The sequence below is a fragment of the Perognathus longimembris genome, chromosome 14, assembly GCF_023159225.1.
Source record: "Perognathus longimembris pacificus isolate PPM17 chromosome 14, ASM2315922v1, whole genome shotgun sequence".
NCBI classification, from domain to species: Eukaryota; Metazoa; Chordata; class Mammalia; order Rodentia; family Heteromyidae; genus Perognathus; species Perognathus longimembris.
In genome coordinates, this window is record NC_063174.1 from 6,330,423 (window position 1) to 6,592,474 (window position 262,052).

Genomic DNA, 262,052 nt, shown 5'->3' on the forward strand with positions numbered 1-262,052 from the left:
TTGGCAGATGTCTGGGATTAATAACTAGGGTGAATTATTTTACTTCGATAGTCTTGCCATTTTTCAGCCTGGAATGGGTGCCTTCATCACCACTCATACATGTGTTCATATACTTAAAGAAGTACAATGTACATTTCATTTCATATTATTTTGTGTTCTCCATTGTAAATAAATGTCATGTACCCTATGGCCCAATTATGACTTACATCTAAAAAAAAATGTGAGACTGCCTTTAATCAAGCTCAATGTTTTTATTAATCCTTTGATCGTATCTTTGCTTCAAATTATATAAAGTTCCCTTATTATTATTGTTGTTATTATTATTATTTCAGGGCCTTACACTCTTGCTCAGTCTTATCATTCATGTTTGGCCCTCTTTTCTCTTGAGCAACTCCTCCTCTTGAAAAGGGGAGCTTAAAAGACTTTTCTGCATGCTGGCTTCCAACTGTGGCTTTCAGCCTCCAGAGGAGCTAGTATCACAGACACGAACCACTAACATCGAGCTTATGAATTGTTTAATAAACAGGATTCTACACTTCCATGCTATTCACACTTCGAAAAGTAAAATTGGCTTCTTAATTCTTCAGTTTAAAAAAACAATACTGGTAATTTTAGTGTCTCTAAATGACATCTTTTCAAGTTATGTATTTAGCAGATTCGAAAGCAAGATTAGCTCCATCTCATATTTCCTAAGGGACTTGGGCTGATGGAGCCTCACTATATGAAATAGCAGGCGTGCAGATGTGGAGACCCTCAACCCTGAAAGGTTTCCACCAAAACTGCTATATGTCACATGCTCTCATAATAACCAAAGCTAGGTAGGTATCCTGAAGGCTTACCTTCAAGAGAGCTGGCAAATCCATGTTCCCATGTATCCAGGAGGAAAAGAATGGCATACCAAAACAAACAACAGCAACCAAAAAAACCAAAACTCACTAGCAATGAGCATGGGTCCTTTCTTACCTTCTTGAACTTTTGCACATGAAATCCTCATCTGAAATATGTAACACCATCCTCACACTTTGATTGCTATCTCTCTTTTATCTTATTGCTGTCACAGAACCATCCAGCTTCCAAAATTTTTGTTTTTGTTGCTGTTATTGTTATTTTTTCATGCACACTGGTGTTTTATTATAACTTACTCAACAGAACAACAGAATGGGCTAAGACTGAGTCAAATACACTTGTCTCATCACCAGTGATTAAATATAAAGTTAAGCACTGAAGTCATTTGGGGGTTACGCATGAAACCCAAAACATCCTTGGGACTCGTCTTTATTTACTACCCACCAAAGAAACCAGAAGTAGAACTGTGGCTCAAGTGGTACAGCATTAAGCCTTGGGCAAAAATGCTTTTTAAGAACAGTGCCTAGGCTCTCTGAGTTAAGCTGCAGAACTTGTACCAACACACAAAGAAAACATATCCCCAAATGTGTGTCCCTCCATGTTCTCTGAATGCCCCATTAACTAACATGGGGACAAAAGATGATGAGAAAGATTTTACTACTGTGCACATTTTGCAATAAACAAGGTATCTTCCATCAGATCTTCCATTCAAAAACTGAACTTTGTATTATAATGCATGGACCACACATACAGTGGGAGACTGTTATCGTTATTGCTGCTGCTGGTGGTGGTCATGGAGTCTCACAGGCTTTTCCCTGCCTGGGCTGGCTTTGAACCATGATCCTCAGATCTCAGCCTCTTGAGTAGTTAGAATTATAGACATGAGCCACTGGTGCCTGGCTTCCAAAGCTTTAGATGTACATGTCCCATGGGATTTCATCTTTGATCTTGCTTGAATTCTAAGTTTTCCTTAAAAATCTCCTGATACCCACTAATAGCTTCAACTTCTGTATCTCAAATTTGGATGGCTATCCTGAGCACTAGACTCATATCCAACTACTACTACACACATACACTTGGTGTGATTATTATTTAAAGTTTTACTAAACGCTTTTTCTTTATTGTCAAAGTATGGTACAGAGGGGTTACAGATTCATATGTAAGGCAGTGAGTACATCTCTTGTTCAACTTGTTACCTCCTCCCTCATTTTCACCCACTTTCCCCCACCCCCAAGAGTTGTGCAGTTGATTTACACCAAGTGGCTTTGTAAGTATGGCTTTTGGAATCGTTTGACTCTTTGTTCTTTGTCTCTCAATTTTGATATTCCCTTTCCCTTCCCCAGTTCTAACACCCATATAAACAGTATCCAAGGTATTCAGATGAAATATAGTGGTAGCCGGGGTACAACCACAGGAAGGAAATACAAGAGAAACAAAACAATCAAACAAACAAACAGATAAGAAAAAAATACAAAAGGTACGGCTTCACATGGCATGTTGATAATAATTGCAACAGTGGTATAACTCTTGTTGCTGTGACGTGGAATTCATTTCACTTGGCATCGTCCTATTCCCTACACGGGAATGCCGAATATACGTTTTCTCCATAACAAACATGCTCTTCTTCTGAAGTGAACTATAGATTTCTCCAGGTTGGCGGGGGTGGGGGGTGCACACACACACAAAAAAAAGCCCTGAGAAGCATCCCAAACTTTGATATTTCTTTCAGTCCTCAGATCTCTTCACTCTCAATTTATTGAAAGAATAAGCTCAACTCACCATTTCTACTTCTCAACTTAAGTGATTGCAATGTAGCTCTTATCCTCATTGCTCTACTGTCTGCATAAGGTCTTGCAGGCGTGCAGCAGCTAGATCATACTTGCAACCTAATCTCTGTTCTCTTAAGTCTCTTCATTTGTAAGATGAGAAACATAATGATGCACGCATCACAAGATTTTTGTGGAGACCAAGTCAGTAATTGTGTAGTGCATTAAAGTTACCCAGTGCATAATAAATGTCTGGTAAGTGTCAGAAAATATTATTTTTAAACTACCGTTGACTGATTTCCCATGCCTCTGTCATTTCACATTTTTGAAACAGTTTTTAATCAGTCCATTCCTTGGAATTTTCTCTTCCCTATGGTTTCTACCATAAATTTTATACCTCATGTTCCCATTCACTTCTCTAATTTCTTTTTCTGTCTTCTTAGATGTCTCCTTGAAAACAACCAATTACTCCTCTAATGTGGGCATCCCAGATGCGAGGTCTTTGCCACTTTCAGCAAAACCTTCAGCAATTAGGTCACCACCTTGACTTAGGAGCTACCCATGCTAATATTCCACTCCGGAAGGGCTCTTTAGACACTCCGTGCCAAGTAAACCAGTCCCACAATTCCATTCTCACTACAATGTCTGCCCGTTGAAGCACTTCAAAAATCAAATATACAAACAGGATTAGACATGCTAGAAATTCTTTTAATAACAAAAGAGGAAATAGCAGAAGTAAATAGGTAGAGCCTTCAGAATAAGATACAGGGATATCTTCAGAAAGCCTTGGTCAAGTCCAAGGAGTGTTACTGAGCAAAGGTTGCCATTACCCCACGGTGGGAAGAAAATGCCAAGCTCTAGCGCCCTCTACCATCCACTAACAGAAGACTTTCAGAGGCACGGCTCCAATATAAATGCCAATGTGGGTCTAAAGATGCAGCCTGTCAGCAGGCTGTCAATCAACTCAGTTCTCAGCAACACGATCTCCTGAAGGCATAGCTGACATCTTCATGGAAACCACACAGGGGCTGAACCGAGTATTTTTCTTATTTCATCAAGGTTGTGTCTCCTGGATTGGGGTAAAAGAAAAGAAAGGACACTTTCAGACATTTTGAAGTTGTCATACCAGTGTTCTCATAGGAACTGGAGGCCCTACACGGAGTTAAAAAGTCAAGAGGTGAAAGAGAAACAAGAGCTACTTCAAGAGTAATTGGTCAGAGGACCAGTTCATGATATAGGGAAACAGAAAATTGTAGAGGGTAGACATGTCACCACTGCCATTTTTGAAAACAAGTGAAGCATCACATAAGTCTCTTTGAATTAAGAGGGGGAAAATGAGGCTCTTTGGATGGGGTCCAATCTTATTATATGACCCCGTCTGTGGGTCTTAGAAAAACTGGGACTCTCCTCAGTTCCAACTGGCAAGCAGTCATTTCCCCTTTGATATCTCACACCTAGTATACGATACACAAAACTGAACATAATTATGTCCCACAGACACAAAAGTTATACAAAAATATATCCTTTCTTCCATACTCATCTTGTCAGCCACCTAGAAAATCAAGAAGTATCCTTCTCTCCTTCACTTTTACTCTCAAGAATTTGATCATCAAATCTATCGATTCTATCATCAAAACTATTACATTTGTCTGCTAACTTTTCTCTATTTCCACAGGTTTTTTCTTTTGAAAGCTCTTACAATAGCTTCCAAATTAGTAGAGCCTCGCAAGTTCCAATCATGCTCTATCTCAATGCATTTTTATCATGATGGCAAGAGGTTGGGGGTTTTTTTTCTCTTAAATGCACCTCTAATTACAGCATTTTCTGGGACAAAAATGTCACATAGCTCAACCCTGTGGGTAGGTATGTTCAAATATAATGGAACATAAACTTCACCTTTCTAGGCTGATTATCCGACTTTATTCATTAATTTAATCAGCAGTATTTATTAAGTACTACTCAGTCAAGGACACGTTTTACCCCCCAGTCATCTGAATTTTCTGCTATTTTAATCAACCATTGTCTCACTTTTCTGGCCATGGCATATGATATTTCTGAGATCCCTGACTTTGAACTTGCAATCATTCAAGACCTGTTCTTATCGGTGTTTATTCATTATCCAAAAGAGGTTTATCATTGTATGTTTATACATGCATACAATGTACTTCAATCCACTTCTATTCCTCATTCTTATAGCACCCTCCCCCGGTTTCATTCTTATATTTTCATACAGATGTATATTAAGACATATTGTAAGTATCACATCTTCTATGAAGCCTACCATGGCCCTCTTATCATATGCTCCTCTCTCCTCTGTGCTTCCTTAACTCTTTGTATGTAACAAAATATGACATATCTCAATAGAATTCTCAATTTACCCAACACTGAATGTCTACAGTGTTCTAGAATCATACTAGGCATTAGAGATCTACGGATGAGCTATGGGTCCTTCGGTGGAAGACCTCGGGATTTTCAGTTATGTCTTTCCTTGCTTGGGCTACAAACTGGGGTTTGAATATGTACCAACTTTAGCGAGCAGCAGGGAGCAGAAGAGATGCTGGATTAGAGATGCTGAGTTAGAAAAGCTGATGTCGCTTGCACCCCAGTTGTGCTTAGAACCCAGCCACCCTCGGGATGCTGGCCTTTTAGCACCCAGCCACCAAGCAAGGAGGCAGCCTGGGAGCTACACGGAGGTCACGGTGCCTCTGCACCCTGGTGGCAGCCCAGCCGAGGCCCCAGCTGACAGCAGGAAGGACTACCAGATGTGAGTAGCCGGGTCTGCAGAGGGTTGCAGCCCTCTCCGTTCATGCCAAACGCAGCAGGGAGAGTTGAAGTGGCAACTCTGCCAAAATGACAGCTCAGTGAGCAAAACAAATGTTGCCATTATTTTAAGCCACTAAAATTTGGGGATACTTATTATAGGACAATGGATCACAGAAAAGAAACACTGAAATAAATTATAAATGAAACGCTAAGAGCACCTCCTCAGATGAATTGCTAAATAGATACCAAAGCCACTTTGAAGACCCACAAACCTAGGATGCTCCAAAAGAGCACAGGTTGAGTTCCCTTAAAACTGACCCTCCGGTTATATTAGTAGAGCTCATAATGTCTAGAGTTAGTCAAAAGCTTTACTGTTTCTTTATTTATCTTTTTTTGTTGTTGTTTTCGTTGTCCAGTCCTGGGGCTTGGACTCAGGGCCTGAGCACTGTCCCTGGCTTCTTTTTTGCTCCAGGCTACCACATTATCTCTTAAGCCACAGCGCCACTTCTGGCTTTTTCTGTGTATGTGGTGCTGAGGAATCGAACCCAGGGCTTCATGTCAACTAGGCAAGCACTCTACCGCTAAGCCACATTTCCAGCCCCTTATTTATCTTTTAATGAGTCTGTCTGCTTTATTGTATTGACCTCTATGTATTTTATTCTCTACACAGCAGCCAAAGTGACGTTGTTTTAAACATTAGTCAGATAATGTTCTCTTCTTGCCTGAAGTCCAATAGCTTTCATTTCACAAACTTAATTCCAGTCATTTCTATGGCCAAAAGGCCTACATAATTTACCCTCCCCCTACACCTATTTCCTTTAGGTCTCCCACATTTGACATCCTTCCTGTTCTGACAGCTTACCAAACACATCTCTGTCTCAGGTGGCCTTCAACTTATTCACATCTGAGTTCAAAACAAAAAAAGTGGATTTCAAAAAACTATTGTTTTGGGTTTTTTTGGCCAGTCCTGGGCCTAGAACTCAGGGCCTGAGCACTGTCCCTGGCTTCCTTTTGCTCAAGGTTAGCACTCTGCCACTTGAGACACAGCGCCACTTCTGGCCATTTTCTGTATATGTGGTGCTGGGGAATTGAACCCAGGGCCTCATGTATACGAGGCAAGCTCTCTTGCCACTAGGCCATATCCCCAGCCCCTCAAAAAACTATTAGAAGAGCAAAGAAAACAGAACCATAGTTGCAGCCCAAGATTTTCTATCAGTACTTGATGTGTAGACAAAATAATTGTAAAACTACAAACAGCTTGAACAACTAATTTGACCTAATTTAATTTATTAGCAAGAAAATAGTAGAACAAATTTTTTTCACTGGTGTACATTAAACATTTACCAAGAAAGTCAACATTTTGGGCCATGAAGCAACTCTCAATATATTTTCAATGGTTTAAACATGCACAAATGTGTTCTGTGACCACAATATATTTACTTGAGAAAATCTGAGAAGTATTCCTAGAAAATCCTCAAGTATGTGTAAATTAAATAGTATAGTTGGTAGTAACCCGTCGAAAACAGAAATTAAGAAATTCCTTTATTTATATAGAAATAAAACTAAACATAACAACAATTATACCGAGGAATGTATAAAACTATATAACTGAACTAACTATAGAAGAGTAGTGCTCACTAGAGGCCTCAGTTTCTATCCTAAGAAACTGAAAATGCTGAACAAAGCAATATAAAGTAAGTGAAAAAATAATAAAGGAGCTGAAATCAATTAAGAACAAAAGCAAGAGAAAAATCAGTGTAATTAAAATGGTTCTACAATACGTTGGAAATGAACTGTACAACTTGGGGGGGATAAGGAGGAGGAAAAGTAGAAGAAAAATGAGGGAGGGATTACAAGTTTGACAAGAAATGTACTCACTATCTTGCATATGTAACTAACCTCTATGTGCTTCTCCTTGGCAATAAAATTAAATTAAAAACAAATAAATAAAATGGTTCTGTGAGGAAATAAATAAAATGGATAAAACTCTAGGAAGATGAACAAATGAAAAAGAATTCTCATATTACTAACACCAGCAATATAGATGGATGAGATCACTAAAAATGCCACAGTTATGAATAGAAATATAAGTAACTATGAAAGAAATTTGTCAATTTACACAAAATGGACAATGCTTTGAAAACTACAAACTACTAAAACTCATTTAAGACATCCTGAATAGCCCTGATTTATTTTACAAATTAAATCAATATTAAAAATTATACTCAATATCACTGGTGAGTTCCATCACACATTTTTAGAAAAATGAGTGCCAAGTACTCATAAACAGAATATTACAATATTCTATTACCATTCAAAGAAGCTAACATTACCCTCATGCAAAACCTAATTAAAACATTGGAGTATTAGGGTGTTAGGCAAAATAAACATCATACATCTGCTAAAAATCTTCACTCCAGAACATGTGAAGACCTCTCAAAATTCAACCGTAAAATAATTGAATAAAAATGGATGAACACAATAGCTCAATAGCTAGTACATTTGAACACACAAGATAATGCTAAGCAAAATGAACTCCAAGTTATGGAAATACATGGTTTATCATTGTTGTTGTTATTTTCAGTGTACCATGTGGAATTCTGCCTTTTTCTTTTGTCTTTCTTCCGCATGGTTTTACCCCTGATGTCACTGTAACTGATTTTGACACCCTGGGCATTGTATATATGTTTATCTGACCTAGGGAAGGGAAGGAGAACATCAAAATGGAGAGACAAAGGGTAAAAGGCAAACCAATGCAACAGCAATACTTACAAGACAATATGCTGTAAACCAACTGTACAACTTATGGGGAGGGAGGAGGGAATACAGGAAGAGAAAGGGGGAGAAAATGAGGGAGGAGGTTTGATAAGAAATGTACTCTCTGCCTTATGTATGTAACTGTAACCCCTCTGTACATTACTTTGTCAATAAATTAATTAATTGATTTAAAAAGAGACAACCAGAAAAAATGGGTAAAAATTTAAACAAATATTTCACCAAGGACTGTATACATATGGAAATATACATACCATCTTTAGTTATTAGGAAAGTACAAACTTTTATAATTTCTTTATTTATTTTTAAAAATTATATTGTAAAGGTGATGTATAGAGGGGATACAGTTACATAAGTAGGGTCATGAATACGTTTCTTTTCTTTTTCTTTTGCCAGTCCTGGGGCTTAAATTCAGGGCCTGGGCACTGTCCCTGAGCTTTTCTAATTCAACGCTGGCACTCTAGCAAGTTAGCCATAGCACCACTTCCAGCTCTTTTCTGTTTATGTGATACGGAGAAATCGAACCCATGCATGCTAGGCAAGCACTCTACCACTAAGCCACATTCCCAGCCCAGAACATATCTTTTTGAACAGTGTCATCCCCTCCCTCATTTTCACTCGTTTCCCCTACACATCATTTTTATTAGCACATATTTGTTGTACGAAGAGTTTCATGGTGATATTTTCATATATGTACACAAGGTACCCCCATCAAACCCATCCATACTTCTCAGAACAAAGTCAGTGGTTTTGTTGTTCTACTTTCATACATGTGAATAGAATATTTTTACTACATTCATCCACGCATAACCCTTCCTTTTACTCTTTCTCTTCCAGCTGGTACCCACCCACAAACAGAAACTCTTTTTTTTAAATTGGTCAATATATAGTATATTTTCTTTTTTTTTATTAATTGAACATAAATTTTTTTACAAGGTGTTGTGCAAAGAGGGTGCAGTTACATAGTAGGGCAGTGTGTGCATTTCTTGTGATATCTTACGACCTGTTTTTCCATCCCTTGTCTAGGTCAGGTAGACACATATGCAATATACAATGTATCAAGCACATATACAGTGTTCACAGACTTGGTCTCTACTTTCTCTCCGTCTCCCTTTGTTAACAGTCATATATCAGGGAGATCATGCCCCTTTGTTTTCTGTGTTCTAGGCTTGTCTCGCTCAACATTATTTGTTCGAGTTCTGACCATTTCCCTGCGAATAACAATATTTCACCATTCCTAATCGCTATGTAGTATTCCATTGTGTATAAGTACCATATTTTTTGGATCCATTCGTCTGTGGAGGGGCATCTGGGTTGTTTCCATATTTTGGCTATTGTGAATTGTGCCGCGATAAACATGGAAGTACAAATGTCTTTTTGATATCTTGGGTTTTGCTGTGTAGGATAGATGCCTAGGAGTGGTATGGCTGGGTCATAGGGTAGGTCTATATTGAGCTTCTTGAGAAACCTCCATACTGGTCTCCAAAGTGGTTGTACTAATTTGCACTCCCACCAACAATGGAGAAGGGTTCCTCTTTCCCCACAGCCCCTCCAGCATTTGTTGTTTCCTGAGTTCAGAGTATAGGCCATTCTAACTGGAGTGAGGTGGTATCTCAGGGTTGTTTTTATTTGCATTTCCTTTACTAGCAGGGATGTTGAGCATTTCCTCATGTGTTTCTTTGCCATTTTTATATCTTCTCTTGTGAAGTCTCTCTTTAGCTCTTTTGCCCATTTCCTAATAGGTTTATTGGGCTTGGAGGGGCTTAGTTTTTTGAGTTCTCTGTAGCTGACCGATATCAGGCCTTTGTCTGTTGCTGTGCTGGTAAATATCCTTTCCCATATCGTTGGCTGTCTTTCTATTTTGGTGGCTATGACCTTAGCTATGCAGAAACTTTTTAATTTGTAGTAGTCCCATTTGTTGAGTCTTTCCCCTATTTGTTGTGCCCCTGGGACTCTATTCAGGAAGTTCCTTCCTGTGCCTATAAGTTCTAGTGTCTTTCCTACTCTGTCCTTCAGTAGTTTCAAGGATTCAGGTCTGATGTTGAGGTCCTTGATCCATTTTGAGTTGATCTTGGTGCATGGTGATAGGCTTGGGTCTACTTTGAGTTTTCTGCATATGGCTGCCCAGTTCTCCCAGCACCAGTAGTTGAAGAGGCTATGTTTATTCCATTGTATGTCTTTAGCTCCTTTGTCGAATATCAGTTGGCTGTAAGAGTGCGGTTTTATTTCTGGGTCTTCAATTCTAATCCACTGGTCTTCCGAACTGTTTTTATACCAATACCATGCTGTTTTTGTTATGATGGCCTTGTAGTAGAGCTTGAAGTCTGGTATGGTGATACCTCCTGCACTATTTTTTTTGCCTAGAATTGCTTTGGCTATTCTAGGTTTTTTGCTGTTCCATATGAATTTATGGATTGGTTTCTCTATTTCAGTGAAGAATGTGGCTGGGATTTTGATAGGTATTGCATTGAATTTGTATAACAATTTGGGCAATATGGCCATTTTCACTATATTGATTCTGCCTACCCATGAGCATGGGAGGTCTTTCCATCTCCTTGTGTCTTCTTTGATTTCCCTTATTAGATTTTTGTAGTTTTCATTGAATAGGTCCGTCACGTCCTTGGTTAAGTTGATCCCTAGGTACTTTATTCTTTTTTTGGCTACTGTAAATGGAATTGTTTCCATAATTTCCGTTTCTGTTTGTCTATTGCTGGTGTACAGAAAAGCTGCTGACTTTTGTGGATTGATTTTGTATCCTGCTACTTTGCCAAATTGGTTTATTAGGTGTAGGAGTTTGGGTACTGAGTTTTTTGGGTCCTTCAGATATAAGATCATGTCGTCTGCGAATAGGGATAACTTGATTTCTTCCTTGCCGATGTGGATCCCTTTGATGTCCTCCTCTTGCCTTATTGCTATGGCTAGGGATTCCAGCACTATGTTGAACAGAAGTGGGGAGAGTGGGCATCCTTGTCTTGTTCCTAAGTTTAGGGGGAATGATTTAAGTTTCTCTCCATTTAATATGATATTAGCAGTTGGTCTGTTGTATATGGCTTTTATTGTTTTGAGGAATGTTCCATCTATTCCTGTTCTCTCCAAAGCTTTTAATAGGTATGGATGTTGTATTTTGTCAAAGGCTTTTTGGGCATCGACTGAGATAACAATGTAATTCTTAATTTTAGTTCTGTTTATGTGGTGAATTACGTTGATTGATTTACAGATGTTGAACCATCCTTGTGACTGAGGGATGAAGCCTACTTGGTCATGATATATGATTTTCTTGATCAGTTTCTGGATCCTGTTAGCTAATATTTTATTGAGGAGCTTTGCATCTGTGTTCATTAGTGATATTGGTCTGTAGTTCTCTTTTTTTGTTGGGTCTTTGCCTGGTTTGGGAATGAGTATGATATTAGCTTCGTAGAATGAGTTTGGGATTTCTCCCTCTGTTTCTATTTCGCGGAAGTTTGAGGAGTATTGGTATTAGCTCCTCACTAAAGGTTTTGTAGAATTCGTTGGTGAATCCATCTGGGCCTGGGCTTTTCTTAGTAGGGAGGTTCTTGATTACCTCCTGTATCTCACCGTAAGTTATTGGTTTATTTAGTTGATTTATTTCTTCTTGGTTCAGTTTGGGCAGTTTGTACTTCTCTAAGAATTGATCCATTTCTGTAAAATTATTGTTTTTTGCTGAGTAGAGGTTTTGGAAATAGCTCCTTATGATTGTTTGAATATCGTGTGTACTTGTTGTAATTTTTCCAGTGGAGTCCCTGATTTTACGTATATGAGTCTCTTCTCTTCTTTTTTTTGTAAGTCTTGCAAGAGGTCTGTCAATTTTGTTTATTTTCTCAAAGAACCAGCTTTTAGTCTTATTTATTTGTTGAATGGTCTTTCTATTTTGAATCAGATTTATCTCTTCTTTAATCTTTGTGATCTCTCCCCTCCTAGTCATTTTAGATTCTGTCATTTCTTGTTTCTCCAGTTGTTTTAGTTTCATCGTGAGGGTATTCACCTGCTCTGCTTCCATTCTTTTAATGTGGGTGCTGAGTGCAATGATCTTGCCCCTCAGTACTGCCTTAGCTGTGTCCCATAGGTTTCTTTGTGATGTATTTTCTTTGTCATTGTGGCTTATGAATTCGTTGATTTCATCTTTAATTTGGTCTGTGGCCCAAGTGTTGGATAGCAGCGTGGGGTTTAGCCTCCAAGAGTGTGTATAGTGTCTGTGGTTTCCTTTGTTGTTGAGGGTTACCTTTAATCCACTGTGATCAGATATAATACATGGGATGACGTCAATACTTTTGTATTTGCTGAGGTTCTTTGTGTGGGCTATGACGTGGTCTATTTTGGAATATGATCCATGGGCTACTGAAAAGAAGGTGTATTGGGTGTCTGTAGGGTGAAAGGTTCTATATAGGTCTGTCAGATCCATTTGGGAAATGGTGTTATTTAGGTCCTCAGCTCCCTTACTAATCCTAACAGAACCTCTTTTATGTTCCTATTATTCCTATTTCAAGGACTAGGTTTCACCTATGAGAGAAGACATGTTATATTTGAGTTTTTCAGTCTGGGATATTTTGTTTCACAGAAAGATCCCATCCATTTTCTTGCAAATAACCTAAGTTGGTTCTTATTTAGGACTGAATCATACTCCATTGTGTGTATGTACACCACATTTTCTTGATCAGTTCATTGTTTGATCTTCACCTGGGCGGATTGTGCAGCTCGGCCATGTGAGTAGAGTTGCTGTCAACATCCATGACTGCGCTGGCATCCTAGTGCGTGACAATTTTCACTCCCCTGGAGATGTCCCCAAGAGTGGCAGCTGATTATATTGTAGTTACATCTTTATTTTTTCAAAGAACTTCCGTACTGATTTCCATAACGAATGGGCAAAAAATGAGTATAAAGGTCCCTTTTCCCACACATCTTCCTTGTAGATTCATAGGCACACTCTAATGATTACAAATGAGGGAAACCAAGCAGCCCATGTTCCTTTGGGTCTGGCTAACTTCACTTGTTCAAGCTCACCCCAGTTAGAATGGCCATCATGAAGAAAACTAACAAAAACAGATGCTGGTGGGGATGTTGTGGCCAAAAGGGAACACTACTACACTGTTGGTGAGAATATAAATAAATATTCTAAGTCACCGTGAGGCACTTTCTCCGAACTCTTTGATTCTCACCCTAGGCTCCAAGCTGGTTATGTGGGACATCCTTTGCAGCTCATCTCATTAACCCGTGGTTTTGTTTCAGAGCTCCTGCTTCAACACGCTGTGAGAAGGTAGAATGTAGAGGCATTTTGTTTCAGCTGACCAAGCTAGAATTCCTGAGAAATGAGGGAATAAGAGCTTGAGAATAAAATATTCCCTTCTTTGTCTCTTCAGTAGGTAATTCTAAGGCACATTTTCTGTACAGTTCTTATTTCACCACCTCATGGTGGAGAGAAAGAAAAAAATACCTAAGAAACTAAATTTTAATAAAAAAAAAAAAAAGACATCAGGAAGAAAGACGGAGAAAAGTCTGTCGTGTTCTCTATGCTAAGCCAGCATTTTATGCTTGTATTCCTCTAATATTTACCTAATTTCACAGTTGAATAAATGTATGTTTAAAATGCATGTATGTTAGTATGATAGAATGAAAATAGAAAAAATAGTACATATTTGAATGTAAATTGTTAAAGAAGAGCCAATACATTAGCTATCTAGAATAAACTGCTTAAATTTTTTTTTAATTTGGAATATGAAGAAATTTGTTGCTACGCATAGCTTCCAGTCGGGATTTTCATTGAAATAAGTCTATGATTTCTTTTACAAAGAAAATTTTTATTTACATCTCTCTGTGAACAAAATGTTACCAAGGGTTGATTGAAGATACAAGAAGGAGAGCAGGGGGGAACCTGAATAAATGCTGGCAAAGACTCCCTTCCTGCTGACTTCACTGTTTACAAAAGACAAATAAATGAGTATGGAATTTATTCAGGAGAATATGTAGTAGTTTTTAGAGAGCTATATTTTGCTGTAAAAACAGTGACAAGGGCTATTGACATTAATTTACTTGAATAAGTAAGCACAGTAAAACTTTAACTCAAGATTATAAACAATAAATTTCATGAATATTTACTGCAAAAGCTACCAAATTACAGTTTTCTACAATGTATTGTTTATCTAAAACTTCACTGTCATAAAGTCATAACACAGTTAGAGTCTGGAATGCTTGGTATAAATATTTGATGAATTATAATCAGGAGAGATTGACACACTATTCTGACTCACTCTGAAACCACAGGGTTTTCCTCAGCATCTTCCCCATTGGACAGTCTCATTCTTCACTATGGCAGGGTATTACTGGTATTCTGTTATTAAGAAGATGGTGTCTATACAAAGCATTAAATTAGATACTCAGTGAAACCTCAGGTAAAAGTAAATGTCCTGAGGAGCAAGGTCCTTGAAAGAGATTCAGTTATATCTATCTCAAGTTTAGTGTCTTTATCTGTCTTGTTTTCAATTATGTGTTTCTATATTTTCAGAATCCAGATATATGACTCTTAAAATTGATCCTATATGTGATTCTTAAGAGAATTACCTGAACTCTAAAAGTAATAAAACTTTCATCGAATTCTGCTTCTAACAGTTTTAATTTTCTCAAGTATAATGAAAATAATCATGTCAATCAGAGACAAGGTCACAAAGTTCAAGAAAGCAGCAAAATCAAGCAAAAAAAAAAAAAGATAGGAAGAAAAGCTGTGGATCTGGTTCATATGGTAGAGCACGTACCTAACAATTGCAAGAGAAAGGGAGAAACGAAGAGGAAAGGCATCAGGAATCAAGAAAGAAGTGACAAGACAACTGAAGAAGCACACACAGAGAAGCAATGAAAGGAAGGAAGGAAGGAAGGAAGGAAGGAAGGAAGGAAGGAAGGAAGGAAGGAAGGAAGGAAGGAAGGAAGGAAGGAAGGAAGGAAGGAAAGACAAGTGAAACTGGGCATGGTCCACATCTGTAATCTTCGCTACCAAGGAGATAGAGATAGGAAAGATCACAGTTTAAGGCCAATTTATACAAAAATTCATGAACTTCCCCATCTCAAGAAGTAAAGCTGGATATAACTGAACAGCTGTCATTACACAACATGGGAAATGTAAATAGGAGCATCACAGTCTAGACTAGACAGTATAAACACAGAATTCCACTCAAAAAGTGGCTAAAACCAAGAGGGCTGGGGAAGTAGTGAAACCAGTTGAGCACGTCCCTAGCCAGCACTAGGTTTGAGCTTAAACCCCAGTATTGAAGAAACAAAAGGAAAAAGAAATTAAAGTAACAAACTTCCACACATCAAAGGACAAACTGCGGAATAGGAAAAGTCTTTGCCACCTATTCACCATCCAAAAGATTAATATACAGAATATAAAACAAGGTTTAAAAAAAAAAAACCTGAACACCAGGCATGAGCCAGGCACCAGAACTCAAGCCTGTGAACCTAGCTACTTGGGAGCTTTACAATCTGAGGCCAGATCAAGCCAAAAGCTGGTACAACACCATCTCAACTCATAACTTCCTTATAATATCCTAAGTTATGTGGAAGAATATATATTATGTATATATAAATATATATATTTGTATTTATATACATCTTACAGTATCTTCTATGTTTGTGAGTCACATTGCCTGTTGTCTAATGATACTCCATATTCTTTCCTATGTGTAGTAGCCATCTATATATCTTTTTTAGTGGGGTTATTTTCTCTAAACTCAAGCAATCCTCCCAGCTCAGTCTCCCAAGCTGTTGGGACACCAAGCGCAAACCCAACTGGGTTATTCATCTTTTCATCATTGGTTTTTGAAGGGCAACAAAATGCGTCATCCAATGGACAGCACTTTGGCACAAAGGTTATTCTGGGCAACGTGAAAAGAAACATACATAAGAGCTGCTCTCTTAGGGCTGGGAATGTGGCTTAGCGGTAGAGTGCTGGCCTAGCATGCATGAAGTCCTGGGTTCCATTCCTCAGCACCACATACACAGAAAAGGCTGAAAGTGGTGCTGTGGCTCAAGAGGTAGAGTGCGAGCCTTGAGTAAAAGAAGCTCAGGGACAGTGCCCAGGCCCTGAGTTCAAGTCCTAGGACTGACAAAAGAAAAAAGAGGAACTGCTGTTTACCTTCCTATTTGACTAAAGGCAAGACATAAAATTGTTAAACACGGCCTCCTTCTTTCTCTATCAGAAAAGACAGTTGCAACAAGAAGCAATTTTAGACACTTTAACAGTCAGGCTGTGATGGAGTCTACATGCAAGCCTGCTAAAACTAGCTATGAACTACCATTAGTTTCCCCATGCACCTACAACCTCACAATTTGCCAAATTTTCCTGAAATTTTGGTTGTTAAAACATGCTATATCATGGGCTGGGGATATGGCCTAGTGGCAAGAGTGCCTGCCTCGGATACACGAGGCCCTAGGTTCGATTCCCCAGCACCACATATACAGAAAACGGCCAGAAGCGGCGCTGTGGCTCAAGTGGCAGAGTGCTAGCCTTGAGCGGGAAGAAGCCAGGGACAGTGCTCAGGCCCTGAGTCCAAGGCCCAGGACTGGCAAAAAAAAAAAAAAAAAAACATGCTATATCAGTCCAGTTTTAACCATTCCTTTGAAAAATTCACCTGATGTTCCTATATATGTGCAATGTGTATGTTAGTCAACTTTTGTTTTTCTCTTGTTAATCTCCTTCCCATTAATTTAAGGGGTTCATAGCTACAGAATCTATGAAAATCTTTTTCCTTCCCTGTGTATAGAAGTTCTTATATAGTACATTCCAGATAAATGCCCTTTAACAAATAATATGATTTAAAAATAGTCTCTCCCTGTCTATAGATTGTTTTTTAGTGGCGTCCTTTGAAGGGCAAATGCTTGTGATATTAATAAAGTCAACCTCATCTAATTTTTCTTTTATCATTCTTTTATTGTTGAATGTAAAAAATTATTATCTGACCTAGGATCACTCTAAATTATTCCTATGCTTTCTTCTAAGGGTTAGCTCCACCATTAGATATACATATAATGCAGTTTGAGTTTACTTTTCAATGTAGTACATGGCAAGAGTTTAAATTAATTGTTTTAACAACAAATATCCAACTGCACTGGCACCAATTATTAAAACAGTTATGCCTTCAGGAGACAACATATATCGAAGGGGAAGAAATCTTTGCTATCTGTTCATTAGATAAAGGAGTAATATTCAGAATATACAAGAATTAAAGAAGAAGAAAAGGCAATCTAATTAATAAACAACAAATGAATTGGAAAATTCTCAGAAGAACAAATACAAATGTCCAATAAATGCATGAAGAATGGTTCAACATTTTCAGTATGAAGAAAATTCAAGTCAAAACAAAGGAACCCTTACTGTTAGTATAAATACAAATTATAAATATAAATACAAATTAAATATAAAATAGTATGGCTACCATGGAAATCAGAAAGAAAATTCCTCAAAGGAAAGAACTCAAAAATCTTACCCTGTCTTCCTGCTATGTCATTCCTGGACATATAGGCAAAGGATTATAAGTCTGCATGCAATAGACATCTGTACACCAGTGTTTATAGCAGCATTATTTACAACAGCCAAGCCATGAAATCAGCTAGATCGTTCTGAGTATATCCATCAATTAGTGAAGGATAAAGAAAATGTGACTTTATACATATATTTTTAAAGTATTATTCAGCCATAAAGAAGAATGAAATTATGTCATTTGTAAGAATATAGGTGGAACTAGAAATCATCATATCATATGAAATAAGCCACACTGAGAAAGTCAGATATTATATCATCTCTTCTGTATGCAGAATCTAGACCTAAAGAAAACAGAGAAAATGAATGACACAATTGTGGAGAGGGACCACTATTCAGGAATAGAAGCTAGTAGGAGGGAGGAGGAAGACCAAGGGTCAAGGAGGAGGGGTCACAGGTGATTTCCAGTTGCTTTCATATGCATATGCAAAAATAGAATCATGATAATAAAATATGTATTTTTAAATAAGTACAGTGGTTCACACTTGTCATCAGATGCCCAAATTTGAAAGTTTTATATAATAAGGTATATCATAGCCAAAACATGGGAATATATGTCAGTGTTAGAGCACTGGAGTAGTATGTGCAAGGCTATGGGTTCAATCGCCAGCATGGAAAAAAAAGAAAAAGGAAAATAATAATGAAGGGGAAAACTACTTGCAAAATAAAGCTGAGTGCAGAGGCTCATATCTGCAATTCTACCCACATGGGAGGCAGGGTGTAGAAGGATTGTGGTTTGAATCCAACAAGAGCAAAAAGTTTGCACGATACCTTCTAGACCAAGGTAGGTCTGGTGGCATGAGTCTGAAGAGATACTAGACATGACTAGTCATTAGGGAAATGCGAATTCAAACTACAGTGAGATAGCATTTCTTATCTGTGGGGATAGCTATAACTTAAAAATGAAAATGAAAAAGGGAAAGAAAATAGGAATAGTAACTCTTAGTAAGAAGAGTCATGTGTTGCTGATAAGAAAGCAAATGTTGTAGGCACCACGGCAGCCTGGCAGTTTCTTAATATGCTAAACATGTGGTTACCATGTAATAAAACAATTCTTCATATATATATATGTCATATATATATATAACATAAAGATTGTACAAAGATGTTATAGGTTAGTTACTTGCCTTGTAAAGCCCATATGTTAAGTGCATAGTCATCAACCCTGGAATTACTGGGAAGTGATAGAAACTTTGAGCAACAGGGCCTAGTAGACGGAAATTAGGTCACGGAAGAAGCCCCTTCAGGGGTACCGGGACACCAAGCCCTTCCTGTTTCTCTCTTTCTTTCCTGCGATAGAATGAATAGATGATCTGTATGTCACACATTGATACCTCAGGCCCACAGCACTAGGATCAAGTGACCACGAAACAAAATCTCTGGAAGTATGAGCCAAAAATAAAACTTTCCTCTTTTTCAGTTTATTCTCTTGGGTAGTTTGTCACAGTAATAGAAAGCTAACTAACACAACAAATATGCAAACAGAAATTTGTACCTGTATTGTTCATAGCAACACTGTTCATAAAAGCCAAAAGGTAAGAACAGCTCCAAGTGTCCATCACCCAACAATAAATAAAATGCAATCTTTCCATGTAATAGAACAGTATCTGTGATTTTTTAAAAAGGTGGGGTGTTGGACCTGGGTAACTGCAACCGTAGTCACGACACGGGGATGCAGGCGAGTGGACCAATGCGCACTTTATTTCGGGAGGGCCAGGGTTTATAGAGGGTTAGAAATCAACTCACAACTTCCAGGGTAAAAGTTAATACAGCATGATATCCATCTCAAATACAAAAGTTGAGGATGATACTACTGGGAGGAAGAAAACTAATACAAAAGTTTACCTACTACAAAAGGTGGCTACTTCAAAGAGTGTGTACTATTAAGGGCCGAGCTACTTCAAAGATTGTTGACAGAGGAAGAAACCAGTCAAGGCAAAACTTTATCACCTAGCTACTATTTGCTCAAGACTTTGACCAAGAAGTCTCTATTAACTGTGAAGAGACTTCCCTATTTACTGTGAAGAGTCTTTCCTATTTATAGTGAAGAGCTTTCGCTAATGGCAACTTGGTCAAGCAAGTCTCCCAATGGGAGGAGGCTTGGTACAGGGAAAAGGGAGATTCTCATGACAAAGAGTGGTTTCCTTTGGCCTGCAAACACAGGAGACCCTGAACGGGAGATGTTTCCTCATAGGCCTATTAGTTTGCTAATAAGGCATCAGAACTTCTGTGCGGAGGCTAAGTTTTCCACTGGTCAGAGAAGTTATTCTCCCACAGTGGGGCGGAGTGCTCACAGTGAGAATGAACCTCGAAAACACGCTCAATGAAAAAAGTCAAATATTAAAGGTTGCATATGGTATGATTCCATTCATATAAAGTATGAGAATAAGAAAACTGGTAAAGACAAAAAGTTTCCTTATAGTTTCCAAAGGATAAAAAAAAAATGTATGAATTGAAGGAAGTGCTTGCTGGGTATAAAGTTTCTTCTGAGGTGATGAAGATATCTCAGATCTAGATAGAGGTAATGATGGAACACATAAATGCACAGAATCATATAAAGTGGGCAATTTTCATGCTATGTGAAAGAAATGAAAATGTTTTAGACCAGATGCTTATAGATGTAAATGTATTTTGGACTCCTAATTTTATTCCATTGATCTATATGCTGATATTCATACTAGCGAAAACTTTTTTGTTTTATCTCAAGAGTTTTCTTAACTTTTTCAATAAATAGCATCATATGCTTGTTTATTACCAGCAAGGTATTACAATAAAGTGTTACAATTTTTAATCCAGTTCTACTCAAAATTCTAACCTTATTTTGAGAATTGCCTTAAACCATTCCCTAAAACTTCATAAATACACTTTTTTGTCCTCTTTCGGGTTTTTCAAAAATTTGTAATTTATCAAGGTAATACTCCTACCACAGTAAGAATAAACTCCACCTTGTCTTATCAGTAGATTGTGTTTTGATTATTTTTTTAAGCAAAGTAGCATGAGATGATCTTTCAGGGCTATGGCTAGAACTAATAAGAGCTCATCATTAGCATGTTCCAAGCCCAGAGACAGCGCTGTCCTCAGAGGACTCCAATTGGTGTAGAAAGGGTAGCTCTCGTCATCATATCAGGGAGGTAAAATATTGTGTTGGTCACACTGTGAATAATTTGGGGGAGCTCTCAAATGTCAGATGTATTTTGTCTCTTGGTAGTTACAAACTAGTTCTAGAAATCCTTTCTTACCTGGTAAAATTTGGAAAAAAAAAAAAAAAACACATTTACCCATGGGGGAAAAGTGCTCTATGCCACTAATAATACTTGTGTTTGTCTGTCCTTGTCAAAGTTATTATAATATTATATTAATGAGCAAGTTCTTAAGGAAAGCAATGGATGTAAGCACCCCACACCCCCACCTCTACCTAAAAAGGGCTTCACAAGCTGATCTCAGGTTTGAAAGTCTCTTCACAGACTGACATCTTCGAACATATTTTCCCCTATGTCACTTAAAACTTCTTGTGAACTTGCCTCCATCTTTCTGTTGTTCTTATTGTTTACTCTTTGTGGGGGTTTGGTTTTGTTTTTGCCAGTCTTGCAGACTGAATTCTGGGCCTGGCCACTGTCCTCGAGCTTCTTTTGTTCAAGGCTAGCACTCTCCACTTAAGCCACAGAGCCACTTTCAGCTTTCTCTGTTAATGTGGTACGGAGGAATTGAACCCAGGGCTTCATGCATGCTAGGCAAGCACTCTACCACTAAGCCACATTCTCAGCCCCTGCCCCACATGTGTTAAGCAAGCCATTTACCAATTCAGACATGCCACCAGCCTTATTTCTTTCTTGTTATTTTTGTAATCCATTCTGTCAATCTCTATTTTTCTGACTGGAGTTTAAGCCACTTATATTGACTTCTGTTTTTTTTTTTGTTGTTGTTGTTGTTGTTTTTGGCCAGTCCTGGGGCGTGGACTCAGGGCCTGAGCACTGTCCCTGGCTTCTTCTTGCTCAAGGCTAGCACTCTGCCACTTGAGCCACAGCGCCACTTCTGGCCATTTTCTGTATATGTGGTGCTGGGGAATCGAACCCAGGGCCTCATGTATACGAGGCAAGCACTCTTGCCACTAGGCCATATCCCCAGCCCCAAAGAAGACATTTATTTATTTATTGCCAGTCCTAGGCCTTGGACTCAGGTCCTGAGCACTGTCCCTGACTTCTCTTTTTTGCTCAAGGCTAGCACTCTGCCACTTGAGCCACAGTGCCACTTCTGGCCGTTTTCTATATATGTGGTGCTGGGGAATCAAACCCAGGGCTTCATGTATGCGAGCCAAGCACACTACCGCTAGGCCACATTCCCAGCTAAGCCACTTATATATAATCATTAATATGGTTGAACTTGTTTCTACCATTTATTTTGTACATCTTTTATATTTCTTCTTGTCCATTTTCTATATACATTTTAGAATAATTTTGACAACTCCTATAAAACTCTTTTTGAGGCTTTAACTCAATGAGATCTCACTGAAACTGTTGATCAAATTTAGCAGTCTTCTATCTATGAACGTGGTATATAATTCCACTTATTTAGCTTTTGACAAAAGTATTATTATCTAGCCTTGAGACTCATAGATTTGTTTCTATAATATTTTATAAGCTGAAATTTCAAGTTGTAAGTCTAGTATATAGATATTCCAGTATATGTTTCTAGAATATAGAAACAAATATATAGTATCTAGAAATAGAATTTACTTCATTAATCTGTCCAGAAACCTGTGTCAGCCCTAGTTTCGGGTTTGTAGATTCAGAATCTGGACATTGACAATCATACCATTTAAAAATACATTTTGGGGCTGGGGATATAGCCTAGTGGCAAGAGTACCTGCCTCGGATACACGAGGCCCTAGGTTCGATTCCCCAGCACCACATATACAGAAAACGGCCAGAAGCGGCGCTGTGGCTCAAGCGGCAGAGTGCTAGCCTTGAGCGGGAAGAAGCCAGGGACAGTGCTCAGGCCCCGAGTCCAAGGCCCAGGACTGGCAAAAAAAAAAAAAATACATTTTTACTTCATCCTCATTTTTTATTTTTAAAACTATTTTTGCCAGTACCAGGGTTTGAACTCAGGGCTTTGCTGTTGCTAGTGCTCTACCATTAAAGCCACTCCTCAGTTCATCCTCTCCTACTTAAAATACTTCACCATTTTATCAAGCCTTTGTCTTGCATTTTACACTTTAAATCATGTATTGGTATAGATCCAATACTTGGCTGCAATCTCATAAATTGCTGAAGCACTCATCTTGCTCTTGAGTTTGTATAAATTTTCTCTTGAGATATCCAAATCTTTCTAGTAATCAGTTTCTTGAGATGAATTTGTTGGTTTTTAAGAGTCTGGACTCAATCCTTAGGTGAATCATTATTACATTTACCATTATAGTGAAAGCAATATGATATGCTAATAAGCCACAATCTATGAATTGTCTGTCTTTGCGTAAATAATACCCAAGTCCTGTCAGAAGGGATCGTTTTGTTTGTTTGTTTGGGGTAGGGAGGGGGGTTGTTGCTATTTTGGTTTGCTTGGTTTGGGTGTTTTGTTGCTTTCTTTTGCAAACCAGGATTTTTCACTCAGGACCTCTTGCTCTTGCTCACAACTCTCTTGTCACTCGCCACTCGAGCCACATCCCTAGCTTGACTTTTTGTTATTTAATTGAAGATAGAGTCTCACAGACTTTTGTACCCAAGCTGGCTTGAAACTATGATCCTATTATGGCAGACTCAAACCATGATCCTATTATGGCAGACTCAAGTACCTAGGATTGCAAGCCCACGCCACCAGTGCCTAGCGCATAAGGGAGAGTTTTATAAGCAGAGATTTGCAGTGTTTTGAGGCCGTCTCACTGCTATAGATCTTACGAAAAAGAAAAATTATTTCTCTCTTTCTTTGGATCTACAAATTACATTGCTTGGTGCCAGACCATGAATGAGACCAAAATGTTATTACACTGTTTGACAACTCCTGAGGAGTATTTTATCAGAAAACAGATCATTAGGTGCTATTCAATGACTAGGATTGGATTTGTGGTATAAAAGCCTACTGGGTAGAGATTTGTTACCTTGGTCAATATGGCACTAGACATTACCTAGGGTGTGTTTTAGAAAATAAATTCTACCTCTTGCAAGGAACTCTTTAGATAATTTAAACAGAAAAACTAGTGCTCAATTTGAGATCCAAGCCCTGTCTATGCAAAGGGAATTCTGGGCTGCTTTCGCTTCTCATAAATTCTCTCCAATATATGCTTTACAAAAGGACCAGAAATATTGGAGGATTTTCCATTCTATGTTTCAAAGAATAGCAGAAGTGTTAGACAATGCCATCTGGGCTATTGAACTACTTGCCCGGGATGTTCATAAAATTGGACTGGCAGTGTTTCAGAATAGAACTATGTAGATGTAATATTGGCCTTTCAAATAGTAACATATGTTGTTTAAAGGAAAGAATGTCGTGCTTATATGTCTGCAAGACATCTCTGAAATCTTTAATAATCCTAAAACTATGGAGAAAGAAAACAGAAAAGTGGTAGCTTCAAATTGGGGGTTATATTTGTTCTGTTGGCTTGATTTTGGTATTCTTGCTTCCTGATGAAAAGTGAACCTCAAATTCTAAGCACAATCCTTCTGTCAGCATTTTTCTGTGAGGTAACACTGAGCTATTTTGCTGTGCTCAGTGCTGCTTGCATAGCCATGAAGTGATTAAACAAAGAATCTTACTAAAACATGACGAAATTAACATACAAATGCTCTCTTGTGTAATGTTCACAAGAAGCCTATAACATAGTTATTGTGTGTGTGTGTGTGTGTGTGTGTGTGTGTGTGTGTGTGTGTGTGTGTGTAGCTACACCTCCACTTTAGCTTCTTGGTGGTTAATTAGATTTGAGTCTCATGACCATTCCTGCTCAGATTGGCTTCAGATGGCGCGCCTCCGATCTCAGCCTTCTGAGGAGCTAGGAATGTGAGCATACACTGCCAGCACTTGGCAAAGGTTACTATATTTTGCAGGTTACAAATTAGCACTGAAATTCAGACAGTTCATATTTTGCTTGAAAGTAATAGGAACTAGTGTTTAAACCTGGTTAGCTCTAAAGTCTAAGCTCAGAATGTTGTACAACTATATCATGTTTAGTGTCTGAAATGTATCAGGCCATTGTATGAAAAGTGACAGAGGAAATGTAGATGGAGAGTGAGAGGCAATGAAAAGTTAGTTGATCATTGACTGCCTTTTCATTTTAACACCTGAAAGGAGCCGATGGAAGAAATCGGACTGCATTCTTCAGTCTTATTGAAGAATGTTTTCCTAAAGAATATCCCAAAGTCTAGGAGTGATGGCTTAAGCCTACAAGCTGAGCTGCTTGGAAGGAAGAGGCACCCTTGCTAATTGACATTAATGTTTGAGACTACCCTGGGCAAAAAAAATTTGCAAGACTGCATTTCAACCAATAACTAGACATGGTGGTGTGCACACGTATCTCACTGATGGCAAGATGCATTGATTGAAGGACAGCAGTCTAGATCAGTCAGGGCATAAAGCCAGACCCTACCTGTATAGTCACCAATACTGAAAGGGGCTCAAGTGGTAGAGTGTCTGCCCAGCAAACAGAAATCCTTGCGTTCAATCCTCTGCATAAAAGAAGGAGGAAGTGGGGGAGAGAGGTCCTAAAGGTTAGATAATTCTGTGGCCTGGACCCTTATAAAAAAAAAATCTAATGTTTTCTTCTGCCTCCCACCAACACATACAGGTGAATTGGGCTTATTAAAATGGAGTCATTTAGCAACCAATTGGGGGCAGGAAAAAAAATGAAATATGCAGGGAAAGTAAACTGAAAAGAATTCGATTGCTAGCAGTTGTATCCACGAATGTTTAAGATTCAGTTCAAGCATGTTGTGTACTACTTTGTTTATTCTAGGTGGCATCAGCAATGTTGCTGTAGCGTCTGGAGTTAGGCTTAAGTGTAAAGAGGCTCTGATTTCAATGTGAGTGCTTCAGGACAAAAGACAGCAATTAAAAGAAGCAACTCCAACAACCATTTGTTTGAAACACCAACCTGAACAAGGGTAATGTTAACATAAACAACCCCAGGTATGACCTCCATTAGAATACCATGCCTCATATAGGCTTATTGCAAACCTTGAGCCCTTCTTGTTAAAACTGTAGAGTTCCTCAGCAGGAATGGTATCATTCCGAATCACTGCTGTTAATATACCTACTTATTATCCAAACAACACTGAAACAAGAGACCTGAATTTCAGTGTTTTAGGTGGTACTTCCTGCTGCCAGGAGGTGGTGTGTTTTACTTAGGAGACACCTAACCAGAGTTGCATTGCAATTTCAAATCAAAACATGCTAGTGACTGAGACAGTAGGCAAGAGAATTCTGTTGGTAACAGACAATCTACATTTCCTAAAATGTACTTTGAAGTTCTGGAAAACTAATATATGAAACATTTTACTGAACACATGACGACAAGTCCATTTGGAAATTTATTAGTACTGTTAGCATCAGAGTAGATGCTTGACAAATACATTTTAATCTGAGAGTCACACATTGGCAAGGCCTATATATTTATTTTATACTAATATACTTGTTATCATTTACAAAAGATGATTAGTAACATGGACTAATTTATTTTGAAATCATAGGATGAAAACTCTGTAGCATTTATGCCATAAGCGGCAGAAGTGTGTGCTCCTAAATATACTAATATTTCTGAAAATTATAGAAGAACATAGTCACAGAAGAGAATAATCAACATAGAGAAGATAAGAAAAAGAGAAGGAAGATATGAAAACAAACTTGATGCAAATATGCATGCAAAGACAAAGTCATGAGAAAGGGATGATAAAATTGATCAATCAGGAAAATAGGTTGGGGTTGTGTATACTTGGAATTCCCACATTCAAGAGGCTGAGGCAGAAGGATGGTGAGTTCAAGGCTACCCTGCTCATAATAAAAATATTCACTGGGGAAAAAGAATTACCAGGAGCTGCCATAATATAGGCCAAATTTTTGCTTCATGTGTTAATAGATGAGTCAAAGAATCTGAGAGGCAGCCAGATTACTGAACATACTACATATTCATATATGTATATACACAATACATATATGTACATATATACATACGTATATACATGCATATGTATATGCAATATGTACATATATGTATATGTGCAATATACGCACATATATGTGTGTGTAATATTATATATATTATAGCTGAGCCCCTGGAACTTTACTCAGAAAATTCCTACATATGTCAATAAGTTCAAGTTTTTCTCCTATTCTTTCCTGTAGTAGTTTCAAGATTTCAACTCTGATTTGGGGGTCTTGATCTGCTTTGAATTGATATTAATGCAAGGATTGATATTAGACAAGGACCCAATTTTAAGTCTGCATATCGATGTTCAGCTTTTCCAACACCATTTGTTGAAGTGCCTGTCTTTATTTCAGTATGTATTTTTGGCTCCATTGTCAAATATCAGACATCTGTAAGTATATGGTTTTATTTCTGGGTCTTCCAGTCTATTTCACTGGTCTTCAGACCTGTTTTTATGTCAGTACCAAGCTGTTTTTATTATAGCTCTGCAGTAATGTTTGAGGTCTGCAATTGTGATAACACCAGCATTGCTTTGTTTTGTTTTGTTTTTTGCTCAAATTTGCTTTGACTATTTGGGGTCTTGGATTGTTTTCTCTTTCTCTGGTGACCAATAACAATGGGGTTTTTTTTTAATGGGGATTGCATTAAATTTGTAGATTGCCTTTGGCAGTTTGGTTGTTACTGCTGATCTATTAATATGGGAGGTCTTTCCACTTCCTGGTGCCTTCTTCAATTTCTTTCTCCAGAGTTTTATAGTTTTTGCAATAGAAGTCTGTGATTTCCTTAGGTTACAAACATACATGATAACATATACAGGGTTCTATGCATATACACACAAAAACACTGACGAATGGAGGGTATGCTTAAGAGAGGAATCTAGTAGTGTGATTTCTCTGAACTAACAAACCGATTAATAAAATGAATACCAGAATAAAAAAAATATTGGGGGCACAATAAGAGGAAGACACAGAAATGGAGAGAGGAAAGGTGAACAAATGCAGTCATTATATTCGATGTACATGTATAAAGTTCAAACTATGTAACTTAAGGGTAGGAATGGGGAGGTAGAGATAACATTGATCAGGATGCATTGTACTCATATCTTGACTTACAGCGGCAAGAAAATGTTAGTCTTATTTTTGGCTATAGATGAAGTTAATGGGAACAGGAAAGCAAAGAGGAGAAAAATTCCATTAGTAATGATTCACATTTTCTGTGGATTTGTTTCTAAGTTAATTCAGATTACTGAAGGGGTTATTGGAAATAAAATAAGCTCTTTTGCCTCTTTCTTGTTTTTGTAGCTTTTATTAAATGAAATACTTACATAGTGCATAGCCTATGGATTTAAACATCCTGGGGTGAATATTTTACAAAGTTTGTAAATCTGTGTTTTCTCAACCTCCTTGATGTTGTCAATTCATGTTTATTGAAGATCTTTTTGTTCGTGAAATGCTGTACCATTGGTTGTGGATTGTGTTCCAAATCACCTACATTTAGTCTAGGGGGAAAAAGGAACAGTCATATGGTAATTTACTGGGTATGCTACTCAATAAACACACACCAGCTCTAGACAATTTATACAATTAAATCTGGCTAATTTTCTGGGGGGGAAATCATGAATGATCTTATAATGTTCTCCACTGCAGATGAGAAATGAACTCATTGGTCTGACTGAAGACTGGGCAGTGGGTGAAGAAATCAAGACTCCTAAGAGAGGACTAAGGAGAAGTCAGAAGATATTTTTTTTTTTTGGCCAGTCCTGGGCCTTGAACTCAGGGCCTGAGCACTGTCCCTGGCTTCCTTTTGCTCAAGGCTAGCACTCTGCCACTTGAGCCGCAGCGCCCCTTCTGGCCGTTGTCTGTATATGTGGTGCTGGGGAATCGAACCCAGGGCCTCATGTATACGAGGCAAGCGCTCTTGCCACTAGGCCATATCCTCAGCCCAGAAGATATTTTTTTTAATGTGCCTATTATGTTGTATATTTATACACAAATATATATTAGGCATTTTATATACGTAATTTCATACTGTATCATACACACACACATCTTTCTTTTAACCATATATAAAATTTTATCTATTGGGGTTCTTTTCAAATGAAATTTGAGAATATTCAACTTGCGGTTTCGTGTCAACTGAAGAATTTATTTTGAATTTTTGGGTCACAGTTCCAGTTGTCTGTTAGCTAACTGGAGATAACAATCTCATGGACTTTTCTGCCTGGGATGGCTTTGAACCCCGATTCTCAGATCTCAGCCTCCTGAGTAGTGGCCACCGGTGCAGGCCACCAGCACCCGGCTGCAACTTAAGATATTTTGTAAATCAAGTTAAGAATTTAATACCTGTGAAGGAAGAAATTTATCGGTAGGAAGGTCTCAAGAATTTTAAGGGACGTGGAAATATATGATTTAATTTCTTCCTTCAATGAACTCCAAGAAGATAGATGTTTAATGGGGACAAAGTGAAAGCATGGAATATGAAACAATGTGTTATGAGTGATACAATGTCCTAACTATATAATTATTAGTGGACTGATGAATTGACATAGTCTATCAGATGCTACATTTATACATTTCTGAAACGTGATTCTGTATCCAGAATGTGTTAAATTTCTAACGATCCTCCTTTAAAAACAAAATTACAAAAGTAAAATGTTTTATATGAAATGGTTATAACGCAAAAGAAAAGTTCTATCTTACTATGCCTATTTGCCAACCACTTCGTCTGCTGTATGTACACTTACTTAAAAAGGGTATTTGTAAACCTGAGAAAATCAGTGTGTCATGTCAAGTTGATTTTCACTCCTTTGGGGCCAGCAATGTTAGTAGATCAAATCCCAAAATATCATAACTTAACCATTTCCTTACCGGCGGACACAGATCACCTGTTTTCCACTGTGGTGGGGGAAAAATAGTACATTACTTAATAAATATCCTTTTATCCTCATTGTGTCAGATATTCCTGGAAATCTAGCAAATCTTTCCAATTCTGGTTTTTGACAGAGGCTAACAGAGCCCTGTTAGAGGTGAGCGTGATGGGTGCCCCTGTCAATCACAGACGTAAAAGTTAAGAGTTGAGTGTCTGCCTCCACTTCTGCCTCCCTAAGTCTTTCCTTTAGGTTTTGGTTCCCTTGGTTTCCTAAAGCTCCCCAGATGCATCCCTTCAGAAGATTAAGACATTTGGGATAAAAAATATATTGTGTTCTTTGGTTAAAAAAAAAAAAAAAGGTCTGGCAAGATCATCTTGAGTCGTGGAAAGAGGGCTGTCTGGACACTGACTCTCCAGTGTTTCAGCTGGGGATCTGGGCTGATCCATCACCTGGGATTGGAGTGGTGGGTGGGCGCACTGGGCTCTGGTCTTCCTCTCACACAGAAGGGCTTGGGGGGGGGGGAGGGTGTGAACTCCCAGGGGCTGGGGGGGTGATGGTAGGAACTCCCAGGGGGTGGGGGCCAAGGGTGTGAACTCCCAGGGGGTGCTGGGGAGGGTGGGAACTCCCAGGGGGTGGGGATGTGAACTCCTAAGGGGTGGGGGGGAGGGTGTGGAACTCCTACGGGGGGGGGGGGGAGGGTGTGAACTCCCAGGGGGTGCGGGGGGGGGGGAGGGGAGGGTGTGAACTCCCAGGGGGTGGGGGGTGTGAACTCCCTGGTGGGGGGGGTAAAGGTGGGAACTCCCAGGGGGTGGGGGCCGAGGGTGGGAACTCCCGGGGGGGGGGGGTGAACTCCCCAGCAGGCAGGACCGGGGAAGGTCAGGAATACTGAGTGCGGGATTCCAGCTGGGTCTCGCGTTCCCTCCGAGCTGCGGGAGCTGGGGCGCCGGGAACCCCAGCGGGCTGCGGGGCCGCCGGCCAGGGCTCCCGCAGGGTGGTGGAGCCCGCGGGCCGCCCGGGGGCGGGGGCTGCGTGGGAAAGCAGCCGACCCCCCGCCCAGCCCGGGGGCAGACCGCTCCGGAGACCCGGGGAGCCGGGGCGGACAGCCCGGGACCGGAACCTGCGCGACCTCAGCACCGGGGGGCGACGGTCGGGCTATCAGACAGTAAAACCCATAGGGGGAGGCAAGGGATGCGACAGCCACGTGTGAATGAGGGAGGGGGAGGGGGAGGGGGAGGGGGAGGGGGAGGGAGGGAGGGAGGAAAAAAGGAAGAGAAAGAGAAAATCGGAGCAGGAAAAGCAGGCGGGCGCGCGGCCCCTCCCGGAGCGCGACGAGGAGGCGCGCCCGGCCCCGCCCCTCGCCCCGCCCCCTCGCCCCGCCCCCTCGCGTCACGCCCCGCCCCGCCCCGCCCCGCAGCCACTTCCGGGTCGCCAGCGGAAGTGAGCGATTTGAATCGCCGGAGCCGTTGGTCGGGTCAGCGGCCGGTGGGCGTCGGGCCGGGCAGCGGGATCCGCGCGCGACGCGGGGAACGGCGGCCGCCGGGCAGGCTGAGGCTGAGGCTGAGGCTGGGCGCGCGGGGTAACGGCGCGGGCCGGGGAGAGGAACGGGCCCAACGGAAGGAGGCGACGGAGCGGGCCGCACGGCCGGACGCAGTGGGTAGCGGCGCCTGGCCGGGGGGAGGGGGGGCTCCGGAGCGCCTCGCCGGGGACCGGGCTGCCCGGTGCGGAGGCCGGGGCCCGGCGGGGTGCCCCGGGGTGCCTCGAGGGGATCCCCGCCCCGGGCCCGGGCGCCGTCTGACCCTCCCCGTTGTCCCCCCCCCCCCCCCTCTCTCCAGGGCTTCCCTTCCTCTGGCTCGGACGCGGATGTCTCCACGGCCGGCGGCGCTCGGGGGACTCGCCATCGCAGGTAGGACCGGTGCCCGGGGGGTGCCCGGGGGTGCCCGGGGCAGGGACGGGATCCCCGGCCCGGCTCCCCGAACTCCTCCCCTCCCGCCAGACCGGGTGGCGGAGCCCTCGGACGGTGACAGCCCTGCAAGCCGCCCGCCCGGCCGGGCCGGGGGATTTAAAGGGAAACCCGAGCCCCCTTTGTTTGCATGGGGAAACCCGGCAATTTTCTTTGACGGTTGACTTTTCCCCCGGGTCCCTCGCGTGGCTGAAAAGGAGACACAAAGCGCGGGGTGGGTGGGTTGGGGGGGGTGGGGGGGACTTGCTCATTTCCACCGCCCACCCGCCCGCGCAGCCCGGCCCCGCGGGGTCCCCGCCGGCTAACAATGGGGACGAGGTCGGGGCCCCGGCCCGGCCCGCTCCGCTCCGCTCGGGCGGCCGGGGGAGTCGCGGGGAGCCGTCGGGGGCCCGGATGGGGGTGGGGGGGGCTGTGATGTCTGCGGGCGCCCCTCGGGTTGCCCTTTTCCTCGCTCCTCCTTTCTTCTTGTCTGTCTGTATTCTGAATTGATTTCCCTCTGGAAGTTTCTTTCTCCGTCTCCCTTCCCCCCCTCCTTCCTTCCTTTTCCCACCTCACTCGTGGTGAGGATGAGCTGCGCTCCTGCAGACCACACAATAAACTCATTCCTCTCCGAATAGGAAGTGGAAGCCGGGAGTACGTACGTGTTGTTAATAGTTTCGCCTATTATAGTGGCCAACTTGTGAGACCAGTTTGATGTACTGCCCTACAGGAAAAGAGAGTTTCTTTTTAAGTATTTGCAGTATAAATAATTATGTGAACATTTTTTTTTTTGTTCCCCGAGTGGCACTTAAGATTCAGAATACAAGCATTCCTTGATGTGGTAGGTGCTATTCTTCCCTCCCTCCATTCCTGCTTAATAAACTTTTCAATATGCACTAGGAAGAAAAGGTTTCAAGAGGAGCTTATTTGGGATCGTTGAGATATAACTATTTTCATAAAACTGCAACCATCCTTCCCAAGGATTGCAAGCATCCACTCATTTCAAGATAATGCTGCTTGCAAATAATTATCTTTTTGATTGGCTTCTACACCCGAATTTGCTTTTCCCTACCTGGGACTGTTGTTGTTCATTTGATTTCCTCAGTCTACTTATGTCAGTGAGTTTCATACTTGATTGTTAAAGGTTTGGAAATGCTGATTTCTAAACTTGGAATCAGTTAGGGCACAAGGTTGTGTTGAAAAATCTGCATATTTAACTGAAAGGCAAGGAAATCTTAAGAGTTTTTAAAACATTGGCTTAGTCTGCCCTATAAAAATGTTGTTATATAACTGGTTAAATGTTGAAAACAGATTGCTATGGTTTGAATCCATTCCATTATCTGACAGGGGTGAGAGCCTGAGAAGGCTGTTTAACCTCTCATATTATCTCTTATAGAGTTGCTAAATGTTGTACAAATCATATTACGTATATAATCATTTGTTTTCATGATATCACTGAATTACAGTTGTATCTACTATAGACATAATTTTCACATAACAAAATAGAATTTCAATAATTTGTTTTAATATAATCAATAAAGTGTTTAAGATTGTTAACTTAGGTTTAACCCCAAAACATGCCATTTATTAATTTTAGTGTACATTCGTTGTACAAAGGGATTTCAGTATTTTTCTATATAGGCACATAATGTGTTTTGGTCATACTCACCCTTTTACATTTTCTTACTCCTTACTCTTATAAACCAACTTTAATAGGTTTTATTCTATTTCCATGAATTCATATAAAGTACTTAAATATCATTATTGACGCTCTTTATCCTTTTGTTTTTACCCTCTCCATCCAGCTGTTACCTACTCCCAAACAACTCCCATTTTATATTTGTCTCTTTTTTTTTAAGATTTGTCTTTCACAGTCTGGCTTATTTTTCTTAACATGATTAACTCCCATTTTCCTCCAAACAGCATAATTTCATTATTCATTATGGCTGTATGTATGTGTGTGTGCGTGTGTGTGTGTGTGTGTATATATATATATATATATATATATATACCATATTTTCTTTCCTCATCAGTTAGTGAGTAGTCTAATTTAATATGTTGGCTATTATGAATAGAGGTGCTATACATGAACATTAGAGTGCAAGTAGCTATTGTATGATGACAAATTCCTCTGGTTATGTCCCAGGGAACATATGGTAGTTCTGTATTGAATATTTTGAAGAGTCTCCACATTGGTTTTCATAGTGGCTACATTAATTTACATTTCCAGCAACAGTGTACAGGGGTCCTGTTACCCTGGATCCTGGCCAGTATTTGTTTTCTTAAATTATTGCCATTCTGATAAATGAGATGGATCTCAGTGTTATTTTGATTTGCATTTCTTATCTTTTTTGAAATCTACTGTAGTACTTTTTGCCTATCTGCAGTCTCCTCCAAGTGTTGAGACATAAAAGTTTCTAATAGCTTCCTACTATCTACAATATGTAATTCAAATCTCAGCTTTTTTCTTTCTTTACTAATTCCTTCATAGTCTTGTTTCTTGATTCTGTTTCCAAGCGATATGTAGTTTTTACGCTTTAGGAATATGAAAAAGTAAGTATTAAAACTGTAAGCTCGGAAGACATTTCAAGTGAGAAAGAAATCATGAGCAGCATTTGTTAATATTCATAAAATTCCAAAAGCTTTATATACATTTTTCTCACTTAATTCTTATAACCATTTTATTATTATACCATGATAAGATGAGGAAATGAGAGGTATCAAAATATTTAGTAACTTGAAGACATTTTTAAACTGGCTAAAGTGATTAGAAAATATGCTTAGCAGGTGAAAAACCCTGAGTTCAAATTCTTGTACTGCCCAGAATGTTTATATTTGATTTCCTTCTGGAGCTGTTTAATTTTTTTTAAATGATGAGCAATATATGTTAAGCGTACTTAAAAGGTCGTTTACTTCTTTAAATGTTAGGGAATTAAAAACCAAATCTGTCTTTTCACTTTCAACAATTAAGTCTAGCCTCCTTGGCTCCATCCTTTTTTGCAAAAATCCTGCCCAATAATATAGGGTCATCATTGTAAAAACCAGTGGGTTGGTCTGTAAGGTATACAGTGTTAATGTGCTCCTATTGTTATTCCAGAAAAAATAAAAGTATTTGGTTCAGATATGGATGGATGGATGGATGGATGGATGGATGGATGGATGGATAGATAGATAATGTCTATACAGATACAGATAGATAGATAATGCAATCTAGACCATTAATGTGATCTTGATTTTTGAAGTTGGAATACTATAAAACTTTGAAATTCAAGCTTCAAAGTTTGGGGCGCTTTATGTATTGGAAAGAAATTGGAATCAAAGAAACATGAACAGTGGACATAGGAAGCCAGTATGTACAAACTAAGGGGAACTTATTAACTGAGGGTTATATACTTAAGTCAGTGTAAATTTGCAACTCAATATGAATTTGTAGCTTTATTGTTTTTCCTTTTAATGTAAAGAAATGGTGGTAAGTCCAAATATGGCAAGAGATATCACTCAAGTAGTAGAATGCCTGCCTTGGAAGTATAAGGTCCTGAGGGCAAACCCAGTCCTACCAAGAAAGTTAAAAGTGGCAGTTTTTAAAATTTGCCTCATGTTGTGATAGGTATCAGTAGACTGTGGGTTCTGCATCAGAAATGCAACTAATCACTGGAAAAAACTGCACTGATGTGAAACATGTAGACTCTTTTTCTTCTTATTCCCTAAACAATAGGGTATGTTGACATAGTATTTGTAAGTAACTTAGAAATGATATAAAGTCTATTGGAAGTTATAGTTAGGTTATTTGCAACTATTGCATTACTTTATAAAAGAGAATTGAAGCCAGGCGCTGTGGCTTTAACTGTAATCCTAGCTACTCAAGAGGCTGAGATCTGAGGTCATGGTTCAAAGCCATCCCTGACAGGAATGTCCCTGAGATTCTTTATCTCCAGTTAAGCACCAAAAAGCCAGAAGTAGAGCTGAGGACCAAGTGGTAGAATGCCAGTATTGAGCACAAAACCTTAGAAACAGCACCTAGATTCTGAGTTCAAGCCCCAGGATTGACACCAAAAGTAAAAATAATTGGACATGTAGAAGTTTTGTTATATTCTAGTGGGATGGGAGGTTCATCTGAAACTAATCCCCCAGGGATATCATGAAGATAACAGTATTTTATTTTTCATTTTGTGTATCAATTAATAGACAGTTGAGTGTTTGTATCTTTTTACTGGTTGATTGGTTAGCTGGAGAGTTTCTTGGATTTACTTGCCCACCCTGGCTTTGAAACTGGATCATTAGAGCTCAGCCTCCTAAGTACCTAGTATTACAGGAGTGGACTCTTGGTGCCTACCTCTGCTTAAGCTTTTGTTGTCATGTCTAACCGTTTTTTATTGGGCATTTTACATTTAATCTGTTTTGAGTTAATTTTCTTTTTACATGATGAGATTAGGGTGTCTAACTTCATTTCTTTTTTCATTGTCCTGGTCTTGGAGGTTGAACTTAGGGGCTGGGTGCTGTCCCTGAGCTTTTGTACTCAGGCTACTGTTTTACCACTGGAGCCACAGCTCATTTTGTCTTTTTGATGGTTAATTCAAAATAAAAGTCTCAAAGACTTTCCTTCCCGGGCTGACTTCTAACTTTGACCTTTTGTTCTCAGTATCCTGAGGAGTTGGGATACAGGCGTGAGCTACCAGCCCCTGCTTCATTTCTTTTATGTGCCTTCCTACCATCACAGTTACTGGAGATTGTACATTTCCCCTCTGGTCTTGAAAATCAGTGGACCACACATGTGTTTATTTCCATACTCATCTTTTCTACTGCTTTATATATCTATCCTTAGGCCAGGACCATACCGGTTTGATTACTACAAATTTTTACTTTGCCTTTGCCTTTTTAGAGATTGTTCTGACAAGTTATAGTTCCTTGTAATGCCATATTTTAGACAATAGCGCATTAGGATTTTCTCAGCCTTGTTTTATAGTTTTCAGTACTCAGATGTTGCACCTCCTTGCTTAACTTTATTACTATACTTTTGTAAATAGGATTAATTTTAATCTTTCCGAATTGTGACGTAATGTCAAATAGAAATACATACAGCACAGGTTGTGTTGTTATCTTATATCCTGTAACTTTGCTATATTCACTTATTAGCTACTAACAGTTTCTTTTTTTTTGGGGGGGGGGGCCAATCCTGGGCCTTGGACTCAGGGCCTGAGCACTGTCCCTGGCCTCTTCTTGCTCAAGGCTAGCACTCTGCCACTTGAGCCACAGCGCCCCTCTGGCTGTTTTCCATATATGTGGTGCTGGGGAATCCAACTGAGAGCTTCATGTGTAGGAGGCAAGCACTCTTGCCACTAGGCCATACTCCCAGTCCTACTAACAGTTTCTTGTTTTTGTCTTTTGTAAATACTTCAGGGTTTTTCTACACACCAATGCTTCTGTGAATAATTACTTCTCTCAATTTGTATACATTTTATTTTCTTGCCTTATTCTTAGAATTTCTAGTATGATGAATAAGAAGTGATGAGTTGAGATCTTTGTTTTGTTTCAGTACTTTAGGTAGAAAACTTTAGCCTTGAGTATGTTGTGTTTTTTCAAGCTTTGTCTTGCTGAGAATAAACAGGATCCTAAATTGTTGAGTTGTTTTTTGTTTGGTTTTTGCCAGTCCTGGGGCTTTGGACTCAAGGCCTGAGCACTGTCCCTGGCTTCTTTTTGCTCAAGGCTAGCATTCTACCTCTTGAGCCACAGCACCACTTCTGGCTTTTCTGTTTATGTGGTGCTAAGGAATCGAACCCAGGGCTTCATGCCTGCTAGGCAAGCATTATACCCATTCCCAGCCCCCATTGTGAACTTTTTTGTTCAGGCTGGCATAGAACCTTACCCCCTTATCTCTGTTTCCCTTGTAGGTAGAATATCATGTGCACATCAGTGTACCAAGTTAAAGTCTAACAACCTAGTGTGAATACATGCCATTTAGCTTTCATAATACATAAAAATTATACTCAACATCTTAATGTTGTTTTGACAAATGACATTCTTTTAAATTTGTGCCTATTTACTACTTACTTTTTTCCTCAAACTAATATCCAAATACCTTAGTATGGTACCTTTGTTGAAAAGCAAATATTTGAGCTTGTTTCTGACCTTTATATTATAATCTCTTCTTGTTCATATATCTCGTCTTGATTTATTTGGTTCTGTAGAAAGTCATGTCCTTTTAAGAACTACTTTTGCTACTATTGGGCCATTGCATTTTTATGTATATTTTAGAATCAGCTTGTCAATTTCTACCAGAGAGAGAGAGCAAGCCAGCTAGCCCTGTTGGGGACTTTGTGATTGTGTTAAACTGACATCCTAACACCAATCAGTGAACATTGTCTCTTCATTTATGTAATTCTTAAACTTATCTCAGTAGTAGTGTTTTGTAGTTTGGAGAGTAACATACTTTTATACATCTTTTAGTAAATTCTTACCTATTGTGACCAGAATTTTTTAAAATTTCATTTTCTGGGTGTTTTTTTTTTGTCACTGTTAGGCAGAAATATAATTGATTTTTACCTACTTGTCTTGTTTAAAAACGTTCTAAATTCACCTAATTTAGTAAATTTTTGTAGGATTGTTCTACCCACATGACTATGGATAAACATGATTTAACTTCAGGTGTCATTTCTTTTTTTGTTGGGTTGAGAAATCTGCTTCTATTGAGATGACAATGTTCTTCTGTTAATATGAGTATATCTTAATTCTGAAGGTATTCTTTCCACCTTTACATTCTTGAGATTAACCCAATTATATTGTCTTTATTATTTTAATTTTAAAATATAGCTATTCGAAGGAATGAAAGAGGGAACAGATGTTACTATACAAAAGGAAAGTAATGTACATATCATCTGAAATGGAGGAAATAATTTTATTGTTAAAGTTCATAGACTTCGTAAGCTATCTAGAGTAGAATAGTTTTCATCATTGTGAAAGTTAAAATGTGTACTGTGAAATATATGTAGTAACTTAAACCCAATTTAATAAAAGAAAAATATAGAAGAAAAAGATAGCTATTCAAGGATCGAGACATTTTGTTTCATTTGGAATTTTTATAACAACCTGCAACTAGCTAACTTCCTAATTTATCAATTATTCTTTCTCTACATAAACACACATGAGCATTTTGAGATTTTTTTTTCATAATATAATTCAGCTTCTACCATTGAACTTCTCATCACCTCTGATTTTGTTGTAGCAAGAACCAAAGTAACTGACCCATCTCTAGGAGTATATCTCTAAGTATACGTTTAAGTATTTCTCCAAGTATATCTCTAAGGCCACATAAAATGTATTAACTGTCTAGCCTGAAGTAGACTGTTTTGGATTCTTTAGAAAACCAACCAGTAGATGGGGGGGAATGATAATTTACTTATAGGGTATTATCTCACATGATTATGAAATCTGCAAAATTCCAGTCTCAGATTAACCATGACCCTAAGGTCAGCTTTTCGAGTGTGTGTGTCTGTGTTTCTATTTACTGTTAGATAGTAAACCCAGATCTTTGTGCATGGTAAACATGTGTGCTACCACTGGTCTATATCCTACATCTTGCTTGTTTATACCTTGTATTGTTAACTTTTTTTTGGGGGGGGGGCAGTCCTGGGCTGTGGACTCGGGGCCTGAGCACTGTCCCTGGCTTCTTTTTGCTCAAGGCTAGCACTCTGCCACTTGAGCCACAGCGTCACTTCTGGCCATTTTCTATATATGTGGTGCTGGGTAATCGAACCTAGGGCTTCATGTATATGAGGCAAGCACTCTTGCCACTAGGCCATATTCCCAGCCCCTGTATTGTTACTTTTAAACCCTTTAAATTTTGTGACATATAGTTTTATGAAAGTTGCAAAAAAAGATACAAAGAACTACACTTACCCCAAACTTGCCCATTTGCCTTTTCATTCTTATTGCTATAATTTTCCTTTGTGAGCCATTTGATATTAAGTTGCATACTTCTTAAATTGCCCCCTGTTCCTCTCAATGTTTCCATTTGTATTTCTTCAGAAGATAATTATTCTAGCAGGGCGCTTACACCTTTATTTCTAGCTACTCAGGAGGCTGAGATCTGAGGATCGTCGTGGTTCAAAGCCAGCCCCGGCAGGAAAGTCCATGAGACTCTTATTGCCAATTAACCACTAGGAAACCAGATGCTATGGCTCAAGTGGTAGAGAATTACTCTTGAGCTGAAGAGCTCAGGAACAGGGCCCAAGCCCAGAGTTCAAGCTCCATGACTGACAAAAAAAAAATTATTCTTTTAAATAACTAAAGTGAAGACAGCACATTGAAGAAACTTAGCATAGACACAGCATTTGCAGCTACTTCATACTCAGTTTTTGTTAGTTTTTGTCATTAAGGACTTTCAGAGCAATTTTATTACCTGTGCAAGGTGTAATCTAGAATACTGCATGGACTTTTAATAACTACAATATAACTCACCATTTCTTTATTGCGCACTGCTAAGTCAGAAAAATACATGCTTTCATATGTATAGGACATACAAAAATAGCATTCAAATTATATATATGTGTGTATGTATGTATATGACTTCCAAATAACATCAGAAAAGAAATTTAGAGTTTAGTGTACTAAACTCTGTGCTTTTTGCACAGAATGAATTTAGCTATTTGGGTTTTTTTTTGTCAGTTGTGAACCTGGGCATGGTCCCTGAGCTCTTGAGGCTAGCGCTCTACCACTTGAGCCACAGCACCACTGCCTTTTTTCTGGGAGTTATTTGGTGCCCAGCTAGCTTTTCTAATTGGTGATTTAGATAATTCCCTTTTTAAAATATAGGTGCTTTTCGAGCGGGTGCCAGTGGCTCACGCCTATAATCCTAGCTACTCAGGAGGCTGAGACCTGAGGATCACAGTTTGAAGTCAGCCAAGGCAGGAAAGCCTGTAAGTCTCCTATCTTCCCACTAAACTACACCCCCCTTTCCCCCCCCCCCCAAAAAAAAAACAGGCCAGAAGTGGAGCTGTGGCACTTGAGAAAAAAGTGCAAGGACAGCACCCACGCCCTGAATTCAAGTCCCACGACAAGGAGAAACAGTGATTCTAGCATGTCTTCTGTGTATCCACAATCACCTTTTATTTCAATTTTGCTATTATCAGTAGGATTAGGAGCTTTCAGAAGTGTTCAGTGGGCAAGACGTGGTGTTTATTCAAATAGTAGCTGTCCGATAATGATATGAGAGGGAATTTGTCTTTCTTGTTTTTGTTATCTTTTCTACAGCAAATTATTTGGCATTTGTGGGTCAGGAATTTGGAAGCAGCTTAACTATGTGTTTCTGACTTGAAGTTTCCTATGAAGTTGCTTTCTAGCTATTAGTCAAATTGCAGTCTTATGAAGAGTTGATTGGATCTCAAAGATCTGCTTCTAAGGTATCTCATTGCCATGACTGAGGATTAAAAAATCTCTTTTTTACCAAGTGAGCTCCACCTGACACATCTTAAAAATACTAGTAATATGGCAGTATGTCATTTCTTCCAGAATGTGGGCTTGTGACATAATTAGGAGGATGTCACAAAGTCTTTTATGATGTAGCCACATACTTCTGCCATAGACTGTTTTGGTGGAAACAAATTCTAATCCCTAACCACATCCACAGTGGTGGAGGTAGGCCATCAGGCTCTGCCTACACATCAAACTGTGAGTATCACTAATTGATCAACTAGAGTTAAGTAGTGAAGTAGAATCAGAATATCTCTTGACAGTGGCTTCTTAGAACTTAATTGTTAGTGATTTCCTTCCCTTACGGAAAGGGAGAGCTTGACATTATTTATTTATTTATTTATTTTTTGGCCAGTCCTGGGGCTTGGACTCAGGGCCTGAGCACTGTCCCTGGCTTCTTTTTGCTCAAGGTTAGCACTCTGCCACTTGAGCCACAGCGCCACTTCTGGCCATTTTCTGTATATGTGGTGCTGGGGAATCGAACCCAGGGCCTCATGTATATGAGGCAGGCACTCTTGCCACTAGGCCATATCCCCAGCCCCTTGACATTATTTTTAAGACTGTTACTGGGATATGTACCTAAAAACCATTGTTCATTTCCCCCAAAGAAGTCTCAAAAATCATACTTGAGCTGGTTCTTATACCTGTAACTGTAGCTACTCAGGAGGCTGAGATCTGAGGATCACAGTTGGCCTGCCTTACTCAGAAACGGCTGTGAGAGTCCTTATCTCCAATAAAAACTTAGAAGACAGAAATGGTGTTGTGGCTCAAGTGGTAGAGTACTAGCCTTGAGCAAAAGCAGCTCAGTTTCTGTGCCCAGAGCCTGAGTTCAAGCCCTGGGAATGACACAACACCCCACCCCCAAGAAGAAAAATCATACTTGAAGGAAAATGTCATTTCAGATGCTTGGAGTTGATAAGACTAATTAATGAGAACTGGTCAAAAGTATGAGCTATAGTAAATCTTTAGAGATCCAGTTTGGGGATAACTTAATTTTGTTACCATTTAAACTTAGAGAAAGATCATAAGAATAGCATAAGTATTACATACCCTCTATCTAGATCCAACAGTTGTTTTCTGACATTTGCATTTTCTGCCATAGCTCAATCACTTAAAACACAAAAGGATAGCCTGTAGTCTGATACATTGTTAGTTATATTTTTAGTGTTTTAGGTAATTTTGTTGCCTAGCACAGGATTGAGTGGGTCTGTTTTCTGCAGTGATGGTACGTAGCAAAAGAAAAAAATACATAAATTTTTTATGATATTAAAGAAGGAAAATAATTACATGAAGTTTAAACAAAGTATTGTTTTGAAAGGCTCAAGCCATTCTGTGCTGAATGGAACAGAGATTTTACTCTCAGAGTTTACTTAAGCTTATTATTCTGTATTTATGTTAAATCTATAAGCAATTGTAACTTATAATCCACGTCTGTAAAATAGGATAAGGAATTATAAACCAGTGAGGTGTGATCTCCAATGTGGATTTGTTTTATTTGATACTGATACAAAAACTTATAAAATTAAAAGTTTAGGTGAAGTGTTTTGTAAATGAGATTTTTTAAAAACTCATGTTCTAATCATGAATTTATTATATATATAATTTCATCACCAGAGATTGAATTGTAGAGAAATCCTAATAAAAGAGGCACTTCAGGGGTTGAATGTGCCTGTAATCTCAGATACTTGAGAAGTCAAAATAGGAGAGTCACACCTGGAGGCTGGTAGCTATTCTCAATCTCAGCAAAACAGTTTGCACATGGAATAGGACACCCCTGAAATCCTGGCTGTGTAGGAGGTCGTAGGACTGGGGGCTGGTCCTAGATAAGAATGGAAAATGAAGTTAGAAAGGGCTGGAGACACTGCGCAGATGGTTCAAGAACACTTACCTAAGAAGCATGAAGCCATGAGTTCAAAACTCTTCACGGCAAAAATAATAATAAGGCTTTTTATCTTTTTGCTTTCTATATTTTATGAGTTTCAACGTGCTCCTTTCCTAACCATGACCACCACACATACATACACTCCTTTTTCACATGTTTAAAATAAGGGGCACAGTTGGCTAAAATGAGGATAATACACATTGTGGTCCCCAGAGTTTATGGGTGTCCATGAAATAAAAGAGCAGAAAACATGCTTGAAGTGGTAGAGTGCCAGCCAAGTAGGTGCAAGGTGCTGAGTTAAAATCAAACCCCAGAGAAGTAAAATAAGAAAGGAATTAGAGGTAGAAGGAAGGAGAGGTGGTGGCGGGGGGGGGGGGGGGTGGGAGGGAGAAACAGAATGATTTAGGAGACTGAGAATGGGAAGGTCGTGATTTGAAACCAGTAAAGGTAGAAAAGTTCACAAGGCACTCATCCCATAGCTGGATGCAGTGCCTATCATCCCAGGCCATGTTGGGAGGCCGAGATTGGGAGGATTGTGGATCCAGGCCAGCCACATATAAAAGTCTGGAGAGATTTCTCTCCACAGAGGAAAGCTAGATGTGGTGATGCGTATTTGTAATACCAGCAGTCCCAAGTAGCTGGATCATGGCCTAGATAGACCTCTGCTTGGGCAAGAAAGAAGCAAGACCCTCTCTTAAAAAGTGATGGAAATAGGGCTGGCAGCATGGATTAGCAACTTTGAGACAGCCTAGCAAACAAGGCATGAATTTAACTACCCTAGTAGTGTGCAAAAGAAAAGGAAAAAGAAAAAAGAGACATAAAGAACTACTCCTTAAGCCTACTTAAATAGTTGGAGGGGACTGGGAGAGATGAACAAGATCTACTTAATTGCACAGCCTAGTTAAATTAGGTTCTTTAATTGTTCTATGGATTCTTGTTAGAGATAGCAATCATATATGGGGGTAGGGACAGGGGACGATCACATACATGGTGTGGGGAAGCAGCAGCACCGGGCTTGAGCTCTTGACTTCAAGACTGCTACACATACTTTATGGCTGGGCTCACTCCAGCCCAGAAATACCATCTCGGATGGAAAAGAAGGTTGATTTCAAAGCAAAATCAGATAATAGTGAAATTGCATAGTCAAAGTGATCAAAAGGTAGTATATAACTTATGAAAGCACAAAAATGTGAGAGAAGTACATATTTAGAACAAACTACTTAGTAGGAAAATAAATTCTTGTAAGAAAAGATGAATTTAATTAGGTCAATCCATATTTATAAACAAGTATTAGGTGCCCTACAGTTCAGTATCTTAGGTTAATAGTTTCCTAGCAATCTTCATTTTGGATTTTAATACCGTATTCTGTTGGCTTTGTATTTTTATGCATTTCTATTTTTATTTGAAGTTACTTGTGGGCCAGTTTATTCCCACATAGAAGCTCTGTGAACTGGGATAGGTTATTTTTATTTTTGATAGAGTTTCTGTGTAACTCAGGCTGACCTGGACTTGCTGCTAGCTAGAAAATTCTTCCTGACTCAGTGTCCCAGTCACTCAAGTCAGGTTGCACCATCCCACTCACTTTTTCTTAGATTGTTTTTGCGACTGAAAAAAAATTGTTGCATTAGCATAGTAGCATTATTGTGTTTATCTTTCCCACTTGAATTCTATGAGTTTGAGTATAGTTTGACTCAACACTTCAAGTAACTTGTTCATGTACCTTTGGCAAAGTAGAACTTTGAAGTTATTAATGTATTTTCTTCTTTTTGAAATATAAGAGTAATAATGATTTAACTTACTTTATTTGCTTAATTGGTGAGGAGTAAGGAAGTATGGTTAAATGAGTGTCTTTAGCTGTACAAGAAGTATTACTGTAGTACAAAATGAATGAAGCAATCAGATGCTTACAGTTTAATATCCAGCCCTTAGAGCAGAAATATCAACTAATTAAAGGATTGTTGTATAGATTACTGAAATATGAATGACATTGCTACTGATGTGACTTTTTGTTAGGAAATGTTAGATGTTGGTAAAATTTTGAACAGAAAGTAAATACAGAGTTCTTTGGACATAAGTCTTGTAGTTCTGGGCATGCAAATTTTGTCCTAACAAATCAAGGAACAAAAGACTTGATTATGTGTAATGTGGACTTAGATTCTATGTTAGGATAATTATAAGTCATTTTTTAAAAACCCTACTTGAATGTCTAGCTGAAAATTTGAAAGTCTAGACAGTATTTTGTTATATAGCATTTATTGGCACATAGCAAGGTATCCAGCAAATCTAGACCCTTCAATAGTCATTTTAAATGTTTCCATATTTAAACCCTCCAATTCTAAAAAATGTCCTCAAACTCTTGTTGAGAATTACTGGTCTTACATATGTGAAAGGTGAGGTAGGAAATAAAGTACTATACTAAGTATGAAATGTTTGTATGACTCACTTATAATTGTGCATTGCTTTGTTCTTATTTTTCCTAGTAAAATGAATGAAAATAAACCTAGAGACTCACAGAACCTAGGTAAGTATCTGTATTTAACCTATTTTCATTACAATTTTTTTTAGAATGCTGTCAACTAGTAGGAATGAATTTTCTGATTCATGCTTAGTTCACATATGCATGTACTGAAATAGACTATTGATTGTATCCATTTCTACAAACAACTGGTTTTCAGAGGACTCTGCCCAATTTTGTATGGCTTCTGTATGTATATCAGCTATGGTTTGTATCTGAATAAAACAGGACTATGTATTTAATACATTTATTTATTTATTTATTTTTTTATTTTTTTTTTGGCCAGTCCTGGGCCTTGGACTCAGGGCCTGAGCACTGTCCCTGGCTTCTTCCTGCTCAAGGCTAGCACTCTGCCACTTGAGCCACAGCGCTGCTTCTGGCCGTTTTCTGTATATATGGTGCTGGGGAATCGAACCTAGGGCCTCGTGTATTCGAGGCAGGCACTCTTGACACTAGGCTATATCCCCAGCCCAATACATTTATTTTTAAACTATCAAAATTAACTGATTACAGAACAACTTAGACAAGATTTTAACCAGCGTTAAAAAGGAAAAAGGTCTGGCTGGGAATATGGCCTAGTGGCAAGAGCGCTTGCCTCATATACAGTATGAAGCCCTAGGTTTGATTCCCCAGCACCACATATATAGAAAACAGCCAGAGGTGGCGCTGTGGCTCAAGTGGCAGAGTGCTGGCCTTGAGCAAGAAGAAGCCAGGGTCAGTGCTCAGGCCCTGAGTCCAAGGCCCAGGACTGGCAAAAAAATAAAAAAAATTGTCTGCTTATAAAGATAAATGCTTCAAAACTAGTGGATTTCTTATTTAAAGTCCCATATAATTTTGAGATTTTTTTTTTTTTTCCTAGTCGTGGAGCTTGAACTCAGGGCCTGAGCACTGTCCCTGGCTTCTTCCCACTCAAGGCTAGCACTCTGCCACTTGAGCCACAGCGCCCCTTCTTGCTTTTTCTATATATGTGGTGCTGGGGAATCGAACCCAGGGCCTCATGTATACGAGGCAAGCACTCTTGCCACTAGGTCATATTCCCAGCCCCTAGATCTTTCTTTTTTAATATAAGTTTATATGAGCCTAAAAACCAGTCAGAGGTAAAAGTGTAAAGCTTTTTGGTCTTTTCTGAGCACTCAGAACATCCACGAGGGCACGGCACTCTAGGTTCTCCTGTGTCTACTGCTCCTTGTCAAAACTTTTATTCTGTGGATCAGCTTTTCCCATCTTTTTCTTTTTGAGGCCTCTACTGTTGGCAGCTCTCTCACACTGTATGCTCTAGACTGCTGCTACTAGTTTATTTTTTTAGACCTGAAAAAGTTTTAAGATTGGTAAAAGAGTAGCAAGCATCTGAGCTCCATCCCTCAGAACACTGCCACATAGCTAAAACAATCACTTTTCTTTGGGACTCAGGTCTGTGTTGGTCCAGCAAGTCAATACAATGTACATGGACCACTCAAGACCATAGGCCCACGCTGGAGTTAGATATGGTAAAAGAGTAAATCAAAATACCCTCATCCAGATTTTGATTAGCTTATTTCTCCATTAAGAATTCTTCTCATTTCTGAGAACTTCTAAAAGTCAATTCTAATGGTTTTTCTTTTTGCAATTTCATTATTGATTTCATGGAAAAATGGATCTTTGGAGTTCCCTAACGCATAATTTTCAGTTATGTTAATCCTCAGATTTTAAGTACACCCTGGAATCCAAGAGAAATGTAAAGTTATATTTATGTTTTAGAGCTAGGTGTTAAGAATTTTAGTTGCTAATGACAGTGCAATGTAATTTGCTTTCAAAGAATTTAGCATATCAATCCAAAGAAGCATCAGTTGCCCATTTAAAATTTTTAAGCATTTTATATATGTATTTACATTTTCATTTTTTTACTATTAGCTTGTGTTTTCTGTCGAAAAACTGATGACTGTCCTTATAAATATGGAGAAAAGAAAACTAATGAGAAATGGAATCTCACTGTACATTACTATTGTTTGGTGAGTATAACTTAAGATTCTAGAAACTTGATGTACTTAAAAGAAATTAGTCACAAATTTTTGAGACTCATTTAACATACCTATAAAATGTAATTTTTTTGTATATCAAATTTTAAGCTTCTGAAATTACCTGTGTACGTGTAAAAGACTTGTCATCAGTACCAATTTGTTTTGTCTTACTGGGAAAAAGAATTTTCTAGGTCTATATGGGATGTGTTCATTTTACCACTTTCTCATTTCTTCTGTTTGTATTGATAAGTGACAGAAAATACTTGTTTAAAGGCTCAGGAAACAGCAAAACTATTTTCGTTTTACAGAGTAGTTAGAAGGAAAAGTTCTTGACTAAAGATAATATTATTGGAAATGGAAGTGAGTTTAGGTCACTGAGAGGAAAGCAAAAGAATGATTTTATTCTAAGAATTCATTTCTCATTTGTTTTTTCTTCCGTCTACCATCTTCACATTTTATTAACTCTGAAATTAATGAATTACTGCACCATTAACTCTATTCCAAGGGTGAGGAATTTGGTATTAGCTAAATAGGTCTGACTCATACATGAGATTATAAATCGGATGTCAGAGTGGTAGATCACATCTGTAATCCCAGATACCCAACTGGTGTTAATCAAGAGGATCATAGTACGAGATGTCAGCCTGATCTTATCTGAAGGTATCCCAGCTTCTAGGCTCTACTACTACTCATGTGCTTTTTTGGCTGAAGTTGCTCCTCTGTGTTGGCAGGAGGCCTCTCGGTTCCTTGCCTCCTAGGCATCAGTAGGCCTGCTCACAATATGTCATGTGGCTTTCCCAAAAACAGTTGATAAAAGAGGTACGCACCAGATGGAATCATATCCTTAAATAAGTTACTAAGTCTAGCCTACACTGAAGAGAAAAGAAATTGTCTCTTAAAGAAGAGAATCAATAAATTTGTGTAACATATTTTTAAACCCACCATCATTCATTTTAAAATTCTTTCAGTAATTCTTAAGGAATCACTAAAAGTATTTCTTGGTGGTTCACTAAAGATGGTGCGTTGCGTCTCACATAATCCGTGAGTTAAGCACACCTATACACAGGTCAAGGAACCTAATCATTTTGTATCATGCCTTAAAGGAACATGAACCTGGCATTCTTAATAGGTTTGTAAGCTGAAGTCTATTATATTTTACAGTACAAAATGAAATTCGTTCACTTTCGATGAGTGCATGTGCTTTTTATACAGAAGAGTTAGAACTGTTGTATTAAGATATTTTTCATATTTAATTCATAAGTAATATGTGTCAACTGTATTTTAGCACATTATTATAATTAAAGGAAACTTTCCAACTGTGATTCTTAGGTCTGAACATGGTTTATAGGCATGATCTACTGGCACCCAGCTGTTGAATTAAAAAAATATAAAGTATTGGTTGAGCATACCACAATTTTCTCTGTATTCTATCTTATTAATAAGTATAATACTAGCTGGGAATATGGCCTAGTGGCAAGAGTGCTTACCTCGTATACATGAAGCCTTGGGTTCAGTTCCTCAGCACCACATATATAGAAAAAGCCAGAAGTGGCTCAAGTGGTAGAGTGCTAGCCTTGAGCAAAAAGAAGCCAGGGACAGTGCGCAGGCCCTGATTGAGTTCAAGGCCCAGGACTGGCCAAAAAAAAAAAGTATAGTACTTTAGAAAATATATTGATTACAGATTTGATATGTTTAAGATTCAAATAGACTCTTTTGGAACTGAATCTGTCATATGAACCTCTAGGATGCTAGAGATGAAATAGTAAATACTAGTGTATTCTTGTTCATTTTATTACTTGTCAAAGTATGATAACTTCTTTGTCAAAGTTTTTATAATAGGTACTTGAAATTTGAGTCATTTGATGTCCATTATTAGTGAAATTATTATTGAGTGCATATATGTGTGTATATATGTGTATGTGTATAGACATATGTACGTGTGTGTGTATATATACATACGTATATATTCCATACACATATTCTCTCTCATTCTCTCCCTGTCCACCTGTCTCTCTTTTCTTCTTTCCTCCCTCCCACCCCCCTCCATCCTTGTTTGGGTTTATTTTCTAATTGAGAATGTATTCACAGTTAATGTCAAGTGGAATTTGGCAGAGAGGTAAAGAAGAAGAAGGACTTTATGGTTTTCTAATAGAAGACATCAAAAAGGAAGTGCATAGAGCTTCTAAACTGGCAAGTAATTTTTTATTCACTATATTAGATACTATAAATATTGTCAGTACTTGAGGAGATTGTTCTATCAATTTCTCTACTTACTGGAAATCTGTGGCTTTAGTTTTATGTTCCAATACGTATTTGTATGAGGTATTGATGGTAAGTTTCAGAAAACCTTGTGGTTTTGAAAATGAAACTTTTAACTGACCCTCAGTAATACAGGTTGCAGTACAGACTCACTTCCTTATCTTCAATTTCCATCATGTTATTCACTGTTACATCAAAATTGTGTCCATAGTTCCACTCTGCTTATCTACAAACATTTAATCTTGAAGAGAAACAAAGCTTGCATTGTTTTCCTCATATGTGGAAATGAGAATTAGCTTATAGACATGTAAGTAAAAGCATTGGGTAGTATGCAAGCAAGGACATATGCATTAACTGAAATATGGTAGATTGAAGGGAGAACTCAAATAGTGTGATTCCTTAAGAAGGTACTTGAGGGGTATGGTGCAGTCAAGGGGGAAGGGAGTGGGGTAGAAGAATGAAGAGGGGGAGAATGTAGTCAAGAATTGTTGAATTAGAATATCCTTCAAAATTAAGGAAAGTAAGGTGGGGGTTGGAAGGAATGGGTGAGAATGTTGTAAAGGGTGATATTGATCAAGATACATCTAATCATAAACTGATTTGTTTAAATGAGAACTCCTTCGTACAACTTCTTAACGATAAAGCTTAAAAAAACCTCCTTAATCTTTAACAATACTCTTGTGATAAAGGGTGGTCTTTGGATCTCCCTTACAGCTTAAAATTATTCTGAACCTTTTGAAAAGGACCTGAGAAAGAATCTTGCCTACTACCCCTTCCTCTCTCTTTCCCTCCCACTCTCCCCCCTCTTTCTCTTTCTCTCTTTCACTTAGTAAAACTAGAATTCCTATGTCAGTTCACTGTGCAAGTCTTAGATTGTAAAAGAATTGTTCAATGTTTTGCAGAGTTAAAAAGTAAAACTGTAATTCCTGAATTAATAACCATTATAAAGGTCATCTTAACTATACCAAGATGTTTTAGATAAAACTCTGTATTCTTCTAATTATCAATAGTCTTTCGATTTTTACCACTGTTATATAGGTTGTGCAATGGTGCCCTAACAAATTACAGAAAGATATTCTTAAATTCAGAGTTTTAATATAATGTGACAAAGGGTTGGACCCTTCTAGAGAGTCTGAGGGAGAATTTGTTCTAAGCCTCTTTCATAGCTTCTGCTAACTGCAGGTTTGTAGCAATATTATCCTAATCTCTGCTTATGTCTCACATGAGCTTATTTACTGAGTGTCTATAGTTTAAGTCTACCTCTATTATGAACATATCATTGGATTTAGAACACCTTTCTTACAGGCTGGTCTCTTGTGATTATTATATTTGCAGATAAACTATTTCCATATAAGTTCAGTTGACAGATGCTGGAAGTTAGGGCTTGATGCATCCTTTTGGAGACCAGCCTTCAACCTAGTACAATATCTAATACTTTTCATTTTGGTTACGCTAGAGTAATCTTTGCTGATTTTTTTTTAACAAATAAATTTTAGTATTGTTTTCCTGTGACTGATATTTAATAGTTTTCACACTTTGTGTTAAGGTTTCAGTACAGTTGTCATTGAAAGTATTTTCAGAAGGGAAAGCTTCCTTCTGAATATTTTTATCTTTATATTGTTTTCAGTAAATATCTTTAATATTACACCTGTTAGTGATGAGAATAATTTTGGATCCAAAAGAAATCTTCATTAATAATCTTGATCATATAATAAATAGTACTGAAACAATTTTTGTTACGTGGCTCTGTTTCCGTGTATCCTTTAGAAATGCAGTATTTGCAAGAAAAGTGGCGCTTCAATTGGATGTGTGGCACCTCGATGTAAACGAAGTTACCATTTACCATGTGGACTTGAGAGGGAATGTATTTTCCAATTTACTGGCAATTTTGCGTGAGTTACTTATTAAATATAAAATATGAATGTTTAAAAAATAGTGGAAAATAGATATCCCAAACATACTGCTGCAGTATTACTCTTTAAACCTATACTGAATTTATACATGTTTACATATACATGTTTTATATATAAAAGATTATATTGTTTTATGTATTTTCCTCCAATGGAATTTTTCTGTATGTTAAATATTGAGAATTTCATTGTCTAGAATGGGACCAATAATATTTGCCTTCACCTTTCATCTCTGGGATATGGCATTGGGCTGTTAAGTTCTACATTCTTAAGTCATTATCTAGAATTAGTCGCTCACTTTTTTCCTATATATTTCTCAGAGTAAATTGGAGGCCTATAAATTTGATTGAGTCAAAAAAAAAATAAAAGTTATGCCCTGAATACCCCTGAAAATATTTGCTTCCAGAGTATAGGTTCCAGATTTTAGGAATTTTGGCATTTGGTATCAGACCTCTAAATAACAGATTGTTGTCATTTAAGAAAATAGTAGTTTAGAAAATACAAATGGGAGCAAAGTGGGAGTAGGGTTTTAATTAGTATTTTATTATGCAATTGAAAACTTTGTGTAAATGTCTGCCTCTTAATTTTATATAATGTTGAGTATAGTCAGTATGTACTCAAAGGTTGAGTACAAGAGTACATATACCCCTTTGCTAACAGTATTACCAGTGTTGAGGTAAGTCTTAACTAATAAACGTTTATATTTTGGGATTCTAGCTTTCGTTTTTTACAGATTGTAAATCTTATTTGTAGTGCCAAAGCTCCAGTCTTCTTTTAGATTAGTGACTTTTCTTCTTAATGTGTTGGTTATACTATGTAGCCTAATGATGTTTTGCACTCTATTACATATTATTCTTTAATAACTTGTACTCTTAGGTCATTTTGCTGGAATCATCGACCTGTTCAGATAACTACATCTAATAATTATAGAGACTCCTTACCATGCACTATCTGCTTGGAATATATTGAGCCTATACCTACCTATAGTGTATTGCAAAGTCCTTGTTGTAAGAATGCATGGTTTCATAGAGACTGTTTACAGGTAAGGTGTTTTATAAGCTTTTACTTACAAAATGTGTTGCTTGCTGATTTGAATTTTAAATCAGAATTGATGTGTGATTACTAGTTCTTATTACCTGTTTTTAACTTTTAAAATCATTTATGTCAATGTGTACCTTATTTTACATATAACACCTAACCCATTCAGTTGTATAATTAACATTTTAATAAATAGTTGAAAGGCAAGCTTTTTTCTGTGTGGTTTTTTTTTTTGGCCAGTCCTGGGCCTTGGACTCAGGGCCTGAGCACTGTCCCTGGCTTCTTCTTGCTCATGGCTAGCACTCTGCCACTTGAGCCACAGCGCCACTTCTGGCCATTTTCTGTATATGTGGTGCTGGAGAATCGAACCCAGGGCCTCATGTATACGAGGTAAGCACTCTTGCCACTAGGCCATATCCCCAGCCCCTGTTTTCTTATTTTTTTTTACATGATACTAAGGCTTGATCTCCAGGCCTCGTATTCATATTCAGCTTTTTCCACTCATGCCTGGTACTCTACTATTTCAGCCACATCTCCACTTCTAAGATAAAGTTTTTAATATATATTTATGTTTATACATACTTGCTTGTTAACCTAAGGATTTTGTATTCCAGAATGACTTTAAAAAATTCAATTCCTAAATTCCACTTATATTTAGACTAGAAAACCCAGGAAATGCTAAAATTGGTAGCAAACTATTAAGAGGCCATTTTTCTTTTTCTTTTTTTTAAGATTACCAAGGAGAGCAGTGTATGCCTATAATCCTAGTACTAGGGAAGCAGGGGCAGGAGGATCACAAGTTTAAGGCCTGCCTAAGTTGCATAGAAGCTCCTTGACAGGGATCTGATTTCTAGCAGTGACTTAAAACTATTCATTCTTTCAGAGTAATTTTGAATATCAAGCTTGATGACTTGTTTTCAAGTACACAAAAATTGAGGCTAGGAATGTAGCTAGATGAGGCTTGCCTAGTGTTTGTGGAGTCCTGTGTTCTGTGCTCACAAGGCAAGTAAACAACCATTAAACACCATTACTCCTCTTTATTTAAAAAAATTCTCAGATATTTTATGACTTATTTCAACTATTAATTATAGCAAATGTAGCCAGGCACCTGTGGCTCACACCTGTATTCCTAGTTACTCAGAAGACTTAAAATCTGAGTAGGTTTGAACCAGCCCAGGCAGAAAAGCCCCAATGAGACTCTTATCTCCAGTTAACCACTGAAAAAAATAGAAGTGGAGCTGTGTGGCTCAAAGTGATAGAGTGCTAGCCTTGAGCAAAAGAGCTTAAAGACAGTGCCCAGGCCCTGAGTTAGGTAGGTAGATAGAGCTTGAGAGAGACAGAGACAGAGAGAGAGAGAGAGAGGAGAGAGAGATCAATATTGATATATCAATATATAATTTATATCTTACATATCCATATATGTAGGATATGTGTCTAAAAGTACTGATAGACATAATACAATACCAAATAACAAGGAGTTTACTTATGTTTGATGGTTCTTTGGCTACCTAAGAAGGGGAAGATTGGAGCCTATATAATTTAAGAATGTAGTAGAAATTCTTTTAATTCTTACAAAAAAGTTTATAAAGAAGAGTCCTAGAGTGCAGTTAAAAATCATCTTGAAGTGTAATTGTAGTGTAACATATTCCTATTGAGGAATAAGTTTATTTTATATGTGAATTGTTAAAAAATAATTTGCTTTATAATAAGGATTTACATATGGATATAATTGTTGCCAAAGGCATCCCCTTATTTATATGGCAGCAGTGTGTTATTTTTCAAGTTGAAAGGTTTGCCTTATTTATTATGCTAATGAAGCAGAGAAATTCTGAAACTTGATTGATCAAGTATTTGCAGGATTTTTTGAGGAACACTTTGGAAATACTGGCTTTCACCTCTGACATAATGTAGAAATACTATTACTAACAAAACAAAAGGAAAATTATATTATGTAGATTAATTCAAACTCAGCCACTTGGACAGCTATCTGAGATATAATATCAATAGGCGATTACTAGTAGAGCATAGCAAAACAGAAGTAATTCTCAAGCCACTTTCTCTAGAAGGACCTCCAATGGTTTTTCCACTCTGATACAAGAATCTTAATTGAAATATATGAAGTCTATCCAATTCAGATAGTTATATGTACTTAAACAAATGTCATTATTTGTAGCCACTAGTAAGTTACATAAAGAGATTTTATGAAGAGATTGGACATTCGAATTTTTTGTAGTAATGATGCTATTGCTGCTTTAACTTTAACAATTGGAAATACCTGTTCATTATGATTTTTTTCTTTTTTAACAAAAATGCTCTTCAGATTTTAGCAGTGGGAACAAAACATAGCTTATTAATAGGATTGAGAACCAATGGCATGTAAAATATCTTCATAGTAAGTAAAAATAGTACATATCCTGTTATATAATTTATAACCTGATAAAAGACTTGTTCATTTTTTTTCCCTATAGGTCCAAGCAATAAATGCTGGAATATTTTTCTTTAGGTGTACAATATGTAATAATAGTGAGATCTTTCAGAAAGAGATGTTGAAAATGGGAATTCATATTCCTGAAAAGTGAGTAATGTTTAGTCTTTTGACAGAAGCAGCAAAGTATTTTAATGTATTTAATAATACTAGATATTACAAATAATCATTTATAACTGATTTTAAGTAATTGTGGGAAGGTAGCTGTTTCAAATGGGGAAATAGGAAGACTCTTTCTTCCCAGTCAGGTCTTTTAGAGAGCATAAATGTGATGTAAATGTTTCATTAGTTGATTTCTTCTTTCCTAGTACCTCATCTTTGTTCAGTTTTGCTTGATTTCAACATAGTTTTTAAAATGGTATTTATAAATTTTCTGAGAGTCAATATCAGTTTAAAATAAGTAAATCTGATGTTTAAGATATGGAACTCAGAAGTACTAATAGTAAAGTTGAAGTTAAAAATTAGGGTAGGCATGGTAGTGTGAAACTTGTGTTCCCAGCATATTGAGGTAGCAGGATCTCAAGTTCAAGGCCAGCGCAGACTATGTAGTGACACCTTGTCTGAAACTGAAATAATAGAAAAATGGTAAGTTTAGAAAATTCTGTTCTACCTTTGGATTTGAAAATTAACTGTAAGGCTAATTAACTGGAGGCTAAAATGATATCATAGATTTATACATTGAAGAAAATAGCCTAAAAATGACAAATTTTGTCCTTCTCCCTAAGTTACCAGTCCTTTTCATGAAACATTTTTAAATCAAAATGTATTCCCATTTTGTATATTGCTTAATTTATAGAGATGCTTCCTGGGAATTAGAGGAAAATGCTTATCAAGATCTTCTTCAGCATCATGAGCGTTGTGATGTTCGAAGATGTCGTTGCAAAGAAGGACGAGAGTATAATGAACCTGATAGGTATTTCTGAAAATTGAAACATATTTAGTGGTTTCTTTGAGCTGACAAAATAGGTTTCATAATCAGTGCAGCAGTTTTTCTCTTAAAATGTTTCAAGTTTCAATTTCAGATGTATATTTGTTAGTTTATACTTATTTAAAGAGAAAATTTTGCACTCAATATAGTTATTACTTATTTCTCTGAGCTACAAGTGGACTGTATGGTAGCTACTAGCCATATCTGGCTATTGGGTTTAAAATATGGCTATTCCATATATGTATTTATATGTATATGTAATTACATACCAACACTTAACTCATTAGACCTGCCATAATAAAATATAACACACTGGATGATTAAACAACAGAAATTTGTTTTCTCACAATTTTGGAAGCTGTCAGTCTAGTACCTGGGGTGTTTCTTAGTTTTGTTTCTTTAGAGACCTTTCTGCTTGGCTTGTAAATGACTGGCTTCTAGTAGTGTCTTATCCTGGTTTCTTTTATTATGTTATCATTGTCTCAAAGTGAAACAAAGCCTCAACACTCAATTATCCCCATACAACAAATATGAATATGGGCCAGGTCTGAAGATATGTTGTCATGCTACATAGTACCTGAAATGGCCACGCAAGCTCTCTTCCAGAAATACTCCTTACCTTGAAATCAACTGAAAGCTTTTTTCATATTGGACTCAGATATAGTAGTCTCCTTGTGAGGATAGTTATCTCCAAATGAAAAGAAAAGTGTTTTTCTCCTTAATTATAAGCCTTTCAAATGTATTATATCCTTTGTGCATGTATATGTATGTGTGTGTATGTGTTGATCCTAGTATGCTTTTCTTTATATCCTCAGCAAATGGGAAATAAAACGCTGTCAGTGTTGTGGTTCTAGTGGAACACATTTAGCCTGTTCCTCACTACGATCATGGGAACAAAATTGGGAATGTTTGGAATGTAGAAGTATTATCTACAATTCAGGTAATAGTTTATAATTTAATTTGGGGGGGGCTGAGGGGTCAGTCATGGGGCTTGAACTCTGGGCCTGGGTGCTGTCCCTTAGCTCTTCAGCTCAAGGCTAGCAGCACTCAATCACTTGAGCCACAGCACCACTTGCAGTTTATAATACTAAATGAAATATTTCCATTTAAATTTATGTTAACACTTTTACTTATATTTCTAATTAGCTAATATTAGGATTTAAATCTGTAGGTTTCCAAAAGGCCAAAAAACACGCAGCACCCAAATCTAATAAAGTGGCAATTACTGACTGTTTGTTAGAAGAGTCATCACCTAAGCTACAAAAGCTGTCACCTGGACTTCAGCATAAAGATCTACTGCGGTGTGTATCCTGAATTAAAGAAAAATATAAAAAATCAATTTGGAGAAAAATGACAGGAAATGTCATACATAGGATATTAGCTAATATATAATAGCTAAGTATTTTGCAAACCATAGGACCCATCATTTGGTCATGAAGACAATACATCTAGCATTAAAAACAAATAATAAATGAGATAAAAGAAATTGCAAAAGTATCAGCTCAGAATGCATGTATGAAGAGCATGTAAAATCAGTTTTACTTATAGACGAAATTGTAATGTAAAATGGGATTTGTTGTAGTGGTAGATAACATCCCTCTCCCTCCCCCCCCCCCCCCCCCCCCCCTCCGGCCATGGCAGCACTGGGCTGGTTGGTGGCTTGAATTTGTAGGCCCTTAAGTTCTCCCTTAGCTAGTGCTGTATCATTGAGCCACACTTCTACTTCCAACTTGTTTATTTTTTGCCAGTCCTAGGGCTTGAACTCGGCCTAGACACCATCCCTGAGCTTCTTTTTAAGCTCAAAGCTAGTGCTTCTATCACATGAGCTACAATTCTACTTCTGACTTTTTTTGGTGATTAATTGAACATGGGAGTCTCATGGACTTTCCAGGATGGCTTGACACCACAATCCTCAGATTTCAGCCTTCTGAGGAGCTAGGATTATAAGCATGAGCCACCAATACCAGGCCACTTGGTGTTTTTTTGCTGATTAATTGGAAATGAGTCAGATAATATCCAATAGGTTAATAATCACTGCCAGTGTCAGAAAACTAATTGTCTGCTATTCTGTGCCCCTCCCCTTTTTTTGTGCTGGTACTGGTGCCAAACTCAGGACCTGGATACTCTCTCTCTCTTAGCTTTTTTACTCAAGACTGATATTCTACCACTTGAGCCATGGTTCCACTTCTTGCTTTTTGGTAGTTAATGGAGCTAAGATTCTCACAAACTTCCCTTCCCCAGGCTGGTATTATTATTTTATATTATTATACCAATTCCTGTTTCCACAAATAGCAAAATAATTCCTAAAATCATTTTATAAACTGCTCAGTTGTAGATAATGGTTTCTAGATTTATGACACTTTTTTTTTTTGGCCAGTCCTGGGCCTTTGACTCAGGGCCTGAGCACTGTCCCTGGCTTCTTCCCGCTCAAGGCTAGCACTCTGCCACTTGAGCCACAGCGCCCCTTCTGGCCGTTTTCTGTATATGTGGTGCTGGGGAATCGAACCTAGGGCCTCGTGTATCTGAGGCAGGCACTCTTGCCACTAGGCCATATCCCCAGCCCACTTTTTAAAAAATTGTTAGAATGAGTGTTTAACTCATATACATGAAGCCCTGGGTTCGATTCCCCAGCACCACATAAACAGAAAAGGGCCAGAGGTGGTGCTGTGGCTCAAGTGGTAGAGTGCTAGCCTAGAGCAAAAAGAAGCCAAGGACAGTGCTCAGGCCCTGAGTCCAAGCCCCATGACTGGCAAAACAAAACAAGAAAACCTTTGAAAATGGAAAAAAAATGTAAAAATATTTAATAAGTCAGTTTGCAGACAGGTAGAATATTAAGTTCAAAAACTGGAGAACTGGCTGGGGATATGGCCTAGTGGCAAGAGTGCTTGCCTTGTATACATGAGGCCCTGGGTTCGATTCCCCAGCACCACATATATGGAAAACGGCCAGCAGGGGCGCTGTGGCTCAGGTGGCAGAGTGCTACTAGCCTTGAGCAAAAAGAAGCCAGGGACAGTACTCAGGCCCTGAGTCCAAGCCCCAGGACTGGCCAAAAAAAACCCAAAAAAACTGGAGAACTGCTTTTTCCACATGTCACATTTTGTTAATGCACCTTGAAAACTCCTAATATTATTTGTTAGAAAACTTATTTTTTTTCTCTCAGTCCTGGAGCTTGGCCTCAGGGCCTGAGCACTGTCCTTGAGCTTCTTTTGCTCAAGACTAGCACTCTACCACTTGAGCCACAGCCACTTCCCACTTTTTCTGATTGTATGATACTAAGGAATCGAACCCAGGGTTTCATGCATGTTAGGCAAGCACTTTACCACTAAGCCACATTCCCAGCCCAGAAAACTTAAAAAATACGCTTTTAGCAATCATGAGGTACTGAATTCAAACTTCAGTACTATCACTATAAAAATAATAATTACAATAATAATTATTATTACAGTATTCATGCTATTTCTAAGTAATATTTAGGTTTCTGAAGATGTTGTATTAGGGAAGCCTGACTTTCTCTGCTTTGGCTTTAATTTGCTGTCATATTCTTCTAGAAAAGCATTGAGTCTGGTAGCTCATGCCTACTATCCTAGCTACTTACAAGTGTGATATGTGAGAATCACAGTTTGAAACCAGCCTAAGCAGACAAATACAAGATACACTTCGGTTAACTAGCAAAATGCTCGACTGGAGGCACACTCAAGTAGTAGAGCTCCAGCTATGAGTCGGAATGCCACGCAAAAACAGAGTTCAATCCCCAGTACTGGCACAAAATAAATAACCTGCGATAATTTTTATTTTTCTTCAACTTAGGCTAATGAGCTAGTCAGAAAAATCATAGTCTGGACCCCAACAGGGCATTGTAATGTTTTAGAATGAGAAACATCTGTTTACACTGACTACATTAATTCCAGTATACAGATGAAGAATTTGAAGTAGAGAGTGATTGGGCTAGTCCATACATACCACCCCAGTTGTTAAGACAAAGATTCTAGTTGTGTGGATTTGCCATGGGGTTTAGCAATTTGCATTTCTAACCAGTTCTAAGGTGCCGCTGCTGCTGGTGGTCTTGAACCACACTTTGAAAATTACTGGAAGGTATTATATAAAGAATTGTGAATCTATTATGATGTTAGCATACTGTTGGTCACAAATTTATTATTAAAAATACATTATTAATACAGCTGGCTACTAGCCAGAAAGGGAGAGTTTGAGTTTATGACTTAAATTTGAATCCACTGAATTGATCAAATTTGAGATAACCATCTACCAATATTCTTGTCAATTATTCTATGGTAGATGGTTATGGTGAGGAGTTCAAAATAAGGTAAATAGCGATGAGAAAGTGATGGAGGAGATGAGATTGACTGGGATACACTATGAACATGCATCAAAATGTAAGGTGTAATAATGAAATCCCTCCCTATGTAACTAATGTATACTTTAAAAAAGCAGATAATTTCCCCACAGAAAAATTAGCAAGTTTAACTTCAACTTCAGCTATTCTCCGACCCTTAAAAAATTTAGCTCAGCATAATGGTTCACAACTGCAGTCTTTGCTAATCAGAAGGCTAAGATCTTGAAGTCAAGAGGTACTCAGTTCAAGGCCAACTTAATCAAAAAGTTGCACAACTTGGCATCTCTGCTACAACAGAAAGAATAAATTTGGAGGCCAGCCCAGGCAAACCTATTTCAAAAAGTACCAGCGTCAAAGTAATAGACATATGACTCGAGTATACGTCCTGATTTTCCACCTCAGTACCACCAAGAAGATAAAGACATACATAATTAAATGAATGGTTTTTGTCCCAATTGTAGCCGTTCTTTTTTTTAAGTAAGACTTGGGAAATAATTTCTTTTTAATTATTTTTCTCTTGTCTGTATAATTGCTGTTTCTCATAAAGTCCTTTACATTAATGTACTCTAAATTCATGTTTTATAGGCAAGGAAGCAAGTTTAGAAGGGATATTTCAACAATATTGATAGAGTTAGGATTTCAAATTAAAAAAAAAACTGAAAGATTATATATCAACAAAGCCAATATCTGGAATAGTGCCATAGATGAACTCAAAAACTTTAATCCTTCGTACACAATTGAAGTATCCTATGTCAATGAAAATGATGATTTTGGAAAAGAATGCCTTGGATCAAAGCAAGAATTTCTGAGTCTTTTAATGCATCACCTGGCAAACTCATCATTGTTTGAAGGGTCTTTGTCAAAGAACTTGTCTCTAAATTCTCAAGGTAATTATATTTTTAATTTTACATACCTGAAGCATGTATAAGATGTATGGCATGTTACAGAAACAAAAATAGCTTGTTAGGATTAATATTCATTAACTGTACTAAATATGTAATTTACATTGTTAATAAACTACTGACAATCACAGGAAAGTGGGATAAGAAATTATATGTTCGAATATGTTTTGTGGTGAAACATTAAAATACCTTATGGCAATATGCTTGAAATTATTTCACAGATAAGTAAACATTTGCTTAAATTTACTAAAATTAAATTTGAACAGAGCAAGCTATGTGGAATGGATGAGGATTTGTACTCTTTTTTTTTTTTTTTTTTTGCCAGTCCTGGGCCTTGGACTCAGGGCCTGAGCACTGTCCCTGGCTTCTTCCAGCTCAAGGCTAGCACTCTGCCACTTGAGCCACAGCACCGCTTCTGGCCGTTTTCTGTATATGTGGTGCTGGGGAATCGAACCTAGGGCCTCGTGTATCCGAGGCAGGCACTCTTGCCACTAGGCTATATCCCCAGCCCGAGGAGTTTTGTTTGTTTGTTTGTTTTTTTGGCCAGTCCTGGGGCTTGGACTCTGGGCCTGAGCACTGTCCCTGGCTTGTTTTTGCTCAAGGCTAGCACTCTGCCACTTGAGCCACAGCGCCACTTCTGGCCATTTTCTGTATATGTGGTGCTGGGGAATTGAACCCAGGACCTCATGCATATGAGGCAGGCACTCTTGCCACTAGGCCATATCCCCAGCCCCTCTTTTTGTTCATATATTTGAATTTGTACTTTGCATATTTACAATGTTGGTTTTGGATATACACAGATTTCTGGGCCACATGTAACATTTTTATTGTACTCCAAAAAAGCTTCTGTAACAATTATGTCCATACTTTTCTGATTTAACTATTGGCAAGTATTTAGTTTGGTTAAAATAGGCACTTCAAAACAGAGTGGCTACTTGTAGAATTTGTAGGAGCCAGAATATTTGAAAAAGTTTAAAAGAAAAAACTTGTTTAATCACATTCAAATTTATTCATTTTTTTCCTCTAGAACTTCATCACTAGTGCCCCCTAAAGCATCTTTTTTTTCTTGTGAGTGTATGTGTGTGTGTGTGTGTCTGTGTCTGTGTCTGTCTCTGTCTGTCTGTCTCTATGTCTCTATGCTGGAGCTTGATCACGGGGTCTCCTGCTCTCACCTGGGTGTTTGGGTGAAGGCTGGTGCTCTTACACTTGAGCTGCAGGTTCGCTTTTGGCGTTTGGCTAATTGTCCATAAGAGTCTCAGATTTTATCTTCCTGAGCTGGCTTTGAACTGGAATTCTCATATCTTGAGTAGCTAGGATTACAAGCATGAGCCACCAGCACCCATCCAGCTTAAAACATCATTTTTACTATATTTGTGTACACAACTTTAGTTCTAAGCTCCCTTTTAAGAAAATGTACAAATAATTGGTAATGTTAAGTCACCTCTGGCCTAGTGGAGACTGCATAAATTTAAGACATAAAATCTGAATTCAAATTTATAACCATCTGTTTTGGTAGCTTTATGTCTTCAGATTAATTATTGTCTGGGTTCCTATTTCTGCAAAATGTAATGGTTATTTTTTAAAGAGATTTTTATAATAAGTTAAAGTATTGTTACTTATTAATAAATGGTTTTGAACAGTTAATGAAAAAAATAGAGAACTATGTCTTTTTTCATCCATAAAGGTTTGCAAAACATTTTAAATACAACTTAAGAATATTTAAAGTTGTGAGAGTATGGTAATTATAACATAAGCTGTTGGGAGTGAAACTGCCTTATCTGGAAGGTAATTGAATGATATAAGTCTAGAAATTTGGAAATGTTTGTATTCTTTGGCCTGTTGATACCATAATATGTAGGAAACTATCCTAATCAAAACAAAAATAATAACAAGAATACATAGATAATGGTCTATGAAATTACAAATATAGTAACATTATATCTCCTACAGTTGAAAATGTCATTTAACTTGGTTAGCTAGTAATAAGGAAATTTGCATTATAGTACATCTCTTAATTAGTCCTTAAGTATTCATTAACTGAGTAATTTTGAAAGTGTAAAAAATTTAAGTATATGTGGAAAATGCAGAGATCAAACTATTTGTCTATGTATTTATATACAGACACACATTGAAAAAAATATATTGTGCTAGGATTATAGATTTTCTGTATTAACATTTTTCTCTTACTGTTATTACATTACTATTGTTTAGAAATATTTTATTTTAAATGATAGGTATTTTATAATAAAGTATACTCAGTGTATTCTTATCTGTATTTGCAGCTTTGGAAGAGAATCTTTACTATGAAGCTGGCAAAATGCTTGCCATTTCATTAGTTCATGGTGGTCCTTCCCCTGGTTTCTTTTCTAAGACCTTATTTAATTGCCTTGTTTATGGACCCGAAAATACCGAACCAGTTTTGGAAGATGTTTCAGACTTTGATGTGGCACAAATTATAATCAGGGTAAGAAACATAGCAGCTTATTACAATGTTAACTACATTTTAAATATATCTTTTTTTTTTTTTGGCCAGTCCTGGGCCCTGGACTCAGGGCCTGAGCACTGTCCCTGGCTTCTTCCCGCTCAAGGCTAGCACTCTGCCACTTGAGCCACAGCGCCGCTTCTGGCCGTTTTCTGTATATGTGGTGCTGGGGAATTGAACCTAGGGCCCCGTGTATCCGAGGCAGGCACTCTTGCCACTAGGCTATATCCCCAGCCCTAAATATCATTTTTATGATCATTTTTATGACTGACTTTCAGTAATAAACAGTATCACTCTAAAATAGGTGTTGTCAACATAATTTTATCTTTTAAGTTTAAACATTTATGTTTACAAGCAATACTCCAAACTCAACTACAGATTGGTGCCAAGTAATGGTGGCTATTGCCTATAATCCTACCTATTAAGGAGGCTGAGCCCTGATGATCAAGGTTTGAAGCCACCCAAGCAAGAAAGTCTCTCTCTGGTTAACCACCAAAAAATCTCAAGTGGAGCTGTGGCTCAAATGGTATAGCATAGCCTTGAGCATAATTAAAAATGTTAGGGATAGTCCTCAGACCCTGAACCAGCACACAAGACACACACACACACAAAATTAAAAAAAAAAAAAATCAGATAAGCAAAATAAACTGGCTGGTTATTGTGACTTGGTAATTTATACTCAGTAGACTAAGTCTAAACAGATATGTAGCTGGACCATTTTTTTAATTAAATTTTATTGAAAAGTGTTGTGCAAAGGGCTACAATTACATAATAAGGCAGTGAATACATTTCTTGTGATATCTTACACCCTCATTTTTCTTTCCCTTCCCTAGATCAGGTAGGCATATATACAATATCCAGTGTACCAAAATCATATACAGTAACCACATAGAGCTGGACCATTTTTTAAAATCCCCTGAATTCCTTTTATTTGATATTTATATTGATTGACTGATACCCTAGTCTTTTTTTCTTTCTTTCTTTTTTTGGCCAGCCTGGGGCTTGAGCTCAGGGCCTGAGCACTGACTGTCCCCGGCTTCTTGTTGCTCAAGGCTAGCACTCTATCTCTTGAACCACAGCACCACTTCTGGCCTTTTCTACATTTGTAGTGCTGAGGAATTGAACCCAGGGCTTCACATATCCGAGGCAAGCACTCTACCATTAGGCCATATTCCCAGCCCCCACTATTCTTTTGTCTGTTCTAGAGCTTGAACGCAGGGCCTGGGCGCTGTCTCTGAGCCTCTTTGCTCACAGCTATCGCTCTACCATTTGAGCCACAGCTCCACTTCTGTTTTTTCTGGTGGTTAACAGTTTCACAGGCTGGCTTGAACCTTGATCCTCAGATCTCAGCCTCCTGAGCAGCTAGGATTATAGGCTTAGCTACCAGCACCTGGCACATCATTCTCCTTTTAAGAGGACCTTTACTTGCTACATTTTCACATTCCTTTATTAAGTTTTTGTAGCTTAGATTAGTTTTACAAGGGAGATTTCACTGCTAAGTTTTCACACATTTACACTATATCACAATTATACTCATCCTCTCAGCCAATCTGTCCTGTTCTCCAATCCTATAGCCAGACCCCGTCCTTAAAAGAAAGTAATTACCAGCTGGAGATCAGAGTGCCACATTCAATGTTGCCAAAGCTAATGCATAATGTGACTTGATACTTTGTGCTGTAAAAGGCCAAGACTAGATTATTTGATACACTCTGCCAGAGACAATATGAAACACATTCCTGTTGTTGCATGCTAGAAAAACGATGAAGTGTACTTTTCATCTAGGTAGGTATGTCTGAAGAGAAATAAATATTGGCCTCACCAATTAGAATATAAGAGAGAGACAGAGATAGACACCAAGCTTATTATTCATTTTAGAAACAGATGGGGAGATGAATGTCAGTGCCTAAAAGTGGTTACTATTTATTGAGCATTTTACAGTTGGGTCTATACAATACATGGTACGTATTCAAGTGCACTGGTCATATCACCCTAAGAGATATTATTGCCTGCATTGTTTGGAAACTACCTGAGGCAATATAACTTTTATTTAATAATATATAATATATAATAATAACTTTTCTTGACTTCCCTCATACTTGAGTGTATTCTATCCATTGTCTCAACTAAAGACAATAAAGTATCGTGGCTAAAAGCATAGGTTTAAACGTCAGATTGTAATTTTCATTTGGACTAAAATTGTTCATTTTAAAATTACACTTTCTTCATAGATTTATGTAATATAATGTCTCACTGTGTAATCTTGGCTATTATAGAACTTGTATCCTTGTTCATCCTCCCTTTTCTAGGATTATAGGTATGTGCCTATGTGCCACCATGTCCAGGCTAAAATCATGCCTTAAATTGACCTTTTAATTCTTTGAGGTTTTCCTTTTAACAAGTAAAAAGAAAACATTTTAGGAGGCAAGCACTCTTGCCACTAGGCCATATTCCCAGCCCAAAACAAAACATTTTAACTTGAGCAATTTTCCCCAGTACTTTTTTTAGTCTTTTGTTTTTGTATTTTGTGCCAGCCCTCAGACTTGATCTCAGCCTCCTAAGTAGCTAGGATCCCGGCATGAGTCACCTTCACCAGCTGCTGAGTTTCTAGGTAGGACTTCACATGTTGCCCCTACTGGCCTCAACCTGCAGTCATCCCATCTACAGCTTCCCATGTCTCTTGGAACACAGGTGTATGCCACCACACCCAGCTACTTCTTAGTAGAATCTCTGTGCATGCCATCATACTCCTAAGTTAATTACTTATTTTCCTAGCATCTAACTCTCCATATCTAGAGGCTTTTTCCAATTGTACAGTCTTCTCTGACTTCTGTAATCACTACTTTCTTAGAATTCCTACTGTTTAATATTCTAGTCTCTACTGCTTTAGACTACTTTATCTTCCTTAATACTTCTTCTTACCCCCAAAAGTTAGACTTTTTCAGTGTTAATATTCCTCATTTGTAATCTTAGGAGAGCCTCTTCATCATAACCTTTCCGAATGATTAACAGACCTGTATTCCATGCAACTAGTCTTCTATAAATAGATTGAGCCCAACATGTTTATAACCTAATTCTTTCATCTCCCACCATTTTTTTTTTTTTTGCCTTTTCAAGAGATTCTTGTCATCTGGCACCATTCAGTATTCCACGTTCCATCTGTATGCCAACTATCTGTATGTGAAAGTGGCATATATTAAGCCTTTCCCAAACTTTTTTGTCTAGCTATTCTAAGAATAATTCTTCCAAAAGTTTGATTTTGGTCAAGGCTCCTCATTGCCTATTCCCACCACCTCATTAGGGCATTTAAGACCTCCAGTTTTTTTTCATTACTGTCATTACTGTCTAGTCTGGCCTTTAAAATATGTTGTCTAGGAAGTGGTGCTGTGGCTCAACTGGTAGAGACCTAGCTTTGAGCTGAAGAGCTCAGGGATAGTCCAAAGAGTTCAAGCCCCACACCACTGTGTGTGTGTGTGTGTGTGTGTGTGTGTGTGTGTGTGTGTGTGTGTGTGTGTGTGTGTGTGTGTGTGTGTTTATATTTTGTACTAAAGATTGACAAGTTTTGGCCTGTAGGCTATCTGGGTCCACTTCCTGTATTTGTAAATAATTTCATTGAAACACAACTACATCTGCTTAGCATCTGTTTTCACATTTAAGTGGCAGAGTTTAGTATTGCAACACATGCCAAGTGGTCCACAACCTAAGATACTCTATTCCTCTACTTAAATAACCAAATCATGAAAGGAACTGGATTCTTTCTTGTGTAATCACTCAGAATTTTGTTTTTCACTTTGCTTTTACTTAAAAAAGTGGTAGAAAGCAGGCAGGGTTGGTTGACATATTATTTTGACTCATTCTTTTGGACAGATTTTAGTGATAAGGCTACACTTAGCTACAGCAAATTGTTGTTGTGTTTTAAGGGTATAAGGCAATGCATATTCAACAATGTCAGACCATTACTTTAACATAGTGTACAAGTAACATCTTTGATAGAGTATTAGAGAATATTTGTTGAACTAGATATATTCTAGGAAATACTTCTTGGTAAAATTTTCCCTCACTCTGATATTCTCCAAAAGGAAATAAAAAGCAATTTGTCCTTTGATACTTAGAGATCACTTATGAGTAAGTAAAGTAGGTATATTTTCTGTGTTACAGATAAATACTGCAGCAGATATAACTGACTTAAACTCGGTAATAAATGAATGCTATAACTATCTAGATGTTATTGGATGTCTAAGACATGTAACAACATTAAATGATAAATATATGTTGGCAAAAGACGTACTTGTCTACCAAGTAATTAAGAGAGTCCAAATACCCTTTGAAAGGTAAGCTGTTTACTTATGACGTATTTAAAGTGGTTAATTATGATAAAGGGGATTTATTTGTAAATAAATAATTTGTAAATATAAATGTTGTAAGAAAAAAATGAAATGCTACTGTAAATTACTTTAAAGTGAACCTCTCAAGGATGATTATTATTTTGGTCATTTTGTACAGAGCTACAGAAACAATGCTTAGGCAGAAGTAATAGTTTCAATGTATATATTTCTACACAAATACTTTAAGAACTTACTACATGAGCTAACTTCTGTCTCCATTCATTTAATAACTATGTATTTAGCACATCATATTCTGGGTAACATATATCCTAACTAATCTTTGATTGACAAGATAGTTCTGATGTTCACTCTTCTTTAGTTTTAGAATACTAGTCTTCAAATTTTTTGTTGCAGTACCTTTAAGAGACAGTTACAACTTACATAATCTCTTGCCGTTTTTTTTGTACTGAGGTTGGAACTCAGGGACTTAGGTCTGCTAGTCAACTGGTCTATCACTTGAGCCATGAACCTCTTTTCCTTCTTTTTTCCATTAATAATAGAAAATATCTAACCGTAGCCTATCTGATTAACACCTATATTTAATACTCACCCATCTGTGGCCAGTCTTTATCTTATTCACCTGTACTCTCCTTATTTCCAAACCAGATAAGATGTTATCATCTCAAAACTGTGAGGTTCATGTTTTTTAAGGTTTCAGTATCAAGCCAGGCACCGATAGCTCACAGCTGTAATCTCAGCTACTCAAGAGGCTGAGAATTTGTTGTAGTTTAAAGTTGTCCCAGGCAGTAAAGTTCATGAGACACTTTTATCTCCAATAAAACTACCCCAAAAGCTGGAAGCGGATCTGTGCCTCAAGTGGTAGGGCAGTAACCCTTAGCAAAAGGCTAACAGGGATAGTGCCTAAGCCCCAGGACAAGGACAAAATTAAGAAATTAATGAAGAAGAATGGGCAAGGGAAAGAGAGAGGGGAAGGAAGAAGAAAGGAAGAAAAGGATAAAAAGGAAAATCAGTATCATTGCCCCATAGATTTAAATATACTCAATAGGTATTTTAACTATTACGGTTATCATCCTGACTGAAATTTGTTTTCCCTTAATTTAGAATCTAGTGTAAGCAATCCTCTATGATTCTTTTGAGTTCTTTTAATAGCTTTTTTTTTTTTTTTTTTTTTTTTTTTTGCCAGTTCTGGGTCTTGAACTCAGGGCCTGAGCATTGTCCCTGGCTTCTTGTTGCTCAAAGCTAGCACTCTACCACTTGAGCCACAGTGCCACTTCTGGCTTTTTCTATATATGTGGTACCAAGGAATCGAACCCAGGGCTGCATGTATACAAGGCAAGCACTCTACCACTAGGCCATATTCCCAGCCCCTTAGTAGCTTTTTTGCTACATGGTGTGACACAAAGTATTTGATACTCATTTTATAATTCTAGCCTGAGGAACTTTTGTGTTTTTTTTAATGGAAAATTGTATTTAGAAACTATAGTCCTGATTCTATAGATGCTTATTTTTGCCAGTCTTTTTTTCTAAACCGAAACTAGATAGCACAGGGTTTTGTTGTTGTTTTCTTTTGTTTTACTTTTCATGGTAAAATATATTCCTTTTTTACTAATATATCATTCAAGTTCAATACTCTCTGATTTTTACTTAATTTTTTCCTTTATCATGTATTATTGAGAATCCTAGTTCTCAAGGACAATAGAGTATAAACAATTACTCATTTTATTCATTCAACTTTTTTCTCTCTTTTGTGGTATAAAGGTATAGTGATGGTACTCAAGTTTGAACTCAGGAGCCCTGAAACTTAAATTATTTTTCTTTTTTGTCTATAGTTGCATTATCACTGCTATTAAGTCATTTGGAATAGTAATTCTCTGTGTAGTTGTACTATAAACTCAGTACTTTTTTTTAGTTTAGTGATTTTTTATTAAAACTTGTTGTAAAATTACACAAAGTATATGGTTCCAAAGTCAAATATATGATTAAAAAAAACATATTGAAAGTACTTAGCGCGGTGATTAAAAAGCACTCTAGTTTTCATCCCTGTCACATCCACCTTCTATCCCCTTATGAAGTAATGTTGGGCATTTTTTAATGGTTTCTCGCTCTGCTAAGGCAACAAAAATATTATGTGTGTTGTGTTTTGTTAGATAAATAGTAGGATGACAATCTTTTCTACATTGTGTATGTGTATGCTGGTAATATACGTGTGTATGTGTTTGTATTTTGTTGAGGTAATAGTAGGTGCCTTTCACTTGTATCTAGTTTGAGGGGTATGTGTGTGAGCCCACACACGCACTACTACTAGGTCTTGGTGCTATTCCTTGAGTGCTATTCGTGAGGTTTTTTGCTCAAGGCTACTACTCTATCATTTGAGCCACAGCTCCTAATTGGAGATGTGTCTCACAGACTTTCTTGCACGGCCTAGATTGGAACCATAGTCCTTAGATCTCAGCCTCATGAGTAGCTAGGATTTTATGTATGAGCCTCAGGTGCTCCAGGCTCGGCTGGTTTTTCATTAAGACTCTGAGAAAACAACAAAGGAACACACTTCTCAATCCTGTTGTACTGGGATCTGGGTTTCAATTGAGATTGTTCAAAAACATTTAAATCATACCCACATGTTTGGATTCTCTTGGGAAGGAGTTAATAAAAAGAGGAAATGAATTGATATACCAGATTGTTTTAGAGACTATGGACTCTAGAAAGTTAATCTGATAGGAAAAATAGTACATTCTGTTCCTGAACTATTAATGAGAAAATGTACATTGTAAAATACTCCATTTCTTTTGTTAAATGGTGTTTTTTTTCCCCCCTTTTTGATATGCTGGTCTTGAGTTTGAATTCAAGGCCTGGGCGCTATAACTGGCTTTTATGCTCAAAGCTAGCACTCTACTATTTGAGCCACAGGCTAGCTTTAAACCTTGATCCTCAGATCTCAGCCACCAGATCTGCTAGGATTACAGATGTGAGACACCAGTGCCTGGCTGCACTTTATGTATTATTGGATCATTTAGAAAAATGTTAAGAGTAGCAAGTTATAGAAACCACAGTGAAGCCTCTTTGTGCAACTAATTTATGCTAATAATTCTAAAAGAAAAACTGTGTCACACATAGTGATGCATACCTGTAATCACTACACATTTGGAAGGCAGACATAGAAGAGTTTGAGTGAGACCCATATCTCAGCCAATAAAAAAGACTAACGGGGGGATAATGTATGTATATGGTAAGAGGATCACAGTCAAAGCCACCCCAAGCATAAAGGCAAGAACGTAGTCATAAAATAATAAAAGCAAAAATGGCTAGAAGCCCACTTTCAAATGTTGTAGTGTATTTGCTCTTAAGCTCAAGGGTGTGATAGGCAAAATACCAATAATGTCATAAAAGAAATTAAAATTGTCGTATGCCTAAGAAGTTGAACCAGGTTCTGGCTGCTCACACCTATGAGATTTAAGTAATATAGTTTAATGCCAGCCAAGACAGACTAAGACTCTTATCTCCAATCAACCAGGAAAAAGCTGGAAATAGAATTGTGGTTCAAGATGTAAAGCTTAAACTTGAAGCAAAAAAAAGCCAAGCAAGAGGGCAACCCCTGAGCTTAAACCCCAGTATTAGCACACAAAAAAAGAAAAAGAAAATACATTCATTTATTTAAATGATCCTCCTTTGTTTTTTCTTTGTTAGTTTTTTAAAGTAATATATAACTTCCAAAAAATATTTTCGGGTGGTAGTACAGTTGAATTCTTGTGCTTGCTAGCCAGGTATCTACTTGAGGCACTCTCCAAGCCCTAAATCTCAAATTTTATGTGATTAACATGGATATCCCTTTGCTTTTGAATTGCTGTGTAACTTCTTTTGTAATTAGTAGCTTTGAAGTACAAAATGCAGGGGCTGGGGATATGGCCTAGTGGCAAGAGTGCCTGCCTCATATACATGAGGTCCTGGGTTCGATTCCCCAGTACCACATATACAGAAAACGGCCAGAAGTGGCACTGTGGCTCAAGTGGCAGAGTGCTAGCCTTGAGGGGGAAGAAGCCAGGGACAGTGCTCAGGCCCTGAGTTCAAGGCCCAGGACTGGCCCAAAAAAAAATTCCAGTGAAGTACAAAATGCTTAAGATAGTTACTTTTTCTCTTAATAAAATAGTTAACAATTTCATAACCCTAATTCCAAGCATAGCCACTACTCATTTTATGTGAATGCTTGCTATGGACTTGAAAGCATATCTTATAGCGCATATCCAGGGTTTTTTCTCATCCGAAAACATAGGAGGATTTTAAATTTTCTTGTCAGATGTTTTACAAAATTCTAAGTATGTTAGCTGCAAATGTTGATTCCCTAATAATGTAATACCAAATACACAAGTTTGAATGTTGGCTCAAATGTTTTTTTGTTTTGTTCTGTTTGGGTTTTGTTTGGTTTTTTTGTTTTTTTCCTCAAGTTTTAAGCAGGGTCTGAAAACTCTTGGTGTTTTGGAAAAAATTCAGACTTACCCAGAAGCATTTTATGACGTCCTTTGTCATAAACCTGAGACACTTTCTGCAAAAGTCCTTAGTGATCTTTTTGAAACGAACACATTGCCTGATGTACAAGCTTCGGGATACTGGAAGAATTATTTACAGAATATTGAGAGTATGTAGATATTCTTTTAACTATCAAAGGATATTTGTTTATATATTTATTTATATTTATATATATATTCATTTTGCCTCCTGCTATTAATAAATCTTAAATCTGCTAACTCTAGCTACAAAAGAAATTTATTTCAAAATGTGTTTAAGGGCTGAGTAAATTATATTTTGCAATTTCTTTTTTTTCTAGACAATGAGATAAAAGGCATTTTTTGAACATTTTAAATGTATGGATGCTACAACATTATACAGCCAGGGTTAAAACTATTCACTTACTTTATCTCTTTCAACTTGAATTTCAACTATTATTGCTCTTTATTTTTTCTTTATCATTGAGTAGGGTTATGCCAGTGATATTTCTTTATCCAGCACTAACATTGTAAAGTCATTACATTTGCAGTCCAGAGAAAGTTGTAACTTTTAGCTGAGTTTTATTTAAACTTCTCTGCATTTATTAAACTAGTAGCTAGTAATGATGTTGAAGAAGTCAAGTGTATAGTGAGCGGTTGGACTAAGTGAATTTAATTACTTCTGTTTAAATTCTTTTGGGAGTATAGGGGAAATGGGGTTTAAACTCTCAGGGCTTTGTGCTTACTAAGCAGATACTCTACCACTGGAGTCCCAGAGCTTCATTTATTAAATGAACTGTTGGCCTGTTATTGTCACTTACTGTTAGTGTTTTAGATTACCTGAGATGAATGTTGAGGTCAATAATAATAGCAATATGTAACATAGATGTATTTTTCTTTCTTTCACTTACAAACTTTTCAGAAGGTAAATCTGCAACAACAATGGAAGACATTCTTATTTTTGCAACTGGTTGCAATTCTATTCCACCTGCTGGATTCAAACCCACTCCTTCAATTGAGTATCTACATACTGATTTTCCTGTTGGAAACAAGTGTAATAACTGTTTGGGTCTTCCAATCACCAAAACATATAAAGAGTTTGAAGAAAATATGGACTTCACCATAAGAAACAATATAAAACTAGAAAAGGAAGAATATTCTCACTACATTGAACCTTAGAATGCTTCTTGGAACAAAGAGAGGCTTCTTTAAAAGCTGCTATTATTTTTTGTTTCCATTAATTAGCCTATTGAACAAATTCATCAGTGCCTCTGGCCCAATAAAATTTATGATATGAACATTAAAAATGTTTTGGCCATTTAAACCAATAGTTAAGTCATTCTTCTCAGAATTCGTGGTATTTTTCTATTGATCCACATACTATATGGATATCTATATATATGTACTTTAAAAATAGTGTACAGACTTTATTTAGGTATAGTAGCATGGTATATACTCACTATTTTTTTAATTAGGATTACATAATTGATGCCAAGATTGTTCTTGTTTTATGCAGGTTTCAAATTATTTCTTATTTTAAAGCATTAAATAGAAAATCTAGTTGGCTAAACCTTGTCATAGATCAGTGGCATATTTTCTGGAGTATACATTACATGTATACTTTTCTAGGATGCGCTAGATTAATTGCATTTTTTTTTCCAGTCCTGGGGCTTGGACTCAAGGCCTGAGTACTGTCCCTGGCTTCCTTTTGCTCAAGGCTAGCACTCTGCTACTTGAGCCACAGTGCCACTTCTGGCCATTTTCTATATATGTGGTACTGGGGAATCGAACCCAGGGCTTCATGTATATGAGGCAAGCGCTCTTGCCATTAGGGCATATTCTAACTTATAATGACTAATACTGCAATTACACTATGCCTATTGCAAAGTATTATATAAAAAGCAGAATTGCACAAGTAGTTCTGGAATCTGTGGAAATTCTATAGGCTAGAAAACTTCTGAGGTGTGGTTGAATATACTTTAAAAAAGTGTATTTTCATTAAAGCCTTGATTTTAATCAGGATTTTTTCCCCATGCCCTATATATGTTATGTACTATGTCTAATCCATGATCATTTTAATTATCTGAATGAAGTCTCTAGATTATTGTGATAGACTTGGCTATCTGATGTTTATTATTATCAAGTTGATACCATAGCATTGTACAGTTTATCTTCTTTGCGCTTGGAAGGTGCTCTTTTTGTGTCGACAATATGTAAAATAAATGCTAATAGGATGGGAAAGTCTCTCAATTTCATCACACAGATAAGTGTTTCTGTGTATTATTTTATTACATTTTCTTTAAGGTGTTTGTTTTGCTTGGCTTGTTTGTGTCTGTGTAGCCCAGGAGGGCCTCAAACTCAAAATCCTCCTGTCTCCACCTCACTACGACTAGCATTACAAGCACACACCACCATTGCCTGGCGATGTTTTGTTTTTAAATATATCATTGCTACTAATATAGTGTAACAAGAAATCATATAATAAAATAATATAAAGATATATAGTTCTATAGTCATTGATCCCATATTTGCACTCTGATGGAAGAAAACATTGAGAATATTTAATGTCCCTAACCTGTTATCAGATATAAATGAGACAAAACTTTCAGTTTTCTAGTCTTTATGTAAACTTTTAAGGGAATTTTTATGTTTAACCACATTTTTCTTGCTACTTAGAGCAGGAGTTAGTAATTACTCAAATACTTACCTTCTCTAAGAAATATTTGAACAACAATGAGCTTGATTTGGTATTAATACCAAATGAAAATTGAAATATAAATCTTACTGTAATTTTCAAGTTATAAAAAGCCTATCACAGTAAAGTTTCACTTTAACTTGAAGCATTGAGAGCAACATTAAGGCATTTCTTTAGTTTACAAAATTATTTCCTTGTCAAAAGTAGTTTAAAAGTGTCAGTTCAAAAAGTTTAAATGATACTGCTTTTATTAAAACTATTGAAAACTTGGACATTTGATTTCATGACCTACCTAGTTTTTCTACAATTTTAAGACATTAAATCAGGACAACCCCAGAAGCCTGATTAAAATTGTTTCCTGATTTGTAGTTTGAAGTTTTCCTCTACTAGTAACTTAACTTGGCTTGTAGTGGATACGGAAAACAATGTGCTTGGGTTAACCACAATTAAAAACTATTTCATTTTCCCCATTATGCAACCTTCCTGGTAAGAACGTGTAAGTATAATTTATAATATCTGGCTCTTAAAATGAATTAAATACTCATATTTCAAACTTTTCTGGTTTAAGGTTCTATTATCATTTAGTTTGATCTTTATAGCTAGGGCCTATTGGAAAAATATTGCTATTTTCTGCAGTGTTGCTCTGTGAAGTTGCTTTTATTACAAATGATCTTTATCCATTTTATAGTACAACTCAATGAATTTTTAAATTATTACACTATAAATTTTAATAAATTTATATATTTCCTAAGATTTCACTTGTCTAAATGCTATGCATCTTATGTTTGTACTCTATTGTTCTCAGTACTGGGGAAAACCATTGATTGAACAAATATCTCCTGTTAAAGATTTTTTGCTATGTATTCATTGTTTTCAGAAAGTTTTTAACTGTTCTCAGCAGGAAAACATAAAGCCTTTTATAGAGTATTATTTTTGTGCCAAATCATTAAATGTTTTAGTATTTAACCTAAGAATTTATTACAAAGTACCTTATGATTTTATACTTTGTAATTTTATTTCTATAATAAAATTGGTATAAGTAAAAAGCTTACACTATAGCATAGGAATTCACTTTGGCTTCTATATTATGTATTTACAAATTTTCCTTCCATTTACATAGAGGCTCCTCCTACACACAATGCTAAGATGTTAAACGAAGTATAGTAGGTAAGTTTTCTCAGTAATGTCTTTAGCTTTCACTTCTGAGAAACTGATCAGAACATGATTATATAATAATTCTATGTACTTTTTACTATAAGCCTTTGGTGTTTATGCTAAATAATGCAGTACAAAGCTTTAGAATACTTACAACGATAACACTTCTTGAAAGTATATATTAGCTGTAGTTTGGGAAAATTTGGATTCCTTGAATAGAGGCCCAACTTTGAAATTTTGATTTTGACCCTTTCTCAATTTTCAAACATATTCTTATACCAAATGTCAAAGTGGTATGCTAGGTGACATTTATATGTCAGCCTATCTATTCCACCTTTTAAAAGATGAAATTAAAAAGCATGAAAACTTAGTGAATTTTTATACAAAATGTGTTTATGATAGTGTGAAGTACTTCATATAATTTTACACTTGTGATTTCTCATGATTAATATTTTTGGTAGTTCCATTTAAATTTTCTGTAATGGCTGTATATTTTCCATAATGTCTGCACTAATTTACATTCCCACCAGGAGTGGCACAACTCATTTCTGAAAAGCGTGAAGGAAAATTAATAAACATACTGCACAATAATGAAAAATGATTCTTTTTTAATATGTGTGCACACATGTATGTGTCTTTCTTACCCCTTTTCCTAACCTACATAAATTTAAAATAAAGGGTTTCATTATGACATTTTCATTCATACACATAAATAAGATAATTTGGTCATATTCACGATCCTTTTATCTCTCCTTCCCCTACTCCCACTTGTTCCCTTTGTCTTCCAAATAGTCTCCTTACAAGGTTAAGATTCTGGCCAGCCTCAGAGCATTAGTGGCTCACATGTATAATCAGTTCACATTCACGGTGTCGTCAAATTATTGCCTGATACCTAGGAATGTCTAAAATGAGATGGGAGGGGTATTCTGAGCTAATTTATCTACGATAAAACTATCCCCTAGTGTAAAATAGCTTCTCAAAATAAACCATTCAAGCCAAGAAGGACAGAGTGGCCACAGTAATTAACACTGAAGCCATAATTTTTTATTCGAACACAAAACCAGATTAATCTACTCAGGTTCAACTCCCAAGGATTTTTTTCTCCTTTTACCGTTCTTTGGATGGTATATTTTCTTGAAATTTATTTCCCACATTTAGTGTATGTTCTTGGTCAGCACATTGTATATACATTTATGCATACAAATACTAAGTGTACACTCTTGGTCTGGATGGTAGGCATTTACACATGTATGCATACTGTGCAAACATGTTAACACCATCCTGTCAATATGAAATCTTAGAAAGATTCTGATGGAGCTGAAATGGGTAATTGCATATTTTTCTTTAAAAGTGAAGTGTTCTCCAGGTTCTGGTGGCTTACTCCCGTAATCCTAGCTACTCCAGAGGCTGAGATCTGAAGATCATAACTTGAAGCCAGCCCAGGCAGGAAAGTCCATGAGACTCCTCTCTCTGCCCAGAGCAAAAGGGCATAGAGCGAACAAGAGTAGAAAGGCCTAGATGCTTTCTTTTGTACAGAGATGCCATAGAATGCAGTTTTAACTTTCCCCTAAGCTTGGAACTGTGGCTTTTGTGTAGAACGCGGCACATCACTTGTTTTTTCATGGCTGTGGTAGTAGCATTGAAAACACCAGTAAATATTCCAGTTTTAATACGCCATTTAGCGAGAGGGAAAATGATACATTTGTTAAATGATACATAATCTCTAGCCTAGGACATTTCCCACTGGTTGACCTGCTTTTTGGGGGTCGGTCTTGGGGTTTTACTCTGGGCCTGGGTGCTGAGCCCCTGAGCTCTTCCGCTCAAGGCCAGCTGGCGGCTTTGTGGTGGTGAACGGGAGAAGAGAGCCTCACCGACCCTTCTGCCGGGTCTGGCTTTGAACCGCTGTCCTCAGATCTCAGCCCCACCTGTAGCCCGGATGACCGGCGAGAGCCACCGGAGCCCAGCCCGGCGGTCGGGGGAAGGCTGCGTGGCCGTGTTTAAACGTCGGCAGTTTTGCGGTGTATGGCGGAAGACTTCGGAATTGGACGTAGCTGCAGAGTAATGAGCGCACCCAGTCGCCGGCGAAGGAGCTCTGTTGAACTTAAGCAGAAATTGGCCTCCAATAAGAGCTCGTCCCCAGCCTCAAGTCAGCGTGGGAAAACGAGCAGAGCGCCGGCGCGGTGCCGCCCCTCCCCGCCCCCGGGGGCGGGGCCAGCCGCCCAGCCCCCGCGGGTCACGCCCCCCGCGCTCTGCTTCCGGGGCGGGAGGGACGGCCACGTCATCTTCGGGCTCCGGTCGCCAGCCTGGCGCTGTGTGGTGGGGGCCAAGATGGCGGCTGCGGCCAGCATCCGAGAGAGGCAGACAGGTACCGCTTTCTCCCCTGGCCGTTCCGTGCCCGAGCGGCGGCTTCACTTTCCCCTGCTCGCCGCTCCCTGTCGTGGCGCTCCGTTGCCCAGAGACTGGCTTTCCCTGGTCCTCCAGGACGTCCAGAAGCCCCGTCTGCGCCTCGAGGGCCACGGCCGGCCTCTCTCCCCTGCAGTGGAGAAGCAGCGTCCGCGGTGCCGCCGCGCTCGCGCCGGGGCCTCGGGTCGCCGCTCGCCTCCCGCCTCACACTGTCTGTCGTTCCCGGGCCTCGGGGCCCTGCTCGCTGCCGAGCCGCCGCCCTCCCCGGGCCTCGGGCAGAGGCCGGCCTGAGCCGGCGGGCTGCCGGGCTGAGCCATCCCGTGTAGTCAGTCCGTCGCAGGTTGCGTGCAGGGTTGAGTGCTCCCGCATTGGTGGTGGTTTCCACCAAGCTGCTGCCTCTCTCCCTTCTTGGACTATTTTGTTCTGAGGGGGGCGGGGTGGGGGGGGACCTGAAGAATAATGCTGCTTTAGCTGCTGGAAGGGTTGGGAGAATAGCAACGCCTCCATTTCATAGGACAAATTTGCTTGACAAGAGTGTAATGGTTTTTTAATCCTTGGTTGAGCACACGTACAGCTTGTTTTTGTGACAGAAATGTAACGGTGCATTTGATACTTTCCCCTTCTTTTTAAAAATTTTTACCTTATTTGTGAATAACTGAGGACAATTTGCTGTGTACATATCAACCACAAACTACTGTTAGACCTGGTAGGTGTGCTTGTTTTGAAAGGTTGTGAGGCTATTTATCCTCAGGAGGTAATAGACACAACCATCAAAAAAAAATGTTTATAGGGGCTGGGAATATGGCCTAGTGGTAAAGTGCTCCCCTCGTATACATGAAGCTCTGGGTTCGATTCCTCAGCACCACATATATAGAAAAAAGCCGGAAGTGGTGCTGTGGCTCAAGTGGTAGAGTGCTAGCCTTGAGCAAAAAGGAAGCCAGGGACAGTGCTCAGGCCCTGAGTCCAAGGCCCAGGACTGGCAACAAAATCAAAACAAATAAAAAATGTTTATACTTTGAAATTTTGTATCCTGAAATTATGCTCTTTTGCATAATAAAATAAGTACTTAGTTAATCTTACCTACAAAGAATTTGGCTTGTACTAAATTCCTTCCTTTTGTTTCAAGAAAAAAGGTAAGACATAATTCTGAGAATGATACCCAAACAATGAATTGTTTGGTTTTTTAACACTATCTCTTCACTGATAGCAGCATTATGGTATTATACCTACTTACTTCAAAATACAAGCATTTAATAGAGTGGATATGTTGTAAGTTGATGCTTGTATCATTTTAGAATTACATAGTTCTGTGAGAGTTTGGGGGGCGGGGCTAGTTCTGGGGCTTGGACTCAGGGCCTGAGCACTGTCCCTGGCTTCTTTTTGCTCAAGGCTAGCACGCTACCACTTGAACCACAGCGCCACTTCTGGCTTTTTCTGTGTATGTGGTGCTGAGGAATAGAACCCAGGTCTTCATATGGGCACGCACTCTATCACTAGGTCATATTCCCAGCCCTTGGAATTATGTAGTTCTGTGATGGTATTTGAAATGGCATGATTCTGTCTTAAGAACCTGCCCAGTAGGTTTTTAAGGTTGCCAGTCTTTAAAAAACTAAATCATGTAACTCAAACATGTTCATGAATGTTTAATCATCTCGGTTTCACATAGAATGGAGTTTTCATTTTCTTAAAAAAATATTTCTGATGGGTGTGGAGGGGCACACCTATCAATTACTCAGGAAGTGAAATGGAAGGATCATTTTCCAAGCCAACACAGGTAAAAGTTGGGAACTTGTTTAAAAAATAACAAAAACAAAAAGAATTGATAATGTGGCTTTCATGGTGGAGCATCTACCTGCCAAGTATAAGGCTACAAGTTTAAACCCCAGTGCTGTAACAAAACATTAAAAATCACTCTCTACTATCTTGGCATCATACCTTCTCTTTCTCAGCCATTGCCACGGGATTTCTCCCATGTCTCCACAGAAGTCACCCTCTCCACAGTTATCAGTGGTATTTTCATGTCAATCCCAGTGTTCATTTTCTTTATCCTATGGGCCTCACCTCATCATTGTACTCATTCTCTCCTCCTGCTTGTTTGAGTTTAGTCTCTCAAATTCTTGGCCATTCTTCCTCTTGGTTCTTTATGTCTCCCTTGGCCTGTTCATTACAGGCTGATTATTGGTCTATTCTCTGTTTTTGCTTATTCAAAACACAGGACCTGACTACTTCTCCTTGAAAACATCACCATGCTAATGACTCCAAAGTCTTTGTGTGTAATTTCAAACCCCGGTTAGATCAGCCTGGGAAAACCACAAGTATTGGAGACAGCCTGTCCCAAAGCAAATGCACCATCTCTTCTTTCATACCTGCTCTTCCTATTGTGGATTCTGTTACGCTTTGTTTCCCTCAAGTATTAAATTTGTACATTGGCTCTTTAAAAAAAAATTTCTGAGGCTACTATGATGAATGAAAAATGGAGCAATAATAAAGCACTAAAATGAAATGTGATTTTTGAAGCTATGTTTTCTCTTAGTTTGAGTTATGAGTTATTGACTGCCTCTATGGAAATTTTTCATATTTTCCCCAGGAACATAAAATTTTAAGCAGCATAATTCTTCAATGAACCTGATAGAATAAATCAGTTGTAAAATATTTTCAGTTGGGCAACTGAAAAAGAGACCTATATAGAGGTCTTCTATTTGTACCAGTTCAGTATGCCTTAGATTATTTTTATTTTAGGAAGACTAATCTTGATCTATGCTTTCGGCCAAGTAATAAACAGATAACTATCATGTATTAGACCATAGTATGATCATGACTGAAAAAAAATTCTATATAAGACATAGTATGGGATTATCAGAGGAAAAAATGACAAAAACAAAACACCAAGCATTTTTCACAATGGGGACAGATAGCTATTCTGTTTTTGAAAATCTCCCAAATAGGTGCTGATTAGCTGATGATGAGATGGTCTTACAAGTTCTGATCCCTGGTTTTAGACACCCAGTTATTTATATTGTTATTTTTATTGTTATGATAAAAGTGGTATACAGGGGGGTTATCGTTTCATAAATCAGATAATGAGTATATTTCTTTGTGGACAATATCATCCTTTCCTTTCCTTCCCTCCCAGTTTTTCCTTCCGGTCACACAAGTTGTACAGTTCATTTTCAACATAGTATCTAGCGTGTACCACTGCTATATTCCTTCACCCTTTGTCCCTCCATTTCTGTGCCCCATACCCAGACAGTCTTGCTAGGTTGGTGCATTTTGTTATTAGACAATAAATGATAAATATATAGCAAAATAAAATCTATAAAAATAGTAATGTCCTATAAAACTATTTCATTTTCAGTGGCTTTGAAGCGTATGTTGAATTTTAACGTGCCTCATGTTAAGAACAGCACAGGAGAACCAGTATGGAAGGTAAGAGCTTTATTTTCATGGGAGATAATTTCCTTTATCCTAGCTTTTGTAGAGAGAACTTATTAATACTGAGCACATTATAAATAGGTAATTCATATTTAATCATAGTCTTAAAGTAACATCTGATTTTGATAAACATTTATGGAATAGCATAGTCAATAGTGATATTGAGCTCTAGCTTATCTCTTAAATTAGTCTTTTCTAATCTCTTAAACTGATGTTTCATTTCTTAGTTTCACAAGTCCAAATTAAGTTTTCTCATGGTTACACAGATTGAGAGGAACTGATCCATCTTGACCCACTCACTGGAGAATGAGCCAAAAACCATAATTATTGTTAATAAATAAAACTGCCTGTTGGACCAGAAAGCAATCTTTCTCCTTGGAGAAATGGTGGTTAGCATTTAAAATACCTTTTGTTTATGCTTCTTTATTTTAAACTTCTTGTTGAAACAGTATCTTTTTTCTTCAAAGAGACAATAATATTGTGGGTTAAAGTCAAACGCACTAGTTTATAATCTTTTTATTGTCTTTTGAGAAGAATTATAAACAAATCACCTTGAAAGAATTCAGACTCTTTTATGAGTTCTTACAACTGCTTTGGATTGGGCTGGGAATATAGCCTAGTGCTAAAGTGCTCACTGATTCTTTAGCAACACATATATAGAAAAGGCTGGAAGTGGCACTGTGGCTCAAGTGGTAGAGGGTTAACCTCGAGCAAAAAGAAGCCAGGGACAGTGCTTAGGCCCTGAGTTGAAGCCCCAGGACTGGCAAAAAACAAAACAAAACAAAACAACAAAAAAAACTGCTTTGGATTAATTCTCAAGGTAGTTGAAGTGATCTTTATTGAATTCATAGCTTAAACTAGAGTGTCCCCTAGGTCTCTGCCCTTCTTGAGGAGGGGAGAGGGGTCTTGCATAAACTTTACTTGTTCATTGTATATCTAAGGCCTATATTGAACTTTTGAATTAAGCTTGCAAATTTCTAGGTTACCCATTTGCGTCCAATATGAATAATAGAGGTATAGTGTCCAAACCTGTTATCTGGTTATCTGTAGGGGATTACAGGCCCCCACCCTAGTGAATATCTGAAACTGCAGGTAGTACTGTTAAGCATGAGAACTTCAGTTTAAATTTCAGTAATTCAAAAGACAAAAAATTATGTCATTATTGATTTATTTTAGCCTAACTAGTATTGATGTTATGCCTGTATTACCGAATAGCCAGGGGCAGTGATACACATCTATAACCCCAGCTACTTAGACGGCAGAAATCTGGAGGATCACAGTTCAAGGCTAGCCCAGGCAAGAAGTGAGATCCCCAGTGAGATCCCCATCTCAACAAAGTAAACCAGGTGTGCTGATAACATGCCCGCTATCCTAGCTCTCCTAGGCAAAATTCCAAGATCCAGTCTAAAAAGTAAAGGGTTAGAGCCTACCCAGCAAGTGCTAGACCTGTGTTCAAGCCCCAGTATTACCAAAAAACAAAATATGTTACTATATGATGGGCATTTTGGTAAATACTAATGGAAAATATTGAATTGAATCAAGGGTAAATATATTTCAACATTTTTTAATATGGAGTCTATGAGTTCTACATTAATGATGTTTAAAAAACATTTTTCCCCTAAGGTACTCATTTATGATAGATTTGGCCAAGATATAATTTCTCCTCTGCTGTCTGTGAAAGAACTGAGAGACATGGGGATCACTCTGCATCTGTGAGTTTAAAGTATTTCTATTATTAGTGTTTATTTTCAAAAACGTTTTGGAAGAATTATTTTGACCACCCTAAATCAAATTCCTAAGGAATATTTGAAGGGAAAATAATCTTGGTTTATAACATATAGTATAAACAATTTTCCCCTATATCTTCCTTTATTCAGCCCTGATTTCTGAGATTAGAAATTAGTCCTTATGCTGAGATTCTGTCTTAGATTATCTTTTCTTAAGGACTTGGTTGACCGTATGTAAAGTTAAAGAACTGATACTCTTAAGCTGTCTTCCCTCTTTTTATAACTGTTGTTTGATTTGTGATGCTTGGGATTGAACACAGGTCCTCACACTGACTGGGGACGCACCTTACCACTTAGCTTATGTCCCAAGCCTCAGCTGCATCAACTCCAAATCCACTTTTCACTGCGTGCGTGCGTACATGCGTGCGTGTGTGGGTGTGTGTGCACGCCCGCGCGCGCCTGCTTCTGTGACCTGTATTATAATTGATTGCCTGTTGTAGTGGACAGCATTCTTTTTAATAATACATTAAGTATGCCCTAAAATTGGTAACTCCCCTACATTTGATGAAATATGCTATTTGACAGGGCACTGTCCTGAGCTTTTTTGCTCAAGGCTAGAGCTCTACTACTTGAGCCACCGCTCTGCTTCCAGCTTTTTGGGTAGCTAATTGGAGCTGAGAGTTTCATAGACTTTCCTGCCAGGACTGACTTTAAGCAACTGTGATTACAGGTGTGAGCCACCAGCACCTAACCTGTAACCTGTCAATTCTTACAAATTAAACAGAAGCTTAATATGCTGTCTTTGGAAATTATTTAATGTACATAGCTTACCCTAGGCACTTTAAGTATTTACCTTCTTTGTTTTACCAGTGAAAAGGCCAAAGTTTAGAAAGTTGAAGTGATTGTCCCACAAGTAGACAACTAGTTAAGAGCTGAAATGTGCCAGATTGCTTGACCAGTACCGTGCTTTTATTCTACTGAGGCATCTGGTTCAGTACCTAATAGGAGTGAAGCCGAACTCAGTACTTCCCCAGGAGTAGCAGGTTGGACTGCCCATTAGGAAGTACACAGGGGTTGCCCAACGGCAGAGCACAGACAGGCCGCACAGCTCCCATGAGGAAGTCCAGCGGCCCTGGCCTCAGCCGCAGCCTCCCTGTGTGTGGAAAATACTACCTCAATTACTTTGGGTTCTTCAAGCTAATTTGGGCTGATTTGTAGGGAACAATAACCATACGTTTCCAGAACATCAAATGGTAATAGTAGTCCTTTAGGCATTTGTACAGCCATATCATTATCCTTCTCATTGTTAGTAGACAGACAGAAGAAAATTATGAAATGTAGGTCTGCCAGCAGTATGTACCTCTTTCTTTTCTTGATTAAAGAAAGATGAATAGACAAAAAGACAATGTTCTAGAAATAGAATGTTACTCTTACTTACTGATAGAAGCTTGCTAAAATCTTAGGAAGAATAAAGAGGTACTGTGATTTAACACTATCTCCTAGGTAATATGTAAGACCTGTATTCTTTTAAGAAGCAAAAATACAGAATTCGATAGTGGCTGGAAAGTTCAGTATCAAAGTATGCTTAGCATGCACATAGCCCTGCCCCATATATAGAAAACAAGCACAAAAAAAGAATGGATTAAGTCTTTAAGTTTTAAGGAAATTTGTTTGGAAAACATAGTTGAGGCTGAGAGCATAGCTCAATTGTAGCGTCACTGCCCAGCAAGCATGAGGCCTCAGACCCCAGTATTACCACCCCCCTCAAGAAAAGGAAGGACAGTAATGCTTAATTTCATATGTGGTTAAATTTTTCATTGCTTCTAAAGATTCCTCCAGCTTACTGCTTTCCCTTTTGGGAAAAGCTTCACGTTCTTCCATTTCTGCCCCTCATGTTTCTGTTTTTAAAAGGAGGGGGGGGGGGAATTTTTAATGTGCTTCAGTTTTCACTTGAAGAAAGTGATGGTAGGAGAATTAATCAAATGGTAGGAGATGTTAATCAAAATAAGTGATTGAAGAGTTACTTAAAATAAGTCAAAATGAAAACTTAAAATAAGAATTAATTAAAATAAGTAACTGAAACAGCAAATGAAAAGAGGAATTAGGCTCCAACCAATAAATACAGTTAATAATGATTATTCCTATATGTATGTTACTGTTGCTTTGTTTTTATTTTTGAAGGAAAAACTGGGTTAACTAGTGGATTCAAAGCAATAAATAGGAGACCCCGTATGGAAAACAAACTAAAAGCAAGTGTTGAGGGTATGCATCAGTAAATTGAATCCCCAGTACTATCTAAACAAACACAAAGAGTAACAAAAGAGCTGATAGAGCACTGGCCACTGTCCTTGAGCTGATGAATGACCTGGGGAGAAACTTTCTAAACTTTCCTTAAGTAACCAAGGACATTCTCTGTGTCTTCTAGGCTTTTGCACTCTGATCGAGACCCGATTCCAGATGTTCCTGCAGTGTACTTTGTGATGCCAACTGAAGAAAATATTGATAGAATGTGTCAGGTAATACAGATTCTTACTTTACCTGACACTTGAAATTATCTGACCATTTGAATTTTGAGACCAACTTGTCAAAAAATATCCATTTGCATATTAAGACAAACTTCAAACCATGTCCAGTGTAGTGATTCTGAAATTCCTTTAAATAGCTCCCCCCTTTTTCAGACTTGTTCTGAATTTTAAATTCATTAAAAGTTTTAAGTGTTTGGTTGTGGCCACAGAAGCATATGCTCCCAGCCCTTTTTGTTTTTTTCAGTCCTTGCACATAAACCAACCTCCCTGTGTTTGTGGCATCAGCCCTGCTCAGCTGCCTTCACACAGGAGTACATATGACTGTATTTAGCAATATATACAGAGTTGATAACATATTTGAGGACATAATTTTCTAGATATCTAGGCCTATGACTTAAGAAAATGACAGATTTTTATTTTTAAAAATTCATATTAGGGGCTGGGGATATAGCCTAGTGGCAAGAGTGCCTGCCTCGGATACACGAGGCCCTAGGTTCGATTCCCCAGCACCACATATACAGAAAAAACGGCCAGAAGCGGCGCTGTGGCTCAAGTGGCAGAGCGCTAGCCTTGAGCGGGAAGAAGCCAGGGACAGTGCTCAGGCCCTGAGTCCAAGGCCCAGGACTGGCCAAAAAATAAAAAATTTCATATTAAATTTCTCTACTTTTTAAGTGATTAAGAAGAAATAGTTGGGGCTGGGGATATAGCCTAGTGGCAAGAGTGCCTGCCTCGGATACACGAGGCCCTAGGTTCGATTCCCCAGCACCACATATACAGAAAACGGCCAGAAGCGGCGCTGTGGCTCAAGTGGCAGAGTGCTAGCCTTGAGCGGGAAGAAGCCAGGGACAGTGCTCAGGCCCTGAGTCCAAGGCCCAGGACTGGCCAAAAAAAAAAAAAAAAAAAGAAGAAATAGTTGGAGAATTAGTAACTAATTCTGATATATCTGTATGCAGTGAAGGAGGTATTTGTTGTATCATCATATTGCCAGAGCAGTACAAGTAGTGTCTGCCTATACTCACAAGTGCGTAATTATGTTAGATTGTATAGTAATTCTCCTGGTTCTTGTTTTGTCTTGGGGTTTTTTTTTCCCCCCTTTTTCTTTCCATTGAGGTAGGATCCAACTGTAACCCTGGATGCCACAAATCTCACATTCCCCCTCCCTCGGGACCTTCTGAGTCCTGCACACTACACGTGCTATTTCAAAGCAGTGTTGTGCTCTGCTATAACTAATAGTAGCATCTTGTTGCATATGTAAGTTCATGATAAGACACATTTCAGCAACCGTATTGCTAGTATTTCTTAGTAAGTATATTGTCTTAGAATAATTTTAAATGGTCATTTATATAACTGGCCTTTTGAATTTGTATCTTACATATATACAAACCCTTACTGTTAGTACTAAAATATTTTTATTTACAGTCATTTTTTATACTGTCTGACAAGAATGAAATATTCATTGTGTTTTTTAGGACCTTCGAAATCAGCTCTACGAATCATATTATCTAAATTTTATTTCTGCTATCTCACGAAGTAAACTAGAAGATATTGCAAATGCAGCATTAGCAGCTAGTGCAGTAACACAAGTAGCCAAGGTAAGACATTTAGATGATGGAAGATAATTTGTTAATGTAAAATTTAACAGTAATTAGTTGGTATAGTTATCTTGTTAACAAATAAGACAACCTAAGCATTTTTTAGACTTACTGCTTTTAGAAACAGTTTCGGTCATGTAAATTGGCTTCAGCTTAACCTAGGGGAGAAAAAAATCAAACTAAAAGAATCAACTATTGGGTGAATTTGAAAAACAAAAAAATTTTAAAGTCAGTTTTTGTTTTAGGCTATGATATCATTGTAGCTCAATTTAGAAATAGTTTGACATTTTATTCTTATAAATTGTACTCCAAGTATTGACCATGGTTTTATCTGTAATAGTCATTACAGATATCATTTCCATTTCCAAGCTTATATCATTTCCAGTTTTGTCTTCCATAGAGAGTACAAAGAGTCTCCACTGTGTTCTGTACAACAGGCTAGCAATCACAGTAGCATTTTAATCAGTTTGAATTTCAGCTATATATAAATTCATAAAACATATTCCAAGTAGCCTTTAGTTTTCTGTGCTTCTTGAATTTTGAGAAGATGTAAATGAAAATTCTAGGAGACTATAGAAGACATGAAAGGCTGAATCTGTCTAGGTTGTTTTTATTCTTGTGGTCCACTGCTACTTCCGGCTGATTTTTGAAGTATCTTCCATAATGTTTTTACCAAAAGTGAAAATGATAATTTGCAATTTATTTAACAGTATTTCAAGCAGATATAAATTTTCCTCTTTCTTTGCACTTCCAAGGAACTGAGATAATGTTCCCCCACTAAATTTGTTTTTTTTTAATTATTGTATGACAACAATACCATGACTTTCTGAAGAAAGTATGATATTACAGTGAATATAAAATATACTTGCTTGAATTTTGTTTTCTGAAAATGTTATTCTCCTACCTGGTAGTCACTGATCAGAGTGTCTCGATCAGAGTGCAAAACCAAAAGACACAGAGAATGTCCTTAGTTACTTAAGGAAAGTTTAAGTTTCTCCCCAGGTCATTCATCAGCTCAAGGACAGTGGCCAGTGCTCTATCAGCTCTTTTGTTACTCTTTGTGTTTGTTTGGATAGTACTGAGGATTGAATTTACTGATGCATACCCTCAACACTTGCTTTTAGTTTGTTTTCCATACAGAGTCTCCTATTTATTGCTTTTAATCCACTAGTTAACCCAGTTTTTCCTTCAAAAATAAAAACAAACTTTTTATAGTTTAGTTTTGTTTGTTTTCTAATATTCTTAATTCTTCATAGTTACCCAACTAGACAAACTACTTAATACAGCTTTTAGTTATTGAATCTAATTGTAATTTTTCCAATTTTTGCCATTAATAGATTATATCAAACTAAAATTTTAGTACATTTTTAACTTTTGCTATTGTAAAAATTTACATTCCTTTCCTTTCTAGGTTTTTGATCAGTATCTCAATTTTATTACTTTGGAAGATGACATGTTTGTACTGTGTAATCAAAATAAGGAGCTTGTTTCATATCGTGGTATGTGAAAATACAAATTTTGCAATTCATTGTTAACAAAAATGTGTGGTATACTATAAGTAAAAACTAGTGAGTATGGGGGCTGGGGATATGGCCTAGTGGCAGGAGTGCCTGCCTCATATACATGAGGCCCTGGGTTCAATTCCCCAGCACCACATATACAGAAAATGGCCAGAAGTGGCGCTGTGGCTCAAGTGGCAGAGTGCTGGCCTTGAGCAAAAAGAAGCCAGGGACAGTGCTCAGGCCCAGAGTCCAAGCCCCAGGACTGGCCAAAAAAAAAAAAAAACTAGTGAGTATGTCTACTATACTCAAAATCAGGTTAGCTTGGAACAATAGAGCTTAAAAGATTTCTACAACATAGAAAATAATTTCCAGACTAAATTCTGTTGTACATAAGCATAAATTTGTCCTGTTAATAATTACGTCCGTTTTCTGATCTCTTCTGTGGCCACCCAACAATACTCATAGATTTTGTTGTTGTTTTGTGCCAGTTCCGGGGCTTGCATTCAGGCCTTGGGTGCTGTCCCTGAGCTGCTCTTGCCCGAGATTAGCACTCTACCATTTGAGCCACAGCACCACTTCTGGCTTTTTCTCAGTAATTACTGAGATAAGACTCTCATGTATTTTTCTTCCCAGCCTGGCTTTGAACTACACTCCTCAGATCTCAGCCTCCTGAGTAGCTAGGATTACAGGAGTGAGCCACTGGCACCCAGCATCATAGATTTTTTTTTTTTTTTTTTTTTGCATGTGGTTTTGACCACCATCAGAAAAATAATAATACATTTTTTTAAATCAAAACTTTTTCATGCTGACTCCATATCTCATTTGAGGCAGAGAATCCCTCAGTTGTTCTCACATTACTGATAGTTGGGTGGTAGTAATATTCATGTTTATTAAGTTTTAAATTAGCAGCTTTAAAGCCTAAGCCTAGGTTTCCTTGAGCCTTTATGTTAAACTTATAAGTGTTGTATTATTTATAAACCTGCTAAAAATAAAAACAAAAGAGTTTTTATTTAACCAATTAACTTTAAATTGTACAGACTAGTCTCTTTGTCAATCCCATTTAACAGGCCCAATCAAAAAACTTAAGTTGGTTAAAATTCCCTTAGACATTTTATATCACATTTATAAAACACTATATTAAAGTTTTTTAATACTTCACAAAACAAACTTATAAAAACATGCCCAAATATTTTAATCTCTTTTAAGATAACTTTTAATGAATCTCAAGTTCAATAAACATTCAAATACTTATAAATTTAATTATATTTTCATATATCTATCAACTTTAGATATGATCACAAGTCTGAGATTTTTTTATTGTCAAAGTGATGTACAGGGGCTGGGGATATAGCCTAGTGGCAAGAGTGCCTGCCTCGGATACACGAGGCTCTAGGTTCGATTTCCCAGCACCACATATACAGAACACGGCCAGAAGCGGCGCTGTGGCTCAAGTGGCAGAGTGCTATGCTAGCCTTGAGCGGGAAGAAGCCAGGGACAGTGCTCAGGCCCTGAGTCCAAGGCCCAGGACTGGCCAAAAAAAAAAAAAAAGAAAAAAAAAAGTGATGTACAGAGGGGTTACAGTTTCATACATAAGGCAGTAAGTACATTTTTTAATTTTAAAGTGGAATCAAGTGACTAATTGCCCAGGTCTTAGTGATAATAGTAATAATCACTCTGCATTCAGTGTTTTAAGTACATTACAATATGCAATTTTTACTCCTCAGAATAACTTCATGAAACAGCTACTATTATTATATAATTTCCATGTTCCAAAGAAACAAAAGGCATAGCTGTTTAAGAAGCACCTTTACTTTTGATCACGAAGTAACAGCCACTGTAGCTTTACTGAAGGCAGGTGCTTTCTATCCAAAGACAGTACTCTTTTCCATTATGTACTTATATGGCACAATCTCACAAACATTGTAAATGTTTTAACTAAAACCTTCTATAGATATTTCTGAACATATAACACTATTGATTTGTTTGTATCTCATCTTTTTCTAAACTTTCTATGGATTGGTAAACTAATTACCCAGCAGAGGAAACAAATGTCTCATCTCAGTCAAACTGAGACTATTTTCTCAGATAGAACCATGTTTTTTGATCAGTTTGGCATTATTGACAGATAGTTTGCCACTGTTCCCATAAGCAAAGGGCTAGGCTGGAAGACTAAAGGGCTGTATACTTCTATATCTGCTTTCCCTGTGCCAAGTGACTGACAGAATAAAATGGAATTCGTATTCTCATAAGTCTTATCCTGATGCCACTTGTTTGATCTGATTCAGGTGGATGTTGGTCTGTAACACTTTAGTAATGGCACATTTTCTTCATCTCGATTCTGTATTGCCTAATGAAATTCTTTGTTGTCCTTGGGTGAATCACACATTCTTTAGATTCTTTGACTTCTCCAATTGGATTCTTAGCCAATTTCCTCTCAGCTAATCATAAGTTATTAAGAAATTAAATATTTTAGTGATTCATTGAACAGCTATTGTCTACTTTGTCAGACATTGGCCTAGATTTTTTTTGTTTTGGTTTAGTTTTTTTGTTTGTTTTGCAGTCTTGAGGCTTGGACTCAGGGCCTGAACACTGTCCCTGAGCTTCTTTTGCTCAAAGCTAGCACTCTACCACTTGAGCCACAGAGCCATTTCCAGCGTTTCCTGTTTAAGTGGTTCTGAGGAATTGAACCCAGGGCTTCATGCATACTAGGCAAGCACTCTACCACTAGGCCACATTCCCAGCCCATGGCTTAGATATTTTGAGAGATGAAAAGATAAATAATCAAGGTCTTTGTTAAGGACAATCTTCACAGCAGTGTTTCTTTTACTGTAGCTCCAAGGGCTGTGGTGCTTTAACCCTCTAGAGATGCTTGATAAAATGCATATTTCTTAGTTGCTTAGAGGAAAGGGCTAAGAATCCTTTATTTGCTAAAAGTTTCCAGAAATACTTTTTTAGTTCCACCATGTCCCCGGGACAATTATTTTACCTACAAAAGTTTAGAATCTATATAGGTGCCTTCTTGTGAGCCAAGAAGAGTATTGAAATAACATAATACAAAGGAAATGATAGGTGATGTTTGTTTTATTGTCTTTTTTGACAGAAGTTGGTTAATGGAAATAATAGTTTCTTGAGGCCATGTAGTGTTTATGAATAAAGTTACAAAATACAGTATTATTTTCCTATTTGTTTTGACAGAAATTTTGTGGTTTGTTTGATAGAAGTATTATTACTATTATGATACTGAGATAGGTTTGTTTGTGACTGTACATGGCTTTTTTTGTATTGTTGGGGGAAAGGAGATGGTTGAGGGAGTAAATATATACTTGTTCACTTTTTAAACATTTATAACAAAAGCCAGGTGCTGGTGGCTCATGCCTGTAAGCCTAGTTGCTCAGGAGGCTGAGATTTGAGGATCATGGCTCAAAGCCAGCCCAGGCAAGAAAGTCTGTGAGCACCAAAAAGGCACCATAAAAGCACCAAATTAATCACCAATAAAGCCATAAGTGGAACTGTAGTTTTGCAAGTGATAGAGCCTTAGCCTTGAGCACAAAGCTCAGGGACAGTACTCAGGCCCTGAGTTCAAGTCCCAAGAACTGTACATACAAAATTATTTATAGCAAAAGTGTTCACTGGAGTCTTATAAATGTTATCAAACTACTAGTTAACATAACTAGTTGGCATAAATTTTAATCACTGTTTTTCTCCTTATGTTACTTTAGCCATAAATAGGCCAGATATCACAGACACAGAAATGGAAACAGTAATGGACACGATTGTTGACAGCCTCTTCTGCTTTTTTGTTACATTGGGTAAGTTTTCAAATTTCTCTATTTCTTCAAACTAAATCAATTATTTAGCACCTCCTCATTTTAATCTATCAGATTTTAATGCAATCCTTTTCATGTATTGAAATTTATAGACTCTCTACCATTGGAATACAGTAGACATTCTAGATTATATAAAAAATGTAATTGTTCATATAACTTAATGAGTTATTCTATTCCTCTTGAATAACCAGTAGGCTTTTTGTTTTGGATTTTTGTTGGTAGTGATGGTGTAAGGCTGAATCGGTCCTGAGGGCTATCCCTCAAGGGTAGCACTCTACCACCAGAGCTGCAGCTCCCTTTTTGGTTTTCTGGTGGTTAATTGGAGATAAGAGTCTCATGGACTTTCCTGCCTCTCGGGTGGCTTTGAATTGTGATCCTCAACTTCCTGAGTAGCTAGAATTACAGGCAAGAGCCACCAGTCTTCCAGTAGGGGGGGTTTGAGTTAAGGTTTTGTTAAATACTAGATGTCTTGGCTGTAACTTTCTAATACGCTGCTCCAATGATTTTATGACAGCTTCAACCTGTATGAATCCTAATTTTCTTTAAATATTTCATCATAAAACTTCGCAGTCAGGCACCAGTGGCTCATGCCTTATGACCCTAGCTACTCATGAGACGGAGACCTGAGGATTGTTGTTCATAGCCAGCTCAGGCAGAAAAATACGATTCCACAATTCCACTTAACCACCAAAAATCTGCAAATAGAGCTGCGGCTCAAGTGTTTTGCTCCAGCCTTGAACAAAAAAAAAAAATCTTAAGGGACAACGCCATGTCCCTGAGCTGGCACAAAAAAGAAAAAAGAAATTCAAACATAATTTATAGAGAAATGTGCTTGATAACTATAAGAAAAGAAAAGAAAAATACTAAATTTACATATAATATTAAACTACCCTAAAATTTTTTAATGTTCTCTTAGATCACCTAAAATTGCCAAAATTGTATTTAATATCTCATATATTACTTTATACTTAGCTATTTCTAATAGATTTGTTAAGAGCTTTGATTAAGTAGGGCATTGGTGGCTCATGCCTGTATTCCAAGTTCCTAAGGAGTCAAAGATCTGCAGGATTGAAGTTCAAAGCTCACTTGGGCAAAAAGTTCACAGGACTCCCATCTCCAAAACTAAAGCATCAAAAAACTGTGCTGAAGGCTTGGCTCAGCACAAGGCCCTGAGTTTAAATGATTGTTACCATCGATTAATGAACTGTACCTTACAAATGAAAAAAGAACCAGATATCTCCTGTTTTCTTTTTATTATTTGTCCTGTGTGCCCTATAAAGTAGAAATTGCCCTTAGGAGAACTTGCTTCTTTACCTCCATTCAGTTTCTGCATCTGTACTCTCAGTACCCTCCAATGAGTTTGGTTTTTTCTGCTTGTTTACTTTTGTCTTGCTGGGGTTTGAACCTAAGGCCTCACACATTAGGTGGAGTTCTACCACTGAAGTACATCCTCAGCCCTGTTGTGTTGTAAGTATGTGTATGTAACTTCTAGTTATTAAACAAACATAATTATCTTTTTATTTTGCCATTCTATATAATCTCCAAAAGTTTGCCTATTCCCAGGGTTATTAAGAACATGATTATTTTTGTTGGCTCACAACTATTTTCAAATGAATGGTATTTTTCTTCAGTGACTTTAGGACAAATTAAAAGTCCTAAACTGATGCCACCAAACAAAAATAAATAAATAAAATCTCTTTGGATTTCTGCTTTCTTTATTACCTAGAAGGATCATTCTGAAACCTGTTTTTACCCCAGATTTTAAACCCTTTTGTGTTTGTAGCCAAAATTAACAGCTGTTGCTAACATTTCTTGTAAAAACAGGTGCTGTTCCTATCATTCGGTGTTCAAGAGGAACAGCTGCAGAAATGGCAGCAGTGGTGAGTTCATGCAAAATCACTTGACTATGAGAACTGTGTGAGTTGTTTTCTCATATGAACTTCCAGATAATATCTTAATTGCTATGATATATTTTGAGTACTGGTGACAAATATTTTATTACATTGGGATTTCACTAAAGATTAAAAAGTAATCACTATTGGTCAGGTGCCAGTGGCTCATGATTGTAATCTTAGGCTAAGATGTGAGGGTCTAAGTTCAGAATTAGTCTGGATAGAAAAACAATGATCTGTTAGTTGGAATAAAATTACTTACTCTTTTTTTTTATTTCACCCTTATTTCTTTTTTACTGAATGTTTATTCCTTGTCTCTTAAGTGGCATTATACATTTATGTTCCTCAAAATCATGTAGTATCACCCTAATTTAGCAAATATTTGTATTTATCAGGCGTATAACTACTTTTAAAATAACTGCATTTTAAAGGTATCCCACTGTTAGATTAAAATGCTCAGTAAATAGTCTAAAAGAAATTTGTTAAATGTGTTAATGAAATTAAGTTTCTTTTAAATATCTAAAATATCATGATAATTACTGAAAAGGAAAGCCAAGAAAATTCATGGACATTTTTGAGCTTGGTAACCTCAGTAAATCTCTCTCACTGATGGAAGGCTGATTTCCTTCAAGTATTTCATTTCTTGTCAGGGACCTTTGCACCCTGCACTAGTCTCTACTTTCTCCCATGCAATTCAACATTTTCTCTCTGGTCAGTCTTTGGTTTAGTGGAATAATGCTTAAGGAGAGAGGATAGGTCAATTCATACAGTTCAGTATGTTCTGTACCTAAAGTAAACTCAGTGCTTAGCTAGAAAGTCCTTATTAGGGAAAGCAGGCCTGACACACAGAAAAAAAGTCAGTGGTCTCTTTCAAGTGCAAGTTATCATGGTACTAAAATAATGAAAAAGTTAAAATGTTTCATTGCAGGAATCACTGTCTTATTAAGAAATCTTACATCTCTGGGTTACAAAACTAAGAACTTAGCTACATGACATTATAAGAAAGTGTTAATAGTTCATTTAAAATTTGATTTTTCAGAAACTAGATAAGAAACTTCGTGAAAATTTAAGAGATGCAAGAAACAGTCTTTTTACAGGTGACACACTTGGAGCAGGCCAATTCAGGTATTTTGTTAATATACTTAAACAGCATTTGAAAATAAAAATGTAGCATTCGCATTGTTGTTTTTCTTGTGTACTAGATTATCCCTATTCTTCTAAGACAATTTCTTTTTTATAAGGTAATCAGAGTTCTGATCCAAATTGTCCCTGAAATACAAATGGAAGATTATTCATTTTGTCTTTTCTTGGTAAAAATTTCTATAAGGTTTTATCTGTAGGATAAATGTTTCTGTTTATATAGCTTTGAAGGTCAGAACCTGTTTCAGTTATAATTAAACCTCTTCATAATACAAAAGAAAAAAAAGGAAAAACTATCATACTTGGATTTCTTACTGACTTTATTTCTAAATATCCATTCTTACAATGAAATTGTAAAATATTTAACTTGCAAAGTATTGAGGTGATTGCTGTTTCTAACATGACCATGTAACTTCAGAGTTATTCAGTACTCAATTTTTATTAAATGGAAGTATGAAAAATTTCACCATTGTACATTTTTACTATTAATAGTAGTGGAAAATGTTGACAAAGAGTAAATGCAAACCAATTCAAATGTCTAAGAATTATTTAAAGAAGAGAGGATTTTGGAAATTTCTTAGTTGGACTAATAAAGCTATGGGGAAAAATGATACCCAGAGAAATAGCTTTTCTCTATCAATAAAAATTTCCTATAACAGTCCATATACTTTATTTCAAGTCAGTTTTGATGGATCACATACTTACCTGTTAATCCTATAATTTGTAGTTAGCATTCCTTGGCCACCTTAATTCTCACATTATTTTAAGCTGTTCTCTGATTTCTTTATTGGTCTTAAGTATTCTTCAAAATGTTTCTCAGTAAGCATACCAGAGTAAACACAACAAATTATCATCTAACTTTCTAAAAATTAATGCAAACACAGTCATATCTTAATAATTTCCTATCTCAAATGTTGCCATATGGGCCTTAGAAATTAAAATAAAAGCACTGTTTTATTTGGGTAATTTTAAACACTGCTTCTCATGACAATATTATTGTCTTCTTAATTTCTCGGATACATTTCTAAATTATTTTAATCAAGTTACTGGACTATTGTTAAATTTACTTAACTCCAACCATAGGTTACTGATTCTCAATCAAGACAGTTTTTGTTCACAGACATTTGGTAATGTCTAAAGACACGTTTGGCTGTCAAAGCTGAGTAGATGCTACTGGAATCTAATGTTGTGTATTATAGGCTATTTAAGAACATCCTGTGATGTTAAACCTACTGCAGTGCACCAGATGAAATCTTCTAATAAGGAATTATCTAATGTTAGTCATGCCTAGGTTAAGGAACCTTTCTGAGGATATACTTTCTACCTACTCTCGCCTACTAAATGATAGTAGGTGGTGATACTACCCTGGCTTCTTAGCCCAGAATCAGTGAAGTTAGAAAAGTTCACAGACCTATGCCCACAAGGGTCAGAGGGAGGATAGGAACTTGCTCAAAGTTTACTGCCCATGTCTTTGGAATTATCACAATGAAATCCCCTTGTATTATTACTGTATAATTCATTTAAAAGGGTCAGAGATGTCTCGCAAAAGGGAATATATAGCTAATATAATCAAGTAGCATTGACTCTTGGAAGCCAAAAATATTCCTGATAACAATAATACTTCTAAAGAAAATCTTTGAAACTTCCATAGACACATGGTAACTGAATGACTTTTGTGCCTCAGGTTGCTTTCCCATCTAAATTGTAACGTAGACTCCAACAGTTCACAAGTGTCATATTGCCTTGTTTCTTAAGTGAGTAGTGATATAACTAGGTCCCCTGTGGCTTTATGTGTTTATTTTGTACATTATAATGGGGTAAGATTTTTGAGACTCTTCTCTAAAGTAGACATTTTTGATTTATGCTTTTAGAAAATAAAGTCATAATTTGTCATTTATAAAACTGCCATTGTACTCATTCTGCTCTTCCTGGATCTGAATAACTATGCCTTTTTATCTGTTTTTTTTCCCCAAAAATGTGGAGTACATGAGAAGCAACTTAATAACAAAAATTATTTGTAAAAGAATTTGGATAGACATCTTTCTTTAAGGAAGTTCCCTAAATAAGATCTGCCAAGCTAGCATCATACATAGGTTTTAAGTAGTCCAAATCATTACTATGATTCACTCAATATATTCTATATACTGGAAAGTTTTAGGAAATTTGAGGTTTATATCCTGCTAGAAAGATTCATACAATTTTTTAATGTATTTACAGCTTCCAAAGGCCTTTATTAGTCCTTGTTGACAGAAACATAGATTTGGCAACTCCTTTACACCATACTTGGACATATCAAGCATTGGTGCATGATGTACTGGTAAGAGGCTGACTACAGCACTTATTACTAAAATATGGTAACATTTTGTAGTAGTCCCCTTAGTTTAAGAGGAACATCCCCCACTATTGAAGCAAAGTTGAGAAAGATGAAGCTGAAAAGTATTAATAAAAAAGAATGATGTGAATGCTAGAGATTAGTGAAACACTGAAGTTTAAATTACAAGTTTGTGATCTTTAAATTATACAGTAAGTTAGTGGTATTGTTGCCAATAATGGGGGAAAAGAAACCAAAAATGAGTAGCCATATATATTTTTTTCATATTAAGTAAATTCTTAAAATATATGTTTTACCTGGGGAAAGAACCTGTAATTTCTTTTTACCCAAGGATTAAACTTTGTTTTATGGTAACAATAGATTTTTGCTTTAATGATACATCACTTTGTAAATTGTGTTTCATTTTAAACTTAATTTTGGAATGCCTTATACGGGGTTTAAAAGTTTCATAACATTTCCTCACACATAAAGTATTCCAATGAACTTCACTATCCTTTGTGACTCTCCATTATTAAAACAATTTTTAACAAGTTTAATTTTCTTTTCTTTTCCTCTGCTAGTACTAGGGCTTGGACTCAGATCTTCCGCTTTTTCAAGCTACCACTCTAGCCATTCATCAAGTTCCAGCTTCTTGCTGGCTAATTAGACATAAGGTTCTCTCAACTTTGTCTGCCGGGACTAGCTTCAAACACAGTACTCAGATCTTAGCCTCCTGACTAGCTAGCTTATAAGTGTGATCCACCAGAACACAACTGTCTTTGTCGTTTTCATACATGCCAATAACATGGACCATATTAATCCTTTTCACCCTTTTTATTAACCTTCCCCACTCTTTTTCCCAACAGTCTCTCCTTTTATTTGTTTTTAGTGATTACAGCATACATTTTCTGAAAGATTCCCTATATCTAATTTCATGCTTAAGACAAAAAAAAAAATCATGATTGCAAAGATTGCCTGCAATGTCATAAAAAGGACATGTGACCTAGGTAACAGATGATTTGGCTTAAGAGCTTATCTCTATGAACACAATTATTAGTTCTAAAATGTTTACATAAAATATATTCTGGATTACTGATGGGAGTTAGCAGTTCTATACACTTTTCTGACCTAGAGTCTTAGTAGAGAAGGCAAGAAGAATCAGAGGAACTGTCAGTTAAGCACTAAGTAATAAAACACAGAAGCTGATTTTAAAAGATTAAGTACAAGATTAAGAGTAACTCATTTCAGGCTAAACGTGGTGGTTTGTGTCTGTAATCTCATCTACCCAGGAGGCAGAGATAGGATGGAAGTTTGAGGTTAGCATGAGTCAAGTTAACATGGTCCTGTCTCAAAAGGGAAGGTTGACATTGTGCTTGATGCTTTTCATCCAGCTACTCAGAAAGTGTGGGATTTAGGTCTGAGGCTGACCTGGACAAAAGCACAAGACACAAACCTATCAGTAAACTAAAGCAAAAAGCCCTGAGGACATGGCATAAATGATAGTAGTACCCAGAAGTCAAATTCAAACCCCCCCATTGTAGAGAGTAAAACAAACAAAAACACAATACTCTTGTTTTCCTGAAACTTACAAACGTATATTTAGGAGGAGGGAGGGAAAAATGAATAATTATGTAATGTTAAGGTAGAAAGTACTGTAGAGGAGAATAAAGTGGATAATAATGAACATAATTGAAATCTTGAAATAGGATAGACATTTGAGAAAAGACCTAAAGGAAATAAAAGTAGAATATCATATACCCATGTTGGAAATGAACATTCCAGGTATAAGTGTTCCAGATAGATTTGATGATACGCATGCCAAATCTAGAGTTGTTGTAGGGCAATAGATCAAATAAGGGTCCAGAGTATGAGCTGTGTGAAAGCGTTAAAAAATCAACTCAGAGAGCTACAAGGGATAGCCATTTGACATTCACTTGTAGCAAATGACTACAGAAGTAGGACAGATTTTAGATTTTGCCCATGATTATGTTACAAGAGACAACAGCATTCAGTGTAAGGATTACCTCTTCACTGCCACCAGCACAAGTTTAGAGAAGACTTTAGAGCACACATAAGATCTTTCCTAACTCCTGAATTTACAGTTCTAGATTCCTTCTTGACTCCTTTCGATAGAGAAAAGAGGTCTGGGGCTGGGAATATGGCCTAGTGGCAAGAGTGCTTGCCTCCTATACATGAAGCCCTCCATTCGAGTCCTCAACACCAAATATATACAAAAAGGCCAGAAGTTGCACTGTGGCTCAAGTGGTAGAGTGCTAGTCTAGAGCAAAAAGAAGCCAGGGACAGTGCTCAGGCCCTGAGTTTAAGCCCCAGGACTGGCAAAAAAGAGAGAGAGAGAGAAAAGAGGTCTGTCTGTATAGAAGATGAAGTACATATACAAGTAAGTTCAGCATAAATAAATATGCTCTGAAACCTTATTGACAGAAGAAAAAATTGGGATAGGAGATCTCCCCAAATCCTCCAGTAGTATTGGTCCTCTTTGAGCATGAATGAGAATAAGTTTTTATACTATTACACTAATTTTTATTTTCTAGTCTTTTTTTAAATTTTTATTGTCAAACTGATGTACAGAGAGGTTACAGTTTCATACATTAGGCATTGGATACATTTCTTGTACTGTTTGTTACCTCTTCCCTCATTCCTCCCTCCCCCCCCCCATTTTCTAGTCTTGATGTTTAAACTTCATAAAATCAAAGATAGTAAAGCTAAGTATTAGGACTGGTTTTGTTTTAATCTTCACATAATGAGTTCACAGTCTTTGGAGAAAGTGGTTATAATTGCACAAATTAAAATGACATAATTCTGTTCATTTTAATGAAGTTTCTAGATGTGAGAAAACTATTATTGAGTTGTCATAAAGTTATAACCACACCATCACTTGTTAAATTTTAAACATTAGCTACAAGAATCTTCAGAGCTTTAAAAATTCCCATTATTATACCCTTGACATCCACAAGATGGAGTAAAAGTTCTACGTAGAAAATAAAATTGTAGCTTGATTTTTTAATGTTATCTTTGCCTAAAAAATCTAGATTACTTATATTAGACCTTTAAAACAACTATAGCTTCCCTAAGTGTTTGAAATATGATTACTTTCATTTAAGATGGGATATGCCCTCACCTAAACACAGAAAAACTTTTTTTTATTGTAAAAGTGATGAGCAGAGGGTTACCGTTACAAAAGTAAGGTTGTAAGTAATTTTAAACACTCTTACACGCACCCTTATTTTCTCCTGCTTACCACTCCCCACTCCCCTCCCCACCAACTTGTAAAAGTCATTTCTAATGTGTCTAGTGACTATTGTTCATCCTTTGTCCTGCTGTTTCTGTGATCCTCCAGATAAGCTTATATACAAGACAGGGGGTATAGAATACTAGAACAGAAAGAAAACAAAAATAACTGCATACAGGACATAGAAAGAACCTCTTTCCATTTCTTGGTGTTCATTTTGATACCCTTCATTATGTATGGTTCTAGGCACTTAGTGATTGGGCTATTGTGATCCCCTGCTAAGAATATCATAGACATATTGTAGTTATTACAAATGAGGGAAACCATACAACTTGTATTTCTTTGTGCCTAGCTTGCTTCCCTTAATACAATTTTTTTCCAGGTCTTCCTTCCATTTTCTTACAAATGAGGCAATGTCATTCTTTCTGATAGAGGCATAGAACTCCAGTGTGTGTGCATGTGTGTGTATATATACATATATATATGTATATATACCACACCTTCTTTTTTTTTTGGCCAGTCCTGGGCCTTGGACTCAGGGCCTGAGCACCGTCCCTGGCTTCTTCCCGCTTAAGGCTAGCACTCCGCCACTTGAGCCACAGCGCGGCTTCTGGCCGTTTTCCGTATATGTGGTGCTGGGGAATCGAACCTAGGGCCTCGTGTATCCGAGGCAGGCACTCTTGCCACTAGGCTATATCCCCAGCCCCTTACCACACCTTCTTGATCCATTCATCTACTGAGGGGCATCTGGAATTGTTCCATATTTTAGCTATGGTAAATAATGCTGCAGTGAACATGATTGTGCTGGTAGCTTTAGTGTAGCTTTGTTTATGGTCATTTGGGTAAATGCCCAGGAGTGGGATTACTGGTTCATAGGGGAGCTCTATGTTTAATCTTTTGAGGAACCTCCATATTGCTTTCCAAAGTGAGTGAACAAGTTTACACTGCCACCAACAGTGTAGTAGGATTCCCTATTGGCCACATGCCCACCACCATATGTTGTTATTAGATTTCTTGATAATGTTCATCCTAACTGGGGTAAGGTAGAATCTCAATGTTATATTGATTTGCATTTCTTTTATGGCCAGAGATATTGAGCATTTTTTCGTGTGTCTATTGACTATTCATATTTCTTCTTAAGAGAAGTCTCTCTTTAAGTCTTTAACCCACTTGTTAATGGGTGGTTGTTTCATAGAGGATTTGTTTGTGAGGGGGTTAATTTTTTGAGCTGTAAATATATTTTAGATTATGAGGCCCTTGTCTGTTGTATAGCTAGTGAAGATCTTGCAGTCTGTGGGCTTTCTATTTATCGTGCTAGCTATGTCTTTTGCCATGCAGAAACTCTGCAGTTTAATGCAGTCCTGTTTACCCAGCCTTTCTTTGATTGGTTGTGTTTCTGGATCTTTATTAAGAAATTTCCACCTGTGCCAAGCAGCCCAAGTGTTTCTCCTATTCCTTCCATAATATTTTCAGGGTATCTGCTTTTACCTGAGGTCTTTGATCCATTTGGAATTGAATCTGATACAGGGTGACATATAAGGATCTAGCTTCAGTTTTCTACATATGTATAGCCGATTCTACCATCACCATTTGTTGAAGAGGCTACCTTTCTTCCATCCTTTTTTTTTTTTTCTTTTTTTTTTTTTGCCAGTCCTGGGGGTTGGACTCAGTGCCTGAGCACTGTCCCTGCCTTCTTTTTGCTCAAGACTAGCACTCTGCCACTTGAGCCACAGTGCCACTTCTGGCTGTTTTCTATATATGTAAGTGCAGAGGAGTCAAACCTAGGGCTTCATGTATATGAGGCGAGCACACTTGCCACTAGGTCATATTCCCAGCCCCTTCCATCCTATTTTTTTTTTAGCTCCCTTATCAAAGATTAGGTGGCCATAGGCCTGCAGGTTCATTTCTGGGTCTTCAGTTCTATTCCATTGGTCCTCAGGCCAATGGAAGCCAATACCAAGCTATTTTTATTACTATGGCTTTGTAATAGAGTTTGAAGTTTGGTATTGATATTCCTCCAGCACTGTTCTTCCTGCTAAGGATTGGAAAAACATGTTTTGTAATGTTCCTTCCTTGTCAGGATAGAAGAAGCAAAACCAGCAGCTAGAAAGTCATGACTTCTTTTTATTATGTCTTAGTTGTGGGCAGGATGAATTTGATTCAACTGAAAAGAATTCTTACCCTGTCAAAGGGATAGCATCATCTTCATCTCATCTTGCCTTTTGTTTGGTTTTCATCTTTCCAAATTTGGAAATCTTTTAAGACTTTGCTTCTGACTCTTACTGAAATGTTAAATTGCATTTCATACTAATATACATAGGCATCTTATTAAAATGTACCTTTTTTTGCCACTCAAGAATACTACAAGAAAAAGTTTTAAGTGTTGTCAGAGAAGCATTTTTACATACTCATTTTCTTAAAGATGTGTGATTGCAATATAAAAAAAGCCATATTCAAAGATTGATACTTTGAGTCCAAGGTTGATCTTCTTTTGATCCTCTAGTCCAGTGTAAAACCTCTTGGATAACAACTATGTTAGCCTACTTTTAAGCATTTTCTTTACAGTCAAACGGATAAACTTTTACACATTTAATCCAAACTAATGGATATTTTACCATACTTACAGACAGGAAGTTCCTATTGAAATATGTAAACTAAATAAAAGCAAAAGATGTGATTTTATTCTTTTTTAATGGAATTCAGAATATCACCATATATGTTGCTCTCACTGATCTTGGGCCAAATTCTTAAAGGCAAAATGAATTTGTTTATCTAATTTTGATACTACCATTTTCCCCTATAGCCCAAATACTTAAAAACTAAAATTTTATAACATTTGTTCCATATTGGTAATAGAACATTTTATAAGAATTTTCTTTTCAACTAAATGATTCCTAACCTGTTTTAAATTAAGTTATTCTATCCTTTTGTTGATTTGCTTTGGTGTTTTGAGAAAAAGTGTCACTATTATCCCAGAATGGCCTTAGAATTTGCCCTGTAGCCCAGGCTGGCCTCAGCTCAAGATCCTCATTCCTCACCCTTACTGTAGCTTTTTTTGTTTATGTTCATTTGCTTTTCTCTCTTTGTCATCATTGACCTGAGTTCAGTGGTTCTATATCAATACTTTGTGATAGAAATATAATTACTGTTGTCATTGTAGTGTTAGATTTTTTTCTCTTTTTATCATCAACTTGCTATACAAAGGGGTTACAGTTACATAAGTCAGGTAATGAGTACATTTCTTTTGGACAGTGTCACCCCTTCTCTTGCGCTATCCCAGTTTTTCTCCTGTGTTCCCACCTACAAGCGGTTAAGTTCACTTTCAGCATAGTGTCTAGTGAGTACTACTGTTATATTTGTTCACCCTTTATCCCTCTATTTCTGTGAATCTTAGATTTTTTTTTAGTAACCACATTAAAAAAGTGAAAAAGAGTAACAAGAGAAACGTATTTTACTAGTATATCTTCTATAATATTTCTAAAATCAACTTAGATCATATATTTTATATTTTTGTTTTCATATATAAAATCCTATCATTTTGGTGTATATTGTATAATTATATCACATCTCAATTTATGATAAGCATATTCAAGGTACATAATAGTCACTCATGACTAGTAATAATGGTTTGGGACAGTATAGTTCTTAATTATAAGACTATGATTTTTGCTGGTCCTGTGTCACACCTGTAATCTAGCTATTCAGAAGTCTGAGATCTAAGTTTGGAGCAAACCCAGGCTGACAAACGCAAGAGATTTATCTCCAATTAACTGATAAAAATCTAGGAGTAGAGATGTGGCCCAAGTGGTAGAGTGCTAGCTGTGGACAAAAATCTGAGTGAGAGTATAAGGCCTCATTGAAGTTCAAGCCCCAGTACTATCATAAGGGGAATAAACTGGCCCCAATTCTTTACTGGCTTAGAGAATGAATAAATTGCTTAGACACAGGGACTGGTAGAAAATGTTTGTGTATTGGCAGCAGAGTGTGTATAGCCTGAATTTCCAGCTATGATTGCTAAGGTTATAAGTAACTCTGCTTTAGTAACATTGGACAAGCTTCTCAAAATGCTGACCTTGGACTCTGAACTAAAATAGGTTAGATGGTTCAGCTAAATCTAAACCCTTCAAACTTAAGTGGCACAAAATAATATTTCTTCATAGCCTTTCTGATTCTTGTCCAATTTGCACAGTCAAGGAAGAGCTCTGCTTCTAAGTCACTCAGATTCAGGATGATGAAACTCTATATTAGACATTCACTGCGGCAAGGGAAAAACAGCATGGTTCTACTGTTTTTTTAAGCATTTTTCTTATGTAAGAAATATTTCAAATAGAAAGAAAAAAATGAAGGACTTGGGGGATGGCACAAAGGTAAAAGGCCTACCTAGAATATGTGAGGGCCTTGACTTAATCTCCTGGACCACAAGAAAAACTCATAAGGAATTCTGGAGTATAACCCAATCCACATCATTATATTATCTTACAACATAAATACTTCATGTATATGTAAAAATGTTTGTGCTTTTTATGCCCAGAAAAATAATAAGTTTATCGTATTTAATACCAGTTCCATATTCTTGTTTCCTAATTATTAGAAAGACACATCTTTACAGTTGGTTTGCTCAAATGCTTATTTGGGTTTTTTGTTTTGTTTTGTTTTTTGGGGTTTTTTTGTTTTGTTTTTGTTTTGCCAGTCCTGGGCCTTAGACTCAGGGCCTGAGCACTGTCCCTGGCTTCTTCTTGCTCAAGGCTAGCACTATGCCACTTGAGCCACAGCGCCACTTCTGGCTATTTTCTATATATATGGTGCTGGGGAATCAAACCCAGGGCTTCATGTATACGAGGCAAGCACTCTTGCCACTAGGCCATATTCCCAGCCCCTCAAATGCTTGTTTTGTTTTGTTTTTTGGCCAGTCCTGGGGCTTGGACTCAGGGCCTGAGCACTGTCCCTGGCTTCTTTTTGCTCAAGGCTAGCACTCTGCCACTTGAGCCACAGCGCCCCCTCTGGCCATTTTCTGTATATGTGGTGCTGGGGAATTGAACCCAGGGCCTCATGTATAGGAGGCAAGCACTCTTGCCACTAGGCCATATCCCCAGACCTCAAATGCTTATTTGTATACATTGTATTGGTTGATAACTCTCTTAGTCTCTCAGTTTACAATATTCATTTCATTTTAATATATTTGTTCAGAAGAATTAGATCCTTTTTCTATAGAATATTTTATGTTTATTTGACTGATTATATCTTTTGGTACCATTTGATATACTTCTCAGTTCACTTAGAATTGATTCAGTTTTGTCAAAACCACTTAACAGCAGCATTATGTAGTTCCTCTTTTATGACATCAGAAGGTATATAGTGTCTCTTTGTTACAATGCTATTGATGGACTTGATCAGAATGATCACTCCAGAGTTTCCCACAAAGTTTTTTTCTAAAGATTTTAGTGGCATTAGTATTCCCTCTGAATACTAAGTTATTAAATACTGATGGCAACTGGTGACTTTCTGATACTGCCATTCCTCCATCTTTTGTAGCTAACATGCTTATTATTCTCTTATCAACTACTTAGGACAAATGCTTAGCTCTCTTCCTTTATTTGACAGCTGCCAGAATGAGTTCATGCTCTAGCCATCTGCAAAGGTAATTAGTGAGATTAGTTAATTTTGTTAGTGTTATTTTATAAACTAATGGAATTTTATTAGAGATGTTATCAAACAATTATATTTGACACGCAAATTATATAATCTTTGGCCTATCATACTGGTCTACATGTCCCCATTAGTCTTTGATAGCTTCCTTTCAAGAACTAAAGATTACCTGGCTCATTCTGTCCATTTTCCCCCAGTTATAGTCTTAGCCATTTCTCCAAAAGCAATGGTTCCTAAGAGTGAGAAATAGTACTTAAAGTCCATAGTTTAGAATCAGGGACTATTTCTACCGGAATATTCTATTTTGATATAATCACAGTTACATGAAATTGTAAAGTGAAATTGGTAACAATTTATTCTAAACACAAACTAGAAGCATCAGTTTAGGACTGGTATCTCTTGCTTCATTCTAGCATGTATGTTTTGACCACATTTTACTTGAGTATTATTTGACAGGCTGAGTTGAATGAGCCAAAGAAACATGATTTACATAAAGCAGAAAATATTTGAATTTAATTTTTAAAATAACTTAAAACCTATATAGCTCCATCATTCTGAATGTTATTGTCTCTATAGCCATTCAAGAGCACTTTTACATAATTTTGGCTAGAAGCCCATCTTAATATGTATGTTTTTATACTGACAATATATACACAATCTGTGTAACTTAGAGTTCTTTCCAAGCTTCTGCACTTTTCTCATTGAGTTTTTCTCATCTGTGTTCATAGAAATAAATTGTTTAATAGCTGCCTATAATTGATTTTACAGAAATAGAATTTCAGTTTCTAGGAACTTTTTCAAAATTGTCTTGTTTATGTAAAATACCCTCTAGATCAGATGATGACCTGCCTCTGAAGTGTTCAGGAACAATTGGAACAAATTTTGTATTCATAATTAGTATCCAAAATTTCCAAGTCTCAGAGAAGTTAGTATTGGCTTTGAAAAATTAATTATTCGGTGGGCTGGGGATATAGCCTAGTGGCAAGAGTGCCTGCCTCGGATACACGAGGCCCTAGGTTCGATTCCCCAGCACCACATATACAGAAAACGGCCAGAAGTGGCGCTGTGGCTCAAGTGGCAAAGTGCTAGCCTTGAGCAGGAAGAAGCCAGGGACAGTGCTCAGGCCCTGAGTCCAAGGCCCAGGACTGGCCAAAAAAAAAAAAAAAAAAAATTAATTATTCGGATAATGCTCTGTTTTATAAACATCATACTGCAACTATTCTATTCTAGGTATTGCCATTGGATTGAAACCCTTATGGAATTACTCTATTGATTCATCTACAGTGATCATTGTCTTTCAGTTGCTCTCAGCAAATTGTGATAAAGCCTGAGTCATTTAGGGGGTAAATTTGGTCAATGTAATGTGTGTATGTGTGTGTACATGTATATGTTATATACATATATAGTGCACATATAACATGTAATACATGTGTACATATATGTATATGTATGTGTATGCACCATATATATGAGTGTATCATGATGAAACTCATTTGGTACAACTAAAGTAATACAAAAACAAATTGTTGGGCTGGGGATATAGCTTAGTGGCAAGAGTGCCTGCCTCGGATACACGAGGCCCTAGGTTCGATTCCCCAGCACCACATATACAGAAAACGGCCAGAAGGGGCGCTGTGGCTCAAGTGGCGGAGTGCTAGCCTTGAGCGGGAAGAAGCCAGGGACAGTGCTCAGGCCCTGAGTCCAAGGCCCAGGACTGGCCAAAAAAAAAAAAAAAACAAATTGTTGAAAACTCATTTTTTAAGTTAACTCTTAAATCTCACATCTGAAGGAAATAGTAGTGACTACAGGAAATATATTTGCCTACTCTAGAGAAAGTACAAAACATCACACTTTTTTTTTTTTTTTGCCTTATCATTTTTCATGGATGTTATCCCTGGTTTCCAAACTACTTACCTAACCTCTTAAGAGAAAGGTTTTCTCTGAAGGTAAGATTAGAGTTCTTAAATTATGTGGAAGGGCACACACAGAGAGACCTACTTTTAAGTGGTTGAAGACACATTTCTTTGCTAGACAGTAAAGAAGGAGCTAGAGACCTGTGGAACCAGCGGTACTTTGCTTTCCTATTACATCCTTCCATTATTAAAATATGTAGCTGGGCGCTGTTGGTCACACCTGTAATCCTAGCTACTCAGGAGGCTGGGATCCAGGTTCAATGCCAGTGGGGGCAGGAATATCTGTGAGATATATCTTTATCTCCAATTAACTACCAGACAACAGGAAATGGCCCTGTGGCTCTAAGTGATAGAGCAGAAAAGTCTGGCACAGCGCCCAGGCCTTGAATTCAAGACCCATGACTGACAAAAAAAAAAAAAATGTGTTCCCTTTTTTATGTTTTCCCTCCTCTTCTGTATTTCTCTTTTAATGATGAATGTAGTATAGGTTAAAGGATTTTCTTAGTATGAGCCAGTCACTTCAGTATAAAACTTTAGTTGTTGACATAATTCCAGAGTCCAGATGTTGAATCAAGTAGCTATTTAGTGAATTCAATAATTGTATTTTGAGTAAAAGGGGTTGTAAATTCTTGCCAAAATGAAAATTATTTTTCTTTACTTTTTTCACATCTGAATGTTAAATTTTAGGTTTGCATAAATATGTGTCTTGTGTTATCCAGAATAATTTTTGTTAACATTCGCTCTTTGTGGCTCTTCTGATCTGCTTTAACTTGTGAAAGAACAAGATTGTTGAAGGAGTCACAACGTTTTCAGCATTAGTAATGGGATTTGTATTGCCACACATACATGAAGCCCTGGGTTCAATTCCTCAGCACCACACATATAGAAAAAAGCCAGAAGTGGCACTGTGGCTCAAGTGGTAGAGTGCAAGCCTTGAACAAAAAAGAGCCAGGGACAGTGCTCAGGCCCTGAGTTCAAGTCCCAGGACTGGTCAAAAAAATCTAGTAATGGGATTTATATAGCTCTAGATTTGAGCCATAACTGACCAGTCTTTTAAGTCAAGAAAATGTGGCTATCAGTGGAAATTGGTTAGCCTCTACCATGTTAAAACTAATTACATTTTTATTTGTGTATAAACATTCAGTTGCTTTTGTATGCTTGAATACATTGCAAAATATTCTAATTTCCCAATTTTCAAGATTAAAATTTATTTTCCTTATTGGCCTTGCTATTAGGCAAACACTGAAAATGTTCCTAGAGCTATTGTGTTATTTCTCAGTACTCCTTTTTTTATTCCTTTATCATTTTGTACTTTTAAGTGTTCCATCAGTACTTCACTAATAGTAGGCTTTTCTATTTTTGAAGCAGCAATTTTGATAACAAGTTACTTTTATTTGAATGAACTGTGTCATCACGATAGAAATAATACTTCACTAGGAATTCCAGTTAATAAAGCTTAAATGCGGAAGGATATTTGACTTCAGTAGCTTTTGTTTTCTTAGATTTTTGAAAGCTACTTGACTTCTCTGATGTAATTTTTTATATTTATTGGCTAAAGTACTTTTTCCCTTGGGCTGTTTTTATTACCTTCATCCTATATGGATGATTTGTTATGCAAAATGAGAATCCAGTGTGGGGGTGGGAAAACTGAGGAATTGGAAAAGGTTTCAGTTACAGTGTAAGGACTCTAGGAAATCGTTATTAACCATTTGAAATATGGCCTAGTACACTTGGATTTTGCCATCCTAATCATTTATTTTACAACTCTAGTCTCTAATCTGCAGTTTATATTACTTCTCTGTGCTTCAGGAGGTTTTGTGTTTTTTGTGTGTGTGTTAGAAATGGCAATTTTTATTGTACATATTGTACAATAAAAATAAAATAGGTAACCTAGAGATAGGGAGGGAGTGGGAGGGGGAACAATGGGAAATCAGTAGAAAAGGTGACGTTGATCAAGATGCATTGTGCTTATAACCTGACTTAGGAAATTGTAACCTTTTTATACAACTACTTAACAATAAAATTTCTTTAGAATTTCCATTTAGCTGGGACTGTTGCTTAGCAGTAGAGTGCTTGGCCTTGCATGCTTGAAGCCTAGAGTTCCATTCCTCAGCACCACATAAACAGAAAAGGCTGAAAGTGGCACTATGGCTCAAGTTGTAGAGTGTTAGCCTTGAGCAAAAAGAAGCCAGGGAAAGTGCTCAGGCCCTGAGTTCAAGCCCCAGGACTGACATACATAGATGGATATAGATAGATACATAAAAAATAAGAAATGGTGAAGTCTATATTAACTACCTTGTTCGATTTAGAGGAGATTAGCTTGTACTAAGTACACAACTTGCTAAGATGCAGAATCATTAAAATGTAGTTAGACACATTTGAACTAAAATTATTGTGGCAGTTATGTTTGGTAATTTCTCCAGGTAGTTTCTTTCTTACTCATCATTCCTTTACTTCCATTGTAATTGCCATGCTTTATCATTTTATTCACTACTGTTGACCCATAAAATGCTACTTTTACTTGAGGGAAGCCAGAGATCTAATGCAGAAAAGAAAAGAGGATAGAAAAGATACCTTATTTTTGTCTATTTTTTTAAAGGGAAAGATCAAGCTTAACATGAGTAAAGTTAATTGTAACAAGTGTTTAGCACCTACTAGTCTGGTTGGCTCTTCTAATTTATGTGAAAGAGAATATTATCATAGCTAATATTTTCATTATTTTTTAAAATATAGTCCATCAATCAAGTACCACATTAGAATATCAAGACTCCAAAAGTTTAAAAAAGTATATTTTAAGATTATATATGTTACTGGAAATAGCCAGGCATCAAGAGCTCTGGTCAAATAAGTTGACACAGCTAAGCATTGTGGCTATATGTATTAGAACAATGGGCATATGCAAATACAGAAGAGTTCTAAAATATATTATTGAATGACAAAGTTCAAAATATATAATCTCAGTTAAAATGGTATATATGCAAATGTAAATATATTAAATCATAAGTACTTTTCTAAAGAATATATAAGGATCCTAACATAATTTTTCTCTAAATTTGAAATTTTAATTACATACATCTGTGTCTACTAAAATTCATTAAAGAATATAGAACAAAAGCTTAGGAGAAGCCTTTTAAATTTTAGATCTGTATTTTGTCTTTGGAAATATTAGAAATGGCAGCAGAAATCTAGGGGTTTTTTTTCTTTGTTGCAGGAACTAGTATAGCTCTTAATTCAGGCAACAGTTTTTTTCAATGGATTGACTTTTTCCTAGGATTTCCACTTAAACCGAGTAAATTTAGAAGAATCTTCCGGAGTAGAAAACTCTCCAGCTGGCGCTAGACCAAAGAGAAAAAGCAAAAAGTCTTATGATTTAACTCCAGTTGATAAATTTTGGCAGAAACATAAAGGAAGGTAAGAGAAATATCTGTAAGTAAAAGATTTATCCCTGAAAAAAATGAATGTCGGGCTGGGATGTGGCTTAGTGGTAGAGTGCTCGCCTAGCATGCATGCAGCCCTGGGTTCAATTCCTCAGTACCACATAAACAGAAAAGGCCAGAAGTGGCGCTGTGGCTCAAGTGGTAGAGTGCTAGCCTTGAGCAAAAAGAAGCTCAGGGACAGTGCTCAGGCCCTGAGTTCAAGACTGGCAAAAAAAAAAAAAAGAATGTCATCTAACCTAATAAGTTTAAGAATTAATAATGAATCATGGTAGTTTTCCTTGTTCCTGTTTCATTTGTTGTTACTTTATAGGGGAGTACTTGTCTTCAATAAGGTCATCCAATAATTTAGCAGATTGTGTGTATATGTGCCACTCCTGGGGCTTGAACTCAGTCAGGGCCTGAACACCTTCCCTGTCAGCTGTTTTGCTCAAGGATAGCACTAAACCACTTGAGCCACAGCTCCACTTCTTGCTCTTTGGTGATTAATAGGAGGATAAGAGTGTCACAGAATAAGAGTGTCACAGATTTTCCTTGCTGTAGTTGCCTAGAAGCCATAATCCTCAAACCTTAGCCTAGTAAATAGATGGGAGGATTACAGGTGTGAGCCACTGGTGCCTGGCTCATACAGTTTTTCTATATTTTGTTTAGGGTTCCACTGACTCTGGTTTTATAAACCATCTCTGCCTTTCATTTAAGCTACCTTTTATGATAGGGAAGTCCTGGGGTGAAAGTTTTCCTTTGTATTCTGTGTTTGCTCTCATACAAATCTTGTTATGTACCTGTGAAGAGAGAAACAGCCTAAGATCCAGAGGATTTTCCAAAGTACATAAGAAATAGTGGTTGAAAACATTAATGTGGAATGTAGTTTATTGTAGGTTAATATACATATCTCGAGTATAGCTGTGTCTCTTACTTCATTTCTCCCAGAAACAAATACATGCTTCTAATCAGTTAAAGAATGTTATCTATAAAGTTAGTGATGTGTATTCTTTATATATTCTTTCAATTTCATTTTACATTTATTAAATATAATAAGAGAAATAGGATAGAATTAATTCACCATGTTAGGATGTTTCATATCTATTTTTGTACTTACAACCTTTTCTACAACTTAGAAAATCATATTGCTGGGCTGGGGATATGGCCTAGTGGCAAGAGCGCTTGCCTCATATACTTGAAGCACTGGGTTCGATTCCCCAACACCACATATACAGAAAGTGGCCAGAAGTGGCGCTGTGACTCAAGTGGCAGAGTGCTAGCCTTGAGCAAAAAGAAGCCAGGGACAGTGCTCAGGCCCTGAGTCCAAGGCCCAGGACTGGCAAAAGAAAATCATATTGCTATAACAAAGCTTTAAATTCCTCTTCAGAGAAAATCTTACTTGGATTCTCTTTCTGACTGGCAGTTTTAAATACTATTACAATGTATCTTAAGTAATACTTTTGCTTTGGAGTTTTATAATCTACATTTCTCTCCAGAATGAGGAGATAGGAGAAATGGTACTTCATTAGAGAGACTTTCTTGTGTGCCAGTTCTGGAACTTGAACCCAGGGCCTGGGTACTGTCTCTGGAACTTTTTTTTCCCAAGACTAACGCTCTACCACTTGAGCCACAGCTTCACTTCTGGCTTTTCGGTGTTTAGAGATCAAGCTCACCAAATTTTCTGTCCAGGGTGTCTTTAAACTATAATGCTCACCCTCCTGATTACCTAGGGTTACACGAGTGAACCACCAGCACTTGGTTTAAGAAAGACATTGTCAATAGAGGATATTATTTTTGGCATTAAGCCCCCCCAAAACTGCTATTTTTACTAGTCAGAGTATAAAAGTACTGAGTTAATATTATTTTTTTTTTTTTGGCCAGTCCTGGGCCTTGGACTCAGGGCCTGAGCACTGTCCCTGGCTTCTTCCCGCTCAAGGCTAGCACTCTGCCACTTGAGCCACAGCGCTGCTTCTGGCCGTTTTCTGTATATGTGGTGCTGGGGAATCGAACCTAGGGCCTCGTGTATCCGAGGCAGGCACTCTTGCCACTAGGCTATATCCCCAGCCCCAATATTATTTTTAATCACAATGACTAGCATGTGATAATTTTTAAATGCCATCATTGTAATTAAATGGACCCTTCCACTCTAACCTTTGATATACCATGACTTCTCTTCCTTTAATTTCCACTTACTAAATAGTTTTGGTTCTACCTATGTATAATTAAATGGAATAGGTGATCTCTTTAATAAAAAGAATAGAAGTAAAATTTTAATTTGCTCAGCTTCATAAGAATTATAGTATATGTTTTAAAGCTACAGTGTTAATTTACACAGAATGTTTTCTGCTCATGTTATAGATAAGATGTATTCAAATCTAAATAAGCACATTTAAAAATAAAAGGTCCTTGGATATATTTCAGAATTCATACAGAAATCAATCTTTTAATATTATACTCATCGTTCCTCTTATGAAATATTGTTTTAGCCCATTCCCAGAAGTTGCAGAATCAGTTCAGCAAGAACTAGAATCTTACAGAACACAAGAAGATGAGGTTAAACGACTTAAAAGCATTATGGTAAGGTTCTGTTGGCTTTTTTAAGTATTAGAGGGAAGAAGAAGGAGATCTGGAGGGATAAATAGGCCTGCTTTCTCTCAAAAGTTCAAGGTCACTCATTATTGCTTTACTACCATAATTTTTCTCAAATTGGCTTTTTCAAAAAGAAACCTAGTCAAAAGATTAATAAATATATATGTGCTTACCTTTAATATATAATATACAAATGTATTTAATAAGTTACAATGTGCAAAAACACATGACTTGAGTTTTGAAATACATTTTCCAGAAACCTATTTTCACTGCCACTGCGATCTAACTTTTTCTTTCAGCTGTACACTTCATTACAAGTTTCTAGCCTGTCTTAAATGCCAGCTGATTCTTTATGTCCTTAACTGCTTACTAGAACAGTGGCAACTAGAACTTTTCTATAACTGACAGAAACAGGCACATACACACGCACGCATGCATACATACACAGGCATGCGCATGCGCTTGCTCCTTAGAGAAGAATAGTCTTTCTAATGGATTGAGCCTTATCAGTAATCTCAGGGATGTGTTTGTTTTGGAAAATTTCAGTCATTGCTAGAGCTTTGTTTTCCCTTCCCAGGGACTAGAAGGGGAAGATGAAGGAGCCATAAGTATGCTTTCTGACAATACTGCTAAGCTAACATCAGCTGTTAGGTAAGTACACAAGATACGCTCTTTGAAGTCTTTGTGTTGATAAGATGTATTTTGGAGGTTCAAAAATGGCCAGGTGCTGGTGGTTCATGCCTGTGATCCTAGCTACACAGGAGGGGGAATCCATGAGTGTCTTATCTTCAGTTAAACATCGGAAAGCCAGAAGTGAAGCTTTTTCTCAAGTGGTAAAGTACTAGCCTTGAACAAATAAGCTCAGGGACAGCACCCTGAGTTCAAGCCTCAGGACCACACAAATTAAAAAAAAAAATAAAAAATACTAATGTTTTTGATAGTAGGTAATATCAAAATCAGTTTGAACCTAAAGAAGTAAATTGTCTGCTTAGTACATCTTCCAGCTGATCTCATTCCCCGTTTAGATACAGCAGAACATTTGTTTATTTCAAATTTCTGGTAGGATAATTTTATTAGGAAAATAAGGGGAAGCCATTATTAATTTAAATCTTTCCCAGAAGTTTTTCTTCTTATTGAAGATTAAGCAGTTTTTCAATCTTATGAATGTCATCTAAATTTCATGGTTAGTTTTCTGTTTATATTTGAGATGTGGAGCTGAATTTCAATAGCAGATTGAAATTCTAAGATAAACTGTATGCACTCAAGCCTGGAAAGTAAATTTAGTTGGTAACTTTATCACTGTTTCAGTGTTCTGAGTTCCCACAGAGGAAACACCAGTTGTGAGTTTTATTCTAATAATTTTCTTAGAAAATTTTATGGTTAATTTTCAATTTTTTGGTATTTGTAGTTCTTTGCCAGAACTCCTTGAAAAAAAAAGACTTATTGATCTCCATACAAATGTTGCCACTGCTGTTTTAGAACATATAAAGGTAAATTTACTTTTTTCCCCTCACATTTTGACTTGTGTTTGTATAGGGTTTTATCCTTTCATGTTCATTATCTCATTGAGCCTTCAATTTAACATAACATTAGTATAGTTATAGAAAGCAAAGGTATTGTGTTCATTTTTTACAAATGAGGAAACTTAAGTATCAGGAAGGATAAGTGACTTATTTACCCAAGAAAATTACTGTTGGATCCATGATATTTCTATTAGGTTGTACCATCTCAAGACTGCCTGTACTTTTTACTTTATTAAGTAAACATATATTTCACCATCAGTAATGTAGATTTAAAAATCATTTTGGAGGTTTATGATTTGGTTTTGGTTTTTGAGAGAAGATCTCTCTAGGTGGCCTAGGTTGGCCTTAAATTCCCCCATAGTCCTCCTGCCTCTGCTCCCTAAGTGCTGGGATTCTAGGCATGCAGCACGCACCACGACGCCCAGTTTAAATCCTCTCTGGTATTACACACACAATGCCCATTAATAACACCACATCCATTTATTTGATTTGGTTTGGAACTTTTGGCTTTAGATGAATCTGTTAACATTAAAGCTTCTTACTGTCCCTCTGACTGTGCGGGTGAGTGAGTGATTGCAGTAATGGGGTTTGAACTCGGGACCTCAGGTTTTATAATAGGTTAGTGCTCTACCACCTATGCCTCCATATCCATGTGTTTTGCTGATTATCTTTGAGATAAGGTCTGTTCACTTTTTTCTGCTCATTCTGGCTTCAAACCACAATCCTTCCCCTCTCAAACTCTCAAGCTAGAATTACAGGCATAAACCACCAGCGCCCAGCATGGACTATGATTTTGGAATAAATACATTAGATTTCTCTGTTATCATAGCTCTTTATTTTTCATTACCTTGTTCATGATTACCCTATATCAGCTTGCTTAATGAGGCCTTCTACTATTAACTTATTCTAGTGATGTAGAACTAAATAACAGAAGCCTAAGTCTAGAAGAAAAAAGCTTATCTAATACTTAATTAAAAATTATTTGATATGACTAGAGGGCAGTTAACCTAGTAAATAATGCTAAAAGAGAAAGGGCGAATGGGCCAGATTGTGAAGGAGCTGACATCAGTTTTATGTTCTTTTTGCCTTCCTTTCACTTTTCTAAACATTGGTTTCTCCTAATCTGATATCCCCATGAATGTTGTGCCTATCTTAGCTTCTAGGAGTTTCCTTGACATCCCTTCACTTTGTTTCCCATATCCTTTCTACTGTTACTTGTTAAAGATCCATCTTTTGCTCTCCTTTTCCACAGTCACTATCTTGGACTTTTTTTCCACCTGGTCTCTCTAATGGTTCATTTGTCCATTTTAGACATTTCAAGGGCTTGGTCATTCCTCGGATTTCACCTTTTACCTATTTCAGTTTTCAAAGTAGCTTATACAGTAGCAAAAGTTCCTATAGCAAGCACTCAGAAAAATACAAAAAGCCTAGATTTTGTAAGGAAAAATGTTTTCCTTAGCAAGAAAGGGTAGAAGAGTATATTGCTTTCTGTATCAGAAAGAGTAGAACGTTCTATTTGTTTGTATTTGCATAACAAAACCAAAAAGCTAAGGAAATAATCAAAAACTTTTTTAAAAATCCTATAGGACTGGGTGAGAAAGGATGAGTGAAAAATGGAACATCTCAATGTATATCTTTCTATGATATTTTGTTTTTAAACTCTGAACATTTCTTCTCTTTCAAACTATTACATTACTCTTACACTGCAAGGCAGTGAGGTTGAAAGGACTCTAGATGGTTTCTAGTCATGTCTTAGTCTACCACCCAGATGTCCCTATTCTTTGGTGCCATGCTGTGATCTGTGAAGCTTCAAAAACTATTGTCCCCAAATCATAGCTTTAAATCCATTACTTTATCTTGCAGAATTGCTAAACTATTATGTTATTTTAGCATAATGTATATATGCTCTCTTAATTATTATGGTTCTTTGATGGTATTGCAAAGTATCTAGATTTCAGGAATGATTCCAACTCCTATTTGGAGTGTTAACATCTTTGTATTAAAAAGAAAAACCTGGGCTGGAATGTGGCTTAGCAGTAGAGTGCTTGCCTAGCATGCATGAGGCCCTGGGTTCGATTCCTCAGCACCATATAAAGAGAGTGCTAGCTAGCCTTGAGCAAAAGGAAGCAGGAACAGTGCTCAGGCCCTGAGTTCAAGCCCCAGGACTGGCAAAAAATAAAATAAAATAAAACAGAAAAACTGTATTTTCACTTGAATGTTATCTGAAGCATAATTTAGTAAATACTTGATAATAAAAGGTCTTAAGTTAATTTTTTTTGCATTTTCATCAGTAAAACTTTCAATGAGAAACATGTCATTCAGAAAAATTTTCCCATCACCTAAAACTTGAGTGTAGTAATAAACTGGAGAAATAATGAGGGAAATAGTTTTATCTCAAAAATTAAAATTGTTTTTAAAACCTTGAAAATAACATAGTCAATTTCTGTCCTACAGGGAAAAATCTAGGTATGCATACTAAAAAAAGCAAACATAGTATGACCACCTGTTAATTTTTATGGAGTATATGTATGATCAGTGTTCTAGTTGTTCATCAATACAGAAATTGAGTTATGTGGATTTTTAAGAAATACATGTATGACATACAAAGTTAATTTTACATGTTCATATATGGCAAATAAAATAGCCTACTGGTTTTCCCTTTTTTTCTTTTACATTAAGTGTATGACTAAAAATAGGAATCTTAGCCGAGCACCAGTGGCTCACTCCTGTATTCTAACTACTCAAGAGGCTGAGATCCAAGGATCACAGTTCAAAGCCAGCCTGGGCAGGAAAGGTCCATGAGACTCTTTCCTCCAATTAACCACCAGAATGTTGGAAGTGGCACTGTAGCTCAAAATGTTAGAGCGCTAGCCTTGAGCTGAAGAGCTCAGGAACAGTGCCCAGGCCCAGAGTTCAAGCCCCACACCGACAAAAAAAAAAATCTTTAAATTCCACAAGTAAATGAACATTTGTTTTAAAAATACCATAAAAGTTGAAACTTGTAAGCAGGAGACTCTTGGTATATTGTTATTAATGTATCCTCATCTAATATTTATTTTGAAACAGGCAAGAAAGCTGGATGTGTATTTTGAATATGAAGAAAAAATAATGAGCAAAACTACTCTGGATAAATCCCTTCTAGATATTATATCTGACCCTGATGGTAGGTACCATAAATTTGAGATTAATGTAAGTTTTACATAGGGCCATTTTATTCAGTGTTTTCAGTTGAGCAAAATTTCAACAGAATTACTACTTTACTGTCAGCTAATCCTCATAACAAAAACAACTAAAACTATTTTCTTTCTTTATATATTTATTAGCCTACATTTATTAGTTGTACAAGGGTAAGGTTTCCATACGCGCATACAGTGTTTCCCATTCAAGTATACTCCCTGTATCATTCTCTTACTCTCCTTCCACCCTGCCTAAGACAATTTCAGTAGGCTTCATTTGCTATTTTAATAAATACAGACTATTTCAACCATGTTCATCCTCATTCATCCTCTTGGTTAGCCTCCCCACTCCTAGTAGTATTCTCCTCCCCCACAAAGCTTGTTTTTTACTTTACTATCATTGTTTGTTCTTCTGTGGGGTTTTTTAATGTGTATTGTACCAGGGGTACAATTTACAAGTATAAGCATTTTGCAATGAGAAATGAAAATGAAAAGCGATATATGTGTGTAAGTCCATCATTTCTAGGCCATTAGTATCAGTTTTGAGTAAAATATATATATATGCATACATTACCACTATTATCCTAGTTTGGGTCTAATGTTTGAGTATGAAAGACAGACCAGCAACTTACTCTCAAATTGTTCAGGGGGAAAAAAAATGCCCTCTAAACTATACCTAGAACTTTTCTTTAAAATGTATCTTATTGGGCTGGGAATGTGGCTTAGTGGTAGAGTGTTTGCCTAGAATGTATGAAGCCCTGGGTTCGATTCCTCACCACCACATAAACAGAAAAGGCCAGAATTGATGCTGTGGCTCAAGTGGTAAAGTGCTAGCCTTGAGCAGTGAAGCTCACGGACAGTGCTCAGGCCCTGAGTTCAAGCCTCAGGACTGGCAAAAAAAAAAAATGTATCTTATTATTCTGACTTGAAAATAAAGAGAAATCATGGGAAAGATTTAAAGTTAAGAGGTTCCAAGTGATTTTGCCAAGTTAGAAAAGCTAGAAAACTGAATGTAGCAGAAATGTACAGTCTAACAATCAGCTCCAATTATTAATATTTTGTTCTGGAATAAATAATTGCTCCTAGAATGTAAATTCTTACTAGAAGAAATGACCAATTGGCCTACTGAGTAATTTTTTCTGTTGTCTGGAACAAAGTGAGACCTTCAGACAACGCGAGCTTGGGAGGGATGCAGACCCAGTATGTATCTATACATGAGATTGTTAAGGGTGTTGTATTTTTAACAGTGATGTCATTATGAGGTGTCCCATTTTCCTTTTTACATTTTTTTACTCTTTTCTAAATGTTTGTCTCAAAACTATATGCCCCTATAGTAAACAAAACTAAAAAGTTTACTATAACATGAGACTAGAAAATATATTGAGATAGCAAGATAACTTGAACATTCTTAGTCAATAAGTTCTCTCAGGTGGAAGAAACATTTGTGATTTAGATTACAGATCTGTATTCGAGATCTGGACGTACCAGTTATGTACACTTGGAATCCCCATCTGCAAACTGTGGATTGTGTTAGTGTCTCTATCTTGTTTTCATTCATTTTTTGTTAATAGTGCTAGGGTTAGAACTGGGGGCCTTGAACTTGCTAGGAAGGTATTCTACTGTTTATGCCATGCCTCTAGCATCTTGGCACTGACTCTTTATCTTTTGAGACAGCATCTCCCTTCTGCCTGGGCATGTGTTTTGCCCATGATCTGCCTATCTTAGGCTTTTTGGAACCTCTTAAATTTTTTTTTCCTTAATATAAAATTCTAAACACTGAAGCTTTTAAAACCTATTTAATTAGCAATTCACCAAATATGTCCCAGTTACTTCATTGATGAACTAGATGGTTTCACCAACAATAGCATGAGGTGAAGACATAAAGAAGAGAACTGTATGTCATAACATGTAGATAACCCACATCAAAGTAAAATACAAGGATGAGGCATTTGGAATATAACATTTTTTTCAACATATCAATACCTTGATATATCCAGAGCAATGCCTTGAGAAAACTCAAATCGGGTTGTTTGGCAAAATTATATTTGGAATTATATTTAAGATACTATTGCTAATATTTTTGTGCATTCAATATTTATTGGATGTCAAGTATATACATTTAAGGCACCTTGCTTTATAAATGTTCCTGCCTACAGTCCAGGTGGTCCCGGCTGTCGCTGCTCTCGGGGTGTAGCATCTTTCAGACTTCCTGCTGTATACAGGGTACTGCTACACTGTGTCACAAAGGACAGTCTTCAGGACCAGAAATCACTTTCAGTGCAAAAGAACTGACAGCATGTGACAGCATGTGACCCCTTGCTATCAATTCCTAGGCTTTGGGGAGTGTGTAGGATGGGGTGGGTCTGGGAAAGATACATTTTGAAGTGTATATAGACATGTCACAAGACTACTCTCTTGAACAACTAGTTGATGCTATTAAATGTTGTGAGGTTATGTTTCCACTTAATAAGGGTGAAGAAATACTTTCCTTCTTCAAAGCAAAATGAATGTCTACTAATAGTGTGTTGCTAGGTGCTAAGGATAGTAAAATCAACGTCAGGGACTCAGAGGCCCAAAGAACTCCGAGAGGAATCTTCCTGTCAAGTCTTTGGAGCTGTGGTTCCCTGAGTGTAGGACCAACCTTGTTCGTTCTCCCATACTCTTTGACCTCTAACTGCTTGTTTACAGTTGCAGCCATAGTTGCATGAAGTGCACAGTGGAGCAGGATAACTAAAGCCAAAGCTTTCTGGCCAGAGCACCCAATAGGGAAGGCCAAGGGAATGGCAGAGTACCAAGGAGATGGCAGAGAAGGATGGAGTTCAGGAAAGCAATCCCATAAAGTTGTTTATGAATTCCTAGGCTCACCCTTGAAGAACACATTCATGAATATCATCCTGACAGCATTTCAAAGAAAGGTGAGGGCTAGACCACCAGTTCCCAGATTGATCAGTGCCTGATGGATCTGACTGCAGTAGCTACAAAAGGTTTTGGAAATGGAATTGATGGTGGAACACAGCCTATACAAAGCTGGTAGTGATACTAGTTTGCCAATAAGACTAATTATCTACTAAGACAAAATATCAGCAATCTTATTAGAGTATCATAACTTAATATTCAAAATGTCCTGGATATAACATTTGTTAACTTGAGAACTTGGGAGAACTTGTCACTGATCCTTATTTCACATTATATGTTACATTCACAGAATAAGAGTAAATGGACTGTCTGGATTCCAACGCAAGAAAGTCAGTGATTCATCACTGATAATGTATTTTCAGGGGGGAGTTGTTTTATGTATTTTGAGACAAGACCTGACTATGTCTCCCGGGCTGACACGATACGCCCTATGTAGCTCAGCCTCCTAGTTGCTTGGGTTATAATTGTGTGCCATAACACCCCACTCCAACTTTTTATTCTATAATGAAATATGCATAAATGATTCTGTGTCTACATCTTAAGACATGCTTTGGTAAAAAGTGAAAGATTTATATGATCTGAAGAGAAAACAGAGTATTTAAGACACCTTTTTGTTGCTGTTTTGTGTGTGTGTATTTGTTACTATACAAAAGGGTTACAGTTAATAAATCAGGGAATGAGTATATTCTTTTTGAACAGTGTCACCCCTCAGAAAGAGAGGATTTGTATGTTCAGAGGTTCCCATTTGGGAAATATATTAGGTTTGGCTAGCTGGTTTTATGTAAATAGCAGATATTAACTAATGCCAAGGATGACCTTACACCTAGATTGCCAGAACAGTCTTTTATACCAGTTGACGTATGCAGTTATTGCCACCTTAAAAGTAACCCGTTTTCATTCCATTTTTAAGCTTGGTTTTTATCATTTTTTGTTTGTCTTAGAGATAAATTTCAGCATTATAGACATTTGGGGAGATTGGATGAAGATGTCTGTAATCACAGCCTTTCAGTTGCACATTTAGTCTTTTTCCGTGACTGTGTTGTACATGGTTATAATTATAGCACTTATTACCTTAACTCGGTTGAATAAAGAATCATATTTTTGTTGTCACACTTTTATGTGTCTTGAATTTTAATGGGCCTTGTTTTGACTGTAATATATAATAACCATAATTATGAAAGTGTTTTTCTTTTTTTATGTTTTCCCCAATGTAGCAGGAACTCCAGAAGACAAGATGAGGCTGTTTCTCATCTATTACATCAGCACTCAGCAAGTACCTTCTGAGGTATGTCCATAGGGTTAGTGAAAAAGGGAAAATGCTTATTTCATACATACTAATCAGAACTTCAGAAATACACATTAAAAAATCACTATGGCTATATACCTACTTCATTCGTTTTTTAGAAGAAAAACTGTTTGCTAAGGCTGATTCTATTTACTACTGAGTTTTATAGCAATATTTATTGTCACTAGGGGAAACTATCCACTAAGGAAATATCTGACCCGTTGTAAGTTGTTGGAACATGAATTGATTTCACGTGGCCAAAATTCTTATTACTGGAAAATAAGTGTTCTAAACTGTGTTAACCAGGTTTGTTAAGTTTTTTTAAAAATGTTGATCTTACCATTTTAAGAGTATTATAAAATGAAAATTCAATATAGAAAATATCTCATAATGGTCCTGCTGTAAAGAACAGTGGTGATTTCAGTGTCAGACTTGCTGGGTTAGAAAAATTGCACTTTCCTACATGAACTCAATGGAGTATACTGAAATGAGCAACAAATATAGAAACTTTCGAGGTGAAATCTGGACATCATTGTTGTTTAATGACTGGTAAATTATAAGGCTTTTACTGGCCAACAGTTTTGGGCATACTAAAGGAGTAAATTAAACCCAGCATTTGCGTTAGGTCACTGTACTTTTCTGAAAGAATATATCCACCTCTTTCCTTTTAATTCAATAAGAAAGTATGGTTTTCTTTCTGGAAAAACTCTCCAGCCAGTCTGAGTCTCCCTGTATTTTAGAGAATGCTAGTAGCCTACCTAAAATATTAAAATATTTTCTAGGGGCTGGGGATATAGCCTAGTGGCAAGAGTGCCTGCCTCGGATACACGAGGCCCTAGGTTCGATTCCCCAGCACCACATATGCAGAAAACGGCCAGAAGCGGCGCTGTGGCTCAAGTGGCAGAGTGCTAGCCTTGAGCGGGAAGAAGCCAGGGACAGTGCTCAGGCCCTGAGTCCAAGGCCCAGGACTGGCCAAAAAAATATATATATATATATTTTCTAAAAAATACATGATTTGGGGGCTGGGAATGTGGCTTATTGTTAAAAGTGCTTGCCTAATATGCATGAAGCTCTGAATTCAATGCTCAGCACCACATGTACCAAAAAAGCCGAGAGTGGCGCTGTGGCTCAAGTGGTAGAGTGCTGGCCTTGAGCAAACAGAAGTCAGGGACAGTGCTCAGGCCCTGAGTCCAAGGCCCAGGACTGGCAAAAAAAAAAGAAAGAAAGAAAAAAATATCTGATTTTAAAACTAAATATTTCTTTATTCACTTATTTTTGTTAAGGATTATTTCTGAACTTCAATGGCATTAAAATGTTTGAAACTAATTATGATTAGATTAAGTTCTATTAGATTAATTTCTACAAATGAAAATAAAATAAAAATCTGTATAAGTTTATTTTTTTTCCTGGCTGAGGGTGGTATTGCATGTGTGTTGTATGTAGCTATAATCCTAGTGGTCAAAGCATTAGACCTTATCTAGGAAATAACTAAAGTGAAAAAGGCTAAGGAATGTGGTTTAAGTGGTTGCACCTTCTTAGCAAGCACAAGATCCTGAGTTCAAATCCCAATACCACCAAAAAAATAAATAGGGTTATCATTTTTATAGTGGAGTCTTGTGATGATAGGTTCTTTGACTTTGAAAAACACAGTTAAACTTCCCAGGAAATAAAAAGAATAAAGAGAAGAGAAGAAAACGGTTTTAAAAGTGTAAGACAACTTAATTCAGCTAATGAATATGAGTGCTTAGAGTAAAAAATGAGATAGAAACCTGAATCTACACATTCTCTGAGTTTATCTCATTTAGTCAAGCAGAATCATTCATTTAGTGCTTTTCCCAGGAAAAGCAGCCTGTGTAGTATTAGAGAAAAAACTGTTAGTGAAGGATAACAGTATATTTCTCTTCTTCTTTTTTTTTTGCCAGTCCTCGGCCTTGAACTCAGGGCTTGAGCACTGTCCCTGGCTTTTTTTTTTCCCCCCTTCAAGGCTAGCACTCTGCCACTTGAGCCACAGCGCCACTTCTGGCCATTTTCTGTGTATGTGGTGCTGGGGAACCCAGGGCTTCCTGTATACAAGGCAAGCACTCTTGCCACTAGGCCATAATCCCAGCCCCTATATTTCACTTTCTATGTGATCTCTTAAAAGTAATTTTTCTTCTCTTTTTTTTTTCTTTTTCTTTTTTTCTGGCCAATTCTGGGGTTTGAACTCAGGACCTGGGCTCTCCCTGAGCTTCTCTGTGCTTAAGGCTAGCTCTCCACCACTTGAGCCACAGTGCCACGTCTTTTTCTATATATGTGGTACTGAGGAATCGAAACCAGGGCTTCATGCATGCTAGGTAAGCATTCTGCCGCTAAGCCACATTCCCAGCCCAACAATTAAAATTCAACACTACTTTAACTCATGCCTTTGGTAAAACCTCATGACAAACAAATGATGTCTCTTTTGCCCTGTTCGTAAGGAAATGGAAGGACTTGGAAAAAATTATACTAAGGGAAATGAGCCAGACCCAAAGAAACATGGACTCTCTGGTCTCCCTCATAGGGAATAATTAGCCCAGGTTTAGGCTAGTCACAGCAGAGGATCACAAGAGCCTAATAGCTATGCCCTTATGAATGTATAAGATGATGGATGCTAAGTGAAATGAACTCCATGTTATGGAAGCGAGTATTATATCACTGTTATAATTACTTTCAACATGTGATGTGAAACCATAGCTTCTATTATTTATGACCCTCTTGTATCCCCTTCCTATGGTTGTACCTGCACTATCACTGTATCTTATCTGAGTACATTGGAAACTGTATATACTGGTATTAAAACCAGGAAAGTGAAAGGGAATACCAAAATCGAGAGACACAGGATAAAAAGACAAACGACTACAAAAGCAATACTTGCAAAACTGTTTGGTGTAAACCAACTGAACAACTCATGGGGGGAGAGGGAAAGGGGGGGGAGGGGGAACGAGGGAGGAGGTAACAAGCAGTACAAGAAATGTATCCAATGCCTAACGTATGGAAATGTAGCCTCTGTACATCACTTTGACAATAAATAAGAAAAAAAAGATAGAAAAAAATTAATAAAGTCTCTTGAAAGAATGATTTTTTTGCCACATAGTTTGTTTTTTTTTCTTATTTCAGGCTGATTTGGAGCAGTATAAAAAAGCTTTAACAGATGCAGGATGCAACCTTAATCCTTTGCAGTATATAAAACAGTGGAAGTAAGTTTTAATTTTTCCTTTAATTCCTATCCTTTAAAATAAGGACACAATTGAAATTTTGTTCCCAAGAACATGGAAACTAAGTAGATTGAGCACTGCCATGGTGGATTTAGATAACCAGGTATACAGATTATCTGGCTTCCAGTATGCACAACTTACAGTTACATGAAACAGTGATGGCTTTTTTTTCTAAATAGGCTGTATGTGTATTTTTTTATTGATAAAATGAAAAGGTCAAAAACAAATCTTTTTGAATCAAGTGTCTCAGATGCATTAAAAAGAAATGTTAATTTCACTAATAGCAGTAAAAAAGTAGCAGCTTCACATAATTTAGAAAACATTGTGCAAGGAAAATGGGAAAAGTAATTCATTTGTTCATAACCACTGTTTCAAGTACAGTCACAATTTTTCTCGATTGTACAAAAAAGTTTTAATCTCTTTGACCTAGTATTGGCGCTCTTTTAACAATTTATTTCAAAGAAGTAATTGGATTTATAAAACTCAGAAGCAATTATAATGATGAAATTTTATCCAAACTAATCTATGAACTTCAATCCCTAGCAAATTCCCAGTGGTATTCTTTATAGAAATAGAAAGTTTAGTCCTAAAATTCATATGAATGCACAGAAGACCTTGATGAGCCAAAACAATCTTGAGGGGGGAAAAAAAGCAATGCTGTGAAAACAGCCTGAGCATCCAACTATAAAATTGTTTTTTAAAATCCAGTGGCATTTCAGCCATGTGTAGTTACACACATCTACAATCCTAGCACGTGAGAGACTGAGGCAAGATCATAAATTCAAGGTCAGGTTGGGCTGTGTAGCAAAATTGTGCTTTAAAAGAATGCATCGTGGCATTTGTGTCCATTTGAAATTGTGTATAATAAAAACTATGTCATGTAAAACTTCAAAATGTTGTATAAGACTAAATTACATTCTTTTGATAGGATAAAAATAAAGAATATTTACAAGATTTGTTGATTAGCTTGATAAATACTGTTGACCCTTCAACATCTATGGGTTCCACGGTCCATGGATTGAAAATATTCAGGAAAAATAATTGTTTACCCTATGTAGACTTTTTTTCTTTTTATTCCCTAAATAGTACATTTTATTTATAAAGCTTTGACGTTGAAGTTATAAGTAGTTCAGAGATAATTTAAAGTAAATGAGAGGGTATCCTAGGTTATATACAAATAATCTACATTTTATATCTTTAGATTTTGAGATCTGTAGATTGAGTATTAGAACTAAGCTCCCATGAATTCCAAGGAACAATTATATTTTCTAATAATATGATAGGCATTGAATTTATGTCACTGAATATGTTTGTGCTGCAGGAACAATAAATCAAATAAATGAGGCTAAAACAACATTAATGTATGTTAAACCATATTTAAAAAACTAAAGGCTAGGATCTTATCACATTTGGAAGCAATAGCTAAATTAGCGTAAGTAACCATGCTATTTAGGTAGAGAACATTTGGACCAACAGTCGGACGACATTTCCTGCAGTCTGATCCCTACTTGTGTTTCCATCTTATATCTATGGGCACACATGCAAGCATTTAATTTCATAACTGAAATGACATATACTTTAATGTTAATAGTGGTAGATCACTACATAGTAGATCTTTCTTTTCTTTTGAGTGTGTTTCTTTATTTTCCAGATTTTGTACAACATTACTTTTGAAATACTTTCACATCAGATTTTAAGACATTTCAATTGACTGTATTTTCAAATATGTTTTGTCAAAATATTGTTTATAGTTTCCAATGTTAACATTCACTGTCTGCGTAAGCCTTCCCTCTTAGTTGTGTAGAGTTGTAGTGAAATTTTTTGTTAAGACAGAAATTGCAAGTGAGTTGATTGGCTGCCTCCTCTGAACTAAATTAAAATTTTTGTGTTGTGTTTAGGAATACTCCTCATAATTGAGTTTGAACATTTTTAGCATTTCTACCACCACATTATAGTGATTCCTTTTATTCCAATTCTCATAACATTTTCTTTAGGTCCTCCCCCTCCCTTTTGTTTTTTTCATTTAGGAAACAACTAAGAATCATGAAGTAATAGCGATTGACATAAAGTATTAATAGAAAAATGTATAAGACGATGCTAATTTTAGGGTTTAAATCATAACTGTTACATATTCATATATACAACAATTAGAAGAATATATAACATCCTAACAGTTTGTTACCTCAAAGGACTAGAATCTGGAGCATTCCTATTTTCTAGATTCTGTAAGGAAATGTAAATAGATTCTCCCTAGAAAAGAAATACTCTTTAAGATATGCCCAGTCTTTAAAAACCTTACAGGTCAGCTAGAGAGGTTCTAGACATTTACAAAGAACTGAAAATAAATAACTATGCAATTAAATTTAAAAGCAGGTGATTTAGAATATAGATGAATGGGAAAATCGTTGGGTAGGCGAATTCTGAGTAAGGATTAAGAATTCGGTTTTGAACCAAGTCTTAAAAAGAAATGTGCAGTTTCTGTTCAAGAAGGACCGCATAAGCAAAGGCTTGTGCTGAGGAACAAGGGGGCACAGATTCTGGAGAATAATAACGTGAACTTAACCATCAGCATTGAAACATACGTCTCATTCCTTAGGGCTTTTGCTAAGATGGCCTCAGCTCCCACCAGCTATGGCAGCACCACAACTAAACCAATGGGGTGAGTACTACTCCTAATCATTGAATTGTTATTTTTGTACTCCAAACGTTCGTTTTTCATGCTTTAAAATACAATACAATGCCTGACATTTTGCAGAATGTTTTCATTATGATATATATAACAAATGTCAACGTGCTTTTGCCTCCTTATGTGGTTTAAGTTTTGTTGAGTTTTGTTTATTGTTCATTGGACTTGATCTGTGGGCCTGGGCACTGTCCCTGAGCTTTTTCAATCAAGGCTAGTATTCTACCACTTTAGCCACACTTCCACTTCTGGTTTTCTGGTGGTTAGCTGGAGATGAGTCTCATGGACTTTCCTGCCTGGGCTGGCTCCAAACAGTGATTCTCTGGTCTCAGCCTCCAAAGTAGCTAGGATTACAGACATAAGCCACCACTGTGAGGCTAAATTCTCTTTTTAAAATATAAACTAAGGGCTGGGAATATAGCCTAGTGGTAGAGTGCTCACCTCATATATATGAAGCCCTGGGTTCGATTCCTCAGCACCACATATATAGAAAAAAGCCGGAAGTGGTACTGTGGCTCAAGTAGTAGAGTGATAGCCTTGAGCAAAAAGAAGCCAGGGACAATGCTCAGGCCTTGAGTTCAAGGCCCAGGACTGGCAAAAAACAAAATATAAGCTAATACCTTTAACATGGGGTTAACCATTGGCTTCATTTGCTGTTTTCTCCTTAGAACTTATCAGTTAATAACCTGGTGTGGACTAGAAGCTGGAGCACTCAGTCTAGCTAGTAGTAGGTAGGTGTAGGTGCCAAATGATAGCAAATGATAGAAATCTCCTTGACTAAAAATCACTTCTTACTACAGACAATGAATAAGATAATTCTGACTAGTTTTTCTATATCATACATGTTTCCAAGGTTGTTTTGTTTTTGGGGGGTTTTTTTGCCAGTCCTGGGGCTTGAACTCAGGGCGTGAGCACTGTCCCTGGCTTCTTTTTGCTCAAGGATAGCACTCCACCACTTGAGCCACATCGCTACTTCTGGCTTTTTCTGTTAATGTGGTACTGAGGAATCGAACCCAGGGCTTCATGCATGCCAAGCAAGCACTCCACCACGAAGCCACATTTCCAGTCCCTAACTTATTTCTTTAGAGCTAAAATTTAAGTATGAAACCAGAGGAAAGCAAGTTTGTCCTAGCCACACATAGCCACACTGGTTTTAATGAAACCATCTTCAAAAACAAAATCCTCACACTGATCAAAAGCAGGTCTTTTCTAAGTGCTGGACACATAAATCCAGCTGGCTGCACCTCCAGGCAGCGCAGCCTGGGCTAGCCCTCTCCTTCAGTTGTCTGGGACAAGAAGTGGCCTGAGAGCCACTCTGTCTTAATGCTATTAATAAAGGGTTTCTATTCTGGCCAAAATCTCTTTTATTTCAGAGAAGAATAAGGACAGGAAAAAAGGGTATTTTTTTTTTAAATAATTCCTAGTATGGGATTCCTATGAGTAGATTTTCCAGTTTTTTATCTTCAGATCTTATGACCTATATAAATAGTCTATTATGTTTCTTATGAGTTTTTAGTTTAGAATTTTCATAAAATGCATAAGAAACTCTTTAATGATTTGAAAGATCTCCTTAGTCTCCTTATATCATGATGTACAATTACTATTCTGTGCCAGAAAACATTCTTTGTTCCCATGTGTGACTGAATCATAAATATAAACCCAATATAGCAAATCTTGTGTTCTCTTTGTAGTAAAATCATTCTTCAGAGTTCCTCTAAGTGTTACTGTTACATGTTATGTGATATATACAATTCAGGGTTGGATCCAACTGGTACCATATAAAGAACACAGTGCATTACATATCCAGGCATATATAGTTTCATTATGTGCGTTTTCATAAAGTACAGTGTCTGAATTACTCTCTTTAGTTTTATTATTTCAGCATTAAAGCAGTTGGAAATGCAAGGAATTTTTTATTTTGCTTAAAATCCATACCTAAAGCTACGGAATTATAATGGATTTTTGTTTGTGTTTTTGCCAGTCCTGGGGGTTGAACTCAGGGCCTGAGCACTGTCCCTGGCTTCTTTTTGCTCAAGGCTGGCACTCTACCACTTGAGCCACAGAGCCACGTCTGGCTTTTTCTATGTATGTGGTGCTGGGGAATCGAACCCAGGGCTTCCTGTATACGAGGCAGGCACTCTTGCCACTAGGCCATATTCCCAGCCCCAGGAATTATAATGTTTAAGAGGTTGGCATGATAATTGCAGCTACACAGAAGGTGGAGTTGGGAGGACCAGGGCTTAAGGCCAACCCAAACAAAAGTTAGTGAGATGCTATCTCAGAAATAAGCTGGGTCGGGCTGTGGATATGGCCGAGTGGCAAGAGTGCTTTCCTCGAATACATGAAATCCTAGGTTCAATTCCCAGCACTGCATATACAGAAAACGGCCAGAAATGGTGCGGTAGCTCAAGTGGCAGAGTGCTAGCCTTGAGCAAAAAGATGCCAGGGACAGTGCTCAGGCCCTGAGTCCAAGGCCCAGGACTGGCAAAAAGAAAGAAAGAAAAAGAGAGGCAGCCCAGGCAGGAATAGTTCATGAGACTCTTAACTCCAGTTAACCACCCAAAAAAAAAAAAAAAACAGAAGTGGAGCTGTGGCTCAAGTAGTAGAGCATTGGCCTTGAGCAAAAAAGCTCTATGGCAGTGCCCAGGCACTGAACTCAAGCCCCAGGACCAGCACCAAACTAAAAACAAACAAAAGGGGCTGGGACTATGGTCTAGTAGCAAGAGTGCCTGACTCATAAAAACAAACAAAAAGGCTGAACATGGTGGCTCACACCAATGGCAATGATCCTAGCTATAAGGAAATGGAGGTAGGAGGATCATCCAAGCCTCAGGCAGAAAACAGAAGACCGTGCTGGAAAATATGCAGAAAGGACTGGTGTGTTGTGACATAAGTGGTAGAGCACTTCTTTTGCAAACACAGAGCCCTGAGTTCAAACCCCACTATCACCAAAAACAATCAATATAAAAGTAAATACGTGAGCTAAGAATGTGGTTAGTGGTAGAGTACTTGTCTAGCATGCATGAAGCCCTGGGTTCCATTCCTCAGCACCACATAAACAGAAATAGCCAGAAGTGACGCTGTGACTCAAGTGGTGGAGTGCTAACCTTGCACAAAAGAAGCCAGCAACAGTGCTCAGGCCCTAAGTTCAAGCTCCAGGACTGGCAAAAAAAAAAAAAGTAATTCCAGGTTTATGTTGAGGACCCTGCTTTCTATTATGTTTTAAACAATTATTTACTAGAGTATTTTACTACAATCTTACTATAGACTAACATGGCAGCAGTGGTTCTCACAGAGGCAGAAATTCTCAAGGCCCTTTGTCTTCAGTGAAAACCAAATGCCAAATGCAGTGAGCATTCTCTATGTATTCCCCTGGATAAGCAGTTTGTACTTAGTGTGGTCCTCCTCTCTTCCCCTACCCTAGTCTCTTATCACGAGTCATGAATACAGGATCACAGTTTGTGATGGAAGGAGTGAAGAACCTGGTGCTGAAGCAGCAAGTAAGTACACGTGTTAGAAAATACGCTATAGCTTTTAGACATGCATAGACAGGTTGACGGATCATGGAACTTCTGGATTACTTGAGTAATGGTGCTCTTTGTTTGATTATATAAGAATATGAGAGTGTTTTTATGTGTGTAGTTCAGAGCTTAAGATTTATTCATTGGAACATCAGTGATGTTGTGGGTTTTTTGTTTGGTTGATTTTGTTTTTACTTTTAGGTTTGTGAAAATACTTATTGAAAAAAAGAGCTTAACTTGTCTAGAATAATGAACTGCCATACAATTAATATCATTTTGCACATAACTGAGAATACTAGTAAGCTAATAAACATAATATATAGCCTGAGGTCTTGCATAAATTGGAAAAGTATTTTATGTAGCGCTTAGGGTTAATTTTTTTAAAAGCTTGGTTTTCTTCTTCCTCTTCCTTTTTCCTCTTGTCTCTTCTTCCTCTTCCTATATCTCCTCCTTTTCCTCACTTTATTATTTTCTTCTTTTTTGACAGTTTCGCTGTGTGCCCAGGCTGACCTTACACTGGCTTTGTAACTCATTAGCTTAAATGTTTATGTTTTTTCTGTGCGAGTATTCATCTATGATTAACTTCTATACCCACATTATAAATTTCTACCACTGAATTATGGAATCAAAGGGCATGGATACACCTCTTCATTCTTAATAAATATTACCAAATTATTCTCCAGTAAAGAGTCCTTATTCTATATCTAGTCATTTAAATTCATAGTAACCCACTTTAAAAGTTGAATTGCCTAATGCTCCAAAACTTGGTATCATTACAGTGGGGACACCTGGGATGGTTTGAGAACTAAAAGGTGCCGGAGAAAAGCCACCTCCTATATCTGTAAAGATTTCTTTTAGTTGTTATTCCATTGTAGTCTGTAAGTAGGTGAGACAAAAAGAAAAAGGATTAGCCATTTCCTGTTTTCTAGGTCATTTATAAAGAGCTTGGTATCATCTATCACATAAAACCAGTTAAATGGCATTTACAGAATGGAAATATATTCCTGTGGGGATAATTGTACAAAATGTGATGATGACTATTGTAGCACAAAGTTTTATAATTTAAAAGTCTTATTTTCTTTGACTCATTTGTTCATGTACTCCTTTTTAAAAAGAATTGGCAACAGATTTTTGTAAAGATTGAAAAGGCAATTCTAATCACAATGTATGTCCTGTAAGATTATAATTTAGACAAGAAAATTACAAAAGAATTTTATGCAACAGTAAATCTTAACACTGGCTTTTAAGCTATGTAGTAATTATTTCACAGAATAGACATCAGAATATCACATTGAACACCCAAAATATAAGTTTTATTTATGAAACCTTCAGAAAGGCAGGGAGAACTAGTGTCGTGGATACCATATGTATATGGGTTAACGATGGTTTTATATTGAGATTTGTTTAAATGCCTGTGGTAATGGGAAGCAGCAGAAAGCAGAGGATGTAAGATTTGCTTAGAGTTGCTAATTTCCCGGGCTGGTAATAGATTTCCTTTGGTTATAATTTTAAAATTTTGGAGAGATGGATGTGTCTTTTTCTCTTCTTGTGTGTGCTTCACCCTTTAATGTCTGTCCTCAATATGTTTCCAGATCCTGCATATCCCATCTGAGTCTTTCTTGAGGTAGAAACGGCTTTGCATACAAGCTTCTCCTCAAGGAGATCCACCTGGTGCTTTTCAGCCTTCAAGGCTCTGGTCATCAGGACAGCTTCTGGCCTTATTGTCAGAGCGTCACGGAAGCCCAAGGACACAGAGGAGAGCTAGCAGTAGTCACTACATAGGTGCTGGCCACCTAGTCAGCAGGTGTCTCACTGTAGAAGAACTTGGAAAGTTATCCATTTGCTTCTACAGCCATGTGTTAGGTGGTCTGTTTAGTTATTATTTTATTTGCATTTTGCTTTTAAAGCAATCATAACATCAGGGATAAAGTTAATATTGTTTTTATCTAAACTTTTCCAATGACTAAAGTCAAAACATGACTGACATCATAAAACCAGTTAGGGTTTTCAGAAGTAGACTTTTTACTGTTTTTATCTCCACATACATTTCTAGTTCATTTATTTGAATTTGCTAAGTTTAGAAATAGCAGTCCTTGCTTTAAAGATCTTTGCGAATGGGACTCAGTCTCAAATCTACATTTATAATAGAATTCTGATCATAAAAATTTATTCAGTTATCAGTGGAGTGGTATTTTCCATCTCATTTCTAAACCACAATTTCTGGACAAAGAAAGACATGCTTGCAGATTTTAAAACAACTAATGGGTTTTTTGTTGGGTTAAATTTCGTTTATGCCTTTTCTACTGAGACACAATTTGTGTGTGTGTGTGTGTGTGTGTGTGTGTGTGTGTGTGTGTTTCTGAAGACAAGCTAACAGATTATGCTGAACAGTGAGAATTACTTGGTTTTGTTCAGATGTTCTCTATTTGCTACAATCTGTGGTGCTACTATAGTGTGTCAGTCAGTAAATGTTGATTGTGTGTAAACTACTCTCGATATGTAATTATAAACTAAAACCTTCATTTAGAACAATAGCAGCTAAGCAATGTCTCAGTTGTGTTGTTAGTTTTATGCTTTTGAAATAGGCATTTTCTTTGTCCTTCTCTACATGTCAAGCTTTCTTCATCTGTTACCATCTCTATGTATGTGGTACAGCTAATTCTGTATTATCTTATGGTTCTGAAGACCAGGCTCTTATTCAATGGCATAATCATTGGCAAATGCAGAACTATAAGACATAGATAATTAATTGTGCCCATTAGGGAAATCTTATTTAATACTAAATAAAAACTTGTTATAAAATACTGTGTAAATGTTCAAATCTCATTTTCACAAGTACAGTAAAAATATGACTCAACTTAAACTCTGTAAATTCTTTTCTGAATTTTTCTGTTTGGTATAGGTCTAACTAGTGCAATTTCAATCTTAAACAATTCGGTTTACAGGAGTGAATTTAAAATTGTCAAATTTAGTAAAAATCTTACAAAATAATATATAAATTTTCTCCTTTAGACAAAGTATTCTTGGAGATTTTAATCTGAATCCATTATTTCCTGTCGAAACTATGGTTTAAACTTCTTAAATGAACAAATTTATTTGACATAAAACTTAAGCTACCAATTTAAAGTTTAAAAAACTTAAATTTTACCAATTTTAAACCATCTTATTTTTAATTCTAAATAGTATTCAGGAAGTACATTTTAGTCAGCTTGAGCATTTGGTGTTTGTGTTTATATTTAAAAGTTCCTGGCCAGCAAAAATATCAGAGAATAATGAAATGCTTTGATTTTAATTTTGCTTGCTTGAGACTATCTTTAAAGATTTTTATTTACTAACCTAGAGAAAAGAGAAGGAAAATACATATTTTCTGTCTTTGTAAAGCAGCATTTTCCTTAGTGCTAGTCCATTTTAGTAACAATAAAATGCTTTATGAACTAAGAAAATAAAAATCCTTGTGAAATAGTAATGTGTTAGCTACAGTGTTTTGAGTAATAAGATTTAATGTTGCTTTTGTTGGATGTAGTCTCCAAGATACAAACTTTTCCTTCCAGAACATCCTGTACAATTCACAAAGTAGTGTCAGCTCAAAATGAGCACAATACTCTTCAAGTAGGAATGACTTTGAATAGACGTTATAGTTATTTAGTAAATTTTTTGTACTTCATGAGTTCTTACATTCAAAGTAATGGTAAAGCTTGTCAGATTGAAATGTAGAACTAGTATTTCTATCACAAGGTGTGTGAGCACATCAAGGGGCAGCACCTCTTGCCAACATCTCATGATGAAATTGAATTTGTTCTATAATAGGACATGCAATACAGCACTGAAAATGCAGAATTCATCCCAGGCAAAATGAAAATAGGCAATAAAATTGTATATCTGTAGCCCCATTTTTCTTCAAGATACACAAATAGACCTTTATTACAAATGAAAGAAACGTATGTTAATTTAATCTTATGCTTTTTCACAAACTATAAAGTTAACTAAGAAAACCAGTAGCAGAAAGGAAATGGAAACAATACATTGTATTCTTATTTGATCAAAAGAAAAGCTTATAATTACTGACATTAAAAAAATCAAACCAGTAAAAAGCCCCAAGCATTGCTACTAAAACCTAGATACACTTATACTTTAAAAGAAACTTTTTATTGAGAAGTACACTTTTCTACGGAAACTTCAGTGCTAAGGGTATTTGCATATCTGACTACCATTTATGAAATACTTCCTCTTAGGATGTGTTTAATCAAAAGATAAGCATACTTAACTGTAGAATGATTACGTTGTTATTAGTAAGAAACAAACTCTTGATTTGTTCTAACGTTTTGTTATTCTAATGTTTAACCAAATACTATCTCTCCTGCAGAATCTACCTGTTACTCGCATTTTGGACAATCTCATGGAGATGAAGTCAAACCCTGTACGTAATGTTTTACATGGAGCTCATAAATTCTTGAATGTAGCAATGTCACTAATATGAAAAGTGATAAAATCAGACTATTGATATTAATCATTACAGAGTAACATATAAGCGCAATGAAAGAATTTGTTCTCAAAAAACGTTTTTTAGCAATTATCGCAGAGAAAACTGAGTTTTCTCAGCTTGCTACCATTGTTCTGGCCAACTCTCATCCAAACTAAAACTAGATTATATTCTATATGGATAATTAACTTAAATATGTCCTAAGAAGCTCAATCCTGTAACTGAACAAGAACTAGTAAGCATTCACTGTTACAGTACAAGGACCTGGACCAATTTAAATACACTAAATGAGAAGAATGAATAGTACATTTTTAAGTGCATATGTTCAGATGACACAAAGTTAATTTGGACTGAAGAAGTAATTTGGAAGAAATTGTTGGCTGAATAAATGGGTAAATATTGTTGATATTTACTTAAAGAATGGGTGCCCAAACTATCTTCTTACAATTACGGAAAGCTATGTAAATATCAGTCTGTTCATCAAAAGGACTATGCTGATACATGTGCACATCTGAGGGAAAGTGGGAGGAGGATACAGAATGAGTGGAAAGCAAATGAAAAAGTACAGAGTGGCCCAACAGCTGCACTGGACATAGATGAAAGTGAACTAAGCACTCAAACCCAGGGCTTCATGTATGCCAGGCGAGCACTCTTGCCACTCGGCCATATTCCCCCACAGTACAGATTTTAAACTTCACAATGCCCATCTGAAAGCGGGGATAATAATAATCACTCTCAGACTGAGGATTCAGTGAGCAATTTCATATAAAGCACATAGAATAAAGTGTACTGTGCCTGTGATCTTCAGAACAGAAATTCCAAAGTTTTTGTTGTTGCTGTTTTCAATAGGAAACTGATGACTATAGATATTTTGATCCCAAAATGCTGCGGGGCAATGACAGGTAAGCAACTTTGTCTTAATATGGTTTATTGCGGGGTTTCTTTCCAAGAGTAGAAATGTTTTGTTTGGTTTTTGTGGGGCTTGTGGGGGGGGGGGGCTTCAATTTAAAGCCTTGCACTTTCATTTGGCATTTTTGCTCACAGCTGGTCCTCTACCACTTAAGCCCACACTTTTCTTTTCTTTTTTTTTTCTTTTTTGGCCAGTCCTGGGGCTTGAACTCAGGGCCTGAGCACTGTCCCTGAGCTTCTTTTGCTCAAGACTAGCACTCTACCACTTGAGCCACAGCACCACATCTGGCTTTCTCCGTTTGCGTGGTACTGAGGAATTGGACCCAGGGCTTCATGCCGGGTAAGCCACATTCCCAGCCCCAAACCCACACCTGTACTATGGCATTCTGGTAGTTAATTGGAGAAGAGTCTCCAGGCCTTCTCGGCTGGGGTGACTTCAGTCCTCACGTCTCAACCTGCTACAAGGACAGATGTGAACCATAGGCTCCCTGCTTCGTGCGGTTTTATAGAGAGAAGCACTATGTGGGGCGTGATGGCACATACCTAGAATCCCAGCTGCCCAAGAGATGAAGACAGGATAGTGAGTTCAAGGCCAGCACAAGTAGAACAACTACCTACCATGCACAAAGCCCGGGGTTCAGTCCCTACTATCACAAAAATGAAATATATTCTAACCTCATCATGCAGTATCATGGTATTTTGTTGATCACCCCTTCCAAGTATACACACACACAAATATAGTCTGTTTATCAAGTAACTATAGATAAACCGATTATGTGAGAAGGAAATTTAGGTAATTTTTTTTTTTTTTTTTTTGGCCAGTCCTGGGGCTTGGACTCAGGGCCTGAGCACTGTCCCTGGCTTCTTCTTGCTCAAGGCTAGCACTCTGCCACTTGAGCCACAGCGCCACTTCTGGCCATTTTCTGTATATGTGGTGCTGGGGAATCGAACCCAGGGCCTCATGTATACGAGGCAAGCACTCTTGCCACTAGGCCATATCCCCAGCCCCAGAAATTTAGGTAATTTTTTAATAAATAGACTATTGCACTAAAACAAAAAGAAAACTTTATTGTGGATGCCAATTTTGAGAAATTTTGTGGGATTTTTTTAATTGTTCTACAAAATCCAAGTCCTTGGCACAATTATTACTAAAACACTATCATTTCTGCATTTTATTAGAAATGGTATGGTAAATTATTCCATATTGTGGGTAGTACAAAGATTTAATTCATGGTGATATGGAAATAGCCTGTAAAGTAAAAGAATAATTATGTCTGGCACTGAAATTTGTTGGCTGGTTTCATGCCTGTGCCTTATGTTTGAGATCTTTAGAACTCTCTGTATTTGCCATCTCCAGAGCTTTCTTATCTGTATAAGGGAGTTGGAATATATAATATAGTCACTAGATTACTAAAGTGTTTATTTTCTCTTCTGAATTTACTAGAAATACAGTGTGTAAGAAGTATCATTGGCAAGAAAGGATATGAGGGGCTGGGGATATGGCCTAGTGGCAAGAGTGCTTGCCTCGTATACATGAGGCCCTGGGTTTGATTCCCCAGTACCACACATACAGAAAATGGCCAGAAGTGGCGCTGTGGCTCAAGTGGCAGAGTGCTAGCCTTGAGCAAGAAGAAGCCAGGGACAGTGCTCAGGCCCTGAGTCCAAGCCCCAGGACTGGCCAAAAAAAAGAAAAAGAAAGGATTTGAGTGGACTGTAGAAGAGATCAGTGGGTAGAGGGATTTCTGGGACCCAGCTACATATTCTGGAGGAGGGACTGGAGATGAGGAGTGATGACAGGGCTGGATTCAGCTGCTGAACAATTGAGATTTCCAAAATCACTAGCCACCAGAATCACTAGCCAGCCTATTTCATTTAACACTCAAGTATAAATCTGGGGGGAAAAAGTCTTTATTAAAGATCTGGAAGCCGGGGCTGGGGATATAGCCTAGTGGCAAGAGTGCCTGCCTCGGATACACGAGGCCCTAGGTTCGATTCCCCAGCACCACATATACAGAAAACGGCCAGAAGCGGCGCTGTGGGTCAAGTGGCAGAGTGCTAGCCTTGAGCGGGAAGAAGCCAGGGACAGTGCTCAGGCCCTGAGTCCAAGGCCCAGGACTGGCCAAAAAAAAAAAAAGATCTGGAAGCCAGCACTGGTGACTCATGCCTGTAATCCTAGCCACTCAAGAGGCTGAGGTCTGAGGATCAGTTTAAAACCAGCCCAGGCAGGAAAGTCCTAGAGACTCTTAGCTCCAATTAACCACCAGAAAACTGGAAGTGGTACTGTGGCTCAAAGTGGTAGAGCACTAGCCTTGAGCAAAATAGAGCTTAGGGACAGTGCCCATGCCCTGAGTTCAAGCCCCATGACTGACCTGGAGGGGGGGCGGGGTGTTGGATTTCCTGGGCTAGGAGCCAGTAGCTCATGCCTCTAATCTGAGCTACTTCATGGCTTGAAGCCAGCCCAGGCAGAAAAGTCCATGAGTCTCTTACTATCTCCAGTTACCAGCTATAAGTTTAGAGTAAAATACAAATCCTTCCCATTTTCTCTATCCTTCCTGTTATATTTAGCTTTTCTCAAATGTATTCCCACACATTGTGGTGGATAGTTTGGCTCTGCTTCCCCATAAATACCTGCTCTGAGGCTGGAAATGTGGCTTAGCAGCAGACTGCATGAAGCCCTGGGTTCGATTCCTCAGCAACACATACAGAAAAAAAGCCAGAAGTGATGCTGTGGTTTAAGAGGTAGAGTGCTAGCCTTGAACAAAAAGAAGCCAGGGACAGTGCTCAGGCCCTGAGTCCCAAGCTCCAGGACATGCAATAATAATAAATAAATAAATGCCTGCTTTGACCCTTCTCCTACATCCACACTTTCACTTCTCCTTATGGGAGCTCCATCTTCTAGAATTTTATTTCAAAGTTTATAAGTTGTTCCATTCCCTTTTAAATATTGAGATTTTTGCCTCTTCTGGTTCTTCCCTCTATAAAACTCAAGAACCCAGTCCCCTCCTAAGTAGGTGGAAGAGGTAGAATTCTAACTACGTATTATCTAACAATACCCAGAAACAGATACTCATGTGTCCTGCATCCAGTTTACATGCAGGAAATGCCATGATCACATTTTCAGCACCACTTTTCTTTGTTTCAGCTCAGTTCCTAGGAACAAAAATCCATTCCAAGAGGTAAGTTTCATATGCACATGTTCTGCTCTTAGAAGAGGTAAGGTGATCAAATAGCCCTGAGGAGGGGCTGGGGATATAGCCTAGTGGCAAGAGTGCCTGCCTTGGATACACAAGGCCCTAGGTTCGATTCCCCAGCACCACATATACAGAAAACGGCCAGAAGCGGCGCTGTGGCTCAAGTGGCAGAGTGCTAGCCTTGAGCGGGAAGAAGCCAGGGACAGTGCTCAGGCCCTGAGTCCAAGGCCCAGGACTGGCAAAAAAAAAAAAAAAATAGCCCTGAGGAACATATTAGTTATAAACAATAGCTTTATTTTTTTGTACTCTTGTGTAAACTCAAATTTTTTTCTTAGAAACTTTATTTTCTTCACTTAACAGTGTTATTTATACTTTTAGGTTTAAAAATGACATAACAGGGCTGGGAATGTAGCTTAGCAGTAGAGTGCTTGCCTAGCATGCACAAAGCCCTTGGGTTTGTTTGCCCAGCACCACATAAACAGAAAAAGCCAAAGTGGTGCTGTGGCTCAAGTGGTAGAGTGCTAGCCTTGAGCAGAAAGAAGCCAGGGACAGTGCCCAGACCCTGAGTCCAAGCCCTGGGACTGGCAAAAAACAAAGATGACATAACAGCCTGTCACCTGTGGCTCTCACCTTTAATCCTGGCTCCTCATGAGCCTGAGATCTAAGGATTGAGGTTTGAAGCCAGTCCTGGCAAGAAAGTCCAAGAGATTTTTATCTCCAGTTAACCACCAAAAAGCTGCAAGTGGAGCTTTCGCTCAAGTAGTAGAGCACTAGCCTTGAGCACAAAAGCTCAGGCCCTGAGGTCGTCACCCGCCCCCCAGAAGAAATGACTAACAATACCAGACATGGTGTTACATATATAATCTCAACTACCAGGGAGGATTGCAATTCAAAGCCGTCCCAAGAAAAAAAAGTTAGCAAGACCCTATCTCAACAAATAAGGTAAGCAAGAGTACATACTGTTATTCCCACCTCTAAGAGGCTGTAAGGTATATGGATAACCATCTAAGGCTTGACTCTAGACAAAAATATAAGTAAGACTTTTGTAAACAAATAATAATAACTAAAGCACAAAAGGGCTAGAGGTATGGTTCAAGTGATAGAATACCGGCATCGCAAGCCCAAGGCTGTAAATTCAATCCTCAGTACCACCAAAAAAAAAAATTTTTTTTTAAATCAGTCTTTCAGGTTGCAGTAAGAATTGTATATGTGCCATGTTCTAAAATGGAATTCCAAACATTTGAGACATTGTGACTTTTCATTTGAAATACATGCTGTTTTCCACATTTTCCTACCCAACAGTATCCTTTGAAGAAAGCTCTGTAACTAAAGGATGAAACTATTTTCTTCAAATTTGTTTCTGAAAAATCTGTCCTTTACTATTAAAGTTGATCAATGTGTATAGACCTTTAGAAATAAATTTCCTAACTAGAATCAGATGCTTACAATGTGACCTTTGGCTAGCTAGTAATTTTTACCTCAATTGCTGCATAGTTTCCACATTAAAACGTTGCCTGAAGGTTACAACACTGTTTTAACTATTTCTTTCAACTTACCTTTTAGGCAATTGTTTTTGTGGTGGGAGGAGGCAACTACATAGAATATCAGAATCTTGTTGACTACATAAAGGTATGCTTTTGCCTTTTTACCCTTTACCATTTTCTTACCATTTGATGGCTTTTGTCCCTAGAACACTAACATTCTCTGATAGCTATCCTGGCCTTTATATAACTACTTTCCTAAGAAGTAGCTTTAAAATCCTGTATACAGGTGAGACACTAGGCATGGGCCTCCATTCCTAGCTTCTTGGTGGCTGAGGTGATAGGACCACTTGAGCTCAGTAAGTCAGGACAGGCCTGCCCAACACAGCAAGGCCCTTATAAAGTCCTGCACAGAGAGAAAAGTTAAATGCTGACTCCCTTGTCATGTAAGGCTTTAAGAAAAGTAGAGGAAGGATAAACATGGTCAGCAGTCACAGAATTCTAAAAGTAGGAAGGACAGCTCACTGGGCCTCTCCAAATTGCATAGGATATGCTTCATCTTTGGATTGTGATCTGCTAATACATGTGTGAGGTACTGCAGGGTCAGAAAGGCCTCATTCTTGTGAAAGGGTTGTTGTTTTATTATTACCCTTTCTTACCCATAGTAAAAGACTGCTACAGAAACCAAGAGCTCATTCCGTCACCATAAGCTAAGGTAAACTGCCTCCTGCTGGGTCAGCTCTCATACAGGACTGTACTAATGTAGGACATGTCATTCGGGTTTGGCTAAGGGTTAGCAGCATGACTGGTTCTAAGTGTGAATCCCACTCCTACTGCTTTAAGTGTTACTAACCACCAGCAAAGGATGCTGAAAGATTGACTACACTTATGAATAGAAAAGCAAGGTTAAATATCAGGATATTTATGTACTAACTAAATATAAGTGTAATCTAAAGGAACATTTTGACTTATCAGATAGCTCTGTGAAAGCATGTTCTTAATCATGCCCAAGCTTGACAGCTCTTGCCTCTCTTTACTACAGAAAGTTGAATTTTGTGAAAGAAATTAATTTAGTTTGGTACTTACATCTACTGTCTGTAGTCAGTCACTTCTATCACAACATATGAAATTAAATTTATCCTTTATAAGTGCTTACTCATACCATATTACCATAGGATTTGTTCAAATTCACCTTCCCACTAATGCCAGTATTGTACCAATCTACAGCTGCATTACAATTTAGGTTAAGATTATTGCTAAGTCCATTAGATTTCTTGCAGTATTTCCCCACAAAATCAGTTTTTGCTTGTATACTAAAATGTTTCTCTTGATGGGGAAAATTACATTCTCCATTTTGAAACTACAGCTTGTTCAAAAGCAGCTGGCACAAATTTTTCATTCCCATTGGCAGTTTGACTTTCTGTCCTTGGCCAGGACCTGTTTGGTGATCATTGCAATCCTGGTAGATATGAAATGGCATCTCACTGTGGTTTTCCTTTGCATTTCCCGGATGGCTTGACTCACTGGCCAATTGTAAATCGTCTTTGGAGAAATATCTGTCCAAATTTTTTGTCCATTATTAATTGGCTTTATTTTGCCCTTTTTTTTTTCAGTGGTAGAGTAAGAGCAGCCAGTGCCCCACCATTATTCATAATTGAACTGTTGTAAAACAGAGTAGCTTGCAAATTAATTTTACTTATCCAGACATTTAATAATATTATTGATGACCAAATGTACTGAGAATTTGACTTAAAACCACAAGTCCTCTTTTGGCAGATGACTGGATTTAGGAAGAACTGGGTTTTGTTGATAATGTACCAACACATTTATTAAGTTCCGTTTTTAACAGGTCAGCAGGAGGGGTCTCATGACAGAAGTGCATGATTGAGACAAGTTTACAAGAACATTTTATAAGCCACAATGTTTATATTTATACTTATACTTCATTAAATGATATGTATTTTGATTTTCCTGTGTTTTTTTTTTGTTGTGTAAATGCTATGAAATAAGAGTGGTGATGAATATCAGGAAACAGGGTGCTGACATTCGGCCACACCTGAATGAAACATCTTATCTATACCAGGGTCTGGTGATCAGGGGCAAAGTGTACTACCTTGCCAGCACTGTTTACTAACTAGACAGTGTTGAAAGAATTGCTTTACAACTGGTTTCGACTGTTGAACTTAACATGTAGCCCAGTTGACCAAGTGATCAGGAGAGAGAATTGGGTCAAAGACCTCTCTATCCACAAACTAGAGCACCAAGAGCTGAACACAGTTCATCGTTAAAAATGTGTCCTGGAAGTGGTGCTGTCGTAGAGCACTAGCCTTGAGCCGAAGAGCTCAGGGCCAGCTCCCTGGCCCACAGTTCAAGCCCTGGACTGACAAAAAAAAATGTGTCCTGTGCTGCTGAGATGGAGGTCCTAGGAGCTGTTCCAGAAGCGTGGGACTCCTCTACTGTTACTTTATGCTTGCTTTCCTCTACACCATGACTCATACAATGCAGAGAGAAATGTCCTGTTTACATAACCATTGTCCCTGTGTGCCTTGATGAATTGTCAGATTACTTTATGGAATACAGTTTTGCAAAAGAAATCTTAATTTACCTTGAAAATCATAATACACATAAGAATTTCAGCATGAACGGCTTACCTGACCAGGCATAGTGGCACATGCCTGTAATCCCAGCATTCAAAGCCAAAGCAGGAGGACCAAGAGTTGGAAATTTAGCTACATAGTAAGACCTTGTCTCAAAAAACAAAAGACTTAGCCTGAATTCTCTAGCAAAGAAGTTATGACTATTTGTATTACAGTATTCTTTCCAAACCAGAAATAAAATTCATGTCAGTATATAAATACTGTGTCACCCAAGTGACACTGAAATGGCAGGCCTGGTCCCAGCCTGCCTTCAGCATCACAAAAGCCTTTCTCCAGAGAATAATCCCAGCTGTCCATCCTTTGAAGTGTGGTCATCCGAAGATCCTGTTAGCGCAGTAGAAAACGTATTCTCATTCTTTACTTTTATTTCAAGATACCACATATACACTAAAATTCACTCCCACAAAAGACCTTGAAGAATAAACCCCAAAAGATCCTTACAGGCTAATATCTTTTTGTGACTTGCTGTTGCTCATTTCCTCCTCTGCTCTCCAATGTGTTACAGGGGAAGCAGGGCAAGCACATCTTATATGGCTGCAGTGAGCTCTTCAATGCCACACAGTTCATAAAACAGGTAAGGTACAAGACCTTATGTATATTATGATGTGTGTGTGTGTGTGTGTGTGTGTGTGTGTGTGTGTGTGTGTGTCTATCTGTTGTTTCTTTTAACATACACCCTAAATTGCCGGCTGATACTTTTCAAGAGTGAAAGAGAACCATTTATTCATCTGGACAAAAGTCAGATAGCTAGAAGACTTTTGCCATGTGCATCAATTTTGATAGGAAACTTTTTTTTTGTCCCAATTCTTGGTGAAAAGGTAAACTCACAAAGTTTAAAATTGGAAGAGGGTACGAATTGAGACAGGATTGGAATTCAGCATTTCACTTACATGTGACTGCCAACTATATAGTGCATTGACATGGGAGATTCACTTTGTTGCTCAGTAGTGTGTGCTTACATGAGAACAGTTAGGATAGTAGCTATTAACAATAGTAAGATGAATTTGAGGTTTGATTTTTCTGTTTCTATAAATGTCATTGGGATCTTGCTGAAGATGACATTAAATGTACAGATTACTAAGTGTGCAGTCCATGAGTGCCGGTACCATTTGCATCTTCTAGCATCTTCAGTTTCTATGGTAGAAGTCTTTCCTACACCACCTCAATTGTGTATACCTAGCATTTGTGTTCCTGCTTTCTCTCTCAGCATAGCCATTGTTAGTATACAGGAAAGGCACTGATTTGGGGGTGTTCATTTTATATCCTATTATCAGATCTAAGAAATTTCTGGTGGAGTCCTTTTAGCTTTTTAAATATAGGTTATCATCTGCAAAAAGGAATGCTTTGATTTCTTCCTTTGCTATGTGTATCCCTTTTGTTTCTCTTGTCTCATTGCTTCAGCTAGGACTTGAAGCCCTGTGTTGAGGAATGGAAGGAGGGGACCCTTTTGTCTCATTCTTGGTTTTATTGGAGACAGTGGCTTCAATCTTTTAACTGTAGGTTTGTCGCATGTAGCCTTTCGTGCGTGTCCCTTCTCTTCCTCTTTCCCTCAGGGCTTGTGTGTGTGTGTAAAGGGATGTTGAATTTGTCTGCTGATCATCAAACAGGGGAGTAGTGCAGGATGCAAGGTAGCAGTCTCTGAAGTTACCCACCAGAGTGGGGGGAACCATCCTAGGATCAGTGACTTCCTGTAAACAAGAGTAAAGACCAGCAGCAAACACAATTTGAATAGGCCCTGTCTGGCTCCAAGGTCTAGGGAAGTTTGAATACAGATTAACTCACACCTAGGGTGGAATCTGTAGTCTGTGTAATGCTAGGAGCAGTAGATCTTAGGCCACTCAGCCTTCTGAGAGTCAGAGAATGGCATTCCAGTTCTCATGGCTCCACACTTACAGGTCCCCACACATCCTTGCATCCTGAAATGAAACATGTATGGTCCTTTTAGTTCCTAAATTCAGTTTCTATTTTATTGAGGATTTTTATATCATTTATCTGGGGAATTGGTCAATAGTTTTTGGTGTTCTTTTCTAGTTTTAGTATCAGAGTAATGATACTACTGGCTTAGAAACCAGTAGTAGTAGTAACAGTATGGGAAGTGTTCCTTCCTTTCCTATTTTATGCAATAGTTTGAGGTACATTAGATTTATTCCAGTAGACTGGAATAAAAGCTTAAGTTTGTATATTTTTCTGTCTTTATCGTTTAACTTTTTGTATAGATCTTCATAACTATAAACTTCCCTCTTAGTGCCTTTTCAGTATCCTACAGATTATATTTTGTTCTCATTTGTTTGTAGGAATTTCTTCAGTGACACACTGGCAATGCAAAAATTAACTTGGTTCATTCAGTCTCTTTGTGTAGTTTCTATAGTTGATCTTGCTATCTAATTTTATTCCATTGTAATCTGATAAGATACAAGAAACTCTTTTAGTTTTCTTGTATTTTAAGTCTTACTTTATGGCCTAATATATCTATTTTGGAGAAAGTTTTATGTTAACAATCCATTCTCACCCAAAGACTCCTAAGAATTAAATGGCATTATAATCCAAATGGATTTAATAAACATCCACAGAGTAGTATTTCTATACATTCTTCTCCGGGTAGCTCATGGAACTTTCTCCAAAATAGATGATTTTACCTTCTCCAGAGTCTGCTGTCAGCTACTCACCACTGTCTTTGCGTCATTGGTTTTTGCATTTTTGTTTTAAATTCTCAAGTATTATATCTGGGAAAATTGATCCAAAAGGAGTTTAGCAAGCATTCCAAAATTGAAAGCTTTCCCTTCTCTTTCCCCAGTGAAATTGCTACAAATATCAAACATGGGAAATGTTTATTGGTAAACATTTCAAATATGTCAGTTATAAAATTGGAATTTACTATTCTACAAATGTACATGAATAAATAGGAAGCCCAAATTGTAGAAGTTCTTAGGGTATTTACAAATGTATTTGAATGTTTGCACTCATACAAAAGGAAAGCTATAATATAATTTTGTGTTTTGTTTTAGCTATCACAACTTGGGCAAAAGTAACACAGAAGAACCTTAATGCGATAATCATCTTGGAATTTGGATCAATGTAAAAAGTCAAAAGAATCAGATATTTCCTTGTCCATAACAATATCCTAACAGTGAAAGACAGTTATTTGTTCATTTTTAAGAAATTCTATATACTTAATATAATGTATACTGATTTTAAAAATAAAGCATTTCAGAAATAATGTTGGTCATTTTCACACACACACACCCTTTTTTTTTCCTTAGCACAGGCTAGATCTTTTTTTAGTATTTTATTATATAAGTTTTATGCTTTTTGCTTGGGGCTAAGCTAAGATCCTCCTGTTTATACGAACCTCTCCCTCCCCCACCTGGGACTACAGCCATGCGCTGACTACAGTGCCCCCCACCTGGGACTACAGCCATGCGCTGACTACAGTGCCCCCCCAGACCTGGAACTACAGCCATGCGCTGACTACAGTGCCCCCCCAGACCTGGGACTACAGCCACGCTCCCACTACAGTGCCCCCCCAGACCTGGGACTACAGCCATGCGCTGACTACAGTGCCCCCCACCTGGGACTACAGCCATGCGCTGACTACAGTGCCCCCCCAGACCTGGGATTACAGCCACGCTCCCACTACAGTGCCCCCCCGGACCTGGGACTACAGCCATGCGCTGACTACAGTGCCCCCCCAGACCTGGGACTACAGCCACGCTCCCACTACAGTGCCCCCCCAGACCTGGGACTACAGCCATGCTCCCACTACAGTGCCCCCCCAGACCTGGGACTACAGCCATGCGCTGACTACAGTGCCCCCCCAGACCTGGGACTACAGCCATGCGCTGACTACAGTGCCCCCCCAGACCTGGGACTACAGCCACGCTCCCACTACAGTGCCCCCCCAGACCTGGGACTACAGCCATGCGCTGACTACAGTGCCCCCCCAGACCTGGGACTACAGCCATGCGCTGACTACAGTGCCCCCCCAGACCTGGGACTACAGCCATGCGCTGACTACAGTGCCCCCCCAGACCTGGGACTACAGCCATGCGCTGACTACAGTGTCCCCCCGGACCTGGGACTACAGCCATGCGCTGACTACAGTGCCCCCCCAGACCTGGGACTACAGCCATGCGCTGACTACAGTGCCCCCCCAGACCTGGGACTACAGCCATGCGCTGACTACAGTGCCCTGCCTGGAATCTCGTATGTTGGACACATGAGAAAGTGCTTTTGGAAAGCCCTATGTGAACAAATTAAAGTATTAATAATTAATAGGCTCCAACTGAAGCTGGTAAAAGTTTGTTTTTATATTCAAATATTACATGACTGGTTTACGAATCCCCAACTGTACATACGTTTTAGTTGTAAAGCTACTTTCTCTCGGTTCCTTGGTTTGCTACACTGCCTCCAAATTTTAGGTGGAGACTTCAATCGGTTTCTTTGTCTCTTCTCCCTCGTACATAAATATTGACTTACATTTTAGCTGTAAAATCCACCCTGTATAGAATGTTCATAGGGCATGATTTGGAATGGGCAAAATAGAAAGCACGGTGGGTAATCTTCTTTCTGCCAAGAGCCATTGTATTATTTACTCCCCCTGACGGGCCATGGGAATGTTTCAGTACAGGCCCAGGCTGCCAGCAAGAAGCATGTATAGCTTGTCCTATCGTGTACTAAATGATTTTGTTGGCTTTATGCGGTCTGAAACCCAAGCTCCTCACCCCTGCAAAGTTCTGAATAGTGAAAAGAGGCATTGAACATACTCAGGATGCAAGCTTCCCAGCATGCATCATCAAAAGGAATGTTGATCAGTCGAGCACTCATTACTAATTCAAGTCAAACACAAGTAATTGAAGCACTGAGGTTTCATAATACCAGTAACCTGCACTCAACTATTACCAAATAGATAGGTAATCAATTGAAATATACATAAAAATCTGAAATACCTGAAATCTGATCTTGCCATGAAACAGCAAGTCAGATTGAAATCATTTTGAGCAGATTGAGACCATCATGCAAGAGGTTTTGATAACAGACCTCCAATCCAAAAACCTTCTATTGGAAATTGTACCATTCCTAAAACATTAGAAAAAGTGAATCATTTTGAGTTGCACAATCTGAAGTATTTTGAAATGAATAATAGTTTAAAATAAACAGTCATAAAGTACTGCATACTAATATCTAATGGTACAACCAGAGAAGAATTTTAAGGCATTAAAAAAAAGAAAAAGGCCGAAGTTGGGTACAGGTGGCTCATGCCTATAATCCTAGCTAATTAGGAGGCTGAGATTAGTTCAGCCTGAGGGAGTCATGGTTCAAGGCCAGTCTGGGCAGGACAGTCCATGAGACATCTCCAGTTAACCACCAGAAAACCCAAAGCTCAAACCCATGGCTCAAAGTGGTAGAGCATTAGCCTTGAGCAAAAAGAGCTCAGTGACCGCACCCAGCCTTGAATTCAAGCCCCATCACCAATACCGGAAACAAAAGGCCGGAAATGATGTGCTATGGTTTGTCCCCTCAGGAGCAGGTGCAGGATACTGGCTCTCAGCAGTGGTGTTAGGAGATGGTGTCAGCTGCTGGGGGAATTCATTTTTGTGGGACCTCTGATGAGTCTACACCAGAGGGGTTATTAGAAAGGAGTGAGCCAAACCCCTGAATCACTAGGTCACTCACACCCCACCAGGTGAGGGCCTCCATCAGGAGGTGATCAGGACATAGCTGACTGCAGCACCATGCCGCAAACCTCCCAAACCAAGCGGAGTAATCCTCTCTTCAAAGTACCTCGCAGGGCTGGGAATATGGCCTAGTGGTAGAGCGCTCGCCTCCCATACATGAAGCCCTGGGTTGGGTTCTTCAGCACCACATATATATAGAAAAAGCCAGAAGTGATGCTGTGGCTCAAGAGGTAGAGTGCTAGCCTTGAGCAAAAAAGAAGCCAGGGACAGTGCTCAGGCCCTGAGTTCAAGCCCCAGGGCTGGCAAAAACAAAACAAATAAACAAGTACCTCATCTCTTGTATTTCAGCACAGAAAAACAAACACTAATGTAGCATCCAGAAGAAGTTAGAATTATAAAGTCAACATAAAAAATAGAAAGATGACATAATGACCAGAAATGAATGAAGCAGAAGCAGGATAAACGATATCTTCTCGTAATTCCAGTGAACATCATAACCCCCTCAGTGCGACTGTTCATGGAAGAAATAATTAAGATCGAATGGGACCCTAGAGTAAGGTACTAATCCTATAGGACTCAACGGCCATGTAAGTACCCAGTAAGAAGGTAGACAGCTGCTGATTGGAATTGTGGGCAGCATCCATTCTTCAAGCAGCAAGTCTGTGGTATCCTATTACCTCAGCCTGAGCTGACTGCTAACCGGAAAGAAGAAAGCTCTGGCAAAACTGGTGGAGGAAAAGGAAGCAAAAGGACACAACAACCCCAATGCTAGGAATAAACAAGGGATGTTTCTTTATGTTTGCATACAGCAAAGCGGTAAGTAGAAACTACTACTCAGCCGAGATGGGTTATAGGTACCAGGTTCTCCCTCCCACCAGGAAAAAAAATATTCTAAAACTAGACAGAATACAGTCCTTAGGATACTGGATACCAACAACGAAGACAGTAGGCCTTGCAGACCGGAAATAAGCACGAGGGGTTTTATTTGTTTTGTTTTGTTCAGTCATAGGGCTTGAACTCTGGGCCTGGGTGCTGTCCCTGAGCTCTTGAGCTCAAAGCTAGTGCTCTACCACTTTGAGCCACAGCGCCACTTCCAGTTTTCTGGTGGTTAATTGGAGATAAGAGGCTCACAGACATTGCTGCCCCCGCTGGCTTTGCACCTCGATCCTCAAATTTCAGCCTCCTGAGTAGCTACACCACCGGCGCCCAGCAGCATGAGGATTTCTAAGATGGTGGCAGAAGGGAGTGCCTAGATGGAGACAGACCAGTAGCCGAAGAAACGGTCTTGGAATCCGGGGACAGAAATGGCCGCAGCCTTCCAGAACTCAGTTACACAAGACCCTGGAGCACAACAGAGTGCTCTTTGTCACCTATCCTGTCAGCAAACAGGGAAGACTCTCAAGACTGGGGAGAGAACCACCTAAAGAGTTAACACGGAGTAGACTACAAAAGTCACGCGGACCCCAGGCCAATCAGAGCAGGAAAACTCTACCCTTTGTTTGAGAAGATCTCACTATGTAGCCGGGGGAAGCTCCAAAGTCATTCTCCTGCCTCAGCCTCCCATCTAACAGCTTAAAAGCCATGCCACAGAAGAAGACCAAATTGTTCCCAGGCAACTTACCATGTGGGTTAAGAGGTCAAGAATATAGGAACTGGGCTGGGAATATGGCCTAGTGGCAAGAGCGCTTGCCTCATACATATGAAGCCCTGGGTTCGATTCCTCAGCACCACATATATAGAAAAGGCCAGAGGTGGTGCTGTGGTTCAAGTTGGCAAAGTGCTAGCCTTGAGCAAAAAAGAAGCCAGGGACAGTGCTCAGGCCCTGAGTTCAACGCCCAGGACTGGCAAAAAGAAAATATATATATATATAGGAACTGTAAAAATACCTGGGGTGGATCTGGTGTCAAACCCCTGTCATCTACGTAATCTAAGCACTCAGACCGAGACAGAAGAATCCTAAATTTGAGGCTACATAGTTCAAGGCCAGCCGTAATACCTAATCTAAAAATAACACATTATTATTTGAAATCTAACCCAGAGCTTGTATTTCCTGTATGAGAGCAGGAAATATTTCTGATTCTCGCTCCTCTCTTCCCTCCTCTCTCCTCTCTCCTCCCTCCCTTCCCTCCTTAACACTACTATATTAAAATAAACCCTAATGAAACTTTAATAAGTAACATAATTCAATTTTACAAGAAATATACATCAAGAAGAAAACAAAGGTGTTTTAGCCTCTTTTGAGACACCAAAAGTATCACAGGAGCTATAGTTAACAGAAAAAGACATTAAAACACTTGTTCCCTATGTTCAAGCTTGGAGAAAGAGCACAGACCCAAGTCAACTACACCTGCCACGTCTACAACTTTCTTATTGTTGCCGTAACAAATCAACCCAAATTTTATCTTGCTGTTGTACAGGTCAGAAATCCACCGTGGAGCTCCCACGGGGCTGGAATGGAGGAACCAGCATTGGTGTTCTTTTTGGAGGGTCTCCAGGAGGCCAGAGGCTTCTTCGCCAGCCTCTAGGGGCCGCTTCAACCCCAGGCTCATGGCTCCTTCCGCGAGGTAAGCCCCTGAGGGCCAGCCGGCTGTTCCCATCCTCTCACTCCGATCCGCGTCTTTCCCTCCATCTGCCATAGGTAAAGAGCTTCTGTGCTTACCCCGGGCCTACCTTTAGTCCAGGACAATCTCTTCACAATCCTCCTCCCCAAACAAAGCAAGGGCTACTGTGGTGTGGTGCGTTCAGAACCATCGGGCCTGCCAGAGCTCACAGATGGGGCCCCCCAGCTGCCCCAGGATCACCAAGGGGAGGCCTCCTGTTCGGCGGGACCAAATCCTACTTCAGCCTGGTGGCATGAAGGACATCACCACCCTGCCACTATTTGTTACAGGCCCCGGCGGCTGAGAGTGTCGGGGACAGCCAGCCCAGTGTCAGCCTGGGCAATCAAGAAGCCGTTGCTGTCCAGTCTCCCCCCCACACACATTTCTCCCTCCCCTTCCCCTTCCCCCTCCCCCTCTCTCTCTTTCTGCTCCCTCCTTTCTCTCCTCCCTCCTGTCTTCTCTCTCCAGTGCCAGGTGATGAAAGAAACCCTGAAGGAATCTCCTAGCTGGCCTTAGGCCGACAGTGCCTCAGGGTCTCTTGTCCTCTCAGGGGAGAGTCTAGAGAATTCTCTTTCATAGTCTCGAGCCTGAGGTGGGTGAGGCTGGCCGGTTTCTGAGTTGTCCTCACATCATTTCTCGTTGTCCAAATGCAAAGTGCTTGGCTTCTTTTATGTGCTAAAATGCTAACTTTATCATGTGCGCCTTCCCATCCGCAACTTGGAAGTCTTTCTGGCAAGATGGCACGTTGTCACATCTTACCACCCTGCCTATTGCTCCCAGTTCTCACTGTGATAGCCATACACATCATGAAGGCTAGTCTTGCAATTTCCTCCACCGCATTAACTCATCTAGTACTTTTAAATTTCACCTTACCCGAAGTCTTAGGACATAGACAAAATGGACAAGTTCTTTGTCAGAATATGTAACACAGGTGGCCTCTCGTCCAATCCCAATAGACTCCTGTTCCAGTCCAAAACCACAAAAGCCTTCAGGGACTGCCTTCCCCCCAATGTTCTGTTCTTCAGTGACTGCCTTCCCCCCCAATGTTCTGTTCTTCAGTGACTGCCTTCCCCCCAATGTTCTGTTCTTCAGTGACTGCCTTCCCCCCAATGTTCTGTTCTTCAGTGACTGCCTTCCCCGCAATGTTCTGTTCTTCAGTGACTGCCTTCCCCCTAATGTTCTGTTCTTCATGCTTCTACCACAACTGCCTGTTAAGCTTATGTTGTCGAAGTCCAGAGCTTCTCTGACCTGTGCCTACAAATTCTTTCTAATTACTCCTGGTTAAAAACAAAAAAAAATCAGTTCCAAGAGTTTGGTAGTAGCAATGACTCCCCTCCTAGTCCAATTTTCATGTCATTTACTTGTGCTCCACTGTGACAGAATGTCACATATAAATAATGCAGAAGGAAGAAAAGTTTATTTTGGCTTATGGTTTCAGAGGTGCAATGAATCATTCCAGGGAGGGCAGGCCATCACAGAGCAGACTCTATAACAGCTGAGAAGAAGCAGAGTAAAAGCATATAGGAAGGGGCCAGAGCAAGATACACTGGGAATGCCGCCAGGGACCTACTTCTTCTAACAAGGCCTCCATTCCCATCTCTCACGACCCACCACTAATACCACCATATTAGGAATCCATCAAGGGATGGATCTATTAGGCCAGAGCCCTCTCAATCTACCTCTGAAACCACCAGTCATCCCCCAAGGTGAGATTTACTAGGCATGCTTTGCTTCTAATTATTTCTCAGGCCAATCAAGTTGACAAGACTGGCTACCCCATTCTTCCAAATGGCATAAGAGTCTGCTTGGGGGAAGAAAAGGGAGAGATGCTCTAAGTCAAGGCACACGAGTCTGGAGCTGGTCTTGACATGGTGACTCTCAAAGCTTGGCAGTGTCGCACAGAGCTTCACCACACATCACAACTATAAGTGAAGCCACAGAACCCACCCCAGTCACAGAGAGCCCCTTTTCAGGTGCTTCTCCAAGTCTTTCTGAACAACACACCAACTGAGGATTTGGGACAAACCTGCGCTAGGATTTCCCTGCAGTTCTGAACCAACAGCAGACTCTCAACAAACTTAAATTTGGTGCACAGCCTACACTAAGACAGGCTCAGAGAAAATAAGTGAGATGCTTAGGATTTCTGGAAAGACACACAAAATCAGAAGGTGGAGACTGGGATAAGTAATCCTTCACAGCACCTGTAACATCACACACTTAACTTAAGCACAAAGAACTTTCAGGCAACCATTAATCCGGTTAATGCTTAAAATATGGCACCAGAAACTGACTGTGTAGTAACCGAAATGAGCAAACTCCAAGAATGAGAATTTAAAGCAGCTGTTTGAAGGGCGCTTAATGAGCTTCAAGAAAACAGAAATGATTCAGCACTTCATCAAAACACAGAGATGAAAGCAGTTTAAAAAAAATCAAACAGAAGTCCTTGAGATAAAAAAAAATACACTAAATAAAATAAAAGCACAAAAGAGTACCTGAGGATGTGGCTCGGTGGTAGAGAGCATGTCTGGCATGCACGAAGGCTCCAGCACTGAAAAATAAATTGCAATAAGAAAAAGAACAGAATAGAGCAAACAAAAGGAAGAATTAGTGAGTTGAAATACAGGCTATTTGCAAATACAGCCAGGAAAAAGGTAAAGTGAAATGAAGAAATGAATTTCAGCAACACAAAGGGGCAGATATCCAAGTTACTGGATCAAGAGGGATTCAAAAATTCCAAAAGGATATAATACTTATTCAAAGAGATAAGAGAAAATTTCCTAAGCCTAGAGAAAGATACAAATATCCACATACAAAAAAAAAAAAACAGGTAAAAACATCACAAGTCAGATTGAATTCAATCAAATGCATCCTAAAACATAATGGAGCAAGAAGAAAACATGACATGTCAAACTTGAGTCTGTGCTGCATCCCTGGCTAGTCAGTTCGCTTTTTGCTTCCCCAATAAATCCATCCTGTGTGCTGTAGTACATCATATGAACTATTCATAAAAATAATTATATTGTATGAAACTGGAACCCCTTTGTACATCACTTTGACAATAAAGAAATTAATTTAAAATAAAAATAATTATATTAACATGTTAACAGAAATATAGAAGGATGTAAACAGACATCTAAAGCTAAAATGAAGGGGGGAATAGAAGACACATGTATTACTATTTTTCTCTTTGTTGTTTCTTTCATCCTTGTAATCACGTTAAGTTCCTACTATCTCAGAACGACTTGTTGTACTGAAAGATGTGTTTTTTGCAAAGCTCATTGTAACCACAAAGAAAACTCTGCAATAAAGAAACCACAAATAACAAGCAAGCAACAAAAACATACTACTGGATTAAATTACTACGCCACAAAGACAGACTATAAGAGAGAACCAAATTACAATAAAATTGGAAACAAGTTGAAAATGTCGCCAGGCATTGGTGGCTCTTGCCTGTAATCCTAGCCACTCAGTAGGCTGAGATCTGAGGGTCACAGTTCAAAGCCTAACCCAAGACAGGAAAGTCTATTCAAGTCTTATCACCCAAAAGACAGAATGGTACTAAGATCTTGCCTATAACTGAGGGTATGGCTCAGCGGTAGAGCACCTGCTAAGTAAGGAGGCCCTCCGTAAACACACACACACACACACACACACACACACACACACACACACACCAAAAAAAAAAAAACTAATTAAAAGAATTAGAGTAACTGAATAAGACAGAAAAGAAAATAATCAGATCCAAATATTATAATGTTGACAAGAATATCATTTTATTCCATAGAGCTTGAACATATCTCTTGTAAAAAGCTAAACAAGTGAGTTTCTGGTGCTTTATGATTGCTCAACTCTTTAAACTAAATCTGTATGTAAGATTTCATTCAGCTCTCATTTACCATTTTGGATTTAGAAGCTGATATCTGCTAGACTTGTAAAGATGTAGGGACTAATAGTGAAGAAAAGTGATTAGCTATTCTACACAAGCCCAGAATAGGAAACCCAGAAACAGAATAGGAAATTTATATCAAAACATAATTTACATCAAAAACAGTAAAAGAAAAACGAACAAGAGAATAAAAGGGTCCATGTAGCAATAATTAACAATTCTAATAATACGTCTACTCAATATCAGAACACTCAAATATATGAAGCAAATGATTATACAATGAAAAGGAGACCTTGACTCCAACGCAATAATAGCATGAAGCCTTCACCCCCATTTCAGCAGGGGACATATCATCCAGATATCAAGTCAACAAAGAAACTGCAGTTCAATTGCACCCTAAACCAAATGGCCCTGACCCACATCTAAAGACTACTGTATAGAATGAATGGAGAACACGGCGCTTTTCAGCAGAACATGCATCATATGATAAACCCCAAAATGAGTTTCAACAATTTATTCTAAAAAGTAAAACCATATCAAATAGCTTGTACAAGCCCAACACAGTAAATTAGAAATCAATAACAAGAAAAACTTTAGAAATTAGACAAAGAATAGAAGTTAAACAACTGATTCTTGAACAACCAATGGACCAAGGAAGAAATAAAAAATAGAAATGTATAGGCAACTCCTCCTCCTCCTGGTTCATTTGTTCTCTTTTCCCGGTGCGCAGGGTGGAGGCCTGGATTCCTGCCTCCAGACCTTCACTCTTCACAGTCTGCCTGGCCAGGCCTGGCCTGGAAAGTAGGCCAAAGGCCCAGGACTTCCTCGGTAACCAATCCCACACTCCCGTCAACACACCAGTTTGAGAGGAAACATTAGCTCTCCCCAGGATTTCAACTACAGATATGTTGAAAATAGAAAGAACAGTACATGTAAACAACCCTCAGAACTCCGGCCTCAGATTGGTGACTCGTCCCCGAGTCTAGAGCTCTCTCCTCTTCATAGCGTATGTGAATGAAGTTGGCAGTCACCTTGTGGGAAAATAAAACTATCAGCCCGCCACAGGTGAGCCTCCTCAATTTCCCACTGTAAATTTCTTTTGTTAGTCTTTGCTGCTCCTGGGGCTTGCACTCAGGGCTTTTTTTGTTCAAGTCTAGTGCTCTACAACTTGAGCCACAGCTCTACTTCCGACTTTTTTTTTTTTTTTTTTTTTTTTTTTTTTTTGGCCAGTCCTGGGCCTTGGACTCAGGGCCTGAGCACTGTCCCTGGCCTCCTTTTGCTCAAGGCTAGCACTCTGCCACTTGAGCCACAGCGCCACTTCTGGCCATTTTCTGTATATGTGGTGCTGGGGAATTGAACCCAGGGCCTCATGTATATGAGGCAAGCACTCTTGCCACTAGGCCATATCCCCAGCCCCTACTTCTGACTTTTTGATGGCTTTTTGAGGATAAGAGTCTCACAAACTTTCCTGCCCAGGTTGGCTTCAAACCACTGTTCTCAGATCTCAGCCTCCTGAGTAGCTAAGATTACAAGTATGAGCCACCTGGGAAGTTCTTTTTGTTCTTCAACTAGAAAATCTCTAACCCATGAACTTGTCTAATGTCTATTCCACACAGTTTAAAACCATATTACTGTTTTAAAATTCATGCATGTGAAGATGAACTAACCAGGGGGGCAAATGTTATTGTTTTAAAAATAAAACCATATTAAACAATTTCTTGGAAAACAGTTTTTGAACATGACATATCAAGACCTATGAGATCCAGCAAATCAGTACTAAGGGGGACATTTATAGCAATCAATACCCACATCAGGAAAATAGAACGACTTCATTGGTCACCAAGGTTCACACTTAAAATCTTAGCAACTCGGTTGAAATCCAGAGGATCACAGTTTAAAACCAGTCTAGGCCGAAAGTCTATGAGACTCCATCTCCAAAATAACTGGGAAAAAAGCAACACCAGAGGCATGGCTCAGGTGGTAGAACACCTGTCAAGCAAGCAAGCACAAGGGATTGAGTTCAAACCCCAGTACTATAAAGAAAAAAAGGGAAGTAGACACATCTCAAAAATAAAACAATCCATTACTGCACTCAGGGAACTAGAAAAGCAACAACAATCCAAACCCCATGTTATTAGAAAAATTAATAACGATCAGAGAATAAATGAAATAGAGAATAAGATATCAATGAAACAATAAAACCCGGTAATTTTAAGAGCTGGTAATGAAAAAGCAACAAAATTGATAAACAATAGGTAGACTAATTAAAAACAAAATATTCACTGGGTGCCAGTGACTCATACCTGTAACCCTACCTACTCAGGAGGCTGAGCTCTAAGAGTAACGGTTCAAAGCCAGCCCAGGTAGGAAAGTACATGAGACATCTACAAAACAACTACCAAAAAGCGAGACATGGAGCTATTGCCCAACTGGTAGATCACTAACCTTGAGCACCAAAGCTAAGGGACAGTTCAAGCCCCTGGACCTGCAAAATAAAAAGGAATACTACCATAGATTAATTGGAGATAAGAGTCTCACAAACTTACCTGGGCTGGCTTCTAACCATGATCCTTAGATCTCAGGCTCCTGAGTAGTTAGGATTACAGATGTGAGCTACCAACACCCAGATTCTAACAAACATTTTTAAACTGATACTAATTCTTCTTAATTTGTTCTCTAGTTTTTTTGTTTGTTTGTTTTGTTTTGCCAGTCCTGGGCCTTGGACTCAGGGCCTGAGCACTGTCCTTGGCTTCTTTTTGCTCAAGGCTAGCACTCTGCCACTTGAGCTGCAGCGCCACTTCTGGCCATTTTCTGTATATGTGGTGCTGGGGAATCGAACCAAGGGCTTCATGTATACAAGGCAAGCGCTCTTGCCACTAGGCCATATCCCCAGCCCCTCTTCTTAATTTGTAAAAACAAAAAAAAGAAAAGAAAAGAAATAGAGAAATGAAATTCTTCTAATCATATTCTATGAGGTCAACGTTTCTTTGGTACCAAAATCAGACAAGTAAACAACAAAAGAAGTTCAGGCCAACGTACTTGGTGAACATAAATGCAAAAGTACTCAACAAAAAAGCCAGAATCAAAATTTAGTGATACATTAAAAAAATTATTCACTGTACCAAGTAGGACTTGTCCCAAGAATACAAGAATGGTTAGAATATGTAAATCAATAAATACAGTGGGGGCTAGGAATATGGCCTAGTGGAGGAGTGCTTGCCTTGCATACATGAAGCCCTGGGTTTGATTCCTCAGCACCACATGTAGAGAAAAAGTCAGAAATGGTGCTGTGGCTCAAGTGGTAGAGTGCTAGCCTTGAGCAAAAAGAAGCCAGGAACAGTGCTCAGGCCCTGAGTTCAAGCCCCAGGACTAGCAAAAATAAATAAACACAGTGAACATAAACAGAATAAAGGACAAAAACTATGCAGCCATCTCAAAAGACATCAAGAAAGCATGTAATAAAATCCAATATTCCTTCATGATCAAAATTCTGGGTAAAGAAGGAACACTGGAAAGATCACTTATGATAGGCCAAAAGTTACAACATAGTGAACATTCAAAGCTTTCTGTCAAGACCAGGAATACCACTTTTATTCAGCTTTGTGCTAGAAATCCTGGCCAGAGCAATCAGGCCAGAGAAAGACAGGAAGTTGGAAACGACATTAAATTGTCACTGTTCGCAATGACCTAATGTGTATATTGACGTCTAAAAGTCTCCACCAAAAAAAAAGCAGCTATTAAAATAAAAGTTAGCAAAACTAGAAGAGACAAAAATCAACATATGAAAAAATTCAGTACTATTGCTAAATATCAATAGCAATCACATGAAGTAGAACCAAGAAAACAACCCCATGAGCAGAACTTATGAAATAAACAAATAGTGTGCCAAAGAATGCATTTAATCAAAGACATGAAAGATCTTTCTTTCAGACAGGACCTCGCTGTTCAGCCCTAGGTAGGCTGGAACACCCTAGCCCAGACTGGCCTTGAATTCTGGATTTTCTTGCCTCTGCTTCCTGAGTGCTGAGATTACAGGGGTATGCCACTGTACCTGGCTCAAGATCTCTACACACTTAACTGTAAAACCATTATGAAAAAACTTAAAGAGGACATGAAAAATGAAAAGATATCCTGTATCCATATATTTGGAAGAATCAGTATTGTTGAAATTACACATTCACCAAAGCAATCTATGGATTCAACCCCATACCTATCAAAATGTCAGTGACATTCTTCACAGATCTAAAAGTCTCAATTCTATGACCCAGCAATCCCACTTCTAGGCATTTGCCTAAATGACCACAAACAAGGCCACACTAAAGCTACCAGCACAACCATGTTCATTGCAGCATTATTTACCATAGCTAAAATATGGAACCAACCCAGATGCCTCTCAGTAGATGAATGGATCAAGAAAATATGGTACATATACACAATGCAATTCTATGCTCCCATCAGACAGAATGACATTGCCCCATTCTTAAGGAAATGGAGAGACTTTGAAAAAATCATATTAAGTGAAGTAAGCCAGACCCAAACAAACATAGCTTCCATGGTTTCCTTCATTTGTAATTTTTTAAATTGTTATTGTTAAGGAGTTGTATGAAGGAGTTACAATTCCACAAGTCAGAATATAAGTACAATGTCACCCCTCACTGCATTTTCCCCCATTTTCCTCCTCCTGTTCCTACCTACAAGTTATATACTTTATAGTGAATACGATGCTTGCATTTACTCCTTTTTCCCCCCTCCATTCCTGTACCTCCCTTCCCCCTCAAAAAAGTGTTTTATTTCCTAGTATTCATTATGATAAACAGAACTGCAATTGTTTAAAGCAGTTATATTCCTCCCATACATATGCCCTCCTTTATTCTATTTGTAAATGCATTAAACCCGGTATGTGTTATCATGCCTAGTTGTATTTTAGATCTAGCTTCCACAAGTGAGGCCTTACCTCACTGAACATGCTTTGTTTCAAGTCCATTCATTTTCTTGCAAATAACACATTATTCTTTCTAGTGACAATCTTATTTTTCTTTTTTTTTTAGCTTTGGGGCTTGAACTCACTGCCAGGACACTGTCCCTGAGGTCTTTTTGCTCAAGGCTAGCATTCTACTACTTTGAGCCACAGCACTACTTTCAATTTTCTGGTGGTTACTTAGAGATAAGAGACTCACAGATTTTCCTGCCCAGGCTGGCCTTGAACAGAGATTTTTAGATCTCAGCCTCCTGAGTAGCCAGAATTACAGCTGTGAGCAACTGGTGGCTGACATAAAATAGTTACATGATGGTAAAAATCACTCAAAGGCCATCCTTGAGCAAAAAGAATGAAGCAAGTATCCTACTAATTGATTTCAATACATACTCTAAAGCTATAATAATCAAGACAACATGGTATTAGCACAAAAATAAACACATACACAGAATAGACTAGAAACACTGCAGCCAACCAATTTTCAACAAAGGTACTAAAACCATGGGTTGAGCTAGAACCATTCTTTCAACACATGGTGCTAGGAAAGTTGTATGTGCACATATATAAGAATGAAATTACATCTCAATGTCACACCCATTAAAAAAATCAGTTTAAAATGAATTAAAGACTAAAATGTAAGATCTGAGACTCTAGAATCAGTAGGAGACCACACCTCCAGCACTAAAGTTATTTGTTTTTGTAAACAAAATTTGCCTAAATGTTTTCGTGACCTAAATCTTCTGAGAGCAAGACAGGAAAGTATGTATCAATTATGTCAAAAATTTCTTTTTTGACTCAATGTATTTTGGGAAGAGTTCTGTTTGAAAAAAAAAAAAAGTGTTGAACTGGACACTAGTGCCTAACATCTGTAATCCTAGCTACCTAGAAATCAGAGATCTGAAATATGCAGCTTAAACACGCAACCCCATCTCAATAGCTGGGCATGGTGGTGCACTATTTTCACCCTAACTAAATGGGACTCATAAAGAAGTGGCTGTCGTCTAGGGCAGCCCAGGTACACACTCGAAACCCTATTTGAAAAGTAGCAAAAGTTAAAAAGTGGCTGGGGTTTGACCAGAGCACCACACACAGTAAGCCTGAGTTCAAATCCTAGTGCTACCAAAAGAAAAACCACTTCAAAAAGAAAAACACTTCAGGAAAAAAAAAAAAAAAAACCAACTCGGATTAGATGATCTTCAAGTGCCCTGTTATCGAGTACTTCATTAAGATTCTAGGACCCCAATCAGACTCACAAAAATCTCACTTGCAAGCTTGTATTCAGATTTATTTATGAATTGACATATATCAAGAATCAGCACTTGGGTGAGGTATGGCTCAAGTGGAAAAGTGCCCCCTAGGAGCAAAAAAGCCAAGCCAGGAACACAGGCCCTGAGTTGAAGCGCCAGGAATGGCACACATGAGAATACATGCACACACAAGGGAAAAACATGAAATGGTAGGCGGTAGGCGAAACAAATTCTAGTTGCAGACTATAACTTGTTGACTCTATCTCAACCACCCAATGGAACAGGTGCCCTCCTCATTCATGCACTCAAATACTTACCGAACATTCGCTCCACACACCCGTCCCCCCAGGAGAGAGACAGCTAGCTGGTGCCGATTTTTTAGTGTCAGTTGAAACCAAAACACCTCCATACCATGAAACAACCCTGTGTCACTGCCAAAGTAATAAGGAAACTCTTGCTGGTGAGTTCTGGAATGGTGTGCAACAGGTGTGCTTAATTTTCTACAAAAAGGCACAGGACACTGCACACGGCATGATTTCATACCTGAGGGAGGAAGGGAAGAAAGAGAAGGAAAGTAAATGTCTGTATTGTGTATAGAGAATATCGCAAGTGGATACACTATAAAGTAATTGCATTATCTGCTTAGTAGAAAGAGAACAAATCACCTGAGAGATCTAGAGACATTTCAGGGCGTGTCTTCTATAGGTTGCATAGCATGTATTAGAAAACAAGCTTTTCTGCCACAAAAGGAACAAAATGATTTTAGCTCACTACAGCATCTAAATTGCAACTCTGGTGAAATCATGGAAGTTCTTCGTTTGTGTCTACTTCCTTCTGAAAATGTTCCTTCTTTGGCCTTCAGTGACTTAGAAGCATCAAATCAGACTCGTGTGGTGTGTCCTCTATTCTCAGCTATGTCTGTGCTTCCGACGTTTTGGCTAAGCCTCGAGGTAAGGAAACACCATCCGGTGTGTCATACAATACTTCACATGGAGACACCTCGTGGTGCTCTATTTTTGCCATTAGTGAAAAATTGAGTGATCTTTCACTACCCCAAAAGCTAATGCTCAGCTCAGGATTTTTGAATGTGTCTATCATGGACACCCCGGATTCCATCCCCGCCATACAGTTGCATAGGGGGAGTCCCGGTGCCTCAGTGGAGCCCCAGCTGCGTCTCCAGCTGGGGTGCGCTACTCCGGGCTGGGCTAGGCGCCCCCACCTGCAGCTCCACACACAGCGACCTTGGCCACGCGCTCAGGCGGCCCCCAGGGTGCCCTGCGGGTGCCTGAGCAGATCCCTCCAGCTGGGAAGGCCAGCCTCCCTCCCCGGCCTCCACCGAGGCAGCCAGGCCGGCATCTGCTCCCTGAGGACCACAAGTGGCCCCTGAGCTGTGCTTCACAGGAAGGCAGGGAAGCCTCGGGCCTGGGTGTCCTGTGTGACTTGCTCGGCCATCTGCCCTGGCACGACCTCAGGACACAGCTCCCCACTGCCTTACAAGCGCTGGCACTCGGGGCCTTGGATTGGGGGGGGGGGATGTTCCTAGCCAGTGACCCCCACACTGACCTCCGAATGGAACCAGCCCAGGGACAAGCCCGCTCTGGGGCGCCAGGGGCTCGGGCTTCCAACCAACTGCCTGTGTGCAGAAGGGAAGCGACGGCGAGGCGAAGGGAAAGCAAGTCACCTCGAATCCCAAGCTGGAGAAAAGGAGGATGTTTTCCCCAAAGTAAAAATAAGTTCCCACATCAAAGGCGCTTTGTCCTTGCAGGCAAGTGGCCCTTCTCATCTAATCCTTCCCCCACACACCTCACCTCTCATAGCCACACCGAACCTCACGGAGACACAGATTTGCCACAGATGTACCCAGAAAATGGAGGTCCAGGGACAAGCAAACTCACAAGCTCTTCCCAACCCATTTGAATCACTGACTAGACCTTGCCCCCGGGTGTCCCCGTATGCGCTTGTTGTACCGCGTGACCAGGGGCCATGTCGCCCCTCGCCTGCATGCACTGCATGTCTTATTATGAAAGCTAGGGTCCGGTGGCACATGCCTGTCATCCTAGCTTCCCAGAGGGCCATGGTTTGAAGACAACCTGGGCAGAGATGTCCTCAAACTTCATCTCCAATTAACCAGCAAAATAACTAAACTGGGTTGGAGGCCCGGCTCAAGTGTTAGAACAGTAGCCATGAGTAAGAATGCTAAGAGAGAGCATGAGGCCCAGAGTTCAAGACCCTGTACTGAAATAACAAAGTTATGATGAAATCCCATCCGAAAGAATGACATCACCCCATTCATAAGGACATGGAAAGACTGGGGGGAAAAATCATACGAAGTGAAGTGAGCCAGACCCAAAGAAACAGAGACTCTATGGTTTCCCTCATTGGGAATAATTAGTACATGTCTAGGATAGTCCCAGCAGAGGATCACAAGAGCTCAATAGCTATCTACTTGTGATCATAAAAGATGATGCTAAGTGAAATGAACTCCAAGACATGGAAACAAGAGGTTTTTCATTGTTGCCGTTTTTAATGTACTGTGTGACGTTATTTCTTTTTTCTTTCATTTTTTTCCCCTTTGGTTTATCCCTGTCATCACTGTTGGCTTTGGTTTCTTTGTTTGTTTGTTTGTTTTCATTTTGGTACCCTGTGTCTTGTTTATATGTTTATGTGATTTGGGGAAGGGAAGGGGAATCGCAAAATGGTGAAAAAGGACAGTGCAACAGCGATCCTCACAAGGCAGTATGTTGGGAATGAGCTTTACAACTTGGGGGGTAGGGTGCAGGGAGGGAAAGTGGGAGAAAAACAAGGGAGGGGTATCAGTGTTTGGCAAGAAATGTACTCATTACCTTACTTGTGTAACTGTAACCCTCTGTAGATTACCCTTACAAAAAATTAAATTTAATTTTAAAAAGAAAGAAAGAAAAGCCAAGCACATGATGTAAGCCTGTAGTACTAGCTACCTGAGCAATAGAGATCAAGGAATAAAGCTTTGAGGCCAGGCCAGGCAGAAAAGGTCCCGAGACTCAATCTCAACCAATGGTTGGGCACAGTGACATGCACCTGTCAGCCCCAGAGACAGCGTGAGTGACCAAAATAGGAAGACTGCAGCCCAGGCCAGCCTGGGCATGAAGGAAAGCACTCACGTTGAAGTTAGCCAGTGGAAAAGGGGTCTGGGGTCTGGATCAAGGGGTCCAGTGCATGCCTAGCAAGCTTGAAGCCTGAGTCCACACCCCAGAGCTGCCAAAAAAGGAGGAGGGGGAGGAAAGAGAAGAGGGGGGAGGGGGAGGGGGAGGAGGAAAGAGAGAAAAGAGGAAGAAGGAAGGAGGGAGGGGAAATTGAGAGAGGGAGAGGAGGGAGGGAGAAAGTGAAGGAGAGAGGGAAGGAGGGAGGGAAGTGAGGAGAGAAGGAGGGAGGGAGGGAGGGAAGGAAGGAAGGAAGGAAGGAAGGAAGGAAGGAAGGAAGGAAGGAAGGAAGGAAGGAAGGAAGGAAGGAAGGAAGACGAGTGTCTGGGATCTTCAGTTTCCTTAAAAGCTTTCAAAACTTTGAGGTTAGAGCAGCTTAGAGAAAGACAGGACTCAAGGCGACCCGGCCTGCGCACAAACCCTCTGGCCCTCCCGGCACAGGGCCCCCAGGCCAGCCCTGCGCAGGTTCAAGGCCACATTCTCTTCCTAAAGCAGCCAGTGGTGCTAGGGGACAGTGGAGGCCATGTACCCACGAGCTCCTGGGCGGCGAGCCACGCGGGCCCTACCACGCTCCTTCCCACCCGGACCGGGGGCGCGAGCCGGCTGGCCAGCCATCACAGGGCACAGAGGATCTCCACAGAGAACACCACGCCTGTTCTCCAGGACCCTGGCTCTCAAGGGCTGCGCGGATTCTCCAGTGTTGCTGAGCTCGCCTTGCAAAGCGTGTCTTGTGGAGGGCGCGGGGCCACTCGTGAGGCTCGAACCCAGGACTTTCGAGCAAGAAGCAGGTCTTGCAGACACAACCCAGCTGCATCCTGCACGCGGAAGCACGCGGTTGTGTCAGGAGGAGGCCCCCAGCTCTGACACCGCCCTGCGCCTGGCGGTGCTGGCTCTGGACCCTGTGCACCTGCAGACGCGGCCGGGCTGGGCTGGGAGGCACCGGCCACAGAGGCCTTCGCAGCTCCGGGGCTTTACGTCTGGGTGGGTCTCGAACCTGGGTGCACGGAGTGGAACAAGGAAAATCCGGCATATTTGTTCTTCCTATCTTAATAACAAGCTCTAGGTTTCTATAAAAGGTTATTAGTTGCATACGTAGGAGGAGATATGCCACATGCACACAGAAGAAATGACAAACGTCTTCTACTTGGGGCCGCCTTAAGACACTTGGGCCTCCCAGAAGAATTGCTGAAGCCAGGCAAATTGAGTGCAGGCAACCTAAAAGCCTTGTAAATAGTATGTATGATCATCAACTAGCAGCGGGCTGTTTGTAGTGTGTGAGTGTGTGTGTGTAAGAGAGAAGGAGAGAGGGATACGTGTATGCCTGTACTGGAAGAAGAGAGAACGTGAGTGAGTGGCTGCTGTATTCAGAGCACAATGATTTCAATGTGACCTTGAAGAGTCACACCCATTTGGGGGGCATCTCACCAAAGAAGTAGACATGCACCTTTCATCTTACACACTTTCCTCCTCCAGCTTCCCAACTTGCTGATCGACCGGTGTGCAAATGAGGAGACACAAGTCATTCATAGATCGTGGATAGCATCTCCAGTATAAAAAAACAACTGGCCCAGACGCTGAGGGCTCGCACCTGTAACCCTGAGCTGCTCAGAAGACTAAGATCTGAGGATCACAGTTCAAAACTAACCTAGGCCAAAATGTCTGAGACTCCTATCTCCAATCACCAGCAAAAAGCCCGAAGTGGAGGCGTGTTTCAAGAGATGGAGCAGCAGCATTGAGCAAAAAAGCCACATGAGAGCTTGAGGCCCGGAGTTCAAGCCCTAGTTCCAGCACACGTGCACGTGCACACACGCGCACACACATACACACGGGAGTGCTGGCATTGGAGGCCAGGACTGATTCCAAACACTTGCCTTTGCTGTGCCGTTGGTACACTGAGCAGCATTTGAGCTATCTGGCTAGAGGGTAAGAGATGAACTGCGGGATGAGGGGTGTGTTAACTCTGTGCCTGGCTATAAAGAAAAGGAGAACGGAGTCTGACTTCGTGGCCACCTCTGCTTCTTTGTATGAACCTTCCATCCTCGTCTGGGCAGGAGACTATGGCTCAAGGCCTTCCATTCACAATGGGACTTGCCTCATGCCAACCCTGCTGTATCCTCCCAGATCCCAGAACCCATCCCTACCCTCTGACGGTCGATGATGGGGTAGAGCAGTACCTCCACCTAAAAGCTGAGAGGGGGCAACCTCAGCCCAAAAGGTGAACGATGCGTGTTAGCTCCTCTCTCTAAAGGAGTTTGAGGACAAGGAGTCCAGGAAGAAGAACATTAATAGCAGATGAAAACAGAATGCTATTCAGAGGCCATCGGGACCATGGCAACAAAAATCCCTGTCATTATGGCTGCACCTGCCACTCGTGGAAAAATGGTTTGATTCAGTGAAATCTTGGACCAAGAGAGAAGAAAACTCTGCACTGCTCAAATCACGACATCCAATGGAGCTGGCAGGACTCGGCTGTTTTCCATGCCCTGCAATCTGCATTCCCGCGATTTCCCACAGGGAAGCAGCAATCTTGTACTGGGTCTGAGGATCTGATCTTTCGGCCAGCAAAAGAACTGCACTGTGAGAGCAGCCATCAGGCAGGGTCAGCTTTGGTTGCAGTGAAAAATCTTGGGAATGGTCATTTCTTCCAGTGTAACCTTAAGACTCGGCAGTGCTGGCTCCGGAATCAAATGGTAGCTGCAGACACGGTTTATGGGGAATACCTCAGCTCTGGCTTTTCCATTCTGAAATTGCTTTGCCAGGGTTCCTCATTCCCATCCCCACTGTCATGAGCATGTCTCTGGAGCCTCCATATTCCCATCCGTTTATCCATATTTATGACTTTCTTTTGTCTGCCAATGAAATTCTAACATCCCTCGTAGCTAGGTTGCAAAAGTCCCTGATAAAAACATTAGCTAGCACTTTTAACTGGTGGCTCTTTCTTCAGATCATTTCTGTCTCTTGGGGGAGGGAAGTTTGAACTCGGGGCCTGAGCACTGTTCCTTAGCTTTTTGCTCAAGGCTGACACTCTATCACTTGAGCCACAGTGCCTCTTCTGATTTTTTTTTTTTGCTGGTTAATTGGAGCTAGAGTCTCAAATAATTTTCCCAGCCAGGCTGGCTTTGAACTACCATCCTCAGATCTCAGTCCCTGAATAGCTAGAATTACAGGCATGAGCCACCAGCGCTTGGACTTGGTTGGCTGTTGACTACACCCCTGGACTAACCCACAGCCAAAGACAGTTATCAGAGCTCCGAGTGTGGCCTCGGAGCCTGGCCGTGCTCTGCCCTGGGTCCGATGCTATTCCAGGTTTGCCATCACAACCATTCCCGTCCTTACACTTTCTTTCTTTCTTTTTTTATGAATAGCTTCCAGCCCCACTACTTGCTTTCCTGAGTGGCTTTTTCTTTTGCTTTGCCATAAACTCTTCTTGCTCAAAAAAAAAATTTTTTTTTAGCAAACATGACTTGCTGTTCTTAAGTCCTAGGCACACTGCTGGCCTTGTCCACTGACCTTGTGCTTTTCTCAAGCCTGGGACATTATTTGGGGTTTTGTGGTGCTGGGAATAGAATTCAGAGCCTTTGCATACTAAGCAGGTGCTCTGCTACTGAGCTATACTCCAAGCTAAGCTTCGGCTTTGGGATGGCTTAGGAGGCTAGGAGAATCTCTTAGTCCCCTGAGCTTAGAATCTGATTTTCTGTGGTTATTTAGAAACCTTGGAAATATCAGAGCATTACGTTGGAGAAAATCGTGTTTCTTCAGCATGTTGATGCATTATTTCTAAGTTTCTCTCTCCATTATACCAGTTCTTAACAATGCCTATTACAAAGCTGGATGCCAGTGCCTCACGCCTGCAATCCTAACTATGCAGGAGAGATCTGAGGATCATGGCTTGAAGCCACCTTGGGCAATAAAGTCTGTGAAACGCTTTTGTTTGCCTGTTCATTTTATTGCAAAGGTGATGAACAGAGGGGTCACAGTTACCTTCATAAGGTAGTGAGCACGTTTTTCGTCGAACATTGTTACCCCCTCCCTTGTTTTTCTCCCACTCTCCCTCCCTGCTAACCCCCCCCCCCAAGTTGTAAAGTTCATTTCCAACATATCGTCTTGTGAGTATCATTGTTGCATTTGGTTCACCCTTTGTCTCACCATATTGTTGTTCCCCTTCCCTTCCCCAATTCAGATAAACATACATACAATATACACAGGGAATCAAAACCAAATACATTGACAACAGGGGATAAACCTATGGGGGAAAAAAATGAAAGAAAGAAAAATAACTTCACATAGTACATAAAAACAACCACAAAGAAAAACCTCTTGTTTCTGTATCTTGGAGTTCATTTAGCTTAGCATATCTTATATGGTCATATGTACACAGCTATTGAGCTATTGTGATCTTCTAGGACTATCCTAGACGTATACTAATTATGACAAATGAGGGAAACCATGGCGTCTATGTTTCTTTGGGTCTGGCTTATTTCACTTCATATGATTTTTTTCATAATCTCTCCATTTCCTTATGAATGGGGCGATGTCATGCTTTCTGAGGGAAGCCAAAAAGAAGCCAGAAGTCGAGCTGTGGCCCAAGGGGTAAAGCTCAAAACTTGAGCAAGGAGAAGGTCAGGGGCAGAGTCAAGGCCCTAAATTCAAGCCCCAGGACTGACATGCGCACACACACTATGCCTACTACAGAATCTAGCTAAGGTTTATTAAAGTAGGTAGCCAATAAAGGAGAACACCATGTGGTATTCAGGCAGGAGGGAAAAATTCATTCCTGAACTGCGGGCCATAAGTTATTAACGGTCAAGGCAGGAGGGGGCGTGGCATTAGGCTCTGTCAGGAGTAAGGGAGGGGCAGCCAGGAAGTCCCGCCCCCGACAGCCACAGCGGCACTTTCAATTGGTCTGGAGATTGGAGGGGGACGGGGCTTCAGAGGCCCCCCCCCCGAGTGTATATATAAGCTGCCTGCCTGGGCAGCCAGGGGGGGAAGAGGGGAGAGGAGGAGAGAGGAAGAGCAGCAGGAGGAGGGAAAGCGCTTTACTAGCGAGCGGAGCAGCGCAGCAAACCGGGCCGGCCGCAGGAATGGAACGGAGCCGAACTGGGCCGCCACCAGAGGAGCAGGATGGAAGCGGACCAGCTGGAGGAGGGGGGTGGCATCAGTCCGGAGCCTGAGGCCTGAGGAGGGGTTGGGAGCCTGAGGCCTGAGGAGGAGTCAGAGCCTGAGGCCTGAGGGGGAGTCTGGAGCCTGAGGCCGAGTCTGGAGCCTGAGGCCTGAGGGGAGTCCCCGAGCCTGAGGCCTGAGGAGGAGTCAGGAGCCTGAGGCCTGAGGGGGGAGTCCGGAGCCTGAGGCCTGAGGGGGAGTCCGGAGCCTGAGGCCTGAGGGGGAGTCCGGAGCCTGAGGCCTGAGGGGGAGTCCAGAGCGTGAGGCCTGATGAGGAGTCAGGAGCCCGAGGCCTGAGGGGGAGTCCGGAGCCTGAGGCCTGAGGAGGAGTCAGGAGCCTGAGGCCTGAGGAGGAGTCTGGAGCCTGAGGCCTGAGGAGGAGTCCGGAGCCAAACCATGACTGTCATCTTCTGTCTCCTGAATACATCCATCGCCAGGTCAAACTGAAATGAGCCACAGCCTATCTTGGTCCCCCTTCCTGACCACGACTGTCAAATTACTATCAAAGTAAAAACTTTGGAACATAAGGGGGAAATAGCCTAAAAATGGCAGCCCTCAGCTGGCCCGCTGGCCCGCAGCTGACCTGTTTTATGTGCATGGCAAGGTAGCTTTTCATGGTTTTAAGGATGGGCTTGGAGAGGTCACTGGGCTGTGTAGTCTTAATAAAGTGTCCCCTTAAATGCTCCCCTACTGAGATTCATTCTGGGAAACAATAATAAGCACATGAATTGTTTTTAAGATAAATTGTAAATGTTAAATTATGTGGCTGAAGCTTTCTTTGTAATGGTTCTCACTAGCCAAATAAGCTCTATTTTAAGATTTGGCAGTATCATTATCTAGTGTTCCCAACATGGTTGAAAAATTATACACACTGCCCTTTGAACTGTTTTGCTGAATTTCAAAGTCAAAATTAGCGTGGAAAATAGGGCTAATTTTTACTGAGAAGATTTCCACAGAGGTCTTTAAACTAGATATGCAGGAGGACCGCCATTGGTAAAGTGAACAATGGAGCTGTTAACTGTCCTGATGGCTAGCATTGACTGACATCATGTAGGAAAAATTCATCCCTCAATTGTCAGAAGGCTAATCTAATTTACAATGAAAAAGACCCTAATTCCTAACAACTAAAGGCCAGTGCATCAAGGAATTTCCATTCCAGAGAGAAAAAATAAAAATAAAGTTGTGAACATTGACTTGAAAAGTTTATCAAGCCATACACAGAAATGATAATGGTTAGTAAATCAAGTGGTCATTCACTTTTTATTTCAAGAAAAATCATTTTATCTGCACACTGGTGGCTCACTCGTGCAATCCCAGCTATTCAAAGGCTAAAATCTGAGGATCACAGTTTGAAGCTGTTAGAAGATAAATTATTGGAGAAGCCACATTTTGAAGGATCCAGTCTTGGGGTCTTTATTACAATGCTAGCAGTCTGTAGGCAGCCAGCTGTTACAAAGGCCGCAGCTGGCAAGTGCCCTTAACATTGTTAGGAAACAGGCCAGACAGGAAAGCAAGAACAAAAACCATACCAACAAACCAACTCAGCTCCAATGGAGAGCCGACTTGGGACGCCATGGTGACCAGAGACAAGCCAGGAGACAGGACACAGGACACAGGATGCTAAGATGGGGACAAGTGGCATGGTGCCTGAGCTGGTCTTATCCTAAATAGGGTCAGGTCAGGGGGCAGGGTCACAGGAAGCTCCCAGTCCCAGGCACTGGATTGACAGGTGTAGTAACGTATCAGCCAAGTGCCCACCCTGTCTCCAGGGATTCAGGAACACTCATCCCCTGGGGGTGGGACTTCCCTTCCTCTAGGAATTCAGGCACTCCCGTGAACACAAGATGCCAGGCAGTGCAGCTCACTTTGTGGCCAATGACGGCCCTGGCCAGGTCTGACCTCCATACTACCACCCAAAGACAAGAAAACAGTACAAAACATTCTTTTTGTTTGAAAATGCAAGCAATGTCTGAATAATGGGTGATAGTGAAATACAACGTGTACACATATTTACAGACTTACTCTTGTCGGGTGACTGGAGGGCTCACAGGTGTCAAGAATAAACCACCAGGGCTGGGGATATAGCCTAGTGGCAAGAGTGCCTGCCTCGGATACACGAGGCCCTAGGTTCGATTCCCCAGCACCACATATACAGAAAACGGCCAGAAGTGGCGCTGTGGCTCAAGTGGCAGAGTGCTAGCCTTGAGCGGGAAGAAGCCAGGGACAGTGCTCAGGCCCTGAATCCAAGGCCCAGGACTGGCCAAAAAAAAAAAAAAAGAATAAACCACCAGATGTCAGGCTGCTGGAGGGCTTGCAGGTGCTGCAAATCAACCACCTTCCTATGGGGAGACCCCATGGGCATCAGCCGTTCCTGGAAGCGTGAGCCTGAGACCACCTGGAACCACCCAGACTTGCAGAACAAGCCATGCGCTCGCTACCACCGCTGACCCAACCACCTCTTGCCCCTGCCATATCAACCCTGCCTGAGCCAGGCCCAGGCGCGACCTCTCGGATTCCGACCAGAGGGGTGACCAGGAGTGTACCCCAATAAACTCAATCACCCCTACTTCTCTCCGCGTGCTCTCTCCTCACCGAGAACCTTTCAATTCTCAGACCAGCTTTATAATAGATAAAATGACTGTGTGTGTGTGTGCTGGTCCTGGGGTTTGAACTCAAGGTCTGGGCATTGCCCCTGAAATTCTTTTTTTCTTTTTTCAGAGCTAGCATTCAACTCCTTGAGCCCCAGCTCCACTTCTGACTTTGTTGCTGATCAATGGGAGGTAAGAACCTCATGGACTTTCCTGCCTGGGCTGCCTTTGTAGTAAGGGGACTGAATCAAGTAATTTGTCACCACTGTCCCAGCCAAAGCCTGGAGGCAGGAAGAGCCATCCTTTGAATTGCAGATGCCTGGCTCAAGGGGGAGAGCCAGGAGGACCCGCCTCAGAGAACTGCAGGTGCCACGGCCTTAGAAAAGCTCAGCAGATAGAGAATGCTCTGCGGGGGCAGCCGGACCCCTGGAGACAGGGTGGGCACTTGGCTGATACGTTACTACACCTGTCAATCCAGTGCCTGGGACTGGGAGCTTCCTGTGACCCTGCCCCCTGACCTGACCCTATTTAGGATAAGACCAGCTCAGGCACCATGCCACTTGTCCCCATCTTAGCATCCTGTGTCCTGTCTCCTGGCTTGTCTCTGGTCACCATGGCGTCCCAAGTCGGCTCTCCATTGGAGCTGAGTTGGTTTGTTGGTATGGTTTTTGTTCTTGCTTTCCTGTCTGGCCTGTTTCCTAACAATGTTAAGGGCATTTGCCAGCTGCAGGCCTTTGTAACAGCTGGCTGCCTGCAGACTGCTAGCATGTAATAAAGACCCCGAGACTGGATCCTTCAAAATGTGGCTTCACAGATCATTTCCCACACAACAAGATCTCCCTCCAGCCTGTTAGAGACCTGGTTAACCTTTGCCCAAAGTCCAGTGTCATAGGCTGTTAAAATCCCTCCTGGGCCTTGGACTCAGGGCCTGAGCACTGTCCCTGGCGTCTTTTTGCTCAAGGCTAGCACTCTGCCACTTGAATCACAGCGCCACTTCCGGCCTTTTCTGTGTATGTGGTGCTGAGGAATCGAACCGAGGGCTTCATGCATGTTAGGCGAGCACTCTACACTAAGCGACATTCCCAGCCCTTATTTGTTGTTGTTGTTGTTTAAGCTTCTCTCTCTTGGTATGATATGAAGGTGGCAATGTCATTGATGAGATGGGAGACCATGAGGAAGAATCGAGAGGAATTCCATTGAGCCGGATGTGGTGGCCCTTGCCTGTAATCCCAGCACTCAGGAAACTGAGGCAGAAAGCACCTGAATTTGAAGCTAGCCTGGGGTATATAGTGAAACCCTGTCCTTTTCTTTTAAACTTATCTTTAAAAAGAAAAGTCACAAAGTGAGGTTATTTCAGGTTATTTATTTCCTGTAGGTGCTACAGAACAATATTCCAACTCTTCACTCAAGATGATACCATTTAATACACAGCCAAACAAATAATCGCAAGGTTATATGGAACTGCAATGGACTTAAGTTAACGAAGAAGGTAAAGACAAAGACCTCAGGAGGAGACTGCTAATTTTGCATAATCCTTGCTAAATCCATTCCCATGACTAGCATATAAATGGGGTTTATTTCTTAACTGGTCTTTCAACCACTGGTTTTTCTTCCCTATAGGTATCCTCTAATCTGTCTCCAGGCTTGCTTACATAAAATTCAAATCTGATAATAATGACCTAATGAGTTTTTCTTTTTGTTCCAGTGCTGGGGATTAAACCCACAGCCTCGCCCATATTAAATATGCCCTGTACTTCATCTCAAATCTGCAGAGTATTTTCCATGCATCAGATATTATTTCATTCTATCCCAACCATCCAAATAAAGACACTGAAGAGTTAAATAATTAGCCCACATAGCTAGTAAAATTAATAACTAGGAAAGCGGGAGAACTAGGATACAAAACCATTTGTGTCTGAACTCTCTTTTGCCTGTTTCCTGCATTAGGCAAAAAGTCTTACTTGTGTAGCAATAATTTAAACAGAAAAACAGGGTTATTAAAAAAAATACTAAGTGTAGCTCTGCTTCCACTTAAGATGTAGAAAAACACAAGAGAATATTGTTTCCACCCTGACAATAAGGAAAAATTTAATTCAGTTTATAAAATTCAAGTCTGCCAGACCATAAGGACCTGCTAGAAGCTGCTAGGAGAGCACGTGTGAGAAGAAAACTCTAGCACCCTGACAGGAGCACAGGATCAAAGCAGCTCACCACAGGAAGCTGACGTCCATGGTGTGCAAGAAACAAGAAGCCCAACAAACTATTGACTATACTGTCTCAGGTTTCCATAAGACCAACTAAACTGCAAGTGTAGCCACTTGTGATTTGCCTCAGTCACTACCATTCCATGCCAGTGCAACATCCAACAAAAATGAGAAGCAAGGACCTGCATTTTCCAGATAAGGCAGGCTCACCCCGGAAATCCTAGCAGCTCAGGAGGCTGAGACCTGAGGAGCACAGTTTGCAACCATCCTGGGCAGGAAAGGCTGGGAGACTGTTACTCCAATTAAATGCCCAAAAGCTGGAAGTGGAGCTGTGGCTCAAGTGGTAGAGCAATTGTCTTGAACACAAAAGCACAGGGACAGCACCAGTTCCTGAGTTCAAGCCTCAGGACTGGCGCACACTGGTGCAAAAGCATGCACGTACACACGCGCACACACACACACACGCGCGCACACACACACACACAATACTTAACAGAACCATAAATGATTCAGATGTTGAATTTCTATAAAGGTGGAATTTTTAAGTAGCTGTAATTAATTTGTTTAAGAAACTATTGGGAAGATGAGCATCCAAAAACAGAAATTTCAAAACAGAAATTTATTTTTAAAAGATAAATGAAAATTCTGGAAATAAAACATTACATCAGAAATAAAATATTCATTAATGGATTTATCGGCTAAAAAAATGAACCAATGACCTCGAAGACAGGTAAATAGAAACTTTCACGCAAGGTATAAGAGAAAAAGGGAAGGTCTAAAATATTGAATATGAAATAGGAGTAACTGGAGACATCAAAGGAAGAAATAATAAGGCAGAAACCCATCTGAAGAGATTATAGCCATAGATTTTCCAAAATTAATCCACAGAACCAAGAAACTCTGAAAACAGACAAAATAAACTAAAAACAGAAACACATAGACATGTACACTTTTTACTCACAGCAGCAAGTTTCTTGATAACTATAATAAAAACTAGATAGCTGGAGGAATCAGAAATGTTGTGTAATAAAGAAGATAAGAGGGCTGGGAATTGGCTTTGTGGTAGAGTGCTTGCCTAGCACATGTGAGGCCTTGGATTTGATTCCTCAATACTATGTGAACAACAACAAAAAAGTCATTAAATCATAATTTTAAAAAAGTACACAATAAATTTTCACCAAAAATTATGAAAGCCAGAAGACAATAGAAATTATAATGTTTATTCACAGAAAGGGATAGTAAACATAGAATTATGTAACCAGCAAAAATATTTCTAGGGGCTGGGGATATGGCCTAGTGGCAAGAGTGCCTGCCTCATATACATGAGGCCCTGGGTTCGATTCCCCAGCACCACATATACAGAAAATGGCCAGAAGTGGCGCTGTGGCTCAAGTGGCAGAGTGCTAGCCTTGAACAAAAAGAAGCCAGGGACAGTGCTCAGGCCCTGAGTCCAAGGCCCAGGACTGGCCAAAAAAAAAAAAAAAAAAAAAAAAAAAATTTCTAAAAGGATGAAATGAAATGAAGACTTTTTCAAAGAAGATCAGCCAATCCATGACAGCACTAATACACTACAAGAATGCTAAAAAGAATTTTTCAGATAAAAGAATTTAAGTGTAGGGGCTGGGGGTATGGCCTAGTGGCAAGAGAGCTTGTCTCCCATACATGAAGCCCTAGGTTCGATTCCCCAGCACCATGTATACAGAAAATGGCCAGAAGGGGCGCTGTGGCTCAACTGGCAGAGTGCTAGACTTGAGCAAAAAGAAGCCAGGGACAGTGCTCAGGCCCTGAGTCCAAGGCCCAGGACTGGCAAAAAAAAAAAAAAAAGAAAGAATTTAAGTGTAAAAGGATATAAAGAACTGAAGAATCCTAAAACAACAAAACAAATAAGGTAAATATATAAATTTTCTCCTACTTTTACTCTTGTTAAAATATTATCACCATTTTAAAAACAAAAACAGGAATTTCATATTGTAAACTTAAACATGTAAAAGTGAAACAACTACAAAAAACAAGAGAAGAAATCAAAGAATATTTAATATTATTTGATAGAAGAGGAAGGTAATAAAGAGTACTACAGACAAATTTTATGAAAGCACAGATATACATGTAAGGAATACCATAATAAAACCCTTTTATACAATTAATATGTGCTAATAAAATAATTATTTGGTACTGTTAAAGTAAGTTATTTGAAGTTTAAGTGCATAAAGAGTTAAAGTTGTATATTGTGAAATCAAAGCCAACAGCTTAAAAATACAAGTAACTTAAAAAGAAAACAAAAATAAAATATATAGAGGTAACTAATAAGCCAAGAGAGACAAAATGGATCAACCCCCCTCCCCCCCACACACACAATAGTAATTTCTGGACTAAAGTATGGTTCAAGTAATAAAGTACTTACCAAACAAGTGCAAGGGACCCATCTTCCCAAGTTCAAGGCTCAGAACAATAATAACAATCATAATAAATAATCATAACTTCAAACAAATACTGGAAAAGAAAACAACAGAAAAAGGAGGACAGTGGGAAACAATTCAGAAAATGGTAGATGTGAATTTAACTACATGAATAATACATCATCAAGAAGAAGCTGGAGACAATAGATTAATGTCAAACAAGATAGTCTTCAGAACAAAGAATAATTTCTAGAGATAAAGAGAAACATTAAGCCAGGTGCCAGTGCTCATGTCTATAATCCTAGTGGTAGAGCACTACTCTTGAGCAAAAAAACTCAGGTCAGCTCCTAGGCCCTGAATTCAAGGTCCAGGTCTTTCTCTCACTCAAAAACAGAGAAAGAAAGAGACCAGGAGAACAAGGAAGAAGGGAAGGAGGTATGAAGTGAAGGGAAGGGAAAAGGGAGGGGAGGAAAGGAGGCAGGGAGGTAGAGAGAAATCTAAATGTATTTTTTAACAAATCTTTAAAAATACATATGAAGGGGGCTGGGAATGTGGCTTAGCAGTAGAGTGCTTGCCTAGCATGCACAAAACCTTGGGTTTGATTCCTCAGTACCACATACACAGAAAATGCTGGAAGTGGCACTGTGGCTCAAGTGTAGAGTGCTAGCCTTGATTGAGCAAAGGAAGCTCAGGGACCGTGCCCAGGCCCTGATTTCAAGCCCCAGAACTGGCAAAAAAAAAAATTTTTTTTTAAATACATATAGAGAAAACAAAGAAAAATAGACAAAATCTACTACTGTCTATGGAAACTTCAAAAATGTTCTTTTGGTATTTGATAAAACAAGTACAAAAAAAGGAAGGACCTGCAATAACAGAGAAATTCCATTGATAGAATATTCCAACCAGAAGAATCAGAATATTTAGTGTGCAAAATAGGCCATATTTTAGATTATTAAAACAAATCTGTAAATACAAAAGGCTTAAGAGCATACAAATATACTCTCTGAGCACATTAGAACTAAATAAATAATCAAGAGTAAAAAGACATTTGGAAATTTTCCAATGATTTGGAAACTAAGCAAGAAGTTTCTTGATAACCCTTGAGCTAAAAAGTCATATGAGAAATTAGTAAAGATTTGGAATGTAATCTAAAAATGCAACATTTCAAAATTTGTAGGATGCAGCTAAATCAGTAGTTGGAGGGGAAAGTATAGCATTAAATGCTTGAATTTCAAAAAGAAGAGACTGATCAGTAAATTTCTATATAATAAACTAAGAAAAGATGTCTGAGTGAAATCCAAATGAGAAAGAAGAAGAAATGATAAAGAACAGAAACCAGTGAGGTAGAACATAGAAAATTCATGAAAATAAAAACTAGTTATTTGAAAATTTCAATCAAGTTTATAAACATATAGCCAGATCTAATAAAAGAAAAAAGGTTAGGGGAAAAAAAACCTCAGTGGTAGAGAGCTGCCTTAGCCTATACCCTGAGTTTGATCCATATCACCAGGAAAAAAAAAGGTATAACAATATCAACACTAATTATCACTATAGGTTAAATATAAAAATTATAATTAGGCCAACAAATTTGATGACTTCTTTAAAACCATTGCACATACTAGCCATGAGCAGGTGGAAATTGAGATTGAAAAGTAATAACATTTACAAGCCCATTATAAAACAGAAAATTCTCAGGAATAACTCCGGCAAAGTATGTACAAGTTATATATGTTGAATATTAAGACACCACTGGGAGAAATGATAACGCTTAGGAAATGGAGAGATAAATCCTACTATGGTTCAGAAATATTGATACTGATGTTCTATAGATTCAACACAATCCTACAGAAAATCCCAGCAGGCTTTATGTACAAATTGAAAAGCAGATTCTAAAATAAACAGAAACTTAAAATATGAAGATAACAAAACAAATTTTAAAAAGAACTAAGAGAATGCATCTTGTATCTAAGACAACCTAATTTTGGCTTAACAACAAAACAGAGTCAACAGTTCAAATACAGATGACCCTCGCAGGTGTAGTTCATTGGTTTTCAACAGATGTCAGAATAACCGGAGGTTTGGATTTTCAACAGTGGTGCTAGAATCAGTCACCAAAATCCATTCACTTTCCAATAGAAAGACAAAACTTTTTGTCTTAAGTGAAAAAGTTCAGGGATAGCACCCAGGCCCTGAGTTCAAGCCCCAATACCAGCACACACACACACACACACACACACACACACACACACACACACACACATACACACACACACCCCTCAAATATTTGTCCTTACTAAGTGGATAAACAAATTCGGATATAACTGGACCACTGGGCATTATTCAACAATAAGAACAAGGGAGCTGATAGACACACATGAATGAGTCTCAAAGCACTGTGCAAAGGGGGGCAAGAAGCAGACACTAAAGCCTCCTCCTGTACCACCCCATTCGGAGGAGCGTTTAGAAAAGGCCAGAACTCCAGGGCCAGAAGTGCAGGGGAAATCACCTCAGTGATAGGATGGTCCAGTCGCTTGGCAACTGAAATCACCCGTTGGGATGCACTGAACCCTTTGGCTTTTCCAACTTTGTATGATCTCCAAGTAGCTGCGCACAGGGGTTTTAAAGTCCACGTGTCCGTGTATGGGTGCAATGCGTCTTGATCAGTGCCCCCCCCCTTCCCATCCCTCTCCCCCATCTCTCCCAGCAGACTCAGCCCCTCACTTCCAAATACAGACGCTGAGTTTCCTTCCATGCATCAGACAGCTCACAGGCTCTCCTGCAGAGCTGACTGAGCTGGGTGTGGAGGCCGTGGCACTAGCAGCAGTGTTGGGGTGACAGGATAGTGAGGGGAAGGCCGTCCATTGCTCCTTCCTCTGGGAACTGAGGGCTCCCTCTTCACAGGGCGTTTGCCTTGGAGTCCCTAGTCAGAACATGGAATGGAAGCACGTGATTGGCAGGGCCCAGGTCAGGCGGCATTCCTCAGCTATGGGGATCCTGGAAAAGAGGGCAGCCAGCCAGGTCAGCCTGCACTGTTGGGGGGCGGGGGGAACTCTTGTCCTCAGGAGGGAACTCCTGCCACACAGCCCCCCACCCCACAACCCTTAGGTATTTAGCCATTTTTATGTGACAGATAACTTCTGTAAGCAGCACTGTAGAAAGAGAATTGTTCACTGAAAAGTCAATGGAAAGAAAGGGAGCAGCCTCTAGAAGAGGGAGCCCCCCCAAACACCCCCCCAAACCCCACCTCCCTCCCCTTCTGACAGCATAGCCCGGGGTGGGACCTGCGGAGTGCTGATTGCCTCCAGACAAGACACAGCACAGGGCACAGACCGGCAGAAAGGCTTCATGACAGCTCACACGCCAAAGGAAAGTGCTGATTAAAAAATACAAAGATGGGCTGGGGATATAGCCTCGTGGCAAGAGTGCCTGCCTCGGATACACGAGGCCCTAGGTTCGATTCCCCAGCACCACATATACAGAAAAGGCCAGAAGTGGCGCTGTGGCTCAAGTGGCAGAGTGCTAGCCTTGAGCGGGAAGAAGCCAGGGACAGTGCTCAGGCCCTGAGTCCAAGGCCCAGGACTGGCCAAAAAAAAAAAAAAAAAAAAATACAAAGACCCCGCATTGCAGGCAGATACAGTAAAAGTTCGGGAGAGATGATTCTAAAAGTAGCAGGATTAAACTAAATAAAAATAATAACAAAATTTAAATATATATATATATATGGTCCCCAGTCAACAAATGCTATGTCAATTGTGGCCTTAGTGTAAATAGTGCTAAGTCAAGTGCTCTTGAGTAGAAAAATCGCCAAGATTTTTATCCAAGGCCTGAATTTAATTTGTTTTAAAACAAGGCATAAAAGTTACCAAGATTAAATTAACTCTTAAAATGGCACACAGGTTTTAAAGCTATCTGCTTTTTCTTCCTAGGTCTCTGAATTCTTGCCATGACCCTTTTTGTTGTTTTGTTTTTTTTTGTTTTCTTGCCTATCCTGGAGCTTGAACTCAGGGCCTGGGCACCGTCCGTGAGCTTCTTTTTGCTCAAGGCTAGCACTCTACCACTTGAGCCACGATGCTACTTCTGGCCTTTTCTCTGTGTGTGGTACTGAGGAATCGAACCCAGGCCTTTTTGCATGCTAGGCAAGCACTCTATCCACTAAGCCACCTTCCATGACCTTTGTACATCAACTATTTCAGTTATTTTACCAGAAACACTCAACATACTTGTCTTTCAGATATGTCAATCAATCATGTCCAAACAGACAGTGAGTTAGCAGACTACTAAGTTGAAAACAAGCCAACCCTAGCCAATAGAACTTGTACTTCAGATATGGTGTAACTGAAAACTAACAAATCTGTAATTCTAAAAAGGCAGTCTCGATGTGCGAAGAGCAGAAACAAATCACACGTGAGAGTAGCAGAAATTCTCACGGAGCTCATTCCACTCTTGCCCTCTCCTTCACCCTGGAAGGTCAGCAATGCATCCAATGTGAATAGAACTGTGACAATAGCTCCTTCGAGCTCCCTGACTGTGACTACGAGAATGGCCACTGTACATTCGGTGTTGTGAAATGTGCACAGGCGGACTCATTCTCTCTCCTGCTTTGGATTGTCCCCAGTTGTCACACTACTCTTGCAAATAAGATTTTCACCCCTGACCCACTTAGCATTCATTTTTCTCCTTTTCAAATTTAGCGAATTCTCATCTGTCCTAAGTCATCATAAAATGCTTCCAAATCAGCGATAAGACACAATCATCACAATTCCAGCAACCACACCAGCTACACTCATCATGACATCTGGACCAGTACAACAGTCTGGAGTCGCTACCACATGAACCACACAGCCTTGTGGTTTCCGTGGCCTGCGTTAGGTGGCGTTGGTCAACATCCTTACCGCATCCTGGGGTCAACCTGGACAGGCTGGGCAACTTGGCCCGACTCTCTCCCTTGGTCCGGTTGAAATGTGAACATTGCTGGGCCCGTGTCCTTCTTTTCTCCTTTATTGAAGGATCTGCACTGAGTGCTCTTTCTCCACAGGATGCATCACGGTTGAACATGCCGCCCTTATGCAACATGGCAGAGTAAACGTCATTTGGATCACCCCTCTTCTGACCCCCCCCCCCCCCCCGCTGCTCACAGACGTGCTTTCCATTGCTGCCGCAGACATCTGAGCTGTTGGTGTCCCTCCGTTAGCGTCACCTGTACTGCGTTCACAATGGCAGCCCTCGTGGCCTTGCTACACCGACAAGCTCCACACTCCGATGCTCGCTTTCCTTCATGACCGCTGGGCCTCTCCGGAACGCTTTGGCTTTGGCATCTACATCCACGGATGAAATGAAGAAAAATCTCTACCTCTTCAACGAACCCCAGAGGCTTCGTTCTAGTGATTCCAGAATGCATACTGGCTTCAGAATCCTCATCTGAACATCCATTTGAAGTGATGCTCCTTTTGAATTGAACCTCAGCTCCAGTGGAGTTGTTGGAGCACTTTCTTCCATTTCCTCCCCTTCCAGCCCCCCATTCTTGCAGTAGGAGTTGTGATTTATGGTCACACCTTCTGACACTTTCCTGTGTTCCAAAATGACTTCTGAGGAAAGGGACAGAAAGGTTCTCACTGCTGAGTTAGAGATCACAGTTTTCAGTTCCTTATAAGCAGGTTGCAAGTCTTCAGTAACTGCAAAAACAAATCATTGGAAGATTATTTCCACCGAGTTTCTGGATAGGGTGAGAATGCAGAGATGATCACGAAAAATGGCCCATCGTGTGAACATTATTTTGCAGATGACCTCATCTATCCTTTGGTAAAATAATGTCACCAACTTTCTCATCTCCAGCGAAGCAAGGGACGGCATCCTTGGAAAAACAGCAGCAGCTGGGTGACATTCCTCCAGCCAATCAGCAATCCATGTGCTGAAACCTGCATGATAGCATCAAATACATCCTCCAGAGGGTCCACGTTTCCAGATACGCACTGTGTACCCACAAGTTCATTGACTACTTCGCCTTTATCAGTGAGACGGAGCACATTTTTGTAGCTGAATGCGCTGGTGCAGTTCTGTTCACGTGTGCAAATTTTTGAGCTTTGCTGGTGTTGTAGTAATAGAAGATATCAGTTTTCTCCACAAATGAGCCAAACCCTTGGCTCTACCAGGGCCATTACCCTGGGCATCTCCTCTGCCCATAATCCACCTTCTCAGGCACACTGCCTCTCCCTGAGAGAGCTTTTAAGTTTTTTCTCAGTTCTCCCCAGCATAATTCTAGGCTAGGGAGGCAAGCAAAGGAGAAATGTGCCTTAGACATTGCATATCCTGACCTTCATTAAGAGCCATAGATGAATGTCCAGTGTTTGAAGAATAAAATGTGAAGTCTCTATGTGCCCCCCTCAAATCTGACCCTATTCTGTCTTCTCACCTGCCATCAGGCCGGTTCTTACCACGTAGGCACTGTCACCATGGCTCTGGCACTTAGCTCTGCCTGACACAGTCTCCTTTGCCATCAGAGGAACTCCCAGTCATTTGTCCAAGCTCCAATCCAAGAAGCCATGCCCAGATCCTTGCAAAGCAGGAACCAAGTTCTTCTTTATGCTATCCCACTATAGCATTTAGTAGAAATGAAAGTAAAAAATGCATGATAAATGAGAATTTCTTCTCTAATATCAAAGCTGCACCTTTCAAAAACTAAGATAAACCATAAAAATAAATAGCTACTCAGGAGGCTGAGATCTGAGGATCATGGTTCAAAGCCAACCCAGGTAGGAAAGTCTGTGAGACTCTTATTTCTAATAAACTACCATAAGTGGAACAGGGGGTCAAGTGGTAAGGTGCTAGCCTTGAGCAAAAGAAGCTCAGGGATAGCACCCATGCCCTGAGTTCAAGCCACAGGACTGGCACAAAAATAAATAAAAATTGTACTCATACAGTAAAAATCTGTAACAAAAAGACATGCTTGGATGAATATGGCTATAGCTCTAACTCCTCAGTAGATTGGGGCAGGGGATTGCTTAAGCCTACAAGTTCAAGACTAGCTTGGGCAGCATAGTAAGTCCTCACCTAAAAGAAAAGAGAAGGAGAGGGAAAGAAAGGGAAGATGGAGAAAGGGAAGGAAGAAAACAGAAAGGAAAGGAAAGAGAAAGAAAAAAATGTAGGTGTTTTCTAAAATGTCTGAATCAACAAATGACCTTGGCCTTATTCTTCACTGCACCTGAAGGTTTTCTCTAGGCAAATGGGAAAAATTAAGACCTATCTGCAAACTCCTACAAAGCCAATAAACACAGGAAAATGAAACACCCCCAGATCCCAAAGGGGCCAAAGACCAGGTCTGAGTTGAGATGGGAACATGTCATGTAGCTGAAATTTGTTGTGAAATGCCTCCACTAATAAACCAGCAAAGTCAACAGTGAGATCGGTCAACCAAAATTACTCCCTGCAGAATCAACAAATGAAATCCAGCTAATGGCGACCGCAAATCTGAAACTCAAATAGTTGCTTTGGTCTTCTACATGGAACGTGGAAGGCAGAGCCATCCTGAGGAAACAGTGAGCAGACCACACTGCCTACCCCGGCCCCCGGTCCTCACTGTCACTGGTGCCCGGTGCTAGGTGAGGATTCACTGATCAACGCCACGGAACCTTGACCTCAAGCCTGCCTTGACTTCAAGGCTAATGCTCCCCTAAGTATCTGGGCGCTCCTCTCTCTACAAAGATCCCTTTATAATCATTTATTCTGCCTTCTTGTTTAAGATGGCCATGTGCCCTTTGCTCTCTTTCATCTTTGCTTTTCTTTCTATATTAGCCTTCTGGGCACATAAGGTCCTTGTGTTTCTTGCTTGTGGATGGACCCATCTCAGGCTTCATTGTTCAGGCTTCTCGAACGTCTGTGTGAGGGATAACACACCCAACACCCAACAAATGCTGTGGGCTGCTCTTCTCCTGGGGAAACTCCTGACACGCCAGTCGCAATGACAAGCCACGCAAAGCCACCTCTCCGTTTCTTCTCCAGAGCTGAGTGTTTTCTTGTCCTGACATAGAAGAGGCACAGGATTCCCAGAGCCAGTGCCGAATTCGACTCTCTGGAATTGTCAGAGCTATTCAGCTGTTTTCTGCAGGTTTAAGATGGGGGACCTTCTCCATCTCAAGTGTTCATCGGAGGCTAGAAGGCCTGCCCTTGCCTCCTCTAAAATCCTAGCAAAAGCCCACAACACCTGCCACAGTTGAAAGTCAAGAAGGCTAAAGGAGAGAAGAAAAAAAAACTGCCAGGCCAAATTCAACAAGACCGTCCACCATCTAGTGGGTATTCTCCATGGAAAGAAATGCAGAAAAGCAGGAGCTGTAAACAAGCTCCTGCGTGCACACACACACACACACACACACACACACACACGCACACACACATGCACGCACACACACACACACACGCACACACACACGTTCGGCATAGTTTGAAGAAATCGTGGCTGGCACGCAGGGGCCAGAGGCAGAGGCCAGAAGCCTCCGTGACCCGACAAGACCCTGACCCTGCTCCCACTCAGGACGAAAGGCTCCAGGGGCTATTGGCTGGCTAGCCCACCTGTCCAGCTCACGGGGCTGGCGAACACCTCCAGGGTAGGAGAACCGATCCAACACCCCCCCCCCCGCCCCAACCCATTCCTAAGAACTTTCCAAGCAGAACACGAAAGGGGCAAAAAAAAAAAAAATCCACAAGAGACAAAGGCTGAAGTGATTGGCAAAGGCAAATCCCAAGAGAGAGCGCTGCTTCTCAACCAGCCTCTTGTAGGCTTGGGACACATACCCTGCTCATTCTGTACCCAGAGAGAAAAACGTCTCCTAACCTTAGCAAAAAAAGTTACGTAAACAACACTATCCCCTTTGTTGATTTCTTTTTCTTTTTTTCCCCCCAAGGATTGTTTTTGAAAATAGATAATTTTACTGATCCAGGAGCCAAGAACTGTTGCTCTGTCTCAAGGAGCAGTTGTCTGTGCTTTTTGGCAGGACTCTTTGTTGACCTAGGATTCTGTGTGTTTGCTGGAACAGCACACTGAGTGGGGACGGGAGATGGAAGCACCTGAGCGGGCCTGTTGGGGTGACAGATGGCCGGCTGGCAGGGGCAGCAGCCCCTGTGTCCCCTTGCTCCCTTCTTCTCAAGCTCCCCCGAATGTGGATCCCGAGATGCATGTCATGTACCAAATCATTAGAACCGTAGAAATCAGTCCCAGGAAAGATCCACTCAACCCGCCAGTTCTCAGGCTCAGAAGGCAAGAGGAAAGAAGAGAGGAAAGCTAAACCCCCAGTCAGAACACACAAAAGGGGGCTGGGAAGGTGGCCTAGGGGGAGCGTGCTTGCCTAGCATGCGTGAAGCCCTGGGTTCAGTTCCTCAGCACCACATACACAGAAAAAGCCAAAAGTGGTGCTGTGGCTCAAGTGGCAGAGTGCTAGCCTTGAGCAAAAAGAAGCCAGGGACAGTGCTTAGGTCCTGAGTTCAAGTCGCAGGACTAGGGGGAAAAAAAACCTCAATAAGAGCCTGTGCATCAGTGGCTCGGGCCATGTTAAACTTGCTCCAGCAATGACAGTTCAGTCCAGGCTGAATACACCATGCGACGTGTCTCCAACTCCCAGCAGAAGGGAAAGCTGGAGGCATGGCTTAAGTGGCAGAGAGCCAGCTAAGCAAGCCAACCAAGTCCAAGGCCCCAAATTCAAACTGGCACACACACATTCACACACATGTGCACACACACACACGATAGAAATAATAGCCCCTAAGCAATTAGCTAATAAAGTGACATGTCAGAGAAGAAAACAAAGACATCACAAGAGAACATTAGTTTCAATCATGCACAATCCACAGCAATCAGATTACTTCTCCTTCTAATAGTCCCTCCTTAATCTTCAAGATGTTTCCAGATGTTCCAATTAACCCAGAGGAAATAGTTAAGAATCAACACTGCTCTGAAGTTTAGTTACATTATATAAAGCAATAGTATACAACCTAGTGGGAAGGAAACTTGGACAATGCATAAAGCTTAATACTTTTGTGTAAATCTGCTTAAATTACAAGCACAGAAACTTCTACAAATGTATATTCTCTAACTCAAAGTAACACAACAAGCAGCTTTAAAAGACAGGATCAAACCTAAACTTCCTTCACAGAAGAATGCATCCCACGGATGTTCTTTTGAGATAGCTATCTGACAAACAAAAAAGAAGAAATTCTGTTAGCCCGCAAGCCTGTGCTGGTTGAGTTTCCTTCTCTTTAATTATGGCCACTCAGAATAGTAATTTTGATATTAAATGTCCTTCCCCAACGAAAGGATAAAAAGCAAATCTTTGAGAAATTATATGCGGCATGCGACACCAGTTGTTTTCAAACCCACATTTACAATGCTCCATTTGGTATGCAATGCCACCTCTAACGGATTAAATCTGCCAGGCTCTGGTGGCTCATGGCCTGTAATCCTAGCTACTCAGGAGGCTGAGATCGGAGGATCAGGGTTTGAAGCCAGCTCAGACAGGAAAGTCTGTGAGATGCTTTATCTCCAAGAAACCACTCAAATGCCAGCAGTGCAGCTGTGGCTCTCAAGTGGTAGAGCACTATCCTTGAGTGAAAAAGCTAAGAGACAGTGCCAGGCTCTGAGTTCAAGTCCAATATCAGCATAAAAAAGGGGGTAGTGGAGGATTGAATACTTCTTCTCAATATAGGAACATCCAGTGTAGACTCTTCTGATCCCAGTACCCAGCACAGGGCCTGGTGTGTGCACGCTCGCTCTGTCTCTTTGTCTCTGTCTCTGTCTCTGTCTCTGTCTCTGTCTCTCTGTCTCTGTCTCTGTCTCTGTCTCTCTCTCTCTCTCTCTCTCTCTCTCTCTCTCTCTCTCTCTCTCTCAATGTAAGTCATGGAGCTTGGGCTCAGGGCCTGGACGCTGTCCCTAAGCTCCTTTTGCTCAAGGTTAGCACTTTCCCACTTTGAGCCACAGCACCGCTTCTGGTTTTCTGGTGGTTAATCGGAGGGAAGAGTCCCACACAGCCTTTCCCTACTGGGCTGGCTTTGAACCACAATCCTCAGACCTCAGCCTCCTGAGTAGCTAGGATTAGAGGCGTGGGCCACCAGTGCCCAGGTAGGGCCTGGCTCTTGATGGGACTGGATAGACTGTAGAACACTCCACGTTGCCAGCCCTTTCTAAACCAGGCCCTCCCTGCAACCACTAATCCAGCCCAGTAATGTTCCGACGGTGCAGGAGGGGTGGAATGATTTCAGTGGGCACCCCAGGCTTTAAAGAATGCGCTGACGGGCTGTACTTGTTAATTTCCAAAATCACAATTCTTTGCTTCGTTTGGAGCTGAGAATCAGCTTGGACACAAGGGAGGGGGCAGCGCTGCCCGTCAGCCCGCCCTGCGCCCCGGCTGTTTTGCTTGGACGCCCATGACACACGGCGAGATGTCTTATCAGCGGCCAGGTGTGGGCAGCGGGCCCAGCCACTTCAAACAGGGAAGCAGGCGAGGGAGGGCGGCCCTGGGCACGGAACCGCCTGCTGGGGCGCCAGGCTCTGCGGATACAATTCCCAACTGTTCCCCTCCACCTGCACGGCCACTGTTGCCTGTGATTGCTCAAGAGTCTGCCTGCACGCTCCAAGGACCACGTATGCTTGTCGCCATGGAGGAAATCGCTAGACACAAAGAGGCTGCACTGCTTCCTTCTTACTAAGTGAGACTGACGCCGGGTGCTGTTTCAACCCCTATTGTCCACGTTACCCTCCAGCCTCCAGGGATGTGGAGTTTCACGGCGCTTCGGCTGCTCTGAAATCACCCACCTCTCCCTCTCTTTCCTAGGGTCCAAGAGGAAGGTTTCTCCCTCTATCGCTTCCACAGTTAGTGTTTGGAGAAATGACCATGAAGACAAATATGTAGAGCTCCTCTCAAGATCTGACGACTGAGGGTCAAAGAGGGCCCAGGCAGAAAAGTCACAGAGACCATTATTACCTCCAATCAACCAGCAAAAAGCCAGAAGTGGAGCCACGGCTCAACTGGTAGAGCTCCAACCTTAAGTTGAAAAGACAATGAAGAACGCAAAGCCCTGAGCGCAAGCCCCACTGCAACAGGTATACCTTCTCTCTCTCTATAGATACAGATACATCTGCACGTATATATATATATATATATGTGAGTGTGTGTGTGTGTGTGTGTGTGTGTGTGTGTGTGTGTGTGTGACCATCTTGTTTCGGTCCTTGTCTTCTCCGATCCTGAAGCTGCGGCACTGTTCCCCCCACAATTGTTCTCCTGAACACCTTGTATGTGGATGCACCTCTCATACAGAGCGCACCATTTCCACGGGTCTTTGTCCCTGCAGCTTCAAAATGTATGATCAGCCTTCTGAAACTGAGCGATACAGTATTCCTTAGTATGTCGACAGGATCTGTGTTTGGAAGGGAGATATCGTACTGCATTGTTAAAGCATGTAGTATTGCATTGAAAATACATTGAGCATCTTTAAGTAGTTGCACAAAGCAGTTGTCATCCCACAGAGCAATCTGTGAATCCAACGCCTCGTGATCAATGTCACCCTGCCAACATTCTCTCTCCCACCTCTCCCAACCCTCCCCTGCTCTCACTTTTGTCCATATAGTATTGCATTTTGAGTTGATGGTTCCTGTCTGTGCATTAAATGCTCATCAGAGACCGGAAGTCATGCTCCTTTCCTCTCTAAGATCCCAGGAAAACATTTGCTCCATGAGTTTTCAATCTCACTGGTTGAGTAACCCTGTAGCTTCAGGGTGACAAAAGAATTAGCCGATTGGAGCCTCACTCTATAACAGGGAGAGAGGGCTATGGCTGGGAATAATACCATAGCCTTGTAAAAAAAAAAAAAGTGAACACATTGTTCAGAATTCCTTCACACATCGACTCACATATTTGGGGTCACCTTCGTTGCCATACATTGTGTTAGACACCTCTAACTCTAACTGCGATGCCTTTGTCACCATAGAAATCTCCCCCACTGCTGTCTAATGGTTGGTGTGAAGGTTACAGTTGTTCCAACTGACTGTGTTATCATAGATTTTCTGGGACAAATGCTCTGCCATCTCTAGTAGGGAAATAAGTTTGATGCCGGGGCAAAGCTTTCTCCGTAGACTCCTGAGATTGTCCAGGCCTGTTGGGTCAACTACACGCAGACTGGAAGACAAGCCACCCATCCAGTCCCATTCCACGTGTCGGCTTGGTACCAAGCACTGAAGCCCTCAGGCCACCTACCGTCAGAAGAGCAGCAGCCCGTGTCGGGACTCCCCAGCAGTGCTTCTGATGATCCAGAGCTCCGTGGCGCCTCTCAACTGCCACGCGGGCCGTCTACTATCCAAAACACATGGGTCATCCAAAAAGCATGAAGCCAAATGAAGAAGGCCAGCATTCCCTTTGAAAGGCCAGCAGACAGCATGGCGCCGCTGACACAGAGCTGGGGACCAACAGCAGCTCCCATCAGTCAGTGGGCACGACATGTTAACCTCTCTCAGCGCAGGGTACAACGTGGACCCGCCCACCCGCCACATCTGACTTTTCCTCCCTTCTCGAGTGTGACCTTCCAGCACTTCCAACTATGAAATACCTGGGCACTCAAGTCCTGGGATGTGGCTGATCTACCAAGACCTGAGTCTTAATTTAGGACAATCCCACAGCTTGAATAACCACACATTACGATACATACTCTTTCTCTCAGACAGACAGACAGACAGATCGATCTCACCACCTTCTAGGGTAACTGCCTGGGAAAGGGCATGAAGAAACTTTCTGGGTGGTAGTTACAGAAATAAGATACACACATGCTAACGAACCCAGCACTGGGTTTACATTAGTGCTTTCTTACCAGGAGTTTCGAGGTTTAAGTTGAGCTCCTTTTTTTCTTTCTTTTTTGCCAGTCCTGGAGCTTGAACTCAGGGCCTGAGCACTGTCCCTGGCTTCTTTTTGTCACTTGAGCCACAGCACCACTTCTGGCCGTTTTCTATATATGTGGTGCTGAGGAATCGAACCCAGGGCTTCATGCATGCTAAGCAAGCACTCTACCACTAAGCCACCTTCCCAGCCCTTTGAGAAGATGTTTACTAGCTTGTATTCATTGTATAAGGGCTTTCACTGGGACATTTTCATCCATGCATGCAATGTACCCCCATCAACCTCACCCCTCCATCCCTCTCCCTCAGACACCCTCTCCCCATTGTAAAACAACTCCCACGAATGCTACTGCTCTCTTTCCATTCCGGCATATAAAGTATTTCAACCATATTTACCCTCATTCACCCTCCCATGTCCTGCACCAACAGAGAGTCTGTTTTATTTTCCTGCCATTGTTTTCTCTTTTAATGTATATTAATTATACAAAGGGCTCGAGCACCCCCGGTATTCACCACATAGGTATATATTATAATCTAGTCAACTTAACGCCCTGTTGTTCTTTCTCCCCATCCTCCCTCCCCCACTTGTGTTCACCAGCTTTCAGTGATATCCCTTCTACCATCTCCATACAGACATCTCCATGTGTTTCCATATGATTCCTCCCCTAGCACTCTCTCTCCCTCTTCCTTCATCTCCTTCATTCCCCCAAGCAGTGCCATAACGAGAATCATATCTCCATCCATCCGTCTGTCCACCCACCCACCCATCCATCCATCCATCCGTCGTAGGCTTAGATTCTACAAATGAGTGAAAACACACATACACCAAAAATAACAGCAATATCAACACCTAGTGAAAAAGGACAAGGTTGCGTGTTCCCTTTGGGCTCATCCAACTCATCCATCCCCACGTCCCAGCTGGAAGATGGCACATCCCCTGCCCAGAGCAGGACAAAATGCTGCCAGCCATGTACCGGCTCATGTCACACAAAGCCCTCGCACGACCACGGCTTCTGGGAGAATGGGAAGAGGAGCTACCGCCATGGGAAACCATCAGAGCGGAGGAAGGCAGCCTGTAGAAGATGTGTTTGCTAGGTGATGGGGTTTTTCATTAACCACCCTGAGGCACCTGCTTCTCTTCATCTGGAAATGATTTTTTAAGCATCAGAAGTATGTTTTAGGCATACAGTTTCGTAGCATTAAGTACACATTGCTGTGTATTCATCCACAGAAACCCTGAAATTCTGTACCCATTATATAACTCCTCCTTCCCTCCCTCCTGCCCATTACAAACATCACTCTGTTGTCCTTTTTTTATGCTTTTTATGGCTCTGGCTATCACATTGATGTGGAACCCTACAGTGTTTATCCTTGGACAACTGGCTTATTTCACTTAGCATAATGTCCTCAAGCTAAAGGATTATTTTTAAGAAGGCATTTAACAAGTATTAGCTAAGGGTGCTGACCAGCTGTTTTCCATCTTCCATAAGAACAAAGAAAACACAAGAAAAGGAGTTTAAATTACAAGGGTAGAAAGAGCTGTCGTGCTGGAATAGAAGCTCTTTTAAAGAAACAACTTGGGCCTTTTATTTAGCACCTACCAAAATGCTTCCAACAGGGGTGGATTAGCACGGTAACCTTTCCTCATGCAGGCTTTACAATGAATGATGCCCGTCAACGGGCCCTCGTGGCGCTTCTGATTGGAATAATGTGGACGCTGCTAAAGAAATGGAACATATCATCCGTTTCCGGAAAAAGGAAGAAAAAAAAACCCATACGATTTACTCCTGGCAACAATTAGCTTTATTCCTTAGTAATTAATATGTGCCGTTATTCCCATAGACCAACAACTGTAAGCAGCATGCAACTCAAGCATCAACTCTCACGCACTATGAGAAGCTGCCTAAAACCCCGTGGTAATTTGAATCCACGCCTGAGCACAGAAAAGAGCCCATAATTATTGTCTGCCATGAGTCAAGCGGGTAAGAGAGCCATGATCTTGCCATTCCTACGAAAGCTGGCGTTCAGACTTCACTCTGCAGTATCAAATGCTAAGCATGGATGGACCACTTATAGTGAGCCTTTCTCTCCAGACAAGGGGAGTACCACAGCAACGGCCAGTACTGTACACCAGTACTGTACACCTACTGTACACCGGCATGCTCACGCTAAGTATGTAAATATATGATATACATCACATATAGTAATATATATATAGCATATAATAACACTAAAAGCCAGAAGGCACTGTGGCTCATGGCAGAGGGCTAGCCTTGAGCAAAAAGAAGCCAGCGACAGTGCTCAGGCCCTGAGTCCAAGGCCCAGGACTGGCCAAAAAACAAAAAATCCAACCACAACTCCCAGTGGAGGGCCTCCGGCTACAAGGCTGCTTCCCCTCACTGGTCCTTCAGAGGAAAAGAGGTTTCCAGTCTCTTGCTGTGCAACCTGGGCAGTCCTTTACATACACCAGCCTGAAAGCGTTCCATCACTAATTACCCAGTTCAACACTCTTTGAGACCCTCTTGTTTTCCTTGGTCTATCGTCTGCCCCAACCTGTCCTCCCAATTCTCCCCCTAACCCCCTGTGACATTCATCCCTATCTTCCTCCTGCTTCTGCCTCTTGCCCGTCTGTCTGCCTCTTCCAGTATAAATGGCGGTCTCCCCACCGGTCCTCCCTCCTTTGACCACAGGACCGTTCTCAGCATTCTCGCCCACAAGCATGGCTCAGGTGCCTCCTGTTCTGATCGTGAGAAGCTGCCCCAGCCAGAAGCTCAGGCCTCGCCCCAGAGTCCTGCCTGCGCCCCTATTCTCACCTTCTTGTCACTCTTCCCTAGCCTTCCTCCTTGCTCTTGTCTGTGATTTTCTCTTCTCTCCAGCCCCGCGCAGCTTCCTAGCTTTGGCTTTTGTTATTTCACATCTAGGCAACTGCAAGAGACCCTGAATGGATGTTTCTGCCTCTGTGGCCCGTGCGTGCGATGATCCCCAGCCCCACACATCTGCTCTTGTTACTTCCTGCATCGTGATTTCTTTCGTGCTGCCCACAGCCTGTCCATACTAAAGACTACAGCACCCAGATCAGGGCCTTGCTCTTTATGGTCTCCAAGAATGTGTCCAGGAACACAGAGGGAGATGTAAAATGACAAAGATTTAGTGAAGTGTGTGTGTGTGTGTGTGTGTGTGTGTGTGTGTGTGTGTGTATGTGTGTGCCAGGACAGGGCTTGAATTCAGATCTTTGTGCTTCATTTGGCTTTTTTTTTTTTAACAAAAGGTAGGCACTCTACCACTTGAGCCACACCACCACTTCCAGCTTTTTGCTGGTTAGCTGGAGAGAAAGGTCTTTTGTGTCTGGGGTAGTTTCAAACCTGGATCCTCAGATCTTAGCCTTCTGGGTAGCCAGAATTGCTGGTACCTGGCAACATTTTTGTTGTTGTTAAAAAGACATTAGGCCGGGGCTGGGGATATGGCCTAGTGGCAAGAGAAGCAGCCTTGTATACACGAGGCCCTGGGTTCAATTCCCCAGCACCACATATACAGAAAATGGCCAGAAGTGGCGCTGTGGCTCAAGTGGCAGAGTGCTAGCCTTGAGCAAAAAGAAGCCAGGGACAGTGCTCAGACCGTGAGTCCAAGCCCCAGGACTGGCCAAAAAAAAAAAAAAAAAAAAAAAAAAGACATTAGGCCGGGCACCAGTGCCTCCCCGCTGTCATGCTAGCTACTCAGGAGGCTGAGATCTGAGGATCAGGGTTTGAAGCCAGAAGTGTAGCTGTGGCCCAAATGGTAAAGCGCCAGTCTTGAGCACAAAAGCTCAGAGACCCCGACTCAAGACCAGAAAAAAAAAAGTCAGCTGTAATAAGCTTTTCGTAGAAACCAGATCTAAAATCAATTCACCTTAGTTTCCCTGTAAGTAGCTAACTAGCATCACTTTATGCCTTCTTTCGCTGTAAGAGAAATAACAAAAGCACATGAGAGCTTACTGTGATTGAAATAGAAGATGCAATTCATAGAATCATTTACATCAATATTTCTGTGATCTCTGATTTTTTTTAAAAAGTAATGAAGGGCTGGGGATATGGCCTAGTGGCAAGAGTGCTTGCCTCCTATACATGAGGCCCTGGGTTCGATTCCCCAGCACCACATATACAGAAAATGGCCAGAAGCGGCGCTGTGGCTCAAGTGGTAGAGTGCTAGCCTTGAGCGGGAAGAGGCCAGGGACAGTGCTCAGGCCCAGAGTCCAAGCCCAGGACTGGCCAAAAAAAAAAGTAATGAAAATAAATTGTTTTTAAAGATGATTCTAAAATTCCCTCCTATCTTGTTTACCGGTCTCAAAGATGCCCTCTAAGCAATAAAAAACTAAAGAAATTTTAAAGGAAAAAGACAAATAATATCTGCAAAATCAATCAGTTGACGTACGCAGGGTAGTGAGAAGCCAGGTTCTCTTGTAAAGCATCTGTGTGAGGAAAAGAAGCCACATCCTCTGTGTCCATTTACAAGGTACGATGGAGACAAGGCTCCCCCAAGAATCTCCCCTTCCAACCCTGGGGAGCAGTAAAACTGAAGCCTGGAAGCCAAATCCAGCCAACACCTGGTTTTGTAAATAAAGTTTTATTAGAACACAACCACACCCATCTGTTCATTGCCAACACTGTTTTGACACTACAATTGTAAAGTTGGCTTGTTGAAAGACAGACTCTGACTCAAAAAGCTAAAAGTATTTATGGTTCAGCTTCTTACAAAAGTATTTGTGGATCCTGTCCACACAAGTAGAACACTTGTCTTACACTCGCTCAGCAAGCACTCTGCCATTTGAGCCATACCCACAACACTTTTGACTTAAGTTATTTTTCAGATAGGGTCTCCGGCTTCTATTCAGGGCACAGTCCTAACTACCTACACTTCCCAAGTGGGATGACAGGGGTAACCCACCACACATAGTCTAGAAGTCTTTTTTTTTTAATTATTTAATAATGACCATGGGGGCTGGGGATATAGCCTAGTGGCAAGAGTGCCTGCCTCGGATACACGAGGCCCTAGATTCGATTCCCCAGCACCACATATACAAAAAATGGCCAGAAGCGGTGCTGTGGCTCAGGTGGCGGAGTGCTAGCCTTGAGCGGGAAGAAGCCAGGGACAGTGCTCAGGCCCTGAGTACAAGGCCCAGGACTGGCCAAAAAAAAAAAAATAATAATAATGACCATGGAAGCCAGATCCTAGTGGTTTATGCCTGTGATTACTACTAATTGCTATTCAGGAGGCTGAGAATCATAGTTCATAGCCAGTCCACATAGACAAATCCATGAAACTCTTATCTCTAATAAACCAGTAAAAAGTCAGAACTGAAGGCATGGCCCAAGTGGTAGAATCCCAACCATGAGGGAGAAAAGCCAACCAAGAGTTCAAAGCCCTATTGGCCAAAAAGCAATGTACTCTTTATCTGACTTATGTAATTGTAGCCCTCTGTACATCATCTTTATAATAACAATAAAAAATGTTTAACCAGTGCAAATCCATGATTTCAAAGCCAAGTATTGGCACAAAATAGAGGTAGTAGTAGTAGCAGCAGTAACAGTAATAATAACCAAAAGAGTGGCTTTTAGGGGCTGGGAATATGGCCTAGGGGTAGAGTGCCTGCCTTGCATACATGAAGCCCTGGATTCAATTCCTCAGCACCACATATATAGAAAAAGACAGAAGTAGCGCTGTGGCTCAAGTGGCAGAGTGCTAGCCTTGAGCAAAAAGAAGCCAGGGACAGTGCTCAGGCCTGGCAAAAAAAAAAAATGGCCTTTAATCCATGATGGGATATTTCTACAGAAAGGCACATGTTTTTCTGAATTAGGTACAAATTTGGGTGGAGTTTCTTCTGTTTCTTGCCTTGTTCACTTCTATAATTTTAGATGACTATAAAGAATGCTGTACATAGTGATTTTGGAGATACACACACACACACACACACACACACACACACACACACACACAGAGAAAGAGAGAGAGAGAGAGTCCCAGAACCTAAAGTGATTAAAGGGACTGGTGGAGGAGTGTAACCACTGTTTACTTCTCACTGTTTTGCCTATCCTAGAAAGATCTTCAAGCCCCAGGTACCAGACTCCAAGAGCAACAAGCTAATGGGCCATTTGCAGTCTGCCAGTTTGCGGTGTATATTTCACTGGAATATTGGCTCAGTCCTGGTGGCTTCACACCTGTAATTCTAGCTACTCAAGAGGCGGAAATTGCTGGGAATACGGCCTAGTGGATAGAGTGCTTGCCTCGTATACAAGAGGTGGAAATTCAGAGAATCTTCGTTTGAAGCCAGGTCAAGCAAAAAAGTCCACAAGACTCCACCTCCAAAAAGAGCAAAAAGCAGAAAGAGGCAAAAAGCAGAGCTAGCAGCACAGCTCATGTGGTAGAAATCAAGTAAGCAAGCCAAGCACGCACAAGGTGCTGAGTTCTAACCCCGGAGTTGCTCCTTTAAAAAAATCTTTTGCATGTTTTGCCACCAGAAATCACTGCGTTCTTTCTAAAATGGTTTCTCCTAAGTTTCCTAAACACTATGCTTCCCTAGTCTAAACTTTAGCAATCTCCTCAGTTTATTAAATGTCATATCACAAGCATGGTCTACAGAAGAAAAAAAGTACAAGTTGAACTTTATCAAAACTCTAAACTAGGGCTACGAATGTGGTTAGCGGTAGAGTGCTTGCCTAGCATGCACAAGGCCCTGGGTTCAATTCCTCAGCACCACATAAACAGAAAAAGCTAGAGGTGGCACAGTGGATCAAGAGGTAGAGTACTAGCCTTGACCAAAAGAAGCCAGGGACAGTGCTCAGGCCTTGAGTCCAACTCCCAGGACTGGCAAACAAACAAACAACAACAAAAACAAAACCTTCTAAAATATGTACCATTAAGAATGAAAGGATTGAAGGGCTGGAAATATGGTCTGGTGGCAAGAGTACGTGCTTCATATACATGAAGCCCTGGGTTCAATTCCTCAGTACCACATATATAGAAAAGGCCAGAAGTGGCACTGTGGCTCAAGTGGTAGAGTACTAGACTTGAGCAAAAAGAAGCCAGGGACAGTACTCAGGCCCTGAGTTCAAGGCCCAGGACTGGCAAAAAAAAAGAGAGAGAGAGAGAATGAAAGGATTGAGGGCTGGGAATGTGGCTTAGTGGTACAGTGCTTGCCTAGCATGCATGAAGCCCTGGGTTCAATTCCTCAGCACCACATACACAGAAAAAGCTGGAAGTGGTGCTGTGGCTTAAGTGATAGAGGGCTAGCCTTGAACAAAAAGCAGCTCAAGGACAGTACCCAGGCTCTGAGTTCAAGCCCCAGGACTGGCAAAAAAAAAAAAAAGAAAGAAAAGATTGAGAAATAATATCTGAAAATCCAGTATCTGATCAAATTAGTTACATAAAGTCCCATAAGTTAGTAAGTAAATAACCCACTTAATAAATTGGTAAAAAGCACTTTTTTTTGTTTATTTATCTTCTGTGCTGGTACTAGGTATTAGAAATTTAATTAACCCCACAAAACCTCATTGAAAGAAAGTGATAAATATCCCTACAGTGGAGAAACAGGTAATGTTCATGAATTGGAAAAACTAAGTGCTTTAAAGTAATAATTCAATATAATACTAAGGAAAAGTGTGTTCTGACTTATCTTGAAGGAGTATTACAAAGGAGGTGCCATTTAACAAAGCCGTTAATGAGTATGATGCATTTTGACCAGTGTCACCCCTCCAACGTCTCACCCCCCTCCAACCCACTCCCTTTCCCTGCTTCTCTTGAGTTTACGGTCTATACAATGAATTTTTGACTACATCCTCCTCCCTCCCACCTCCATTCCTCTGCCCTCTCCCTTTGGACAGGCCTCACCTTGCAAGTACTCATTTCCTAGTGCTTATTTTGGTAAGATTTCACCCAGTCTTTTTTTTTTAAAAAATTAAACTATTTGAGATCTCAATAGAGTTCATTATACTTCAGTTAACTCATTTGTAACCCGTGCTTACCATCCAGATATTTACTTCTGGATCTGTAGGCATATTCTATGTACCAAAAATGAGGGAAACCATGCAGCCTTTGTTTCTCTGGGTCTGGCTTACTTTATTTACTCAATATAATTTTTCCCGTCTTTCCATTTCCTTATGAGTGGTACAATATCATTCTTTCTAATGGATGAGTAAAATTCACACAGCTAGGTAGGTAGATAGATATGCAGAGAGACAGAGAAGAAAAAATTATATAGCTATTGGAATGATATATTATATGTTTTATATATTACATATATATAATTTTCTTGATCCTTTCATCTATTGAGGGGCATCTGGGCTAATTCCATTTCTTGGCTATGATTAATAATGCTGCAATGAACATGGTTGTGCTGGTTGCTTTACTGTAACCTTGCTTGCATTCTATTGGATAAATGCCCAGGAGTGGAATTGCTGGGTCATAGGGTACTTCTGTGTTTAATTTTTTGAGGAACTTTCCAGAGTGATTGAACAAGCTTAAATTTGACCATCAGTGTATTAGATTTCCCTTTGGGCCAAATCTTCAAATCACTGTCAACATTAGTATTTGTTTTCTTGATAATGGCCATTCTAACTGGGCTGAGGTGAAATCTTAATGTTGTTTTGATTTGCATCTCTTTCATGGCCACAGATGTTGATTTTGATTTGTTTTCATCTTTTTGGTAGAACTTGGCAAGCTAATTATAAAATATATTTGGATATTCAGAGAGCCAAGAATATCCAAAACAACATTCAGAAGAAGAGGAGAATTTGTTCCATCAGATGTCACAATTTATTTATTCATTTGTTCATTCATTCATTATTTATTTATTTATGGCTGAGGAGCATGACTTAAGTAGTATGGCACCTGCCCAGTAAGCAAAGGCCCAGTATTGGGGAAAAAAACATACATAGACAAATATTAATCTAAGGAGATAAATGGAATATACAGCTCTGTGATAGATGACAGCAATCTGAGGCGACTTTATTTATTTATTTATTTTTGGCCGGTCCTGGGCCTTGGACTCAGGGCCTGAGCACTGTCCCTGGCTTCTTTTTGCTCAAGGCTAGCACTCTGCCACTTGAGCCACAGCGCCACTTCTGGCCATTTTCTGTATATGTGGTGCTGGGGAATCGAACCTAGGGCTTCATGTATGGGAGGCAAGCACTCTTGCCACTAGGCCATATCCCCAGCCCCCTGAGGCGACTTTTAAATAAGTAATGTTGAAACCATTTGCTAGAACTGTTTCATACAAAATTATATAGAAAAATGAAATTGAACCCTTAGGTCTTTGCTTTCATGTAGATTTATATTCAAATATGAACATGAATAACGTACAGCTTTTGGAAGGTAACACAGAAGGATGTCCTGATCAGCTCATATCTTTTTATTAGCAGGCATTAATTATACAAAATGCTCTGATGTTTGAAATAAGGTCTCATTTGTTTGCCCAGGTTCTCTTACACGGCAATCCTTCCATTTACATATCCTGCCTTGGCTGGAATGACAGGCGTGAGCCGCCACTCCCAGTTTTTGCATTGAAATGGGATCTTGCAAACCTTTTGCCCGTGATGGCCTTGAGTCACAAACCTCCCAGTCTCTATCTCTTGAGTGACTAGGATGACATGGCTTCCTGTCATGTGACTTTTTCCGGGTTCCACATACAAAGAAGAGAAAACATGGCGCATTTGTCTTTCTGCATCTGGCTTGTTTTGCTTAGCATAATAATGTCCATTTCTATCCATTTTCCCACGAGTGCCATGATTTCGTTCTTCCTTCTGCCTGAATAACACTGCATTGTGTAAGTACATCTATGTGAGTATACATATATACATTGTGTGTAGAGATATAAGTTTTCCTTTTCATTCATCTGTTGATGTGTATGTAGGCTGACTCTATAACTTGCCTATTGTTAACAGTGCTACAATAAAATGTATATGTTGATATCTTTACTGTTGGCGTATGCTGACTTTGATTCTTTCAGGAGTGGTATAAGTAAAAAAGAAATACAAATGACAAACAATTACGTGAAAATGTATTCAGCATCTTTAACCATTAGCAAAATGTAAATTAAAAGGAAGCTGTGGTTCCCCTTCACCTTGGTTAGCATAGCTATCATCAAAATAACAAGTAACAGCAAATGTTGACAACAATGCCTGAGATGTGTGTGACACTCTTTCTTATACACTATTGGTGGGAATATAAATTAGTCCCAGTTATTACGTATGGAGCCTCCTTAACCAAACAATCTCCTTCATGGGAATTCAACATAATGGTAACGTGCTTAGACTCTGGGTGCAATCTTCTGCACTGCCAAAAAAAACTTGTATTTCTTAATAACACATAATAAAATTAAGTATAAAAGCAACACACCGCGCTAGACATTGGTGGCTTATTCCTGTAATCCTAGCTATTTAAGAGGCCGAGAATGGGAGAGATTCAGAAGAGTTTGCAAGGCCCCTTGTCAATCCACATTGGAGTACAGGACCATACCCTTGTTACCCCCACGCGGTGTGGAAAGCTAAGAGCATAATTCCAGGAGGATCATAATTCCAGGCTGGTCCAGCCCCCCTCCCAAAGAAAACCTTCACGAGACTGGATCTCAGTGGAGGGGAGTTGGTGGTGCGCATCTGTAATCCCAGCAGCTATGGGAAGACTAGCGTGGGCAGATCACGGCTCAGGTGGGAGTCCCGAGGGAAAGCAAGAGCCCATCCTAACAGTGACGACCGAGAACCAGCTGGAGGTGCGGCTCAGCAGCGTCCCGCCAGCCTAGCAAGCCCACGGCCCTTCGTTTAAACCGTAGCACTGCCCTAACCAGAAAACCTGAATTCAACAAGACTAAGACGATGCCCTTCAACTCACCAAAAGACGGTTTAAAAAGCTAAATCACATCGGGGCAGAAAAATATTCACACAAATATAGCACGTGTTATACTTAATACATAAAGAACCATTAAAAAAAAAAAACAACCAGAAATTAAGAATGCAACTGAAAATGGGCGAAGACCTGGTCAGGTGCTGCAAAGGATCTGCTAAACAAGGAAAGCCTAAAAGCACCGTGCCTACGAGGCCCAGACGAACGAAGCTTAGTGAGGGTCTGGAACCCTAGGATTCTCAAACACAGCAGGTGCAGCTCGACAACCACTTGTAAAGCAGAAGTCACGTTCCCTAAACCCAAGACTTGGGCCTGGGCATTTAGCTGAAGAACTGTGCCTACATACGGTGTAAGAATGATTCATCACAGGTGAGCACCAGTGACTCACACCTGTAGTCCTAGAGACTCAGGAGGCTGAGATCTGAGGATCCCGGTTCATAGCCAGCCTAGGCAGGAATGTCTGTTGAGACTCTTATCTCCAATAAACCGCCCAAAAAGCCAAAAGTGGTGCTGTGGCTCGAGTGGTAAAGTGCTAGCCTTGAGCAAAGAGGCTCAGGGACAGCACCCAGGCCCTGAGTTCAAGCTCCAGCACCAACAAAAGTAATAATAATAACTAAAGAAAAACTCAGTAATGTAACTGTAATAATGTATTATACTGAAATAAAAGTAAAAGTAGGGCAGCTGTAGGCAAAACATAGGTGAATCAAGTGACAGAAAAATGTGTTATCTATGACTTGTAAATGATTATAACATTTGAATTAGCATAAGTAGAATTATATTTCTGTTACAGGTGAGCAGACAGCCTCCCACTGAGAGCAAACAAAACAGCCAAAAAAAATAAGTACATAGATGTAAATAACTATAATCGCTACAATTTTTCTGTGTACAAAGCCCCAGAACCCAATCAAACCAGCAAATCATTTGCATATATTAATTGTGCAAAGTAATGACAATTATTATTATTAGCTATATGAAATAATCATAGTTTAATGCATACATAAAATGAACATCTTTTGGGGTATTTTATTACCTTTAAGTAGTTGTACAAAGGAGTTGCCATTCAACAAAGCAATTTAAGAATACAATGCACCTTGATCAATATCACCTCTTCACAACATTCCTACCCTCCCCTCTCAACCCTCCCCTTCAATTACTTTTCTTAATGTTTTAGGATATATATTGAATTTTTTTTTTGAAAAACATTTTTTACTAAAATCCTAAAGGAAAAATACATGGCAAATAAAAACGCATCCACCAGCAACCCAGATTCTGAAGTTATCAAATATGGGCTTTAAGATGACTACAGTCCAGTTGCTTAATCTGAAAGGCGGCTCCTTGCACAGCTGTTGTACTCATGCAACCAAAATGCATGCGCTGGGTGCATTTCTGAATATGTGTGTGTACCGTGCAATGAGAGAAGACACAAAGAAGTCGAGGTGGTGTTTTTTCCCTTCAAAGGCTGGCTGTTTGGTGACAAACAGTACTTTCTGAGGAGATGTTTTTCATCCTGTGGTTTCATTAGCATGATCATGGTGTTATTTTGATCGCAGGAGCTTTTTTCCAGAACTCAGAAATGTCTGCTTCTTGTAGATCCACACACATGAAGAAATTTGACCAAAATTAAGAAAACAGCTGGTGGGAAAAAAAATTACCAAATGTCATCGCAGAATCAATAGAAACAAGCCCCATCGATAAAGGATAATATTTTACGATGTGTTGATAAGAAAATTTGATCTTTTTGGGGGCATTAAATCTGTTTATTTCAGTGTCTGCCTAAGAGCTATTTGTTCTAGAAAATCAAAGCAGATTGTAATGCATAATACATGTCTTGGTGTTGTTAGTTGAGCCTGCATAATTTGTCTCTTATTCTTTCTCCAATGAGGCAAAAAAGTGTTTTTTTTCTATAGTAAACCTTCAGGTTTCCTCTGTAAACATCCCATGTGATTAGGTGTACAAGTGATCGCAGAATATTTATTGCCTCTTAATTTTATGTCTAGATCTGCTGTATCTCCATCCAGTTTCATTCCCTGAGATCTGCCTAGTTCTGAGTTTGCCCAGAACTTGTGGCTTTGATGATAGACTTTCTCTCCTTCAGTGCTTCATTGTAGATGGAATCGGCCAACAGAAAAAAGAAGGCAGTCACAGCACTGGTGACGCATGCCTTGAAGCCTACCTACTCAGGAGGGTGAAGTTCAAAGCCAGCCTGCGCAGCAAACTCTGTGAGGCTCTTATCTCCAATTAACCACTAACAAGCCGAAAGTGGATCCGTGGCTCAAGGGGTAGAACACTAGTCTTGAGGGAAGAAGCCAAGCAAGAGCTCAAGGCCCTGAGTTGAATGAAGCCCCAGAACCAGAGGAGGGACGGGGAGGCAGGAAATCGAAGTATTTCAAGTTAGGTAGTCTGTACCTTGCAAAGCAAGATCATGGACTCTGAAGAATTATCAGATTGCTGTTGGAAACTGAATAGTCCTTGCAATGTAAAGGGAAAATATCCACGGTTTTCCTGGCAGCTCCGCGTGATAAGCCAACTGTAATTGCATGAGGTGAACCATTAAGTCCTAAGGACTCCTCTCGTCAACATCAGTGCTGTTCTCACAAGTAAACACACTGTGATGTGTAAGAATACTGTGTGTGATTTGTTGATAAGGAATGTTTATCTTCTTGGCACTAAATCTGTTCATTCCAGTGTCTGCCTAAGGGCTATTCATTTAGAAAATCAACCCATTTGATAGGGTACCAAGGTTTAAATTCATGGCCTTGCAATCTTGCTCAGCATTCTTGTTCACAGTTGGCACTCTGCCACTTGAGCTGTGCCTCCAGCCCGTTTTTGTTGCTGTTGTTTGTTTTGCTGGTTAATTGAAGATGGGTTCTTTTGGGTTTTTTTCATCATGCTGGATTGGAACTGTGCTCTCAGAGGTCTCAGCCTCCTGAGTATGATTATACGCTTGAACCCCCGGTGCCCAGCTCGTCTGATTAATTTTAATCTGGCCCCATTATGTGTGGAAGGATCTACTAAGCCTCCTGGAACTTTTTCTTTGCTCTGGGTAAAGATAGTTCATAAATACAAGTTATATTTTTAACAATAAAACAGCAGACTTACTGAGAGTGTGACTCTGGGAGCTTATGTCCATTGGCCCAGTGGTTTCCCAACAACAAATCTAGATCTATTCCAGGTGGGGGCAGAGTTGGCACACAAGTTCCCATAAAAAAATGCTATCCTGCCAGGTAACTATAACCCTAGCTACTCAGGAGGCTGAGCTCTGAGGATCGTGACTCAAAGCCAGCCCAGGTAGGAAAGTCTATGAGACTCTTATCTCCAATTAAGCATCCAAAAAAGCTGGAAGTGGAGCTGTAGCTCAAGTGGGTGAGCACCAGCCTTGAGCAAAAAAGCTCATGGACAGTGCCAAGGCCCAGAGTTCAAGGCCCAGGTCTGGCATAAATTAAACAAACACCCTATCCTGGCAGTGACTCATTCTTATCCTACGAAGTTATGCAACGTTATATGAATAACACATTGATTATCAAAATTATGATATTCCATATTTGCACACACAGACACTAGTACTGGACTTGAACTCAGGGCCTCAGGCTCTCACTTGGCTTGTTCACTCAAAGTTCACACTCTATATTTAAGCCACATATCCACACTCCCAGATTTTGGGTGCTTACTTGGAGGTAAGAATTTCTCATATTTGTCTCCCTAAGCTAGCTTTGAACTAGGGTTACAGGCATGCCTCACAAGTGCCCAGCAATTGTGATCTTCTTAATGGTCTTCTTTAATTCTCCTAAAGGGTTTTTATGAAACCTCATATAGCCCATGAAATTTAAAAATCTGGGACCCACACTCTAAATCTGTTTCTCATCCCGTGGGTTTAGGGTAGAATCATGGGGTGTTCCAAGCCCCCAGTGCCAGATGCCATGGCTTGGAACCAACATGGTACTGTTGGATACGGTCAGCCACTCCCCGCGTGCTACAGCTCGGTTCAACCAGCCACACAAACACACGGGGCCTGGTTTGGGTTCTCTGATGGCCCCTTGGTCACTTCCCGCGCTGGCTCCGTTCTCTCCCCAAGTGCAAAGCCCTCGCCGGGCATTCCTCCCGGCTGCTCTGGCTTCCACGCCTGCTTTCTGGGAAGCACTTGCACTGCCTGACAGCTCTGCGTGGATGGTTTTCAACACGAGGGACTGGAAAACTCCCCACGCCAGCCAGGCCTCGGCGGGCCACACACACCCACCGCTGGCTCCCGCTCGCCCTTTCCACGGGGCTTCTTCATGCCAGGGCGCCCTTACAAGTGTCCACGCTCATCCAGCACTTGGCTGGCAATCCGAGCCTCATTGTCCTTTGATTCTTTTACCTCCTGAGCCCAACTGCCCTCAAATCCTTTTCAACCATTTTCTAAAACTTCTCCCTACAAACCTGAGAGAAGAAGAAGCCTGGGTTTGATTCTAAGCCCTGGCACTGAACAGCTCTGAAACCTTCAGGCCAGCAACTTCCTCTGCGGGCGCCTCTGTGAAGGGGCAACAGCACCCACCCTGTTGGAAAATGCTCGCTCTCTGCTCCAGTCCCGTCACTGCCGTCTCGTCTTCCAAGTGCTGGATCAAGCCTCAGCTCCGACCCCTTCAACTCCCTCTCTCCACTCTATGCTCACATCACGAGCAGAGTCCTAGTCAGAAATCATTCTTTTTTTTTTTTTTTTGGCCAGTCCTGGGCCTTGGACTCAGGGCCTGAGCACTGTCCCTGGCTTCTTTTTGCTCAAGGCTAGCACTCTGCCACCTGAGCCACAGTGCCCCTTCTGGCCCTTTTCCATATATGTGGTGCTCGAGAATCCAACCGAGAGCTTCATGTGTAGGAGGCAAGCACTTTTGCCAGTAGGCCATATTCCCAGCCCCCCTAGTCAGAAATCAAACCAGCCACATCTAATGCCCTCAGAGTTGTGTGTGACGTTTGTACTTGTAGGTACTGCAGTATCTACCTCTAGTCCCACTCCATCCTTTACACACACACACACACACACACACACACACACACACACTTTTTACATCTTCAGAATGGTTTCTAGTAGTCCCTTTCAAACCTATCCATATGAGGAACACACTTCGTGTGCCTGAGTCTGTCACAGTCACCGCACAAGTCACTCCCCCATCAGTTGGTCTCCTTCTACCCCAGGGGCTCTGACTTCCAACTTTTGGCAAGACTTAATTCTATTCCTCATCTGCAAACATAATGATAAGCTTCTCGCTTGGAGCCGATAGTTCATACCTGCAATCCTGGCTTCTCAGGAGGCTGAGATCTGAGAATCTTGGTTCAAAGCCAGTCTGAGCAGAAAAATCCAAGAGACTCATTTCCAATTAACCAGAAAAAAGTCAGAAGTGGAGATGCAGCTCAAATGGCAGAGCTGCAGCCTTGAGCACAACAGATGAGTGAGAGCACAGGCCCTGAGTTCCAGTCCCAGCACACACACACACACACACACACACACACACACACACACACACACATCCTCCAATTATATCACTCCATACTTCCATGATGTCATCCCATGACATAACTGCTTCACATAAGAATGCCTTATTATTTCAACTAAAAGAGCAGCCTTGTTCCCGGGATCAAGGTTCTGTCCTTCATGATCTCTCTGGAACCCCTAATCCCCAACACAACAGCTACTGAGCGCTGGTGGCTCAGGCCTGGAATCCTAGCTACATGGGAGGCTGAGATCTGAAGATCTCAATTCAAATCCAGCCAGGGTAGGAAAGGACATGAGACTCTTACCCCCAATTAACTATGCAGAAACCAGAAGTGGAGCTGTGCCTCAAAGTAGAAGAACATTAGCCTCAAGCAAAAAAGCTCAAGGACAGTACCCAAGTTCATCAAGTGCCACAACCAAAAATAAAACCAACCACCAAAAATACCTATAGGGTTTACACAACAACAAAGTGACTTTCAGAAATGTTCATATATTGTCATGTTAGATTCCAAAAAAACATTTTTTTTTTTTGCCAGTCCTGGGGCTTGGACTCGGCCTGAGCACTGTCCCTGGCTTCTTTTTGCTCAAGGCTAGCACTCTGCCACTTGAGCCACAGCACCACTTCTGGCCGTTTTCTATATATGTGGTGCTGGGGAATTGAACCCAGGGCTTCATGTATTCAAGGCAAGGACTCTTGCCACTAGGCCATATCCCCAGCCCAGATTCCAAATGTTTTAAGAAAATAAAACTTTTCAAATGCCACTGAAGTCTATTTCCCTCTCTTTGAACTATTTCCTGTCCTCTTGCATTCACAGACCCATTTAGATATGTCCTGGCCAATGAGCTCAAAACTTTCCTCATAAATTTGACTGTAGATGTTGCCTTTTGTTTCTTAATTTCATAGACATGTTTATACGATGGTGATTTGTTGGGGTCAGCTGTTCCTTTAAGAGGCCACAGCTGACCTTGGCCTGCCCCTCCCCTTCCTTCCCTTGGCAGGAAGAGAAGGCCCTGCTCCTGGGGCAGCACGTGTGCAATGGAGGACACCTCAGAACCCCATCCTTGGGGGGCTGGGGCTCCGCGCCCGAGGGAGGTCCCCTGACATCACTTGATGGACACCCCTCAGTGGCCAATCTGGTCTCCCTTTCCCTGTGCCCGCCTCTAGGGTATATCTTTGTGCCTCCTCATCTGAATAAAGTAGAACTGTCCCAGAGACCTCCAAAACCCCACGTGCCCGCATCTTCCTTGGGCTCGCGGGCATCGGGGTTTCGCACCCACATGCGCCCCAAGGCTAAACCCGGGACCCCACTCCCGCGTCTGTTACCCTACCAGCCGGAGGGGGCATGAGAGAGTTGGTATAGATCCCCCATGAACAGTTAGGTAAGCCCAGGACCCTTCCCCACGTGATGGGGAGGGATAGAGTTCGGCGAACTTAACAACCCCAACATTTTGGCGCCCAACGTGGGGCCAACAGTGGGGCCAACAACCCCAACAGTGATTCATATTCTAATTATGTTTTCAGCTCATTATTAGAGTTCTGAAGTTCATTCCACACTGATAAACAAGGGATGTGGTTTAGTCATTTTGCCCTTCTACGATGCTTCATTAAATACCTGAACTGTAATATATTTATTTATTCCCATGCTGATGAATGTTTACATTGCTTCCAACTGTTTAGTATCACAAATATTGTAAGGAATATTCTTGATAATGGAAGGCAGCCTACTTCAAAGCAATTCAACCTACGCATGAAGTCTGTGATTCGTAAGCAATGGTTTACATGTGTTCTCTAAACGTTTAAGTATTCAAGCCGGGCTTTGAGCCGGTTCATAACACCCCACAGCTGCCGTAGAACACAAAGACAAGGATTCTTAAACTAGGCAACGTGTCACATGACTTTCATCTCAGCAGGTGGGAGGCTGAAGTAGAAGAGGATCACAAGTTCAATGTCAACTTGAGCTACACAGCTAGATCCTGTTTCAAGAAAGAAAAAAAAATCAAAGAAAAAAGTCCCAGTGTCAGTATAGTTGCTTCTTCCTGAAATCCTAAGATGTTATTGATCATTTGATCCCTCACTATCAATATGCCATAAGCACTATCTGCAACAATTGGTAAACAAGCAGAGCAAAGGTAAACAAACATCTCTCAGCCCCAAGGTTTTGAATGTGTGGCCAGCCATCCATCACTGAGAATGAACTAGACCCTAAGAAACAACCACCGAAGCACAGCCAACTCCCACAGAGCTTGCCCTCCGATAGAAAAGATAGGCAAGAGATAACCCAAAAGCTACACACCAAACACACCACCCAGATCCAAATCTACAATGATGAAATGCAGTGAGGCAAGAGGGTGCTTGCTAGAGGCCAGCAGAGTCCAACGCGACAACGAAGGGACAGTTCTCCAGCTGGGCCAACAATATGGCAGTCGCCCCTCCCGACCACTTTAATGAGGAGCTGCATTTAAATTTAAATTTTAACTCATATAAACGGAACCGTGAAGAGCCACGCGTGGCTGGTGGTTGCTGAGCAGCAGCCCTTTCGTAAGGATCGTGGTGGAAAAATCTTGAACCTAAGGAGTGTGGCACCAGAGCTGACACTCTCCCCAGGGCGGCCCCCGCTCTGCTGGTACAGATTAGCCCGCAGAAGGAATCCTTAGCAGTTTTTGCTTATTCATTAGTTTAAAAAAAAATAGCCTGTTTTTCTGCTGATGGAAATGAGTGGAGAATGGGAAAAGTGAGGCTGAAGCAGAGGAGAGAAAGGCATCTTGGACTCATGAGAGGAGATGAGGGGCAGGGCGTGGTGAAAGGGGGGAGCAGCTCTGGGAAGAGGGGATCATCAGGGAGTCTCTGCGCCTCACTGTGACTCCAGTCGCAAGGGGCGTGCAAGCTCCCAGGGAGAAAATCAGGAAAGGAGGAGCAGCGGGGGGGGGGGGGGGGCACAGTTTTGAAGGGGGTCCATCCAGGAGCCTAGCTCATCGGTTCTACATGCTATTGTTGTTCTCAACAATTGTTGTGACTATTATAGTGACTGTTATTATTTGGGGGGGGGGGATTAAAGCTCCCACGCGAATAGGCAAGCTATGTCTGCAGCCCAAGTTCTTTCGCAGTGTCAGGGGGTGGGGCGCAGGCCCAGGGTTAGCAGTGAGGTGCTGCTGGGTAAAGGAAAGAGTTCAGTGCATTTGCCAGGAGGGTAACAGCAAATCCTAGGCAGGGGCCGAGGAAATGAGGTGGATGAGGGTGAAAACGCAGGAAAACCTGCGATTCCAAACAAACCTCCAGCAGGGGGGTTGTTTCCTTTGCGTGTTTTTATGGAACCTAACAAGCTAGATGTGCATGAAGCAGTCACTAAAAGCCAGGCACTGGTGATTCACGCCCGTAATCCTGCGCCATGAGAGGCTGAGAAGTGATTGCAGTTCAAGGCCAGCCTGGGCAGAAAAGACCACTTGTCAACTCAAGTCACTGCGGGGGACTCCTGTCGCGCGAGCCATGCGGGAGGCTGTTAGTGGTTGGATATCGGCTCCACGTCAGCCTGGGAAGAACAGTCTGAGAGACCTCAGATGAAGGGAAGACAGCTGGGTGGAAGGGTGTGTGTGCCTGTGATCCCAGCTTCAATAGGAAGACCTTGATCCCGGCATGCACCCTGGTGAACCCATGCACCTGCCAAGTCTATCTAACAGAATAGAGCTCTAAACGTACGTGCAGACATATGGAAGTCTGATTTAAGGCACGGCTAATACTGTACATACTGTTGGGACAGCACACAATCGATGAGGTTGGTAAAATAAGCGGTCTACATGTGATAAAATTTCTTTCATTAAGTCACACCATACATGGAGAGTAATGACTTTAATACAAAAATCAAAGCTATAAAACTTTTCAAAGAAAATGAAGAATATCTTTATCACAGGGCAAAAAATAATCTTAAGTAAGAAAGAAAATGAACAATCCCAAAGGAGGCAACACATAGATTTGAATACTCTCCTGTACAAACAGTAAAATAATGTGAGAAGGTACGCCAAAAACTAGGAAGAAGTATTTTCAACACATGAAAACCAATAAGAGTTTTCATTTCTGAATATATAAAGAATTATAAATCCAGTAGGACATTTCAATAAAGGAAAATAAGCCAAAAATACATCTAGGCATATCACAGCACAAGAAATAGGTACAACCCAGAAATAGAAAAAGAGAGAAGATGCTCAAATTCACTGTTATTTATGGTAATTACAGAAATGCAAATTCAACACACAATAAAATATATTTTGCACTCTTAGCGCAGTTTTAAGGTTTGTGTAGTAATGATGGAAGAGGATCTCAGAAGGGTGAGCATCTGCTAGCCTTGCTTTTAGCTCTTTTTGTAACAGTAAAAACAATAACAACAGGCCAATGGATACAAGTACTTGTCCTAAAATAGAAAAATAAACCTAATAGTTTTGAAGAAAAGGTCCTATTAACTTTTTCCTATATTAATTTGTTTGTGCTGGTACTGGGGCTTGAACTCAAGGTCTAGGCACAGTCCCTAAGCATTTTTGCTCAGTGCAAGAGCTCTACCATTGTATTCACAGCACTACTTCCAGATAGGAGATTACTGTACCCTCTTTTGTTTTGTTTTGAATCCTTTGACTCCATTTGTATTAACACTTCAAAACACAAATATATTGTGTAACTATATGAAAATATTTTCTTTACACCCTTATTCTACAAACATTTTTTTGTCGGTTGTGGGATTTGAACTCAAGGCCTAGGCGCTGTCCCTGAGTTTTCTGCTCCAGGCTGGCGCGCTAACCGCTTTGAGCCACAGCGCCACTTCTGGTTTTCTGGTGGTTAAATGGAGTTAAGCGTCTCATGGACTTTCCTGCCTGGCTTCAAACTTCCATCCTCAGCTCTCGGCCTCCTGAGTAGCTAGGACTGCAGGCGTGAGCCACCAGCGCCTGGCTTTTACAAATGCTTTTCGCATTGTTCCTTAGCACTAATGGAGTGCTCGCAAGGCTTTCGTTTTGGCATGTTCCTATCTGGGTATGGGTGACCTGAGCAGACTCACCTTGTCCCTCTCTACGCTGCCACCCACCTTTCCCAAACCAGTCACTGGTCCATCTTTACACGTGTACTACTTGGTGAAAATGTTCTGTTCAAAAAGAAAAACTTGTTAAAAAAAACATTCAATTAAAACTGAGGCCTAGGCGAGGTGGCGGTGACTCGCGCCCGGAATCCTGGCCACTCAGGACAGCGGCTTGGAGGGTCCCAGCTCAAAGGCAGCCTGGGCAGAAAAACTGGGGGGATGCCATCTCCAAAGCAGCCAGCAAGGGGCAGCAAGGGACGTGTGGCCCAGTGGGAGGGGGGACCAGCAGAGCAAACGAGCCAAGGGGTCGCGAGCCCCGCGTGTAAACCCTAACGCCACGCACGCGCTTGGCTTGGCAGCTTGTGATCCACGGTGCCCACACGCTCTTTAACTTACCCCCAGCTCACTGAGCTTCTTGTTGCTTCCCCGAGATCGTGGACCGTGTTAGCACAGTCCGTTTCCCTCCTCGTGGTAGTCCATGATCAGCTGTTGTTCATCTCTGACTGTGCCTAATTTATAAACTAAACTTTATCGTCCTCAGAGGTCTACAAGGGGAAACAGCGCGTGCAGAGCCTGGGCCACGCCTGGCTTCTCCTGCCTGCCCCGGGGCGGCTGGAACCAGTATGTCCCCGTGGACCAGGGCAGCCCTCGGGCCCCAGAGCCACCCTTTAGGTGTCCCCCCCCCACCAAAAAAAAAATGATTGGCTATCTATAAAGAAGAATGAAATGATATTAACAGGCACTAAGCATCATTATGTTACGTTGGATAAGCCAAACTCAAACCAATACCATGATTGTGTCTCATATACAGAATCCAGGTCCATACAGATAAGCAAACGAACAAACATATGTGAACTTAAATGGGAAGGACTATTTAGGGGACGCGAGGGGGAATCAAGCGAGGAGGAGGACATGGGGGGAAACAGGAGACAAATAAAAAACCAAACACATGCATGTATGGGAATGTCATAATGAAAGCTATTGTTTTGTTCAGTACATTAAATTTTAAAGACGACTGCCTATCTCTAAAGACCTGAATTTACACAGAAAACACATTATCCTAAGAACAGCTTCCCTGGGAAACAGGTAAGCATGGAGTTCCTAATTAGAGACATTGACACCTCAGATACCAGGCAGTAGCTTGGCCTGGCAAAATTTTAAGACAATCATTGCAGACGATCAGCAGTTTCTGTTGAAGGTCAGAGGAGTGGAAGAGCTAAAGTGATGAGGATGGAGGGTTTGTTAGCTCAGGAGCAGAGCAGACATTTATTTAAATATGCATTGGGAAAGAGACAGGGACTAAAGCTGCTGACCTAAGGAAAAAATGATCTGCTTGTGAAAGAAGGCCGGGAGGCAGAGTGGGACACGCCAGGCTCTTCATAGAAGAATAGATGTCTGGACACGATGACAGCTTTAGACATTTCAATGGAAGTGAATAAAGAAAATTTTATAAAAAAGGAAGTTGGCAGTAAGTCTAGGAATTCCTCTAGACATCTGGAACTCCCTTCCTATTAATCCACAGACCCTTCTAGCCTTTCCCTTACGTCTCCTATTACCTCCTGCAGATAAACGACTTCAAACAGCTCAGCTCTACAGTGGAGACAATGAATAAACATGCTTTTCAGTTTTCACAAAACTATAGGGACCGTGAGGAATAAATCACTTTAGAGGATGAAGAGAATCTCATATGTATAAAATAATCTGCTATGAAAGAGGAATGCGCTGCAGATCTGAATGTCTGGGTTTGTTTCAGGCGCAGTGTGAATACTTAGAGAAGCGTGTGTATCACCGACCATAGCTGGGTCACTCCTGCTTGCTTCCTCCTTCCTGCTCATCTCTCCCACAGAGGATGGCTACAGGTCGGATCAGCTAAGTCTTCCTCACAGAGCGTTGTACATGCTTGAATGGGGGTGGGGGTGGGGGGTGTTGGGGTGTACATGAATGAATATGTGTGTGGCGGATGTAAACTAAGACTCACCATCGTCCTTGATGTCCAGATGGTTGAGCAAATTGTGATAGAGAAAATAAACTCACTACCCAGCAAACAGTTATTAAATTTAATTTGCTACATGACAAAACCAATGGCAGATGATGCTAGGAATGACAAGCAAGACAATGTCCTACTTCCCGTGAAACTCGGGGACGGGCTATTAGAGGAGCAAGAAGAGACTGCGCCCACTGCTGGTGACACGCACCTGTAATCCTAGCTGCTTAGGACGCAAGGCTGCGATCTGAGGACCGTAGTTCAAAGCCAGCCCTGCTAGAAAGACCCATGAGATGATTATCTCCAATTAGCCAGCAAAAAGCTGGAAGTGGAGTTGTGGCCCAAGTGGTAGCGTGCCAGTGTTGGAATGAAAAAGCAAAGGGACAGCACGTAGGATCTGAGTTCAAACCCCAGTACCGTCACAGAGAGAAGTGGGGGTGGGGGAGAGAGAGTGAGAGAGAGAACACTAAACTGACTCCAAAGAAAGGAATTAAAGACGCCCAGATGGACAAGGGAGAGTAGTTTTCAGAAGCACATGACTAAGCTGAAGTTGCTCAAGAAGTGAAAGCATTTTCTATTTTTGCTACTTACTGGACTCAGACATCAGACACAGCCATTCGTCACCACATCATTCATTTCCTGCATTACTGTTGCAGTTACTCTTCCCGCCGCGCCCCTCCTCGAGTCTGAGGAGTCGCTCCCCCTCACCTTCAGAGCTCTGCGGGGATGGCTGGCCCCCAGCTTGTCACTCGGGCTCAGGCGGGGGGGGGGGGGGTCTTCCAGTGGCCAGACTCTGTGAGTCGTGTGTGTGTGTGTGTGTGTGTGTGTGTGTGTGTGTGTGTGTTAGCACGTGGGTTCGAACTCATGGTTTTGCACTTGTTAGGCAAGTACTCTACCACTTGAGCCACTGCTCCAACCCTCTCTGCCCTAGTTATTCATAGGGTATGGTAGTATGTATAAACTAGAAGGACAGGCATGTACCGCCGTGCCGGCTTTTGTTGGTTGAGATGGAGTCTCCTGAATGCCTTTGCTGGGCCTGGCCTAGAACTACAACCCTCCTGATCTCAGCTTCCTCTGAAGTTGGGCTGGAAGGTATGTATGAAGGAGCCTAGCTATAGATTGGGGCTTGTGAACTTTTGGCCAGGGATATTCTGAAACTATAAGCCTCCTTAAGTAGCTAGGATTACAGGCATGAGCCACCATGCCCAGCTTATAAATCATTCTTTATTAAACTTTTCTCAGATCATCCATCCAATTCCTCTGGGAGCCTAGTTTCTCAAAGTGGTGCTACAGATTGCTGATTTTAAAACATGCACTAGAAAAATACTTTAAAATGAATGTTTTTATCATCTGCAAGTAGTTGTACAGAGGGGTCACTGAAATATTTCTAAAAGAAAAAATTCACCTATCCAAAATTTAGGGGGTTGGACACAGTGGCTCACATCTGTAATTATGGAAACACTGAATGAACCAAAAAAGAAAAACAGGCTCTTTAAATATTGGATGCTATTCTTCCCAGAGAAGCATAACGCTTCTCTATTTTTCAAGAGCATCTGGGAACTAGTGTTCCACAGAATACTTAGGAAAATTCTGAGTTACGCCACAAAGGAAGAAGCGAGGAAAAATACACAGAACACTAAAGAGCCTCTAAGAACGCTCAGGTCTCTCATATGCTGACTTCAAAATACAGCCTCTCACCCACCCGGACTGACTTCGCACAGACACAGACATCCCTGAGACGAGAACCAAGGCGCCATTTCTGACTTCTAAGGCATCATCGAAGTCACTGGAAAACGCCAAGGACACTTAGCATTACCGACGTGGGTTGTTTTTTTTTTCAACAATGCAGGGGTTTGAACTCTGGGAGTCTTGCTTACCTCTGAGCCGCTCCTCCAGCCCTGTTTAATACTGATTATTTTGAAATAGGTTCTCGCTTCCTGGATGCAATTCACCTATGTCAGACTGCCCATGCAGCTGGAATAACAGGCCTATGCCACTCTATCCAGCTGTCGGGAACTTGTATTGGGTTGACCTTGAACCGCAGTCTTCCCTATCTCAGCCTCTTAAGCAGCAAGGATTACAGGCATAAACCAGCCCAGCTCTGGGGTAGACAAGGACCTTAATAGGCAAGGAAACACAAGCTGTCGACAAATGAGCGGAGGATCTCTGAGGCTTCATTTCCTTTCCCGAGCTCTACACGTGGTACCTTGATTGCCTGCGAGACTAAAATGGAGTCGTCCCAGATAGTTAGTAATCGACGTTTTTAATGTGTCGTTTCCCAACAGAGAGCTGCGCCTCCGTCCATTTTCCTGCTGGGAAAGCACCTCCACGCTCAGCAGGAACCAGGAGTGTCGTGCAGGCTGCTGATGGGAAGAACATTGTCTTGTTTTTACAGCCTTAACACTTGACACCTTATGTGCTAATAAATATTTTTGAGCAACATGGGAAACTATTGGCTAAGTGAATAAACGTTTCCTTGGGAACGAATCGCACCAGGAGTTGTGACATGAAGTTTTCCTTCAGACCTCCTTCCACACAGACATGATGTGCAGAGAAAAATCGCTCAAGGCTTCTAGAGATTACCCACAGTGGACAGAAGTACATTTTTTTTATTACAAGTTGTCTTGCTTACTGTTAACGTTGTATTTCTTTTCCATCTTCAGTACAGAAAGCGGCACAACCATCTGTGCAAATGTATCTCAATCTTAGAAACGTTTAGCGACAGAATAGATTCCCTCCTTAGATACCCAGGAGCCCGGCACTCACCTCCAGCGAGCTAGACAAGCCAGGTGAACAGGGAGGCGAGGGGTCTTGGCCTAAGATCCTACAGGAAGGGCTGGGAATATGGCCTAGTGGCAAGAGTGCTCGCCTCATATACATGAAGCCCTGGGTTCAAGTCCCCAGCACCACATATATAGAAAATGGCCAGAAGTGGCGCTGTGGCTCAAGTGGCAGAGTGCTAGCCTTGAGCAAAAAGAAGCCAGGCTCAGTGCTTAGGCCCTGAGTTCAAGCCCCAGGACTGGCGAATCTGTAGACCGCCCCCCCCCCCACCTCTGGGCTCCCACTGGAAGGTTACTCTCATCAAGCACTGCTCCTCATGAAGAGAAGCAGGCTGGCTGGGTGCCCCCTGTGAAAAGACAAATCTGGGTGGAGAAAGGAAAAGGAAAAACAGCAGGAAAGTGGGGACTTGAGTGCAGATGTGATCTCGTGATTTCTAAGGGGAAAATAGCTTTCCACCTCTCCCGCAAGAGGCGGAAGCAAGAAGCACATCACATTACCATGGCTTCTAAACGCGCTTCCTCGTGGAGAGGAATCAACCTTTGGAGAGAAAGCTTCCCGGAGAGGAAAATACAAGCTGGCCTGCAGTGCTTTCTGGATCAGCAAGTATGTGCTTTTAAGTCACTGGGCTCAAGCCTGTTTCCTGGTTACTCAGGGGGCTGAGATTCAGAGGACTGAGTAGACCAGTGCACACAGGAAAGCCCAAGAGATTCCATCTCTAAAACAACTAGTTGTTTGTTTTTTTTTTGTTTTTTTTGTGTGGTTTTTTTTTTTTTTTTTTTTTTTTTTTTTTTTTTTTTTTTGCCAGTCCTGGGCCTTGGACTCAGGGCCTGAGCACTGTCCCTGGCTTCTTCCCGCTCAAGGCTAGCACTCTGCCGCTTGAGCCACAGCACCGCTTCTGGCCGTTTTCTGTATATGTGGTGCTGGGGAATCGAACCTAGGGCCTCGTGTATCCGAGGCAGGCACTCTTGCCACTAGGCCATATCCCCAGCCCCAGTTGTTTGTTTTTTTTAAAGGTTACAGATAGCAGTAAGGCACTAGTGAAGCAAACAAGCAAGCTAAGAAATGTGGCCCTGAGTTCAAATCCCACTGCTGGGAAAGAAAGGGAAAGGAAAGGAAGAAAGAAAATGCTTTAAAAAAAAAAAAAAGCCAGTCCAGGCAGAGAAATCCTGGAGATACTTATCTCCAATTAATTAGAAAAAGTCAGAAGTGGCAGTGTGGCTCAATGGTAGAGCACTAGCCCTGAGCCCTGAGTCCAAGCCCCAGTACAGGCGAAAAAAAAATAAAGGGGTGCAGGGGTTGTCAACATTTCAAAAGAACACAAGAAGCAAATTGAAGAGGCTCCTACCAAGCCTATTCCATTATCAAAATTCAATAGTGTGTTGTAACTCATTGCACATAGAAATCCAAATTCATAATACATAAATGCATGTATAAATCCCTCCTATGCTCTCCCGTTCAGTGGGAGTCAGAAACCTGATGTGAGTATCTATGGGCGGGGGGTGGAGGGGGGAGAGAGAGAGAGAGAGAGAGAGAGAGAGAGAGCAAATAAATAACACAATGATACACCTCAAGCTTCTTGAAAAAAAACAAGAACCAACCCCCAAATTAATTCTCAGATGTATATGAAAATATAAAATACCTTGAGAAGCAATAGTAATTCTGAGAAGCAAAGAGAACTGTGTTACCAGACACTGGTGGCTCACGCCTGTAATCCTAGATACTCAAGAGGCTGACATCTGAGGATTGCAGTTCAAACCCAGCCCAGACAGGAATGTCTGTGAGACTTTTCAAATTAACCACCAAAAAGCCGGAAGTGGAGCTGGGGCTCATGAGGTAGAGCACTAGCCTTGAGCAAAATAGCTCAGGGACAGTGTCCAGGCCCTGAGTTCGAGCCCGGGACTTACAACAACAACAAACAACAACAACAAAAAGGATCAAAAGATCTTTATATTTGAGGCCTGAAACTTTGAAAGCACTACAGGAACTCATGGGAAAAACACTTGCCATTATGGGCATAGGCAATTATTTTTTGAATGGGACTAATGGAATGTAGCAAAACGGAATTTACATATTAGGCTAAAAAGCTTCTATACATAACATAAAATTACCTGAACCAAGAGGCAACCACGGAATGGAGAAAAACCTCCCAACCTATGCATCAGTTAATGGATTAATATCCAGAATATACAATCATCTTAAATTTTTAAACAGCAAAAGAACAAATAGTCCAATTAGTAAGTGGGCAAATGAATTGGACAGTTCTCAGAAGTACAGTACTTAACAGATACATGAAGAAATGCTCAACATCCTAAACAAGAAAGAAAAATCAGGAGATGTCACTAAAACAAAGGAAATTTTTGGTGTTCAGGGTTACTATTTATTAGTGCAAAGAATAAAACATGAGTTTTTCCAACTTAATTTATATTCTTTAAAAAAGTGAAGGAACAAATGACATTTACAAAGGTGCAACAATTAGCTTCGCCTTTCCTGGATATTTTCCTGTTATAGCAGTACAAATGACCAACTTGACAGAAACGAGCCAGTACTCAACTGCTTGTTTACAGGACAAACTCAGTATTCGGGGCAAGAGTTGGAAGAATTTCTCCAAATGTTCCTTTTTCAACGAGCTGAACTTTGAGTTCAAGCTTCAGGGTTTCAAAATACCTTAACTTTTCAAAGATCCACATGTCTGCAAAGGCTTTCTGTTGGGTTTTGTTTTTTGTTATTGTAAAGGTGATGTACAGAGGGGTTAGTTACATAAGACAGATAACGAGTACCTTGTTTTTTGAACAGTGTCACCTCTTCCCCCACACATTGTATAGTACGTTGTCAGCGTAATGCCCAGTGAGTGTCACCCCCCCTTACCTTTCCCCAAACAGATACACTTACATACAAGACAAAAAGTACCAAAATACTGTAACAGCGGCAAAGGAGAAAAACAGAAACAAAAACAAAGTAACAAAAAAACCTCCTTGTCAGTTCTTGGAGTTTATTTCAATAAACACCATTGTATAGGATCATAGGCACAAAGCTATTGAGCTTTTGTGCCCCCACAGAAGACCCTCAAGCACAGGTTTTGGACAAGTACTCTTTCCTGTGAGACTCTCCGCACCTCACACCTGAACGTGGTCTTTGGAGACCACGTGTGCCCGGAGGGGAAAGGAGGCAGGACTTCCTGCCATTTTTCTTTATGTTTGTTCACATTGACGTCAATGCATGGGTTCACGGGTTCAGGAAACTTGGTTGTGATAAGTAAGAGGTCTAGATCCACTACTTATTATTTGCATGAACTTAAGTAGGAAATACTTTCTCTCCGTGTTGGTTTCTTGGATGCAAAATGAGGAAATTAATTCTTAGCAGAGTTTTTGTGGATTGCATAAGAAGGATGTAGAGCTCTTGATATGGGACCTGATGCATAGTCAACTATCAGTAAGCACAATTACAGTTTATAACAATGAAGAAGTAATTGTTGCAACACTTTTTTTTGTGGCGTGGTCATCATCTTCAGATAAACACGCAAAGGAAAACATTTGCTTATGGATTTGGGTTGTTTTGTGTGTTATAGCAATTGTTAGCATCTGTGGTAGGGACCCACTAAATAATTTGTTTTGGAGAACTTGCACTAATTTATGTGAATCCTGATACTGATAGGAAACCAATCGTTTTAAGAAATAACCCTTGAGTATCTGACTTGGGATTCTGAAGTGCAACCTACAGAACGGACTCCAGGCGGGAACTAAGGGCAGAAGCCTGGGTCTTGGTACCCTACGGCTGAAGCTGCTCCTCTGATAGGTTTTCTAGGAAACGTCCCCTTCAGGATTCTACTGGCTGTCCGTTGGGGCGCAGCCTAATTAGTGCTTTCTCTTTCAAGATTGTGTAACTGCAGAAAGATCAAAGCGAGCTGATTGGAGTCAAATGCCCCCTATACTGTTTTTCAAATATATTAGCTGTGGCCAAGAAATTAATCAAATACAGAACCTAAAGCAAACAAAACAAAAAGAACAGCAAAAGAAGCTAAAGTGTGGAAGAAGACAGAAGCTATGGAGAGGAGAGGTGCTCTGTCTTTAGCTGAAGAGAAATTAGACTCCAAAGTATTGAGAGTAGCATTTTGCCCTTCATATGAAGCCAATGTGTCTTCTGAACTCTAGCGCCATTGATATTTTAAGTTCTTATAATTATGCTGTGACATGATTGAATTTAACAATTTGATTTTTCAATGCGGTATTACTGAAGTCATTGTAACAACGTTATTGTTCCTAGAAATTAAACATTTTTTAATTTGCCTACTAATATGCTCTCATTTTTTTCTGTATCGGCAGTGGTTATTACAAAGTCAAAAGACCATAAGAAAGATACATTACCACAATTCACAGCTCCCATTTTTATGAATGCACATTAACTAAAGAGGGTTTCGGGGGTAATATTTTCACAGGTACAAAAAGTGTACTTTGAACAAGTTCACCACCTCTGCCACAGGTCCTCAACCCCTTCCTCCCTCCTCCTCCTCCTCCTCCTCCTCCTCCTCCTCCTCCTCCTCCTCCTCCTCCTCCTGCTCCTCCTCCTCCTCCTCCTCCTCTTCCCTCCTCCTCCTCCTGCTCCTCCTCCTCCTCCTCCTCCTCCCTCCTCCACCATTTTCAAATAGAATTTAGTGGGTTTTATTATGCTATTTGCATTCAGAGGCACATCTATGTTCACCCCTAATATCTTCTCCCTCCAGCTAATTCCACCTAGACATACCCTCTTATGCTAGTGCCCTACTGTTATTGTCCTCCTCCTCCTCCTCCTCAGTATCTTTATCATCACGTTAGGTATACAGTCTACATACGATATTTAGTTTTTTAAGCGTGGCTTGTCACACTCAAGATGATGATCTGCAGCTCCATCCATTTTCCTTCAAATGACAGAATTTTTGTTTTGCCGGTTCTGAGGCTTGAACTCAGGGCGTAGGCACTGTCCGTGACACTTTTTGTGCTCAAGATTAACACTCTACCACTTGAGCCACAGAGCTACTTCCGGCCTTTTCTGAGTAATTTATTGTCTTCAAATCACAATTCTCAAATCTCAACCTCCTGAGTAGCTAGGATTACTGGGGTGAGCCCCCAGTGCCCAGCTCAAATGACAGAATTTTTTTTTTTTTTTTTTGGCCAGTCCTGGGCCTTGGACTCAGGGCCTGAGCACTGTCCCTGGCTTCTTTTTTGCTCAAGGCTAGCACTCTGCCACTTGAGCCACAGCGCCGCTTCTGGCCGTTTTCTGTATATGTGGTGCTGGGGAATCGAACCCAGGGCCTCATGCATACGAGGCAAGCTCTCTTGCCACTAGGCCATATCCCCAGCCCCGAGAATTTCATTCTTCCTTATGACTAAATAATTCTCCGTGTGTGTGTGTGTGTGTGTGTGTGTGTGTCTATGTGTCTGTGTGTCTGTGTCTGTGTGTATACCTTACATTTTCTTTGCCCATTCATTAGCTGAGGCTGACTGCAAAGAGTGACTATTCTAAACAGTGCTGCAGTACATGTAGGTATGCAGATATCTTTCTCGCATGCTGATTTGTACCCTTCAGATACATGGCCAAGAGTGGGATAGTTATCAGCATTTGTTTTTGTTTGCTTATTTGATGATTGCCATTGACTAGTGTGAGAGAATCTCATTTCAGTTTTGTCTTTTTTCAGACATTTTAAGACTCAATTTTCCTTCTAAATGAATGGTGCAGAAAGAAATAATTTTGTGCCCTTCTTGAAGCTCACAGTTAGATTCAAGAATTCCCGCAGTACTGTGGGAGCCTGAGTTTTGTATGATTTGGCCTGAGTTACCTAGGGAGCAACTGAAGGCTTCCTTTTGAAATTATGGCCTTATGACAGCACTGACTTTTCATATCATTAGGAGAAATTGAAAGAACTCAAGGGTAGTGTTTTCAGACTTGGAAAGGTACAAGAACATTTTGAAATAAACAGTTTCAACAAATTGGAGTTGATTTGTTAATGCCAGAGTAATGTTAAGTAATGCGTAAGTGATGCTAATTACTTGAGTACAAATTTTGTTTGTGTATGTGTGTTTACCTTGTGCTGTTCTTTTTCTATTTTTACTAGCAAACCTTAATGATAGAGAGGATTTGCTTTTATCCATAGATGCCCAGAGTATACTTGGAGCAGATTCATCAACCCTATTATATTCTTTTGGTTCCTCTTTCCTATCTCTTGTCTTTTCTCTGCTACCTCTTCTATGACTCTCAATGTTCTTTTCTCCATTCAGAATATAATCTCAAAACTGAGTATATATAATTCTTGATATATTCAAAAAATGTTTTCTTATAAGTACTGCACACTAACCAATTGCGCCACTGGAGCCCATATATACATTTCTTGCAGTGCTGGGCAAGTACCCTACAAATAAGCCTTTGAAAAGAATATAGTAATGTGTATCTAATTTTTAAGCAAAATAAAATAAAAAAGATTCCGTTTTCCTAGCAATCTAAGAAACAGAGATTGTCTAAAGAAAAAAGAACTTGTAAGAATTTAATGTGCCTTCTCCTTACACCGGAATGGTTATGTTATATACAGAGATCACAGAATATGCCTGTGGTGTTTCCTGAGTTCCGTGCTGGTGAATCCTACTGTTTATTATCGTTTCTTTTTAGCCATTTCGTTCAGGTTTGGATCCGATCCACTGTCATTAGAAATCAGTGGGTCCAGTCTATGTATACATTAATGAGTAAGGCTGACTTGTGGTATCTTATACTTTACTAACTTGGTTTGAATTTAATATCAAGGTAGCAATGGTCTCATAGAAAGAGTTTTCAGGTCTCAGAAAGGATTTGTGAAAGTTTGACATAGTACATTCCCTGACGATATGGTAAAATTAGCCTCTGAAACAATGGGTCTGCAGTTGTCTTTGTGTGTCTGTGTGTGCCTGTGTGTCACTACTGAGACATGAACTTGAGGCCTGGGCACTGTCCCTGAGCTCTTTTGCTCAAGGCTAGCCCCCTATCACTTGAACCACAGCTCTAATTCCAGCTTTTTGTGGTTAATTGGAGATCAGAGTCTCAGGAACTTTTCTGCCAGGTCTGGCTTCAAACCACAGTCCTTGAATCCCAACCTCTTGAGTTGCTAGGAATAAGCCACTGGTGCCCAACCTGTAGTTGTCTTTGTGGACAAAAATATTGTTAATCTGATTTTTAAATCGCTTTATAATATTCAGTCTTTCCATTTATTTTACATTTTTCTTTGTTTTAATTGACAAATAAAATCGTATTTATTTACTATATGCCCAGTGTCTTTAAATACTGTATATATATATATATACATTGTTAAATAGCTATATGGAATTAACATATATATTACCTCACATATTATCATATTTTTGTGATGAAGACACTTTCAGAAATTTTGAAGACTATAATACATTATTATTAACTATATTCACTATGGTGCCATTCTTTCTTTTTTTTCTCTGTTTTGTTTTTTTGCCAGTCCTGGGGCTTGAACTCAGGGCCTGAACACTGTCCCTGGCTTCTTTTTGCTCTGCCACTTGAGCCACAGCGCCACTTCCAGCTTTTTCTATATATATGGTACTGAGGAATCCAACCCAGGGCTTCATGTATACAAGGCGAGCACTTTACCACTAGGCCATATTCCGAGCCCCGATTCTTTCTTGAAAAAATTACTTGTAAGATCAATAGAGACGAGGAACGATGGCAGATTGGCAGACCACAGCCCTTTAAATATTGTATGCTGCCTAGTCTCCATTCTTACGCTTTGGGACTCCCATGGATCTCTAGTAGATTTGCTTGAATAGCGACTTGGGGGAGCTTGAAAAGGCAGAGAGGACCAAGTGGCCATGAGACATGGTAACAGAGATATGTGACATTGCCCGTCAGCCCCCGGCTTGCCTTTGCCTTTGCCCTCTTCCTTCCAATCATAGCCACCCCACATCTGTGACCAGACAAGCTGGAGGTCACGAAACTGCTGCCCAACAAGCGTCCCTGAGCTTCCCATCCATGGACATGGCTTCTCAGATCCTGGCTGGTGATGACTTCGCCCATCATCTGACCCCTCTCCTAGACCTATGTATTCCAGCTCCTTCTCCATTGTGTAAAGGCCAACTCCTCCCCAGAATCCCTTACCCCACAATACTCACGATGGAGCTGCTTTCCAGACTGAAGTCTGTTAAGATGCCCTCATGCTTCTTGAATTTAGCTTAACCAATTATTTTCCAAAACCTAGAAACATATATGTGGAGCTTTCACTGTACAAACTTTTAACTCTGCTGGGCCCACATGGAAGGCACTGTTCTAACCCCTAAGAACATTTTTTTAAAAGACATTGTTTTTCAAGGATACAGAAATACACAAGAATTGCAAGTATTGTGATACAAATAACACAACTCTGCATAGAAAGGACATCTACAACTCAAAATGGATCAAGGACCTCAATATCAGACCTGAATCCTTGAAACTACTGAAGGACAGAGTAGGAAAGACGCTAGAACTTATAGGCACAGGAAGGAACTTCCTGAATAGAGTCCCAGGGCCACAACAAATAGGGGAAAGACTCGACAAATGGGACTACTACAAATTAAAAAGTTTCTGCACAGCTAAGGTCATAGCCACCAAAACAGAAAGACAGCCAACGATATGGGAAAGGATCTTTACCAGCACAGCAACAGACAAAGGCCTAATATCTGTCATCTACAGAGAACTCAAAAAACTAAGCCCCTCCAAGCCCAATAAACCAATTAGGAAATGGGCAAAGGAGCTAAAGAGAGACTTCACAAGAGAAGAGATAAAAATGGCAAAGAAACATATGAGGAAATGTTCAACATCCCTGCTAGTAAAGGAAATGCAAATAAAAACAACCCTGAGTTACCACCTCACTCCACTTAGAATGGCCTATACTCTGAACTCAGGCAACAACAAATGCTGGAGGGGGTGCGGGGAAAGAGGAACCCTTCTCCATTGTTGGTGGGAGTGCAAATTAGTACAACCACTTTGGAGAACAGTATGGAGGTTTCTCAAAAAGCTCAACATAGACCTACCCTATGACCCAGCCATACCACTCCTAGGCATCTATCCTAAACAGCAAGTCCCAAGATATCAAAAAGACATTTGTACTTCCATGTTTATCGCAGCACAATTCACAATAGCCAAAATATGGAAACAACCCAGATGCCCCTCCACAGATGAATGGATCCAAAAAATATGGTACCTATACACAATGGAATACTACATAGCGATTAGGAATGGTGAAATATTGTTATTCGCAGGGAAATGGTCAGAACTCGAACAAATAATGTTGAGCGAGACAAGCCTAGAACACAGAAAACAAAGGGGCATGATCTCCCTGATATATGACTGTTAAGAAAGGGAGACAGAGAGACAGTAGAGACCAGGTCTGTGAAACCAAAAACTGCTTGTCAAATGGTATTTCCCACAGGATTGGGGCAGCGACCCAACAGTATGTAACTAAAACCAAACAACTACTCAACATATAAAGGTAAAAATTGACCTCTCAGTGGAATACAATAGCTCAAAAGCTATGTATGTACGTTCATATAAGTCTACTGTCGACATATTGTCTAATATCGACATTACATTTAAAGCCCTAGGCGAATTTTCTTTGGCGTAGGCCATGTGGCTACTGTATATGTTCTTGATACATTATATATTGTATATATGTCTACCTGACCTAGAGAAGGGAAAGAAAAACAGGGCGTAAGATATCACAAGAAATGTACACACTGCCCTACTATGTAACTGTACCCTTTTTGCACAACACCTTGTCAAAAAATTTGTGTTCAATTAATAAATAAGTTTAAAAAAAAGAAAAGGAAAAAAAGAAAAAACAAAGAAAGGACATCTAATCAAGCTGGGTTTTTACAGCAGGATTTCAAATAAAGTCCTCCTTGAACTGAGTCTTCAAGCAGGTCTCTTGAGCTTCTAGAAATGTAAGGTGTCTGCTTTAAAAGATTTTGGATTATTCATGAACTGTATACTGACAACTCTTCTACCAGTTTTCTCTCTTCTAACTCAAAATATCCCGCACTGTAGCAATCTGTGCTATATATAGTTTGTAAGTAGTGATTCAGTTTTACCAAAACAGTACCATTTGTCACATTAAGTTAATGTTAATTTAGAATTAACTGGTTTTAGAGTTTATAGTTAACATGTAAATTTTTGGTCTTATAAGACTAATAAGAAGAAAACGATACCTGGTTTTATGTGTGTATATATGTAAGTCACATTATTATATAGTTAATTCAGTTCGCCTGGCTTTTTTTCTTTAAGGAAAGTCAAACAGAATATGGTCCCACCATGCAGTCTCCCCTCACGGAGTCTGACAGCAGCGGATCCAGCCTGGGGGAAGAAATCACAAGTTTTATATGAAGCGACATTGAGCTCTGCCATCTTTGACTTGGTGATTCCGGCTCTTTTCTGGGCCCTGACAAATCCCACCCCAGTGAAGACTCTGTGCGATCAGCACAGTCTCCTCGCGTTCTAGCAGAATGTGACAGTTCCTCTAACTTCACAGCACTGGGGACTGGTGGCTCATGCCTGCCACTCTAGTGACTTATGATGAGCCTGACATCTAAGGAATATGGTTCAAAGTCAGCCAGAGCAGGAAAGTGTGTGAGATTCTTATTTCCAATTTACCACCAAAAAGCCAGAAGTGAAGCTGTGGCTCAAGTGATATAGCACCAGCCTTGAAAAAAAAGCTAAGGGAGAACACACGGGCCTTGAGTTCAAGCCCCAGTATCAGCACACACACACACACACACACACACACACACACACACACACACACAAAAATGCATTTTAAGAACTATAATAATACAATGCAATTCAGTCAGGAGATTTGAACTGACATCTAAGAAGCTTAAAGCACTTTTTTTCAATGTGTCTTCCTCAGACTAGTAACCTAATATAGAAGAATTTGTGAGAAGTGCAAATCATAGGGCCCTATGAATCAGAAATTGTTCAGGTAATGGCTTATCTGTGTTTTACAAGACTTCAGGTAATCCTGATGCATATTACAGTCAACCAAGGGGCCCCTAAGGAAAGGTCATTATTTTCAAAGAAGTAGCATAATAAGAAAGAATCTGGTGGACAACACATCAAAAATTTTCAAGAAAACAGGATGAAGAAACACAGCCTCAACAAATGATGCTGGCAGAATTGGCTAAACACCTGTAGGAAACTGAAGTTAGAGCCTTATGTATCACCCTGCACCAGAATCAACTGCAAATGGATTGAAGACCTCGTGGTAAAAGCAGATACCATGAAAATATGACAGGAAGGAATAGGAGAAACACTAGATCTCCTTAGCACAGGTCAAATCTCCCTTAATAAAGACCCAGAACCACAACAAATCAAAGAAAGGTTGGATAAATGGGAAGGCAGAGCTTATGCATGGCAAAGGACATAGCTAGCAAGATAGAAAGCCCGGGCTGGGAATACAGCCTAGTGGCAAGAGTGCTTGCCTCCTATACATGAAGCCCTGGGTTCGATTCTTCAGCACCACATATATAGAAAACAGCCAGAAGTGGCGCTGTGGCTCAAGTGGCAGAGAGTGCTAGCCTTGAGCAAAAAGAAGCGAGGGACAGTGCTCAGGCCCTGAATCCAAGGCCCAGGACTAGCAAAACAGAAACAACAACAACAAAAAAGATAGAAAGCCCACAGATTGGGAGAAGATCTTTACTAACCATATAACAGACAAAGGTCTCATATCTTAAATATACTTACAGCTCAAAAAATTAAATCACTCCATAACAAATCACACACAAAAAAACCACCCCATTAACAAGTGTGCTGAAGACTTAAAGAGACACTTCTCTAAAGAGGAAATAAGAATAGCCAATACATACAAGAAGAAATGCTCACTACCTCTGGCCATAAAAGAAATGCAAATCGAAACAACATTGAGATTCCACCTTACCCCAGTTAGAATGGCCATTATCAAGAAATCTAATAACAGCAGATGCTGGAGGGAATGTGGCCAAAGGGGGAGCACTACTATGATGTTGGTGGGAGTGCAAACTTGTCCAGCTGCTCTGGAAAGCAGTATGGAGGCTCCTTAAAAGACTAAACATAGAGCTGCCCTATGATCCAGCAAACCCTATTCCTGGGCATTTACCCAAAGGATCACAGACAAGGCCACAATAAAGTTACCAGCACAACCATGTTCATTGCAGCATTATTTACCATAGTGAAGATATGGAACCAATCCAGATGCCCTTCAGTAGATGAATGCATCATGAAAATGTGGTATAAATACACAATGGAGTTCTATGCTTCCATTAGAAAGAATGACATTGCCCCATTCATAAGGAAATGGAAAGACCTGGAATAAATCATATTAAATGAAATAAGCCAGACCCAAAGAAAAGTAGGTTGCATGGTTTCCCTCATTTGTAAGAACTAGAATATGTATGTCTATGATATCCTTAACAGGGGATCTCAATAACCCAATTGCTAAGAGCACAGAACCATATATAATGAAGGGTATCAACATAAACTCCAAGAATTAGAAACAAGAAGTTCTTATTATCTCCTGTATGTAGTTATTTCTTTTGTTCTTCTTTTTTCTCTTAGTTTTCTGCGCCTGTGTCTTGTATATAAGTTGATTTTATGTGGGAGGGAACGGGAATCATAGAAACAGCAGGAGAAAGGATGAGCTAATGCAACACTGATACTCACTTGACACTTTGTTGGAAATGAACTTTACAACTTGAAGGGGAGAAAAATGAGGGAGGGGGTGAACACTGTTTAAGAACAAATGTACTCATTACCATACTTATGTAACTGTAACCTCCCTGCTCATCACCTTTGTCAATAAAGATAAATTTAAGTTTTAAAAAAATGTCAAGGCTGGGAATATGGCCTAGTGGCATGAAGCCCTGGGTTCGATTCCCCAGCACCACATATATAGAAAACAGCCAGAAGTGGCGCTGTGGCTCAAGTGGCAGAGTGCTAGCCTTGAGCAAAAAGAAGCCAGGGACAGTGCTCAGGCCCTGAGTTCAAGGCCCAGGACTGGCAAAAAAGGAAAAAAAATGTCAAGAACCTAGTAACCTAATGAAGAACATAAACTATTCAGCATCTTCATTTATTTGTTTTCCAAGAATTGTGTACTAGAAACATACAGAACCAGTTAGTTCTCTGATTTTAGGAGCTGTCCAGGCTGAGTCCAGATTGGGATGAAAGGCAAGAGTGTTCCAGCATCCCAAGAAGCAAACACCAACTTCCAGAACACTACCAGCAATATTTTACGGTAGAATAAGGCTTTTCATGCTCCCCCTTCTACCACGGCACATTAAAAACATGCCCATCTGCTTTACCCACAAGCCCACCCAGCTTGTAAATGAGCCTGGCCCCCGAGCATGGCACACATTTAAAAAGACGTCACTGTGTGTTGTTTGAAAATGCAAGAGCCATTAATCACATCCACAGCTGTGGCCTCCCCCAAGTGACTGCACTTTAATGCATTATCTGTGAGAACCATGAGAAGAGTCTACTTCCTCTCTCCTGATGCAGTACTGCCACCACCTCTCAGTTACCCACCGTGCAAAATCAGATTCCTTGCTATCTTGTCAATAAAAATAGGAAAGTAGGGGTAGGACCAGCAGTTCATGCCTGTAACCCTAGCTACTCACAAGGCTGAGATCTGAAGCTTGAAGTTCAAAGATTGCCAGGGCAGGAAAGCCCACGAGACTGTTGTCTCCAATTAAGTTCCAAAACGCTGCAAGTGAAGCTATGGCTCCAGCGACAGAGCTCCACCAAAAAAAGCTCATGGACAATGCCCAGGCCCTGAGTCCAAGCCCCACTATCAGTACAAAACAAATAAATGAACAAAAGCATACAAAAAGAAAACGAAAAAGATTACATCCTCCAAGACAACTGGCACTACCTACTAAGAGAGACCAATACAGAGCCTAACAACCAAACTGAATTGGGGCTCCAATTCCAGAACCCTAGGCTTATCTAATAAAAAACGTCCCTGTCCAGACTAACTACAAGAATGAATGTAGGACTGGATTCAAGCCTGGTAAAAAGGGAAAAGCAGTGGATTTATCTGTCTCCAACCCACGTCCGCCTTCAGGTCACCCCCTCTTCGCCACCTACATCCAATCTGTCAAGTTAGCCCCCCCTTCACAATTCCACCTTTCCAAGCTCTCCCTCACCACCTTGACCCAAATGCCTGAGGCTGTGTGAAAACAGCACTGTCAGATTTCATAAATGTGCAATGACAACCCGCACTGAAAAGAGACACTCTGTCACAACGGAAGCACAGATTGTCCAAAAAAAAATTCATACCAAACTTGAGTAGCTCTCAAGTTTCAGGTTTGAGGGCTTTTATTTTTAGAGATCAGTTTTTGACTTCTGGACTTTTGCTCAAAAAAAACACATTTAAATTTAGTTTTTATTTTAAAACAAACAAACAGAAAGTAGTATTTGGCTATTATATATCTATTACAATGTATGTGTGTCAAATTCACAACACCCCCTATGCTTTAAGAATGATAGCTTTTGGACTCGCTTTTGGTTTTTTTATTTGGCCCTGCCAAGTAGTTCATTCCTTTGCCACACCCAGAATAATCAAACATGTATGGGCTTTATATTCCGGTAGCAGTCGTGTGTGTGACAGTAATATGTGGGCTTTATATTCCGGTAGCAGTCGTGTGTGTGACGGTAAACACTTGGTGCCCTGCCTGCGTTGAAGTCAGAATGGCCCCTGACCATGACCAATGTCCCCTCCTTCATGGTATGGAGTGTCCCCAGCTCTCCATGGACTCTCCTCCCGGCTCTTCTTTTCTCTGTGTTTCTCCCTGACAACAAAAGGCCTAAGGAAAAACAAATGAAGGGGGCAATATTTACAGGCCAGGATTCCAAGAAGCCCCATCTTGGACTCCTACTGGAAGGAAAGGCGGAGGTACCAGCCTCTCGTTTCCTGGCTTTTGTTTCTTCCTGGCCAAGTATGGGAAGTCCCTTGGTTTTTCTCTCCTTTCCCATCTTCTGCCCACCACTGAGGGGTGTTCCCCCCTCCCAAGGTGGAAAGAACATGCCCCTAGGGCCTGCCTGGAAAGGCAGCCAGTGCTGGGAACGACAGCAAGACCCGCCCGGGCTTCCTTCTTCCCAAATCATGCCATCCATGCGAGTTTCCAGGGAAGGAGGAAAGTCTCCAAGACCAAGTCCATCTGCACCCATGATGACAGTCTCCCCAGCAGCCAGTGTGTGCTTTTTTCCCCACAGTCCTGGGCCTTGAACTCAGGGCCTGAGCACTGCCCCTGGCTTCGTTTCACTCAAGGCGAGCACTCTACCACTTGAGCCACAGCGCTACTTCTGGCTTTTTTCAATATATGTGGTGCTGAGGAATCGAACCCAGGACTTCATGTGTACCAGGCAAGCCGTCTACCACTAGGCCACATCCCCAGGCCCAGCCAGTGTGTTTTTAAAGCAAAAGATACCCTCTCCAAAGCCACATAGTTGTTCCAGCTACCATGACAATTTGGGGTGAAAAAGGGTAACAGCACACTTTTCTGGAAAGGAAAGAGAGGGAGCTGAAGGTACAAGTAAAAATTAATTCGTAAGATCTATGAGGAGGAAAAATTATAAAACTAAGAACTATGAACATTTGGTGGGGGGGGGGGAATTGAGTGGTATGCCAGTGGTCACACCTGTCATCCTAGCTACTCAGGTGGCTGACATCTGAGGATCACAGTTCAAAGGCAGCCTAGGCAGAGAAGTCCATGAGACTTAGTAAAATAGCCAGAAGTGGAGCCGTGTCTCAAGCAGTAAAGCACTAACCTTGAGTACGAAAGCTAAGGAAGAGCATGAGGCCCTGAGTTCGAGCCCCAGTACTAGCTAAATAAATAAATAAAACCTGTTTATAAAGCACGATGTAATTATGACTTTTGAAGAGAAGAAATAAGTGATTGTGCTGATATGCTCTTTGAGAGCTGATATGCACTTTATTGATGGTGGCTCATTCCTATAATCCTGGCTGCTCAGGAGGCTGAGATCAGAGGCTTACCGTTCAAAGCCAGCTTGGGCAAGGAAGTCTATGAGGCTATCTCCAATTAACCACTGAAAAGCTGGAAGTGGAGCTATGGCTCAAGTGGTAGAACACTAGTCATGAACCAAAAGGCTCAGGGACAGTGCCTAGGTCCTTCAGGACTGGCACAAATTTTAAAAGTGGAAGAAGGAAAGGAATGCCACAAAGATTGAAAGGTTTGAGGCATTATAAAAGAAAAACACTCACTACAAGCACAGGTTGATAAACATCAAAAAGACAAACCATTCCCAAAGCAATACTTACAAAACCATTTGGTGTAAATCAGCTGCACAACTCTTGGTGGGGGGGGTGACGGAGGAGGTAACAAGTTAAACATATGAATCTGTAACCCCTCTGTACCATACTTTGACTATAAAGAAAAAAGTTTAATTAAAAAAAATTGTTACAGAGTAGTTGTGGCACTTAGTTGGAGAAATCTAAGAACGGAAACTGAAGAATCCTTGCTCTCTGGGTGCTGGTAGCTCACGCCTACAATCCTAGCCCCTCAAGAGGCTGAGATCTGAGGATCCCAATTCAAAGACAGACCAGACAGGAAAGCTGCTGGGACTCATCTCCAATTAACCAGCAAAAGTCTGGAAGTAGAGCTGTGGCCTAAGTGGTAGAGTGCCAGCTTTAAGTGAAAAAGCTAGAAGTAACCACCCAAGCCCTGAATTCAAGCCCCAGTGAACACACACACACACACACACACACACACACACACACACACACACACACACAGCTGGAGATGTGGCTCAATGGCAGAGCACTTGTTTCACATGTGAGAGGCCTGGGTTCCATCTGACCACCACAAAAACCAACAACAACCATCAAAGAAAAAATCAAAGCATGACCCTAGTGCGTGCTTTCTCTACCTATGGAGTTATGCCAATATGGAATGAAATAATAGTCTGGACCAGGCTAGAGAGGAAATCCACTCCTTACATTCAGTAGAACTTGTTGGGTGAGTGTTCCCTTACTCCCTCCTACAGTGCAAATGCCATTTCATTCACACACTCACACAAGAACAGCCATGGGAGGTTGGTAAGAAACATAATAATGCCCATCGGAATGATTTAGGTAGGTTGGAAAGAAGCCAGCGAGGTGGTCCAATGTCACCGAGTGCATGTGATAAGCTTCCTAGAAAATCATTTTGGAAGACAAGTGCCGGTTTCTACTTTAGAAAGCTCATATTTTCTGAATAAGGCTGGGGAAGGGAAGACAAAGAAGGAATCTGATGTAGTTCATTTACTTTCAAGAATGGCTATATCCTGTGACAGTTTGCTAACTTTTAACAATCGAGGGCACTTGTCATATCTGATGTCCACATGTTTTCATATAACCACTTTCAACCAGCAAAGCTGATAAGCTAAAACACGCTGGGCTGTGTCATTGACGCTGAAACAAAAAGCTGCCTTTGCAAAAGCGCAGAGGACTGAAATGAAATCTCTTCTGAATAAATATTTTTGGTTTGCTAAGTCACCCAGTCAGCTTTCAAATCACCCATCAAAGCAGAAAGCCTTTCCCAAGTTTTAAAAATACTGCAGCTATTTTGTAAACAAAACATTCAGAAAACATGACCTTGAGTATCTCTGAAAGTCAGATTCAGACCAAAATTGATGACTGTTTTTCTAAAATCAATTATAATCAGTACAGTGGGGTGACTGTGTAACTGGAATTTCTTATGCAATAGTTCTACATTACTCGGTTAAAAAAAAAACACACCTATTATTGGGTTGTAATCAACTTCCTTCCTAGGAATGAGAAGGCGAGGCAAATAATGAGAAAGGTCAAAGAAACCAAAAGATAAAAGTGTTGCCTTGCCAACTTCACTACCAAAATGACTTCAAGTAATCAATAAAAAAGCAAACACTCCTCAGCAACATTCCCATCTGTCAAACACAGTAGTGTGTAAGATATGCCACCGTTTAATTATGAAACTCGATTACTAGCAGGCCCAAGCCGACTTTCCTGAGCCAGAAGTGATCGAGTCATCATGCCACAATTGGAAACAAATGTTCAGACGGGAGGAAGTTCTGAGCATCCTAAAGGAGGAACAGATTAGAACTTTCCTACCCTCTGTGAAAACAAGTTTGTGTCATAAAGCCCTTTTCATCTTAAACTTCTGCAGAAAGTATCCCAATTGACCAGAATATGCTCTAACTCTAATACCTTACGTACAGCACGTGCTGTACGTAATGAACTCTCTTCTCTCCTTTCCTCCAGGGTGGCCTTTGCCCTGTACTACTGTGGACAACTGAGACAGTTACAATGCAATTTCAGGTGCAGAAAGGTTTACTGAACAGACATCAGCTCTCTTATGCCCCTCATAATTTCACAGCCCTTTGTGATTCTCAAAGCCACAAAAATGTTCTGGTGACACAAATGAAGACTCTTGCTTCTGTTAAATAGTCTTAAAATATCCATATCACATTACCCACAGATACAGATAGATGAGATATAATAAGATGAGAGAAAGACAGAGACAGAGAGAAGAGAGACAGAGAGAAGGGTAAGAGATAGAGAGACGGTGAGGAGAGAGATGAGAGATGACAGATTCAAGAAAGATGGAGTAAGATGGAGAGAAATGAGAAAGATGAGAGAGAAAAGGGAGGAGAGAAAAGATGGAGAGAGAAGAGAGACAGAGAGGAGACACTAGAAGGAGAAATGAGAGATGATGGAGATAAAAATGAGATTCGATAAATATTGTGTATTTTAAGAATTGTTATTCTGACACTATTTTTTTTAAGTTTGCAAGAGGGGCTGAGAATGTGTCCTAGTGGCAAGAGTGCTTGCCTCGTATACACGAAGCCCTGGGTTCGATTCCTCAGCACCACATAAAGAGAAAAAGCCAGAAGTGGCGCTGTGGCTCAAGTGGCAGAGTGCTAGCCTAGAGCCAAAAGAAGCCAGGGACAGTGCTCAGGCCCTGAGTTCAAGCCCCATGATCATTAAAAAAAAAAAAAAAGCCTGTGATATATTAGATAAGTCAATCTAACAAATTAGCTGATACCTGGGCTTTTCCTCTGCCAGCCATGAAGTTGACTTGTAGGACCAACAAAAGTCCAAATAATTGTGGCTCTTCAGTTAATACAAAGCTCAGCTAACCTTGTTGCTGTCAGTGCACACAGGGCATTACTATTGACAATGCTCTTTGGTGTGAAATGGGAATGAGGCAATTTAAATACATTTCATTTCATTTTAAAATTTCTAAAAATATTGGCTGAGGTTTTACATGTTCTCTGTGCTAGCAAGGGAATGGACAAGAAAAAGCATTTCTATCTCCTTCCACGCTATTATTGCTGGCACTGTCTTTCAATTGCCTTGAGCTCTTTACATGGTTTAAATACCAAGATTGCTTTCATAACTCAGTTTCAGGAAAAAAAAAAAGTATGTCTTCCCTAAGGGGGATAATCCTGTTAATCATTAAATAGTATAAGGAATTATCTTTCAAAGCTAAATTTAATTAATGCTGTTTTTTTAATGTTTTTCCTTCCGCTTCAATTTTTTTGGTTTTTTACAAGTTATTTACTGTATACATATATCCATTTAAATGAAAAGTAGCAAGTCACTAATTGTAAGATACACATCCACATCTTAACACCCTTGAAATAGGGGTACATTTTACAATCGATATAGTTTTCCCAAACTGATTTTTTCTCATTTAAATTTACATTAAAATAAGACATTTTTATATTTTATTGCAAGCTAGAGTTGATAAAACACCAAAATTCCTTCAATAATTATTATGAAGCTAGTGATGGAATTGGTTTCTTAAACACTTCCAAGTGTTTTGTTCTGTTTGTATTAGTCCTGGAGCTTGAACTCAGGGCCTGGGCGCTGTCCCTGAGCTTTTGTACTCAAGGCTAGTAGTGCTCTACCACTTGAGCCACAGCTCCACTTCCCATTTTCGGATGGTTAATTGGAGATAAGAGTTCCACCGACTTTACTGCCTGGGCTGACTTTGAACTTGAATCCTCAGATCTCAGCCTCCAGGGTTGCTAGGATTATAGGCATGAACCCCCAACCCTTGGCTAACACTCTGGTTTATTTATACCCTGTATTGTAGACAGCCGTCTCTCATGCCCAAACTTCAAAAACCATGCGCAAGCAAGGACTTGGCCTTTTCTATGCACAACTACTTGGAAACATTACATATTCAGATTATCCTATTTGGCACAACCGAAATCTGAAGCTTCGTGTGAATTTTACACTTTAGCAATGGTGACTTGGAACCAATCTCTTGAGGAATCAGTGTCTTCATGTGGAAAAATGGAGGTGACAGCCATCTCGGGAGCATGCTGCAAAGACTCCAAAAGAGCATGCGTCTATCCAGAGGGTAGCACAGGAGTGTGGTTGTGGCTCGGCAGTAGAGACTGCCTCGCCTATGGGAAGTCCTGGGTTCGAGCCTCAGCAGGAAAAGAAAGTATGAAGGACAAAAAGAAAGCAGGGAAGGAAGGAGGGAGGAAGAGGGAGGAAGGGGAAAGAAAGAGGGAAGGGAGGGAAGGACAATAATATTAGTAGAATCAAGGGTTGTTTTTTTTCTGGTAGTACTGGGGTTTGAACTCGGGGTGCTCTCCTACTTTAGCCACGTCCCCAGTTCCTTTCTGCATTTGTTATTTTTCCAGGAGAGTTTTGACTTTTTGTCCAGGCTACCTGGACCGCAACCCTCCGATTTACAACATTCTGCACAGCTAAAGCGGTAGGCAGGCAGACTCCACATTTTGTTGGTTGAGATGGAACAACTCAAACTTTTTGCCTGGGGGGGGGGGTGCCTCAAACTGCAATCCTCCCCATCTTCACGTGGCTGGGATCACAGGCATGCGCACTCAGCTAGATCACTATTATTACTAGAGTTGTGGTTCAGCCTGCACAAAGAAGCAGATGGGCAGCTGAACAGAAGGAAGCAAGCGGGAGCCGTGGGCAGGAAAGTCCGCAGAGCACAGGCAGGAGTACCTGAGATTCCGCAGGAGGCCACATCCCAAAGGCTCGTGAGGATTTGGTCATGTGAGAAGTGATGACACCTTTAGGAGCTGACACCTAGGTTCTCGGGTCTTGGGGGGGGGGGGGATCTGCCACTGAAAGGAACTGTGAGACCCTCTTTAGCCTCTGGTTTTGCAGCTTAATCTCTCCTCACCGTGGAACCTTCCTTCACCAGAGCCCACTCCATGCTGCTCAGTGCCTCACGCGGTGAGGCGCTTAAACCACTGTTCACTGTTCTTTCTAAAGCTATATTGCTCGGGGATTTCTTGACAGTAACGAAAAATGAACTAATGCATTGAGTATCTACTAGTGTGTTACCTAACACACTACTGAGTGGAATATTTGGAATATAGAGGGGCATGTAGGACTTGATCTTCAAGGAAGTTACAGTAAAAAATCAAGAAAGGGAGAAAGGACAAAGCTCCCATGCAAAAGAATTCTCAATATTTGAGGCTCTCTATTTTCTTTTCTTTTTTTGCCAGTCCTGGGGCTTGGACTCAGGGCCTGAGCACTGTCCCTGGCTTCTTTTTGCTCAAGGCTAACACTCTACCACCTGAGCCCCAGTGCCCCCTTTGGCTTTTCTTATGTATGTGGTGCTGAGGAATCGAACCCAGGGCTTCATGTATAGGAGGCAAGCACTTTTATCACTAGGCCATATTCCCAGCTCTGTGGCTCTCTATTTTCAAGGTAGTATAAAAGAATACCCCACTCCTCCAATGTGAGTTACTCAAAATGCCTTTCTTGCAGAGAACATAGAGCAGGAATAAAATGAGTAATCAAGTACAGGTGGTTCATTCCTGTAATCCTAGCTACTCAGGAGGCTGCGATCTGAGGCTGAGATCTGGTTCAAGGCCAGCCTGGGCAGGAAAGTCCGAGAGACTCTTATCTCCCATGAACCTCCAAACCAGTGATGAGTTGTGACTCCAAGTGGAGCCTGAGCCTTGAGCAAGAGAGCTCAAGGACAGCAAGAGCCCAGGCCCTGAGTTCAAGCCCCATGACCAATAGAAAAAAAAGTTAAAATAAAGATAGCACTGAGAATGTGGCTTAGTGGTAGAGCACTTGCCTTGCATGCACGAAGCCCTAGGTTTGATTCCTCAGTACCACATAAGCAGAAAAAGCTGGAAGTGGCGCTGTGGCTCAAGTGGTAGAGTGCTAGCCTTGAGCAAAAAGAAGCCTGGGACAGTGCTCAGGCCCTGAGTGCAAGCCCCAGGACTGGCTATATATATATTAATATATATGTATATATATATATATATTAGAGAAGATTAGAATACCTAGAACAAAACATCCATGTGGGCCCATTGATAAGAGTTCTAAAGCTGATTTGACTCTGTACAATCAATCACGGAAACGTTAAGGTCACTGACTGGAATCAAATTAAGTTACTATGTCTTGCTCTTCCAAATAACAGTTTCGAAAAGGGCTTAACTGGTAGAGGGGTAGAGCAAGAATACTGTACCATAAATAAAAGATATGCAAAAGAGTGGGTAGAGATAGAGAAGGGCCCTGCAAAGCTCAGAGCCTGCCTCTTAGTTCAGGTAAGGAGCTAGACCTGAGCGATTGGAGTGAAACGCATTCCAGTTCGAGGCAGCCTCTGGCGACTTGCCCCTGGGCGTTAGCAACGGTCCCATCCCTGCGACACGGCCCAGCCCATTTCAGGACGTTGGAAGCTTGCTAGAGAGCACACCCAGCATGCGGTCTTTTTCTTGGCACCTGCTGGACCAGTGCTCCACCACTGAGCTACACTCCTCCCCCTCCCGGGCCCTTCCCTCCCGTAGACACCCATAGACAATTACCTTGGAAATGTTTTCCTTCTTTCTATTAGGCATTATTTTTGAACAACCATCAGAAGATTGTCTCCAATAGTTTGTCAAGGGGACTGAAGGCAGAATTTTGATGGTAAAGCTCATGAAAGACAAATGAAAAAATTCGAATGATTGCCTTAAGTCTGTAACACGGAGCTGGGGCCTAGGCTGAACATTAGAATCACCTGGAAAGATTAGAAATGTGCTCACTGCCTGGCTTCTGAAACTAACCCCCTGTACATCGCCTTTACGATAATTAAGTAGATTAATAATAATAATTGGAAAGACTCCTGCGGCTCCACTCCTGGCCAGTATCATGGGAATGGCTGAAGGCTGTACGTTTTAAAGTTCCCTAAGTGGCTGTGGTGTACCGCCGGTTTAGGAATCCATTGCCTCATAAGGAGTCTACATTTTGAATATCAAACACTCTCCCTCAGAGCAAGATAAGATGACCAAGAATCCCAGGGGTTCCGTTCTGTGAAAAGTCACCTGTGTGAATATAAAACTCTATAATCTTAACAATTTGTCTCATTCAGTGAAAGGTACCGAGTACAACTTTCCTCAGCCCTCCAGCTATTTCCAACACAGAGCCAATCATCTCTTACATCCAGATAGTCTGTGTGTGTGTGTGTGTGTCTGTGTGTGTGTGTCTGTGTGTGTGTGTCTGTGTGTGTGTGTGTCTGTGGTGGGGCTTGAACTCAGGACCTGGATGCTGTCTCTTAGCTTTTTCACTCAAAGCTGACACTCTACCACGTGAGCCACAGCTCCACTTGCAGTGTTTTTAGGGGTTAATTAGAAGTAAGTGTTTCATTGACTTTCCTACCAGAGCTGGCTTTGAGCCTCAACCCTCATACATCAGCCTCATGAATAACTAGAATTACAGGCATGAGCCACCAGTACCAGCCTCAGAGATTTCCTTCTCCTCTTCCTCCTGCTGCTTCTCCTCCTTCTCCTATGTGTGTGTTTTGGGGGAGGAGGGGGAGGAGGTGCTGGTCCCGGGACTTGAACTTGGGGCCTAAGCACTGTCCCTGAACTTTTTTGTGCTGGAGGTTAGCATTCTACCATTACAGCCACAGCTCTATTTCTGGCTTTCTGGTGGTTAACTGGAGATAAGCGTCTCTCAGATTTGTTTGGCTTCAAACTGCAATCCTGGGATCTCAGCCTCCGGAGTAGCTAGGATTACAGGCGTGAGCCACCAGTGCCCGACTACAGATATTCTTCTTAATATACTTACAGCAAGCATAAAATACAACCAGAGAGAGAGAGAGAGAGAGAGAGAGAGAGAGAGAGAGAGAGAGAGAGAGAGAGAGAGAGAGAGAGAGAGAGAGAGAGAGAGAGGCCTCATCCTTACCCCTCCTGGAGTGGCAACTCCAAAAGGACAAAATAAACAAGAGACTAACTTCTCTTCAATGCTTCAAAACAAGATCATTAAAATGTCTCTGGGTAAACAACCATGAAACCCAATGAGCTATTTCCTCTATTTTATTTTACGTTGTTCATAGTCACAGACTCAGGGTCTGTCATGGAAATAGCCGCACAGTCTTGACAGGGGCCAGATGACTCCCTGCGTTACCTCCCAGGGGGTCGGTGGCCCGTGGCCCGGGGGTGTCTGTGGCCGCCTGAGCCAGGGCGGGGCGACATTCCCTGTCCTTCTCAGGACCCAATGCTGGGGGGGGGGGGGGGTGGCAGCCATGACCTCAGCCCTGCAGGAGACGGGTGGCCCCCAGTCAGTTGCAGGAGGAGCAGGTGTGACTCCTCCATATGGAATGATAAGGGGCACCCGGGTGGCTCAGCACGCCTGAGCCCTGAGGACTGGGGTTCGAAGCCAAGCCCGGGCCGCAAAGGCCATGCAACTCCTGATCTTCCATTAACCCCCTCCCCTCCCCTGCCCGCCCCCCAAGCCCAGGGTAGAGCTGGGTGCGTGGTGCAGGGGGGGTGGCAGGGCGAGTGGGAAAGCCAAGGGACGGGCAGCACCGGCCCCGAGTTCAAGCCCCGGGCCCCGCGCCCACAAGACTAGATTCAACAACAAGTGACATTAAGAGATGAGGAGCCGGTGCTGGGGGCGGGGGGTGGGGGGGGGGGGCCGGGGGGCGGGCCGCGGGGGGGAACCCCGCCTCGCCCGCCCCCGCGGGCCCGCAGGGGGGCGAGGGCGGAGCCCCTCCCCCTCCCCCGCCCCCCCCCCGCCCCGCGGCGCGCCCCCTCCCCCGCGCTCCCCGCCCGCCCGCGCAGTGCTCATGCGCGCGGCCCGGGCCTTTATAGCGGCCGCGGGCGCCGCGCTCTCCGCACTCGGGCGCCGCGGGGCGGATCCCACGCACGCAGGTGCGGGCGCCCGGGGCTCGGGGGGCGGCGCGGGCGCGCGGGGTCGGGGCGCCCGGGGCCCGGGGTCTCCCCGCTGCCCGCCCGCGGGTCGATCGCTGTCTGTCTGTGTGTCTGTCTGTCGCTCTGTCCGTCCGTCCGTCCGTCCGTCCCCGGGGCGCCCGGCTCCCCCCCCCCCACCCGCGCCTCCGCACCCCCAGCCCGCGGGTCCGAGCTCACCGCCGCCGGGTGGGTTCGGCCGAGTCCCCGGGGCGCCCCCTGGGGTCCCCGCGGGCCGGAGCTCCAAGCCGGGGGGCGGGCGGCGGGCGCCGGGGCCGGGACGGGGCCCCGCCTCGCTCAGTGCGCCTCGCTCCCCCCTCCTCCCGTCCCGTCCCGTCCCGTCCTCCCCACCCCAGGTCGGACCAGCCTCGAGCACCATGCCCGCGCTCTGGACCCCGCTCCTCTGCCTCGGTGGGTACGCCGCCCCCCCCCGCGCCCCCCGCGCCCCCCCCGCGCCCCCCCGCGCCCCCCCCCGCGCCCCCCGCGCCCCCCCGCGACCCCCGCGCGCCCCCCGCGCCCCCCGCGCCCCCCGCCCGCCCCCCGGCCACGCCGGCCACCGGCGCCGTCCTCTGTGCTCTCTCCGCAGGCGTGAGCGCGCTGCTGCTGCCGCTTCCGGAGCCCGCGGGCGGCGAGGGGGCCGGTGAGCCGGGGGGGGGGGGGGGCCGGGGGGCGGCATCGCGGGGTCCGGGGTCCGCCCGAGAGTCTCAGGAGTTTGGAGGGGAGGTCTGGGAATGGGGGTGCGGCGGGGGGAGGGGGCGCAGTCCCGGCCCCCCCCCTCCCCGCGTGTCCGTGTCCTCGGGTGGGTTCCCCGGGCCCGGCGCGCCCTGAGCCTGCGCGGCCCACCTGACGGGTCCCGGGGTCCCGGGGCTCGAACCCGGGGCCCGCCCGCGCTCTGCAGCTCCATCGGAGGGCGAGCCCCCCCCCCCCACGCCTTTCCCAGGTCACCGGGATGGAAAGCAGAGCTGAGGCCCCCAGAGGCCCCCCACGTCGGGTGCTGTGTGCACAGTCTCCTCAGGGCGCCGGGTGCTGTGCGCACGGTCTCCTCGGGGCGCCGGGTGCTGTGCGCACGGTCTCCTCGGGGCGCCGGGTGCTGTGCGCACGGTCTCCTCGGGGCGCCGGGGGTGCTGTGCGCACGGTCTCCTCGGGGCGCCGGGTGCTGTGCGCACGGTCTCCCTCGGGGCGCAGGCTTGTTGTTTCCTAGACTAAGTGCAGCCTCCGCGGCTCCCGGGCCTTCCCGTGCCGGGCAACGTCCAAACTGGGACAGAAGATGGTCACCGGGACGCCTGTCACCAGCAGCCACCGTGCCGCTCACACACGCGCGCATCAGCGCTGCTCGCACACCTGTGCCCCGTAGGGAGGGCGCGTGTGAACCCCCAGATCGGGCCGTGCCCCTCCAAGGTGTGCCCCGCGGGGCGGCGACTTGCCCGGCCCTTGCTCCCGCTGACACGGCCGCCTCTGCCCTCAGCCCCCCTCGCCGTCACCTGCTTCACGCGAGGCCTGGACGTCAGGAAGGACGAGGTGGACGTGCTCTGCCCCGGGGGCTGCCCTCCCGAGGACTTCTCCGTGTTCGGGAACATCGTCTATGCCTCGGTGTCCAGCATCTGCGGCGCCGCCGTGCACAGGTCAGACCCCGCGCCGACCGGGAGACACCCCGGCCCCCCTCCCTCCCCTTCCCCCCCTTCCTCCCTTCCCTCCCTTCCTTCCTCCCTTCCTCCCTCCCTCCCTTCCTCCCTCCCTCCCTCCCTCCCTCCCTCCCCTCCCTCCCTTCCTCCCCTCCCTCCCTTCCTCCCCTTCCTCCCTCCCTTCCTCCCTTCTTCCCTCCCTTCCTCCCTTCTTCCCTTCCTCCCTTCCTCCCTTCCTCCCTCCCCCCCCCCCGCACCCCCTCCCTGCTTTCCCTCTGTGCCTTTTTAATCAGAGGTGAGCGCATTCCTGAAGCCTTGGGGGGGGGGGGATCTTTGACATTTCAAGGAGAGGGAGGGAAGCTGACCCCCAGGCCAGTGGCATCAGGAGGTAGGCAGCACAGCCCCCGCTTTAGCGTCCCGATTCCTGATCCTGTCATCCGTGCTGGACCTTGCACCCTGTGCCAGCTTTTTGCTTTTTAAGCCTTTCATCGCAATCTTCAGGTAGGTGCGGTTTCTTCTCCTCACCAGACGAGGAAACCGAACTCCGAGTACCTTGCCCAAGACCACCTGACTGTGATTCTGCAGTAGAATAGCCACTGGCTTGCTCACCCAAAACGCTGGTGGCTCACTCGTGCAGTCCCGGCCGCGCTGGTGGCTCATCGTGCAGTCCTAGCCGGGCTGGTGGCTCATCGTGCAGTCCTAGCTATGCTGGTGGCTCATCGTGCAGTCCTAGCTGCTCTGGTGGCTCACTCGTGCAGTCCTAGCCGCGCTGGTGGCTCATCGTGCAGTCCTAGCTATGCTGGTGGCTCATCGTGCAGTCCTAGCTATGCTGGTGGCTCATCGTGCAGTCCTAGCTATGCTGGTGGCTCATCGTGCAGTCCTAGCTGCTCTGGTGGCTCACTCGTGCAGTCCTAGCCGCGCTGGTGGCTCATCGTGCAGTCCTAGCCGGGCTGGTGGCTCATCGTGCAGTCCTAGCTATGCTGGTGGCTCATCGTGCAGTCCTAGCTGCTCTGGTGGCTCACTCGTGCAGTCCTAGCCGCGCTGGTGGCTCATCGTGCAGTCCTAGCTATGCTGGTGGCTCATCGTGCAGTCCTAGCTATGCTGGTGGCTCATCGTGCAGTCCTAGCTATGCTGGTGGCTCATCGTGCAGTCCTAGCTATGCTGGTGGCTCATCGTGCAGTCTAGCTATGCTGGTGGCTCATCGTGCAGTCCTAGCTATGCTGGTGGCTCATCGTGCAGTCCTAGCTATGCTGGTGGCTCATCGTGCAGTCCTGGCCGGGCTGGTGGCTCATCGTGCAGTCCTAGCTATGCTGGTGGCTCATCGTGCAGTCCTAGCTGCTCTGGTGGCTCACTCGTGCAGTCCTAGCCGCGCTGGTGGCTCATCGTGCAGTCCTAGCCGCGCTGGTGGCTCATCGTGCAGTCCTAGCTATGCTGGTGGCTCATCGTGCAGTCCTAGCTATGCTGGTGGCTCATCGTGCAGTCCTAGCTATGCTGGTGGCTCATCGTGCAGTCCCGGCCGCGCTGGTGGCTCATCGTGCAGGTCCTAGCTATGCTGGTGGCTCATCGTGCAGTCCTAGCTATGCTGGTGGCTCACTCGTGCAGTCCTAGCTATGCTGGTGGCTCATCGTGCAGTCCTAGCTATGCTGGTGGCTCATCGTGCAGTCCTAGCTGCTCTGGTGGCTCACTCGTGCAGTCCTAGCTATGCTGGTGGCTCACTCGTGCAGTCCTAGCTATGCTGGTGGCTCATCGTGCAGTCCTAGCTATGCTGGTGGCTCATCGTGCAGTCCTAGCTATGCTGGTGGCTCATCGTGCAGCCCTGGCCGCGCTGGTGGCTCATCGTGCAGTCCTAGCTATGCTGGTGGCTCATCGTGCAGTCCTAGCTACCCAGGAGGCCGAGATCTGAGGAGCACAGTTTGCCCCCAGGCTGGGCTTCGGAAGGCCCCGGGCCCCTTATCTCCAAGTAGCCACCAAACCGCGCTGCCGCTCGAGCGGTAGAGCCCCCGCCTTGAGCCCCGAGCCGAGCCCCGGTACCTCGCCCCTCCCCGCCACGCAGGCCCTGGAGTTGGGTTACTTTAGGAAAGTGGCCTGGCACCCCGTATTAGACTCTGAGTCTCTGAGCTGCGGGGATCAGGACACTGCACGCGTATTGGCATCGTGGCTTTCAGAGCTGGACGGTCCCACGCCACGCCCCCGGGCGCGCTGCGTTCCTGCGTGGGGCTGGGGGGGCCGTGGCCCCCGTGCCGGGCTGCTCTGCTGGGCGCTCGGAGCAGCAGCGGCTCGGTGCTATGGGCAGGCGCCCGGGCCAGCCGGCCGGCCTCTCAGCGGCTGTCCTTGGGCTGCAGGGGAGCCGTCAGCCTCTCGGGGGGCCCCGTGCGCCTCTACAGCCTCCCTGGACGCGAGAACTACTCCTCAGTGGAAGCCCACGGCATCCGGTCGCAGGCCCTCGCCAGGTGGTCCGCTTCCTTCACAGTGACGAGTAGGTACAATGACGCTGCTCCCACCAGGGCCCGAGGCCCCCCCAACCCTGTCTACTCTTCTTAGCCAAGCTGCTTTGCGGGTACAAAACCCTGATGCATTAGCACACCCACCCCAAGGCCGGAGGGGGCAGGCGCCCCTCCAGCCCAGCGTGGGGAGATGGGGGGAAGGAGGGACTTGAACTTGTCTGCAGCTTGACTTTACCAAGCAGTACTCAGCCGTGACACACATGGATTCCGCGTTGCTGGCCCTTTCAAGCAGAACGGGAGCAGGCCCCGTGAGGTTTAGCCCTGCAGCGTCTGTAGCATCCCGTGGAACTGTAGATGAGATGCACAAGCTTGATGATGTAGGCAAGGGAAAAACAACAGACCACTTTTCATTTTCACAGAAGGCAAAAGTAGTACCCAAGAAGCAACCGGAAGGGCCGTGTCCACAGCCCGCCCACCCACAGGTAGGGAATGCTATGCTTGCCTGCAACGGCACTGGGAAATTAGAGATGGATTGCACTTGTGTGTGTGTGTGTGTGTGTGTGTGTGTGTGTGTGTGCCAGAACTGAGGCTTGAACTCAAGACCTGCTGGTGTTCTACCGCTTGAGCCATACCCTTTTTTCTGGCTTTTTGCTGATTAATTAAAAATAAGGGGCTGGGAACGTGGCTTAGCGGTAGAGCGCTCGCCTAGCATCCATTCCTCAACACCACATACACAGAACAAGCCAGAAGTATGGCTCAAGTGGTAGAGCGCGAGCCTCGAGCAAAAGGAAGCCAGGGACAGTGTCCAGCCCCGGGGCTGGAAAAAAAAAAAAAAAGAAAGAAAGAGAAAATCTCATGGGCTTTCCTGCCCTTGATGACTTCTAACCTTGATCCTCAGCTCCCAGCCTCCTGAGTGGAGAGATTACAGGTGTGAGCCACTGGCACCCGACATACAGGTGTTGCTGATACTTTTCCCTTAAACAATTTATATGAGAGAAACAGAGAAAATATCTCACACTTACAGGCATATTACAGAAATGCTCGATTTTTTATTTCAAGTTTCTTCTTTTTAAGTGTACTGGGGTTTGAACTCCGGACTTTTCACTTGCTGCGTGGGAACTCTTCTACTTGAGCCACTCACTCCTCAGCCCTTTTTGTTTGCCCCTTTTCAGTTATTTTTCAGAGAGCATCTTGTATTTTTACTTGGGGTGGCATCAGAAGATGACCCTCCTATCTATGGCCACCCCCCCCCAACTGCAATCACATGGGGAACACCACCCCGTGGGGCTTATTGATTGAGATGCAGTGTGACTAACTTTTTGCCGAGGCTGGCCTCACACATTAATCCTCCCAATCTTTGCCTCCTGAGTAGCTGAGAGTACAGGTATGAGCTACTGTGTCCAGCAGTCTTAAATTATAAGCTTTGCTACAAGTCATTCTCTGCAGACCTCCCATGTCTCTCCTTTGACAGACTAGGCTCAGCACCCTGAGTTTCTTTCTCCTCCATCGATTGGTTCAGTTCCCTTAGTTATTACAGTGCTGTGCAAATGGAAGAAAGCATTAGTGAATTAGTGGGTGTCCACAGGAAGAAGCTGATAGGGACCCCCTTTTCTCAGGCCGTGGCCATTTTCAAGTCACGGGAATTAGCCTTAGGCCGTGAGTTCCCAGTCCTGCTCCCTTGTTGGTTTAGGGTATGGAAGTTCTGGGGTAGAGACGGATCCACTGTGGGGGCTACACAGTCCTGTCGTGTTCGTTGTTGGGGCTTTGCTGCCCCAAGCAGAAAACCGTGGGGAAAAGTAATTTTTTTTTCATACTGGTCGTACTAGGGCTTGAACTCGGGGCTTATGCGCTGCCCCTGAGCTTTTTTTGCTCAAGACTAGCATTCTACCACTTGAGCCACAGTTTCGACTCCAGCATTTAAACAAAAAAGATTATAGACTTCTTTGCCCAGGCTGGCTTTGAACCAAGATCCTCAGATCTCTCCTAAGTAGCTACGGTTGCAGACGTGAGCTGCTTACTGGTGCTGAGCTGAGTAAACGATTTTTAAAAGTCTTTTTATAATAATAATACAATTCTATTTTTAAAAAATCTTTTCCTCTGGGTGAAGTGGCTCACATCTCTAATCCTGTTACGCGCCAGGACCTGAGGGTGGAGGTTTGGGCGGTGTAGGCGGGAAGGTCCACGCGACGCTTATCTCCAGTGAACCAGCAAAAAGCCAGACACGGCTCAAGGAGTCGAGCGCCACCCATAAGCGAGAAAAGCAAATTTAGAATGAAGCTTTGAGTTTAAGCCCCAGTCGTGGCCAAGAAAAATCACGCAGTCTTTTCAAGGGCTGAGGGTGGGACTCAAGTGGCACAAAAGCCCGAGTTCAAGTCCTAGTCCTGAAAAAAGTGTGGTGGTTTCTTTTTCCAGCCAGGCTCTGGTGGCTCACGCACGCGCACGTGCACACACACACACACACACACACACGCGCGCACACGCAGAGTAATCGTAGCTACTCTGCAGGCCCAGATCTGGATTATCCATATTCAAAGCCAGCATAGACAAGAAAACACCACTTGCCTCATCTAAAAAATAACCAGCAAGAAGCCAGGCTAGAGGCATGGCCCGGGGGTGGGGGGTGGGGGGTGGGGGGTGGGGGGTGGGGGTGGGGGGGTGTCTTTCCCGGAACAGCACTCCTTGCACAAACTTTTTCTGGCTATAAATCGGTCATTGTTTTGCCCATGTTAAACAGTGCTTCCTTTGCTTCAGGAAAACGACTGAAAAAAACACCAGAGAAGAAAAGCGGCAATAAAGGTAAGAGTACGGCGGCATTTCCTCCGCCCTATTTATTTTCCTGTTATGGGGCTTGAACTCGGGGCTCGGGCGCTGTCCCTGAGCTCTTCTGCTCAAGGCTGCCGCTCTACCACTTGGAGCCACAGCGCCCCTTCGGGTTTCTGAGTGGCTAATTGGAGCTAAGAGCCTCACGGTGACTTTCCTGCCCAGGCTGGCTTCCAACCCTAATCCTCGGATCTCAGACTCCCGAGTCGCTGGGATTACAGGCCTGGGCCACCAGTGCCCGGCTCTTTTTCTTTTTTAAGCATAAATTAGTTGTAAAAAAAGTTTCACTCTGATATTTCCATACATATTCACTCTTGCTATTTACATACATATGTGTATAGGAATGTACTTTTACAATGTATATTAATACTTTGATCCCGTGTATCTCCTCTATGTAGAGGAGGTACTTTTTAACCTGTGTCCTTCCTTTCTTCCCCCTGCCCCTTTTTGTTTAACCAGTCCTAGGGCTTGAACTCAGTGCCTGGGTGCTGTTCCCGAGCGTTTTGTGCTCCACGCTAGTGCTCTATTACTTGAGCCATAGCTCCACTTCTTATTTTCTGGTGGTTAACTGGAGAGTCTCACGGAATTTCCCGCCCAGGCTGGCTTTGAACTATGATCCTCAGATCTCAGATTCTTGAGCAGCTAGGATTACAGGCGTGAACCACTGGCACCCAGCCTTTTTAAGAATTTTTAATGGGTTGCATTGTTATTTTCCTATATATGCAATTATATACATATATATATATATATAATCTAGATGTTACTTCTGTGATATAACCACACCCAAACTCCCCCTCTGCCTTCTGGAGACTGCTAACAAAGGACTTGTTTGGGTATTCACAGACTGTAAAGCAGATATTGCATTTCTGATTGATGGAAGCTTTAATATTGGGCAGCGCCGCTTTAATTTACAGAAGAATTTTGTCGGGAAAGTGGCTCTCATGTTGGGAATTGGAATTGAAGGACCACACGTAGGCCTTGTTCAAGCCAGGTACTACTTTTGTTCCAATGGGAAGTGACTGATAATCTTGAATGGTAACAACTTAATCAATCTGGTTCGTTCTTCGTAGTTCATTATAAACATGTTAAATTCTAGATCAGCTGGATTCCCAAAGCACACATTCAGGATTTAAGACCACCTGGACAGACACTTGATAGGCATAGCAAAAAAACCCCAAAGACTACTTGGGCGATCTGAGTAGGCCCCGGTACCTCCTCTTGGGAATAAAAAGTTGGGCGAGTCGTATGCCCTCTGGTCCAGTGTTCTGAAGGAAGCAGCCGCGGTACGTCTGGTCCTCTTTGTTGGTTTGCTGGGCCAGGTTTGCACTCGGGGCTTCCTTCCCTCTCGCTTGGCAGGGAGAGGCTCCCCCACTTGAGCCAGGCCCCAGCCTCCATTTTTTTCATTTATTGTTTTAGGTCTTTCCCTATTTCCTTGGTTGGAGACACGCAAACATGACCTTTTTACTTCATTCACGTAAAAGTAACCTTTACGGCCAGCTTTTAGGATCATAATGTGCTCACTAGAGGAAGGCTGAAAAACATAGGATCAGAATTTCCAGACCACGTCCCAGGATAATCTTCATCTGAAGCTTTTTCTTTCAGTATTTTAAGAAAAACTTTGACTGCATGTTGTATGTATGCGTCTCTTTTAAAAGCTGGGGTATAAGAATGTCTTGGGTCCTGGTTTTTTCACCCTTGGTATGTTTTCTTATCACAAATACAATGTTTCATGATATTCCTTTGCTTAATTATTTAACCATTGTGCTATTTTTTAACCCACTACACATCGCTCTGTATTAACTAGATCAGCCTTATGTATTTATTATCTTGTATGCCCGTCTTGTTTCATTTGGCTAAATTCCTAGATGTAGGTTATGACATTCCTAGTTTGTTCTATAAGTTGCTTTCTAAAAAGTTGAAGCAGTTTACCCTTTTCGTAGTCCGTGAAGATGCCACCAGCCCTACTCCCAATAACTGCATTTCATTTCCTATTTTAAAAGTGTCTCTACGTTTTTGTTGTAATAGTTTAACTGTGTTGTTTCCTACCGAATTTAACCATCTCATTTTAAAAATTAGCTCCTTATTCTACTGCTTTGTTTGTAGCACTATTTTTATCTACAAGTCTGAGCAAGTTTCTTTGATTCCTGTGATATTGTTTTGATAGTTAGAACTTCATTGCGATTTTTGGTTTTGTGCTGGTACTGGGTTTGAACTCGGGGCATCATACATTTCCAGTCAAGGCTGGCACTCTGCCACTGGAACCATCCCCCAAGTCCGCCTTTTTGATGGTTAATTGGAGATAACCGTCAGACAGACTTCCCTGTTTGGGCTGGCTTCGAACCACGATCCTCATGTATCAGCCTCCCGTTAGCGAGGATTACAGGCATGAGCCGCCAGTGTCTGACTTCATTGTAAACTTTAGCAACTCATGATACAATTTTCTTCTTACATTTTTGAGGGGATAATAGAACCCCAGAAAAGATGTTACACTGCCATGTACTTACTCTAGCTTCTTAAAAACTTCTTGGTTTATTCATTTTCTACGTTAGGAAGAACATTAAAATAAACCACAAGCCTATTTATGTTACTAAAAAATATGATCTTTGTCTTATGAAGGATGCAAAGCGTAAGTGAGATGAAGACAGTTAATAGTTGAAAGCGATAAGGTTATCGATGAAAACTCTGATTTTGTGACTCAACCTTTGGACATGCAAAAATAAAATGTCTACTCATTCCTCAAGAAACATCTCAATAAGTCAAATATGGCTGTGGTACATCTGTAGTTCCAGCATTTGGATGGCTTAAAACTTATTTTCAGCCATCTAATGTTGCTTATTTTGCTTTTCTGATATTCCCTAGATAACTGCTTTTTTTTTTTCTTTCATCACAGTGAACATCCCAAAATAGAATTTTACTTGAAAAACTTTACCTCAGCCAAAGATGTTTTGTTTGCCATAAAAGAAGTAGGTTTCAGAGGAGGTAATTCCAACACAGGTAAGTAGCCAGTCCCTGGGATGTTACAGTCAGGGTTACAGAGTGACTGGACATGTAAAACAGCATTATGCTATTTTATGTAAGCAGATGACACGGCACTTTCAGCTTCATCTGATCACCTGAGATTCAGGTTATAATGGAGAATATACCAATAGGTTTGTAGTTTTGACTTAAGATCACCTAAAGCTTTGTTTTTTTGCCGGTACCAAGCTGGCCCGCTACCACTGCAGCAATGCCTCCAGCCCGGTGCTCTGCTGGTTCTTTTGGAAATGATATATTCTCGACTTTTCTGCCCACGCTGCCTTTGAACTAGGACACTTGTTCTCAGCCCCTTGAGGAGCTAGACCTGGGCCACAGTGCCCAGCAAGCATTGCGGTTTCATAATCCTTAGATTGATTGGTCAGTTATCATTACAGAGAAGTAGCTGTTTGCAAACAGAAGTCAACAGTCGTGCAAGCCATAGAGATGAGGCCGATAGAGCAGCACAGGTGCCCCTCTGAAGACGCTCCTTGTTCCTTTCAAGGCTCTCCTGCCAGCGGGGAGCAGGAGCACACAGCAGCAGCACGAGAGACAGTTTGTGATTCTGACTGGTGACTGACGGGAAGGAAGGCAATCTGAGGCTTTGGGGGTGGAGGGGGAAGAATGTGGGTAGTGAGGACAAAAAAATAGGCCTGAAGAATAATGAACCTTTGCCGAGCTGAGGAGTCAGTTATAGAACCGAGTTCCATATCAGTTAAATTCCTAAGCTTAGTGGCAGCAAGTTTGTTACCTGGAAACAGGCATGTCATTCGAGTGAGGGATAAATTGCTGCTCAAACTTGCTTCCTTCTCCATCCTAGGAAAAGCTTTGAAGCATACGGCTCAGAAGTTCTTCACGGCAGACGCGGGCGTGAGAAAAGGCGTCCCCAAAGTGGTGGTGGTGTTTATTGATGGCTGGCCTTCCGATGACATCCAGGAAGCAGGCATCGTGGCCAGGGAATTTGGCGTGAACGTCTTTATAGTTTCTGTGGCCAAGCCCATTCCTGAGGAGTTGGGGATGGTCCAGGATGTTGCCTTTGTGGACAAGGTAAGGTGGGGGGGGTGCTTCTGCCAGGCTGGATAGCACGGACTCCGTTTCGAGCCTCTCACCTGAACGCTCAAGACTGAAACGTGCACAGATTTGGCGCCACGTTTGACCCTTCTGACCCTGCCTTGTCTCCCTCGTTAGGCCGTGTGCAGGAATAACGGCTTCTTCTCTTACCACATGCCCAACTGGTTTGGCACCACAAAATACGTCAAGCCCCTGGTACAGAAGCTGTGCAGTCACGAGCGAATGATGTGCAGCAAGACCTGCTACAACTCGGTGAACATCGCCTTCCTCATCGACGGCTCCAGCAGCGTGGGGGACAGCAACTTCCGCCTGGTGCTCGAGTTCATCTCCAACATCGCCAAGTCTTTCGAGATCTCCGACGTCGGGGCCAAGATAGCCACCGTGCAGTTCACCTACGACCAGCGCACGGAGTTCAGCTTCACCGACTACAGCAGCAAGGAGAACGTGCTGGCCGTGATCAGGAGCGTCCGCTACATGAGCGGCGGCACGGCCACCGGCGACGCCATCGCCTTCACCGTCAGGAACGTGTTCGGTCCCGTAAGGGGCAGCCCCAACAAGAACTTCCTGGTCATCGTCACCGACGGGCAGTCCTACGACGATGTCCGAGGCCCCGCCGCCGCCGCCCACGACGCAGGTAAGGCCCGCCGCCTTCGCGTGGATACACACGCACGCACACTTTCCCGGGATTCGAACCCAGGCCTGCGAGCCCACAGCCCCGCCCGGGTTGCGTTCCGGGCGCTCGCATGCGCCTTAAACTTGGAACACATCCCCCCCAAGGGGGGGAGGCGCTGCCATTTGTTTACCCAAGCTTGCTGAAGTGGTCAGACTGGCACGCGTTTGATTAGACGGTCAGATCTCCAGTCGAGTTCGGTCCCATCTTCAATTCTTTCCTGAACCTTCGCTGCCATTTTGAAAGGCGTGACACAGGTGTCCTCCGCGCCTCTATTCTGCACCTTAGTGTCACTTTTGGCTAATGTGTTGATGAGACCCAGCGAGCCGACCGAGGCCTGAGAGGCCCCTTGGGCTGCTCACTTCGTGTCTTCCTTGGGGTTAAAGTTTCAGGAAGGTGAACCGCGCGGCAAAAGTTCAATGAAAATTATCCCTCGATAATAGTGAAATGAAGGGGCTGGGAATATGGCCTAGTGGCAAGAGCGCTCGCCTCCAACACATGAAGCTCTCGGTTCGATTCCCCAGCACCACATATATGGAAAACGGCCAGAAGGGGCGCTGTGGCTCAGGTGGCGGAGTGCTAGCCTTGAGCGGGAAGAAGCCAGGGACAGTGCTCAGGCCCTGAGTCCAAGCCCCAGGACGGCCAAAAAATAAAAAATAAAAAAAATAATAATAATAGTGAAATGAAAACCACAAAAGCCAGAAAATGAGATTTTTAGGGCTAGGTCACAACTTTTTTTTTCTTTTGAGTTAAACAATATGGACCAAGGGGCGAGGAAACGTTTTGACATGGGGGGAGGGCAGGATGGTAGCAGGGACAGGATTGGTGGGTGGTAAATTGTAAATTGTTACAGGGTTTTTTTGTGGTTTTTTTTTTTTTTTGCATTATCTAAACCTGGTTTATATTGTCTTTCTTTCCAACTCTGAGCACAGCATACTTCACTTAAAACATGACAAGAGAGTTTCACCGAGCAGAAGAAAGCTAAAACGAATGCTTCTGCAGTTAGTATTGAATTCCATTGCCATCCTAGTCCAAAAACATACAATCTCCTAACTCCAGGCCGGTGGGAATTGGGCACGGGTGACTTAAGCCTGTCATCCTAACCACACAGGAAGCTGAGATCCCAGGGCCGCAGTTCAGAGCCAGCCATGGTAGACAAGTCCTATTCTTTTCTTCAATAAGCAGCAAAAGGAGAGTTAAGAGGTGTGGCTCAAGTAGGAGAGCCAGCCTTGAGCAAAAAGGAGCAAGAACAGGAGGGCCCTCAATGGAACCGAGGTAGTCCGATATACAAATCCCCTGACGGGATTTTTTCTTTTATCAATCATGTTTTTGCTTTTGTATTAAAGACTAGGAAGTTCTGACTACTAGACAGTTTGCCAATATAACTGTGAAAATCAAAATGCAGGATACAAGTTCTGTCTCGCTTCCTCAGACAATCCAGCATTTGAGGACTTCCACCACATATACGGAGGCCATTCATGAGTCCGCGTACTGGCAAAGTGCCCACCGTAGCCACCTGAAGCGATCGCAGGCAGCCCCTCTTCCCGTTCTTACGTGTAGGATTTTGCATGTGCCAGAACGAGAGTTTGAACTCAGGGTTTCAAGCTCTTGCTCCGCTTGCTGGCTCAGCTGGCGCTCAACCACTTGAGCCATGCCTCTAGGTGGGAACCTGGCTGCTTAATTGGAGATGGGATCTCGGTTTTTTTCTGTCCCCAGTGGCTTCAAATCACGGCCTTTCAGGGGTCAATCTCTGAGCCACTAGTCCCCGGAATGTTGGAGGACTTTACCTGATACTCTATACCTCCTCACTGGATAACTTAATTTCTAAGTATTTTTTCTATTATCAGTGATTATGATTAATCCAGTAGTGAGGGAAATAACACTCATGGCAAAGTTTGTGGTTTTGACCACCGGACTGCCACTAGCCTCACAATGACTGAAAACTTGAGCTTCACTGCAAGTATATACTAATACGTGAAAAATGTGGACGGAGCTTGACATATAAAGTGGACATGTTTTCAATTTTAAAATCCCTCCCCCGTAGGTGTCACCATCTTCTCTGTTGGAGTGGCTTGGGCACCCCTGGATGACTTGAAAGACATGGCCTCGAAACCCAAGGAGTCCCACGCTTTCTTCACGCGGGAGTTCACAGGATTAGAACCGATTGTTTCCGATATCATTAGAGGAATTTGTAGAGATTTCTTAGAATCTCAGCAGTAATGATGTTTGACCACTGATAAAATGCAAGACCTAATATATAAAATGTACTCTCACAATACTGAAATATTATACAGCATACTAGAATCAGATGCTTTCAGGCCAACAGCTGTTTTCAACACATCAGTGTTCGTTTAAAAGCTGTTGCCTTCAGATTAAAATTTAGACGTTAACTCTTCAATCACATGGTTGAGGCTTCATAATCACGGCCCTTAGAAACTCAGGAAGGAAGGAGGTATGGATTCAAATGATAAAAGTTCTAATATGCCTATTAAATGTATAGATATGCAAATATTATAGCTCAATAAAATAATCTGATAAGACAAAACCAACATTCTTTCTCTAATCATTCTGTATTGGCTAATAAGGAAAACAAAGATTTAGACAGCATTTAAAGTTCAAATATGGATATTCTGAACCAAGTGAATGCTTTTAAACCAATTGATAGGATTATAATTACCAATAAGGAAAGTTATCCTGTACCAAGCTTTTTTTGTAGTGTATTTTCATAGTAACTTATGACTGAAAATATCACACTGAATAAGTAGCAGGATTTCCTGGTATTTTTCTATTTATATCCTTAATTTTATATGTATATAGTTATACTGGCCGTACTCTTAAAATCCATCCAGGATCGAGAACACGTTAAGTTGGTAAAGTCTTCGAAAAGTTTTCAAATATCAGAATTATAGGAAAAAATGTTATAGTTTGGATATTCAAAAATAAAATTGCTAGTAACTTAATCCAAGCTGCCTTACTTTCATTATTCCAAGTATTCCTTTCTAGGAAATGGTTAAAAAAAAATTCTACATTTAGTAATATGCATGGGTAGAGCCGTTTGAACAGTATTTTAAAATCATGTAATAATCTCAAGTATATTTATTTTTCTTTCATCTAGTTGTGTATGCTGGCTCTAGGGTTTGCACGCTCAGCCTGAGCCTCTCCCAGCTTACCGCTTGAGCAACAGGTTCGTTCACTTTTGGCTTTTAGCTGTCAACTGGAGAAAAAGAATCTCTCGGGATCTGTCTGCCTAGGCTAGCTTCGAACCTCGTTCTCAGATGTGATGTCAGCCTCCGGAGTGGCTTTTCACTCCAGTGTTCACTGAGTGCTGTTTTGTTCTGTTTTCTGACTGGCTGTTTTAGCCATTATATACTAACACTGTCGGGTTACTCATTGGGACATGCTTTTGAGAGCTTGCTTCCACCTAAGGGTTTTGTAACTAGTCTTTTTCACGGTGGTGAGGCCGACGTCTAAGGAGAGCATCGGAAATGTGGCGGAAGGTGCGGTGTGCAGGCTCGCCAGGGCCGTTCCTCATCTCATGGCGCCTGCCCCGTGCGAGCCACACCCTCCCCTCCCTGACTCCACAGTGGTACCGGCTCTATCTGAAGCTGTGAGGACCTGAACAGCTGTTAACTGGTTGGAATAATATGTCCACTAAATCTTTAGGTCTTTACAATTGTTTGCTCATTCAAAAGGAGAAAAAAAGGAATTTATATGAGAAGCAGAACTTGAATTACCTTCAAAATTTGCAAAAATCTGGTAACATGAAGGTTAACAAGACAATGTTCATTGTTCCCATCTGGGGAACATGGAAATGTAATACGGATTTTTGTTTTGTTTTTGCCAGTCCTGGGGCTTGAACTCAGGGCCCAAGCAGTCCCTGGCTTCTTTTTGCTCAAGGCTAGCACTCTGCCACTTGAGCCACTGGCATTTTCCATATATGTGTGGTGCTGAGGAATCGAACCCAGGGCTTCATGTATGCGAGGCAAGCACTTTACCATTAGGCCATATTCCCAGCCTGGAAATTTTTCAACACCAAAATGGGTCAGCCAAGAATCGGTGGCCACACCTGTCAGGAGACTCAGATCTGTGGATAGTGGTTGGAAGCTAATGGGGAAGGAAAGTCTGTGAGACTCTTATTCTCTAGTTAACCACCACCAAGCAAGAAGTGTGGCTCAACGGCTGAGCACCCAGGCCCTGAGTTGAAGCCTGGGACTGGAGTTAAAAAAAAAAGGGGGGGGGATGGGGACAGCCTGGTTTTCTCTCTAGTACACAGGTTATAAATTCTCACCTAGAAACACCTACAACCACTTAGTAGTAAAAACACAGCTTTAATAATTAGCTGTTGAATTCTACAGAATGAGTCATCTAGGTTATCAGGGACATTCATACTGTAAGAGCAACAATGCAGGGCAGGGGTGTGTCACTCAAGTGGTCGAGCGCCTGCTTACCAAGTATGAATGAGGCCCCGAGTTCAAATCCCAATACCACCCCACCCCACCCCCGAAAGAGCAGGAATAACTATAAGGTACTATCAAGAGTCGCTTATTTTTTGGTGGTACCAAGGATTGAACCCAGGG

The 262,052-nt window shown here is 41.0% G+C and overlaps 3 protein-coding genes and 1 pseudogene across 8 annotated transcripts; 3 read left to right on the forward strand and 1 right to left on the reverse strand.

Moving 5' to 3' along the window:
- The first annotated feature begins 31,132 nt into the window (after positions 1-31,132).
- Positions 31,133-74,313, forward strand: G2e3 (G2/M-phase specific E3 ubiquitin protein ligase). 4 transcript variants are annotated; one of them, XM_048362830.1, is made up of 16 exons: positions 31,133-31,340; positions 31,523-31,593; positions 45,457-45,497; positions 47,382-47,479; positions 49,577-49,678; positions 51,515-51,639; positions 52,534-52,699; positions 55,164-55,270; positions 55,977-56,093; positions 56,924-57,048; positions 57,280-57,409; positions 61,045-61,346; positions 63,644-63,825; positions 67,999-68,171; positions 72,626-72,816; positions 73,587-74,313. In XM_048362830.1, the coding sequence occupies exons 3-16, from the start codon at positions 45,461-45,463 to the stop codon at positions 73,841-73,843; spliced, it is 2,112 nt and encodes a 703-aa protein (XP_048218787.1). In that variant the 5' UTR covers positions 31,133-31,340; positions 31,523-31,593; positions 45,457-45,460; the 3' UTR covers positions 73,844-74,313. The 4 variants fall into 4 exon arrangements, with proteins under 4 accessions (XP_048218787.1, XP_048218788.1, XP_048218789.1 ...); XM_048362831.1 differs by lacking the exons at positions 31,133-31,340; positions 31,523-31,593 and having other exon boundaries at positions 44,394-45,497; positions 72,626-72,858; positions 73,097-73,728; XM_048362829.1 differs by lacking the exons at positions 31,133-31,340; positions 31,523-31,593 and having other exon boundaries at positions 44,395-45,497.
- A 4,449-nt stretch (positions 74,314-78,762) lies between these two features.
- Scfd1 (sec1 family domain containing 1) lies at positions 78,763-149,959 on the forward strand. Of its 3 annotated transcripts, none has more exons than XM_048362833.1 (25): positions 78,763-78,879; positions 82,273-82,343; positions 83,973-84,061; positions 86,502-86,592; positions 88,071-88,193; positions 89,605-89,692; positions 93,415-93,504; positions 95,347-95,402; positions 96,454-96,539; positions 98,772-98,871; positions 112,946-113,085; positions 115,577-115,667; positions 116,257-116,330; positions 117,088-117,169; positions 120,269-120,365; positions 124,509-124,579; positions 127,715-127,794; positions 130,409-130,471; positions 133,920-133,995; positions 138,380-138,433; positions 139,346-139,398; positions 142,548-142,581; positions 144,160-144,225; positions 147,240-147,308; positions 149,740-149,959. In XM_048362833.1, the coding sequence occupies exons 1-25, from the start codon at positions 78,843-78,845 to the stop codon at positions 149,761-149,763; spliced, it is 1,905 nt and encodes a 634-aa protein (XP_048218790.1). In that variant the 5' UTR covers positions 78,763-78,842; the 3' UTR covers positions 149,764-149,959. The 3 variants fall into 3 exon arrangements, with proteins under 3 accessions (XP_048218790.1, XP_048218791.1, XP_048218792.1); XM_048362834.1 differs by having other exon boundaries at positions 78,774-78,879; positions 83,954-84,061; XM_048362835.1 differs by lacking the exon at positions 83,973-84,061 and having other exon boundaries at positions 78,774-78,879.
- Positions 149,960-185,377: 35,418 nt separating this feature from the next.
- Positions 185,378-187,138, reverse strand: LOC125363619 (annotated as a pseudogene).
- A 58,577-nt stretch (positions 187,139-245,715) lies between these two features.
- Positions 245,716-260,435, forward strand: Coch (cochlin). The gene is made up of 11 exons (XM_048362905.1): positions 245,716-245,800; positions 246,423-246,476; positions 247,302-247,458; positions 249,801-249,934; positions 250,322-250,384; positions 252,654-252,698; positions 253,566-253,713; positions 255,613-255,716; positions 256,555-256,781; positions 256,923-257,439; positions 259,520-260,435. The coding sequence occupies exons 1-11, from the start codon at positions 245,716-245,718 to the stop codon at positions 259,693-259,695; spliced, it is 1,710 nt and encodes a 569-aa protein (XP_048218862.1). The 3' UTR covers positions 259,696-260,435.
- The last annotated feature ends 1,617 nt before the right edge of the window (positions 260,436-262,052 follow it).

Bases quoted from the DNA above. Each gene is read 5' to 3' on its own strand.
- G2e3 (XM_048362829.1), top strand. From the start codon at position 45,398: ATGAAATGTTTGTATGACTCACTTATAATTGTGCATTGCTTTGTTCTT. The intron at 51,640-52,533 runs GTGAGTTACTTA...TTGTACTCTTAG, and splicing joins CAATTTACTGGCAATTTTGC to GTCATTTTGCTGGAATCATC. The intron at 57,410-61,044 runs GTGTGTATCCTG...CATGTTTTATAG, and splicing joins CAGCATAAAGATCTACTGCG to GCAAGGAAGCAAGTTTAGAA.
- Scfd1 (XM_048362833.1), top strand. From the start codon at position 78,843: ATGGCGGCTGCGGCCAGCATCCGAGAGAGGCAGACAG. The intron at 88,194-89,604 runs GTAAGACATTTA...TTTCCTTTCTAG, and splicing joins CAGTAACACAAGTAGCCAAG to GTTTTTGATCAGTATCTCAA. The intron at 124,580-127,714 runs GTATGTCCATAG...TTCTTATTTCAG, and splicing joins CTCAGCAAGTACCTTCTGAG to GCTGATTTGGAGCAGTATAA.
- Coch (XM_048362905.1), top strand. From the start codon at position 245,716: ATGCGCGCGGCCCGGGCCTTTATAGCGGCCGCGGGCGCCGCGCTCTCC. The intron at 249,935-250,321 runs GTAGGTACAATG...TCATTTTCACAG, and splicing joins CGCTTCCTTCACAGTGACGA to AAGGCAAAAGTAGTACCCAA. The intron at 257,440-259,519 runs GTAAGGCCCGCC...CCTCCCCCGTAG, and splicing joins CGCCGCCGCCCACGACGCAG to GTGTCACCATCTTCTCTGTT.